The sequence below is a fragment of the Myotis daubentonii genome, chromosome 15 (assembly GCF_963259705.1).
Source record: "Myotis daubentonii chromosome 15, mMyoDau2.1, whole genome shotgun sequence".
Taxonomy (NCBI): domain Eukaryota; kingdom Metazoa; phylum Chordata; class Mammalia; order Chiroptera; family Vespertilionidae; genus Myotis; species Myotis daubentonii.
The window spans coordinates 6019194-6307551 of record NC_081854.1 but is presented as its reverse complement, the minus strand read 5'-3'; the positions used below and the strand labels follow the sequence as shown (position 1 = coordinate 6307551).

Here is a 288358-nt window from a genome sequence, read left to right as displayed (position 1 = left end):
GAGAGAGAAACATCAATGATGAGACTCATTGATCGGCTGCCTCCTGCACACCCCCTACTGGAGATTGAGCCTACAAGCCGGGCATGTGCCCTGACCAGGAATCGAACCTTGACCTCCTGGTTCGTAGGTGGACACTCAACCACTGTGAGCCATGTTGGCTGGGTGAGTGTTCTTGAGTGCTGTTTATTTGAGCACCACTGTGGTTTAAAAAGAAACATATTTGGTCTTTGTCCCAGGTTCTAGGGACAAGGCTAAAAACCTTGCAATTTCTTGAGTAATGAATGAGAGGGTCTTATTTTATTCATGAGAAGCCTCACCTTTTTTAAATCCCCACCTGAGGATATTATTTTCCATTGATTTTCAGAGAGAGTGGAAGGGAGTGGGGAGGGAAAGAGGAGAGAGAGAGAGAGGGAGAGAAACATCGATGTGAGAGAGACATATTGATGGGTTGTCTCCCACATATGCCCCAACTGGGGCTGGGTATCTAATCTGCAACTCAGGTATGTACCCTTGACCGGCAATTGAACCCATGACCCTTCGATGAATGGGCTGATGCTCTAACCACTTAGCAAAACCAGCCAGGGCAATGAGGAGCTCTTTTGGTCAAACCAGAATTTTGGCTAATGAGTTGAGTTGAATAGCTTCAATGGGACCAAGTGATGAAAGCTTTGTAACTTTTAGCCTCACACACCAACTTCTGAGAAGGGGAAGTGGGAGAGAGGCTGGAGACTAAGCTCTATAATATAACTCTTTTTAAAAATAAGTTTTTATTGATTTAAGAGAGAAGAAGAAAGAGGGAGAGTGTGATAGAAACATCAATGATGGGAGAGAATGATTGATCGGTTGCCTCCTGCACGGCCCCTACCGGGGGATCAGGTCCACAACCCTGACATCTGCCCCACAAGGAATTGAACCGTGACCTCCTGGTTCATGGGTCAATGCGCAATCACTGAGCCACATCAGCTAGGCTATATTAACACTTGAATAATGAGATCTGATGAACTTCTACGTTAGTGAACACATCAACCTAGAGAGGCTGGTGCTCCCAGAAAGAACATGGAAGGTCTGTGCATACACTCCCCCCATACCTTGCCCTGTGTATCTCTTCCATTTAGCTTTCTTGAGGTGTACCCTTCATAATAACCTGGCAGACATGTAATTTGTCCTCATGAATTCTATGAGCCATTCTAGCAAATTATCAAACCAAAGGAGAGGGTCAGGACAACACCTGACTTATAGCTGCTCAATTAGAAGTGCAGTTCGCAACCTGGGATTTGCAATTGTCAACGGAAGTGAGAGCAGCCTCTGGCATTGAGCCTATCACCTTGTGGGATCTGGCCCTAATTCCAGATAGACAGTGTTAGCCTGAAGTGTAGGATACGCAGGTCAGGTCCACGGAGAACTGGAGAATTTCTCGATGGAGAACCAATCTACACATTTGGTGGCAGAAGTGGTATGTGAGTAGAGAAACAATTTGTTGTTTAACCATCAACTCTGGTTTTTGTTGTTTGCCTCAAGTTCTTCTCACCTCAGTACTTGTTCATTAAATTTCCCTGAATCTCTGGAAGAGAAAGGGCCAGGACACCCAGCCCTTTGATATTTAGAGGATTGAACTCCTGTCTCCCACAGAAGGTGGGAGGCGAGGGGAACATTCAGATGTTAAGTTTCTTAAGGATAGCATGCTGACGCCATATCAAGAGTGACTTATGGGAACTGAAAAAAGCTCTGAGTTTCTGTCACCTGACTGATTCCAGCCCCATTGTCCCTCCCCCTTGCCCTTCAATAAAGTGCTGAAGCCCTCCTGCCTGAGTGACTCCACAGGAAGACAGGAACTGGCCACAGGAACAGGGTCTCAGCTGGTGGTAAGTTGGAAGCCTGATAATGTAAAAATTATTATTTGAATATCTACTCTGTGGCAGATACCTCCTGAGCTCTAGAGCTGGACTGTCCAATAAGAATCCACTTGCCACATATGATTATTGAGTTCTTCCTAGTCTGACCTGAGAGGTGTTGTAGTCAAAAATGAATTTCGTATATTCAAGACTTAGTACAAAAATGATACCATATATCTTAGTGGTAATTCCTATATCAGTTACATGTTCAAATCATATTTTTTGAAATGTTGGGTTAAATAAAAATACTATTAAGATTAATTAATGTAGCCCTGCCAGTGTGGCACATACCCAGGTTGCTGCTTGGTCCTCGCTGGGCGGCATGCAGGAAGCAGCTGATCAATGATTTCCCCTCTCCCCCTCTAAAAATCAATTAAAATAATTTAAAGGTAAAAAATGAAATTAATATATTACTGGAATTGATTTCTTTTACTTTGTAAAAAATTTGCAAGTCACATAAGTGGCTTGCATTTGTGTTTTTATTGGACAGAGTGACTGTAGAAATACAGTACTGAAAAACCTTGGTAATCTTTGCAGCATATGTACTAATGTGGAGGGTGTTTAGAATAAAAATAAATAAATGGACAAATAAACAAGAACAGTACCTAGTGAGACAGACTGTACCTGGGGTAGCTGCTTTACATTGTGAGTCAGCAAGGACCTCTCTGAGAATATAATATCTAAGATAATAATATTCAGAAAGAGCCACATGTGGGAAACTTGGAAGAAAGCATAGTAGGCAGAAGGAACAGGGGGTACAAAAGCCCTGAGATGGCAATGAGGTTGGCATGTTCAAGAAATCGAAGGAATTCAGTGTGGATCCATCACAGTGTGAGAGAGGACAGCAGGTGAGAGAGGACCGCAGATGTGTGAGGTCTGAGGGTTACCCAGGGAAGACCCACGAGTGCTTGGTGAGCTAGAGTTAGGAGTTTGGAAGCCATTGGAGGGTGTTGAGCAGAATCATGTCCTGCTATGATTTGTGTTTATAAAAGATCACTTGGCTTGTGTCTGGAGAATGGGGTGGGGGGGTGCAGCATCAGTGGTAAGAAGAAGCTATTTACAAAGTTAGTGCGAATACAGTCAGACAAGGACCAGGGACAAGGGTAATGGTGATAAAAATGATTCCAGGTGCCAACTCAGTTGCTTTGTAAATAGAATTGATTGACTTGGATGGGATGGTCAGGGAAAAGGAAATCAAGGATAAGTACTACATATGGATATTCAACTACTGAATGTTTTGTTTCCAAATAGACACAGAATATTGGGTGAGTAGCAGATATGAGAGGACGGAAGAACTAAGAGCGGGGTTTAGGCAATGTTATGTTTGGGGTGCCTATGGGAGTCCCATGGGGAGATGTCAGTTGGTTACATATCAGGCGAGAACTCTGCGGAGAAGCCAAGGCTGATTACATAGATCAGAAGTTATGAGTATAATGTTATAAGCTATGAGACCAGATGACATCGCCTATGGAACAAGTAGAGAACAGAGGAGGCAGGAGCACCACAACATTTAGAGTTAAATTTAGAGGAGGAAGAGGCTTCTGTCAAGGTGGCAGCATAGGTGAAAGTGGTGCTCGCCTCCTCTCACAGCCACATCAAAATTTACAACTCAGCCTTGGCCAAGTTGTCTCACTGGTTAGAGCATAGGCCTGTGGACCAAAGGGTCATGGGTTTGATTCCCGGTCAAGGGTACCTCTGTTGCAGGTTCACCAGCCCTGGTAGGGGTGGGTGTGGGAGGCAACCACTCCATGTGTCTCTCTCACATGGATGTCTCTCTCTCTCTCTCTCTCTCTCTCTCTCTCTCTCTCTCTCTCTCTCTACTTCTATCTCTATCTCTATCTCTCTATCTCCCCCTTCTCTATCTGAAATAAAAAAATATAAAAAAGAACAATAAAATGCATATCTCAACCATTGAATCTAAAAATCAAAATAAATGAACAAGAAATCCAATGAATAAAAGAAAATGAATAATTAGAACCAGAGACATGGAAACATGGAACAGACTGAAAAATCTCAGAGAGAAGAAAGGAGGTGGGCCTGGGAGAGATTAATCAAAGAACTTACATGCCTATATGCACTATGTATGGACACAGACAATAGGGTGGTAAAGGCCTGGGGTGGGGTGGGAACCAGGTGGAAGGGGGAAGGAGAGGAAAAGGGGGAACATCCGTAATACTTTCAATAGTAAATGTTTTTTTAAAAATTAGAGAAAAAGAAAGTAAATAATACTGAGCTGAAGTGGCCAACGGAGCTATAAAGACAACCAAAGTGTGTGCATCTTACCATCTAAAGGCATAAAAAATGTGTTTTAAGAAGGAGGAAGTGGTTTATGGGTCTCATGTCACTAAGATATCAGGATAAGACCCGAGAAGGCACACTGGGGTGGTGACATGGAGGCCATAGGCCTCCTTAAGGGGAGCACAGTCCGTGGTGTGCTCAGGATCTAAGTCAATTTGCGGAGAAAGGCTTAGGTGACAAGTGGAGACACTGCCTTTTAGCATTTGGCTGAATACTCTTCACTGTGAGAATTTTCTTGAGAGAATAGGGCTGAAGCTGGAAAGGAACTTAAGCCAAGGACAGTTTCTTTGTGAAGGGAGGGGTTATGATCATGTTTGTTTGATGGATTGGTCTAGTACTGTGGTCAGCAAACTGGGGTTCGCGAGCCACATGCGGCTCTTTGGCCCCTTGAGTGTGGCTCTTCCACAAAATACCACGTGCAGGCGCACAGACAGTGAGATTGAAACTCCGAGGCCCATGCGCAGAAGTCGGCTATCGGCCTGGGCGAGTCTATTTTGAAGAAGTACTGTTGATATTTGGCTCTTTGACTAATGAGTTTGCCGACGACTGGTCTAGTAGAAAGAATATCTTGGAGCCAAACCGGTTTGGCTCAGTGGATAGAGCGTCGGCCTACGGACGGAAGGGTCCCAGGTTCGATTCCGGTCAAGGGCATGTACCTGGGTTGCGGGCACATCCCCAGTAGGATATGTGCAGGAGGCGGCTGATCGATGTTTCTCTCTCATCGATGTTTCTAACTCTCTATCTCTCTCCCTTCCTCTCTGTAAAAAATCAATAAAATATATTTTTTTAAAAAAAGAATATCTTGGACAAGTTTTGGCAGATAAGTGATACTTGTAAGTGATACTGCAGATAGGAAATTCTTGGGAAGGCGGGACAGAGAGAGGGATCCAGAGCAAACATCAAGGGGGAATGAACGAGACCTCTTGATTCACTCACTAAGAGGTACAGACAGGCTAGAGAGTTTGCTTGCAAGATGGCTAAACAGTTCACAAACATTACCCTTTTCTCATTAAAATATTAGTCAAGGGCATCAGCTGAGAGCAGGAATGGGAGGAGGTTAAGAAGTCTGAGGAGAAATCAGAACTTCAAAGCATGAAAATGCAAACATGATGAAGAAAGAGAGGAACATAACAAGGGACTGCTGAGTTTCCATGTGAAATCTGTGGTCATAAATTCGGTGGTGCCTCTCAACAATTCTGATCTTGGGCAGGTCACTTTCTCTGCCCAATGTATGATGATACCAATCCAAAAGCAAGGATGTTGTCATTGGAGTTGATAAACTGTACCGTGAATGACACCTTTTATGACTCACCGAATAGCAGCCATCACAATCCATCTGAGCACCATCCGTGGAACACAGGCTCTCCCCCACCCTGCAATGAGAGTGGGCCCATAATTTCACAACTTTGCTGCATTAACCTTTCCCTAACCATCATTGCCCAATCATCCTTCCTTGTTGTATCAACACTTTTAAACCAATAATTTAAGAGATTGTTGAGCTCATCATATCCTCTGAGGCCCTTGTAGGGTGTTGACTGGGTGGGTAGAGAGAACTGACCCTGTAGAGGAAGTATGGGGTGGGAGAAAGTTAAGAGGAAATTTCTGGTGGAATCCTGAGCTCAAATTCAGGCTCTACCTCTTACTAACTGAGGGCTTTCACAAAATTAATATAACCAGTTTTAGTCTTCACTTCCTGATCTGTACAATGGTTATACTAGTTATAACTACCATGATTCCATCTTTTGAAAGTCACAGAGTATGCTAGTGCTTTACACATACTCACACATGCAATCCTCAAGAGCCATATAAGAGGACTTTTACTGAGGGTTAAAAGAGGAGCTCTTGGCACATACAAGATGTTCATATGCAGTTAATACGATAATTAAGGCCTTTGTTCTTGACCTGAACTTGAGCTTTCACAATGTATGGTCCAGGATTGTGTTCTAGGACACAGAACAGAGGCTGGTGAGGACCAAGAGTCCCCATGTGTTATAGACATTTGGTTCACCCTAAAAGATTTCTATGTCTATCCTCATCCAATCCTCACCTAAAAATTGGTTTAACCAGAAAATCACCCTATTCTGTAGAGGAGCAAACTGTACCTTGATGAGATATCACTAACTAAACACTCATATTGGGCAAGGTGTCAGAGAGGAGATTAGAATACAGATTGATATAACTCCAGTGACCAACACTACAGTATAATACTGATTCTCAACTAGAGGTGATTTTACCCCCTGGGGACATTGGACACATAACTAGAAGGGGTTGCTACGAGGTTCTTGCAGAAGAAGACCAGAGAGGTGGATAAACATTCTACAATGTATAGGACAGTCCCCCCAAAACAAAGAATTATACACCCAAATATCAATGTTGCCAAGATTGAGAAACCCTGCCCTACGTGAAGCAATATCCCATAGACAACTGGGTAGAAGTGTTAAGTGAAGACAGGAACAAAAGAAGAACGAAAAAAAGGAAAAGAAAATGAAGCAAATTGTCATACTAGGGTATGGTCATCTCCAGGTAATATTGGGGGAGGAACCTTTAAAAGACAGTATTTACAGTGGCAAAGGCAGTGGTTCTGGAATCAGTTCAATCTGGTTTTCAAAGCTTGCTGTTTTCACTGACTAGCTGGGCCCATGATGGTGACCAGCTGCTGAAACCCTTGGACCATGATTTCCCCCTGGTGAAAAAGGGATCATAATGGATGTCTTGAATATTATTTTTATTTTTTTTAATTAAATCTTTAGTGTTCAGATTATTACATTTGTTCCTCCCCCCCCCCCATAACTCCCCTTCTCCCAGTTCCCACCCCACCCTCCGCCCTCACTCCCCACCCACTGTCCTCATCCATAGGTGCACGAATTTTGTCCAGTCTCTTCCCGCATCACCCACACCCCTTTCCCCCCCCAAGAATTGTCAATCCATTCCCTTTCTATGTCCCTGATTCTATTATAATCACCATTTCATTCTGTTCATCAGATTACTTATTCACTTGATTCTTAGATTCACTTGTTGATAGATGTATATTTGTTGTTCATAATTTGTATCTTTACCTTTTTCTTCTTCTTCCTCTTCTTAAAGGATACCTTTCAGCATTTCATATAATACTGGTTTGGTGGTGATGAACTCCTTTAGCTTTTCCTTTCTGTGAAGGTCTTTATCTGACCTTCAATTCTGAATGATAGCTTTGCTGGATAAAGTAATCTTGGTTGTAGGTTCTTGGCATTCATCACTTTGAATATTTCTTGCCACTCCCTTCTGGCCTGCAAAGTTTCTGTTGAGAAATCAGCTGACAGTTGTATGGGTATTCCCTTGTAGGTAACTGAGTTTCTTTGTCTTGCTGCTTTTAAGATTCTCTCTTTGTCTTTTGCTCTTGGCATTTTAATGATGCTGTGTCTTGGTGTGGTCCTCTTTGGATTCCTTTTGTTTGGGGTTCTCTGCACTTCCTGGACTTGTAAGTCTATTTCTTTCACCAGGAAGGGGAAGTTTTCTGTCATTATTTCTTCAAATAGGTTTTCAATATCTTGCTCTCTCTCATCTTCTGGCACCCCTATAATTCTGATGTTGGTATGCTTGAAGCTGTCCCAGGGGCTCCTTACACTATCTTCGTACTTTCGGATTCTTTTTTCATTTTGCTTTTCCGGTTGGGTGTTTTTTGCTTCTTCGCATTTTAAATCTTTGACTTGATTCTTGCGCTCCTCTGGTCTCCTATTGCGAGTCTGTATAATATACTTTATTTCAGTCAGTGTATGCTTAATTTCTAGTTGGTTCTTTATCACAACATCAAGGGTCTCATTAGATTTCTTGTAGATCTCATTAAGTTTATCGGCAGTTTTTAGAAAATTATTGAAAGACCTTAAAAGTGTGGTTCTGAACTCTATATCCTCCATTTCTGACATTTCTGTCCTGTTTCTTTGTCTCCACATTTTTTATGCTTTCTTGGTGCATCCCCTAGTGGTCTTTGTGCACAGTCTTGTTGTAGTTAAGCCTTGATTGTTATAGGTAATAGTGGGGGGTATTTGACCTCCAGGCCAACTGGCTGTGAGAATCAGCTGTGTCTGGAGTGGGAGAACTTCTGTCCTCTGGGGAGGTGCTAATCTAGCCTTTGCCTGAGGCTATCTAGCAAATGCCTCTGTGCAGGGCTTGAGCGGCGCGGGTCCCACGGGATCAACAGGGTGGGCGGAGCAAGCAGTCATGGCTGCTCTCGGTCCCGTCCCCAGGGGCTCTGCCTCTCAGAGTCCCAGCAACCGGTGCAAGTACCTCGGAGAGAAAGCTTCCCTTGAGTTCCGATCGATGCCAGACAGTCCCGCTTCTACCGTTTGAGTCTGGGTCCCTAGAGACTTGCCCAGAACTGGACCCCAGAGCCTGAGACTCCCTCCTGATTGAAACAGACAACCTCGTCCTCAGTCACCAGCCCGCTTCGCTCACCTCCGCACCTTTGTATTTTCCACACTGCGCCTCCTCTGAGTCTTGGTATGCTTTTCTTTCCTTCTAGTTGTAGAAATTCCCCTCAGCCAGCCTTCCGGTGGTTCTGGGTGATGTCCGTTCTGTCTTTTAGTTGTATTTTTGAAGTGGTTGTGCAAGGCAGTAATCTCCAGTGTTTACCTATGCCACCATCTTGGTTCTCCCTTGAATATTATTTATATATTTTTTAAATTTATTTCAGAGAAGAAGGGAGAGAGAGAATCATTGATCATCTGCTCTCACACGCCCCCCACTGGGGATCGAGCCCACAACTCGGGCATGTGCCCTGACCTGGAATCAAACTTCAACCTACTGGTTTGTAGGTTGACAACCAACCAGTGGTGAGCCATGCTGGCTGGACTTGCAATATTATTACAAGTACTAAATATACATCGGTGCTCAAAAATTGGTATGTCTCTGCAGGAGGCAAATTAGCCTAAGCTAAGATGATTCTCAATTTCTCAGGCCATACAAAATGGCTCTAGATCAGTGGTTCTCAAGCTTCTGGCCCTTTAAATACGGTACCTCATGTTGTGACCCCCAACCATAAAATTATTTTCATTGCTACTTCATAACTGTAATGTTGCTACTGTTATGAATCGTAATGTAAATATCTGATATACAGGATGGTCTTAGGCGACCCCTGTGAAAGGGTCGTTCAACCCCCAAAGGGCTGGTGAACCTACAGGTTGAGAACCGCTGCTCTAGATGTTATGCAATGAGATTAGAGGATGGGTTCATGAATGTGCATTTCTACAGCCACCCTGGATGTTTCTGATAAAACTCACAGACCACAGAATGAGGAACCTGGATAGGTGGAATAGGCAAGTCACACAGATATTGGGTTGAATCTGGAGGCAACAGTTACAGATGTGTCCTGGTCCAGAGGCAACTACTACTATATTTTTGTGGATTCCCATTCCTAAGAGCAAGCAAATGTATGCCAAAAGCTCCCCAAGATATCTTCCCCCGTGTTATCGTACAGGATTTGGTCATGTTCCACTGCTAAAATACTCCTTTGCAAAGTAAAGCAAATTCTAGCTACCAGTGAGACTATCAGGGTTTGCCTCCAAAGATGGAGAGGAACATCTTCCCTGAAGAGTGAGAAACTAAATATAATTGAGGTATGGTCAGCAGAGAAGAATGTGGGAGCCCAACCGTGAGGCTCAGTTGGTTGAGCGTCATCCCATGCTCCAAGATGTCACTGGTGAGAATCCCAGTCCGGGCACATGCCTGGATTACAGGCTTGATCCCAAGTAGGGGACATGCAGGAGACAGCCGATAGATAATGTTTCTCTCTCTCCTTCTCCCTTCCCCTCTCTCTCAAATCAATAAAAACATATTTTAGAAATATATACTTGGGTGAGGATTAAAAAAAATGTTTAAAGAAAAAAATGAAGAAATGGATATTGGGTAGGAATCCAGCAATGAACGTTACAGTGGTGTAGTAGAGGAAGGACTAGAAGTCAGATCAAGCTGGATTGAAGTCATACCTCTACCATTTACTACGTAACTGATCTTCAAGGACTCACAATTGCTCTGAATATCAATTTATTCTTATGAAAACTAGATATAATGACCATAATAGAGTTGTGTGTAAGTCATAAGTCAACTGGATATATGTATACATACACACACACACACACACACACACACACACATATACATATATATATAACAATGCGATTTAATAGAATGCATGATTTCTAATAACAACCCCACAAATATTAACTAAACCTATTACTCTCATATTTTCTGTGCCACAGATTCTAAAGCTATACCAAGGGTGAAAATTCCTTGTATATCAGACAGAGAAGAGCTCCATGGTAAACAGGGACAATGGAAAACAGAAAGGCCAAATTCACTAACCTCTTCCTGCACAGACTCCTCAGAATGTCATGTTACAATATATGACCAGTAACTGTTCAAAAGGGCCTTCAGCCATAAACTCAAAACCACACCCTACAACTTTAAAGACTAATCCATCAATAGGTCAAGGATTCTCCCAGGGGAGGAACAGGAGCTGGGAGTCTGTGAGAACCTGGGGCTGGAAGAGGTTGCAGCATCTATGCGTTGAGTCATGGGTGGAAAAGTTGTGACCATACTCGCTCTGAGTGTAGTGCTTTCTCACTGTGCCCAAGATGCCTCCCATTGGTTTTATGTTGTTTATACACACTCAGCTGAGAATTCCGCTGATGGACAGGAGCCTTGTGAAACTCTTAGTTAAGTGATCAGCCTAATAGGTGGAATGCATGTTAATAATTATGGGAATATGGAGAAGTGTCCTTTCCCAAAGGCACAGCCAAGAGTGTGTCAAATTTCAGTGACTAGCCACAAGGTTCAGGAGAGTGGGTTTGGACAGGAAGCTCTAGTGGAAGTTGTTGGCCTGAACAGAAATGCTGTAAGATGGTGCACAGCTGACAAATTCTCATTCTTGAAATGTTTCAGGTGTGGCAGGATGGAAACTGGCTACACTGCTCCTGAGATCTTCTTACTGGTGACGCATGGGATCATCAGTGTCCTCGGCATCGTGGGAAATGGGTTTGTGATCTGGGTGGCTGGATTCCGGATGGCACTCACAGTCACCACCTTGTGCTACCTGAACTTGGCCTTAGCCGACTTCTTCTTCAGCGCCACTCTGCCATTCTTCATGGTTGTAAATACCATGAGAGGACAATGGCCTTATGGCTGGTTCCTATGCAAGTTATTTAACATTATCATAGATACAAACCTGTATGGAAGTGTCTTCCTCATTGCTTTCATTGCTCTGGACCGCTGTATCTGTGTCCTGCATCCGGTCTGGGCCCAGAACCACCGCACTCTAAGTCTGGCTAAAAAAGTGATCATTGTACCCTGGATTCTTGCTCTACTCCTTAACTTGCCAGCTCTCATCTTTTTTACTACTGAAACGGATGAGAACGGGGATATATACTGTGATTTCAACAACAACTTCTGGGGTAACATCACTGAAGAAGAGAAGTTGCAGAGGACCGTTACCTCAGTAGCAATCATAGGGATCAACCGGTTTGTCACTGGCTTCACTCTACCGATGTCCATCATCGCCATCTGCTATGGGCTCATTGCAGCCAAACTCCGAAACAAGGGCATGATGAAGTCCCGCCATCCCTTACGGGTCCTCATTGCTGTCGCAGCTTCCTTTTTCATTTGCTGTTTCCCCTTCCAACTGTGTCTTCTTCTGGTCACAGTCTGTGTCACAGCAGTATCTGAAGAAAAGTACAACATCATTCTTCTCCTGACATCTCTAACAGGCATCCTGGCCTTTTGCAACAGTTGCCTCAACCCAGTGCTCTACGTCTTCCTGGGGAGAGACTTCCGAAAGAAACTGATCCACTCCCTGCCTGCCAGTCTGGAGAGGGCCCTGACTGAGGACTCAGCCCCAACCAGTGACACAACCACCAAATCGGCTTCACCTCCTACAGAGGCCCAATTACAGGAGATGTGAGGTGCCCGGGATCATTTATGAGCTTTGCCGGCTCCTGTCTGCTCCCTCTTCCAGCTGCATCTTACCTTAGGTCATACTGAGCGTTAGGTAAAATTTCCCTGGCCAGGAGACTGTAGAAAGAGACTGAGGGGCCCATTATTAAAGTCAGAGTTTCTTAAGGGAACGTACATACAAGGCTCAGCTTGGGAGGCAGCAAGATGACACGGATGTCCTCCCTGCCACAGGGCAGGTGATAAGGAGTTTATAGGACAGGGAAGATGGATGGAGGTGCTGGAGAATGACCCACCTCAGGTAAGGAAAAACTACCTTACAGACTTGCCTAGGGCACTCCCAGGGCCAGTCCCAGGAACCAGCATGCGGGGGGTGTTGGGAGGGGTTGGACTGTCTCTGAGGGGATTTCTGGGAATCAATTTCTGTTCTGGCCTGAATGCAGCTACACAGTCTGGCAGCGGTGACATCAATGAATAGCCTCTTCTCCACACTGAAACATTCATCATGAAAAATACTTTGGTGCCCCCTGATTTGGAGATAAGAATGGACATCCGGGTATTATTGCTCTCATTTTTCATTTTGGCACCTCAGCCTATACCCAGGGTCAGTGGAGGTGGGAAAGAGTACAGGGATGAGAAGAAGAGTGATGGGGAGTCTGTAAAGCTTAGATGAGAAAGTATATTAAAGGGAAAACTTTGGTATTTCACCATGAAGTAAGATGTTTCCTGTAGATTGTTTTTATCTATTTTTTATCTGACCACAGAAGGTTCCTATTCCTAATTTACTAACTGTTTTCTTCTTTTCTTAATCATAAATTACTACTGGATTGTATCAAATGCATGTTCTGCAGCTATTAAGATGATCATATTATTTTTATCATTTTACTTACACCATCATAAACTATATTCATTTTTTAGTGTTAAACTACCTTTGTATTCATAGAATAACCACACTTGGTAATTATATACTATATATATACTGTGTATATATATATATAAAGTGTGTGTGTGTGTATATATATATGTATATATATATACACACACACACACTTTATATATATATACTATATTTATATGTATATACTATATATATATATACTTTATATATATACTTTATGTATACATTATATACTTTATATATTTCCAAACCACTCTAGGTTGGTTTGGAATTTCTGCATTTATATTTATATGTAAAGATGCACATGTTTTTTTACGTTCCACTTATATCCATGTCAGGTTTTACATCCCACAATGTAAAAAGAGCTGGGAAGTGATTCATCCAATACTATTCTCTGGTGTTATATCTTTTATAAATGTTTAGAGAAATTCACCAGTGAACCCAAGTGCATATTGAGTTTTCTTTACAAGAAGACTTCTAACAGGTTCAATTGCTTTAATAATTATAGGATTATTCAGACTTTCTATTTCCTGTTCTGTCTGTTTTGGTAACCTATGACATTCAAGGAATTTAGTCAATTTTTTTCCAAATTGCCAAATTTATTGGTATGAAACAGTATAAAAACTGTGTTACAGTACTTGGTAGGGTTATCTTTACATAATAAGAATGTAATCTATCTGAGGGCAGGGTTTGGCCTTTATTGTTCATGAATGGACCCCAAAACCATATGTGTAAAATAGTGCCTGACATGTGATAGATACCCAAAGAGTTATGTAACTAATGACTCAATGAATAATAGCATCATCCAGGTATCAACTGCAGACCTTTAATGTCTAATTAAAATGAATTCTGAATTCATCATGAATGGGGGACTGTTTACTGAACTCTCACTGCCATTCCCAAAATTTGTACAAATCCTCAAGTGCCTTATCTTTTTATGAACACCTCAGATTTTGATTTTCTGTTTCTAATAAAGTACTCTGGCAAACTGTTGACTGCTGGCTTTGCTTTGAAATAAATTAATCTACAGTAGTTCTCAGCCTTTTTTCTTGGTTTCTGCAACTAATCACTCACACATTGTCATCTAATGTGTAAGTGAACATCCTGATGCGTTGGCCAAAGATAAACTCAAAATACAGATTCAAATGCAAAAAAAATTTGGTCTTTGTCCCTGGTCCTTGCCATCGGGCATCTAAACACTTGCAATTTCCTGAATGACATGTGTCTTTTTATCATGAGGAGTCTCTTTAGATCACACCAAATTTATGTTAATGAGGTCAGTGAGGGTCTCACTAGGTAGCCTCAGTGGGCCCAACCATTAAAGCTTCCAAAATTTCAGATCAACACACTGACATCTGGAAACAGTAGTTGGGAAGACGCATGATATTAAGCTCCATAAAACTCTTGAACAATAAGAGTTGATGAGCTTCTGGGTTGCTGCACAAATCAAGGTATTGGGAGGGTGATGGTCCCAAGAGAACATGAAAACTCTGTGCACACACATCCCCCATACCTTGCTCGATGAATCTCTTTGATTTGGCTGTTCTGGAGTTGTAGTCTTAATAATGAATACAACATAATGTTGTGTTCATTATTTTTGTTTGTTGTATGCTTACTTATGCTAAACATAAGTAAATTCCTTCCTGAGTTCTGTGAGCCATTCTAGCAAATCATTATACCTGAGGAGGGGACTGTGGGGACCCCTGATTTACAGCTGGTCAGTCTTAAGTACAATTGGCAACCTGGGACTCCCAAGTGGCACCTGAAGTGGGGTAGCCTTATAGCACTGAGCCCTTTACCTTATAGGATCTGGCCCTATTTCCAGACAGTGTCAGACTGAATTAGATTGTAGAACACCCAGGTCAGGTCCACAGAGAATTGGAGAATGTTTCAGTACAGAACAAACCCACACCTATGGTGTCGGAAGTGTTGTTTGAGTGTAGAAATAAGGTTTTTTGAAACCAATAACTGTGTTTTATTGCTTGCCTCCAATTCCTCTCACATCAGCAATTATTTCTTTCATTTCCTTGAATCTCTGAAAGAGAAAGGGCCTGAACACAAAACATCCTTGACCCTTGATATTTAAGAATAAGCTGACAACACATCCAGAGTGTTTTATGGAAATTGCAAGAAGCTCTGAGTTCCTGTCACATGACTGATTGAGCCCCATTGTCCTTCCCCCTTGTCTTTCAATAAAGCATCTGCTGAAGCCCTCCTCCCTGAGTTACTCCACAGGAAGACAGGAACTGGCCACAGGAACCGGTCGCAGCTCCTGGTAAGTTCCAAGCCTGAGAATTTAAAAATTGTTATGAGAGAGTCCATTATGTGGCAGATACCTCCTGAGCTCTAGAGCTGGACTGTCCAATAAGAATCCACTTGCCACATAGGACTATTGAGTTCTTGCTAGTCTGACCTGAGATGAGTGTAGTAAAAAATGAATTTCATATATTCAAAGACTTAATATAAAAAAGGAAGAGAAAATGTCTCATTGAAAATTCTCAGATTGGTTATGCTCAAATGATAGTCTCTATGTGTTGAGTTAAAAATATATATTATTAAAATTTATTTTGTTTACTTTAACAAAATTGAAAGTCACAGATGAGGCTCACAACCCTGGTTCTATTGGACAACATAAATGTATGGATATAGCATTGAATGAAATATGCAATCCTGTGTACCATATGTACTAATGTACAGGGTATTTTGAATAAAAAACAAATGAATGGAAAAATAAACAAGGACAGTCCTGATGATATAGGCCATTCCTGGAAGAGCTGCTTTGCACTGCGCATCAGGCGGGACCTCTCTGAGAAGATAATATCTAAGCTGAGATAGCAATATTCAGAAAGAGCCAGATGCGAGATGCTTGAATAGAAGGGCAAAGTAGGCAGAAGGACGAGAGGATGCAAAAGTCCTGATATGGCAATGAGCGCGGCATGTTCACAAAATCAAAGGAATTCAGTGTGGATCCATAACACTGTCTGAGAGGATCGTAGGTATGTGAGGAATACACAGCCCAGATCCAGGAGAACTTGGTAAGCGTGAGTTAGGAGTTTGGAAGCCATTGGAGGGCGTTGAGCAGAATAATGTCATGGTATGATCTGTGTTTATAAAAGATCACTTGGCTTTTATGCAGAGAGAGAATGGATTGGGTGTGGGGGTGCAGCATCAGAAGCAAGAACAAGGTATTTGGAAGGTTTGTGCACATCTGCAACCAGACAAGGTCTATGGGCAAAAGTGAATGGTGATAAAAATTGTTCCAGTTACTTAGTAGACACAATTGATTGACTTGGATGGGACGGTCATGGAAAGGGGATTCAAGGATGTGTCAGATTTACTGGTAGAGATTTAACAACTGAGTGCTTAAGTTCCAAATAAACACAGAATATTGAGAGGGACAGATTTGGGAGGATGGAAGAATTAAGAGTTTGATCTAGGCAATGTGAGGTTTGGAAGGAGAAAAAGCTAATAAATTGGCCCTACCCGGTTTGGCTCAGTGGATAGAGCATTGGCCTGCAGACTGAAGGGTCCCGGGTTCGATTCCAATCAACAGCACATGCCTGGGTTGTGGGCTCGATCCCCAGTAGGGGGCGTGCAGGAGGCAGCCTATCAATGATTTTCTCTCATCATTGATGGTTCTATTTTTCTCTCCCCTCTCCCTTCCTCTTTGCAATCAATAAAAAATGTTAAAAAATAAAGCTAGTAAATTGGTCTGAGATGAGGTGGTCTATAAAGACAGCCAAGAGTTTGTTGTATGTACATTTTATCACCTAAAGCAGCGGTTCTCAATCTGTGTGCCGCGACCCCTGAAAATACATCCTGCATATCAGATATTTACATTACGATTCACAACAGTAGCAAAATTACAGTTATGAAGTAGCAACGAAAATGATTTTATGGTTGGGGATCACCACAGCATGAGGAATTGTATTAAAGGGTCAAAGCATTAGGAAGGTTGAGAATCACTGATTATTCTAAAGGCATATGGAAATGTGGTTTAAGAAGGAGGAAAGGATTTATGGCATCCTACATCACGGAGATATCAGGATAAAAACTGAGAAGGCACCACTGGAGCAGTGACATGGAGGCCATAGGCCTTCTTACGGGGAGCCCAGTCTATGGCAGTGATGGCGAACCTTTTGAGCTCGGCGTGTCAGCATTTTGAAAAACCCTAAGTTAACTCTGGTGCTGTGTCACATATAGAAATTTTTTGATATTTGCAACCATAGTAAAACAAAGACTTATATTTTTGAGATTTAGTTTATATATTTAAATGCCATTTAATGAAGAAAAATCAACCAAAAAAATGAGTTCGCGTGTCACCTCTGACACACGTGTCATAGGTTCACCATCACTGGTCTATGAAGTGCTCAGGACCTAAGTCAGTTTTCAGAAGTTTAGGAGAAAAGCTGAGGTGACAAAATTCACTGAAAGAATTTTCTTGAGAGCACAGGGCTAAAGCCGGAAGGAACATGGGCCAAGGGCGGGTGCTTTGTGAAGGAAGGGGATATATGATCATGTTTGTGGCACAGAATGATTTAGTAGAAAGAAAATCTCGGGGATGTTTTGGCAGAAAAGAATAGTGATACTGCTGGAGGGTAATTCTTGGAAAGGTGAGACAGAGAGAGGGATCCAGAGCAAACTTGAAGAGGGAATGAACAAGAACTCTTGATTTACTCACTGTATGAACTGGAATGAATAAGAACTCTATTCACTAAAACAGATGCAGGTAGATTACAGGGTTTGCTTGAGAGAAGGCTAAAATGTTCATAAATAACTACTAGCATAGTCTCATTAAAATATGAGGCAAGGGCATCAGGTGAGAGCGGGAATTGAGAAAACGTTAAGAAGTTTTAGGAGGAAGCAGAGCTGAAACAATTATTTCAAAGCATGAAAATGGGAACATGATGAAGAAACAGAGTAAACTAATAGGAAACTTCGGAAATCTGTGGTCATAAATCCAGTTACCCTTAATAATTTAGACACAGGGCAGGTCACTTCCTCTGCAAGGACCATGGATGGATGATATTTATCAAAAGCAAGGATGGCTTCACAGGAGTTGATAAACTGTACTGTGAAGGACACCTTTTATGAGTCACCAAATAGCAGCCATCATAATCCATCCATGCACCATCTGTGGATCACAGGTTCTCCTCCACCCTTATTGAGTGGGCTCATAATTTCACAACTTTACCTCATTGACTTTTCCCCACCTGCCATTGCACAATCATCCCTCTCTGCTGTATCAACATATTTGAAACCAATATTTTAGACATTATTGAGCACATTCTATCTCCTGACTGAACTGTGAGGTGCTGAGTGGGTGGGTAGAAAGAAACTGACCCTGCTTAAGGAATATGAGGTGGGAGAAAGTTAAGAGCACATTTCTGGTGGAAGCCATCTGCCTGAGCTCAAATATGGGCTCTACTTCTTTCTAAATGGAAGTTTCAAACAATTAATGTGACCAGTTTAAGCCTTCACTTCCTCATCTGTACAATGGTTATACTAATTATAGCCACTATGATTCCATATTTACAAAGTCGCAAAATATTCTTAGTGCTTTAAACATATTCATGCGTGTAATCCTCAAAAGCCATGAGAGTTGTGGTGAGAGTTAGAAGAGGAGCTCTTGGCTCGTAAAAATGTCAGAAGTAGTCATTACGGTTATTATGAACATTGGTCTTCACCTGAATTTGAGCTTCCACAATATATAAACCAGGACTGAATCTCAGGACACAGAACAGAGGCTGGTGAGCACCAAGAGTTCCCGTATGTTAAAGGCAGTCGGTTCAGCCTAAAATATTTCCATGTCTATTCTCATCTAATCTTCACCTACAAACCACACTAACCACAAAATCACATCATTCTGTAAAGGAGGAAACAGACCTTCAAAGAAGATGTCAGAGAGGAGATTAGAATACAGATTGACTTAAGTCCTGAGCCCAGCACTACACTATAACACTGACTCTCAACTGGAGTGACTTTCCCCCAGGAGACATTTCACAGTGTCTGCAGAGACTTTTGGTTGTCACAACAGAGGATACTGCTAATGGCATCTATTTGATAATATGTAGTAATATCTAGAGGCCAGGGATGCTGCTAAACATCCTACAATGTACAAGACAGTCCCCCACAACAAAGAACTACCCGGTCCCAAATGTTAGTGTTGCCAAGGTTGAGAAACCCTGCACTACATTAAGCAATATCCCATAGAAGATTCGGTAAAAGTGATGAGTGAAGACGAAAGAAGGAAAGAAGAATGAACACGGAGGATTGAGGCAAATTGTCATGCTAGGTTATGGTCATCTTCAGGTAATCTTGGAAAATCCTTAAAAGGCAGTATTTACAGAGGACAAGGCCGGGGCTCTGGAATTGGTTCAGCTGGTTTTCAAAGCTTGTTGTATACTGACTGGCTGGGCTCATGATGGTGAACGAACTGCTGAAACCCTTGGGCCACAGCTTCCCCTTGGTGAAGAGGGCTCAAAATGGATGGCGTGCAATATTATTACAAGTATTAAACGTACATAGGCACCCCCCAAATTGAGAGACATCTTCCCTGAAAAGTTTTCAAAATTGGGTTTGGTTAGCAAAGAAAAATCGGGGAACAGATGTTGGAAAAGAATCCAGCAATGTCTGTCACAGCTGTGTAGTGAAGGACTTGAAGATAGATTAGGCTGGATTCCAAGTCCTTCCTCTGCCCCTTACCTGCTAAGTGACTTCTACACGTCTTCTAATTGCTCAGAATATCAATTTATTCTTTTTTTAATGTATAATTTTTATTGATTTTATACAGAGATGAAGGGAGAGGGACAGAGAGCTAGAAACATCGATGAGACAGAAACATCGATCAGCTGCCTCCTGCACACCCCCCACTGGGGATGTGCCTGCAACCAAGGTATATGCCCTTGACCAGAACCGAACCTGGGACCCTTGAGTCTGCAGGCTGATGCTCTATCCACTGAGTCAAACCGGTTAGGGCCAATTTGTTCTTATGAAAACTGGAAACAATGGACATTATAGAGTTGATGAAGGTCAAACTAGATCCCTACATAGGTAACTAGATCACCACTAAATATAATACCTGGTCTCTAATAAACCCCCCACAAATATTAACTAAATCTATTAATCTCATATTCTTTATGTCACAAGACAATGAAGCTATACAGTGGGTGAAAATTCTTTGCATCCCAAATGGAGAAGAGCTGCATATCAAACAAACAATAAACAGAGGGTTGAGCCCTAACTGGTTTGGCCAGGGGTTGTGGGCACATTCCCAGTAGGGGGCGTGCAGGAGGCAGCTGATCGATGTTTCTCTCTCATAGATGTTTCTAACTCTCTATCCCTCTCCCCCCCCCCCCCCCTGTGGAAAAATCAATAAAATATAAAAATGAAAACAACAACACAGAGGGTTGAATGTAGAGCAGGGCCCCCTTCTCTGACCTCTTCTAGCACAGAATACACAGGATGTAACATATTACTACATATCACCAGTAACTATCCAACATCCTCTTCGACTATAAACTCAAACCACACTCTAAAACTAACAACATATTCTGCCGGGGTCCAGCCCCAGCAGGTCCAGGGGTCCCCAAAGGTGTGGACGGAGTCGGCGAAGAAGGAATGACACCGAGACAGTGTTCAGTTGATCAGCAGCCTAGCCAGGATCTCTAGCCCGGATCTCCAGAGAGGTTCTGCTTCGGATCTCCAGCGAGGTTCTGTAGCCATGTTCCCTCGCTAGGTTCTCCAGCCAGGTTCTGTCCAGGCTCTCCAGTCAGGTTCAGTGTCCAGGTTCCAGTCAGGTTCTCCTGCCAATCTCTGTAGTCAGGTTCAGTCCAGGATCCCTTGCCATGTTCTCCCGCTAGGCTCTGTCTCTAGGCTCCGAGGCCAGTCCCTCTCCAGGATCCTCCGGCATGGTCTCTCCAGCGAAGTTCTTCTGTCTCTAGAGAATGTTCTGTGTAGGTTCTGTGCCTAGGCTCTGTCTCTCTTGGTCCTGTCTTCCAAGCCCTGTGTTCTGAGTTCTGTGTTCTGAGTTCTGTGTCTTGCTGTCTTGTTCTGAGTTCTGTCTGTTTCTGTCTTGTTACAACTGTATTTATACCAGTTGATTCAATCCTATCAATCTCTATTACAAAGGTTAGGGCGTTTCTTATCTCCATTCCAGGGAGAAAAGATTATGTAGTTTAAGCATGATTGTTCGTAGTTAAAGGGATTAATTACCCGCCTGGCACTTACTTGAGGGGTTTTATTCCCTCCCTAACTTCAGGGGAAAATCCCTACCTGGGGATTCAACCTTTCTCGGAGAGGTGACCTTGGTTAAAACACAGCGCCAAGAAGGTGAGCAAACATATTAAGAACCATATGCCATATATGCCAGGTCCCTTGAAACAGCAAGGATGGACCGGCTCCCGGCAATATTCACCAATGCAATCCTCAAGAGCCATGTAAGGGGAGTTGTGGTGAGACGAACACCATAGAAGGTCAAGGTTTCTCACAGGAAGAGGAATGGAAGCTGAGGGTCTGTGATAACCTGGGGCTGGAAGAGGTTGCAGAGCCTGCCAGCATCTATGCATTGAGTCATGGGTGGAAGAGTTGTGACCATACTCACGCTGAGTCTAGTGCTCCCTCACTGTGCCCAAGATGCCTCCCATTGATTTTCTGTTCTTTATACACCCTCAGCTCAGGATTCTGCTGAAGGACAGAAGCCTTGTAACACTCTTGATTAAGTAATTAACCTAATAGGTGGAATGTATGTTAATAATTGTGGGAATATGGAGAACATTCCTTTCCCAAAGGAACAGCCAAGAGTCTGTCAAATTTATAGTGACTAGCTACAAGGTTCAGTAGAGTGCGTATCTTATTTGGAGAGGAAGCTATAGTGAAAGTTGATGTTGGCCTGATATTTTCACAGCTGATAAATTCCCACTGTTGAAATGTTTCAGGTGTGGGCAAGATGGAAGCCAACTTCTCCATCTCTCTGAATAGATCTGCTGAGATGCTCCATGAGTCTACTGGCTACACTGTTGTGCAGATTATCTCATTGGTGATTCAAGGGATCACCTTTGTTCTCGGCATCCTGGGCAATGGGCTTGTGATCTGGGTGGCTGGATTCCGGATGGCACGCACAGTCACCACCTTGTGTTACCTGAACTTGGCCTTAGCTGATTTCTCTTTCCTGGCCACTCTACCATTCCTCATGGTGAGAAGTATCATGAAAGAACAATGGCCTTTTGGCTGGTTCCTATGCAAGTTAATTTACATTGTAGTGGACATTAACTTGTTTGGAAGTGTCTTCCTCATTGCTTTCATTGCTCTGGATCGCTGTATTTGTGTCCTGCACCCAGTCTGGGCCCAGAACCACCGCACTGTAACTCTGGCTACAAAACTGATCTTTGTACCCTGGATTCTTGCACTAGTTCTTACCTTGCAAATTTTCATCTTCCAGACTACAGTAAATATCAGTGGGAATGTGTACTGTACTTTCAACTTTGTATCGTGGGGTGACACCCCTCAAGAGCGGCTGAAGGTGGCCATCACCATGCTGACAGCTAGAGGGGTCATCCGGTTTGTCATTGGCTTCACTATGCCAATGTCCATCGTCGCTATCTGCTACGGGCTCATTGCTGTCAAGCTCTCTAAAAAAGGCATGCTTAATTCCAGCCGTTCCTTACGGGTTCTCACTGCTGTTGTGGCTTCCTTCTTTGTTTGTTGGTTCCCCTTTCAACTGCTTGCCCTTCTGCACACAGTTTGGTCCAGAGAGATATCACCCGGCAGTAAGTACAAAGTCCTTGTCATCCTGGTTAACCTAGTGAGATCCCTGGCCTTCTTCAACAGCTGCCTCAACCCAATGCTCTATGTCTTCATTGGCCAAGACTTCCGAAAGACACTGATCCACTCTCTGCCTGCCAGCCTGGAGAGGGCCATGACCGAGGACTCAGCCCCAGCCAGTGATACAACAACCAAATCTGCTTCACCTCCTTCAGAGGCTGAGTTACAGGCAATGTGAGGAGGCAGGAGGACATTTTCAAGCTCTGCCTGTTCCTACCCTGATCCCGGTTCCAGCTTCGTATTACCTTGGGTCACAATGAGCCACTCATCATGACAACTACTATGGTGCCCTCAGAATGGTCGGAAGAAATGGACTTATGGCTATTATTTCTGTCATTTATGGCTTTGGCACCACACCATATACCCTGCGGTTAGTGGAGGTGGTAAAGAGTACAAGGGTAGAGAAGAGAAAGAGTGATGGAGAATCTATGAAGCTTAGATGAGAGAGTATATTAAAGGGACAACTTTGGTACTTCACCGTTTAGTAAGATGTTTACTATGGCTGTTTTGTAAGTATTTCTTATCAGACTACAGAATTCTTTTTCTATACCCAGCTTACAAGAGTTTCTTCCTTTTTAAATCATGAGTCGCTACTGCATTGTATCAAATGCATTTCTGAATATGTTAAGATGATCATATTATTTTTTCTTTTCATTTACATCATAAATTATATTTTTTATTATATTCTTATTGATTTCAGAGAGGAAGAGAGAGAGAGAGAGGTAGAAAGATCAATGATGAGAGAGAATCATTGACTGGGAATTGAGCCCGCACCCCAGGCATGTGGTCTGACTAGGAATCAAACCATAACCTCCTGGCTCATAGGTTGACGCTCAACCACTGAGCTACACTGCCTCAGCGATTATATTCATTTCTGAATGTTAAAGTAGCCTTGTATTCCTAGAATAAGCCAGACTTGCTCATGATGTATTTTATATATTTCTAATAAATCTTACTTGACTGGTTTGGAATTCTGCATTCATGTTTATGTGAAGATTGGTCTGTTCTTTCGCTTTCCTCTAATGCCTGTGTCAGGTTTTAACCAACTTATACTGGCCTCCTGGAAAGAGCTGGGAAGTGATTCCCTGATTCTTTTCTCTGGTGTTATAAGTTTATAAATGTTTAGAGAAATTTACCAGTGAAGCCATTTGGGTTTGGGGTTTTTTTTATGAGAAGGGTTTAATAACAGGCTCTATTACTTGAGTAGTGGTTAGAATCTCCAGATTTTTCTATTCCTGTCAGTTTTAATCAACTCTGACTTTCAAAAAATTTAGCATTTCATACAAACTATCAAATGTATTGGCATGAAACAGTATAACTATTTACAGTAATGGTATGGCCTCCTTTACATATGACAATATAAGCTCTCTGAGGGCAGGGATCTGGTCTGTACTGTTCTCTAATGAATCATGATAACCAATGTGCAAAATAGTATCTGATATGTGACAGATACTTAATATGTAGTTATTGAATTAATGAAACAATAAACAGTATCATGCAGGTGTCAAGTGAGAATCTTTGATGTCCAATTAAAATTATCTCTACACTCATGTCATGAATTGAGCCATGTCCAGTGAACTCTTATCCCCATGCCCACAATTTTTACAAATCCTCATTCTGTTTAAATTTTTATGACCACCTCAGGTTTTGACTTTCTATTTTAAGTAAAGTACTCTGGCTGTTGACTGATGACTGTGTTTTGAAATAAAATCAATCCATAATGGTACTTGGTCTCTTTTCTTGCTTTCTTCAAATAATCACTCACAAATTGCCCTTTATTGTATAAAATGTTTTCCTAATTTATTGGCAAAAAAAAAGTATACATATACTAGAGGCCCGGTGTATAAAATTCATGCACTGGAGAGGGGTGTCCCTCAGCTCAGCCTGTCCCTCTCACAGTCCAGGAGCCCTCAGGGGTGGGAGGCAACCTGGCAATCAGGGGAAGGCGACGCCCCCATCGCATCTCTGCTGCTGCCACTGCTGGCACAAGGGCACATGCCCAGGTTGAGGGCTCGATTCCCAGTAGGGGGCATGCAGGTGGCAGCCAATTGATGATTCTCTCATCACTGATGTTTCTATTTCTCTCTCCCTCTCCCTTCCTCCCTGAAATCAATAAAAATATACATTTTTAAATTTAAAAAACCCTACATCTATACAAATGAATCTTAGATATCATCTTGAGAAAATAAGACACAACAGTGTATAGACAGCATAATTCCATTTATATTTTTTAAAGGTTACACTATACAGGTTAAGGATATGTCACTATGTAGGAAAATTATAAAGGAAAAGTGATGAATTGGTCACCACAATAGTCAAGATAGTGGTTACAAGTGGACGGAAGGAGAAAAAGTGATTAGGAAAAGCAGGTTGTGGCTGATGGCTTGTGGAGTACTGATGTCTTGACTTGCTGGTGGTACATGGTTGTTTCTTTTACAAAAATGTACTGATCTTCATGTTTATCTTTTATCCATTTTTCCCCTTGGGTTTGTTCTAGTCCACATTTAAAAAAAAAATAGTTCCATCAAATTTAGCTCCTTTTTCCTTAATAGCAGGAGAGCTTCATAGCTTCTGGATTCAGGCTGCTTGAGGCAGGCAACCCATTCATATCAACACTGCAATTCTCTACATTTGCACTTACTAGGACAGGGAGCAGACCGGTCAAAGGCAGCCTTAGCAAACAATCCTGGCTGACTGGCTTCAGTATGTCCAGGGCTAATGAAAACAAACTTATCAGAAACCGGGCTCCACCTTGTGGCTAAAACGCAAAACAAGGAAATGGAGGTCTTGCCTCAGCCTCAGCTTCATGACCTCACTGGGAGAGAACCTCTAGGAATGCTTCATTAATTTCCCTGTGAGCCACCTAGAGTGATTTCTATGCGCCTCCGAACAGCGGTTCTCAACCTGTGGGTCGCGACCCCTTTGGGGGTCGAACGACCCTTTCACAGGGGTCACCTAAGACAATCGGAAAACACATATATAATTATATATTGTTTTTGTGATTAATCACTGTGCTTTAATTATCTTCAATTTGTAACAATGAAATTGGGAGTCACCACAAGAGGAACTGTATTAGGAAGGTTGAGAACCACTGGAATAGAAGCTTTGTACTTTTTAAATCCAGGAAGTCCCCTTCAGCTGAGAACATACAGGAAGAGTCTGGTGATCTCTCCTGTTATCTCATCCCACCCTAAGAATTACCACTGCTACTAGATAAAGAAAATCCGAGTAAAGTGTAAATGTTTCCTAATTTGGAGACACTGAGGATTGAACAACGATATTTTTCCTCACATTCCCATTTCAGGCCTCACCCTGCTCCAAACATCATCTAGGTACGTGTTTCCCACATGTTGATCTACAACTAATACTCCAGCAAGATTGCTTGGGGAGTATTTTTAAAATGTGGGTTAGGTTTGCCAATGATACATCTGATAAGGGGTTAATATCCAAAAAACTATAAAGAATGTATAAAACTCAACACCAAAAAACATACAATCCAATTTAAAAATGGGCAAAGGATCTAAATAGACACTTCTCCAAACAGGAGGTACTGATGGCCAATAGACATATGAAAATACTAGCGGCCCAGCGCACCGAAATCATGCGTGGTTAGAGCCCTAGGCCTAACCTGGCCTCCGTCGCATGGCCTCTGCCACCCTGTGACCCTATGTGAAGCTCCCTGCCCAGGCACGCTCCATGATGCTTGCGGCCCCTCAACTGCTCCCCGAACCCCACGACTGCTCCGCAAAGCTTGCTGCCACCCCGTGAAGCTCACCGCTGGATGCTCCATTTAACTCCCCACCACTGCTCCGAGAGGCTCCCCGCACCCTGTGACTGCTTGCTTCGCGAAACTTGCTGCCACCCAGGTTACTGCTCCGCTAAGCTCACGGCCACCCCAGAAGCAGCCTGCCACCACCGCTCAACAGTCCCCAGTCTCGCCCTGCCACCAGCCCTCTCTCATGGTGAGCAGCTCGGGGGATGGGGAACGGGGGTGATGGTGGACCAAGAGGTGCTCCAAGCACTTCATGGTGACTGGTCGCCCGTTCAGTCGTGACAGCACCTAACTCTTTATATATATTAGGATGCTCAACATCACTAATCATCCGAGAAATGTAAATTAAAACTACAATGAGGTATCACCTCACACCTGTCAGAATAGCTACTATCAATAAATCAACAAACAACAAGTGCTGGCGAGGATGTGGAGAAAAGGGAACCCTTGTGCACTGCTGGTGGGAATGCAGACTGGTGCAGCCACTGTAGAAAACAGTAAGAAATTTCCTCAAAAAGTTAAAAAATGAACTTTTGACCCAGTAATCCCACTTCTGGGTATATATCCTAAGAATCTCAAAACATCGATCAGAAAGTATGAAATTTTTTGTGGAAAGTACATATACTAAAAAAAAAAAAATCACATAAATTTCTTTGTTGAATAATTGTACGCAATTTGACAGGACTTGTATTGGCCAAATATGAGGAAATACGAGCTTAAAACAATGACAGCAAAGATGATAAAGCAGTGAATAAAATAACTCTTGAATCCATAGTGACATTAAAACAAATAAGCAAATAAATGGCGGAAAGAGAAAAGCCCTTCCTTACAGAATACCAAATATTAAATATATATAGATTAGTTAAGAAGATCACTATTTTGTAGTCATCATGATAATAATGAACCAGGTAAGAATAATCAGTGGTTGGTAAAACTAACAAAGGTCTGATGAGGAGCATGGCATTAACACAGCCTCAAACTATCTCTGCAATTTAATAATTTCTAAGGGGGAAACAGTAGCTTTAGAGTGGAGAAACCAGGCAGGCCCAACAACTGACCACAATTCATATTGTCAGAAATAAGACAAACCAGCCCTAGCTGGTTTGGCTCAGTGGATAGAGCATCGGCCTTCGGACTGAAGGGTTCCAGGCTTGATTCCAGTCAAGGGCATGTGCCTGGGTTGCGGGCTCGATCCCCATTAGGGGACATGCAGGAGGCAGCCAATCAATGATTCTCTCTCATCATTGATGTTTCTATCTCTCTCTCCCTCTCCCTTCCTCTCTGAAATCCATAAAAATACATGAAAAAAAAAAAGACTAACCAAATCCTATGCCTCCTGATGCAATGCATGAGGACACAGTATCATTCATGTAGCATTCCTGCCAAAAATGCATAATCAATCATTAGGAGACATGAAACTGAAATTGAAGAATATTCTATAAAATAAGTAAACTTTGCTCTGCAAATGGCAAAGTCATAAAGGACAAAGATAGGAACTGTTCCACATTAAAGGAATCTAAAGAAATATGACAATTATACACAATGTATCATTTTGAATCCAGGGTGGGTTTTTCTTATTATAAAAGATATTAGAGCAGCAGTTCTCAACCCGTGGGTCGCGACCCCTTTGGGGGTCGAATGACCCTTTCACAGGGGTCGCCTAAATACATCCTGCACATCAGATATTTACATTACAATTCATAATAGTAGCAAAATTAGTTATGAAGTAGCCACAAAGATAATTTTATGGTTGGGGGTCACCACAACATGAGGAACTGTATTAAAGGGTCGAGGCATTAGGAAGGTTGAGAACCACTGTATTAGAGAATTGATAAGCTTTGAATAAAACCTCTAAATTAGACAATAGTATTGAATCAAAGTTCCTGATTTTTTTTAATATATCTTATTGATTTTTTACAAAGAGAAAGGGAGAGGGATAGAGAGTTAGAAACATCAATGAGAGAGAAACATCGATCAGCTGCCTCCTGCACGCCCCCTACTGGGGATGTGCCCACAACCAATGTACATGCCCTTGACCGGAATCGAACCTGGGACCCTTCAGTCTGCAGGCTGACGCTCTATCCACTGAGCCAAACCGGTTAGGGCTAAAAGCCCTTTGAAATACATATTTTTAAGTCCTCACCCAAGGATATTTTTCCATTGATTTTTAGAGAGAGTGGAAGAGAGATGGAAAGACAGAGAGAAACACTGATGTGAGAGTGTCATACCAATTGATTGCCTCCTGCAAGCCCCTGACCAGGGCTGAGAGCCTGCAACCAAGGTATGTGCTCTTGACCAGAACCTGGGACCCTTCAGTCCACAGGCTGACGCTCTATCCACTGAGCCAAACCAGCTAGGACTGAAATATTTTTATCAACTTGGGACTCACAAAAGAATATGACTTATTATTTCTAGAGGAAATGATTTCCCTAATTCATTTACCTGGCTTAATTTTTCCTAAATATTATCTTATATACAATAAAGTTACATTCACGGGGTGGTCACCCCCACATTTATTACATTCATAGGTTTGCATTGTTATACATATCATTTGTAGACTTTTTTAAATATATTTTGATTTTTTACAGAGAGGAAGGGAGAGGGATAGAGAGTTAGAAACATCGATGAGAGAGAAACATCGATCAGCTGCCTCCTGCACACTCCCTACTGGGGATGTGTCCGCAACCAAGGTAAATGCCCTTGACCGGAATAGAACCTGGGACCCTTGAGTCTGCAGGCTGACGCTCTATCCACTGAGCCAAACAGGTCAGGGCAGCTTTCTCAAACATCAGTGATGAGAATCGTTGATCGGCTGCCTCCTGCACGCCCCCTACTGGGGATCCAGCCCGTAACCCGCCAGTCAGGTGCCCTGAACTGGAATCCAACGGTGACCTCCTGGTTCATAGGTCCACGCTCAACTACTGAGCCACAGCGGCTGGGCACTGTGGAAGTTTTCTGGGGAAGTTGGTCCCAGGACGCCAAGATTACAAATTCGATTCCCAGTCAGGGCTTGTAGGGAAGCAATGGATCGATGTTTCCCTCCCTTTCCTTCCACTTGTTTTTTATGGAGGCTTCAGTAGCCATGATTGACTAATTCCCTGGACACTAGTGAGGAATTCAACCTCAATCTCATCCCCTCTCCCCAGAGGTAGGGGTGGAGGTGGGAGTGGGGACGGTCCAACCTTCAAATCACCAGGTTGGTTCTCCTGGCAACAGCCTCCATCCTAGTGTGAGGCACAAAGGTCACCTCAGTAACCTAACACTTTATCCCTCTTCACACTTAAATGCCAAAGGTTTGGGGAGCTCAGCCAGGAACCATGAAGACCAAATATCTTATAAAAACCACAAAATTGCAACTTCAAAGTCTCTTCATTTTTCATAGAAAGAGTAAGACAAGAACCCTAGCCTGTTTGGCTCGGGGGATAGAGTCTCAGCCTGTGGACTGAAAGGTCCCGGGTTCGATTCCAGTCAAGAGCACATGCCTGGGTTGTGGGCTCCATCCTCCCTGTGGGGCCTGCAGAAACGGCCACTGGATGATTCTCTCTCATCGCTGATGTTTCTCTCTCTCTCTCTCCCCCTCGCCCTTCCTCTCTGACATCAATAAAAATACATTTAAAAAAAAAAAAAAAGAGCCCTGACCGGTTTGGCTCAGTGGATAGAGCGTCGGCCTGCGGATTGAAGGGTCCCAGGTTCGATTCTGGTCAGGGGCACGTACCTTGGTTGCGGGCACATCCCCAGTAGGGAGTGTGCAGGAGGCAGCTCATTGATGTTTCTCTCTATCCCTCTCCCTTCCTCTCTGTAAAAAATCAATAGAATATATTTAAAAAAAAAAAAATTAGAAAAAAAAAAAGAAAATGGGCCTTGAGGAGAAGTCTGGCTAGGACAGACTACATTCTGTCAACTGTGAGAACTACGGCTCCCAAAAGTCTGTTTCCATGATCGGAACCTGTAGACTCAAATGACTGAATCTCCCGGCCCGTCACACTGAAGGGGTCACCGCCCCAATGGCCACAAGACACAGCGGAAGTTCCCGAGGAGTGACCCGTGGCCGCCTCAGGCTCACGCCGCACACTGACCCTCAAAATGACCCACTCCCTTGACATGGCCACTCACAGCCAAGCGGCCCCTCCGGTAACTCACCAACCGCCAAACGCCCCCAGGCTGCCTTCAGCGAGTACCGACGCCACCAACGTGCCCGAGCGGTTTGTCACGGGCCTCACCGGTTTCCGAGCAACGACAGACTCCTCAGCGCGACCCGGCAGGTTTCAAAGAATTCCCAACATCCTTCCGCTTCCGGTCACACATACACAGTGTCAGGCCTCCTCTCTTGTTCAGCAGTGGCGGTTTGATGAAAAGGGTGGCTTCCTTCCAAAGCGCGGGATTTTTTCCCGCCGGCACTCCGTGGGCAAGATGGCCGCGGCCCTCCTGAAGTCGGAGCGGGGGCGGCCATCTTGGACGACGTGCCCGAAGGCCACGCCTCCGCAGCCAGCCAGGGGCCTTGCGCATGCTCAGTAGCCCACCAACTCCCCCCGCCCCCCGCCCATACGCACCCGGCACCACGGCTGCACCCGGCACCACGGCTGCACCCGGCACCACGGTTGCGCCCGCCCTTTACCGACGGCCGCACCTATTGTGACGCTTTGGACCACGGCTTAGAGCCGGCGTGGTGGTCTCTACAGCGGAGGATGCGTTCTCCAGCCAAGGGAAGGGAAGGCCTGATGAAAGACACCGCGCTCTAGGAGGGACATGGTAGGAATGTGCGTTGAAAGTAATTCCAGGGGCCTTGGTCGGGTAACTCAGTGGGTCCCCATTCGCCAAGATTGCAGATGATTCCCAGTCAGGCTTGTAGGGGAGCAATGGGTGATCTTTCCCTCCCTCCCTGGTCCTTCCCCCTCCCTCCTTCCTCTTTGTGAAATCGGTTGTAAAAACATCATATCCTCTGGTGAGGATTTTTTTTAAACAAAATTCTCGCCCTGGCCGGTTTGGCTCAGTGGATACAGCATCGGCCTGTGGATTGAAGGGTCCCAGGTTCGATTCCGCCAAGGACACGTACCCGGGTTGCGGGCTTGATCCCCAGTTGGGGGCATGCAGGAGGCAGCCAATCAATGATTCTCTCTCATCATTGATGTTTCTATCCCTTTCTCCCTCTCCCTTCCTCTCTGAAATCAATAAAAATATTTTTTTTAAAAAATTCTAAGATTTTAGGAAGTAGAGGTCATGGAAGCAGGAAAAGGCGAGGAATCACTGGGTCCAGTAAGAGGCAGAGGCCACCGAAGAGGACAGGTGCCGGGGTCCAACCCCAGCGGGTCCAGGGGTCCCCAAAGGTGTGGACGGAGTCGGCGAAGAAGGAATGACACGGAGACAGCGTTCAGTTGATCAGCAGCCTAGCCAGGATCTCTAGCCACAATCTCCAGCCAAGTTCTGTGTCCATGCTCTCCAGTCAGGTTCAGTGTCCAGGTTTCAGTCAGGTTCTCCTGCCAATCTCTGTAGTCAGGTTCAGTCCAGGATCCCTTGCCATGTTCTCCCGCTAGGCTCTGTCTCTAGGCTCCGAGGCCAGTCCCTCTCCAGGATCCTCCGGCATGGTCTCTCCAGCAAAGTTCTTCTGTCTCTAGGCTCCGTGTAGATTCTGTCTTCTTGATTCTGTTCTAAGTTCTGAGTTCTGTATTCTGTCTCATGAGTTCTGTGTTCTGAGTTCTGTGTGTTTCTATCTTGTTACAACTGTATTTATACCAGTTGATTCAATCCTATCAATCTCTATTACAAAGGTTAGGGCGTTTCTTATCTCCATTCCAGGGAGAAAAGATTATGTAGTTTAAGCATGATTGTTCGTAGTTAAAGGGATTAATTACCCGCCTGGCACTTAGTTGAGGGGTTTTATTCCCTCCCTAACTTCAGGGGAAAATCCCTACCTGGGGATTTAACCTTTCTCGGAGAGGTGACCTTGGTTAAAACACAGCGCCAAGAAGGTGAGCAAACATATTAAGAACTGTATGCCATATATGCCAGGTCCCTTGAAACAGCAAGGATGGACCGGCTCCCGGCAGACAGGCTTTTTTCTCGATATGGGAAGTGGGGTTCGGCAGAGCTCAGATGCAATGGGCTCTGGACTTTGGCCAAGAAACTGGGCCAATTCTAGGACCGGGGCTAGTGGCAGGGAATGGGAGCCCATATCGGGAATGTGGCTTCTCATCTCTAGCGGTAGGAACTACTGAGGAACCTACCCTCACCTGGTGGCTCTGCAACCAACCAGCCAGTCCTCCTCCGAACTTTAGCCTGTGACCATCCTGGAAAATCAGAGATGTAAGGGACTTCACCTGAATGCTCCACCCACCTGTGGTTTGGTGATTCACATTAAGTACGTGATTTAAATTCCTCTTCAACTTGCAGAAGGGAATTTCGTGATTCCCCAATGACAAAGTGGAGACTCAGGCTCAAATACGATTTGTCATGTTAATGTGACCTGCTTATTGCCGGCCTACAGCAAGATCTGGTGTATATAGGGTGTCCCCAAAAATGTATATACACACACTAAATAATTATAAAGGCTGTGTTTATTAAAATACACCTCAGTCCTTGCTGGTTTGGCTCAGTGGATAGAGCATCCACCTGGGAACGGAAGGGTTCCTAGTTCCATTCGGGTCAGGGGTACATACCTTGGTTGGGTTGTAGGCTCCTCCCTGGCCTCAAGTCGTGTGCAAGAGGCAACCAATCGATGTGTTTCAAGCACATTGATATCTATTTCTGTCTTTCCCTCTCTCTTCCACTCTCTCTAAAAATCAAGGGAGCCCTATCTGGTTTGAGTCAATGGATAGAGCATCAGCCTTCGAACTCAAAGGTCCCAGGTTTGATTCCGGTCAAGGGCACATGCCTGGGTTGTGGGCTCAATCCCCAGTAGGGGAGTTGCAGGAGGCAGCCGATCCATGACTCTCTCTCATCATGGATGTTTCTCTCTCTCCCTCTTCCTTCCTCTTTGAAATCAATAAAAAAATATTTTTTAAAAATAAAAATCAATGGAAAAAATATTCTCAGGTGAAGATTTAAATAAAAGAAAATATGCACTTCATTTTCAAAATTGAGCTGTCAGCTTGTAAAAGTGTATATACATTTTTGGGGACACCCTGTATATGGAAAACCCAGATTCCTGAGCCTACCACAGGGCCTCTCTGAACCTGGGTGGTCCATGAATCTCCATTTCCAGTGGGTTACTCAGTTGATTCTTATGCAGACTAAGGTCTGAAAATATGTGCTTGAAAGCCATCTATCCCGAGTGATCCTGACTCCCAAAGAGTGTGCTGTGCAGTGGGCTACAGTTTCTGGCAGAGATCTTAAAACAGTTGGAATTTCCTAAGTGAAAAGAGAGAAAACAAAATATTAGTTGTTTACCTTGATTGCTATTGTCTGCAGTTGACAAGGATTTCTATAAGAAGATGAGTTCTGAAAAGAATTAGCCACTTAAGAAGGAATGAAAAGAAATATACAAGGAATTCTGGGATTTTCAGGGCAAGCATATATAACATAAGGTGACATCTACAATGTGGTAAAAGATACAACTAAGAAAATCTTTGAGTGTAATAGTATCCAATTAAAACTCCCTTCGAAATTTGAGATTAAGATCCCTCATGAACATAAATGTAAAATTGATGAACAAATTATTAGCAATCAAGTCCATCAATATATGAACAGGACCAACTTCATGATCAAGTACCTAGAAATGCAGCAATAGTGTGTCACCTGAAAATAAATGTATGGGACATCTCATGCCAGTCACGCTTGAGTAAGGTCAATACAGTTTCTCACTAATTACAACTAAAAACACTTAAAATATAATAACTACCTGGAGGCTCTAAAAATAAATAAGTACAAGGACACTGGAGAAGAAAGTGTGAAATTAAAAAAAAAAAACAAAAAAAGAGTAAACAGTGAGTTTCCTCATTTTTCTTTATCTCCCACCTTTGACTTGAATAAGGTCAAATTGGGGAACTGTGCAGCTGTAATAAAAAGCAAAGACACTAAGAGAAACTAGTTACAATGACCAGAGGACAGAGAAAAGTAATTCCCACGAGTGTGGACGTGTGTGATGGGAATCTGCATTTTCTTTTGTTTCTTTTTTTTTTTTTTTTTTTAGCTTGGTTCTGGCTTAAGACTTACTCATCTCAAAACCATACTGTCACAACAGTGGCAACTGTATGGACACCTAACCCCCCCACCCCCAGAGAAAAATTCATCTCTATGAATAGCAACATTTGGAAAAGCACTCCCTTTTTTTTTTTTTTGCAAAAAGCCTGGAGGAAATCCTTTTTTTTTTTCTTTATCTTTTATATCACTGCTTTGCCCTTGGGTGGGCCTAGAGCAAAACTGCCTGAGATCATGGAAGACTAAAGCAATGAAAGAACTCCATCATTCTAGCCAGAGTACTAGCAAGTACTAGTAAAGGAGGTCCCAGGGGACCAGAAACGTTGGGGGAGGAAATATGAAAAAGAAAAAAGCTGAAGAAGGGTAATCCTCTAATTCTGTGACATAAACCCCAGAGTCCAGACTCAGGACATGTGAAAAGCACAATAAGAAGCATAATAAAGCCTTGACTGGTTTGGTTCAGTGGACAGAGCATTGGCCTGTGGACTGAAAGATCCCAGGTTTGATAACGGTCAAGGGCATGTACCTTGGTTGTGGGCACATCCCCAGTTGGGGGTGTGCAGGAGGCAGCTGATAAATGTTTCTCTCATCGATGTTTCTAACTTTCTATCCCTCTCCCTTCCTCTCTTTAAAAAAACAATAAAATATTTTTTTAAAGAAAGAAGAAGAGTAATAAAGTAAAACTTTACTATGATGTAGACCAGTACCTAAAACCTAAATGAACTCCAAATGGTTCGTGTGAGGAGCACACCCAAACAGCATCACAAGGACTTTGAAACTTGCACTGAAAATTGAAACTGGTCCCACTACTCACAGATGGATTTCTGGTTTGAATATAATCAGGTTGATTGCATTCTAAAACAAAATTAACATTCTCCAGAGGATTGTAATAGGACAGACTATCACAACGTTATAATCAAAGTATCCAGGGTGCAACACAAAATTACATACAAAGAACCAGGAAAATCTGACCAATTATAAGGAGGAAAGACAATCATCAGATGACAAACCTGTGAGATTGAAGCATTAGGACCACCAGAGAAAAGACTTAAAAGTGGCCATGATAACAGTATTTCATGAAGCATACACATCAACACTCTTGAAATAGAGTTCTCAGGTTCTCAGTGGAGAAATAAATGCAATAGAAAAGAACCCAAGTGAAATTTTACAATTCCTGAGTCACAGCTTCCCAAACCTTAGGAATTTCCTAAGTGTTGAGAGTGGTAAGTGTGTCTTTTATCACGTTATTGAGGTGACTTTTGGAAACCACCTACGGATGGGTGTTGGCTGCCAGTGGAGGCAACATTGTTATTTGAGGATTGGAACTTTCAGTTCCACACAAGCCCAACTCCAGGAGGGCTCAAGATGGAACCAGTTGTCAATGGCAGTGATGTCATCAATTATGGCTATGAAATGAAGACTATGTAAAAACCCAAGAGGAAGAGGTTTGGAGAGCTTCCAGGTGGAACACATGGAAATGTGAGGAAAGGGCATGGGAGCTTCATGCTGCTTCCCATTTTGCTTGTGCTATGCCTCTTCCATCTGGTGGTTCCTAAGTTAGAGCCTTTTACAATAAACTAGTGACTTAGTAACATGTTTCTCTGAGTTCTGTGAGCCAGTCTAGCATATTAAACAAACCAGATGAGGGGTGTGTAAACTCTGATTTGTAGCCAGTGGGGCAGAAGTACAGGTAACAACTTGTACTTTCAATTGGCATTCTGAGTTGGAGGGGGTCATTGAAACCTCCAGTTTATAGTCCTTGGTCAGAAGCATGGGTAAACGCCTGGGACTGTTGCTGCCATCTGAAGGGAGGGGGCAGTCTTGTGGAACAGCACCCTTAACCTGTGAAATTGATGCTGTCTCCAGGTAGATAGTGTCAGAAAAGAGCTGAATTCTTGGGCACCCGCTGGTGTCTGAGAAAAGTTTGTTGGTGTGGAAAACTACCCTCATCCCCCAGAAAAACACACATTGAAACTGGTACCAGAACCAATATACCTTCCCTCCAAAAGTATGTTTAAGTCCTAACCTCCAGTACCTCACAGTGTGACTGCATTTGGAAATAATGTATTTGCAGATGTAATTAGTTAAGATGAAGTCATAATGGACTAGGGTGGGTCCCGAATCCAATGGCTGGTGTTTTTATAAGATGGTCAAATGAAGACACTGAGGCATATAGGCAAAATGCCAGGTGATGACGAAACCAGAGATTAGATTCATGCAGCTGCAAGTTAAGGAATGCCAAAAATTGCCAGCAAGTCACCAGAAGCTGGGACGCAAGAAAGGATTCCCCAAAAGGTTTAAGAGGAAGCATGATCCTAATGACACCCTGATTTTGGACTTCTAGCCTCCAGAACTTTCTTTTGTTTTAAGCCACTCTACTTATAGTACTTATAGTAGCCCTAAGAAACTAATAAACTAGGTTTCATGGTTCTAAGCCACATTCCTCATATGAGCAACACCACCAAAAAGGTGACATTTTAGTCTTTATTTCTTTAAAAATAGCTGCTTGCAGTTTTTCAGGACTCAGTTCAGGAAAGAAAATTTGTGATTACTCATCACTCTTAAATCTCAATTATTTTTAATGAGTGTTTTTCCCTATGTGAAAACCAAATAACAATTTCAAAAAATTTATTATTCCGAAGGGCTGAAAAGAAATACCAGTTCCATTTACATATACCAGTAAACAGTAAATATGTGTATGGCATTATGTTTACAGTCTTCCTCAATCTTAAGCCTAATTACTTCCTTTGCAATTTATATGATGTACAAAAATTTACAACGTTGGCATTTTTTTGGTGGATACTACACATACAAACTTTAACAAGAATTTTGTGGTACACAACTTGTGAAATTTGGAAATGAGTATATACATGTTGTACAAAAATACTCAGAAATAAAGCAAATACATACATTGATGAGCTTTCTTAATTTACTGCTTTGACTATCCAATATACCCGAACATAAAGTGCTATTTTGCATGCTGGAGTTATCTGATCTTTATAACTGACTACTTTGTAGTACATTTTCTATACAGGATCAGAACTTCTATTATAAAGTTGTTTACATAAACAATCTTTCCAACCATTATTATACTATATTAACTCTCCTTAATAAATATTATCTGATGCACAGTAAGTATGGATTAAATGCCAGAGGCATCTCTTATTACAGTCTTCAGTCATCTGCATTCTTTGGTATGAAAATTCATTTGTTTGGAAGATATTCCAGGATTCACAACATTGATTTTTTCCTGTAAAAACTGAAAATTGTATGATGACCTATCAAAACCTTTTGTGCACTCAAAAAATTTTCATTTCTGTGTGGTGTATAATGGGATTTTTCTTAAGAAATTATTTTAGTGCTAGCTAGTTTGGCTCAGTGGATAGAGCATCAGCCTGCAGACCAAAGGGTCCCATGGTCAATTCCAGTTAAGGGCACGTACCTTGGTTGCAGCCTCCTCCCCAGCCTGGGCCCTAGTCAGGGCTCATGCAGGGGGCAACCAATCGATGTTTCTTTCACATCAATGTTTCTCTCTTTCCCTCTCTCTTCCACTCTCCCTAAAAATCAATGGAAAAATTTCCTCAGATGAGGATTAGCCAAAAAAAAAAAAAAAGAAAGAAAAGATTTTGACTTTTCAACTCATGCATACATATTGCCTTTCTCTAATGAAATGTGAGGCTAAGTTGGTGGCAAATAATTTTCCTATATTCACTGCATTTAAAAGATTTCTCTCCTGATTAAGTTTTCTGAAACTTGCAGAGGTCAAAAGTAATAGAAAAATATTCCTTCACCATATTCGTAGTGTGTCTCTGCGATTTTTTTATATTCAGTGAGATTTGACATCTAACATCTTCCAGCCCTTAATGTGTTTCATAGATTTTTTTTCTGTATGAATTTCATGTGAAGTGAGTAAGAACTTGACAAAGTATTCCCACACTCATTACATTGATAAGGTTTTTGTCCTGCATGACCTCTCTGATGGACACTGCTGTATGATTTCACAAAAAAGGGCTTTCTCACACTGAGTATACTGATATGGTTTTTCTCCTGTGTGACATCTCTGATGCCTAATGAGCTGTAGCTTCTAGCTGAAGGTCTCCCTAGATGGAATGCATCCATAGTATTTCTCACCACTATGGCATCGTTGATGGATAATAAGATGGCTTTTTTGGCGGAAAGCTTTTCCACATTCACTGCATCCATGGGGCCTCTCTCCTGTATGAATCAGCTGATGTGTACTGAGCATTGCCATACTGCTAAAGGCTTTTCGACACTCAAGGCAGACAAAGGGTTTCTCCCTTGTATGCGTTCTCTGATGTACAATGAGCACTGACTTTCGTACAAAAGCTTTTCCACATTCACTGCATTCATAGGGTTTCTCTCCTGTATGAGTTCTCTGATGGACAATGAGATGTGACTTGTATATAAAAGCTTTTCTACATTCAGTGCATTCATAAGGCCTTTCTCCTGTATGAATTCTCTGATGTGCTATGAAGGATGACTTATAACTAAAGGCTTTTCTACATTCCCTGCACACAAAAGGCTTCTCTCCTGTATGAATTCTTTGATGAACAATAAGCTGTGAGTTGTCTATAAAAGCTTTCCCGCATTCACTGCATTCATAGGGTTTCTCTCCCGTATGAGTTCTCTGATGGACAATGAGATGTGACCTGTCTATAAAGGCTTTTTTACATTCAGTGCATTCATAAGGCTTATCTCCTGTATGAATTCTGTGATGTGTTATGAGGGATGACTTTTTATTAAAGGCTTTCCCACATTCCCTGCATTCATAAGGCTTCTCACCTGTATGAGTTCTTCGATGAACAATAAGATGTGAGTTGTCTATAAAAGCTTTTCCACATTCACTGCATTCATATGGCTTCTCTCCTGTATGGATTCTCTGATGTCTTATGAGGTGTGACTTTTTGTTAAAAGATTTCCCACATTCCTTACATTCATAAGGTTTTCTTCCGGTATGATTTCTCTCATGTATAATGAGCTGTGATGCATATACAAAAGCTTTTCCACATTCACAGCATACGTAACGTTTCTCTCCTGTGTGCGTTCTCTGATGTGTCAGGAGGTGTGAGTTTTTAGTGAAGGCTTTTCCACATTTCCTGCATTCGTAGGATTTTTCTGTATGAATTCTCTGGTGAACAACAAGCTGAGACTTATTACAGAATGCCTTTCCACATTCTTTACACTCATAGGGCTTATCTCCTGTATGAGTTCGTTGATGGATAATCAGGTTTGACTTCTGCATAAAACCTTTCCCACAATCACTACACTCAAAAGGTTTCTCTCCTGTGTGTGTTCTGCAATGTAACCTGAGCTTAGTCTTCTCGCTGTAAGCTTTTCCACATTCCTTGCATTCGTAGGGTTTCTCTCCCGTGTGAGTTCTCTGGTGTATTATGAGCTTTGACTTATACCTGAAAGACTTTGGACATTCGCTGCATTCATAATGTTTCCCCTCTGTGTGAATTCTGCGATGTCTTTTAGGATTTGTCACCAGACTGAAAACCTTCACATGTAAATTTGGTTCATAGTGCTGGGGATGAATGTGAGAGGTTTCACGTAGAGTATGGAAAAATGATTTCCCAGAACCATTTAATTTATCAGAGTTCATGTCTGCATAGTTTTTACTCTGAAAATTTGAATCTGAATTTTGTTCCAAAGTTATTTCTCTTGAGATACATTTATAGGGTTTTTCTTTAAATGGAACGAAGTTTTGGCTAAGAGAAAGTATTTTGCCCAATGCATAATTGTCATGATCTTTCTCCGCAGGTTCATCCTTCTCAGTGTCTTCCTGATACCAATCATCAACTTGCCACATTACTTCTGGGGGGAAAAAAAAAAACAATGAATTCTACCATTATCATAACATGGAGGGTGATGAAATCTCAAGTCACTAGTCAAAGAGAATGAAGAAGTCTATACAGCAGGTGCACAAAATAAGTCTGAGGCATTCAAATAAAAGAACCGGTAATACATAATGCACTGGAAAACATGGGTGTCATCAAACTTGGCAATAATCTAGGAATATTTGAAAGCATCATATAAGAGTTATATGAATATAGATAAGAGGTGGAGGAGGCTGGTTGTGCCTACTAAGCTTCAGTAGAAAAACAACTAAGCAAATAAGAAAAGACCAGATGAAATAGGCAAAGATCTGACCCAGGGTAGATAAAAGAGGTGCACCTCCTAGGTGGCTAGAAAAATAGTCATATATGAAAGGGTGGTAAGAGAAGCAGGGAAAATTCATATAAAATACCTTTTTTTACTCTAACCTCTAAAGGTTCAGAGACTGAGAAAAAAAATATTAAAATAACAAGGGTCCCACACCAATAACCAACTATTATTTTGATTTCACTTACCTGGATTAAAATGACTTGGAAATTCTCTCTCTACTATTCCTCGTTCTTCTCCTTTTTCCAAGTAGACCATTGCTTCTGGCTTCGTAGCTTGATAACCTATCAAGTAATCACAGAGAGCTGAGGAAAAGTCCTGTTTAAGAGAATGTATAGTTTAAATCTCAGCAAAATAGAAATTTTTCGTTTGGAAATAAAAGTTAAGTACTGTCATTCTCTGGTCATAAAGAAAATAAGTTCTAATTTAAAATAAGTCCTATATAAGTCCAAGTTCAAAATCACTGAGAATAGGAGTATCCATAAATTGTAGCAATGGAGAAAAGACAGGCAATTCATGGGCCTTTGCTGAGATGTTTAGGAAAGTTGTCTTTACCCAATGACATTAGGTTGCTATGATTTTCTAACATCACATCCCGGTAGAGATTCTTCTGAGCAGTGTCTAGTAGCTGCCACTCTTCCCAGGTGAAATATACAGCCACATCACTGAACGACAATATGCCCTGTTATAACACAATCCTTTTTAGTCTGGAGTTAATATAAAAAAATATATAAAATAACTATAGGATATTCTGATTATTTATACTATGCAAACTCATAAATATTTCTAATTTTGATTTACACTTTTGAGCTGAATTAATTAAAAACTGTCCTCCCTTTGTGCATTCTTCATTCACTTCTTTATTCATTCACCCGACATAAAAGGTTAAAACTTTGAATTACATAAAAATCATCTGCAACCACGTTAGGAGCACTGACTATTACCTACTAAGTGTTTTACAATAAAAACTGGAAATGAAGCAAGGCCCTCTGTCATACAACTTCTAATCTATTTGTGTTCAAGGAACTGCAAATAGGTCAGTGAGACAGGAGAAGAAGCTGAGGAGAACAGATGGCTAGGTAACTAGCAGAAACTGGTCTTGGAGCAAGTGTACGTATTTCCTACAGACACTGGTAGTCACCGCAGTGCTGTTCATATGCAAAAGTATGCTATGCGCAGAACTGCCTGTTAGAAATTGATTGTGCTACGTATTAAATCATATTTACAAGCAAATAGAGTTCTTACTATGTGCTGTGCATCATTCTAAACATTTTACAAATAACACAATGATCTGTATAACAGCCCTTATGTAAGCTCTGTTATTATCTACATTTTATAGGTAAGAAGCTTTTACAGTTTTCGAGCTGTGCCTTTTATATCTCCTACATTTCCTTAGGAAGATAACAGGGTCTACATTCCAGATAAGAAAAATGGAAGAGGAAGACCCATCAAAGACATTTCTTCACACAATGTCAGGAAATATTTACTGATCTCAAGGAATACATGTGCTTCCTCCATATCTACAAAGTAAATCTTATAACATGTTTTTATTCTCTTGTGAAGGTTTCCAATATTACCACAGGAAAATCTGCAACTCAGTTCTGGATCCTACTGCTGATGTGGCAATGTCCTAATTATTAGCACTTTGCAAGATTCACAGATAAATCTTCCTTCCTGATGGCTACTCTGAATCATTTATTCTGTTTCCCAATCCACGCACATGTCTCCCAGCCACAACGTGTGTATATATGTTGTTCTCTTTGATTGTACACATTTTTATAAACTTCCAGAAATCTAGATAACAAAGTGGGAAATAACAAGCTCACCTGGGACTTAGTCATTTCAACAGCTTGCAGGAAGTGGCCACCACTTTCAGTATCTTCCCTGAAATCCTGCTACTGGTGTCTCCTCAAGGGTAGCCTCTGCAGGGAGTAATTTCTGGACTTGAGATCTACCTTTTTTCATTTACAGAAGCTGCCTCATTCTAGGAAGCCAGTGTCTATGGAGTCAAGGAAAGATTTGTGTGGCGTGAAAATGATAATAAAAGCAAGTTCCTAAACAAGCAAGGAACTATTTTAAAGGATGTTTTCTCACTTAACCCTCACAATAACCCTATAAGATACAGACTATAATTATTCCACTTCAGAGAAAACCAGGAAAGAAAAGGTCAAGCACCTAGCTAAAAGCCACACAACTAGTAACTCATGGAGCAAGGATAAAACACAAACCCTCATTATCAATAAATCCTCTGATGCCAGGGTGAATTGCAAGAATCATCCTTGATCTTAACCAACTTTTTAAAATTAGGGAAAATATCTGGAACAACTATTTTCATACATAGAAATCAGAGAAGAGGAGAAACAAACAAACCCTCTTTGTATGCTGGAGAGACTTTCCAGGCCGTAACACGGGGAGAAAGAACCCCCAAAAAGTCTGGCAGTCTTGTTGAGTTAATGACACAGAATTCAAAGTCTGAGGAAGCAAAGATGGTAAGTTTGCAGGCAGAACATCAGGGTAAAGGGAGAGAGAGGGAGGGAGGGAGAGAAAAAAAAAGGAGAAACCATATATACTGATATACTGAAAGCATTATATAATGCACAGCTGACTTCATTTCAGGAATGTAAGGATAGTGTAATAAGAACCATCTCAGTAGATGAAGGAGGGGGGAAGGAGAGAGAGAAAACTGAAAACTCATTCTTTAGGTGTGCCGATGGTTCCCCTATGTCTCTGGCTAACTACTAATGAACTGTGAAGAAACTACCAAGGCCCTAGCCGGTTTGGCTCAGTGGCTAGAGCATTGGCCTTCAGACTACAGGGTCCTGGGTTCAATTCTGGTCAAGGGCATGTAGCTTGGTTGCAGGCTTCTCCCCAGCCTTGGCCCTGGTCGGGGCTCGTGTAGGAGGCAACCAATCAATGTGTTTCCCTCACATTGATGTTTCTCTCTGTCGTTCCCTCTCTCTTCCACTCTCCCTAAAAATCAGTGGAAAAATATCCTTGGGTGAGGATTAACAAAACAAAAACAACAACAAAAAAGAAACTACCAAGACCATTGAAAGGAGAAGGCATAACCATTCCTAGAGCTCACACAAGATCAGAAATAATCTGTGTTTTCACTAGCCAGGGTGAAATGACCACCTAATACATGGAGGGTAGGGTGGGGCGGGGGTTGAGGAGATTGCCTCAGTAGCAGGGAGAAAGTAACCCTACACAAAAGACTGTTTTGGCCCCACCTAACAAAGCTAAAAGAATGCCTCCAAAGAATCCAACTGAGCTGCAATATTATCAGGAGCACTGATCTTGCTCCTTTACATATGTCATCAAAAAAGAAAGAAACTGTTTCGAAGTAACTTAACTATGACCCAGAGCAAACATCAAAAGTAGTTAAAAGGTCCTAACCGGTTTGGCTCAGTGGATAGAGCATCGGCCTGCGGACTGAAAGGTCCCGGGTTCGCTTACAGTCAAGGGCATGTTCCTTGGTTGCGGGCACATCCCCAGTAGGAGGTGTGCAGGAGGCAGCTGATCGATGTTTCTAACTCTCTATCCCAATCCCTTCCTCTCTGTAAAAAATCAATAAAATATATTTTTTTAAAAAGCAACCGATGAATGCATAAATAAGTGGAACAAATCTGCCTCTGTCCCCTTCCCTTAGTTTCTCTAAAAATATCAATAAGAACATAAGATTTTTTTAAAAAATTACCAGACATGCAAAGAAGCAAAAGAACTTAAGAGAACAGACCTAAATTTAAGGACAATATGAAAGAAAAATTTATAGGCCAATCTCATTTATGAACTTGGCTATAAAAACCCTAAATGAAATATTAGGAAACCATATCCACTGATATATAGAAAGCATTATACAATGTACAGCTGACTTCATTTCAGGAATGTAAGGATAGTGTAATAAGAACCATCTCAGTAGATGAAGAAAAGACAGGTAATAAAATAGCATACCCACTCACAATTTTTAAAAATCTTACTCAACTAGAAATAGACAAGAACTTTGTTAATTTGATAAACAGTATCTACAAAAATTCCATACCATTACTTTAAGCTTAGGGACATGACAATGATAACCACTCTGAAAACCTTTACCCAAAAATGTACCATGTGCTCACTTTGGCAGCACACATACAAAAATGTACCACAAATCAAACCCTGACCAGTAAAATGGGAAAAATTAATTGAAGAAATGAAAACTGCAAAAGAACAAACAAAACTGCCATTATGGAATTGCTTTAAGATCAATACAAATATTCACTGAAAAGTCATGGTCAAACACAAAAGTATTTAAAAGAAAAAAACGCATTATTTACAATAACCAAAAAACCTATTAGGTACCGGGAGGGGAAAATGTACAAAATGACAGTTTTCTTGTAGCAAAAGGATACAGATCCTAACCACTCTGAGACACACAGAGTGAGGTTTGAAAGGATCCCAAACCAGAAGCTTCCACTGTCCTTCCTCCTTGGAGCCAGGACACATGACTCATCCAGCATATCTGTGTGTAACAGTATGCAGGCTATTCCCAACCAAAGAAGCTCACATTTCAAATGTCTATGGTATTTATTAGTTTCATTAAATAAACATGATTAAATAATGACTGCCATGTGACTCCAGCCATCCTACTCTCCTGGAGGTTGGACTGATATTACCTGGCTCAAAACCCCAAATCTCTAATCACCGTGATTGGTGTTTGGGGCATAAACAGCCCCATCTAAACTATATCTGTGCACCCACCAGGTGTCACCTCAGCACAAACTATCAGGTCCCACCATGAATACACAGACACTCCTATCAGGACATTCCAACAATTTAGAGGCCACCTCTCAAGAACTGGGGACAAAGGCCAGCCAATTGTTAAATACAAAATAAGTAACAAAAGACTACTACTCCAGGTCCGGGCCAGGAAGCTCAGTTGGTTGGAGCATCATCCCAATATGCCAAGATTCCAGGTTCAGTCCTTGGTAAGGGCACAGACAAGAATCAACCAATGAATGCATAAATAAGTGGAACAACAAATCGATGTTTCTCAAATCAATCAAAAAAAATTTTTTTAAATACTACTATTCCAAATACGTCACTGTTTCTATAAATCAGTAAAGAGCCAGCCTGGTGTAGAACAGTGGTTGAGCGTTGACCCAGGAACCAAGAGGTCACCAGTTCAATTCTCAGTCAGGCCACATGCTCGGGATGTGGGCTCCATCCCCAGTAGTGGGTGTGTGAAGGGAGCAGACGGATCTCATTGATGTTTCTATCTTTCTAGCCCTCTACCTTTCTCTCTCTCTAAAAGTCAATAAAAACATTTTAAAAATCAGTAAAGAAAAAACAAGCATCTCAAGTTTAAAATAGGCCAATGAACATGTAAAAAAATGATCAACCATGTTAGTAATGAGAGCAGTGCATACAGAGACCACAATGAGGCACCTTTTATACCCAAAAGATGGTCAACAAGCCAAAATGGTGCTGTCATCTTAGAAAATAAACAGAAGGATGGTATACCCACTCTGACTAAACATACAGAAAAACCTGGTATATTGTATGTGGAAGCATTACATAATAGAATGTTATTGGGTAAGTTTGATAAAACTAAATCAGAAGCCTTTGAAATATGCATTTAATGTGACCTACTTTTATAAATTATTAAAAAAAATATCCAGCTCTGGCCAGTGTGGCTCAGTTGTTTGGAGTTCCATCCCCTGCAAAAGAAGGTTGCCAGTTCAATTCCTGGTCAGGGCATATACCTACGTTTCAGATTCGATCCAGGTGCAGGAGGCAACTAATGGATAAATCTCTCTGACATCGATGTTTCTCTCTCCCTTCCTCCCTTTCTAAAACCAATTTTTAAAAATCCGTAATACGTAATTCAGTTTGAAAACACATTTCAGAACATTACAGATAGCTTAAAGTTAGTAAATTGAAGGTGATTCTTATTCTCTGCTTTTCATTGATGACAAGCATCTAATGATGTGATAAAAAGTAGCGATCTCCATTTAATTTCAAACATAAACTCACGTAGAGACTATGTAGAATACGTATTACAAAAAGTTAATACAATTGTTATAAATAGAAAAACTCCCACTAAAAAGGTATATACTTGAATAGCTACTGTTTGTCAAGTACCTACCTGTGTTAAGAGACTTACTATTGTGCGCCACAAATTCGTATGTTGCAACACTAATCCTCAATGTGATGTTATTTGGAAATGGGCCCTTTGTGAGGTCAGGGAGGTGGGGCTCCTGAGGACCTGTAAAGTGGATATGATTTAAGTGGGAAAACGACGTCTTAGAAGTTACCCAGTCACACAAACAAGTAGCAGAATTGGCGTAAAACCAAGAACTAACGTGCTTTCGAGATGTGTACACCGACTGACACAGACGCAAAAGTGTTTACAGCACGATTTTAATGCATGGACCTAAATGGCAGGTATAAAGGTGGTCATTTTTGCTATTCTCCTGACTTTCCTGTATGCTTGACATTTTTCGGACTAAAACGTTGGGGAACAACACCCCGAAGTTTAGGACACACCCAAATGTGTGTCCACCTGAAGCCTCCTGACGTCCCAACCCCACCGACCGCTCCCGAGGGTCCCTACCGGCTCCACCCCGCACGTGGCGACGCGCCCACTCACGGCTCCCCCGGCACCGACTTCCACGAGGACCACGGCCCCCCGGATGCTGCAACTCCGGCCACGAGAACCTCAGGCAGCTGGCCCCCAGTCCCTGTCCTCATCCACCACACCCCGCGGTCAGGGACCACCCCAACCTCCCTCTCCACGACCCGCCGCAGACCCGTCACTCACTCTCTCTGCAACCCGCTCCGCTGAACGCTGAAGCCGGGCAGGCCTCCCACCTCGAGACGTACGACGCCGCCTGACAGACACCTCTGGCCCCGCCCCCAATAACCGCCACAAAGCACGTCTGACGTCACGGAATTCCCACGGCGCGGAATCGTTCCAGACGCCGCCTGCAGAAATCGAACGCGACCTCCAGGGAGAATTGTGACCTTACCTGGGGGACGCGCCACTTCCGCTTTCCCTCCCCTGTTGGCTGGTGCTAGTTTCGCGCTATGACGCAGCCTCCGTAACACCCTGGAAGTGAGCGATCTACCGACAAAAGGCCGATTCTGGTCCCGGTGGATAAAACCCTCTGGGCAATATGGCCGCGCACAGTCCCGTTACCCTGTGCTGAGAGCGGCCATCTTCGACTGGGCGCCGCCATTTTGGAGTAAGCTCCGTACGGAGAGTGAGAGGGCCATTCCAGCGGCTGTTAGTTATCCTTGTCACTGGTCGCCGAAGTCTTCCGAACAGACCCGAGAGCTAAGCCAATCACAGGCCCGGCCTCCGCAGAAAAGGGCCGCGCCCACGTCGCCGCGCAGCCACTTTGGAAAACGCAGGGCGACGCTCGGGTCCGTACAGTAACGAACAGGCTGGGAGCAAAGAATTGGGGAACGTTTATGGAAAAGATACCGGTAACTCCAGTGGTTCTCAACCTTCTGGCCCTTTAAATACAGTTCCTCATGTTGTGACCCAACCATAACATTATTTTCGTTGCTACTTCATAACTGTAATGTTGCTACTGTTCTGAATCATAATGTAAATATCTGATATGCAGGATGGTCTTAGGCGACCCCTGTGAAAGGGTCGTTCCACCGCCAAAGGGGTCGCGACCCACAGGTTGAGAACCGCTGCAACGTGTTGGGGGGAAACAAATGGGGATGAGGAGACTAGAACTGGGTGCGGAGCAGAGGTGGCAGGAGGAGAGCGTCTGTTCCTGCGCTTTGTGGTGAGAGACAGGGAGGGTGTAAGGAACCGGGGCAAAAATAATGGCAACCACAATGCACGACGAGAAAATATTACTTGCGTCTTGAGTTGCAAGATAAACTGAGATACGTTAAAAAAAAAAAAAAAAAAAAAGATCTTGTGTATCCTGAATAGCCACAACCAAGTCACCAAAAGTCAGTCTCAGAGGATTTACAGGGAAAGGCGGTTCCGAAAAGAGCCTGAAGGTCGGGAAGTTGGAACTCAGTGCGACAGGACTAGTCATGGAAATATTTGCTCCAATATTCCCAATGCTGATAGGGACTCTCAGGCCCTCAGAACTCCCCTTTCTGAGAACAAATACTACCTTTCTGGGGAGGGGACCCCACACCGGTGAGCTTAAAGTTACTCAGTAGTCATCCGGTCACGTTTCTCTCTATGCTCAGACAGCCATGCAGAAGGGTTCATTATTTTTTAAATATATTTTATTGTCTTTTTACAGAGAGCTAGAAACATAGACCAGCTGCCTCCTGCACACTTCCTACTGGGGATGTGCCCGAAACCCAGGTACATGCCCTTGACCGGAAGCGAAGCTGGGACCCTTCAGTCCACAGGCCGGCGCTCTATCCGCTGAGCCAAACCGGTTAGGGCAATGCTTCATTATTTATTATTTCCCAAATCCTTTGGTGTACACATTCAGGACATAGTCTCCAGGGTAAAAAGGTGTCTTAAAATTAAACATCTACTACATGCCGGATCATGTTGTCAGTCCTCAGATATACGAAGATAAATTGACCTGGATCTTTATTCCTAAGGGCTCAGAGCCTGGTGTGGGAGACACATATGTAAAATCTAATACGGATAAAATATAAGTCATGCCATGATGAAGGATATACATGGTATGGTGGAAACATATGTTTGGGATTCCAGCACTTAGTCATTCAGTAGTGATATATGTAAATTTTCATTTTTATTGCAAGTTATTACATTGTTCTTCTAAATGATGGGATTAATATGTATACCATAAGGAATGATACAACCATCTATAGAGAAAAAAGTTATTCTATATTCTCTACTTCTCATTTCTAGTCTTACTCCTCTCTTCCCTGGGATAACCATGCATCTCAGGTGTGCAGTCATCCACAATATCCTTCCTGTGCTTACAAAATGTGTGCGTGTTAGTGATCAGTAATAAATATGGATTGTTTTGGCAATGAATAATAGATACAAGATTAAGCATGGTGCTTATGTTTAGAAATTCTTCCTTATCAAACAGGTCAAGAATAAAATCATACTGGAAACATGGCATTAGGAAAATTATATACATGGCCATGTGAGATATATACCAGGAATGCAAGGACAGAAATTTTATTAAGAAATGCCACCATATGCCCTGACCAGTTTGGCTCAATGGATAGAGTGTCAGCCTGTGGACTGAAGGGTCCCAGGTTCGATTCCAGTCAAAGACATGTACCTTGGCTGCCGGCACATTCCCAGTATGGAGTGTGCAGGAGGCAGCTGATCCATGTTTCTCATCGATGTTTCTAACTCCCTCTCCCTTCCTCTCTGTAAAAAAGTCAATAAAATATATATTTTTAAAAAAAGAAATGTCACCATATATGTCTTGATATTATGAAATTCACTTGATATATCTAAAAAGAAAATTCATATGACTATCTCCATTGATGCTATAAAAACCTTTGAGAAAAACCCAACAGTATGATTTTTAAAAAACCACTCAAGGACATAGGAATTCATGGATACTTCCTTAGTATGATTATATATTTACATACCAGCACTTTCGCTTAAGGGGAAACATCGTAGGAACAAAGCAAGGAGGACAATTATTTCAATTAATAATTAATATTGAACTATGAGTCCATGTAATTATAGCATAGAAATTTATAAAGTAAAAATATATTTGCAGATGATATAATATAGCAAGAAACCCTAGAGGAACAATGTTAAAACCAACTCAAATAATTTAGGTGAGAAAAAACTGAAAACGAACCATGTCACCCCACTTCCCGACGGAAACGCTGACCAGGGCGCAGCGCAAACTGCCCAGCTGCTCAGCAGTTCAGGCCGCCCCATCCCCTCGGATGGGCAGGGATGGTGCCGGGCGTTACACCTTGGAGCCCGAGGCCCGAGAGGAGCTCAGTGGACGCGGTCATCTTAGAGTCAGTGCCACGGAAGGGAACCCGAGCAGTTGGAGGGGCGCCGGCTGTTCCCCCCGAGAATTCCGGATGGAGGGCGCTTCGTGGAGGAAGCGGCATTGGAGGCCCGTCTAGGGGTTAGAGACTCGTGAAGATGGCATGGGTCTGGGAGCGGGTAGATGGCGGCGTTAGGAAGCTCTTGTTATGATTGGGGTGGAGGAGAACTGTTGTTCGGGTCGGCAAAAGGGGTAGCAGCCATCGGAGAGGCTGGGCTCCCCGGCGAGTGGGGGCGGAGTGAAGCTGGCACTGCCCTTCCCAGCGGCACGGGTTCTAGGACGGACGGACCCGCCTGGAGGTGAGCGCGGCTGCCGGGGGAAGAGCTTCCTGCTGGGGTAGTAAATCAGAGACATCTTCCTGTTGGGGGTGGAAAGCATGTCTCCCTGTTTGAGGTTCTTTTCTTCTTCTTTTCATCCTCACCTGAGATTTTTTTCCATTGCGTTTTCAGAAAGAGGGAGGGAGGGAGGGGGAGAGAGAGATCATGTGAGACACATGGCCCGGTGATCGGTTGCCCCCCCCTCCCCCGCCCGGCACGCGCCCCGAGGAGGGGGAGGGAGGGGCAGCCTTCGGTTCTCCAGTGGATGCGGCGCTCTAACCACTGAACTACACCGGCCAGGGTTCCCTGTTTGAGTCACAGGGTGTGCACACACCCCCTGCAGGCCATCCCAACTCCAATTTCAGTTAAGGTTTCCGGTTATTTTCACACCCGCATCCCATCATTTTATTTTGGAAGCACATAACCTCCAGTTTCACAGGCTCAGGTTCATAGCTGCAGAAGCATTGTGCCTCAGAGTAAATTGTACCCCTTAGGTCTCACTCAGATCTGATTTGGATCAGACTTTGGACTGCAGACTTTTGAGCTAATGCTGTCATGGGTCAAGACTTTGGGACTGATAGGATGGAACGCATGTAGTTTGAATACAAGAAAGACATGAATGGGGGTGTATGAATTGTTATAGACTGAATGTTTGTATCCCCTCAAACTAATATGTTGTCCTAATACGCACCGTGGCTATATTTGGAGATGGGGCCCCTATGAAAGTTAAATGGCGTTATGAAAATGGGGCTTTGATCCAGTAAGTTTAATGTCCATATAAGGGACACCAGAAAACTCTCTCTTTCTCAGTGCAAATTAAGAAAAGGCCATAGGACAACACGGCGAGAAGGCAGCTGTCTGCAAGCCAGGAGGATCCTCACCAGGAGCTAAATCTGCTGCAACCTTGATTTTGGACTTCTAGCCTCCAGAACTGTGAGAAAATAATTGTTATTTAAACTATCCCCTCTGTGGTATGTGTTATGGCAGCCAGATAGAGAAGTGAATTACATTGCTTAGAAAATTAGCCCTAGCCAGTTTGGCTCAGTGGATAGAGTATCATCAGTCCTGGTTCGATTCTGGTCATAATGGTCACCTAGGCTTTATATATACGGATAGTAATCAATCCTCTACTTTTTTAATCCAATGGAATAGTTTTTTTTGTTTTTTTTAAAATATATTTTATTGATTTTTTACAGTGAGGAAGGTAGAGGGATAGAGAGTTAGAAACATTGATGAGAGAGAAACATCGATCAGCTGCCTCCTGCACACCTCCCACCGGGGATGTGCCCGCAACCAAAGCACATACCCTTGACCGGAATCGAACCTGGGACCTTTCAGTCCGCAGGCCGACGCTCCATCCACTGAGCCAAACCGGTTTCGGCCAATGGAATAGTTTTATAACAGTTTACACAGTTATAATAATGTCATTGTTTGTTCATTGGAGTTTTAGGTCAGTTTTTTTGGTTAATTATATATTTTCCTGCTTTTATGAATGCCAGACAATCTAGAGATCTAAGTATATAGAGGTTAACAAAAGTTCCTTACCTTTGTAAAGTTTACGGTCTATAACTTATACTCAAGACCTTATGCTTGAGCATAAATTTAGGAAGTTATTTGTTGTAATATGGTTTGTATTGAAACAGATAAAGTGAATAATATTTATGCATGACCTAAGATCTTTATATATTCCATATCTAAATCTTTAAGAGAACAATTGAGATGTTCTGTACAAGTTATTCTAACGGTTTTTACATCATGAATTGATTTTTAAAAATCACCCATTTACACCCTAGCCGGTTTGGCTCAATGGACAGAGCATTGGCCTGCGTACTGAAGGGATCCCAGGTTCGAGTCTGATCAAGGGTACATGCCTGGGTTGTGGGCTTGATCCCCAGCAGGGGGCATGCAGGAGGCAGCCAATCAATGATTCCCTCTCATCATTGATGTTTCTATCTCTCTCTCCCTCTCCCTTCCTCTCTGAAATAAAAAAAACCCACCTATTTACAATGCCATTAGTATCCTTCATCTACTGACAGGCCTCCACTCCAGCTTCTTTTTTGGTGCATGGAACGACACCCAACCAATTGAGCCACACCCGCCGGGACACTCTAGCTTCTTCTTAAGAGACCTTGCTCTGAACCTTATGGTACATCAGTTGTATGCCAGCCTCTACTGACATCCCTGCTGACAGACCTATAATTATATAGATCAGATTCTGAGAATATCTGTCAGATTGGTCAAAAGCCTGTTTTATTCCAGTCTAGAACTAGATTCAGCTCACTCATCTAGAGCTCCTTTGTCTACTCCTGACCCAATCCAGTCTCCAGTCTGACATACCACACCAAGGTTAATTCTCCGATGAAGATCTTTTGTCTTCCTCATATGACACCAGGATGTATAAGACTCTGGTCCCTCTGAGTTGAGGAAATGGAAGCAGATGTGAGGTAGAATGTTGGGGTGATTCCATAAGAGGCAGAGAAGAGGTTAGACAAGAAACTGCCTCCACAAGACTGCAGCTGGATAATTATCCAGGAATTGAGAACCTTATATTTGCAGGATTCTGAGTAGTAATTTGAATAATTAGGGAAGGGGGAGAGCTAGGATACAGTCAAGTAGACTCATCTAAAATTCTGTATTATAATTGCCTTATCATTATCTTTTTTGTTTTCCAAAAATTACCAAGAGCTGTGTTGGAATATATTTTGCTATTTATAAGTTTAAATAAATAATTGTCCTGTGGGCTTTCAGTTCATTTTGCAAACCTGATTTCTCTACCATTCAAGTCTAGAAAATTCTTAAAATTTTATTTGTGGTGATACTTGATCATATTTATAAACTGACAGTAAACTCATCTAAGGACATTAAGTTACATTTATGAATTTAATCGTTTATTTTCTGAAGGACTTTGTCTGAAATATTTAAATAAAGCCAAAGAAATGCAATAGCTAATCATCAAATAATGGGTGTTTATTGAAAATAATTTTTTTAAAGGAAAAGAATCTACAAATGGAGAAGTGAATATGTGATGATGTTAACCAATGATGTGGGGTAGAGACTATCTCCTTTAAGTTATAGAATCATTTAACATAGTAACTAGGAATATGGTTCAAGGTATCCTATCCAAAAATATTCATCAAGTGTATTATGTAATATATGATGAACCTGAACTTCAAATATTCATTTTCACAGGCCTTCTTTGATTTACAAGGACTTCAATATTTTGTTAAAGGTGTTCCACATTTAGTGTGTTCACGGCATTTTATTTCTACATGATTTTACCTGCTAACGGATGAGGCAGAATGTCCTGCTGAAAACCCCACGTTTACTGCCTTCCAATATACTCTCCAGAATATGCCGACACCTATGGAGGGCAAGAACATTCGCTCTATCACATTTCTACCCACTATGAGCTCACTGATGATCTATGGTGATCACTGGTGATAGATAAGGTCTATCTTCCTAAAAACAGCTTTCCTACCCTCTGCATTCACAGGCTTTCTATTGACCCATAATCATATAATCAGCTAGATATTATTGCTCAAGGATTTCCAAATTGAATGTACCAGTTTTTTCCTTTGTGTTTTTTGTGACATAAGATATAACTGACCATAGAAGGCATAACCACATTCACTTCATTCATAACATTTGTTTCCTGTTTGAACTCTCTGTTATCTGCTGAGGGTGCATGTCTGGCAGTTGGCTATTCCACAGTGACCCCATTTCTATCTACTAGGAGCCCCCTGATGTTTAATGATGTGTGCAGAGTCACAGTCACCGAATTAACAAGCTTTTCCTTCTGCAGTTGTTCACTCGTATCTAATAAGCTGTGACTACTTGTGGGAAGATATTCCACCTTCACTGAATCTTTGTTTCTCTCTTACACGTGTCCTCTTACGTTTCACCAGGCATGACATGTGGGTAAAAGCTTTCCCACACTCATCGTATCCATAGGGTCTCTCTCCTGTATGAGTTCTCTGATGGACAATGAGCACTGTCTTTGTGGTGAAGGCTTTCCCACACTCACTGCACCTACAGGGTTTTTCTCCTGTGTGAATTCTCTGATGTTTGATGAGTCCTGATTTCTGCGAACAGGACTTTCCACATTGGGTACATACAAAGGGAGTCTTGCCCGTGTGAAACCGCTGATGTGCAATGAGACATGCCTTCTGGCTGAAGGCCTTCCCGCATTCAATGCAGCCATAGGGTTTCTCTTCAGTGTGAGTCCACGGATGGATAATAAGATCGCCCTTCTGAACGAAACCTTTCCCACAGTCACTGCATAGATACGGTTTCTCTCCTGTGTGAGCTTTCTGATGTGGAATGAGCTGTGGCTTTCTGGAGAAACCTTTCCCACATTCACTGCATTCATAGGGTTTTTCTCCTCTTTTGTTTCTCTGATGTATGTTGAGCTCTGCCTTCCTGCAAAAGGCTTGGCCACATTCAGAGCATTCATAAGGTTTCTCTCCTGTATGTCTTCTCTGGTGTTTAGTTAGCCTGAACTTTCTGGAGAATGCTTTCCCACACATCCTGCACACGTGGGGTTTATTTCCCGTTTGACTCTTTTGATGTTCAGTAAGTTGAAATCTCCTGAGAAAGGCTTTCCCACACTCGCTGCATGCATGAGGTTTGCATGCATGAGGTTTCTCTCCACTTGGAGCGTGCTGATGTTCAGTGAGCTTGAACTTGTTGGAAAAGGTTTTCCCACAGACACTGCACCCATGGGGTTTCTTTCCGGTATGAATTCTCTTATGCCCATGAGCTGAGGCTTCTTGAGGATGGCTTTCCCACTTTCAGTATATTCATAGGTATTCTCTATTCTGTGTGTTTCCTGAATGTTAAGAGATTGTGACTTAGTCCTGATGGGCTTGCTACTTTTGTGGAATTTCATTTCCGTATGAGTTTGCTCGTGATTTGCATGGAGAAAGGATCTTCCATCTCCATTAAACTCAGCAGCCTCCCTTATGTCACAGCTTCTACTCTGGTAGATTAAATCTAAGATTTCAAAGTTTTCCCATCTAAATCAAACATATCTTTTGGCCTTAAAGGAAAATGACTTTTGCTCTGCAGAACAATACTTCCAAATGCATGCTGTTCCACTGCCTTCAGCATATTTTAGTTTTGCAGGTGCCACTGCAGATGATCAACTTCCTCAATTTCTAGGAAAGAAGAGAACGATGAATGCTTCCATGAACATCATATGGAATAAAGCTTCTGAAAAACACCTTAGGAGGGCTGACGCTTTAGTAGAAAATGTATGATATTAATATAGAAGTTCTAAGTATAAATGTGCCTAATCTTTTTTTTTTTTTAACTTTCAGTTAAATATACATAAGATAGACCTCGCTGGTTTGGTTCAGTGGATAGAGCGTCGGTCTGCAGATTGAAGGGTCCCAGGTTCGATTCCGGTCAAGGGCACATGCTTGGGCTGTGGGCTCGATCCCCAGTGGGAGGTGTGTAGGAGGCAGCTGATCAATGATTCTCTCTCATCATTGATGTTTTCTATCTCTCTCTCCCTTTCCCTCTCTGAAATCAATAAAAATATATTTAATAATATATCTTCTATATATATAAAAGCCCGGCGACCAAATGGCAGGATGACTGGTCGCTATGACATGCACTGCGGCAGCCAACCAGCCTGATACAGGCCCTGATAGGCCTCCCCCTGGCTGGCCCCGCCCTCGATTGCCTCCTCCCACCCCCCGATTGGGGGCAGGCCTGGCCAGCCAACTGCTCGTGGCTGGCCAACCTCCCGGAGTCCCTCCCCTGGGCCAGACCTCTCCCCCCCCCCCCCCCCCAATAGGCCTTGATCTCTGGCCAGGCCAAGGGACCCCACCCATGCATGAATTCGTGCACTGGGCTTCTAGTGTATACGTAAGATAAAATAGACCATTTTAACCATCTGAAAGTGTACAGTGCAATGGCATTATGTACATTCACTTTTTTTTTTTAATTTGTACATTCACTTTGTTGTGCAACCAGTGCCACCATCCATTTCTGGAACGAGTTCACCCTCTCCAACTGAAAACTTCTGTACCAAGCCCTAGCCAGTTTGGCTCAGTGGATACAGTGTCAGCCTGAGGACTGAAAGGTCCTGGTTTCAATTCCAGTCATGGGGAGGGGAGGTGACATCTGAGAAGAAATAAATAAGGATAAGTTCCAAGACATAAAGGGGTAAGTTTTCCTCTAGATTCCTACATAGAAGAGCTCTTGAGTGGGGACAGGGACACACACTAGTTGTTTCTATAGCCTCAGACACCCTCACCACTGTGACACCTTCTCTAAACGACTAGACCAGTGGTTCTCAACCTTCCTAATGCTGCGACCCTTTAATACAGGTCCTCATGTTGTGGTGACCCCCAATTTCATTGTTACAAATTGAACATAATTAAAGCATAGTGATTAATCACAAAAACAATATGTAATCATGTATGTGTTTTCCGATGGTCTTAGGCGACCCCTGTGAAAGGGTCGTTTGACCCCCAAAGGGGTCTCGACCCACAGGTTGAGAACTGCTGGACTAGACAGTGATTTCCACAGCCTTTCCTTCTTGCTAGTTCTTTCACTCACCTGGGTGGATTTCATCTTCTAATGTCCACAGTGTTTCTCCTTGTTCCAATCTGGAGAGAGCATCTGGTTTGCTGACTTGATACCCTAGTCATGGGAAATGATTGAAGACTTAGGCCCATCAGATTGAATTAGGAATCTGTGATGCTAGGAGAATGGTACATTTAGGGACTGCACAATTTGCATGTTTGCAAATTAAAGGCTTCCCTCTAAGATGAAGAGAGATTATACCTTCTCATCTGGGTCCCGGGAGGGGACTAAGTATCACAGCCCAGAGCTTTCAGAAGATGAGAAAGGCCACTGACTGGGCTTTCAGAGTGACACAGGGGAGCTGTCCTCACCCACTGACACCAGGTGGCTGTAGGTCTCCATCATCACTTTCTTGTACAGGTCCTTCTGCTCAGAGTCCAGGAGCTGCCACTCTTCCCAGGTTAAGTCCACGGCCACATCCTCCAGTATCAGCAATTCCTGTAATAACAGTCCTGTTAATATGAGTGTTTATTTATTCAAAGGGAAGGTATGAGATAATAGAAAATATATATATATATTGGTCTCTGCCCCTGGTATCTGACACAGGGCTCCGAAATCCTTATCACGTAAGTTCGTATGTGATAAGAACAACATGAGTGTCTGTTCTAATGAGGCAACTCTGAGTGGGCTCCTGGTTGGGGGTTGGTCACCAGAAAGACCAAGATGTGATCAGACGCCTGGAATCTTTAGACCCACGCCCCATTCTCCTGAGAAGGGAGAAGTGAATGGGGAAGCCTCCACAAAAATCCCAAAAATTTAGGTTGGAAAGCTTCCGGGTTGTTGAAACAGTGGGGGGGGGAAAAAAAAAATATATATATATATATTTCAGAGAGGAAGGGATAGGGAGAGAAAGCTAGAAACATCAATAATGAGAATTATTGATGGGCTGCCTCCTGCACGCCCTACACTGGGGATCAAGCCTGCAACCCGGGCATGTGCCCAGACCAGGAATGAAACCGTGACCTCCTGGTTCTTAAGTCGACACTCAACCACAGAGCCACGCCTACTGAGCTCGATGTTTCTCTCTCACATCGATGTTTCTTTCTGTCTCTCTCTCATAATCAATGAAAACATATCTTTTGGTGAGGACTAAAAAAAACCCCCACTGAACTGCTTACCAAGGTGGTCACTGACCTCCCCCCATTAGCAAACCCTCACAACCACTGACTTAAATCCCAAAGATTCCCGTCCCTGACCTTCCTCCAGGGATGCTCCAGGCCCCAAGGCCATCCTAAGAACTGACCTTCAGACACTCTCAGACACCGACAGGCCAACTCCTGACTTCCTTCATGGTCACCCGAATCAGTGACCTCCGGACATTCGCCCCCAGTCAATGAACTTCCGCCCACACCCAAGTGTCTCCGGTCACTACCCCAACCCCTAGGTCATGCTAATCACTAGCCTCCCAGATTTCCCAGTCACTGACCTCCCCCAACAAAGGCTAACGGGAGCCACTCCAATCCCTGACCATCCCCGGGCCCGCACCATTTCTCACCATCCTGCCCCTCAATCATGGAATGCACCCCCCGCCCTACAATGGCTTGCTCCTCCCAAGAGCTCCCCACAGGCCTCCCCTACCACAAACCCCAAATCTCCACACAAACCCTAAACACCAAACTGAGGCACACACACACACACACACACCACCCCCACCCCGCTTAGTAGGTCCTTCCCGCACCGGCTGGGTGGGAAGGGCCATGGTCCCTCACTTCCGCCTCAGACTCCCCTCACTGGTCAGGTTTAACTTCTGTGACATCAGAGTCTGCAGGCTGCCCACCACCCGCGGGGCGACCTTCCAAGACGAAGATTCCGCTCCGCTTTAAGGGCTTTGAGACGCAGACACTACGACGAAGTAAGTATGGCGGCGCCCCTTCGGGAATTTTTGTGAGAGCCGCCATCACGGAAGAGCGGCCGTACAACCGCCTTTCCTGCACCAGGTGCCCGCGGAACGTCCCTCGCGAGCGTCATGACGTCCGTCGTTACGTCACAAGGGGTGACGCAGCCTTTCTAACCCGTCTCCGCGGAACCGCGTCCCGTCACTTCTCCGCGAGGCGCAGGAGGATAAACATGGCCACCTCCGCTTTCTGCTGGTTCGTACAGGGGCTCCCCCACCCCCCGCTTCCCACCACACACTTTGCAGTGGGCGCAGCCATCTTGGAAAAGGTCACGTGTTCGTACAGGACAGGGAGGCGCCCTTTGGGGAGCTGGGCGCCGGTAGAGCCACTGGCAGGGATGCTTTTGGAGAACAGAATAGGGTTTGGAAAAGCCAAGGCGGTGGTAGGAAGGCGGGGCGCCTCCTGTGGGCACAGAGGAGACACACTTAGTTGAATGAAAGTGTCTTCTTCAGCCAGAATTGGTGGTGAAGGTCGGGTGACACCTCTGGGCAGAAGGTGAGAGAGCTAGGGGAGGATCAGAGGTAGGCGGGAGGCTGAAGGTCTGTGACGTGGGGAAAGTAGACGACCAGAAATACTTTTGGTAGAAGTTTCTGTGCAGTCTTTATCTCACATCTTTTCACATTTATAGTTTCTAGTGAAGAAATTATTAATATCGGAATTGTTAAGTAAAAGAGAATGAAAAATTCCAGATTGTTGTCCAAAAATGTTCTAGTCCTGAACACATTTTACTGACTGCTATCCGTCCTCCCTCAAGAACTCCTATTTAAAGCTAATGGTTAATTTTTATTTAGTATACTAATATACATATTTTTGAACAGGGAACTATTTTATTAATACTCTGAAAGCTATAGATTGTGGACATACATCTCACTCTCACTTCATATGTAAAAAGAAAAAAAAGACAGACAAGCTAAATCTATCAGAATGCCTATTTTCTCACCACCTTATCAATCCTTTAAGCTTTGCCATCTTAAAGGTGAGTTAAAATCTTAGTTTTTATTTCTTACTTTACAAATTGTTTATTATTTCCCCCTTTCCTATTTTAGCTTGGTTATCATTTTCTTAATCATATCCTGGGTATTTACACCTTTTATTAATATATATATATATTTATATATATATATTTATTTATATATAATTTTTTTTTCCCTAACCGGTTTGGCTCAGTGGATAGAGCATGGGCCTGCGGACTGAAGGGTCCCAGGTTCGATTCCAGTCAAGGGCATGTACCTTGGTTGCAGGCACATCCCCAGTGGGGGATGTGCAGGAGGCAGCTGATCGATGTTTCTCTCATCGATGTTTCTCTCTACCCCTCTCCCTTCCTCTCTGTAAAAAATCAATTATATATATATATATTTAATCGATTTTAGAGAGGAAGGGAGAGAGAAAGAGAAACATTAACGATGAGGGGGAATCATTGATTGGCTGCCTCCTGCAAGTTTCACATGGATGAAGCACACAACCTGGGCATGTGACCTGACGGGGAATCGAACTGTGACCTCCTGCCTCATAGGTGGATGCCATGCCATTCTAGCTCCATTTGCTCCACCTTTAAGTAACTACTAATCTACTTTCTGTCTCTATGAATTGGCTTACTCTGGACATTTTATAAGTGCAGTCATAAAATGCAGTGTTTGTGACTGACTTCTTTCACCACCATAAAGTTTGAAGGTTTATCCATGTTACAACGTTTCTAGACTTCGTTTTTACACCTGAATAATATTCCATTGTGTGGATATGGCACATTTTCTTTTTCTCTACATCAGTTCGTGGCTATTTGTTTCTACTTTTGGGCTTTTTTAATTAATGCTTCTATAAACATGTACACATTTTTGTGTGGACATATGTTTTCATTTCTCGTGGATGTAAACTTAGGAGTGAGCTTGCTGGATCACAGAATAGTAAATGTGTTTAGCTGTTTGAGGAACTGCCAGACTGTATTCCAAAGAGCTGCATAATGAGAACTAAATGAGAACTGTTTTTCTACCTTATAATATTTCTGACACCAAATGCATGGGTTTTTTTTTTTTTTCCACACCAGGCAACTCTCTCTGTGATAACAAGTGTGTGTCCAATTCAATTCAATTCTGCCAATGCCTTCCTTGAGTCAGGATAAGGGCCCAATCCTACAATATTGCTACCCACCCCCACTTCAGATGCCAATTGCCAGGTGGGGCCTACTGTATTTCTGATGGATTGGCTATAAGTCAGGGATTTCCATGACCTCCTCCTCAGTTTGGTATGGTAATTTGCTAAAATGGCTCACAGAACATGGGAAAAGTTTACTCATTGCATTACCACAATTTTAAAAAATCAGATGTAGTGTTTACATTATGATGGCTATTACATACGATGTATAGCTCATCCATGTAATATATAGGGTGTCCCCCCAAAATGTATACACACTTTGAATAGTTATTAATTGCAATGGGTTAAATCTGAAAAGAAAGAGGCATCAACTGAGCTATCAGGAAAAAAGTGTGAATACATTTTTTAAAAAATATATTTATTGATTTCAGAGAAGGAGAGAGAGCGAGAGCGAGAGAGAGAGAGAGAGAGAGAGAGAGAGACATCAATGATGAGAGGGAATCACTGATTGGCTGCCTCCTGCACGCCCTCCACTGGGGATCAAGCCCGCAACCCAGGCATGTGCCCTTGGCTGGAATTGAACCTGGGACCCTTCAGGCCGATGCTCTATCCACTGAGCCAAGCCGAATAGGGCCATTGAATACATTTTGGGGGACACCCTGTACTGTGACTACTTTTCTATTCTTGCATAACTTTGTATTCTCTGTGGAGTTATTTATGCCTTCCAGAAATCCTGGCCTTCAGTTCTCAAAAAGACCCACTGGGTGTGTGTGTGCGTGCGTGTATGTGTGTGTGTATGTGTGTGTGTGCGTGTGTGTATGTGTGTGTGTATGTGTGAGTGCTTGTGTGTATGTGTGTGTGCTTGTGTGTGTGGGTGTGGGTGTATGTGTGTGTGGGTGTATGTGGATGTGGGGGGAATGGGTGTGGTGTGGTGTGTGGTGTATGTGTTTGTCTGTCTTTATAGCTATCCTTCTGAAGACCCTTTTCTGTCCCCCAAATCTTTCCGCCAAAAGCATTTTCGGGGTATTTGCCTTTCAGCCTGAACCTTGGCTCTTCTAACTCGGCGGACAAGTCCTTTTCCTTTGTACGGACACCTGACTTCTAAGATGGCTGCGCCCGCGGTGTGTTTCCGAATCGTGCTCTGTGCAAAGCGGACAGCTTTCTCCCCAGGTTGCTGAGGTGGACGCAGCCCGCCCCACGTTTGCCTGGCGCCAGTTCGAGCTTCTGAAAGTGAATGCAGTTTGTTTACAGGGTTTTGAAGCGCCGAGAAATGAAGTCGTTCGGTGGCTTTTCACCGTCCCGAGCCTTCCCTGGCGACTCGGGTCCAAACGGCTATTTCGCCTTTTGTACGTCAAGTGTGGAAAGATGGCCGCTCCCTTATGCGATGAGGACACGGCGCAGACATTTTCCCCGTGGAAACCGGAAGTCCAGGCGTCGGTGCGCCGCACAAATGCCTCCGACTCTGTTCGGTCGCCGCAGGCCGGCGCATAGGCTGCGCGAGGACACGCGCGGCGAAGAATTCACGGAGGTGCAGCTGGTGGAAGGTCGCGGCGGGGTCACGAGAAAAGCCCGTCTCCGGGTGGAGCTCTCGGAGGTACAGGATGGAAGGATCGCGGTGTCTGAGTGTTCGGGTGGGAGGGCAGGGTCCGCGGGGGAGAGGCAACAGCGGGAGTCTGTGGTTGGGGTGCCTGTGGGGTCAGCCCTGAGGGATGCAGGGGGCAGTAGGGAAAGGCCGGCGAGGTGCCCGGCTGACAGTCCGTGGCCAGGCTTGGTGTCTGCGTGACTGAGGACTGCGGTGGGGACTGGGTTTTGATCGGGAAGGCAGTGTCTGTTCGCTTTGGGGAATCTAAGATGCGGCTCAATGACAGGAGCCGGGGTCCCGGTCAGCAGCCCGGGGTCTGGGCTCGCGATGATGCTGATGGACAGTGACCAGTGTTTGGGATGGAACCGATGTTTCATGCGTTGGGGGATTTGTGAGAGCCGAAGCTGGGGGTGGGCGGGTGGGGTGAGTTGCAAACGTACCTTCTTTGCAAAGCTTTGGGCTTCCCACATCCCCCCCGCATCATCTTGACCTGAAAGCGTGTAGGAGGTGGACGATTCAAAGCGCATCTGAAAAGTCAGGCTGCCACTAAAATGAGGATTTTGCCCTTCCTGCAAATTTGTGCGACACACACACACACACACACACACACACACACACACACACACACACACACTGGTAAATATTTCCTTTTAGCATCGTTATAGCACAAGTCAAATAGCACGCAGTTCCCCCAATTCAGTTCCCCAATGGTCACCTTTGTTAAAATGTTCATAGATGTTTCTTTTAGTCTTCATTTTTCTATGCTTGATTTGCACAATTCCAATACATCGCTGATAATTTGCCTCATCACTTAATTTCATATCATAAACATTCATATAACAAACATAAATTTTTTTCTTTAAATATATATATTTAATTTCTGTTAACAGTATAATAAGAGGCAAATCCTTGCCATTATGACTGGAATCACTCAATGTGTATATTCATTTAGATGGAGCTTAAATACTTAAATATTCAGTTGTCACTTTTAAGAACAGGTTAGGATTCTGCATTTACTAAGGATGTGGCTCCCTGTCCCTCATCTTCACCTTGACTTTTAAATTTTTGGCCATTGTGAATGGTGGGTTTTTTGTTTTTTTTACTTTTGACCTTTTTTGTTCTTTTCTTTAAATTTACTGTTTTATAGAAGAGCAATTATATTAAATCATTTCATTTTTGTTTCTGCTCACCTCACTGAACCCTTACTATGAGCATCCCTGTTCCCCATGATTTTATCATGAACATTTTCAAATATATAGCAAAGTTTAAAGAATTGTACATTGGAACCCTACCGGAGTGGCTTAGTGGTTGAGCATTGACCTATGAACCAGGAAGTTACGATTCGATTCCTTATCAGGGAATATGCTGGGTTGTGGCTCGATCCCCAGTGTGGCTTGTTGCAGGAGGCAGCTGATCAGTGACTTTCTCATAATTGATGTTTCTATCTCTCTCTCCCTCTCCCTTCTACTCTGAAATCAATAAAATAAAATTTTAAAAAAGAATTGTACATTTGAATACCTATATGCTTAGGTTTTCCCATGATTCTATTGTGTTTCCTTTACTACATATCTATCCATATATCACAATTCTGCTTGTCATTAACTCATCTTTTTACATTAAAAAAAATGTATTTCAAAGTACATTGCAAACATTTATACATTTCCCCCTAAATCTTCCAGTACGCATATGATGAGAGTTCTACTCAGAGCTTTTCTTTCTTTCTTTTTTTTAAAATTGGATGTTTGGTGGGATTCCTTTTTTTTTTTTTTTTTAATACATTTTATTGATTTTTTTTTTTTTTTTTTTTACAGAGAGGAAGGGAGAGGGATAGAGAGTTAGAAATGTCGATGAGAGAAACATCGATCAGCTGCCTCCTGCACACCTAGGGATGTGCCTGCAACCAAGGTACATGCCCTTGACCAGAATCGAACCTGGGACCCCTCAGTTCACAGATCGATGCTCTATTCACTGAGCCAAACTGGTTAGGGCTACTCAGAGCTTTCTAAAAATAACAGTTTTATTAGTCATATACCACACAACGTACCCATTTAAAGTGTACAATTCAGTGGTTTTTAATATAGTCATAGTCAACAGTCAATTTCAGAACATTCCACCACCTCAAAAAGAAACCATGTGCCTTCTAGTTACCACCTCTGTCCTTCCATTCCCCATTTGTAAGCAACCACTTTTTTTTTTAATATATTTTATTGATTTTTCACAGAGAGGAAGGGAGAGGGATAGAGAGTTAGAAACATCAATGAGAGAGAAACATCAATCAGCTGCCTCCTGCACACCTCCTACTGGGGATGTGCCCACAACTAAGGTACATGCCCTTGACCAGAATCGAACCTGGAACCCTTCAGTCCACAGGCCGACGCTCTATCCACTGAGCCAAACCGGTTAGGGCAGCAACCACTTTCTTTGTGGTCTCTATAGATTTGCCTGTTTTGGACATTTCATATAAATGCAGTCATATAACGTGATCTTTTGTGACGGCTTCTTTTACTCGACATCATGTTTTGGAGGTTTATCTACGTGGTAGCATGGATTCCTTTTTATACCTCAATACTGAGCCATTGTGTGGATACAGCACGTTCTGTTTATCCCTTTATCGGCTGGTGGATATTTGAGTTGTTTCCACATTTGGGCTATTATAAATAATGTTGCTATAACATCTGCGTACAAACTTTTGTGTGGGCATGTTTGTTTGTTTGTTTAGTATGTTTTTATCGATTTCAGAGAGGAAGCAAGAAGGAGAGAGAGAGAGGAACATCAATGATGAGAGTGAATCATTGATTGGCTGCCTCCTGCACACCCTCTTCTGGGGATCCAGCCCACAACCCAGGCATATATGCTCTTGACTGGAATCAAACCCGGGACCATTCAGTCCACAGGCTGACACTCTGTTCACTGAGTCAAATTGGTTAAAGCTGTGTGGGCATGTTTTTACTTCTCTGATATAATCCTGGAGTGAAATTTCTGGATCATATGGTAAATGAATGAATAAATAAGTAGAACAACAAATCGATGTTTCTCTCTCCCTCTCAATCAATTAATAGGCCTAAATAATAGTTTTACATCAGCTTTGCATGTGTTTGCCATTGAAATATTTCCTCCACCTTAAAGACTAAAGATAGATTACTGATGAGTAGAGCAGTAACATATAGATAGATAGATACAGCGGGGCCTTGACTTACGAGTTTAATTCATCCGAGACCGAGTTCGTTAAGGAGCTCGTTAACTCAAATTACTCTATCAACTCAACGCAAAAAATCGGCCGAGAGAAGTTAGTCGGGACACTCGTAAGTCAAGGCCCCACTATAATAAAGGAAACAAAGGCATGATAAAACCTATGTGATAGGCATACAGGTATTCAAATGTAAAATTCCTTAAGCTTTGCTATATATTTGAAATTTTTAATAATAAAATCATGGGGAGCAGAGTAGCTCATAATTATGAGTTCAGTGAGGTGGCCCAGCCGGTGTGGCTCAGTGGTTGAGCATCATGGAGGTCATGGTTTGATTCCTGGTTGGGGCACATGCCCGGGTTGCAGGCTCGATCTCCAGTGTGGGGCATGCAGGAGGCAGCCGATAGGTGATTCTCATCATTGATGTTTCTCTCTCTCTCCCCTCCCTTCCTCTCTGAAATAAAAAAGAAAAGAAAAGAATTCAGTGAGGTGAGCACTGAATATGTTTAATCGTTGGATGAACTGCCAGACATTCCCGAAGTGCCTGTGCCATTTTACATTCCCACCAGACGTGCATGAGGGTTCCAGTTCCCCCACATCCTCACCAACACTTGCTATTTTCCTGGTTTTGCTATAGCCATTCTAGGGGCTGTGAAGTGGTATCTCAATGGTGATTTTGATTTGCAGTTCTCTGAAGATTAATGAAGTCCAGCATGTTTTCATGTGCTTATGCTGTACATACCTTTGAGGTACATTTCTTTTTACTAAATATAGATTGTTAGCATTTTTAATAACTGCATAGTATTTCATTAGATGGGTGTACTTTTACTCATTCCGTTACTCCTCTACTAATAGGCCTAAATAATAGTTTTACATCAGGTTTGCATGTGTTTGCCATTATTTCCTTTGCAAACATTTCTAGAAGTGGATTTTGGATTCTGGTAATATCTCTATTGAAAGTATTCAATGCACAGTATTAAACTATTCCCACAAAATATTCAGTCATGTAACACTGTTATAAAAATTTTGTTTGGGAATGTTATCAATTTTTAGATATAAATTTTGTAATCAGTCATCTGACTAAAATTTTTTAAAAAAATTTTAATTGAGAGAGAGGGGAAAAAAAACACATCAATGTGTTGTTCCACTTTTTTACTCATTTACTGGTTGCTTCTTATATGTGTCTAACCAGACATAGAACCCACAGTCTTGGTGTTGGGATGACACTGTAACCAACTGAGCTACCCAGCCAGGGCTAAAACTTATTTTATTTATTTATTAATATATTTTTATTGATTTCAGAAAGGAAGGGAGAGGGAGAGAGATATAGAAATATCCAGGATGAGAGAGAATCATTGATCGCCTGCCTCCTGTACGCCCCACACTGGGGAGTGAACCCGCAACCTGGGCATGTCCCCTGACTGGGAATCAATCAGAGAGTGACCTCCTGGTTTATAGGTTGAAGCTCAACCACTGAGCCATGCTGATTGGGCTAAAACTTATTTTTGATACATGTTTACTCAAATCTCTGAAACTGACTCTTGATTAATCATGTTAGGGAATGCCTTATCGTTTGCTTCCTCTGATCTATTATTGATTAGTCTTACTTGGTTCTTCATCCAGTTAGTGGGGTTTCATTTCCAGAATGGTACTAGATAATAGTGGTTATACTGTGCATCCTTGCCTTGCTCTTGGCTTTAGAGTAAGTATGTATATGGTTTCACTGGACATATGTAGGATGTATTGGATTGTTCTCACTTGATGTTTTGACATTGCTGTTGCCGGATGGGTTCTTGGAGCTGCCTGCTCTGCCATTTCCAGTCAAAGGGATTTCCCATCATAAAGTCCTCTCTTTCTCTCTCTTTCTCTCCCCCGCCCTCCCCCCACACACACACACATTGCTGTTGGTACTTTTTAAAGAGATAAACTGATGCAAATGCAATTTAAGTGATATCCTTTCATCCCTCCCCTTCTTTCCTCCCCAAAGATAACCACAGTCGTTTTTTTAATTTCTTTATTGTTTAAGGTATTACAAATGTGTCCTCATCCCCCCATTAACCCCCAGCCTCCCCCCCCCCACTCATGCTCTCATCCCCCATAACCACAATCTTGAACTTGTTTTTTTTAAAAAATATATTTATTAGTTTCAGAGAGGAAAGGAGAGGAGAGAGAGAAAGAAATGTCAACGATGAGAGAGAATCACTGATCGGTTGCCTCCTGCACGCACCCCACTGGAGATCGAGCCGGCAACCCAGGCATGTGCCCCTGGCCGGAATCGAACCTGGGACACTTCAGTCCTCAGGCCGACGCTCCATCCACTGAGCCAAGCCGGCTAGGGCTTGAACTTCTTTTATATAATGCATGTTTTATACTGTTACAAAGTGTGTCTATATCCACAAACAATAGTCTTGCTCTATATGCTTTAATTTTTTATATTTGTTTTCCTTGGTATCACATAACGATTAGTGAAAATGCTTGGCTTAGTGCATTTGTCTTTACACTGAAGTGTGTTTACAATGAGTTGTACAGAGATTTCTGAACCGATACATGAACACATATAATATTAAAGAAATAGGTGTCCGGATCCTCGCCTTTTATACGTTTCTGTCCAAAAATATATGTGAGAGACGTCCCCTGCCGTGGGGCATCGCATTGTGCTGGTTCTCCTTTGCCCTCTCACCCCGCTTTGACCTCACAGAGGGAACACATACTGCCCACACCTTCAGAATCTTATGTTTTATTGCTCCAGAGGGTAACAGCCACCAGAGCTCCAGATAAAGGGACAGATGGCTTTGAAATCAGCCGAGTGACAGTAGCAGGGACAGCATCTGGACCCAGAGGAAAAGTGCACTCAAAGCGAATTTACTTTTCAGTCCGCAGGTCCTGGCTCGAGGAACAGGATCTACCAGGTGCCCTGAGGAGGCGGTCTCAGGACCTGGATGTCATCATTTGTGGGGACACCACTGACCAGAGTCTAAGATTTCTACCCAGAAATTTCGAGCAGCTCAAGAATAGACCAAAGACACAGCGTCCATCTTCCTGGCCATTTCCCAATAACAGAAGACAATGATTAAGGACCAGGTGACGTTGGGTTTGTTTTATTCTTTCCTTCATTCCGTGGTTGATTGCTGGAGGACTTGAAAACACAATTGAATTAAAGAACAGTACGATTTGTGCAGAAATAAATTTAGCCTCTAACTTCAACATTAAGGCAAAATAGGATGAGGAATGTATTGTTCCCGGGAGCCTCACTAAATGACTGATGTTGGGACATAGTGTGACTGGAGCATCGTACGGGTCCATGAGCTGTCACCTTCTGTCTAACATCTCTGACATCTCTGACATCACGGCCAGAGAGCCATGAGGAGAGCAGGCTGTACACTGACAGAGGGGACAGCAGGCCTTTCCTCGGAGGGTGTCACTCTATGTTTCCTGACATTTAGGTTTTAGATAATTTAAAAAACATATATATATATATAATATATATGTATATATACACACACACATTTAATTAATTTCAGAGAGGAAGGGAGAGGGAGAGAGAGATAGAAACATCAATGATGAGAGAGCATCATTGATCGGCTGCCTCCTGCACGCCTAGAACTGGGGATCGAGTCCGCAACCCAGGCACGTGTCCTTGACTGGAATCGAACCCAGGACTCTTCAGTCCGCAGACCGACGCTCTCTCCGCTGATCCAAACCAGCTGGGGCAGGACATTGTGTATGGTTCTTCCTAGAGCTGAGATACGAGACAGTGTCCTTCACTTCAGCTTTCCTGTAAATGCCATGCGGGGCTCCTCAGAGATCCCTCTGAGAATGGACCATGAGAGCTCAGCGGGCACAGGTTTTCATGGGACCATAACAGTGACCCATCGACCCAGCCACACTGCAGTGGGGATTAATCTAGAAACAAAACCTCAGTGGCCTAAGAAAATGGAAGGATTGCATGGCACTCAAAGGTCCTGTGTGGCCACGTGGCTGAGCTGGTGTTTGAGTCAGGTTTGGCAGTAGGCAGTGTGGAAAGTTCTGTTGTCTGCTAAGGTTGTTGGGGTCCCAGAGGCTTTCCCTTCCTGCATCCTCCTCTCTAAGATAGAACACCCTTTCCTGTGTTCAAAGCCACTTCCTACTGCCTCCTCTCTTACTACCTCCCAACCACACATCCTTGTATACGTGGTCCATCATTGGCCGAAACGTTGTTACGTAGCACGTGACTATATCTGTTTCTTGAAGGCTGCTGTTTACTTTCTTAGTCTGCGTAATGACTTGAATAGTCCTGTTCTTAGATGCTAGACAGATGTTTGGGGAAAATGCTTTATTTCTCCTAATGTATAAAATATATTTGTTTAATATGTAGTGTCTTATAATTATACTGTCTGCATGTGTTTTTCTGGGTGATTCCGATGATGGCTATCAAGATTGACAGTAAATGCAGGAATGGAATATGTGTTAGTTACCTTGACATTAGTAGTATATATTTAGTGCCTGGCAAATATGTGCCTTTAAATATATATATACACATATATATTACATGCAAATGCAAATATTTCTGGTTTGAGAAAGGATTTAATGACTACTTATTACATAAATACTTGATTTGTAGAATGATGGTTGACTGCATGATTACAGAATAGTTTACTAGAGATTGATGTTGAATATGGATAGATTTTCCTTCTATAACAATGTAGTTTTAAAAAAATCAAAACAGCCCTAGTTGGTTTGGCTCAGTGGATGGAGTGTTGGCCTGAGGACTGAAGGGTCCCGGGTTCTATTCTGGTCAAGGGCACATGTCTGGGTTGCAGGCTCAATCCCCAGTGTTGGGGGGTGCAGAAGGCAGCCAATCAATGATTCTCTCTCATCATTGATGGTTCTATCTCTCCCTTCCTCTCCGAAATCAATAAAAATGTATTTTTAAAAAATCAAAACACTTAATATAGATGTAGCCCATATGGTAAAAATGAGCAGAACAACTTTCTTCACATTCCTTCCCTTTCAATAACAAGAGAAACACTCCTATTAAACAGGACCTGTTATTACAGGAATCGCTCACACTGGAGGATGTGGCCGTGGACTTCACCTGGGAGGAGTGGCAGTTCCTGGGCCCCGAGCAGAAGGACCTGTACAGGGACGTGATGTTGGAGACCTACAGCCACCTGGTGTCACTGGGTGAGGACAGCTCCCCTATGTCACTCAGAGGGTGGCCTTTCATGGCTTCTGAAAGGTCTGGAGTGTCTGTGATGCTCTGAAGTAGTGGATGAGTCTCAGTCCCCTCTCTGGTCCCAGGTTAGAGGGTATAATGTGCCCTAGTCCAGAGAACAGCCTTTCCTTTGCTGACCTGCAGGCTGCGTAGTTCCTGAGGTATAACATTCTTCCGTGTTAGCACACCAAAGCCCGTGTCAAAGAGCCTGTCTCTTCTGTCACTTCCCATGAACAGGGTATCCAGCCAGCAAGCCAGACACACTGTCCAGATTGGAACGAGGGGAACCATGGACAAGAGAAGGTGGACTCCACAGTGGGATCTGCTCGGGTGAGTGAGAGAGAGCCAGCAAGGAAGGCGGCCGGGGAAGTCCTGGTCCAGTCGTTCAGAGGTGTCACAGCGTGAGGTGTCTGAGGACACGTACACAGAGCCCCGACGAACCACCCATAAAGGAGCTCTCTTTCTGTAGGTGTTTAGAGGAACAGGTCTCTTCTTGGACTTGATCCCTGTTTGTTCCATCGAGGTCTTGATTGTCCCCACTCTCTGTTTCTTCTTACAGTTCTCAGTCTCACCATCTTTCTTCCCCCAGGAACAGTACCTGTCCCTTCATTTTCTTGCTCGGAAATTCCACCTTCCATTGCCTCTGTTCAAGGAGAGATGTGTGATGTTAGCACTGTCTTCTGACTACAGCACCTTCTCGCCCTGTTGGATAAGATTGTTTTCCCTTCCTAACACCTGCCCCCCCCTCTTTGACTGGGGGTTAGGATTTTATTTATTTATTTACTTACTTTTGTTAATCCTCACCCAAGGATATTTTTCCCATTTACTTTTAGAGAGAGTGAAAGGGAAGAAGGGAGGGAGAGAGAAGCCTTGATGTGAGAGAGACACATCAATTGGTTGCCTACTGCTTGCTCCCTGACCTGGGCCGGGGATGGAATCTGCAACCCCTGATCGGAATTGAACCTGAGACCCTTCAGTGCACAGGCTGACAATCCAACCACTGAGCAGCAACAGCCAAGGCTGGATTCATTTTCTTAAAGCTTTCCCTTTCCTTATGATATTTTGGTGACATTACATCCCAATTAATCATAGCCATGCCAGTCATATAAGATGGACATTTCTCTTTTGTCAATGACCTTCATTATATGGTGTGATCTGCTTATACAGTTTGCTCCCCCCCACCTGCCCCCGCTAAACTCAGGGTCAACTATATTTAAAGGAGCCTCCACAATATTTTCCATACATGAGAATCTTTGCTTGGTCCATTGCTTTAAATCCTTTTTGATTGCGCTAAATGTTGTCGGATAACCTGTTACACACTGGCGCTGACAGCCATGAACACCGCCTCCAAGATAATGCTTGGCCATTTTATTCTAAAAGAAGACATAAAATTCATCAAAATAAGTCTATATAAATAAGGTGTCTTGAAGTGAAAAATGCTGAGAAGATCAATCAAACAGCAAAAGAGAATAGTGTGTGAGGGGACTGGGAGCTGCTGTTAGCAGCCAGGAATCTATTAGGTCTTCAGTCATCTAGGACGGGGAATGCCTCTTTGGTAAAATGCCTTTAAGCAACTACGTGAGGGATGTGAGCAGGTCCGTTGAGTGAATTGCATTCCAAAGTAGACAAAATAGCAGGTTCATAGGCCCAGGAAGAATCTCAAGGAAGCCTGTGTGAATACAGTGGGGTGGGCGAGAGGGACCGTGATGGAGATAACATGGAGATAAGGGCGATGTGGTGGTAGCTAGATTTTGGAGTGAACAGGTCATGTAGGACATTTCAAGGACATTTCAGGAGCTTGATTTTTAAAAGTATGAGGTGTCCCGGCTGGCATGGCTCACTCGTTGAGCATCCAACTATGAACCAGGAGGTCACGGTTCGATTCCCTGTCAGGGCACATGCTTGGGTTGCGGGCTCAGTCCCCAGTGTGGGGCATGCAGGAGGCAGCTGATCAATGATTCTCTCTCATCATTGATGTTTCTATCTCTCTCTCCCTCTCCCTTCCTCTCTGAAATTAATAATTTATATATTTAAAATATATATATATATATATATATATGTATATATATATATGTATATATATAAATAATGAGATGAACAAACATTTGAGAGGTTTCAGTAGAGGAGTGACAGGATGTAATTTATATTTAAAATGATCCTTGTGGCTACTTTGTAGAAAGTAGATGGCAGCAGGCAGAGGTTGAAGTTTGAAATCCAGTTAGGAGCCTATTTGTAGTACAAAGCAGAACACGTGTCTTCAATCTGGATAGAGAGGGTGAGGGGTGGTCAGCTTCCGAATATCTTCTTTTTAAAAAATATTTTTATTGCCCTAGCTAGTTTGGCTCAGTGGATAGAGTGTCGGCCTGCGGACTGAGGGGTCCCGGGTTCAATTCCGGTCAAGGGCACATGCCCAGGCTCAATCCCCAGTAGGGAGTGTGCAGGAGGCAGCCGATCAATGATTCTCTCTCATCATGGATGTTTCTCTCTCTCTCTCCCTCTCCTTTCCTATCTGAAATCAATAAACATATATTTTTTAAAAAATCAATGATGAGAGAGAATCATTGATTGGCTGCCTCCTGCCCCCTGCACTGAGGATTGAGTTTGCAACCTGGGCATGTGCCCTGACCGAAATAGAACACTGACCTCCAGGTTTAGAGGTTGACGCTCAACCACTGAGCCACACCGGCCGGTCAATGCATGGTTTCTCAATACACATACCAGGCAGGACCTCTTCTTCTGAGAGTGTTTTTGATAGCGTTGGGATTACGGCCTGGCTAGTCTATGTATAATGCTGAAAACGCCCTCTTGAGCCTAGTTGGTGAACGACAGCGCTAATGTGCCAGAAGAGGTTAAACTGAGTGAGAACTAAAGCCATACATTTTAGGAGTAAGATTTTAGTAACAAATACAGTCTGCATGTAATAGGTAGACGTTCAACTTTTGCTACAATTCAGGGCTGTGTCAAGTCAACATGAACAGTAAAGACGGGATACTTTAGAGATTTAGGGAAGCCGTTTACAGTGACATAGAATGGGGAAATGATCATGTGATAGACAGGAGGCATGGCTAGGACAGAATGAAGATGAAGGGCAAAGAATGAAGGTATCAAGTTAGAAATGTGCACTGTCAAAAGATTGGCCTGAAACCTGCCACTTGAAGGCCAGTTTTAGAAGGTATTTGTAGGGGAACTGGTGGAGTGTCAACGTGGATAAATGGGGTAATTATTGGTAATGGAACTTTTATTTCCAGGCTAACTGTTGTGGATTTTGTTAGTAATGGGGTAGAATGATGAGGTTTGGAAGTTTGATTTATATTATCCTTAGATATATTCCTAGAAGTGTAAAACCCAAACTCTTAATGTTACATTAACTATAAACTTGATCCCATGCCTTCATCTTTCAGTCTACACACTTTCTCAAACATGATCTCATTCAGTCCTCTGTCCTAATATAATATTTACAGCTAATGATTCCCACGTTGCTATCTCCAGTTAAGACCTTTCTCAAGATTTCTGTATCCAGTTGAGTTCTTCGTGTCTATATCGGATATCTGAAAGCCACCCGAAGGTTGATGTGCTTTGGAAGTACACACTTGAATTCCCCACATTGTGAACTTCAATATTTCTTTTCTCATGAAAAGGCACTACCCACCGCCCTGGCCGGTTTGGTTTGGTTGGTTGGAGTGTCGGCCGCACACCAAAGGGTGTCAGGTTTGATTCCCGATCAGAGTGCATGCCTGGGTTGCGGGTTCAATCCCCGGGTGGGGTGTATGGGGGAGGCAGCCAATCAATGTTTCTCTCTCCCCCCCCTCTCTCTAAAATCAGTTTTAAAAAATTTTTACTGAAAAGGCACTACCCACCTACTCAGTTCCCCAAGTCAAATAATTAGGAATATTACCTGATTCCTCATACGTATTAACTGCCCTATATTGAAACTATGAGTGAGCCTTATCTTTTTCCTCTCTTCAGATTATATCCTGATTTCTTCCACTGTGCTTTCCATTGCTCCCTCAAACCACTTTCCACAGTTTGTACCTGCCTTCTTTATCATTGCTTGCTGGTTCACTTTTCCCTAACCAGAATGTATGCTCAGTGAAAATAAGGACTGTTTCTATATGCTCATAACCAGCACAAGGCTTGGTGTATAGTAATCATTTAATAAGGATTTATGGATGTCTGAATGTGTCCCACATCATTTTAAAACAAATATCTATCTCTGTGCTCAAGTGCTAATAGTAATTTGTTTTGATTTTACTATCCCAGCATGCTTTATAAGGTTATTAGAAAGCAAGCAAATTTATATTTACTCATTAAAAAAATTTTTTTTTTTATTTCAGAGAGGGAGAAAGAGATAGAAACATAAATGATGAGAGAATCATAGATTGGTTGCCTTATGCACGCTTTCTACTGGGGATCAAACCAGCAATCCAGGCATGTACCCCCCCTTTTTTTAAATTATATATATTTTATTGATTTCAGAGAGGAAGGGAAGGGGAGAGAGAGCTAGAAACATCAATGATGAGAAAGAATCATTGATCGGCTGCCTCCTGCACGCCCCCTACTGGGGATCGAGCCCGCAACCCAGGCATGTGCCCTTGACTGGAATCGAACCCGGGACCTTCTGTCCATAGGCCAACACTCTGTTCATTGAATCAAACTAGCTAGGGCCCCCCCCCCTTTTTTTTTAATCCTCACCTGAGGATATTTTTCCATTGATTTTTTTTTTTTTTTAGGGAGAGTAGAAGAGAGAGGAAAAGACAGAGAGAAATATCAATGTGAGAAACACATCATTTGGTTGCCTCCTGCATGAGCCTGAACTAGGGCCCAGGCTGGGGAAGAGCCTGCAACCAAGGTACGTGCCCTTGACTGGAATCGAACCTGAGACCCTTTGGACCAACTCTCTATCCACTGAGCCAAACTGGCTATGGCTGTATTTACTCATTTGGAATGAATTAACCTTATTTATACAATGACTGTTTTTATCTTTTATTTTTGTTTATATTATTGTATTTTAACCTTGCCTAAGTAATAAACATATTAGCTTGGAGTTTCTTTAAACTGAGATCAGTGTTATCAATAAAGCATCGGTCTTCACAGAGCTGTTAGTGAAATAGTATTATTCCATACCAAGCTCATGGAAAGGTTCATTTTTCTCTTCTTTCCTAGAAACCAAGAAAAACGATGGTCACCTACAGAGATACTTGCAAAAGCAAAGATGTCTAAAGAGAACAGTACAGTGCCATGAACATAATGCATTTGGAAACATCATTCATTGGAGTAAAAGTAATTTTCCTTTAAGGCAAAATCATGATACATTTGACTTGCATGGGAAAGCATTGAAATCAAATACAAGTTTGGTTAACCAGAACAGAAGCTGTGAAGTAAAGAACCCAGTTGAGGTTAATGGACATGCGAAATCTTTCCTCCATGCAAAGCATGAGCAACATCATACTGAAATAAAATTTCCTGAATGTGTTAATTCTGTAAACACAAACTCCCAATCCCTTAAGGCGCAAAGGACTCAGAAGATAAATAAACCCCATGTATGCGGTGAATGTGGGAAAGACTTCATCAAGAAGTCTCGCCTCATAGATCACCAGAGAGTTCATACGGGAGAGAAACCTCATGGGTGCAGCGTATGTGGGAAGGCCTTCTCCAGGAAGTCCAGGCTCACTGAACATCAGAAAACTCATATAGGAGAGAGACGGTATGAGTGCACCGAATGTGACAAAGCCTTCCCCAAGAAATCACGGCTACTCGCTCATCAGAAGACACACACAGGAGAGAAACCCTACGTTTGCGATGAATGTGGAAAAGGCTTCATCAAGAAGTCTCGGCTCATTAATCATCAGAGAGTTCACACAGGAGAGAAGCCGCATGGATGCAGTCTGTGTGACAAAGCCTTCTCCAGAAAGTCCAGGCTCATCGAACATCAGAGAACTCACACGGGAGAAAAACCTTACGAATGCACAGAATGTGACAAAACCTTTCGCTGGAAATCACAGCTCAATGCCCATCAGAAAACTCACACAGGAGAGAAATCGTTTATATGCAGTGACTGTGGGAAAGGCTTCATCCAGAAGGGCAATCTCATTGTACATCAGCGAACTCACACGGGAGAGAAACCCTATAGATGCAACGAATGTGGCAAAGGCTTCATCCAGAAGGGCAATCTCCTAATACATCAACGGACTCACACTGGAGAGAAACCCTATGTATGCACTGAGTGTGGAAAAGGTTTCAGCCAGAAAACTTGCCTGATATCACATCAGAGATTTCACACCGGAAAGACTCCCTTTGTGTGTACCGAATGTGGCAAATCTTGTTCACACAAGTCAGGTCTCATTAACCATCAGAGAATTCACACAGGGGAGAAGCCCTATACGTGCATTGACTGCGGAAAGGCTTTTAGAGATAAGTCGTGCCTCAACAGACATCGAAGAACTCATACAGGAGAGAGACCCTACGGGTGCTCTGATTGTGGGAAAGCCTTCGCCCACCTGTCATGCCTGGTGTATCATAAGGGAATGTTGCACACCAGAGAGAAATGCGTAGGTTCCGTCAAGTTGGAAAACCCTTTTTCAAAGAGTCACAGCTCAGCTCACTCGAGTGACAGAGTACAGGAGAAAACCTCTGTTGATGCGATGACTGTTCGGATGCCTTCAGTGGCAGGTCAGATTTCATTACACATCAGTGGGTTCCTAGCGGATGGGAACATGGCCACTGTGGGACCGCCAGGTGCCAGGGGCGCAGCCTCCGCAGATAACAGAATTGGCACAGAGAAACCTTATGAACGCAGGGAATGTGGTAGTACCTTCAGTGACCAGTTATGTCATATTGTATGTCACAAAAACCACACAGGAGTAAACTGTGATGCAATCAAGGCGGAAGACTCTTGACTAAAACATTCTAGCTCATTATATGGCTTATAAGTGTCTGCTGAGACAAGTGTGCATACAGACTGGGAGAGCCTTTCGTGGCACCATAGACCTTATCCGTGCTGTTTCATGTGTCACATGTCATGAGTGAGCTCCTGGTTGGTAGAAATATAATGGCCTTGGGAAATCCTTTTCCAGAAATAAGACTTCAGTAGGTGGTAGAGGGTTTACACAGGAGAGAAATTGTTGGACCTTTGAAGGCAGTGATTGTGGCAGGGTTGTCTGCCTCACCTACTGGCAGAGGAAACCCAAGAAATAAAACTCTGGGCACAACTAACTGTGGAACATCTTCAGCAAAATATCGGAAAATGCATGAAGCAGATAAGGCCTGTGAAAATGAAGAAGACTTTAGGGCCTTGCGTCACAATTCTAACATAATTATACATCAGATAATTGACACAGTGTACATTGTAGGACAATATACCTTGAATCAAACTCCTAGTTGATATGTCTGTGAGGACTCCTTAATTTAATGCTGCTTTTTAAAAAAATACATTTTTATTGATTTCAGAGAGGAAGGGAGAAGGAGAGATAGAAACATCAATGAGAATCATTGTTCAGCTGCCTCCTGCACGCCCCATACTGGGGATCCAGCCCACAATCCAGGCATATGCCCTTGGCTGGAATCAAACCCAGGACCCTTCAGTCCGCAGGCCGACGCTCTATCCACTGAGCCAAACCGGCTAGGGCTAATGCTTTTTTTACAATTTATTTTTATTGATTTCAGAGAGGAAGGAAGAGGGAGAGACAGAAATATGAATGATGACAGAGAATCATTGATTGGCTGCCTCCTACTGGGGATCAAGCCCACAACCCGGGCATGTGCCCTTCACCGGAATCCAACCCCGGACCCTTCAATCTGCAGAGCGTTGCTCTATCCACTGAGCCAAACCAGCTAGGGCAGGACTTCTTAATTTAAAGGAGGTTGTCTGTTTTGCACCCTCCCCCTGTTGGGGGCATGAATCTATTTTCTCACATAGGAACATTATATGGTTAGCTCTTGCATTTCTTCAGTTCTAAATTTATTCCATTTGTATTTTAGAGGACTGAAATCCTTCAAAAGGAAACAGTACATTTATTTCTACAGTATAACAGCATGTTTGGATGTGCTAACTTTATAAACATTACCCGGGAACAGAGCTCAAAACTCATGAATAGCCTGTCAGCCACACTTTTGCCCAAAAGAGAGTTTCCCATCCTGTGCGTGCACCACTCAGAAAAACATTAACAGCCATTCCCTTCATCTGGTACTGTTCTAGGACCTATAGATGATGATGGTGATGAACTAAACAAAAAGTTATTGCTACCTTTGAGCTAGCAACTTTTTCTTTTTCTCTTTTTTCCCTTTCTCCCTCCCTGTCTGGCTTCCTAGCTCTGGCTGCTAGCAATTTTTTGAAAGGTAGATTTCATGCATATAGTTTTACTCCAGCAAGTATAATCAGAGGACATATATGCTTATGCTAGTTGAAAAGGATATACTAGTATAGTAAAAGGGACAAGGTATCCTGATAATTTCTTGTTCAGGATGCATATTATTATTTGGAGGAGGGAGGGATTCATTTCATTTTACACACAAAATAAGAGTATGGATACTTTTTTTTTAAATGCTCATGTCTTCTACCCAGATGATAAATTCCTTGATACAGTTTATAGATGATTGTGTATTTCCCAGAACATAGCAAGAAAGAAATGAATTATATGTAGAATTGAAAGATGAATGAATGAGCTATTGGACTAATCAAGATTATTTTTGTCACTGAAAGAATGGAGCTGCTAGAAAGAAAGTCTAATGATCAGTATTCTTTTTTGTCCCTCTTTTTTATTTTTTTAATAGTTATTTTTTTCATTTTTTAATTCTTTTAAATAAGGATCAGTATTCTAAGAAGCTTAAAAAAAATCCTGAAAAGAGGCTCCTGTCAGAATATAAAAGGGAGCAGATCAGAGAAGGAATAGGATCTGGAGAATAAACCCAATTAATGGAAGAAAATAATTTCACTAAAACGGAGGACAGAAGGTGAAATCCTTTGGATGTCTTAGAGACACACACTTCCATTTGTCCACAGGTCTCTGATCTTTTAAGAGTTGCTACCATTTCAAAGATCCCGGTTCCTCTGATGTGATGAATTGAAACAAGTTATATCACTCCTCACTCTCCTGGGAATGGGGTCCTTGTCCCCTCTTCTATACTCAGGATTCTTTCTCTTGATCCAGTAAAGATACCCAGCTTAAAAAAACAGTGAGTCCTGCTTATAAGGAGGAAAAGTAGAAATTTGCCATGAAGTGGCTGTCTCATAATTGAATTCCCAACTCTGGGTCTTCGAGTAATTCATTACAACATGTTCATTTGCGTGTTTGCACTGTGCCAGGCACTGTTGTAGACATGGGATACCCTGGAGAACAACATATGCAAAGTAATGGCCTCTAAGAGACTGCGTCCAGGTGCTCTTCAGCAAAGAGTCAGAACTGGCTTCTTCAACTCAGACCTCATCCTTTTTACTTCTTGTCCTGCAAGTCTGCACATCCTATCATGGCAGTCAGCGTCTTTCTCACTGAAATTGTCAGTCAGGGTCCCGGAATGGACTTCCCTGAGCCCTGAGGACCAGGTGCGGAACTCACCTTTCAGAGGTTGGCATTGCAGGTAAATAAATGTTCATGGTATAGACAATTTCAGATTGACCTCTTTAAGAAGGGCATACCAACTTATATCGTCTACTGCTTTACCCCTCATTTTCTTTATTATTTTAAATATATGTATTTTTTAATTTCAGAGAGAAAGGGAGAGTGAAAGAGAGATAGAAACATCAATGACAGAGAACTGACTGGCTGCCTCCTGAACGCCTCCCACTTGAGAATGGAGCCAGCAACCCAGGCATATGCCTTGACTGGAATCAAACCCGGGATCATTCAGTCCACAGGCTGACATTCTATCCACTGAGTCAAACCAGCCAGGGCTTCTTTTCTTTTCTTCTTTTCTATTCTTTTCTTTTCTGTTTTCTTTCTTTTCTTTTCTATTCTTTTCTTTTCTCTTTTCTTTTCAATATATTGTTATTTATTTCAGAGAGGAAGAGAGAGAAACATCAGTCATGAGAGAGAACCATTGATCGGCTGCCTTCTGCACGCCCCCTACTGGGGATTGAGCTTACAACCGGCCATGTGCCCTTGACCGGAATCAAACCTAGGACCCTTCAGTCCACAGGCCAATGCTCTATCCACTGAGCAAAACTGGCTAGGGCTCATAAAAATTATAGCTGTTATTAAGTGTGCTGCTTGTCAGACATTAACTGTATATTTAGTTATTTAGTTCTCAAATGCTCTATTTCCATCTTCATGTATTATAGGGAAACATTTATACAGCGGGTCCTTGAATAATGTTTTGTTCAGGGTCCTTTTGTTATAACGTTGAGATGCCATAGGAACTTAACTCTTGTTTATTTATATGAACCTGTGGTAAATAAAATCAGTTTCAGTAGATATTGTTTGGCTTAAAGTCACAACCTATCGATGACGTTAAGTGAGGACTTATTGTCTACATGTCATCCTCATTCTTTTCTCCTTAGTACCTGTAGCCAGATACTGCATACAGTTGTATGTGGCCAAAACTGAGAGTACTGAGATCAGGGTATAGGGTCTTACTGGGGTCACTCTGCTTTGCAGTGGTTCTCAACCTTCCTAATTCCGTGACCCTTTAATACAGTTCCTCATGTTGTGGTGACCCAACCATAAAATTATTATTGTTGCTACTTCATAACTGTAATTTTGCTACTATTATGAATCGTAATGTAAATATCTGATATGCAGGTTGTATTTAGGCGACCCCTGTGAAAGGGTCGTTCGACACCCAAAGGGGTCGTGACCCACAGGTTGAGAACCGCTGCTGCCTTTTATGGCTCAGTGATGGAAAACTAGAGTTGGGGGTGGTTGTATTAGTAGGCTAAGGCTGTCATAACAAAGTACTACAGACTGGGTGACTTAAAAGAAATTTATCCCTCACAGCTCTGAAGGCTGGAAGTTCAAGATCAAAGGTGTCATCAAGGTTGGTTTCTTCTGCGGCCTCTCTCCTTGGCTTAGAGATGGCCATCTTCTTTCTGTGTCTTCACATGATTAATGTATGTCTGTCCTAATGCATGTCTGTGTCCTAATCTCTTATGAGGACACCAGATTGGATCAGATCCCATCCTAACGACCTCATTTTAACTTAGTGACCTCTTTAAAGACCCTGTCTCCTAACACAGTCACATTCTAAGGTACTAGACGTTATGACTTGAACATAATGGATTTTGGGGAACACAATTCAGCCCATATTTGTCTGTGGTATTTGTCAATAAATGCCATTCAAGTTTGGAAATTTATATCGGGCTAACTACTGGAGCTCACACGTCATCAGTAAACAGTGCTGTCATTTCCAGGTTTGACTACAGGGGGATATGGTCAATATCTGGGGAGGCCCATGTGTGTCTGTGGTTGAGAGGCTGAAGCTATGGGGGCCCAGGACCTCTGTGCTGCTGGGACAGACCCGATGAACGTTACTTTCCCGTCAGGCTTTCAAGTAAGTCTAAGTTCTTCATATATATACACACACACACACACACACATATATATATAAACTTTATTTCAATATATTTATATATCTACATATATAGTACTATATACTAGTATGTATAGTTTTACTTCCTGAATGATGGGAGTGATAGAGCTTCTTTTGTTCTAATAAGGTGACTCCTTGGTAGGGGCTGGTTACAAGAAAGACCAAGCTATCATTAGAAGCTTGGAACTTTTTTTAAAATATATTTTTATTGATTTCAGAGAGGAAGGGAGAGGGAGAAAGAGAGAGAAACATCAATGATGAGAGAGAATCACTGATTGGCTGCCTCCTGCACGCCCCACACTGGGGACCGAGCCTGAAATCCGGGCATGTGCCCTTGACCGGAATCGAACTGTGACCTGGTTCATAGGTCAACACTCAACCACTGAGCCCCGCCAGGCAGAAGCTTGAAACTTTCAACCTCATCTGCTATACTCTGGGGGGAAGAAAAGAGCCTAGAGAATTAGTTCATAATCAGTTATTCATGAACAGACTCTTACTGTATGAACTCTTTTTATCTGCCTTTCAAATGCTTCAAATGTAGCATTTAAATATATGTATATATGTAATCATTTGAATCTTACCAATATATATGAGATACATATAATAATCATCATTGGAATCTTATCTTTAAAATGTATCCATAAATCAAATAGGTAATTTTTTAAAAAGTAAAGGCAACATATATGCATATACTTAATATTTATACATTGTGTATATATTAGCAAACGGACGTTCCCTACTGTATTGCAGATTCCCTCAGGGTTGATAATATGCGAGGAGGACTCCCAGCAAACTTGCTATCCTCAGGGTTACATATATCATACATAGAAAGGAAAGAGATTGAAATCAAAGGATAAATGTGAAAGCACACCCCCAGTGTGATTTAAGGTGGGGGCTATGGATCACATGGTATCACATGGAAATTGGAAGAGCTGGAGACTAAGGCACAGTGGTGTCCTACCAGGATCACATGATTGAGTCCCAATAAAGACTGGACATCAGTTTCAGGTGGGCTTCCCCGGTTGGCAGAACTCCCCACCTACTGCCACATGCTTGTGCCGACCGAGAGAGGTACAAGGCCCATGACGCCCTTGGGGAGGACAGCTGGACGCTGCCCTGTATGCCTCTTCTCTGGGCTGATGCTAATCTCTAGCTTTGAACTAGGAAAGAACCCCAACTATTTTGGATAATTTCTAGTTCATTGATTATCCCTTTCAATACCTCTAATGTGCTTTTTAAAAAAATATATCTTTTTATTGATTTCAGAAAAGAAGGGAGAGGGGGAGAAGGAGATAGAAACATCAGTGATGAGAGAGAATCATTGACCGACTGCCTCCTACATGTTCCACATGGGGGATTGAGCCCGCAACCTAGGCATGTGCCCTGACTGGGCACCAAACTGTGACCTCCTGGTTTATAGGTTGACACTCAACCACTGAGCCACACCAGCCAGGCTAATGTGCTTTTAACATGCATGTGTATGCGCCTGATTGTCTTTTTAGTTTCCTTTTCTTTAGACATATTAAAATATTTTATTCCCTACAACATTTTAAACCCACTTATTAAACATGTCATATTTGAATAATTGTTGTCTCTGCCACCATTCTGATCCACCAAGCCTGGGAAGGCCCTTTATTAATTGTAATACTGTATTCTTTTGTTTTTTTTAAAAAATATATTTTATTGATTTTTTACAGAGAGGAAGGGAGAGAGATAGAGAGTTGGAAACATCGATGAGCGAGAAACATCGATCAGCTGCCTCCTGCACATCTCCTACTGGGGATGTGCCCGCAACCCAGGTACATGCCCTTGGCCGGAATTGAACCCGGGACCTTTCAGTCCGCAGGCCGACGCTCTATCCACTGAGCCAAACCGGTTTCAGCTGTAATACTGTGTTTTATTAATCTTTTTATCACCCACATATGTATCCTGTTTGGGCAATTGGTACACATATACATATATATTTTTCTTGGTTAGCTAGATTTTATGGCTATGCATTATAGAAATATCTAATTTGTTGAAGACTAAATTATAATAGCAGAATATTCTAATAGTACTTTCCTTCTACTACAAATTTTTTTTTTACTTTTTAAACTGTTTGTACTGATGCAGCCTGTATGGTGAAAATAAGCAGAATGACTTCCTTTACATGCCTTCCGTATGTCAATAAAAGCGAAACACTTCCAATTAAACAGGACCGCGTTAATACGGGAATTGAAGATGTGGCTTTTGACTTCACCTGGGAGGAGTGGCAGCTTCTGGACCCGATTAGGACCCGCACAGGGACGTGATGTTGAGAACTACAGCCACCTGGTGTCAGTGGGTGAGGACAGCTCCCCTGTGTCACTCAGAGGGTCCCCGGTCAGTGGCCTTTCCTCCTAGCTGCTTCAGAGTCTCTGTAGTGCTCTCAAGTGATAGATTCTCAGACCCCTCTCTGGCTCCAGACAAGAGTATATCATGTTCCCTCTCCTGAGAGAAAAGCCCTCACTTTGCAGATGTGAAACTGTAGAATCCTTCAAATGTAGCATTTTCCCCTCTTGACATCCTAGCCCAGTGATGGCGAACCTATGACACGCCTGTCAGAGGTGACACGCGAACTCATTTTTTTGGTTGATTTTTCTTTGTTAAATGGCATTTAAATATATAAAATATCAAAAATATACATCTTTGTTTTACTATGGTTGCAAAGATCAAAAAATTTCTATATGTGACGCGGCACCAGAGTTGTTAGGGTTTTCAAAATGCTGACACGCCGAGCTCAAAAGGTTCACCATCACTGGCCTAGCCCAAAGTCATGTGTCGGTCTTCTGTCATTTCCTATGAACAGGGTGTCAAGCCAGCAAACCAAACACATTCTTCAAGCTGGAATGAGGGGAAGAACCCTGGACAACAGAAGACAAAACCCACAGTGAAACCTGTCCAGGTGAGAACCAGCAAGACGGGCGGCAGGGAAGGCATATGCTAGGCAGTCAGAGAAGGTGCCACAGTGTGAGAGTGAGGAAAGCTGAACAGCAGCTCCTCATATCCTTCTGGCCGCCGGAGACCTTTCTCTTTGGAATTTAGAGGAAAATACACCCTTTTCTTCTCCTGAGATCTGATCCCATCTGGTCCCTGTTTACTTTATGTACATCTTGGATTTTAATTGTTTGACAAGTATTTTTTTTCTGTCAACTCATCTCTTTTGTTCATTGCCACCTGCCTCTTCCTATTTCTCCCACCTCCGTTGCTAAGTCCACCTTCCAGGCCTCGTTCCAAACAGAGATCTTTGAGTTGAGCATAATCTTTCACTAGAGCATTTGGGAAATAGTGATTTCCCTTCCTAACATTCAACCCCATGTGGGATGCTATGCCCACACCGTAACCTGATCTCTGTGTTTATATGTTTCTTAGCATCTTGTGATAGACTAAATGTTTGTGTCCCCTGAATATTATATGTTAAAGTCCTAACCTCGAGGTGATGGTTTAGGAGATGGGGCCTCTGAGGGGTGATTAGGTGATGAAGGCTCTCACCAGACACTGAATCTGCTGGTGCCTTGATCTTGGACTTCGCAGCCTCCAGAAATGTGGAAAATAAATTTGTTGTTTTGTGTTATGGCAGCCTGAACGAACTACGACACTTGTCTTTGCCCCTCTCTGAAACTGTCCAAAGGTTCTGTTTTCCATTTCTTGCTCTGTTCTCATAATTCTTACATCTTTCCTCCATTCTAATAAGTTAAGCTGCTATTCTCTATAAAAAACTCCTAAATTCACATCTCCCTGTGATTTGCACAGTTGTCGCATATATTTTACTGTCTCCACAAACACTCGTGACTCAATTCAGACTTTTTGTTCAAGGAATGAAAATCATATTCCCTACAAGATGATTTCTTCCACCTTCTTTTTCTTTTTTTTAAGTTTATGATCTTCTAACAATTTAGAAAGATGAATATTTAATAAAGTAGTTTAAGAATGAGCAGCTGTGCCGAAACCGGTTTGGCTCAGTGGATAGAGCGTCGGCCTGCAGACTGAAAGGTCCCAGGTTCGATTCCGGTCAAGGGCATGTACCTGGGTTGAGGGCACATCCCCAGTGGGAGATGTGCAGGAGGCAGCTGATCGATGTTTCACTCTCATTGATGTTTCTAACTCTCTATCTCTCTCCCTTCCTCTCTGTAAAAAATCAATAAAATACATATATTAAAAAAAAAAAGAGAGAGAGAATGAGCAGTTGTGCCCAGCCGGTGTGGTTCAGTGGTTGAGTGTTGACCTAGGAATCAGGAGGTCGTTGTTCGATTTCTGGTCAGGACACATGCCTGGGTTGCAGGCTCTATCCCCAGAAGGGGCATGCAGGAGGCAGCTAATCTCTCATTGTTGATGTTTCTATCTCTCTCTTTCGCTCTCCCTTCCTCTCTAAAATCAATAAAAGCATTTTTTTTAAAAAAAGAACAGTTATGAAGTAGGGAGTTAAAGAGATGGTGAGGTTGAAAGATCCAAGAGAGTCTGATTCACCAGAAGTAGAACAAGAATGTCTTTCAAGAAAGATTTAGCTCTGAAACGTAAACATTATCTGCAGTTGTCATTTCATGAGGTAAGATATGAACTGAGGGACAGGTATATGATGATAGTGTTTTCTTCCTATACAGAGTGTGTGTGTTGAGAAACTCAATGTCTGTCTGAATATAAAAGGACTGGGATTCTCAGGATAAGTAAAAGTATGATCTCCTTGCTTCAAATGGAGGAAAGTATGGGAAATAAAGGAGGTAAAATCCGCTGGGATATATTGTAGAAGAACCTTATTTGTATTTTATTTGTTCACAGGCTTATCATTTTTAAGAGTTGCCATCATTTCAAAGATCCCATCTTCTCTGTGATGTGCTTCATAGGACATGTAATTTTCCTATCTTTTTTTCATTCCTTCTTACTCTTCTGAGTGGGGCTCTTGTTCTCTTTCCTCTACCCCAGTGGTTCTCAACCTTGGCTGCACATTAGAATCACCTGGGAATCTTTAAAATCCTGATTTCTGGGCCTCGTCCTCCGGAAATTCTGTTTCTTTGTTACTAATGTTGTGGTTTCACCCCATAATGGAGAAACAGAATTTCCAGAAGATGAGGCCCAGAAATCAGGATTTTAAAAAGATTCCCAGGGATTCTAATGTGCAGCCAAGGTTGAGAACCGCTGCTCTACCCAGTCATTCCCTTGATCCAATAAAGATGTCCTGCTAAAACACCTTGAGTCCTGTTTAGAGAACAAGAAATAAGAAATTTCAAGACATAGGAAAATTCAGTCGCTGTCTGTATTTACATCACAAGCCCAGGATTATTGGTTAAATTCACTCAAATATTTTAATCACCTGAATTTAGCCATCTCAATACATTTTATTCTGGGATGCAATCATTAGGTAATTGAAAACAGGTGAATTTCATGACTGATTTGTGTTTTACAAGAATCACCTTGTAAAGATGAGGTAGGATAGGCCCAGGGCATAAGCAAGGACATTTCTAGCATCTCACTTCAGAAACTGAACCATCATAGCACTATTGATGGAGGAGTCAGAAGATGCAACTGACTTCCTGCTTTGACCTGTGGCTCCATTACTTTGTCAGGAACATGTTGAGAATTATAATGGCTATGGGGTTGAACATAATGTGAGCAAGTAGATGAACCTGATGTCGGTGCCACAGCCCAGCCCGCCTTCTCCGGATCTCGGGTGCCTCCTGGTGAGGGAGAGTATTCTAGCTCAGAGCTGCAGCCACTAGAAATGGGAGCTGAAGCAGGGCTAGAAATGGGTAGCAGGCCCGCAAATGGCTGGCCAAGACCTCTTGCTGAGGCGATACAGGTGCATACGACTGTGGGAGATTCAGTTCTTGGAGGTCGTTTTATTTTTTGCATGTTCCTAGAAGTTCCATTTGCAATATCCAAAAAACAATCACCTGGAAGCAACCTAAAAGTCCCACTGATAAACGATTAAACACAGTTTGGACTCCCCGTACAGTGGAATATTGAGCAACCAGAGGAACAGACTTATGGATACTTCAAAACAATTATGTTGCCCTAACCGGTTTGGCTCAGTGGATGGAGCGTCAGCCTATGGACTGAAGGGTCCCGGGTTCGATTCCAGTCAGAGGCCTGTACCTGGGTTGCGGGCACATCCCCAGTAGGGGGCGTGCAGGAGGCAGCTGATCGATGCTTCTCTCTCATCGATGTTTCTAACTCTCCCTCTTCCTTCCTCTCTGTAAAAATTCAGTTAAAAAAATTATGTCGTGTGAAAGAAGGCAGATAAAAAGCGTTCGTACAATAAGAGTCTGATCATAAAATACAGACTAATCTGTGGTGACAAGGCAGTTGGGTGCCTGCTTAAGATGTATGGAGCATGTTCTGTGCTCGGGCGGTTAGAATGAGCTGGAAAGAGCCTCCACGTCCTTGCTTTCTGCTCGCGTAGTGATCGCCGACCCCGACCGCCTCACTTTCCACACCCGGTTCCTTCTCCGCAGGCACCGCCACCTGCCGGGTGCGCGCTGAGCCCCAGGCCCTTCGCTCTGTACGGACGCCGCGCTCCCCCACGATGGCCGCGCCCGCGGCGCTCCCGCCTCCCGGCGCCAACCCCACGCGGTGTTAGCGCCCCGCCTGCTTTTTCGTCAAACTAGCTTACGTTTTTATGCGGCCTCTAAATCTCTCCGCCATTAGGCTAGCGGCTGAGGTGTCCGAAGTTATTTTCCTTTCCCACCGAGCTGAGGCGTAACGGCCGCTCGGAATGTACGCGGGGCCCTTTTGGTCCTGATGGGCTCCGGCCTTTGAAAAATAGGCTTCGTTCACTGTCCCCTCCAACAAATGAGTTTACCCCCACGTCACGGGCCTTCTGTGACCTCAGGCCTCCGAAAACCTCTCCACATTCCTATCAGGGCTGCCGGGCCGGCCGCTGAGCAAAAGCCTCCTGTACGTCAGGTGCGCAAAGATGGCGGCCCCCAGGGTGCCGAGGCGACGGCGGCGCGTGTACATTACGTCATAAGGGAACGCCAGGAACCCGTATTCCGCTCTCCATGGAAACGCACCAGAAACCCCTCGCGCCTTCGCCGGACCTTCAGGAGCGGAGGCCAGAAGGGAGCAGTTTAGGGAAGGAGTGAGGCCTCCAGAGGTCGCTGCGGGCCCCGGAGGGAGTCGGGTCCGCGCGTGGGTGTGTCCGTCGGCTGCTAGGTGGGTGGCAGCCCTGTGAGTCGGTGAAGGTAGCGCCGCGCGGGGAGCACGGACGGATCTCCTGGGTGTCTGTGAACGGCGTGTCTTTGGGGTCGGTCGTGGGGGTGGGGGGGTCGTCGCTGGTGGTCAGATCAACGACCGAGAGGTCGGGGCTCAGGGTCTTCGCGGGCCACTGCCTGCAGGTGACTGACAGCCCGCGGGCTGGAGTTTGTCCATGACGCGGCGTCGCGTCCGGGTCAGGCTCTGTAGTAACTCGGAGGCGGTGATGGAGGAATCGTTAAGGGAGGTCAGTGTACGCGGGCATCTGGTCTGGTTTGGGTGCTAACCCCGTGGCGGGAGGGGGCGGTAACCCCGTGGCGGGAGGGGGGTGGGGGTAGGAGGGGAGCTCTGTCTGCTGTGCTGAGATGTGTGACGGCCAAAGGCTTGCAGGCTCGGGCTCCTGGACCAAGTCTCTCCACCACATCATCCCATTCCTTTCAACCCACAGAAGTAAAAGTTTTGGGGGAAGGTGAACCAGTCAGCATATTTAAAATTAATAAGATTTTCATTTAAGATTCTGTTTTCATCCTCCTCCTGCAAGTTTACTGTAAATTTGCTTTTAGGTTCTATGTATGAATATACGACGGCTATTTTCTCAGTACTTAACCTTTTTTAACTTATAAAAATTTGTATTTATAGCTTCTATTCCTTCTCTCTCCTTTTTCCCTGTGTTCATTGTTCCTCAATGAAGTGTGTTTATAAACAGGGTATATAAAGACTTTTTAAAAGTTTTTATGATTTTTAAAAATGTACTTTTAGATATATTTTTATTGATTTCAGAGAGGAAGGGAGAGGGAGAGAGAGATAGAAAGAGCAATGATGAGAGGGAATTACTCATTGGCCGCCTCCTGCACCCCCCACATGGGATCAAGCCCCCAACCCCAGCCAGGTGCTCTGACCAGGAATGGAACCGTGACCTCCCGATTCATAGGTTGACACTCAACCACTGAGCCACGCCAGCCGGGCTATAGTTTAAAGGAAAGATTTACAGTTCCTCACCGTCCCTACGACCTCATTTCTATAATTGTTCTGAAAATTACCTGCCACTGAGGCACAGTGCTGTGCTGTTCTCCTTTGCCATTTTCTCTCACATTCGAGCTACTTATATCTTCAGGGTTTTATGTTTCAGTACCTCAGGTGTGATCTCTAGGGAACTAACTGAAGAGCCACAATACTGGGGACCATGTGTTAAGGTGTGTGCGTAGCAAGGGGAATGTAACCCTGAACGTAATCTTGCTCTTCCTCCCATAGGTTTTGACAAGAGATAAGAAAAGAATGAAGAAAGAGGAGGTTCCAGGACCTAGACGTTGTCCGTTCTGGGAACACTTTCAACTGGAGAGTGAGATCTTTAACTAGAAATTTAGGACATACCAAGAGAAGGCAAAGATGAGTATACCAGCTGCTGGCCATTTCCCCAAACGGAAGGAAATGAGCCAGGCCCAGGTAAGGTTTGTTTTATTCTCTGCTTTGCTCCCTAATGGATTTGTAGTGGCCTGTAAAAATCAGTTCAGTATCCAGAGTGAAATAAACTTTGGATCTAACTCCAACATCAGGGCAAATTAGGATCAAGAATAAAGTATTCATGCCCTAGCCTGTTTGGCTCAGTGCAGAGAGCATCCACCTGCGGATCAAAGGGTCCCAGGCTTGATTCCGGTTAAGGGCACATACTTTGGTTGTAGGCTCCTCCCCAGGAGGCAACCAATCGATGTGTTTCTCTTTCCCTCTCTCCTCCACTCTCCCTAAAAATCAATGAAAAAATATCCTAAGGTGAGGATGATTAACAAAACAATAAAAAAAGAATATAGTATTCATATGATTCTGAGTAAATGGCTAATGTTAGCATGTAACATATAATTGAAGGATCCTCTGGGCTACATTAGCTGTTAGCTTGTGTCTCATGTCTATGGCAGCCGACACAAGAGAAACATCCTACATTATATGATATGTATCATGTACTGGGAGGAGACAGCAGACGGTTCCTCGGAATGTCAATATTTCTTAGCACTGAGGTCTCAGGGAAAATGTTATACTAGTATTCTTCCTAGAGGTGATGGGTGGACAGTGTTTTGAACTTCTAATAAAGGCAGAGGCAGATTTCACACTGCTGTTTATTCCAGGGTTCCTCACAGACCCCTTAGGGAAGAGACCAAGCAAACTCAGTGAACACAGTTTTGTCAGGGACCAAGGAAAGTCAGTTCGAGGACTCAGCCTGTGTCTGGTTTAATCCAGTAATAAAACCTAAGTGGCCTAGGAAAATGGGAGGATTGCATGGCTTTCTTTTTTTAAAAAATTTTTTTATTGATTTATTTGAGAGAGAGAGAGAGAGAGAGAGAGGAGAAACATTAATTTGCTATTCCACTCATTCACACATTCATTGGTTGTGCCTTGACTGGGATTGAACCTGAAACATTGATGTATCGGACAGTGCTCCAACCAACTGAGCTACCCAGCCAGGACTGCATGGCTTTCACATGTTCTCCCATCAACAGGTAGCTGAACTGTTAAAGTTCAGATTTGGCCTTAGATAGTTGCAAGAAATTTTGTCTGATAAGAGCTTGAGTTATTGGGTTCTAGAGTGTGTGCTTTATAACTTCACGTCATGTTGGAAAATGTATAATCCGTCCCCATTTTCAAATCCAATTCTGACCTCTTCTTTCTTTGCTTTACTATAATTATGCAAATTACTCACAGATACCTGTTTTTATTCTTTTTTTTTTAAATTGATTTTTTACAGAGAGGAAGGGAGAGAGAGAGCCAGAAACATCGATGAGAGAGAAACATCGATCAGCTGCCTCCTGCACATCCCCCACTGGGGATGTGCCCGCAACCCAGGTACATGCCCTTGACCGGAATCAAACCTGGGACGTTTCAGTCCGCAGGCCGACGCTCTATCCACTGAGCCAAACCAGCTTCGGCGATACCTGTTTTTAAAAATATGATTTTATTGATTTGAGAGAGAGAGAGAAACAGAAACACTGGCTAGGGGTTCACATACATTTTAAAGAAAAAAATATTCAATGATGAGTGCCCGTGGGCAAAAAGTAAATTTCCTCTTTATAGCGCCCTTCCTCATTGTCCCCTCATATTGTTTAACAAATGTTTGCTAGTGTGTTTTGCTGTCACTAAACCTATGTGTGCATCTACATATATGTGCCTATTTACCGATGTATGTGAATTTGTGTACATATCTGAATACATTAATGTGTCAATGATACATTTATGTATCAATGGACTCATACTTCAAAGAACATGACCTGTTGGCCTATGATAGTGTAATTTAAGCATTTAAAGGAATAATGACAGCAATTGATTGGTGGATATTATCTATATATAAAATTCCATTTGTCCACAGTCATACTAAAAAAAAAATGAATTGCACCATGTAAAGCATTTAGAGGAGTGCCTGCTACATAGTATGTGATATGTAGGATCATCCACGCCTTAAATCTTTGCCAATCCTATCTAATAAAAGAGAAAAATGGTAATTGGCGTACGACGATACCCTTTTCATTGGCAAATCAGGGCTATATGCAAATTAACTGCCAACTATGATTGGCAGTTAACTGCCAACTATGATTGGCAGTTAACTGCCAACAAGATGGTGGTTAATTTGCATATGTAGGCACAATGCAGGGAGGCGAAAGGGAAAGCAGGAAGAAGCCCCTTGCCACTGACAGTGATCGGAAACCCAGGGGGGAGCTAAGAGCTGGGGGGCAGGGCAAAGGCGGCCCTGGGGCCGCCTTTGCCCTGCCCCCCAGCCATGATCAGAGAATCAGGCGCCTTTTCCGCCCTGGCCAGTGATAGCAGGAAGTAGGGGTGGAGCCAGCGATGGGAGCTGAGCACGGTCGAAGCTGGCAGTCCCGGGAGCTAGGGGTCCCTTGCCTGGGCCTAAAGCAGAGCCCACGATCACGGGGCCGCTGCAGCTGCGGGTCCCCGCTGCCCGGGCCGGACACCTAGGCCAGCGGCATGAGGCCTGGGCAGGGGCGGAGCCTGCAACCGCGGGGAGCTGGGGGTCCCCTGCCCAGGCCTGACACCTCTGCCGGAGGCCTCAGGCCTGGTGAAGGGGCCGATCCGGTGATTGGTGATCGGAGGGTGATGAGGGTCAACTCCTCTGGCCGAGGCATCAGGCCTGGGTGGGGGGTGGTGCCGGGGATTGGGGGGATATGATGGTCCCCTTGCCCAGGCCTGAAGCCTGGGTCAGAGGTGTCAGGCTTGGGCGGGGGGTGGAGCAAGCGATCAGAGGGAGATGGCGGTCCCCTGCCCAGGCATGATTCCTGGGCCAGAGGCCTCAGGCCTGGGCGGGGCCCAGAGCCAGTGATCAGGGGAAGATGGGGGGTCCCCTGTCCAAGCCTGACACCTCTGGCGGAGGCGTCAGGCCTGGGCAAGGGGCCGATCCTGCGATTGGAGGGTGATGGGGGTCTACGCCTGAGGGCTCCCAGTATGTGAGAGGGGGCAGGCTGGGCTGAGGGACACTCCCCTCCCCACACACACCCAGTGCACGAATTTCGTGCACCGGGCCCCTAGTACTTAATAATAGGACATTATAAAATTTCATAATTTTCAGCAATCTGAATGGCCCAATATTCTTTAGCCTTATTTTTCATTTTCCTCAGCACAGGTGAGGTTGAAATCCTTGTGTATTTTGTGGTCAGTTGGATTTTTTTCTCTTGTGAAATGCCTGTCCTTATCATTTTTACATTTTAAAAAAACTATATCTTCTTACTGATTAATAAGTATGATTTATAACCAGTATATATTGATCATTTTGTTTATTAAAAATATTTTCCTAGCTTGTTAGTTTTCTTTTAGCTTTGCCCATGATATCTGTGTAATGCAGGTGCTTTAAATTTTCCTCTCACAAAACTTTTTTTCTTTTCTTTCTTTTTCTTGGTTTTGTTATTCCTCACCTAAGGATATTTGTTCCATTGATTTTCAGAGAGTGGAAGGGAAGGAGGGAGGGGGTGAGAGAGAAACATCAATGTGAGAGAGACACAACATGCGCCTGACTGGGCTGGGGATGGAACTTGCAACCCAAGCACGTGCCCTTGACAAGAAATCAAACCCTCGACCCTTCAGTGCTCGGGCCAGTGCTCTGACCACTGAACACACCAGCCAGGGCTTGTTATTGATTTTCTGTGATTTTTTTTTTTTTTTGCTTTGATGTGAACATACTTCATACTCTCCTCTCTCTATTCCTTTCATAGATTACCTTATTTTATGGTTAACACTTTAAAACAGGAAAAAAGTATTTGAACGTAAGTTTTCATTTTTCCAAATGAATCTGCATCTCACATGAAATAACTCAGAATGTGGTCAGATCAGCAGTGTTAAGGATTTGCAGCCCCTACCAAGTCTGCTCTCTTTTCTATGTAGTAATGTCTGCAATACCATGGAAAAGAGTATCCCATAGTTTTCCCCTCTCTGGCTGCTCAGTTGACAAGCAGGTCTCAATTTATTTTCTGGTGACATTTGAGCTTAGGCTGCAAGACCACAGGATCAGGACATTGAAGATATTCCACACTTCTGGGCTGATTTTTTTAAAATATATTTTATTGATTTTTTACAGAGAGGAAGGGAGAGGGATAGAGAGTTAGAAACATCGATGAGAGAGAAACGTCAAACAGCTGCCTCCTGCACACCCCCACCTGGGGATGTGCCCGCAACCAAGGTACATGCCCTTGACCGGAATCGAACCTGGGACCCTTCAGTCTGCAGGCCAACTCTCTATCCACTGAACCAAACCGGTTAGGGCTTTCTGGGGTGTTTTTATTCATAGCACTTCTGACACCAAATGTGTGGTCATTTTTCTCACATCTACCCATTCTACAACTCTCGGGACACCAGCTGGGTGTCTGACAATTCAACTCAGTTCTGACACTGACTACCTGGGGGTAGCGTCAGGTCCCACAGGTTAGGTGGTAAGTCCCACAAGACTGACCCCACTTTAGGTGCCAGTCGGAAGTCCCAGGTTGTCACCTCTACTTCTGATGACCAGCTCTAAATCTGGGGTCCCACAACCTCCTTCTCAGGATTGGTAATTTGCTGGAATGACACACAGAACCTGGGAAAGCACTTCACTAGTTTATTATAAGGGCCACAACTCAGGAATAGCCACCTGGGAGAGATGCGAAGGGTAAGGCCTGGGGGAAGGGTGCAGAGGGCCTCTCGGGAGCACCACCTGGCCAGCATCTCAGTGTGTTTACCACCCCGGAAGCTCTCCAGACCTGTAGTTTAGGGGGTTTTATGATGTCAGCATGGTTGATTAAATCACTGGCCATTAGTGATGGGACTCAACCTCCAGTCCCCCATCCTGAAGCCATCTAGGAACCCCCAGTCACTAGTCATCTCAGTAGCATACAGAAGACACTCATCAGAGAGTCCAAAAGTTATAAGCTGTGCCATGCCCTAGCCCAGTGGTCGGCAAACTGCGGCTCGTGAGCCACATACGGCTCTTTGGCCCCTTGAGTGTGGCTCTTCCACAAAATACCATGTGCGGGCGCGCATGTACAGTGCAATTGAAACTTCATGGCCCATGCGCAGAAGTCGGTATTTTGTGGAAGAGCCACACTCAAGGGGCCAAAGAGCCACATGTGGCTCACAAGCCGTAGTTTGCCGACCACTGCCCTAACCGGTTTGGTTCTGTGGATAGAGTGTCGGCCTGCAGACTGAAGGGTCCCGGGTTCAATTCCGGTCAAGGGCACATGCCTAGGTTGCAGGCTCGATCCCCGGTAGAGGGCATGCCAATCAATGATTCTCTCTCATCATTGATATTTCTATCTCTCCCTCTCCCTTCCTCTCGGAAATCAATAAAAATCTATAAAAAAAAAAAAAAAAAAAGAAAGAAAGAAAGAGAAACTGTGCCAGGAACCAGGGACAAAGACCAAATATGTTTCTCGCAACATTTTTTTCTGGCTTCTGTTGCCTTTATTTCAGTAAATGTTGTCTTTCTTTTGATAGTAATTTATCTTTTCTTTCTGGTTGTTTTTATAATCTGATTTTTTGCAGCTGGTATGCTGTCGTTTCAGCTGGAAGTGTCTACATGCAGATTTCGTGCCTGGCTTTGCTGGGTTACTGAGTCTGAGTTATAGGAAGTTTAATCAGTTCTGACATTTTCTCATTCTTGAGATCTTCGTATCACTTCTCTGTTTCTGTATAATCTCTTCCAAAAACTGCATACAGGCCTATGCTAGACCTTGCTCTATCCATATTTATTAAACTCTCCTTTATATTTTCCATCTATTTCTGGGGCTGCTTCATTTTGGGTTATTTTTTAAAATGCATATTCCACTTTACTAATTATCTCCCCAGTGTATCTAATATGTTAACCTTTTGTGAAATAAGAAATATATACATTGGGCCCTGGCCAGCTAGCTCAGTTGGTTAGAGCACTGTCCCGATATGCCAAGGTTGTGGGTTTGATCCCCTGTAAGGGAACATAAAAGAAGCAACCAATGAATGCATAAATAAGTGAAACAACAAATTGACCTTCCTTCTCCTCCTCCTCCTCCTCTTCCTCTTCTTCCTCCTCCTCCTCCTCCTTCTTCTTCCTCTTCTTCCTCTTCCTCTTCCTCCTCCTCTTCCTCTTCCTCTTCCTCCTCCTCCTCCTCCTTCTTCTTCTTCCTCCTCCTCCTCCTCTTCCTCTTCCTCCTCCTCCTCCTCCTTCTTCTTCTTCCTCTTCTTCCTCTTCCTCCTCCTCCTCCTCCTCCTTCTTCTTTTTCATTCTCTCTCTCTCTCATATCAATTAAAAAAAATTTTTTAGACCACACTCACATTATAATTGGTGTCAGAAGTGTAGTTAATATGAACAGGACAACTTCCTTTATATTATTTATGGCCAGTAAAAGAAAAACACTCCCTAGTAAACAGGACCGTGTTGTTACAGAAACCGCTGACACTGGAGGATGTGGCCGTGGACTTCACCTGGGAGGAGTGGCAGCTCCTGGGCCCTGATCAGAAGATCCTGTACAGGGACGTGATGTTGGAGACCTACAGCCACCTGGTGTCCGTGGGTGAGGACAGCTTCCGTGTGTTAGTCAGAGGGCACCCGGTCAGTGGTCTTTCCTTTCCCAGCTGCGTATACTTGGGAGTCACTGCAGTGCTCTGAGTGGCAGGTTCTCAGTGCCTCCTCTGGCTCCAGATAAAAGCATATAATCTACTATGAGCTCCACCAACACAACTGACACCAACTGTGTGGGGGTTTTCTACACCAGGTACCAACTGCGTGTCCTGCAGCTCAGTTCAATTCTGTTTGGACACTAATACCCAGAGGTAGCATCAGACTCCACAGGTTTAAGGGCTAATACCACAGGACCACCCTCACTTCAGATGCCAGTCACAAGTATTATGTATCCAGGGTACATCTTGGCTATAAATCTGTCCAAGTTGGCTGTAAATTTGGTGTTCCAGCAACACCCCATGCCGACTCAGGTTTAATAGTTCACTAGAATGGCTCCTAGAACTCAGGAAGGCACTTATTACCATTATCAGTTTATTATAAAGTTAAAAAAAAACACTTAGAAACAGCCAAGTGGAAGAGGTATTTAATATATTTATTGATTTTTTTACAGAGAGGAAGGAAGAGGGATAGAGAGTTAGAAACATCGATGAGAGAGAAACATCGATTGAGCTGCCTCCTGCACACTCCCTTACTGGGGATGTGCCCACAACCAAGGTACATGCCCTTGACCGGAATCGAACCTGGGACCCTTCAGTCCGCCGGCCGACACTCTATCCACTGAACCAAACTGGTTTGGAAGAGATATTTAGGGCAAAGTGTGGAGAAAGGGGTGTGGACCTTCCATGCCCTCTCTAGGCACACCACCCTCCCAGAATCTCAAAGTGGTCATCAAGCTGGTAGCTCTCCCATCCAGGTATTTAGGGATTTTTAGGGAAAGTCCATCATGTAAGCATGCTTGCGTAAATTCTTGGCCATTGGTGATTCATTCTATCTCCAACCCTCTCCCTCTCCACAATGAGGAGAAAGGTTGGAGTTGAAGGTTCCAGCCCTCTAGTCATGTCTTTGTCTTCCCGGATCAGTCCCACCCTGAAGCTATCTACAGCCTCCAGCCACCAGTCATCTCCTTAGCACACAGAAGGCACTCATCACTCTGAAGAGCCCAGGGGTGTTAGCAGTTCTAGTGTCAGGGACTGGAACTTACACTATCCAAAAAGATGCTCCTATTATGCTGTTCACAGGAAATTACAAGGACTTTAGGAGCTCTGTGCCAGAACCTGCACAGAGACCAGACATAAAGCACCGTGTCACATGCGCCCTCTCCTGAGAGCAGTCTCTGACAGGTGCGAACTGTCTCGTCCCTTAAACATAACATTCTCCCAACCCAGGGGCGGGCAAACTTTTTGACTCGAGGGCCACAATGGGTTCTTAAACTGGACTGGAGGGCCGGAACAAAAGCATGGATGGAGTGTATGTGTGAACTAATATAAATTCAAAGTAAGCATCATTACATAAAAGGGTACGGTCTTTTTTTTCAATAGTTTTATTCATTTCAAACTGGCCGGATCCGGCCCACGGGCCGTAGTTTGCCCACGGCTGTCCCAACCCAAGTTTTCTGTCGTTTCCTATGAACAGGGTATCAAGTCAGCAAACCAGATGCTCTCTCCAAGTTGGAACTAGGGGAAGAAACGTGGACAATAGACAATGAACTCCACAGACTAGTCTGTCCAGGTGAGTGGGTGTGAACAAACAAGGCAGGTGTGGGGGAGGAGAATCATTTTCCTTTTACCCTTCTAAGTTCTTCTGGAGGAGCTAATAATCTAATTGACATGAAACAGGTTAAAAGGGGGAAATAACCAAATTTATTTTGTATGTACATACAGGGGCTCTATAAGAATATGGGGCCCTAGGACAAATCAGGCCGCTGAGGTAGGGATAATGAGGAGAGCAGGGTTGTGATGTGGGCTTCAAAGGAGAGGAAGTCAATCCACATGGAGATGGCAAAGCCAGTATTTGGTAAATAAATGTTTGCTGGGCATCTTTAACAATGGGACCCAAAGAGGAGTTGGATTAAAGGGCCTCGCCAAAAATAGATCCAGAGACAAATGACAGGGGAGGTGGGGGCAGGGCGGTTACAGAGCAACCAAAGGACGTGTATGCATGCGTATTAGCATAACCAGTGGACATAGACACTGGGGCGGTGGGGGCTTGCTGGGGTGAGAATGACTGGGTGGGGGGGTTGTCAATAGGGGGGGAGACATATCTAAAACTCTAGACAATTTAAAAAAAGGGGGGGGGACCTTGCTAGGTTCCTCCCTGTCTATCACACCTAGTTCATATTAAACTGTAGTTATCTGTGATGGTATCGCCCTTCCTGGAGCAAGCCCTCTATCTAAATTCTTACAGGCAGTGAGGGCCAATGTCAAGGCTTTTTCTTGTGTCTTTCTTTTCTTGAAAATAGCCAGCTTAAAATAAGCAATATTTAGATGGCAAAATCTGCTTCCCCTCATGGGTTACTGCAGAAGTCATATTCTAGTCAGAGAAGTCTGGGCAGGGGGAGGGGTGTTTGAGGATACAGAAACAGTGCCCCCATATCCCTCTCCATAGCAGAACTTTTCTTTAGGTCTTTAAAGGGACATAAACTGCCCTAACTGGTTTGGCTCAGTGGATAGAGCTTCGGCCTGCCGAATGAAGGGTCCCAGGTTCAATTCCTTGGTTGCGGGCACATCCCCAGTAGAGGGTGTGCAGGAGGCAGCTGATCGATGTTGTTTCTCTCTCATCAATGTTTCTAACTCTATCCCTCTCCCTTCCCCTCTGTAAAAAAATCAATAAAATATATTTTAATAAATAAAGGGTCATAAACCTTTTTCCCCTCTTTTCTCTGAGAACTGATCCTCGCTTATTTTACCGAACATCTTGATTTTTGTTTGCTAGATTTCTCCTTCCTTGAACTCTATGAACTACCCCTTCTTTGTACCTTGTCACAGTGTCTCTCTCTGTTTCATCTCCCTGGCTATGAAATTCCCACTTCATTTCTCCCTGGTTCTTTTGTGTATGTGTGTGTGTGTGTTCTACCTCCATTTTTATATTTCCTATCTCTTTGCTGAAGTTTTCAGTAAGTTCCTCTACTCTTCCTGTAAGTTTATTGAGCATCCTCATAACCAGTGTTTTGAACTCTGCAGCTGGTAGATTGCCTGTCTCCATTTTGTTCCTTTTTCTAGAAGTTTGTTGTTTCATTTAGGACCTGTTTCTTGGTCTCCTCATTTTGGCGGCCTCCCTATGTTTGTTTTTGTGTATTCGGTAGAACTGCTGCACTTCCTGTCTTGGTAGAGTGGCCTTATGTAGTAGGTGCCCTGTAGGACCCAGTGGTGCAGCCTCCCCAGTCACGTGAGCTGGTCACTTCAAGTTTGTCCCGTAGATGAGCTGTGTGAACTCTCCTGTTGTAGTTGAGCCTTGATTGTTGTTGGCACATCAAGGGGAGAGATTTACTCCCGGGCCAATTGCCTACAAGGACTGGCTGCCATCACCATGGAGAACACACATCAGCAGTGCTCAGGTACCCGCCAAGTTCACCCTATATACCAGGTATGTCTACATTTTTAATTAGGAAGATGATGCTATGAATTAGTTATGAAGGCATGAAACACATGAGGAAACATGCTAGGCCATGGGGTTGACTATCAAAAGAGTGGCCTCAAGTCAGGCAGATGACAGCTACTGTTAGAAGCTCTCTGCAGGGAAAAGAGTGGAGTGGAAACCTGGATAAATGGAGCATTCATGTTGATGTACACTGTTATTGCTAGGATGGCCTAGCCGGTTTGGCTCAGTGGGTAAAGCGTCAGCCTGCAAACTGAAAGGTCCTAGGTTCGATTCCGGTCAAGGGCACATGCCCGGGTTGTGGGCTCGGTCCCCAGTGGTTGGGGGCTTGCAGGAGGCAGCCAGGATGACTGACTGGATTCCATATGAGTTGAAGTAGCATGGTGGAGAGTTGGTTGGTTTTGTATTTTTGTAACTCTACATTGTCTTTCTTTACCTGATTTTAGTAGTATAGCAATAATAAGGAACAAGCAGACGTTCTAAGAAATATTGAAGATAAAACTAACACAACCTAGATCTTCAAGGAGGAAGTTAGTCCTTTAGTACAACCTAACTGTTGCCAACGAGACATAAATATAGAATTACTGAAGTAGATGCTGGTGGCAAGTGAGGGAACAAATATATCAGGGACACTAAAATGGGAAAATGTTGGGTATGACTTTTGTACTGAATGCTGAATGTGATTGCAAAAAGGTGACAGTTGCCAAATTCCATGTAGCACTTGAGCTTCTGAAGATGACTGTGAGGTACACTGGCCAGCTGCAAAATTTCCTATCAATCATTGTTGTCCTATTTTGTTATCAGTAGAACATATGATAATATGACACAGCTCAGCTAAAAGGCTGGAGTGGTGATTATATGAGTTCCACACAATGTTTCTTGGTGGTGTTACTTGCTTGGTGGTCTAGAGAAGGGCAAATTTAGGAAGAGGATTATGATGTGAGAGTCTGTCTCATTCACTTTAATCCAAATTCTGAAGACCTTATAGTCTTACTTGCTAGGTAATATCTTTATTCTTTACACCCCCGTATGTATTTTCTCTGACTCCATAGTCAGAATTCAGTGCCTCTAAGGGGACTTTAAAGAATCCCAAAATCCTAAATGTCTAAAACCTTGGTTTGTACATTTATCATCTTTCATACTACATGTCCTCCCAACATATGAGCCAGTTCTCTCGTCTTGAATATCAGTATATGTTGATTATCTCCACATTTTTAAAAAATATATTTTTATTGATTTCAGAGAGGAAGGGAGAAGGAGAGAGAGGGAGAGAAACATTAATGATGAGAGAGAACTATTGATCGGCTGCCTCCTGTACATCCCCCACTGGGGATCAAGCCCACAACCCGGGCATGTGCTCTTGACCAGAATTGAACCCAGGACCCTTCAATCCGCAGGCCAGTGCTCTAGCCACTGAACCAAACCAGCTAGGGCAACTTTGCCATTTCTTTATGCAAATATATCCTGATTTCCTCCACTTTCCACCATCTCCATTGCTCCTTTAGTCCATGTTTAATAATCTCCAACTCCTTACTTTTTTTTTTCTTTTCAATTTTCCCTAGATTTTAACTAGATTTAAGATAAGTAAAAGTAAGGCCTATTGTATATATATTCCAAACCACCAGCACAATACCCGGTACAGGGAGCCATTCAATAAGTAATTTTGGTCTGAACAAATGCAACCCTCATCATCTGGATTAGTTTTCCACCTCTGGGATCTGGGTCTTTCTAAGTTCTGTGGAAAGGTATTCCTCCAAACCTTGTCCTTTGCTGCATAAAAATGACTTGCTTGGATTTTACTTTCTGTACATGTTTTGAAAGGTCCAAAAGCAGCTAAATCTACATTAATTGTCAACTACCTTAGTGGTAACCTTACTGGTATACCACTTTTTCCTTTTGGTTTGTTTATATTATGGTGTTTTTACCAATGTGTAAGAAATAAGGAACACTTACACATGGTGTATTTTTTCATAGTGTCACCACAGGATTGTCACTAATGTGCCATTAAAAAAAAATAATTAATTAAAAGTTTAATTCCAAACAAGATTATAAAAAAAAGCTTCATTGTTTTCTTTCCTAGACACTGGAAAAGTTGATAATTATCTCCAGGATCACTGGGAAAATCAAAGAATGTTGGAAGGTATGGAACAAATGCACAAACAAGATACATTTGGAAATATTGTTCCTCAAAGCAAAAGGCATTTTCCTTTCAGGCAAAATCATGGTGTGTTTGACTTCTACATGAAAACTCTGAAATCAAATTTAAGTTTAGTCAAACAGAGTAAAAGCTATGAAACTAAGAACTCTGCTAAGTTGAATGGAGATGGAAAATCATTTCAGCATGGCAAACATGATTTTCATCTTGCAGTTAAATTCCCTGTCAGTGCAAAACCCATTAGCAATAAGTCCCAGGTCATTAAGCATCAGGGAACTCAGGAGGTAGAGAAAGCCCACGTGTGCAGTGAATGTGGAAAAAGCTTTGCTAAGAAGTCTCAGCTCACTGATCACGAGAGAATTCACACAGGAGAGAAACCTTACAGTTGTAGTTTGTGTGCAAAAGTCTTCTCCAGAAAATCCAGGCTCAATGATCATCAGAAAATTCATGAAAGAGAGAAATCCTTTATATGCAGTGACTGTGGCAAAGTCTTCACCATGAAGAGCCGTCTGATTGAACACCAGCGAACTCACACTGGAGAGAAACCTTATGTGTGCAATGAATGTGGAAAAGGCTTCCCAGGAAAGCGTAATCTCATTGTACATCAACAAAATCATACTGGAGAGAAATGCTATGTCTGTGGTGAATGTGGGAAAGGCTTCACTGGGAAAAGCAGGCTCATCATACATCAGCGAACTCATACTGGAGAGAAACCCTACACCTGCAGTGACTGTGGGAAAGCTTTCACCACGAAGCACTATGTCCTCATACACCAACGAAATCATACAGGAGAGAAACCATACGTATGCAATGAGTGTGGGAAAGGATTCACCATGAAGAACCGTCTGATTGAACACCAGCGAACTCACACTGGAGAGAAACCCTATGTGTGCAGTGAATGTGGAAAAGGCTTTACCAGGAAGAGTAACCTCATTGTGCATCAGAGAAATCATACGGTAGAGAAATCCTATGTATGTGACGAATGTGGAAAAGGCTTCACGGTGAAGAGCATGCTTATCATACATCAGCGAACGCATACTGGAGAGAAACCCTACACCTGCAGTGAGTGTGGGAAAGGCTTCCCCTTGAAGAGTCGGCTGGTTGTACATCAGCGAACACATACTGGAGAGAAACCATACAGATGCAGTGAATGTGGGAAAGGATTCATCGTGAATAGTGGGCTGATGTTACACCAGCGAACTCATACTGGAGAGAAACCCTATATATGCAGTAAATGTGGAAAAGGTTTTGCCTTTAAGAGCAACCTTACGGTACATCAGCGGACTCATACTGGGGAGAAACCCTTTTCGTGCAGTGAATGTGGAAAAGGCTTCACCATGAAACGCTATCTCCTCGTACATCAGCAAATTCATACAGAAGAGAAATCCTATATGTGTGGTGAATGTGGAAAAGGCTTTGCCATGGAAACTGAGCTCATTTTACATCAGCAAATCCATACTGGGGAGAAACCTTATGCGTGCAATGCATGCGGGAAAGGATTTGCTGTGAAAAGTCGTCTAATCGTCCATCAACGAACTCACACCGGAGAGAAACCTTTTGTGTGCAGTGAATGTGGGAAGGGCTTCTCTTCAAAGAGAAATCTCCTTGTACATCATAGAACTCATAATGGGAACAAACCCTAACAATGCAATGAATATGGTCACACCTTCAGGAAAAATAATATGCCTTGTACAATGTCAGATACTTCACACAAGATAGACTTCTTTTATATGTACTGATGTCATGACCCACCAGGTAAGTGACACAGTAGACAAAGTGTATGTATGCAGTTAGTCTGAGAAAGCCTTCAACATGAATTCAGCACTCACGGTATATGAAAGAACTTATAAAATAAAAGACTCTATGGATTCAATGATTGGGATAACCTTTCATTTGTCAAGCCTTATTAATACACAAAATGTGTAGTCAAGGTACATAATCCTTTGCAGAGTCTGAATTCATTACTTACAAGTGAACTCGTGCAAGGGACAAAGTCAAACCATGAGAGTTCAGTGCAATATTGTCAGTGTACTTTATTAGCCTGTTGCTAGACTTTCATGGGAAATTATGGAATTTGCATAGGACTGAAATTTAATAAATGCAAAGAATGTGCTAGTGCCTTAGGTGACAAATTACCTTACACTGTATGTCAAAATTAATACATAAGAAAAATGCAGAAAGTCTTGAGGAAACATTTCTCACATGAAATAACCTTTCCCACACTCACTGCAGGTAGTGATATGTCTGACAAGTATATGCTAATATAAATCACATAGAAACACTAGGAAAGCCTGCTGTGGGAATAAAGACTATCTCATTAGTGATCTCGTACACAGTAGTAACATGATGGTCATGGGAAAGCCTTTGTTTAGAAATAAACCTCAATAAGTTGCCTGATATTGATGCTGGAGAATAATTTTAGATGGCAAAGAATATGGCAGAATTAATCATTTCTCATGAGTTCATACAGCAATAAAACTGCTGGAAACACAATGTAGAGTGACTTCAGCAAAATATCAGAGAATTCATGAAGAAAGGTTGGAAAAATGATATCTACTTGAGTTTTCTAGGCCAAGTCTAAACTTATTATGTAACCAATGTCCATTCTGGGACAGGATACTTTGAACCATATACTCAATGGTTCCATAAATTTAAAGTAGGCAATTCTCAACACTGATTAAATGTTAATGTTATATACAAGCAGGAGTGTTCTGTGTCCACTTCGTATCATTATATGATTAGCTCTTGCATTTCCTGGGCTCTAAATTCATCTCTTTCAATGTACTGTGTACTTCAGAAGTAAAAGAAATATACTCATAAATATAATTCCACATCATTGGATGTATTTATCCAAGTTTATAAGTTTTGAAAACATCTTAAATATGATCTTTCTGAAATTTGTTTTGGAATGATTTTAGACTCACAGGGAATTACAAATCATACAAAGTTCCTGGGGACCTTTACTCGGCCTCTTCAGTAATAGAACCTGATACATCATCAAAACCAGTAAAATGACATCAAAACCAATAAAATGCTGTTGACTATAGACCTTATTTGGATTTCACTAGTTTTGTTATGCTTCCATTTGTGTGAGGTTTGTTTTGTTTTGTTTTGTTTTTTGGTGTTGAGGTCTATGAAATTTTATCACATGTATAGATACCTGTAAATCCCGCCACAATCAGGATGCAGAATTGTTGTACCAACGCAAAGATACATCCTCCTGCTACCCCTTTATACACACACTGTCCCCCAACCCTGACCTATGGCCACCACTGATCAGTACTCCATAGCTCTAATTTTATCATTTCTTAAAATGGAATGTATGTAACCTTTGAGCTGGGCTGTTTTCCCCCCACTCAGCAAATTGCTCTTAAGATCCATCCACTTTGTTGGGTGTATAAACAGTTTTCCTTTTTTGTTACTGAGTAGTATTTTTCAGTATGGGTGTACCATTTGTTAATCTGTTCACTGCTGATGGATGTTTGGGTTGTTTCCAGCATTTCATTGCTATGAATAAAGATGTTATCAACATTTATGTACACAATTTTGTTTTTCTGGGATAAGCACTGAGGAGTCTTATGCTAAGATAGTGTTTAACTTTATAAGAAATGCCAAACTTTTCCATAGTGGCTGTACTAATTTACTACATCCCCACCAGCAATGTGTGAATGCTTCAGTTGTTCCATGTCCTTCCTAGCACTGGCATTGTCATATTTGATTCTTACCATCCCATCAGCTATGTGGTAGTATTTAATTAAATGATGTCCTACATACACTGAGAACCAAATCAGGTAAAGTTATCATTTTGGCTTTCAACCATCAAACATAATATTAAAAACTCAGAGAGAGAACATGATAATCCTATATAATAAAAGCATAATATGCAAATTGACTGAATGGTGTAACAGCGAGACGACCATCCGGACAATCATCCGGGACCATGCTATGACACCCACTGGCGCCAGGCCAGCCAAGGCGGGTGCAATGTGATTGGTCAGGGCCTGGCCATCGCCCCATGATCGCCCCAAAGAGGGAGGCCCAGGCCGAGGGAAGCTGGTGCCAGCAGCTGGGGGAAAGAAGGCCTACTCTTGCACAAATTTCATGCATTGGGCCTCTAGTATGTATATATCTTTTAATCCTCACCCAAGGATATTTCCTCCATTGATTTTTAGGGAGAGTGGAAGAGAGAGGGAAAGACAGAAACATCAATGTTAGAGAAATGCATCGATTGGTTGGCTCTTGCATGAGCCCTGACTAAGCCCAGGTCTGGGGAGGAGCTGCAACCAAGGTATAGGCCCTTGACCAGAATCGAACCCAGGTTTGCAGGCTGACACTCTATCCATTGAGCCAAATCTGCTAGGGCTCTGTGTGTGTGTGTATCCTATCTAATAAAAGACAAAAAGGGTAATTAACCATACCTTCTCTATGCTTCCCATTGGCTAATCAGGGCGATATGCAAATTAACCTCCAACAAAGATGGCAGCTGGCAGCCACGCAGTTGAAGTGAGCAGGAGGCTTGCTTGCTCCAGTGGTGGAGGAAGCCAAGGTTTCCCATGTGCCGTGGCCTGGCTCTGAGCTCCAAAAGCAATGAAATTTCAATAATAGAAGCTAAACAAACCCCAGATACCTACTTTCAGCAGGCCGTGGCCTCAGAGCTGGATCCGGCTCTCAGCTCCAGTGACAGCAACAAAGTTTCAATTATAGAATAAATCCCAGAATACAAAAAGAAAAGAAAAAAAAAAAAGGAGAGGCTGGGAGCTTCAGGTGCCGGCCAGCCTGAAAATGGCCCTCAGCCCCTCACCCAGACTGGCCAGGCACCCCAGTGGGGACCCCCACCCTGAAGGGGGTGTGGCCAGCTTGAAAACAGCCATCAGCCCCTCACCCAGGCTGGCCAGGAACCCAAGCGGGACCCCCACCCTGATCCAAGACACCCTTCAGGGCAAACCAGCCGGCCCCCACCCGTGCACCAGGCCTCTATCCTATATAGTAAAAGGGTAATATGCCTCCCAGCACCGGGATCAGCGGAGCAGCGAGGCCTCCCAGCACCGAGATCAGCGGAACTGCGAGGCCTCCCGGCCTGGGATCAGTGGAGCCACAAGGCCTCCCAAACCCGGGATCAGCGGAGCCCTGAGGCCTCCTAGCACCAGGATCAGCGGAGCAGCGAGGCCTCCTAGCACTGGGATCAGCGGAGCCACGAGGCCTCCTGGCCCATGGAGCAGCGTGACAGGGAGCAGCGCTCAAACCCCCTGATTGCCCTGCAGCTCTGTGTGTGACAGGGGGCGGGGCCACAACCTCCCTGTCTGCCCTGCTCTGTTCCTGACAGGGGAAGGCGCCCCAACCCCCTGATCGGCTCTGCTCTGTGTGTGACAGGGTGCGGCACCCCAACCCCCCCATGGGCCCTGCTGTGTGTGTGACAGGGGGGAGTGCTCCAACCCCCTGATTGGCCCTGCTCTGTGGGTGACAGGGGGCGGCGCCCAAACCTCCCCATCCACCCTGCCTTGAGTATGACGGGGCAGCGCCCCAATCCCCCAATCGGCCCTACCCTGAGCATTACTGAGGGTGGCATCATAACCTACTGATCGGCCCTGCTCTGTGTGTGACAGGGTACAGAGCCCCAACCCCCCTGATGGGCCCTCCTCTGTGCATGACGGGGCAGCGCCCCAACCCCCTGATCCGCCCTGCTCTGTGCGTGACGGGGTGGTGCCACAACCTCCCCATCGACCCTGCCTTCAGTGTGACAAGGGGCGGCGCCCCAAACCCCCAATCGGCCCTACCCTGAGCGTGACTGAGGGTGGCATCGCAACCTCCTGATCGGCCCTGCTCTGTGCATGACAGGGGGCGGCGCCCCAACTCCCCAATCAGCCCTGCTCTGAGCCTGACCAGGAGCTGCAGGGCAGGCACATAGGGATTGGGCCTGCCCTCTGCCACCTGGGAGCGGGCCTAAGCCAGCAGGTCGTTATCTCCCAAGGTGTCCCAGACTGTGAGAGGGCACAAGTGGGGCTGAGGGACACCCTACCCCCCCCCCCGCCAGTGCACAAATTTTTGTGCACCGGGCCTCTATATATTTACAATGGAGAATCACAAAAATTGGGTTGTGAAAACTCATATTTTCTACCCATGTGTACAAAAATCCTAAACTAATCCAAAATAAATGTTTTATTTAACCAATCACAATTTTCAAAAGGACAAGCATTTATGACTTGTCATAACAGGGTCATAGTATATATACATGAGAGGCCTGGTGTATGAAATTCATGCACTGGGGTCAGGGGGTCCCTCAGCCAGGCCTATGCCCGCTCACAGTCCGAGACTGCTTGGGGGACATCTGCCTGCCAGCTTAGGCCCGCTCCCTGCAGGAATTGGGCCTAAGCCGGCAGTCAGACATCCCTCTTGCAGTCCAGGACCCCTTACTCATTACTGCTCGCCTGCTCACTGCTCCTTACAGCTCAGCTTGCTGCTCCTTAGCACTACCGCGGAGGCAGGAGAGGCTCCCACCACCACCACTGTGCTTGCCAGCCTTGAGCATGGCTTCTGGCTGAGCAGTGCTCCCCCTGTGAGAGCACACTGACCACCAGTGGGCAGCTCCTGCATTTAGCACCTGCCCCCTTGTGGTCAGTGTGCATCATAGCAACCAGTCATTCTGGTTGTTCCACCTTAACGGTCGCTTCAGCTTTTATTTTATAGACTAGAGGCCCGATGCACAAAAATTTGTGCACTCGGGGGGAAGAGAGGGTCCCTCAGCCTGGCCTGTGCCCTCTCGCAGTCTGGGACCCCTCAGGAGATAACGCCCTGCTGGCTTAGGCCTGCTCCCAGGTGGCAGAGGGCAGGCCCAATCCCTACGTGCAGCCCCTGGTCGGGCTCAGAGCAGGGTCGATTGGGGAGTTTGGGCAACGCCCCCTGTCATGCACAAAGCGGGGCGGATTGGGAGGTTGCGATGCCACCCTCAGTCACGCTCAGGGTAGGGTGATTGGGGGGTTGGGGCACCGCCCCCTGTCACACTCAAGGCAGGGTTGATGGGGAGGTTGTGGCGCCACCCCCTGTCACGCACAGAGCAGGGCCAATCTGGGGGTTGGGGCGCTGGCCCCTGTCACGCACAGAGCAGGGCCCATCAGGGCGTTTGGGGCTCCTTACCCTGTCACGCACAGAGCAGGGTCAATCAGGGGGTTGGGGAGCTCCCCCCTGTCACGCACAGAGCAGGGCCCATCAGAGGGTTGAGGAGCTCCCCCCTGTCACTCACAGAGTAGGGCCGATAGGGTAGTTGGGGCACCACCCCCTGTCACACACAGAGCAGGGCAGATCAGGGGTTGGGGCACCGCCCTCTATCACCCACAGAGCAGGGCCGATCAGGGGGTTGGGGTGCTGCCACTCTCACACTCAGGGCAGGGCCGATGGGGAGGTTATGGCTCTACCCTGTCACACACAGAGCAGGGCCCGTGGGGGGTGAAGGGGAGTTGGGGCGCCGCACCCTGTCACACACAGAGCTGCAGGGCGATCAGGGGGTTGGGGCGCCTTCCCCTGTCATGAACAGAGCAGGGCAGATAGGGAGGTTGTGGCCCTGCCCCCTGTCACACACAGAGCTGCAGGGCGATCAGGGGGTTTGGGCGCTTCCCCCTGTCACGCTGATCCTGGTGCCAGGAGGCCTCTCGGCTCCCCTGATCCCGGTGCTGGGAGGCATATTACCCTTTTACTATATAGGATAGAGGCCTGGTGCATGGGTGGGGCTGGCTGGTTTTCCCTGAAGGTTGTCCTGGATCAAGGTGAGGGTCCCCACTGGGGTGCCTGGCCAGCCTGGGTGAGGGAATGATGGCTGTTTGCAGCTGGACACACCCCCTTCAGGGTGGGGGTCCCCACTGGGGTGCCTGGCCAGTCTGGGTGAGGGGCTGAGGGCTGAACCTCCCAACTGCTCCTTTTTTTCTTTTTCTTTTTTATTCTGGGCCAGCTTTAGCTCTGGCTCCAGCTCTGAGGCCTCTGCTGCTGAAAGCAGGTATTTGGTTTGTTTGGGTTCTATAATCAAAACAATGTATAACTCCAGCTCTGAGATACCCGCTCGCAGAAAGCAGGTTTCTGGGGTTTTGTTTAGCTTCTATATTTGTTACAATGTTTCAAACTGCAGGCTCAGAGGCCGGCAAGACAGGCGGGGAATGTTGGTTTCCTCCGTCACTGAAGCAAGCAAGCCTCATGTTAGTTTCAAGCTGCCTGGCTGCCGGCTGCCATCTTGGCTGGCAGTTAATTTGCATATCGCCCTGATTAGCCAATGGGAAGGGTAATGGTCGTACGCTAATTACCATGTTTCTCTTTTATTAGATAGGATACAGTCTACAGATCAGTTTTTTGTCCTCTGAATAATATCTTTTTTTTATACTGACAACTGTATATTGGTGGTGGTGTTTTTTTCTTTTTTTTGGTTAATCCTCACAGGATATTTTTCCATTGGCTTTTATAGACAGGAAGTGAGGGAGAGAGAGAATACATGATGTGATAGAGACACTGATTGGTTGCCTCCCCCTGGTGCCCACAAGCCTGCAACTGACCAGAATTGAACCCAGGACCTTTCAGTCCATGGACCAACGCTCTATCCAATGAGCCAAACTGTTTAGGGCTGTAGTATATCGGTGTGTTTTTCTTTAGTATATTGTTTTTAATTGCTATTCACAGTTATGCTAAACGGATATTTCATAATTTACCAAGATACTCAAATTATCATTATATTTTTAAGTTTTTCCATTTTTAAATTACAAAAGCAGCTGTGATTAATAGAAAATACCTTTTTTTAACTAAATAACCTGCTGTAATTAGAATCGTTGGGTCAAAGAAAATGAAAAATTTTAAATGGATCCAGGTTGCCTTCTGTAAAGGATCTACTCAAAGACTCAAATTCAGCGGTTCTCAACCTGTAGGTCGCGACCCCTTTGGGGGTCGAACGACCCTTTCACAGGGGTCGCCTAAGACCATCGGAAAACACATATATAATGACATATTGTATTTGTGATGAATCACTATGCTTTCATTATGTTCAATTTGTCACAATGAAATTGGGGGTCACCACAACATGAGGAACTGTATTAAAGGGTTGCGGCATTAGGAAGGTTGAGAACCACTGCTGTAATTATAGACCCATCACTCCCTGCGTAAAAATAACGTTTTAAAATGTGCCCTCTTTGAGTTGGAAACTGTGCAAAGTATGATAATTGTGTCATCTCATAATTTCATATTCCCAAATGCCCCACCATCTTCATTTATTTTTGTCACTTCATCCCTTTCTGCACTAGAGGAAGCTGTGTCCCCTCCCACGAGGGTATCATCATTCTGATGGACTTCTAAACTACAAATGCCTTATCCGCTCCACACACAACCGCCCTGTCGGCAGACCTAAGCCTTTCAATGACCGCTCCTGCCCTGGCCGGTTTGGCTCAATGGATAGAGCGTCCGCCTGCGGACAGAAGGGACCTGGGTTCGATTCCAGCAAGGACACAAGCCCGGGTTTTATGCTTGATCCCCAGTAGGGGGCGTGCAGGAGGCAGCCGGTCAATGATTCTCTCTTATCATTGATGTTTCCATCTCTGTCTCTCTGAAATCAATACAAAAAATATTTTTTAAAAATAAAAATAAATAAATAAATGACCGCCCCTTTGTCAACTCTGTGCCCACTACCGCTCCGGCGATATCTCGGCTTCTACAAGCATCCGAGAACATCCGACACCTCAGCCAACTCTGCCGTACGGACACCTGCCTTCGTCCAAGATGGCCGCGCCCATGGCGCTCAGCTATACGGGGCGCAGAGGGCGCCGCCATCTTTCCTTGTTCCCCAGTGGGAGGAGCGCGCCACGTGGCCCTCGGATAGGCACCGCCTTTAAACCCTTACAGACAACACGGCAATGGACCGTCCGTCCAGCGAGGGGGTCACAGCATCGTGGTGGCCAGGAATGATCGCCGTTTCTTCCCACAGCCGTCACGGCCGCTCCGGTCACAAACGCCGGGGTGGGCGTGGCCACGTACGTCATAGAGCGGGGCCCACCGTTGGAACTCGGAAGTCCGCCGTCGCCGGGCGGTCCTCGCGGAACTCCCTGGTGCCAGGCAGCCGATGAGCGTCCTTAGGAACCGCGAATGGGAAGCGGCCTCGGACGCGGGCTCAGCCTTCCGTCCCTGCCCGCGGTGTCCCGAGCGGCGCGGGATTCGGTGAGTCGGGCTCTGGGCTCGGATTCTCGGCTGGCGGAGCTCCGTGACACGCGAGCGTGTGGACCGTTGTGGTTGGGTTTCTTTTTCGGATTCCGTCACTAAGGGGTCTGGCCGTTGGTGACGGGGCCGCGGGCGGGCAGGGACTGAGGGTGCGAAGAAGTCACCCCCCGGAACCCGACTCTCTCTGGGTATGAGGTCCACGGGGGTCGCTCCGCTTGTGGATGAGAGTCGGGGCGGAAAGTCTGTCAGCGGACGCCGTGCTCAGTGGCAGAGAAGCCCGGGTTTGGGGGTGCCCCTTTTGGTTTCTGGGGCATGTGTGGGGTTTAATATAGGACTCGTCGTAGAGACGCCTGGTGGGGTCTTCACTGTTGAGAGGTCGGGGGGCCCCCAGAACCGTTATGTTCAGGCTCAAACCTGGATTCCCGGAAACAGACCGGAAGGATGCCCGCCCCCAGTTAACCCAAAGCAATGTCACTCCTTCCAGTGCTGGTCCGTCCTAAAAACCTGTGTCCTGTCCCACTGATGCCTGAGGGGCGAGTTGCTAGTCCGGACTGGAACCAAAAAGGGTTCAAGAGGGAACCTTGAAGTGAAGTGGAGGAGCAGGGGTTTTTGTTTTGGGAAAGTTTTATTATAAAGCTGGAGACAGCGAACCAAGGAAGGGCTTAGGATAGAAGAAGCAACAGGAGAGCGCCTAAGCGGGGCAGCTTTGGCTCACTGGGAAGTCAGAGAAAAGGGGGGGGGGGGGCCTTGGAGAGAGACCTTGTTCTTCTTTCTCAAGATTGCTAAGGCTCTTGGGGTCTTTTATGAGGCCATGTGAATTTTTGGAATATTTTGTTGTAGATCTGTGAGATATGCCATTGTTAATAGGAACCGCGCTGAGCCTATATATTGCTTTGGGTAGTATGGACATTTTATTTTATTTTTTTATATATTTTATTGATTTTTCACAGAGAGGAAGGGAGAGAGATAGAGAGTCAGAAACATCGATGAGAGAGAAACATCGATCAGCTGCCTCCTGCACACCCCCCACTGGGGATGTGCCCGCAACCCAGGTACATGCCCTTGACCGGAATCGAACCTGGGACCCTTCAGTCCGCAGGCCGACGCTCTATCCACTGAGCCAAACCGGTTTCAGCAGTATGGACATTTTAATGGTGTTAGTTTTTCCTATCCATGAACATGGGTATGTTTCCACTTGTCTGTATCTTCCTCGGTTTCTTTCTTCAGTATCCTATAATTTTCCAGGTAGAGGTCGTTTCCCTCCTTGGTTAAATTTATTCCGACGTACCTTATTTTCACTTGTTGCAGTAGTATGTGGAATTGTTTTCCTAATTTTTCTGATAGTTCATTCCTGGCCTATAAAAATGCCACTGATCTCTGAGTATTAATTTTGCATCCTACTACCTCACTGAATTCATTTATCAGTTTTAGTCATTTTTTGGTGGAGTATACAGGGTTTTCTACATAGAGAATCATGTCATGTGTGAATAATGCCCGTTTTACTTCCTCCTTTCCAATTTGGATGCCTTTTATTTCTTCTTTTTTTAAAGTATATATTTTATTGATTTTTTACAGAGAGGAGGGGAGAGGGATAGAGACTTAGAAACATCGATGAGAGAGAAACATTGATCAGCTGCCTCCTGCACACCCCCTAACTGGGGATGTGCCTGCAACCAAGGTACATGCCCTTGACCAGAATCGAACCTGGGACCCTTCCGTCTGCAGGCTGACGCTCTATCCACTGAGCCAAACTGGTTAGGGCTTATTTCTTCTTCGTGTCTGATTGCTGTGGCTAGGACTTCCAGTACTATATTGAATAAGAGTGGGCATCCCTGTCTTCTTCCTGATCTTAAGGGAAACACTTTTAGTTTTTGCCCATTGAGTATGATGTTGGCTATGGGTTTGTCATATATGGACTTTATTATGTTGAGTTTTGATCCCTTTATTCCCACTTTGCTGAGAGTTTTTATCATAAATGGATGCTGGATTTTATCAAATGCTTTTTCTACCTCTATTGATATGATCGTGTGATTTTTTTCCTTCATTATGGTTATGTAATGTATCCCTTTTATTGATTTGCTAATATTGTACCAGCATTGCATTCCTAGAATAAATCCCATTTGATCATGGTGTATGATCTCTTTAATATATTGCTAGATCCAGTTTGCTAATATTTTGTTGATGTTTTAGCATCTATGTTCACAAGGGATATTGGCCTATAATTTTCTTACTGTGTAGTGTGTTTTTCTGGTTTTTTTATTAGGATAATGCTGGCCTAATAAAATGAGCTTGGAAGTGTTCTCTCCTCATGAATTTTTTTTAGTAGTTTGGAAGGATAGGTGTTATTCTTCTTTAAATATTTGGTTAAATTCACCTGTGAAACCATCTGGTCCAGGACTTTGATTTCTGGGAGGTTTGTTGTTGTTGTTGTTGTTGTTTTAATTTTATTTTCTTGTTTAAAGTATTACAAATAGTAGTACATATGTCCCCTTTTTTCCCCATTGACCTTCCCCCGGCCTCCCCAACCCCCCAGCACATGCCCTTACACCCCCCCCCCAGTGTCTTGTGTACATTGGTTATGCTTATATGCATGCATATAAGTTCTTTGATTGATCTCTTACCCCCTCCCCCCAACATTCCCCAGGCTTCCCACTGTAATTTGACAGTCTGTTCGATGCTTCTTTGCCTCTGTATCTATCTTTTTGTTCATTAGGTTATAATGTTCTTTATTATCCATAAATGAGTGCGATCATGTGGTATTTTTCTTTTACTGCCTGGCTATTTCACTCAGCATAATGTTCTTCAGTTCCATCCATGCTGCTGCAAATGGTAAGAATTCCTTCTTTTTTATAGCAGTGTAGTATTCCATCGTGTAGATGTACCATAGTTTTCTAATCCACTCATTTGCTGATGGGCACTTAGGCTGTTTCCAGATCTTAGCTATGGTGAATTGTGCTGCTGTGAACATAGGGGTGCATATATCCTTTCTGATTGGTGTTTCTGTTTTCTTGGGATATATTCCTAGAAATGGTATTACTAGGTCAAATGGGAGTTCCATTTTTAAATTTTTGAGGAAACGCCATACTGCTTTCCACAGTGGCTGCACCAGTCTGCATTCCCACCAGCAATGGGAGGTATGTTTTAATTACTGCTTTGATTTCATTAGTTGTGATTGGTCTATTCAGATTTTCTGATTCTTCCTGATTCAGTTTTGGAAGATTGTATATTTCTAGGAATTTATCCAATTCACCCAGTTGTCCAGTTTGGTGCAATATAGTTGTTCATGCCGAAACCGGTTTGGCTCAGTGGATAGAGCGTCGGCTTGCGGACTGAAGGGTCCCAGGTTCGATTCCGGTCAAGGGCGTGTACCTGGGTTGCAGGCACATCCCCAGTGGGAGATGTGCAGGAGGCAGCTGATCGATGTTTCTCTCTCATCGATGTTTCTAACTCTCTATCTCTCTCCCTTCCTCTCTGTAAAAAATCAATAAAATATATTTAAAAAAAAAATATATATATATATAGTTGTTCATAATATTTTCTTAGAATCCTGTGTATCTCTGTGATGTCAGTTGTTACTTGTCTTTCATTTCTGATTTTATTTATTTGAATCTCTCTCTTTGTTTCGTGATGAATCTGGCTACAGGTTCATCAATCTTGTTTATGTTTTCAAGGAACCAGCTCTGCTTGTTTTTTTATTGCTTGATAGCTAATTTCCTTTGATTGCTGAGTAATATATGATTGTCTGAAGATGCTATAACCATCTATAATCAGATTTCTGAGTAGACATAAATTTTCATATCATTTTGGTAAATACCAAGGAATGTGCTTTTTGGATCTTATTAGAGTATGTTTAGTTTTGAAAGAAACTGCCAGACTAACAAATGTCTAACTATGGACATTGTCCTAGAGGGTGAAAGCCTCTGGGACACCGGAATATTGGGGTCCTGCCCTAACCGGTTTGGCTCAGTGGATATAGCTTCGGCCTGCGGACTGAAGGGTCCCAGGTTCGATTCCGGTCAAGGACATGTACCTTGGTTGCAAGCATGTCCCCAGAAGGGGGTGTGCAGGAGGCAGCTGATCGATGTTTCTCTCTCATCGATGTTTCTAACTCTCTATCCCTCTCCCTTCCTCTCTGTAAAAAAAATCAATAAAATATATATTTTTAAAAAAAGAATATTGGGGTCCTTTCTTTAAGCAAAGTATGTGGTAACAGTGACAACATCTGGGCCCAGAAGGAATGTCCACTCAAAGTCAATTTGCTCCTCAGCCCACAGGTCCTGGCTCCCCAATAGTAAGAAGCATCAAGTAAAGGAATGAAGGAAGGAAAAGGAGGCTCTTAGACTTGGGTACCATCATTTCTGGGGACAACTTTAACTGGATACCTAGATGTCTAACTCTAAGAACTTCACGGCAGAAGCAGAGGACACAACATACATAGAATCCATGTAACTCAGTATTTCCTGAGCACAGAAGAAAATGATGGGAGCCCAGGTAATTGTTTCTTTCTTTTACCTTTCCTTTGTTTTCTTACAGGTGTGTGGTGACATTTAAAAAAAAAAAATCAACTAAATAGCCCTAACCTGTTTGGCTCAGTGGATAGAGCATCAGCCTGCGGCCTGAAGGGTCCCAGGTTCGATTCTTGTCCTTGGTTGCAGGCACATCCCAGTAGTGGGTGTGCAGGAGGCAGCTGATCAATGTTTCTCTCTCATCGATGTTTCTAACTCTCTATCCCTCTCCCTTCCTTGCTGTAAAAAATCAATAAAATATATATTTTAAAAAATCAACTAAATAAAGGATAAATTGGGATAATTGGGTTCTGGATAAATTAACTTAGACTCTAAATTTGAAATTAGGACAAAGTGAGATCAGGAAAATTTTGTTTGTTGGGGTCATACTAAATGACTAATATTGGAACATAATGTGTGATGTGGTGGCTTCCATGGGTCACATCAGCTGTCACTTTGCCTCCACTATCTCTGAGTTCTGTGAGCTGTGCTAGCAAATGATTGAACCCAAGTAGAAGGTTACGGGAACCTCAGATTTGTAGTCAATCGGACAGTGGGTTTCCCGGAGTGTCTGAAGTGTGGACAATCGTGCGGAAATGAACCCTTAACCTGTGACATCTGCACTTACTCCCGGCAGTTAGTGCCAGAATTTCTTGGTGTGGAGAACCCACACATCTGGCCCCAGATGTGTTCTGTGTTAGCGTGTAAAGGAAAACAGAAGTAAGTTTTTCCCAGACGGGGACCTAACCAAGTACAGTGGGGCCTTGACTTAGGAGTTTAATTCGTTTTAGACACAATTTACTGGCCAGCCCATGCTCAAGGGAAGGGCACTGCACAGGGGTGTGAGTGTCTAGAAGGTCATAGGAAGCTGCCTGACATTTGTCTCTGATTCCTGGGAAGTTGCTCTAAATCCTTTAAATCACCTGTGTGATAGGAGCTCTTCATTCTGGGCACTGGGGCCACACTTCATCGTTTGTGCTAGAGGTTGTTTCAGTGCCAGGAACCAACCAGGTGATTAGAGGGTAGTAGCTTTGAACCGTTTGACATCAGTGTGATTCTGGGAAGGGGAAGGACCTGGAGACTGAGTCCAGCCACGAGGTCATTAACTCAGTAAATCGTGCATTTATCATGACGCCTCAAGAACAGCTCTGGATGCCGAAGTGTAGGCGAGCCTCCTGATTGGCAGTGCTCCTGAGCACTGTCACATGGTGGCTGGGAGGAGCCAATGCTCCATGAAAGAGTCACGTGTTCAATTAGCAAACGGCCTTCGTGTCTGGCCTTTTGGATACACAAGTCAAACTTTGAAGATAATACCCCATTCTTTCTGATTTCTATTGTTTCTATTTTACGTAAACTGTCTTTTGTTTCTCAATACTTTTTTAAGAGTTTTTCTTTGCCTTTTTTGTAGTATCGTTTCAGTCTTATGAGTCTAGATATAAACATTTTGCTCGGAATTTGTTAGGATATCTGAATCTGAGGTTAGCAGTGTTTAACCAGTACTGAAAATTTTCAGCTTTTAGATGTTTGAATACTGCTTCTACATTACTCTTCTCTTTTAGAAACTATAAGTAGGCATACATTACATTTGTTGATGCTATACTCTTTTGGAAATATGTGCTAAACTACATACATAGAGAGAAAGATAGGGTTTTGTTTTTGCTAAAATATATTTGAGAAAAGTATATAGCTGTAGGCTATGTGGTAGAAACTAGAACATCTGTCCTCATGCATTTTCCATGTTAGTAAAGGGAGTGGATACCACAGTAAACAGGACCGTGTTATTACAGGAATTGCTGACACTGGAGGATGTGGCTGTGGAGTTCAGTTGGGAGGAGTGGCAGCTGCTGGACCCTGCTCAGAAAGAACTGTATCGGGACGTGATGTTGGAGAACTATAACAATCTGGTTTCACTGGGTAAGTACAGCCCCCTGTGTCACGTAGAGGTGCCCTGTCACTGGCCTTTACTCTAGCTCAGCGGTTCTCAACCTGTCGGTCGCGACCCCTTTGGGGGTCGAACGACCCTTTCACAGAGGCCGCCTAAGACCATCGGAAAACACGTATATAATTACATATTGTTTTTGTGATGAATCACTATGCTTTAATTATGTTCAGTTTGTCACAATGAAAATACATCCTGCATATCAGATATTTACATGACGATTCATAACAGTAGCAAAATTACAGTTATGAAGTAGCAATGCAAATAATTTTATGGTTGGGGGTCACCACAACATGAAGAACTGTATTAAAGGGTCGCAGCATTAGGAAGGTTGAGAACCACTGCTCTAGTACTTGATGAAAGCTTTGTAGTCACTGTGGTCCTCTGAGGAGTCAGCAGATTTCCAGTCTCCCCTCTGGCCCCAAACAAAGGGGTATAATCTCCTCTATCCTGAAAGAGAACTTTTACTTTGCATATGAGAAATTGTAATATTTCCCATCTTCACATACTATGCCGTATCCAAGTCACTGTATCTACGTCTTGTGTCATTTCTCCTGATCAGGGTATCACACTGCCAAACCAGATGCTCTGTCCAAGCTGGAACATGGAAAAGAACCACGAAGAGAGGATGAAATCTATACTGGAAGCTGTCCAGGTGAGTGAGTGAGAACCAGCTAGGGAGTGGCCCTGGAAGTCATAGTCTAGTCCAGTGGTTCTCAACCTGTGGGTCGCGAACAATGAAAATACATCCTGCATATCAGATATTTACATTACGGTTCATAACAGTAGCAAAATTACAGTTATGAAGTAGCAACGAAATTAATTTTATGGTTGGGGGTCACCACAACATGAGGAACTGTATTAAAGGATCGCGGCATTAGGAAGGTTGAGAACCACTGTAGGAGAAGGGCTTGCCCAGCCAGCATGGCTCAGTGGTTGAGTGTCGACTTATGAACAGGGAGGTCACGGTTCGATTCCCGGTCAGGGCATATGCCCAGGTTGCGGGCTTGATCCTCAGTGTGGGGCGTGTAGGAGGCAGCCAATCAATGATTCTCTCTCATCATTGATGTTTCTATCTCTCTCCCTCTCCCTTCCTCTCTGAAATCAATAAAAATATTTTTTTTTTAAAAGAGAAAAAAAAAGAGAAGGGCTCACAGCTTTGAGGGTGTCTGAGGATAGCTAAACAGCTCCTCCACATAGGGATCTCCCGAGATAAGAACTCTTTCTCTTTGTGGTTGTTTTGCTTTAAACATACTCCTTTTTTCTTCTTGGATCTGATACTTCTTCACCTTAACATCTTCATGGGACAGGATGGTCGACAATGAAGAGCCAGTCCCCACCACATCATCTTTTAAGCACTTTTATTCTTTTGTTTGTTTGTTTTTGTTAATGCTCACCCGAGGATATTTTTTCCATGATGTATAGAGAGTGGAGGAAGGGAAGGAGAGAGAGAGAGAGAGAGAGAGAGAGAGAGAGAGAGAGAGAGACATCAATGTGAGACAGACACATAGATTGGTTGCCTCCCACATGCACCCTGACTGGGGCTGGGAATTGAACCTGCAACCCAGGTACCAGCCCTTGACTGGGAATCAAACCTGCAACCCTTCAGTGCACAGGCTGATGCTCTAACCACTGAGAAGCACTGGCCAGGGCTAAGCACTTTTATTCTAAGAAATTTGTTATTCTCTCTCTACTAGGAATCAGGAAAGTTGACAGTTGTCTGCAAGAGCACTCTCACAACCAAATAGTTCTGAAGAGCATCCAACAGTGCCATGAAAGGAAGGCACTTAGAAATACTTTTCATCTGAGCAGAACCAATATAGCCATAATACGTAACCATATGTTGGAATTATGTAGGAACGCTCTGAAATCAAGTTTAATTAACCAGAAGCAAAGATATGAAGTAAAGAACCCCGTTGAGTTTAATGGAGATGAGAAATCCTTTCTACATGATAATCATGAACAGTTGTACACTGGAACGGAAATCCCTAAAAGTGAAAAACACATCAGCACTGAATTACAAGTCTCTAAGCATCAGAAGACTCATAAAATAGAGAAATCCCAAGGATGCATCCAAGGTGAGAAAGCCTGCATCAGGACATCTCAGCTCATTCACCATGGGGGCATTGATACAGGGGAGAAAAGCCATGGGTGTGATTCATGGAAATCCTCCAGAAATGTCATTCTCACTCAACATCAGAAAACTCAAACACGAGACAAATTCTCTACAACCAACGAATACAGAAAGGGCTCTCCTGTGAACACTGGTCTCACCAGACATCAGCAAACCCATTCAGGAGACAAATCCTATATATGCAGTGACTGTGGGAAAGGGTTCACCATGAAGCGCTACCTGATGGCACATCAGCGAACACATAGTGGAGAGAAGCCTTATGTTTGCAACGAATGTGGGAAAGGCTTCACTGTGAAGAGCAATCTAATTGTGCATCAGCGAACTCACACAGGGGAGAAACCCTATGTATGCAGTGAGTGTGGGAAAGGCTTCACCATGCAGCACTATCTTGTTGTACATCAGCGCACACACACTGGAGAGAAACCCTATGTATGTGATGAATGTGGAAGAGACTTCACTGTGAAGAGTAATCTCATTGTCCATCAAAGATCTCATACAGGGGAAAAATCTTACATATGCAGTGAGTGTGGAAAAGGCTTCACCGTGAAGCGCAAGCTCACTATACACCAGCGAACTCATACAGGAGAGAAATTGTACATATGTGAGGAATGTGGGAAAGGCTTCACCACTAAGTGCACCCTCATTATACATCAGCGCACTCACACAGGAGAAAAACCCTATGAATGCAATGAGTGTGGGAAGGCCTTCAGCCAGAAGATCAGCCTCAGACAACATGAGCGATGCCATACGGGAAAGACACCCTTTGTGTGTAGTGAGTGTGGAAAACAATATTCTCACAAGTATGGTCTCATTACCCATCAGAGAAGTCACACGGGAGAGAAACCGTATGAGTGCAAGGCGTGTGGGAAAGCCTTCGCCACAAAGTCAGTCCTCAATGTCCACCGAAGAACTCACACAGGAGAGAGACCCTATGAGTGCAGCATTTGTGAGAAAGCCTTCTCCCAATTGTCACACCTTGTTAAACATCAGAAAACGCACACCCGAGAAATGGGTAGATTCACTCAAGCTGGAAATTCTTTTAATGGAGAGTCACGGTCACTACCTGTGAGTGATGTCATGCGAAACAACACACCTATTAATGCAATTTCTGTGGAATGCCTTCTGGGACAACCAGGACCTCATTAAACATCAGTGTTTCTAGCAGATGAGAATGCAAACATGGTAATGCCTGTTGTCAGACGTGTGCCCTGAGGAGATTAAGGAATTTTCCCTGGAGATTAACTTGGTGAGGACAGTGACTGTGGCAGTGCCTTGAGTGATCCTTACCTCACATTTTCTGTCAGTGAAAACATGTTGGAAAAACTCTGATACGTCCAATGTGAAGATGCCTTTCCACCTTCATTATATGCCTCAACAAAACTTTCTGGCTTCAATATACGTATGAAAAGTGCATATTGAGACAAATTCTGTGTATAGAGAGACGAGGAAAGCTTTCAGTGGGAAGATAGACTTTATTATCAGGGATTGTCATAGATCATCGGTGTGTTCATTGTTCGTAGAAGTATGAAAAACAGACAAACAATAAAGAACAAAGAAATGTGGTAACCACGGGAAAGCCTCTACCCAGAAAGAAGACCTCAGTGATAGTCACAGTTCACACTGGACACAAACTTTAAGAGAACTGCATTATACTTGACAATTTCACTGATGCATTCTAACCCATTGTTTGAAAATCATATAGAAGTTAAGGCTTTATGAACATGCTAAATTTAGAGCACTTTTAGTCAAATATCAGAGAACTTAACAAAGGAAAGAAGTTCTATGAAAAGGGATAATGTTTGAGTGGGGTTTTTTTTGTTTGTTTTTGAAAGACCACACTGTGCTACACCACTGGTGGTGGTGGTTTTTATGTTGAATCTGTACCAATGGTCCTCAAACTTCAGCATGCTCCATTTCTTTTAAATATATTTTTCATTGATTCCAGAGAGGAAGGGACAGGGGGAGAGAGAGAGAAACATCAAAGATGAGAGAGAATCATTGATCAGCTGCTCCTGCACGCCCCCTACCTGGAATCGAGCCGGCACAACAATGGGAATCGAACCATGACCTGGTTCATAGTTCAACACTCAACCACTGAGCAACATCAGCTGGGCTGAGTGTTCTGTTCTAAGTCTAACTTTATTTCATTTTACATTAGATAATTCACCTGATAAAAACTAGTGTGCTTTCCTCACTCCTGATTAATTGTTACTGTTAAATGCAACATAGGAGTGTTCTGTGACCTCATACGATTAGCTCTCACCTTTCTTTGGCTCGAAATTTAATTGTAAATTTATCATACAGAAATAGTTTAAAAGAAAACATTTTAAATTTATAAATATAACATATTTATACTTACCCAATCAAGTTTATAAGTATGGCCAAATATTTTATAAAACCACCTTCAAAGTTATTTTTATAAAATGTTTAATATGAAATTATTTTAACTTACAAGAAATTGCAAAACAGTCCATAGATTTTCCTAGTATTCTTTACCCAGCTACTCACAGTAAAAACATCTGATAAAACCATTTTTTATTGAATCCAGAAAAATGACATTGGTAGTATACTGTTAATGAAACTCTTAACCTTATTTGGATTCTATTAGACTTTACATGTATTTTTTTTAAGTTTGTAATTCTAAGCTTTATTACCTTATATAGAGCCACATAACCACAACCATGATGGAAAATTGCTTAATCTACAGATTCCCCCGTGCTAATGTTTTTTAGGCTCATATCCTCTATCTGAAACCTACCTCTGGCAAACACTTGACCTGTTTTCCATCAGTTTAATTTTGGCATTTCATGAATGTTATAGGAATCATTTTTATAGTTGGATTTTATACGTTTTATATAAATCAATTGTATTTATTTATACAAATTTATAATGTTTTACTAATGGGGACCATGTAAGCATTTCGTGTTTTTGTCACTTGGCAAATTGCTCTTAATTGAGTTGAGAATAGTTTTCTTTTTATTAGTGAGTACATACATACACTGGATATACCAGTTTGTTTAGCCATTCAAACTCGTGAAAGATTTGTATTGTTTCCTGGTTTCAGCTGTTATAAATCATAATGATGCTATGAAGTCTGCGTACAGTGTTCTGTGTGAATGTAAACGTCTATTCCTCTACAATACATATACAGGTAATGATTATTGGGATATTTGTTACGTTATATTTGGCTTCATAAGAAATTACCAAACTCTTCCAGAATGGCTGTACTATTTTACATTCTTCCCAGCAATGTGTGAAGTCTGAGTTGCTCAACATCCTCTCCAGCACTTGGTATGTTCACTGTCTTCTACTTTGGCCATTCTACTAGCCACATATGTGAGATTTTAAAAAATATATATATTTTATTGATTTTTTACAGAGAGGAAGGGAGAGGGAATAGAGTTAGAAACATCGATCAGCTGCCTCCCACACACCTCCCACTGGGGGTGTGCCTGCAACTAAGGTACATGCCCTTGACCGGAATCGAACCTGGGACCCCCAGTCCACAGGCCGATGCTCTATCCACTGAGCCAAACCAGTTAGGGCCACATATGTGAGATTTAATTGCTCTTCATCCTTCCCAGCACTTGGTGTTGTCGTTACGTTTTACATTAACCATTCCAATAGGCATGTAGTAGTATTTGATCTTGAGCTTAACTGTATTTTCCTAATGGCTAATAATGATCAACATTATATTATTATTGGTTTTGTTGTTATTTTTGGAGTTATTTTTAAGTGGAAGTTTGTACCTTTTGACCATCCCCACCATCCCTACCCCTCTGGCAACCAGCAATCTTTTCACTATATCAGTGAGTTTGTTTGGTTTTAGATTCTACATATAAGTGAGATCATACAGTATTTGTCTTTTTTTAAAAAATATATATTTTATTGATTTTTTACAGAGAAGAAGGGAGAGGGATAGAGAGAAACATCGATGAGAGAGAAACATCAATCAGCTGCCTCCTGCATACCCCCCACTGGGATGTGCCTGCAACCAAGGTATATGCCCTTGACTGGAATCAAACCTGGGACCCTTGAGTCCTCAGGCCGACACTCTATCCACTGAGCCAAACCAGTCAGGGCAGTATTTGTCTTTCTCTGACTTATCTCACTTAGCATAATATCCTCAAGGCCCAAGCATGAGTTGCAAATGCCAGGATATCCTGCTTTCTCATGGCTGAATAATATCCCATTATGTATACATAGGTATATAATCCTCTATAATAAAAGTGTAATATGTAAATCGACTGAACGGCCCAACAGCAGGACGACCATCCAGACGACCGTCTGGAACCACACTATGATACCCACTGACTGGTGCCAGGCCAGCCACGGTGGGTGCGATGCAATTGGTTGGGGGCCCGGCCGCACCCCATTATTGCCCCAAAGAGGGAGGCCCAGGCCACCAGCCGACAGGGTGATCAATCCGGGGGGGGGAGGGGCGGGAGGCGTGCTCCACGATTGCCCCAAAGAGGGAGGTCCAGGCCACTGACCAGCAGGCTGCAGCGGGTGGGCAGTGCTGGGTCCCGGGTCCCGGGTCCCGGCAGCCATGGGAAGGAAGGCCTACTCTTGCACAAATTTCATACATTGGACCTCTAGTGTATATATAACATATACACATAACACACCTTTGTCCGTCAGTCCATCGATTAACACTTAGGTGGTTTCCTTTTCTTGTCTATTGTAAATAGTTCTGTAATGAACACGGTTATGCAGATATCTTTTTGAGATATTTTGTTTTCTTTAGATAAATACCATAAGTGGAATTGCTGGGCTGTATGGTAGATCTCTTTCTTAATTTTTAAGGAATCTGTACTGTTTCCCGTTTCCCAGAGTTGCATAAATTTTACAATCTCATTTTTTTATGTTTCCACTAGTGGCCTGGCGCACGACATTCGTGCATGGGAGGGGGGGTGTCCCTCAGCCCGGCTTGCAGCCTCTCCAATCTGGGACCCCTCGGGGGATGTCCGGCTGCCGGTTTAGGCCCAATCCCGCGGCCTAAACTGCTTCCCTGCCAGCCTGATCGTCCCCAACTGCCCTCCCCTACCTGTGGAAAACCCAGAAATGCAGTTGTCATTTTGTCTGCAAAAATGCCTGAGACCTTTGGCGGGTAATGAGGAAAGGGGCAGAGTTCCGTAAATTTAGTGCAGTTGTTGGTGGGTCCTGGTGATTTGTGGGGTCAGGTCAGTGTCTGGGTCTCTGGGTGCACAGTGGGGGGAGAGGGCCTGTCCAAGTCCACCTTGGGTGATGCGAGTGGCATTGCAGGGGAGCCCTAAGGTGTCCAAAATAGGGTGTATTGTGTGATTAGGGTGTGCCTGTGGCCTCTGTCAGGACCTGCTCTTGTGGTTAAAAACCTCCAGATATAAATGTCTTAGTCCCGAGGGCACATTTTGCCATTTTTTTGCTGCTAACTCTCTGTGGGGCCGCACAATTTCAAACTGCAGAGTGGTGTTAGTCGGTGAATGCTCTGTGTGGCTCGGGTTTGTTTGGGGGTTAAATGATGGATGAACTTTTTGGGGGTCAATGTACTGGGGTAATGGCAGGAAGCACCTGGGGTTCAGTGCACATATGGGCTGATGCTTTGGAGGCCCTGATACTGGGCCTGCCTGTGTGTGATGCCATTGTCATTAGTTATTAATAACTAGGGGCCCAGTGCACGGATCATGCAGCTTGAATGGAACTGTGGGCCTCAAGGCTGAGGCTGCAGTGCGCACAGGGGCGGGTCTCAGGGGTGGGTCTCGGCCCATTCTCCATGCCCCCTGCCCCTCCTGCCGTGGCAATCCCCTGTCTGAAGGCAATCCCGCTCCCGCCACTGCTCCCACATGCTGACCCGCTGACGGCGGCACAGCAGTGACTGGGGCCAGTGCCAACAACAGGTGTGAGAGGTGGCTGCTGCCCCTATCGATTGCCCCTCAGGAGCAGGGGGAGGTGGAGAAGCCCGCACCAATCACTGCACTCACCAGCAGTCAGCCTGGATTCTAGCTGAGCAGCGCTCCCGCTGTGGGAGAGCAAGGACCACCAGGGGGCAGCTCCTGCGTTGAGCATCTGCCGCCTGGTGGTCAGTGCGTGTCATAGCCGCTGGTCGTTCAGTCAATTTGCATATTAGCCTTTTATTATATAGGACTAGAGGCCCGGTGCACAAAAATTTGTGCACTCGGGGGGGGGGGGGTCCCTCAGCCTGGCCTGTGCCCTCTAGCAGTCTGGGACCCCTCGGGAGATAACGACCTGCTGGCTTAGGCCTGCTCCCGGGTGGCAGAGGGCAGGCCCAATCCCTAGGTGCAGCCCCTGGTCGGGCTCAGAGCAGGGCTGATTGGGGAGTTGGGGCGCCGCCCCCTGTCACACTCAAGGCAGGGTCGATGGGGAGGTTGTGGAGCAACCCCCTGTCACACACAGAGCAGGGCCCATCAGGGGGGTTGGTGCTCTGTACCCTGTCACGCACAGAGCAGGGCCCATCAGGGGTTTGGGGTGCTGCCCTCTATCACCCACAAAGCAGGGCGGATCAGGGGGTTGGGGCGCCGCCACTCTCACACTCAGGGCAGGGCTGATGGGGAGGTTATGGCTCTACCTCGTCACACACAGAGCAGGGCCCGTGGGGGGGGGGAGCTCCCCCCTATCAGGCACAGAGCAGGGTGGATAGGGAGGTTGTGGCCCCGCCCCCTGTCACACACAGAGCCGCAGGGCGATCAGGGGGTTTGGGTGCTGCCCCCTGTCACGCTGATTCCAGTGCCGGGAGGCCTCACGGCTCCGCTGATCCCGGTGCTGGGAGGCATATTACCCTTTTACTATATAGGGTAGAGGCCTGGTGCACGGGTGGGGCCGGCTGGTTTGGCCTGAAGGGTGTCCTGGATCAGGGTGGGGGTCCCCACTGGGGTGCCTGGCCAGTCTGGGTGAGGGGCTGAGGGCTGTTTTCAGGCTGGGGGTGACTGAACTCCCAAACGCTCCTTTTTTCCTTTTTTTTTTTTTTTTTTTTTTTTTTTAATTCTGGGCCAGCTTTAGCTTGAGGCTTGGCTCCAGCTCTTAGGCCTAGGCTGAAAGTAGGTTTCTGGCCTTTGCTTACAATGTTGCAAATCTGCTGGCTGAAGTTGGGCGTATTTGTTACAGAGTTTCTTAAACTGCCAGCTCAGAGGCAGCGGCAGGCGGGGAACGTTGGTTTCCTCCGTCACTGAGGCAACCAAGCCTCATGTTAGTTTCAAACTGCCTGGCTGCCGGCCGCCATCTTGGCTGTCAGTTAATTTGCATATCTCGCTGATTAGCCAATGAAAAGGGTATCGGTCGTACGCCAATTACCATGTTTCTCTTTTATTAGATAGGATACCTGACTTATTCCTCAAAATGATTGAGGACGTCAGTGAGTAAAAGATTGAGAAATGGTCACAGAATAGAGATATTTAAGGAAACATGGTGTTTCAATGCAATATTGTGTTTTGGGTTGAATCCTGGGGTCAGAAAAAGGATGGGAGTGGAAACACTTGTGAAATACGAGTAGCGTCTGTAATTTGGTTGTGTATTATACCAATGTTAATTTCTCAATTTGACAAAGGTACCATGATTATCCAAAATGTTCACATGAGGGGAAGTCAAATGAAGTTATATGTGATCTCTTTGTAGTAGTACTTTGTGATGTTTGTGTAAATATAAATTTTCCCAAAATAAAGTTATTAAAGTCTAATTCATGTTTATTATATTATAGTAAAACTGGGGAAAACGATAGAATATGCTTTTACTGTAATTTTTCATACACATATTTCCATATTACAAAATGTTTATGTATATCTACATGTAATTAATATAAAAGTGGCTATCATAAAGTCGTGGGTGAACTAGTGGGATGGTAACTAGAGTCACATAAATGTAAACTATCATGGTGACTCTCTGGAGCATGCTATGCCTTCTCCCCCCCCCCCCCCCCCACACACACACTTTCTTCTCTAAAGGCATAGCTCTCTCTCTGGTCTCCTAAACTCCATGGGCCCTCCTATGCTTCTGTAATTTGTTTTTGTTTTTTGAAAAAATATATTTTATTGATTTTTCACAGAGAGGAAAGGAGAGGGATAGAGAGTTAGAAACATCGATCAGCTGCCTCCTGCACACTCCCCACTGGGGATGTGCCCGCAACCAAGGTACATGCCCTTGACTGGAATCGAATCTGGGGACCCTTGAGTCCGCAGGCCGATGCTCTATCCACTGAGCCAAACCGGTTAGGGCTGCTTCTGTAATTTGTTTCCTGAAGCCTATTTCTTCCACAGCGCACTACTTCTACCTCTATGTCTCTAAATAAACTTTTTCTTATTTAAAAAAACATGGAATATACATGAAAAACATAAAATTCAATTACAGTTCAGTATATATATATATATATATATATATATATATATGTATATATATATATTATATATATATTTAAGAGAAGAAGGGAGAGGGAGAGAGAGAAACATCAATGATGAGAGAGAACCTTTGATTGGCTGCTTCCATTGATTGGCTGCCTCCTGCACATCCCCACTAGTGACTGAGCCCACAACCCAGGCATGTGCCCTTGACCGGAGGTGAACCTGGGACCCTTCAGTCCGCAGGTCGACACTCTATCCACTGAGCCAAATCAGCCAGGGCAAATTATGTTCAGTTTATATTATGATCCTCTTATTATTCAAATTTTTTTTTCTAAAATAAATTAATTGCCCTGGCTGGTGTGGCTCAGTGGTTGAGTGTTGACCCATGAACCAAGATTCATCATCTCGAGATATATATAATATTCGTGTAATAATTGTACAATTTGTTAACATTTAGGAAGGTCAGAGCTGTGCCATCATCACCACAATTGAGTTGTTAGAAAATGTCATGACCTCATACATGAACTAATTGGATGGTTGTTTGTTGTTATTGAGTTTGGCAAATTCTTTATATATTTTGAATGCAAGTCCTTCACCGGATGTATGATGTGGAAATTTTTTCCTCCCAATCTCTGGCTCCATTCTTCACTTTCTTAAATGTTGTGCTTAGAAATACAAACGTTTTACATTTTAATCTAGTTTTACATTTATTTCCTGGCTCATCTTTTACTGCCTTCTCTCAGAATTCTTTTGCTAACGTGGGTTCAGGAAGATTGCCTCCCATCTGCTTTTCTAAGTTTCATAGTTTCAGCTGTTCCGCTGAATCTATGATCTATTTTGAGTTCATTTTTGTTTACGGTTGGAGTTAGGGTCTCACAATTTTCTTTTTCTGGAAATAAATACACAATTATCCCAGCACTTTTTGTTAAAAAGACGTCTCCCTTTGGCTTATCTTGGGACCTTGGCCAAAAAAACAACAGACATTATTTCTGGATTCTCAGACCTGGTTGTGCCTTTCCCATGGGCTCCAGACCCTTGCTGGCCTCACTGTTGGAGGCCTGTCTCTGAGGCCCCCCCAATCCCAGCGACAACTTCAGCTGCTCCCAGCAGCTTTTGCCCTGGGCGGTGACAGCCAGCCTCACTCTGTGCCAGTTTCTAGAAATCTTCTTCTGTTCTTAAAAACCACATCCTGCAAGAAAATTTCCCCCAGAAGCTTCCTGTTGGTGTCTGTTTACTAGACGTATGACCGTTTTCCTTTTGCAGAATGTTATTCTCTGCTGCTATAGCAACAACTGAGCTCAAGACGGAATGGAAACGTGTGTGTGTGTGGGTGTGTGTGGGTGTGTGTGGGTGTGTGTGTGTGAATGTTGTCGGGGGTGGCCGGGGAGAGGTCAATGGGGGACTCTCGTGGAATACTTTAAACAATAAAAGAATTTAAATTAAAAAAAAAATGTACAAACTGTAAAATAAAAGCTGCATTCATGCCCTGACTGGAGTGGCTCCATGGGTTGGAGCACCATCCAGTGCGCAGGACAGGGCATGGGTTCGATTCCTGGTGAGCGCACCTGAGCAGGTGGGTTTCAGGTGTGACCCCCTGTGCAGAGGTACAGGGCCCGTGCAATCTCTCTCATCGGTGTTTCTCTCCCCTCCCTCCACCTCCCCTGCTCTCCCCGCTTCTCTCCCTCTCTCCCCCTCCCTCCTTCCCTCTCTGGGGGGAAAAAAAAAAAAAATAGCTGCTGTCCTAAGCCTCCTTTGCCAAGACCGCCGAATGCAATTTAACTCGCTTCTTATTTGCCTCCCCAAGCTTCAGTCTATGAAAAAACACTCATTTTCCACAACAGTCGAAGTGCCAGGAAACGAGATTAAATTCGTGAGCTACTCACCTGCCCGCCATCCTGGCTCCTGGTTCCGTGGTCCCGGCTTTGCCTTCTGTACGGCAGTCAGGCCTCCCAACATGGCGGCCCCCATGCGGCGGCGGCGCGGCCACAGGGCGTCGCCATATTGCAGGTAGGGGAACGCGGAAATCGCTCGCGGTTCGGTCAAGGCCTCAGGACCCCGCCCGCCGCCGCCGGATGACGCAATATCTGAGCGCCGCCTGCAGCAGTCGAATCCGTTCCCGGAAGTGTCACATCTGGGCGCTCCCGGGCGGCTGCAGACAGCAGGTCAGTGAGCTCCTGTCCTTTGTGTGAGGGCCGATCAAATAATTGCGTGGATGTCTCCCCGGGGGCCGACCTTCAGGCCGCTGAGACCACATCACCTCTCCCCTGCGACCCGCCCAGGGTCCTTTGAAAACCTCCGACGCCCCGTCTTTGGTGCCATTTTTGGGCTCAGCCCATCTGGTTATGCCGGTGACGTCATAACCTCCTAAATCCCTTACCCCTTTGGCCTCGGGCGGTCCTCCTCCTGGAATCTAACACTTTGAAGTGTATGAATGTAAAAATCTACTTAGTTAATTTGGGGGAATGTTTTCTCTCTCTTTTTTTTAAAAAAATATATTTTATTGATTTTTTACGGAGAGAAAGGGAGAGGGACAGAGAGTTAGAAACATCATGAGAGAGAAACATCCATCAGCTGCCTCTTGCACATCTCCTACTGGGGATGTGCCCGCAACCAAGGTGCATGCCCTTGACCAGAATCGAACCCGGGACCCTTCAGTCCGCAGGCCGACAGCTCTATCCACTGAGCCAAACCAGTTAGGGCTTAAAATATATTTGATTTCAGAGAGGAAGGGAGAGATGGAAACATCAATGATGAGAGGGAATCATGGATCGGCTGCCTCCTGCACGCCCCCCACTGGGGACGGAGCCTGCAACCCGGGCATGTGCCCTTGACCGGAATCGAACCCGGGACCCTTCAGCCTGCAGGCCGACGCTCTATCCACTGAACCAAACCGGCTGGGGCCTCTCTCTTTTTTAACGCTCACCCAAGGAGTGAGGAAATACTTTCCATTGAGTTTTACAGAGAGAGTGGAAGGGAAGTGGATGAGGAAGAGAGTGGGGTGTGGGGGGGAGGAGAAATATCACTGTGGAAGGGACCCCGGACCAGGGATAGGGTCGAGCCTGCAACCTGGGTACCTGCCCTGGAGTGGAAATCGAACCCAGGACCCTCCAGGCACTGGCCAGCCACTGAGCGACACCTGCCAGGGCCAATTTCTCATTAAAATAAGTAATTCCTTGAATCTCTTTTTCCATGTGGATGAAATAGTATTTGAATATAACATTCCTTTTCTGTCCTCCTCTCTCATGTTTATCATTTATTCTTGTCTCCAAGCATTGGCTCAGCTGTCAAGTACAAAATTAGGAAATTGCCCCACCCTGAATTTTAGTAGGCATGTGATTGTCCGACTGTACATAAAATAAAACCCCACTTGCTGAATAGATGCAGCTTATAGAGTGAAAATGAGCAGAAAAATTAACATTTCATCCGTATCATCTATAGCAGGGGTGGGGAACCTTTTTCTGCCAACGGCCTTTTGGATATTTATAACATCATTCCTGGGCCATACAAAATTGACTTCAGAGAGAGAGGGAGCAGGAGAGAGAGAGAAACATCAATGATGAGAAAGAATCATGGATGAGCTGCCTCCCGCACGCTCCTCCCTGGGGACTGAACCCTTAACCAGTTTATGTGCCCCGACTGGGAATTGAATCCTGACCTCTTGGTTCATAGGTCGAGGTTCAATCCCTGAGCCACGCTGCCTGGTCCCCACCCCTGCTTTGGATTTTAAAGGACACCACGCCGTTACACAGCATGGGGTTGTTACCGGAACCCCTGGCATTTCACGATGTGGCTGTGGACTTCCCCTGGGAGGAGTGGCAGCTCCTGGGCCCCGAGCAGAAGGACCTGTACAGGGACGTGATGATGGAGACCTACAGCCACCTGGCGTCACTGGGTGAGGACAGAACCTCTGTGTCACTCGGTGGGTGCCCTGTCAGTGGCTTTTCCTTTCTCCCCTGCTTAACTGTACAGAATAACTCCAGTTCTCTGGCATGGTGGGATCGCAGATCCTTCTTTTGCACCAGACGGGAGGGTATAATGTCTCCTCTGTGTTACAGATGGGGAGCCTATAATGTTACATTCTCCCTTCTTTTTTCTCTTTTTGGTTATTCCTCATGCAAGGATTTTTTATTTATTTATTTTATTTTATTTTTAGAGTGAGAGAGAAGGAGAGGAACAGAGAGGTAGAAACATCAATTGGCTGCTTCCTGCACATCCCCTACTGGGAATCGAGCCCTCAACCTGGGCATGTGCCCTGACAGGGAATCAAACCGTGACCTCCTGGTTCATAGGTCAACAGTCAACCACTGAGCCACATCAGCCTGGTGCGAGGATATTTTTTAGAGAGAGAGGGAAGCGGGGGGGGGGGGGGGGTTGGAGAGAGAGAGAAACATCAATGTGAGACAGACACATTGATTGCTTGCCTCTCTCATGCACCTAAGGGACTAGGATGGAGCCTATAACCCAGGTATGTGCCCTTGACCTGAATCGAACTCAAGTCCCTACAGTCTGCAGGTTGACATTCTATCCACAGAGCTAAAACAGCCAGGGCTCATTCTCTCTTCTTGACAGATCCCTGCCCAGTATAATATGGGAAACCTGTCCATTCCCTGAAATGGACCATTCTCCCTTCTTGACAGAGCCCAGCCCAATATAATATGTCTAAGTCTCTGTCCTTGGTCACAAGCAGGGTGTCAAGCCAGCAAACCAGACGCGCTCTCCAAGCTGGAACGAGGGGGAGAACCGTGGACAGTACAGCGTGGACGCCACTGTCCAGTCTCTCCAGGTGAGGGGGGGAGAACCAGCAAGGCGGGCGGCCGGGAAGTCACATTCTGGTTAGAGGCCGCTCAGAGCTGTGACAGTGAATGAGGAAACTCAAACCTCCCCTCCACATATGAGAACCCTTGTTCTTTGTAGAACTTTAGAGGAAAACATACGCCTTTTGTCGCTCTTGAGTTCTGACCCCTGTTTATTTTATCTTCCGCTTGTTTTTATGTAGTTTTCTTCCTCCCGGGATTCTCAGATCTTTCTCCTTTTTGTCCACGGTCACAGTGTCTCTGCCTGTGTTAGCACCTCTCTTGCTATGAAATCCTACTTTCCAGGCCTCTCTCGAAAGACGGAACTTGGAATTCATTGCTTTTTTCTTGCTACTGGGCCTTTCTGCCCTGTTTCCCTCCATAACATCCAACCCACTTAGATGCTGGGTCCCCGTGATAATGTGCTTTTCACGGCACATTCATGTCGTTTGTTTGTTTGTTTTTAACAATTGTGATTTTGCTGAAACCGGTTTGGCTCAGTGGATAGAGCGTCGGCCTGCGGACTGAAAGGTCCCAGGTTCGATTCCGGTCAAGGGCATGTACCTGGGTTGCAGGCACATCCCCAGTCGGAGATGTGCAGGAGGCAGCTGATCGATGTTTCTCTCTCATCGATGTTTCTAACTTTCTATCTCTCTCCCTTCCTCTCTGTGAAAAATCAATAAAATATATTTTAAAAAAAAATTGTGATTTTGTTTTGTTTTGTTTTTCAATATACTTTATTGATTTTTTTACAGCGAGAAAGGGAGAGGAATAGAGAGTTAGAAACATCCATGAGAGAGAAACATCAATCAGCCGCCTCCTGCACACTCCGTACTGGGTATGTGCCTGCAACCAAGGTACATGCCCTTGGCCGGAATCGAACCTGGGACCCTGGAGTCCGCAGGCCGACGCTCTATCCACTGAGCCAAACCGGTTAGGGCTCATGTCGTTCTTCACTCCTCTCCCTCCAAGGTTCTTCACACCCTGTTCTCATCTCTCTTAAAATGTCCTCTATTCCCATGAGTGACCTCTTTCTGTTCTGTGACGTGGACTCCCAAATCGACTTCTCCCTCAGTATTGTCTAATGTACACTTTCTTTTTAAGTATTTTACTCATCGTCATGGCAGCTGGCCTCTGATTTCCCATTTTGTGGGAGAGCAGGAATCATCTTCCCTTTATTCCTTTTTAAGTCTAGTTTCTCTTTCAGCACTAGACATTTTTACCAGTAATTCTGTCCATCCTGGCATCACCTGGCATGTTCCCTATGTGCTGAGCTGAGCTCCCTTCTTAAAGGTCTCTACTCCTTTATTTGATGACAAAAAAAACCTTATCATCCTATGTGAGTTACAGCCCAAACTAGGTCATAACTTCGGTCTGCTTCCAGTGACTTCCATTTTAGTTTTCCTGTATTAGATTTTTCTTTATCCTTAGATGTTGTCACTCTATTAACCTTTCTAAAACTTTTGCTTTTGAATCATATTTTAATGGCTTTACTTAGATTTAATTTATATAGGATACAATATATCCATTTAAAATATACAGTCAGCCCTGGCTGGGTTGCTCAGTTGACTGGAGCATTACCCTGTACACCAAAAAAAGTTGAGGATTAGACCACTGGTTGGGGCAAAAAATGGGAAGCAACCGATCGATGGTTCTCTCACATTGATATTTCTCTCTCTCTCTCTCTCTCTCTCTCTCTTTTAAATCAATAAAAACATATCCTCAGGTGAGAATTAGAAAGAAAAAAAATATATATATAGTTGGCTAGATTTTAGTATATTTATGTAGTTGGTGATGGTTATTACCACAATCAATTTTGGAACATTTTATATGTATATATTCTAATTGTGGCTTTGATTCTGGCAGCTTTGTAGTAATTTTGGAAATTGCAAAGAGTGAATTCTCCAACTCTGTTCTTCTCTTTCAACACAGTTTTAATATCTGGATCCTTTAGTTTCCATTGTAATATTAGAATCAGCTTGTAAATTTCTGCAAAAAAACCAGCTAGTATTTTGATAGGGATTACATTAAATATGTATCTGAGTTGGGTAGTAATTTTATCTTAAGCATATTCTGCATCCTAATTAGGGTAATTGGTTGTTTTTCTATCTAATTTAGTCTTTAATTTCTTCCAACAACATTTCATAAGTTTCAGAATAAAAGTTTGACACTTGCCTTTCTTAAATTTGTTCTTATGTACGATATTATTTTTTCTTCCTTTTTTTAAAAAAAAAATATTTTATTGATTTTTTTACAGCATTAAAGCAAACAGCCATTTTGTGGAGGGGGTCAGCTCTCAGGAAACAGCATGCAGACTCAGGAAGCTGATGTGCTCAGGAAGAGGAATGTACTGTTATACTCGTGGTTACAATTTTGATAGTAAAACTATACAGACGCAGAAATAGCAGAGGTGCATATGTAGAATTTGTATATGTTGATGGCATCCACACTGCTATTTTCAGATAAGACTTTTAAAAATGTATATATTCAACCAATATCTTCATGTTTATACTTGTATTTGTAATAATCACCTTAACTTTTGTTTCACAGTGCACTCTAGCTTTTCCCCTTATTCTGGACTTATTTGTTTCATTGGGAGACATTCCACCTACCTCATCAATCAAGCCATATAATTCTTGGAGTCATCCTTGTAAATAATTATTTCGTCCACTTCTCTAGGCCTTTTCTCCTTTCCCAGAGGTCAGTTAGTGAGGCTGAAAATCCGACCATTAGCTCATTTGGTCTTGGTAGTGACTAACTCTATCCTGAGAGGATATAGGGAGTATGCTGTCCTCTCATTAGCAGAAATGCAGGTGTTTGTTTTTTTTAAATATATTTCTATTTATTTCAGAGTGGATGGGATAGAAACATCAATGATGAGAGAGAATCATTGATCAGCTGCCTCCTGCAACCCAACACTGGGGATTGAGACCGCCACCCAGGTATGTGCCCTGACCAGGAATCGAACCTTTGGTTCTTAGGTTGACACTCAACCATTGAACCACAACGGCCGGGCTTAGCTGTTTTTAACGTAGAAGAAAAGATACTTCTGTTACTAAGGAAATTGCAGTGGATTCACAACATCAATGTCAAGAACTATGCATGGCCCTGACCGGTTTGGCTCAATGGATGGGGCATTGGCCCGCGGACTGAAGGGTCCCGGGTTCGATTCCGGTCAAGGGCATGTGCCTTGGTTGTGGGCACATCCCTAGTGGGGGGTGTGCAGGAGGCGGCTGATCGATGTTTCTGACTCTCTGTCCCTCTCCCTTCCTCTCCGTAAAAAATCAATAAAATATATTTTAAAATAAAGAACTATACATGAAGACCAAATGTATTTTTTATTTTACATCATATAGGATTGTCACTAAATAGTTACTTCACATGACAGCTTTTTACAAAACAGTTTTATTTCAAACAAGGATTGTGAGGGATTCCAGAATGATTCCCTGTTCTCTTCTGTCCTAGAACACAGGAAGGTGGATGATCTTCTGCAGCATCACGTGCAAATCCAAAGCCTTCAGAAGAGGGTGGACCTAGGCTGTGAACATAATATGTTAGCAGATACTGTTAATCAGAGTGAAGATCATTCTCTATTCAAGCAAAATTGTGATATGTTTGAGATGAGTGAAAAACCTTTAAAGTCAAATTTAAATTTTGAAAACCAAAACAGAAGTTGTAACTTAAAGAATTCTGTGGAGTTGAAGGGAGATGGGATATCCATTCTTCATGCTAACCATGAACAATTTAATTCTGAGATTATGTTGCCTATCAGTACCAAACCCATTAATAGTCAATCCCAGGTCACTCAGCAACAGAAATCTCACAATGTAGAGAAAGCCCATGTATGTGTTGGATGTGGGGAAGCCTTCATGAAGATGGCTCAGCTCACTGATCATCAGAGAGTTCATATTAGTGAGAAACCCTATGGGTGCAGTCTGTGTGGGAAAGCCTTTAGCAGAAAATCCAGGCTCACTAAACATCAGAAAATACATACGGGACTCAAACAGAATGAATGCACCGAATGCGACAAAACCTTCCTCAAGACATCCCAGTTCAATAAACATCAGAAAAGTCACATGAAAGAGAAACCTTATACGTGTAGCGAATGTGGGAAAGCGTTCATCATAAAGTCTCTTCTCCTTTATCATCAACGAACTCACACTGGAGAGAAGCCTTATACATGCAGTGAACTTGGAAGGGGTTTTACCAAGAAGTGTCATCTTATTGAGCATCACCGAACTCACACAGGAGAGAGACCTTATACATGCAGTGAATGTGGGAAGGGCTTTATCCACAAGAGTCATCTTATTGAGCATCTCCAAACTCATACAGGAGAGAAACCTTATACATGCAGTGAATGTGGGAAAGGATTCTCAGTGAAGCACCGCCTCATAGGACATCAGCGAATTCATACAGGAGAGAAACCCTATGTATGTGTTGTGTGTGAAAAAGGCTTCCCCTGGAGGGGTGCTCTCACTATACATCAGCGGAGTCATACTTCAGAGAAACCATATATGTGCCACGAATGTGGAAGGGGCTTCACCATGAAGAGTCGTCTGATTATACATCAGCAAATGCACACAGGAGAAAAGCCTTTTTTATGCAGTGAATGTGGGAAAGGCTTCTCATTGAAGCAGGGTCTTGTTGAACATAAGCGAACGCATACTGGAGAGAAACCCTATGTATGTGTTGTGTGTGAAAAAGGCTTCACCATGAAGCGTAATCTCACTGTACATCAGCGAAGTCATACTTCAGAGAAACCATATACGTGCAATGAATGTGGAAAGGGCTTCACTGTGAAGAGTCGTCTGATTGTACATCAGCAAATGCACACGGGAGAGAAGCCCTATGTATGCAGTGAATGTGGGAAAGGCTTCCCAGTGAAAATATACCTGACTGTACATCAACGGACTCATACAGGAGAGAAACCTTATGTATGTAGTGTATGCTGGAAAGGTTTCACAGCGAAGCAAAATCTCATTAGACATCTGCTGAAACATACAGAAGAGAAGCCCTATGTATGTAATTTGTGTGGAAAAGCATTCACCATGAAGACTGACCTCACATTACATCAGCAAACTCATACTTAAGAGAAACTGTATGTGCAATGAATGTATCAAAGGCTTCATTGTGAAGAGTATACTAGATAGACATCAGCAAAACTCATGCTGCAGAGAAGCCCTACACCCAAGAATTGTGATGAACGCTTTAGGAAGAAGATATGCCTTGTACAACATCAGAGATTTCACTCAGGAAATACTTGCTTTGCATGTACCGAATGTGGAAAATTCTCATTCAGCAAAAATGATCTTATTACCCATCAGAGAAATAACATGGGTGAGAAACCCTATTGATGTAATGAATGTGGGAAAGCCTTCACTACAAACTCAAGACTATTATATTCATCAAAGAACACATACAGGAGGGAGGCCCTAAGAATGCAGCAATCGTGGAAAAGCTGACCACTTGTCATTTTTAATCGAGATTTCATAGGTGTTTGCTTTGGGGAAAGCCTGTTTCCAACTTTAGGCTCTCAAGATAATAGTATGCAATGAAGAATAACTTAATGCAAAAGGAGAGATGGGGGGGGGAATTAAGTTACCGTAAAGAATGTGGTATTGCTGAAACCGGTTTGGCTCAGTGGATAGAGCGTCGGCCTGCGGACTGAAAGGTCCCAGGTTTGATTCAGGTCAAGGGCATGTACCTGGGTTGCGGGCACATCCTCAGTGGGAGATGTGCAGGAGGCAGCTGATGGATGTTTCTCTCTCATTGATATTTCTAACTATCTCTCTCCCTTCCTCTCTGTAAAAAATCAATAAAATATATTTTTTTAAAAAAGAATGTGGTACTGTCTCTCTTGGTCATTACCTCATTTTATATCAAAAAATTACAAAACAACTCAAATACAATCAGCCTTGATTAAAATATTTTAGGACATTATATGTCGAAAAAATTTATCCTGATGTAAATCCCAGGAATGTGACAGTAGTAAATTCTTTAGTGGGAAGTAGACCCTATCACATGTGATCAGATCATGAACAAATGAATATTTCTAATTGTTTGAAAGTATCTGCCCCAGAGGCTAGGGGACTGTCTAGGGTGGGGGGATAAAATGGATACATATGTAATACCCTTTGTAATACTTTAAGCAATAAAAAAATAAAAATAAAAAAAAAGAAAGTATCTGCCCCAAAAGTAAGACTTTGATAGATGTCAGTCTACACTAGAGAAATACTTTTCTCTGGCAGGAATACGGCATGGTTTGCAGTAATTTATTTTGCCTTATCATTTGCCATCAATCCATGAACAACTCATGAACACATTCAATTTGGTGGACTTGAGCAAAACTTCTGATAACTTAATGAAGAAGAGAAGCCTTGAATGAAAAAGCATTCTGTCACAAGTCTGAACAGAAAATATACCTCACAAGCCTTTCTGGACAGAATACCTTCAACAGTATTTCTACTCTCCTTGCCTTTGATTTTGTAAGTTTTAAACTGTGACAATTGCTCTCATTGTGAATTAAATTTTAATATATACAACACATGAGTGGTCTATGCCTGTTTAATTCTGTAATTAAATATTGCACTTCTTTCTATTTTGGGGTTATTTCAGAATACTTGAAGTACATGTAAATGAATATATTCATTTATAAGGATAACATTTTAATGTGTTTGACTAAGTTTATAAGTAGCATCAAGTGGTTTATAAAATTAATATAAATGTGAGTTTTTAAAACTTTTAATTTTGAAAAAAAAAACCTTAATTTTGAAATAAGCTAAGAATCACAAAAACTGAAATTTTCTTGAGATTTCCAAATGCCCTTCATCTATCTATTTACTTGCAAAGGTAAAACCTTACATAGTCACAGTTCATTCTCAAGTAGAGTAAAGTGAAATTGTTACAGTGCTCTTAACTATAGGATTTATTTGTATCTCCAGTTTTAGCAAACACTCATTTTTGTTTTATTATATATAATTTAAGGAAATTTTTATCACGTGTAGATTTTTGTAACCATAGTAGAAATTCAGAAAGTTTTGCTATCACAAACTCCTTCAGGCTATCTTTCATTCTTTTTTTTTTTTTTTTAAAAAAGGTTTTTATTGATTTCAGAGAACAGAAGGGAGAGGGAGATAGAAACATCAATGATGAGAGAGAATAATTGATTGGTTGCCTCCTGCACACCCCCTACCAGGGGTCACGCCTGAAACCCAGGCATGCGCCGTGAACGGTTATTGACGTGACCTGGTTCATGGGTTGATACTCAACCACTGAGTAACACTGGTCCAACTACCTTTTCATAGTCACATCCTTGTCCTGACCTTAGTTTTTGGCATCATTGCTCTCTTTGTGTCTGTAGTTTTGTCATGTATGGAATATTAGAAAAATTGAGTCATTTTACATGTATCCTTTTGAGTTGGGCTATTTGAACTTGTAAGAATACATATTGGTCTCTGCCTCTGGTTCCACGTACAAATCTCCTGGAACCCTTGTAAATTTCTAAGTGATAACAGGAGAGAGGGTCTGGAAGTACAATTCATGGTCAATCATGCCTATTTGAGGAAGGATTCATAAACATCCCTATAGCTGGATATTCTGAGATCCTCCAGGTGGGTACAGACATCCAGGTATGGGGAGGGTGATGCACCCTCGTTTCATGGGGACAGATGCTGTGCTTGGGACTCCCAGCTCTCGCAGAGTGTATCTCTGCCTGTTCATCTGTAACCTCAATGATGAATGTGTAGTTAGATGTGTATTTGTTATCACATTAACTTTGGTAAAATGTCTGGTCACTGGTAACTGTCTATGACTTCTGGCAATTTTTTAATTAAAGGAGCGGGGAAACAACAAAGCTATATGTTGCAATTTCACTAATTTCATGCCTTTTTCTCTATGCAACAAGTCTTGGGTTTTTTTTTGTGTGGGGGGGTTTTTAAATCCTCACCCGAGGGTATTTTGTGTTTTTTTTTAAATCCTCACCCAATGTTTTCTAAAGAGAGTGCAATGGAGCGGGAGGGGGATGGGGAGAGAAACATCCACGTGAGAGACCCATGCATTGGTTGCCGCCCACATGTCCCCCTTATCAGGGCTGGGGAATCTGCAACCCAGGGACCTACCCTTGACCAGGAATGGAACCCCCACCACCTTTGGTCTGCAGGCCCACGCTCTAACCACTGAAGAACCCGGCCAGGGCAACTTATGGTTTGGTGTTTTTTTTTAGAAATATGTTGTACAAACTGGATAATAAAACCTGCAGCCATGGCCTGGGTAGTGGCTTTGTTGGCGTGCTGTCCAGAGCACCGGGAAAGTGGCAGTTTTGATTCTGGGTGAGGACACATGCCCTGTTTCAGGTTTGATCCCTGTGGGGGGCGTACAGGAGGCAACCCATCAGTGGATCTCTCTCACAGCAATTTCTCTCTCAAAATGAATGACAAAATCTATACTAATTAAAGGGTAATATGCTAAATAGACCGGGTATTTTCTGGACAAAGCTACGGTGGGTCAAGGCAGAAGCAGTTAAAGGCAATGAGGCCGGCAAGGGAGAGCAGTTAGGGGTGATCAGGATGGCAAGGGAGAGCAGTTAGGGGTGATCAGGATGGCAAGGGAGTGCAGTTAGGGGCGATCAGGCCGGCAAGGGAGAGCAGTTAGGGGTGATCAGGCCAGCAGGCAGGTGAGCGGTTAGGAGCCAGCAGTCCCAGATTTCGAGAGGAATCGGGCCTAAACCGGCAGTCAGACATCCCCCGATGGGTCCTGGATTGGAGAGGGTGCAGGCGGGCTAAAGAGCCCCCCTCCCCCACAGGAATTTCGTGCACCGGGCCTCTAGTAAATTAATAAATAACATAACATAAAAAGCTGCAGTCACATGACTTCTTTGCCCAGACCACGCAAGACAATTTATCTCATTTCGTATTTGCCTCCCCAAGCTCTGAAAATATTACTCACTTTACACAACTGTCAAAGTGCTGGGAAACGAGATAAAATTCCTGAGTTTCTCACCTTCCCTCCATCCCTGGCTACTGGACCCAAAGTCCTGGCTTTGCCTTCTGTACGGCAGTCAGGCCTCCCAACATGGCGGCCCCCAGGCGGCGGCGCGGCACCTGGGCGCCGCCATTTTTCCCGGAGGGGAATACGGTTCTGCGAAGACCTCAGGTCCCCGCCCGCCGCCGCCGGATGACGCAATATCTGAGCGCCGCTTGCAGCACCCGAATCCGTTCGCGGAAGTGTAACGCTTGGGCCCTCCCGGTGGTTTGCAGAAAGCAGGTCAGTCCTTTCAAGTTTATAGAAAATGTTTTTCCTCCTGTGAGGTTCGCCAGAGGGTGGGAGGGGTGCAGCGGGACCCGCGGGATTCCCGGAGGCGGTCGGGTCGCTTTGCGGGGGGGCGGGGGGCACCAAGGTGTTTGGGAGGAAGCAGGTGTGACGCTCCCGCCTGCGGCTGGGGTCCCTTTGGGGTCCCCGGGCGGTTCGGGGTCGGGAGAGATGGACGGCATTGTCCCGCTCGCCGTGGCCTTTGCGGGTCCCTCTGTGAGGGACGCGGCTGGCGTTTGGCTGATCGCGGCGTCAGGTTCCGGTCCGGGGTTTTCCGCGGGGCTCCTCGGTGGGGGTCGCCGTGTGGGGGCGTGGGGTCCGGGTTTGGGGTTAATGGGGGGAGGAGGGGTGCGTGTCTTTCCGGAGCGTCGGGGGAGGCGGAGCTGTGGTCGCCCAGGACCCGGGCTGGTGGGGCTGGAGGCTGAGGCCATTTCCTGCTGCTGATGAACGTGTGTTGTTCGCAGCCGCCTGATTGCCTCTAACTGCCTCTGCCTTGGCCCCGCCACCGTGGGAAGATGCCCGGTCTAATTAGCATATTACCCTTTAATTAGTGTAGATTTTGTCATTCATTCTTCATTCATTCATTCATTTTGAGAGAGAGAGACATTGCTTTGAGAGAGACCCACTGATGGCTTCCCTCCTGTACGCCCACGATCGAACCCGAAACAGGGCATGTGTCCTCACTCAGGATCGAACCTGCCACCTTCCGGGTGCTCTGGACAGCGGGCCAGCGCTGAGGCGTCAGGCCTGGGCGAGGGTGGAGCTGGTGATCCGGGGAGACTGGGGTCCCCTATGAAGGACGTGGCTGTGAGCATTCTTTTTTTTCTTTTTCTTTTTTTTAATATATTTTATTGGCTTTTTACAGAGAGGAAGGGGAGGGATAGAGAGTTAGAAACATCGATGTGAGAGAAACATCGATCAGCTGCCTCCTGCACGCCCCTATGGGGATGTGCCCGCAACCAAGGTACATGCCCCTGACCGGAATCGAACATGGGACCCTTCAGTAAGCAGGCGGAGGCTCTATCCACTGAGCCGAACCGGTTAAGGCAGAAGCCCTGTTTCTTAGCTCCTTATCCAGGGGTTGGCTGACAGCAGCACAGAGACGAACCCAGCCTCACTCATAACTTAGTATGAAAGCTGTATTGGCATGCATGTTCATATGTGCTGCTCACAGCTGTAAGAAACAACACTCCAGCACCCCGTGGTGTTCTGTGTGCCCCCCAATTATATTACATCCTCTCACCCCAGGTAATTACTATTGCTCTCCACACCGAGCACTTTAAGGCCTTTATAGTTTTGTCATGTTATAATCACCCCCGATCCTTATAGTTTATTAAGTTTACCTATTTTTAACTGTATCCGTCATCTTATATTATGCATTTTTTAATGTCAGGGTTCTTTTGCTCAGAACATAGGTGTATACTTTTTTTTTTTTTTACAGTGTGAAAATTTTTTTTTTTTTAAAACATATTTTATTGATTTTTTACAGAGAGGAAGGGAGAGAGATAGAGAGCTAGAAACATCGATCAGCTGCCTCCTGCACATCCCCCACTGGGGATGTGCCTGCAACCCAGGTACATGCCCTTGACCGGAATCAAACCTGGGACCTTTCAGTCCACAGGCCGACGCTCTATCCGCTGTGCCAAACCGGCTTTGGTGTACAGTGTGAAATTTTTATATTTAGAATTAGGCAGCTGGACTCAGTTTAGATGATTCCGATTTTGTTGGCACCATAGTCAGGAGCCAGTCGGACATATGCCTTCTCGCCATCAGGCCTGATCAGGGTCTTGACCTTGGCCACAGCAATGTCATAGAGCTTATTCACAGCCTGTTTGATCTGGTGCTTGTTGGCCTGGACATCAACAATGAACACTAGTGTATTATTGTCTTCTATCTTCTTCATGGCTGACTTAGTAGTCGGGGGGAATTTGATGATGGCATGGTGGGTAAGCTTGTTTCTTCTGGGCACGCTCTTCTGAGGATATTTGGGCTGCCTCCGGAGCCTTAGTGTCTTTGGCCGGTGGAAGGTGGGTGATGTGCGGATCTTCTTTTTTGTGTGGCTGTGGACGCCTTTGAACACTGCTTTCTTTGCCTTCAAAGCCTTTGCTTTGGCTTCGGCTTTGGGAGGGGCAGGGGCTTCCTTCTTAGCTTTCGGCATCTTCCTAAAAAGCAGGTGTATGCAGTAACCGGTTTGGCTTAGTGGATAGACGTCGGCCTGTGGACTGAAAGGTCCCAGGTTCGATTCCAGTCAAGGGCATGTACCTTGGTTGCCGGAACATCCCCAGTGGGGGATGTGCAGGAGGCAGCTGATTGATGTTTCTCTCTCATTGATGTTTCTAACTCTCTATCCCTCTCCCTCCTCTCTGTAAAAAATCAATAAAATATATATATTTTTAAAAAAGCAGGTGTATACTTTTTTGCTCTGTAATGAGGGTCAGGTAACCCTATTCTGTAATGTTTACACAGTAATTATTTTAGAAGTTGCAAGCCACAGAATGTCTCTCACATATGCTTCACAAAAAAAAGTGTTTTGTTTTACCATTTAAAAAATATTTTTTATTGATTTCAGAAAGGAAGGGAGCAGGAGAGAGAGCAATTGAAATATCAATTGCTGGAAGCTGTTCCATCCTTGCTGCTTGACACAGTTGCTGCAGGGAAGAAACATCTGCACAGCATATGTTTCAAGGGACCTGGCATATATGGCATACTGTTCTTAATATGTTTGCTCCCCTTCTTAGCACTATGTGTTTTAACCAAGGTCACCTCTCCGAGAAAGGTTGTTTCCCCAGGTGGGAATTTTTTCCCTGGAGTTAGGGATTAACAGGACTAAGGAAGGGAATAAATCCGTAAAACCCCTTAACTAAGTGCCAGGTGGGTAATTAATCATTTTAACTATGAATAATCACGATTAAGCTACATAATCTTTACTTAGGATAATCTCCTTCAGTTACTTCCTTGTAGCTTAATAGAACAATAGAGTAACCTTGGAATGGAGATAAAAGAAATGCCCTAACCTTGGGAATAGAATGGATAGGATTAAAATCAACTTGTATAAATACAGATGTAACAGGAGAATAAAGACCAAACCTGGCTAGAGAACCTGGCTAAGCTGCTGATCAACTGAATGCTGTCTCCGTGTCCTTCCTTCTTCGCTGACTCGTCCACACCTTTGGGAACTCCTGGACCTGCTGGGGCAGGACCCCAACATCTGGCATCTGAACAGGATTCCCCTAGGTAAGCCCCCCCGAACTCGGGATTGATAGGACTCTGTCGTAGGGTGCTGCAGACCCCCCTATAGAGGATAAGTAGGGTAAGAGGGTAGATAGTACAGAACCTAGATTGAGAAGATGGGCCATACTGAGTTGAAAGAAAGAAGACTCTGTATTGATCTTTTAAAACATATGTTTGCTACCAGAGGAGTTAAGGTTACTCCCAATCAGATAGAACGTTTTATACAAGAAGTCTGTTCATGGTTTCCTGAGGAAAGAACTGTTTAGAAACTTGGACTGAAGGAGAGCAATTAAAGACTTATTATAGATTCCATAGATCTGAGAAGGTCCCTTTTTTACCTCTGGAATTTTTTTTGTTTTTTAAATACATTTTATTGATTTTTTACAGAGAGGAAGGGAGAGAGAGAGTTAGAAACATTGATGAGAGAGAAACATCAATCAGCTGCCTCCTGCACACCCCCCACTGGGATGTGCCCACAACCCAGGTACATGCCCCTGACCAGAACCAAACCCGAGACCCTTCAGTCCGCAGGCCGACGCTCTATCCACTGAGCCAAACCGGCCTCGGCTACCTCTGGAATTTAATTCGTGACACCTTGGCACCAGAGGCAGAAACGATTGAACTTTCTCAAACTTTAAATAGTCCCTCAGCTCCACCTAGAGAGGACACATCATTATTGTCCCCAGATCAATCTAAGAGCAATTTTGCTATGCCTACTGATTGAAAGGAGAATAAATATCATAAACATGACCCTTGGTCCTTTCCAGTCAGTAGAGAGGAGAAAAGCCCTCCCATTCAAAACAGGCTCCCTAAATTAGAAAGGAAGCCTAAACCAGGTCCTCCGGCTCCTATGAGCTCCAGGTCTAAATTTCAAAGGGCGATAAGAGAGAAGCTGAAGCTAGTGGATGTCTTGAATTCTCACTCTGCTTCCCAGTCGTGTATGAGAGTGAGGGGAACGAAAACCCACCTAGGGATAATGCTCAACTAACTGAGCCACACTGTCCAGGGCTCAGGTGTTGTTTTAAAATTATATTTCCCCCATCCACTAGCATGTAAATTATGTACTTTAAGACAACTGTTAGTTTTTATTCTGACATTAGAGACTGCATACAACCTGGAACTTTGTTAAATTCTTGACTTAATTAGTACTTTATTCTCTCCTCTAACAATACAGGGATCTTAAAGAACTTCAAATTCATTTACCGCCTTCCAGTTCGTTTACCATCTTGGGTACTTTCGTATATATTCAAAACCCCTAAGATAGTAACATTTTTGCTTATGAGAGAGAGCTGAGAGCTTGCCCAGTGAACTGGGTTTCCGCCTGAAATGTGTGCAGAAACGTTTGAAGAGGCGCCTGAGCACACAAGCTTTCAAGGGAAACAGTGCCCAGACCCTCTCCGTCCACATGCTCTGCTCTGTGTTAGTGATTTTCCTGATGCTCACCCGCTCCTAGGCCTGGTGCGGGCATGGATGTCATCTCCCCGGTCTCCTGTGACACGCACCCCACTTACCTCCACAGGATAAAGGAGTGCCGCCACACAGGTGGAACCTAAGGCTCTCCTGGCCAGAAGAATACCTACTTCCCGGCACCATTTGAAGGGACACCAGCGATCCTGTGGCCTGGTGTGAGGTGAGTGCTCAGAGCCGTGTAGCGTCGGGGCCCAGAGGAAATGTACCACCCGTGGGATTCTCTCCTCCATCCACAGGCCTGACTCCCCAGGAGCAATAGAACCATGTCAAGCAGGAGGAGGCTGTGGGGTTGGGTGTCAGCATTTCCATGACACCCCGACTGCAGACGGATTTCTCTACAGAAATACAGAGCAGCCCTGGCTGGTTTGGCTCAGTAGATAGAGCTTTGGCCTGGGGATTGACAGATCCCAGATTCGATTCCAGTCAAGGGCACATGCCTGGGTTGCAGGCTGGATCCCCAGTAGGGTGCCTGCAGGAGGCAGCTGATCCATGATTCTCTCTCATCATGGATGTTTCTCTCTCTCCCTCTCCTTTCCTCTCTGAAATCAATAAAAATATATTTAAAAAAAGAAAGAAATACAGAGGCAAACCCCGAACACACCAAGGCAGGGCCTCGCCCTTGCGGCTCTTTTCAGAGAACAGAAGGAAATGCTCCAAGCTCAGGTGATTGGGTTTGCTTTATCCTTTCTTGTCTTCATTCATGGATGTCTAGAGGCCTATAAAAACCACCTTTGTTAATATGAAAAATATACATATACTATATGTATATCTTTTGTTTCTCAAATACAAAGTGGCATTTCTAGGTTAACAAGAACATTTTTTTACACATTATTGAAACTTGTAATTGGATGAATCCATGAATGTGTGAATGCATAATTACAAAATACAAGATGTGGCAAAGTTTGTGAGTACACAAACTGCAATTTATTCTTGTATTATTATTTATTAACTAGAGGCCCGGTGCACAAAAATTTGTGCACTCAGGGGGGCGGGGTCCCTCAGCCGGGCCTGTGCCCTCTCGCAGTCTGGGACCCCTCGGGGGATGACCACTTGCTGGATTTGGCCTGCTCCCCAGGGGATTGGGCCTAAGATGGCAATCAGACATCCCTCTGGCAGCCTGACAGCCCTCCGGGGATGTCCACTTGCTAGCGGGGAGCAGACCTAAGCTGCAGTCGGACATCCTTAGTGCTGCTGAGTAGGCAGGAGAGGCTCCCACCACCACTGCTGTATTGGCAGCCATCAGCCTGGCTTGTGGCTGAGCAGAGCTCCCCACTGTGAGAGCACACTGACTACCAGAGGGCAGCTCCTGCATTGAGCGTCTGCCTCCTGGTGGCCAGTGTGTGTCATAGTGACCAGTCATTCCCAGTCTTTTTGCTGTTAGGGTCAGTTTTCATATTACCCTTTTACTATATAGGATAGAGGCCTGGTGCACGGGTGGGGGCAGGCTGGTTTGCCCTGAAGGGTGTCCCAGATCAGGGTAGGGGTCCTGCTTGGGTGACACCCCCTTCAGGGTGGAGGTCCCCACCGGGGGGGCCTGGCCAGCCTGGATGAGGGGCTGATGGCTGTTTGCAGCTGGTCACACCCCCTTCAGGGTGGGGGTCCCCACTGGGGTACCTGGCCAGTCTGGGTGAGGGGCTGAGGGCCGTTTTCAGGCTGGCAGGTGACTGAAGCTCCCAGCCTCTCCTTTTTTTCTTTTTGTTTTTATTCTGGGATTTATTTACCTTCTATAGCTGTCACTGGAGCTGAGAGCCGGCTCCAGCTCTGAGGCCCCGGCTGGCTGAAAGCAGGTATCTGGGGTTTGTTTAGCTTCTATAATTGAAACATTGTTGCTTTTGGAGCTTTGGCTTCAGGAGCTCAGAGCTGGGACGCAGCAGGCGGGGAACCTTGGCTTCCTCCATCACTGGAGCAAGCAAGCCTCATGTTCACTTCAGCTGCATGGCTGCCGGCCACCATCTTGGTTGGCAGTTAATTTGCATATCGCCCTGATTAGCCAATGGGAAGCGTAGCGGAGGTACAGTTAATTACCCTATTTACCCTAAGAGAGAGCGAGAGCGAGAGAGAGAGAGAGAGAGAGAAACATCCATACCGGAGAACCATCTATCAGTTGCCTCCTGCATGTCCCTATTGGGGATCAGGCCCGCAACCGGTCATGTACCTTGGCAGGGAATTGAACCTCTGGCCTCTCCTTGCATGGAAAATGAAGCTTATCAAACTACTGGCCAGGGCAAATATAGAATTACTAGAGGCCCGGTGCATGAATTTGTGCATGGGTGGGGTCCGGCCAGCCATGCCTGGATAGGGGCCAATGTGGGCCCGGCCAGCCTGGAGGAGGGGGCCACAGGAGGTTGGCCGCTGACCCCACCCCCCACAGTACGCCTCATAACGACTTGTCATTCTGGTCATTCCTGTCACTTACGGTTTCATATATATATAAATTTTTCACTTGAGTAACGGTAAACCTACTTTTGCCCCACCCTGTGTTTTACTAGGCATGTAATTATTCAACTATATATAAAATATAACCCCAGTTGCCGAAACTGGTTTGGCTCGGTGGATAGAGCGTCGGCCTGCGGACTGAAGGGTCCCGGGTTCGATTCCGGTCAAGGGCATGTACCTGGGTTGTGGGCACTTCCCCAGTGGGGGATGTGCAGGAGGCAGCTGATCGATGTTTCTCTCTCATCGATGTTTCTAACTCTCTATCTCTCTCTCTTCCTCTCTGTAAAAAATCAATAAAATATATTTTAAATATATATATATATATATATATATATATATATATATATATATATATATATATAACCCCAGTTGCTACATAGATGCAGTTTATAAAGTAACATACACAGAAAAACTAACCTTTCTTCCATATCATCTAAAGGTCATCACGCCATTACACAACATGGAGTTGTTACCGGAATCCCTGACATTTCACGATGTGGCCGTGGACTTCACCTGGGAGGAGTGGCAGCTCCTGGACCCTGAGCAGAAGGACCTGTACAGGGACGTGATGATGGAGACCTACAGCCACCTGGTGTCAGTGGGTGAGGACAGCTCCCCCGTGTCACTCAGCGGGTGCCCTGTTAGTGGCTTTTCCTGTCTCAGCTGCGTAACTGCTCAGAATAACTCCAGTTCTCAGAGATGGTGGGATCTCAGGTACTTCTCTTCCTGCAGACAGGAGGGTATTATGTCCCTTCTCCTGAGAGAAAAGTCTTTGTGTTACCAATGGGAAACCTGCTCATTCCTTGAAATGTTACATTCTCTCTTTTCTTTTCTTTCTTTTTTTTTAAAACATATTCTTACTGATTTTCTACAGAGAGGAAGGGAGAGAGACAGAGAGTCAGAAACATCAATGAGAGAGAGAAACATCGATCAGCCGCCCCCCGCACATCCCCCACCGGGGATGCGCCCGCAACCCAGGCACATGCCCCTGACCGGAATCGAGCCTGGGACCCCTCAGTCCGCAGGCCGACGCTCCATCCACCGAGCCAAACCGGTTTCGGCGACATTCTCTCTTCTTGATAGAGCCCAGCCCAAGATAATATGTCTAAGTCTTTGTCCTTGTTCACAAGCAGGGTGTCAAGGCAGCACACCAGACGCGCTCTCCAAGCTGGAACGAGGGGAAGAACCGTGGACAGTACAGTGTGGACGCCACTGTCCAGTCTCTCCAGGTGAGGGGGTGAGAACCAGCAAGGTGGTAGGCAGGAAGTCACATTCCAGTCAGAGGCCGCGTCAGAGCTGTGACAGTGAATGAGGAAACTCAAACTACCTCTCTACCCATGAGAACCCTTTTTCTTTGTAGATGTTTAGGGGAAAATATACCCCTTTTTTTATTTTCTGCTAAAAAAGCTTATTTTATCCTCCTCGTGTTACTGTTTTTGTAGTTTTCTTCCTCCAGGGATTCTCAGATCTTCCTCCTTTTTGTTTCAGTCACAGTGTCTGCTTGTGTTATCACCTCTCTTGCTATGCAATTCCACTTTCTTTGCCTCTCTGGAAAGACATAACTTTGAATTCATTTTTTTCTTTATTGACTTAGGTATTACATATGTGTTCTTATCCCCCCATTGCTCCCCCACCCCACTCCCATTCATGCCCTCACCCTCCAGGTGTCTGCCTCCACGGGTTATGCTTATATGCTTGCATACAAGTCCTTTGGTTGATCTCTCCACCTACCCCCACCCTCCTCTGCCTTCCCTCTGAGGTTTGAGCATCTGCTCAATGCTTCTCTGTCTCTGGATCTGTTTTTGTTCATCAATTTATGTTCATTATAGTTCACAAATGAGGGAGATCATGTGATATTTATCTTTCTCTGACTGACTTATTCCGCTTAGCATAATGCTCTCCAGGTCTATCCAAGCTGTTGCAAATGCTAGGAGTTCCTTCCTTTTTATAGCAGCTTAGTATTCCATTGTGTAGCTGTACCACAGTTTTTTAATCCATTCACCTGCTAATGGGCACTTAGACTGTTTCCAAATCTTACCTATTGTTAATTGTGCCACTATGAACATAGGCGTGCATATATCCTTTCTCATTGTTGTTTCTAGTTTCTTCGGACATATTCCTAAAAGTGGGATCATTGGGTCAAATGGCAGTTCCATTTTTAGTTTTTTGAGGAAACTCCATACTGTCTTCCAAGTGGCTGCACCAGTCTGCATTCCCACCAGCAGTGCACGAGGGTTCCTTTTTCTCCGCATCCTCGCCAGCACTTGTTGTTTGTCGATTTTTATTTTTATTTTATTGATTTTTTACAGAGAGGAAGGGAGAGGGATACAGAGTTAGAAACATCGATGAGAGAGAAACATCGACCAGCTGCCTCCTGCACACCCCCCACTGGGGATGTGCCAACAACCAAGGTACATGCCCTTGACTGGAATCGAACCAGGTACCCTTCAGTCCGCAGGCCAATGCTCTTTCCACTGAGCCAAACCGATCAGGGCTGTTGATTTGTTGATGATAGTTATTCTGACAGGTGTGAGATGGTACCTCATTGTTGTTGTTGTTTTTTTGCCATTGTCGTTTTGATTGGCATCTCTCAGATGATTAGTGACTTTGAGCATTTTTTCATGTCTCTTGGCCTTCCTTATGTCCTCTTTCGACATCACTTTTTTCTTACTACTGGGCTGTTAGCAGTGGAATGGCTCTTTGATAAGTTGCCTTTAAGCACATGGATGAGGGATGTGAGTCAGCTCCCTAGAGTGTTTCAAATGTGAGACTATGGGACATTCAAGGAGTTATATCTGGATTTGTGTGAGGAGCTTCTAGAAACTTGTCTGCATAGCCAGTAATGAGCAAGAGGGAAAATGACTGGAGATAATGACAGTGGTGTAGCAGCTGGAAGTTCTTAGATACTGGTCACGCATTGCCTTGGGAGACCATTTAAGATCTTGCTTTCATTCCAAATGAGTTGAGACACCCGTGAGAACTATTGAGTAGAGGAATAGCATTATTTAACTAATTTTTGAATTTTTAAAAAATATATTTCTTGTTGATTTTAGATATAGAGAGACAGGGAGGGGGGGGGAGAGAGAGAAAGAACATCAGTGTGAGAGAGAAACATCATTTGGTTGCCTCCTATGTGCACTGGGGATCAAACCCACAACCTGTGTGTGTACCCTGACCGGGAATTGAACCGGTGACCATTTGGTGCAAAGGATGATGCTCACCCAACTGAGCCACACTGGTCAGTTCACTAATTTTTTTATTTATTTATTTATTTATTTATAAATATTTTTATTTCAGAGAGGAAGAAAGAGGGAGAGAGAGATAGAAACATCAATGATGAGAAAGAATCATTGATTGGCTGTCTCCTGCACACCTACCACTGGGGAATTGAGCCCACAACCTGGGCATGTGCCCTTGACTGGAATCGAACCTGGGACCCTTCAGTCTGCAGGCCGACACTCTAGCCACTGACCTAAACCAGGTGGGGCTAATTTTTTAAATGGACAACCTTGCCTATAGTACAGAAGGTAGAAATTATCTGGGAGAGTAATGTACTGTTATATTCATGGTTGCAATTTGTGACAGTACAAAAGTACATATTAATATTATCAAAAATAAAAGGTACACAGGAAAGAATCCAGGTGTCTCATGGAAAGAGCTAAATCAGCTCTGGCCGGTGGTGCCCAGTGGTTACAGCTTTGGCCCTTGCACCGAAGGGTCACGGTGGATTTCCAAGGGACATATACCTGGGTTGCAGATTTAATCCCCTGCCCTCTAGGGTGCGTGCAGGACCCACCAATCAATGTGTCTCTGTCACATTGATATTTCTCTCTCTCTCTCTCTCTTCCTCTCTCTCTCTACCCCTCCCTCCCTCCCTCTCTCCCCGCCCCCCTTCCATCCACACTGTCTAAAAATCAATGGAAAAATATCCTCCAGTGAGGATTGACAACACCAGAAATGTGCAAAATCACCTGACTTCATCTGTGATCTTTTTAAAAGTGTCTAAAGTTAAGAGACAAGAAGAAGTAGCAGAGGTGGTTTTCCGTTAGCCTTAAAGCAAAGAGGAAAGAGCATGTGGACTCTGGGAGCCTACAACCATAGGAGCAGAATTCCAAAGCACTACCTGTGCTTTCACCTTTTATTCTACGTGTTTTGAAACACAGTCTCATTTATGACTCTTTCAATCTTTGAAGAACTTGTATATATTGATGGGATCCACACTACTATTTTCCGATAAGACCTTTTTAAAAAATACATATTTTTATTGATTTCAGAGAGGGAGAGAGAGTTAGAAACATCAGTGATGAGAGAGAATCATTGATGGGTTGCCACCTGCATGCCCTCAGTGGGTATGGAGCCTACAACCCGGGCATGTGCCCTGACGAGGAACCAAATGGTGACCTCCTGGCTCATAGGCAGATGCTGAACCACTGAGCCATGCTGGTTGACCTTCTTTAACATTTTCATATTAACCTCAATGTCAAGAACTATGAATGAAGATAAGTATATTTCTTATTTTACATAACATTGGATTGTCACTACATAGTTACTTCACATGAAGGCTTTTTTAAAGCAGTTTTATTTCTAACTAGGATTATGAGAGATTACAGAATGATTCACTTCTGTTCTGTCCTAGAACGCAGGAAGATCCATCATCCTCTGCCACATCACCTGCACAGTCGAAGCATTCAGAAGAATGTGGAACGATGCTGTGAATATAATATGTCTGCAAATATTAATCAGAGTGGAGGTCATTACCTACTAAAGCAAAATCATGATATGTGTGAGATAAGTGAAAAACTTACAGAATCAAATTTAAGTTTTGAAAACCAAAACAAAAGCCGTAACTTAAGGAATTCCATTGAGTTGAATGGAGATAGGACATGCATTGTGCATGCTAACCAAGAACAATTTTACACTGAAATCACATTGCCTGGCAGTACCAAACCCATTAATAAGAAGTCCCAGATCACCGTAGAAAAAGCACATGTATGCACTGAATGTGGGAAAGCCTTTGTGAAGATGTCTCAGCTCACTGATCACCACAGAGTTCACACAAGAGAGAAACCTTATGGGTGCAGTCTGTGTGGGAAAACTTTCAGCAGAAAATCCAGGCTCACCGAACATCAGAGAATTCATTCGGTACTCAAACAGTATGAATGCACTGAATGTGACAAAACCTTCCTCAAGAAATCACAGTTCAATAGACATCAGAAAACTCACATGGGAGAGAAACCTTATACGTGCAGTGAATGTGGGAAAGAGTTCATCAAAAAGTTTTGGCTCATTTGTCATCAGAGAACTCATACAGGGGAGAAACCCTATCGGTGCAGTCTATGTGAGAAGACCTTCTGTACAAAGTCTAATCTAAATAAACATCAAAAAATGCATACAGGAGAGAAACCTTACAAATGCAGTGAATGTGGAAAAGCGTTTGTTGAGAGAAATCATCTTATTGCCCATCATCGAACTCATACAGGAGAGAAACCCCATGAATGCCATCTGTGTGGGAAGACCTTCCGTATAAAATCTAATCTGAATAAACATACAAAAACCCATACAGGAGAAAAGCCTTATAAATGCAGTGTATGTGGAAAAGGCTTTATTGAGAAGAAGCGTCTTATTGTACATCATCGAACTCATACAGGAGAGAAACCCCATGGATGCAATCTATGTGGGAAGACCTTTGCTACAAAGTTTAGTCTCACAGTACATGAAAGAAGTCATACAGGAGAGAAACCTTATACATGCAGTGAATGTGGGAAAGGCTTTGTCAAGAAGAGTCATCTGATAGGGCATCACCGAATTCACACAGGAGAGAAACCTTTTACATGCAGTGAATGTGGGAAAGGATTCACATTGAAGCAGTACCTTATAGGACATCAGCTAACGCATGCTGAACAGAAGCCCTATGTATGTAGTGTGTGTGGTAAAGGCTTCATTGCGAAGCGTGATCTCACCGTACATCAGCGAAGTCATAGTTCAGATAAACCATATATATGCAATGAATGTGGAAAAGGCTTTATTGTGAAACGTGCTCTCATTATACATCAGAGAATACACACAGGAGAGAAACCCTATGTGTGTAACGAATGCGGAAAAGCCTTCTCGGTGAAAATACAGCTGATTGTACATCAGAGAACTCATACAGGAGAGAAACCCTTTTTATGTAGTGAATGTGGGAAAGGCTTCTCAACGAAGCACTGCCTTATAGGACATCTGCGAACTCATACTGGAGAGAAGCCCTATGTATGTACTGTGTGTGGAAAATGCTTCACCATGAAGCGTGATCTCACTATACATCAGCAGGGTCATACTTCAGAAAAACCATATATGTGTAGTGAATGTGGAAAGGGCTTCATCGTGAAGAGTCGTCTGATTGTACATCAGCGAATACACACAGGAGAGAAACCCTATGTATGCAGTGATTGTGGGAAAGGCTTCCCACAGAAAAGGCAACTGATTGTACATCAGTGGACTCATACAGGACAGAAACCTTATATATGCAGTGAATGTGGGAAAGATTTCACAGTAAAACGTAATCTAATCAAACATCACCTAAAACATACAAGAGACAAGCCTCAGGAATGTAGTGGAAGAGGCTTCACCATGAAAACTGATCTTACTTTACATTAGCAAAGTTATACTTAAGAGAAACTGTGTATGTTCAATGAATTGGGGTAAATCTTTACCCCAAAGACTCATGTCAGTGTACATCAGCACACTCAGATGGGAGATGACGTTTCTATGTGCAAGAAGTATGGCAAAGGCTTAATTGGGAAAAACATGCTCATTGCACAAATGTGAATTCATATGGAGAGGAACTGTATATATGTAATGAATGTGGAAAGAGGATACTGGGGGTATTCTTCAGCAAACTCATACTGTAGAGAAGCCATGCACATGTAATAAAAGTGGTTGAGGCTTTAGGAAGAAGACATGCCTCATGCACCATCAGAGGTTTCACTCAAGAAGGACTTCGTTTGCATGTACTGAATGTGGAAAATTTGCATTCAGCAAAAATGATCTCATTACCCATCAGAATCCACATGGGAGAGAAGCCCTATGAATGAATTTAATGTGGGAAAGCCTTCACTACAAACTCAGGACTATGTTCATCAAAGAAAACATACAGGAAGGAGGCCCTAAGGGTGCAGCAATTGTGGAAAAGCTTCTGACCACTTGTCAATTGTTAAACGTAAGATTTCACAGGTAGTTGCTTTCGGGTAAGCCTGTTGCCAGTTGTAGGCCCTCAAGATAATAGTATACAAAAAATATTATGCAGTAAAGAATAACTTAATACAACAGGAAAGTTAGGGGGGAAATGAATAACTTACTGCAAAGAATCTGGTACTATCTTTCTTGGTCATTTTCCTGATTTTATATAAAGAAATTACAAAACAATTTGGATACAATCAGCCTTCATGAAAATATTTTTGGACATTATATGTCTAAAATGTTTATCTTGATATAAGTCCTATGAATGTGACAGAATAGGAAATTCTTTTTTTTTTTTAAATATATTATTAATTTTTTACAGAGAGGAAGGGAGAGAGATAGAGAGTTAGAAACATCGATGAGAGAGAATCATCGATCAGCTGCCTCCTGCACATCTCCTACTGGGGATCTGCCTGCAACCAAGGTACATGCCCCTGACCGGAATTGAACCTGGGACTTTTCAGTCCTCAGGCCGACGGTCTATCCACTGAGCCAAACGGGTTACGACCTGATATTCATTTTTAAGGGTAACATTTTAATGTGTTTGACCAAGTATATAAGTAATATCAAGAAGTTTATAAAATTAATATAAACATGATGTTATTTATAACTTTCAATTTTGAATTAAGTTTAGAATCAAAACTGCAATTTTCTTTCCTTTTTTGTTTTTAAAACCATAGTATTATATGTTTTAGAATTTCAAATAAATGGAATCACAAAAGGTGCTCTATTACATATGTCCCTTTCCCCCCCCGCCCATTAAACCCCTTCAACTCGCCCCCAACCCCGTCCCAGGCTTTTATCACCTAGTTATCTGTGTCTTTGGGTTATGCATATATAAATACAAGGTCTTTGGTTGATTACCTCCCACCCACTCGCCTTCCTTCTGAGATTCTGCACTCTGTTCTCTGCGTCCATGTCTCTGGATCCACTCTGTTCATCAGTTTATTTTGTTACTTAAATTCCACATATGAGTGAGATCATGTGATACTTTCTCTGACTGACTGATTTCACTTAGCATGATAATCTCCAGGTCCCTCAATGCCGTCTCAAAGGGTAAGAGATTGTTCTTTTTCATTGCTGCATAGTATTCCATGGTGTAAATGTACCACAGATTTTTTATCCACTCATCCTCTGATGGGCATTTGGGCAGTTTCTATATCTTAGCTATTGTAAATTGTGCTGCTATGAACATAGGGGTACATACAGTCTTTCTGATTGGTGTTCCAGGTTTCTTAGGATATATTCCTTGAAGTGGGATCACTGGATCAAATAGCAGTTCCATGCTTAATTTTTTGAAGAAACTCCATACTATTTTCCATAATGTCTGCACCAGTCTGCATTCCCACCAGCAGTGTACTAGGCTTCCCTTTTCACATCCTCACCAGCAGCTGTCATTTGTTGATTTGTTAATGGTAACCATTCTGGCAGGTATGAGGTGATACTTCATTGTTTTAATTTGCATGTATCTGATGATCAGTGACTTTGAGCATTTTTTCATATGTCTCTTGGCTGTCTATATGTCCACTTTGGAGAAGCGTCTATTTAGGTCCTTTGTCCATTTTTTTTTTTAGTTAAATATATATTTTATTGATTTTTTACAGAGAGGAAGGGAGAGAGATAGAGAGTTAGAAACATCGATGGGAGAGAAACATCGATCAGCTGCCTCCTGCACATCTCCTATTGGGGATGTGCCTGCAACCCAGGTACATGCCCTTTACTGGAATCGAACCTGGGACCCCTCAGTCCGCAGGCCGACGCTCTATCCACTGAGCCAAACCGGTTTCGGTCCTTTGTCCATTTTTTAATTGTACTGTTTGTCTTTCTTTTTATTTATTTTATTTATTTTTATTTTTATTGTTTGTCTTTCTTTTGTTAAGTTGTATGAGTTGCTTATATATTTTGGATATTAACCCTTTATCAGATGGATCATTGCTAAATATGTTTTCCCATACAGTGGGCTCCATTTTCGTTTTGTTGATTTTTTCTTTTGCTGTGCAGTAGGTTTTTATTTTGATGTAGTCCCATTTGAATAACTGCTATTTTCTAGAGATTGTCTAAATTCCCTTCATGTATCTATTCCCAAAGGTAAAACCTTACATATTCATAGTTCATTATCAAGTAAAGTGAAAATGTTACAGTGCTGTTAACTACAGGATTTATTTGTATCTCCACTTTTAACCTGCACTCATCTCTGTTTGTTTTTATATATAGTTTTTTTGTTTTGTTACAAATTTTATTATTTTTGTTGTTGTTAATCCTCACTTGAGGATATTTTTCCATTGATTTTTAGGGAGTGGAAGGCAGAGATAGAGACAGAAAGAGAGAAACATAGATTTTAGAGAGACATGCATGTGTTCAACTAGGGCTGGGGATCGAACCTGGAACGAGGGTACATTCCCTTGACTGGAATTGAACCAAGACCCTTAATTCCAGGGGCTGATGCTCTATCCAGTGAGCCAAACTGGCTAGGGGTATATATAGTTTTGAGAAACTTTGTCACCTATGTACATTCTTATAACCAATATCACAGTAGAAATTCAGAATTTTTGTTGTCACAAACCCACCATCACATCTTTTCACAACCCTAACTTCTCGAATCACAGCTCTCTTTGTTCCTATTAAAAATGTGACTCCTAGACCAGTGGTCGGCAAACTGCAGCTCGTGAGCCACATGTTGCTCTTTGGCCCCTTGAGCGTGGCTCTTGCACAAAATACCATGTGCAGGCGCGCATGTACAGTGCGATTGAAACTTCGTGGCCCATGCGCAGAAGTCGGTATTTTGTGGAAGAGCCACACTCAAGGGGCCAAAGAACTGCATGTGGCTCGCGAGCTGCGGTTTGCTGACCACTGTCCTAGACCATTTGGGATCTGGCTCCATGGCATCTGTTGTTAATTTGGATCAAGTAAACTCCTATAAAATTTTTTTTTGTCTTGTCCTGGCTGGGTATCCCAAATAGAGCATTGTCCCAATATGGCAAAGTTGAGGGTTTAATCCCTGGTCAGGGCACATACCAAAATCAACCAATAACTGCATAAATAAATGGAACAAACCGAAGTCTCCCCCCACCTCTCTCTCAAAAATAATTTTTTTGTCTCCTACATCTACTCTTCCCAATGTTCTCACAAATCAGAGTAGTTCACCTTGATTAAGTATTATGTCTATGAGTAAAGATTGCATTTTTAAAAAATCTTACCACAAAGTTTACTCTTGGATGTTTGCTTTCATGTTTATTGGACACAAGTAAACACAACGATTTCTTAAAATTCTTCGCGTCAGTCCATTTCATTGAAAAAAATTTAGACTGCTTTTCTAAAAATTGAAATCTTCTATGAACATACATTCAAAAGTCTGCCTATCTTCTAAAATGGCTGTACTTTTTTGCATTGTCTCTGACAAATAAAAGTTCCTGTTTCTTTACCATATCACCAGCATTTCATATTTTCTGTTTTTTAATTTTAGCCATTCAAATTCTGGGTACTTACATCACTCACAGTGCTAAACTGTAATTTCCTAATAGCAAATTATGTTGCCCACCGTTTCTTATGCTTAATTCCCATCTGCTTTTTAAAAAATACATATTTTTATTGATCTTAGGAAGGGAGCTAGAGATATAGAAACATGAGTGATGGGAATCATTGATCAGCTACCTCCTATAAGCCCCCTATTTGGGATTGAGCCTGAAACCCAGGTATGTACCCTGACTGGGAATCAAACCGTGACCTCCTGGTTCATAGGTGGATACTCAACCACTGTGCTACACTGGCCGGGCTCCCATCTGCTTTTAAAAATATGTATTTTCATTGATTTCAGAGAAGGAGAGAGAGTTAGACACATCAATATTGAGAGAGAATCATTGATAGTCTGCCTCCTGCACACCCCACACTGGGGACCCAGCTCACAAACCAGGCATGTGCCCTGACCAGGAATTGAACTGTGACTTCCTGGTTCATAGGTCAGTGCTCAATAACTGAGTCACGCTGGCCGAGTCCCATCTGCTTATTTTTAAAAGAATGTCTGTTCCAGCTCTTTGCTCATTTTAAAAATTGCTGACTTTTAAGAATTCTATGTCCTTGGTACCAGTCTTTATTTTTTTTTCTAGTTAAACAACAGTTTTATTGCTCGAGTACATAGATATTTTATGCAACCAGTGCAGAGACTGTGGATGACTCGTATTTCCAATTGGGGGGCAGGACTTGTTTGGTCTTATAATATCGAGCCAATCGGTGAATACGGCTCTCAATCAGAATCAGACGGAATTTAGCATCCTCATCCTTTCTGTTCCTCTCAAGATGCGGTAGGGCAGAGCTGACTGGGACAGGCCCTTCCTGGGAGCGTGCATGCGACCCATGATGGCGGCGGACTGGCGGTGGAAAAGAGAGCATTGGTACCAGTCTTTAATGAGATAAAACTTGCCTGATGAATCTGTTCAGACTCCAAGTATTTATTTACCTACTTATGCCTATGGACCTCTAAGTGTTCCAGCATCATTTGTTGGAAAGTGTATTCTTTCTCCATTGAATAGACTCTGTACCTTTGTCAAACAGTTGAGTATGTTTGATGTATGTTAGTTTTTCTTTGTCGGATCTCTATTCTGCTTCATGTACATATATGTTCATCCTTTCACAAATATTATCAATACCAATACAATATACAAGTGTTGAAACCTGTTGATAGCAGTCCTGTATGATGGTTCTTTTTAGTCAGAATTGGTTTCCTATTTCCAGCCTGACAAATATTACCTTTACCAGGAGATCAATGTTAAGTCATTTTGATATTTTCTACCCTTGAATATGGTATGAGAAAGAGACTTCAATTCCAAAATGCATATCCCCTGTTTAGTGAGGAAACCTTAGACCAACCCAAAGGATGGATGAATATACAAAATACCTGGTTAGTAATCCTCAAAATAATTGAGGTCATAAATGAGAAAAAGACTGAGGAATGGTCACAGGACAGATAATTAAGGAAACAATCTCTAAATGCAATATTGTGTTTTGGATTGAATACTGGGACACGTAAAGGATTGAACTGGAAAAACTTGTGAAATCCAAATAGACTGTAATTTGGTTGTATATTATACCAGCTAATTTCTCAATTTGACAAATGTAGCATGGTTATATTAAATGTTCACATGACAGGAAGACAAATGAAGTTATATGGGAACTCTTTGCAAAAGTACCTTGCGGCCCTGACCGGTTTGGCTCAGTGGGTAGAACGTCAGCCTGAGGACTGAGGGTCCCAGGCTCGATTCTGGTCAAGGGCATGTACCTTGGTTGTGGGCACATCCCCAGTGGGGGGTGTGCAGGAGGCAGCTGATCAATGTTTCTTTCTCATCAATGTTTCTGACTCTGTCCCTCTCCCTTCCTCTCTGTAAAAATCAATAAAATATATTTTTTTTAAAAGAAAAAAGAAAAAGAAGTATCTTGTGAATTTTATATAAAAAGTAGAGGACCGGTGCATGAAAATTCATGCATTGGAGGGGGGGCCCTCAGCCTGGCCTACCCCCTCTCACAGTCCGGGAGCTCTCAGGGGCAGGAGGGACCAGGGGAAGGTGATTCCTCCACCACACCTCTCCTGCTGCCACTGCTGGCAGCACCAGCCTTGGCCGGCCCTGGTTACCTCAGCCTCGGGAGACCCTGGTCGGCTGGGCAGCCACCATCCGAGGCTTCCCTGTGCCTCAGGCCAGCCCTGGGTGGCTGGCAGGCTGAGGGGACTGAGGGACTCCGGAGGCAGGCGGGCCTGGCCTTGCCACATACCTTCCCCATCTTGTGGCTGTGGGTGCCACCATCTTTGAGGGTGTGACAGTCAGTTAGCATATTCCCTCCTTATTGGCTGTGGGCACTGCCATATTTGTGATGGTGTGATGAACAATTAGCATATTCCCACTTCATTAGATAGGATTTGCAAAAATAAAATGTTCGTTAAAAATAGGTCTAAAAAAAAATAGGTCTAATTTGTGTCAATTATAGTATAACTAGAGCCCCATGCTTGAGTGCATAAAATTCGTGCACAAGTAGGGTCCCTAGTGGCTGCTGGCCACCGGCCAGGGCCTTCCTTCTCCGGTTGCCAGCCATTGTTTGGGGCCTCCCTGGTGGTCAGCGCACGTTATAGCAAGCGATCGAGCTCCCACCTGAGGGGACAATGTGTTTATTAGCCTTTTATTATATGGGATGAAACAGGTTTGATCTAATCTTATTTTAATTTCTCATAAACATGTTTCCATATTATAAATTTTTTACGGATGCCTTCTGGTATATGTAATTAATATTAAGTTGCTATAATAGCATCTTGGATACTAGAAAGATGATAACTAGGGTAACATAAAAGTTATGCTTGCCCTAACCGGTTTGGCTCAGTGGATAGAGCATTGGCCTGCAGACTCAAGGGTCCCGGGTTTGATTCCGGTCAAGGGCATGTACCGTGGTTGCGGGCACATCCCCAGTGGGGAGTGTGCAGGAGGCAGCTAATCAACGTTTCTCTCTCATTGATGTTTCTAACTTTCTATCCCTCTCCCTTCCTCTCTGTAAAAAATCAATAAAATATATTTAAAAAGTTATGCTTAAACCCTGGCCACTTTGGCTCAGTGTACAGTGAGTAGGCCTACTTGACTGAAGAATCCCCCAGGTTTGATTCCAGTCAAGGGCAAATGCCCAGGTGGCAGGCGTGCAGGAGGCAGCTGATCAATGAATCTTTTTCATCACTGATGTTTCTATCTCTCCCTCTCCCTTCCTCTCTGAAATAAATAAAAATGAATTTTTAAAAAAAGTTATGTATTCACATAATCATGAAATATGTTTTGGTTCTGAAAAATCACCTCCTGCAAAAAATTTCCCACCACAAGCTTCCCGTTGGTTTGCATTTATGGGATAATTGTATATACCAGACCTTTTCTCTTTACAGGATTTTATTCTCTGTTGTTTGGAAACATTTTTTTGTTTCTTTGTTTTTTGGCATGTTTTTAAATCCTCACCCGAGGATATTTTGTGGTTCTTTTAAAATCCTCACCCAATGATTTCTTGAGAGAGTGGGAGGGAGGGAGGAGGGGGAGAGAAACGTCCACGTGAGAGACACATCCATTGATTGCCTCCCACGCTCCGCTGGCCTGGAACCTGTGCCCTTGACCAGGAATAGAGACCTGTCACCCTTTGGTCTGCAGGCCCGCGCTCCAGTCATTGAGCAAAACCCGGCCAGGGCTACTTGTGTGGTTTTTTACATTGTTGTTGTTTTTAGAAAAATGTTGCACAAACTTGTAGTAAAATATAGAAATGTTTAAAACTGCTTAAAGAATGTTAGAAAAGTTTTAAAATGTTTGAGCTAACTTTCCTTGAAACTTAAAGTATGATATTAAAAACACATTCCCCACTGCCCTGAAGCGTGTGTCCCTCATAGATAAGGATTTGAACTTCAATAAACAACTCAGAGTAACTTGTCAAGACAAAACTTGTGTGAATGCCATACTCTCCTTGGCCCCCTCGCCTTGTTGGAGATGAACATCTGTGCATTGATATCAATCATTGATAGCCACCTGAGCTGCTGCGGGTATGAACAAACTATTTTTTTAAAATATATTTTTAATGATTTTTTTACAGAGAGGAAGGGAGAGGGATAGAGGGTTAGAAACATCGATGAGAGAGAAACATCGGTCAGCTGCCTCCTGCACACTCTCTACTGGGGATGTGCCTGCAACCCAGGTACATGCCCTTGACCGGAATCGAACCCGGGACCCTTCAGTCCGCAGGCCCACGCTCTATCCACTGAGCCAAACCGGTTAGGGCTTTTTTTTTTTTTTTTAAATATATTTTATTGATTTTTTTACAGAGAGGAAGGGAGAGAGACAGAGAGTCAGAAACATCGATGAGAGAGAAACATCGACCAGCTGCCTCCTGCACACCCCCCACTGGAGATGTGCCCGCAACCCAGGCACATGCCCTTGACCGGAATCGAACCCGGGACCCTTCAGTCCGCAGGCCGACGCTCCATCCACTGAGCCAAACCGGCTTCGGCCGGTTAGGGCTTTTTTTTTTTTTTTTTTTTTTTTTTAAATATATTTACGAACAAGCTTTAAACCTGCACCCTGCCAGCTAACGATGCTCGCCTGTCAAGACAGCTACAAAGGCCCCTCCCGAACCTGCAGACATGACCTGGATGGGGCTGCTCGGATTGAGCAGGGTCCAGAGCACCAGGAAAGGTGCGGTTTGCACTCCTGTGAGCGCAATCCTGGTGGGGGCGTGCAGGAGGCAACCCATGTTTCACCTCTCATCAATGTTTCTTTCTCTCAAAAAAAAAAAAAAAAAAAGGAAGAAAGAGAGATAAGAAAGCTGCAGTGATAATCACTTCTTTGCTCAGACCTCCCAATGCAATTTGCCTCCCCAAGCTTGAGTCTCCGAAAACACACTCACTTTCCACAAGAGTCAAAGTGCCAGGAAATGAGATAACATTCAGGAGCTTCTCACCTGCCCGCCATCCCTGGCTCCTGGCTCCTGGCTCCTGGCTCCTGGCTCGGAGGTCGGGGCTTTGCCTTTTGTACGGCAGTCAGGCCTCCCAACATGGCGGCCCCCGTGAGGCGGCGGCGCGGCCACTGGGCGCCGCCATGTTGCCGGGCAGGGAACGCGGAAATCGCTCCGGGTTCTGCCAAGGCCTCAGGTCCCCGCCCGCCGCAGCCGGATGACGCAATAGCTGAGCGCCGCCAGCAGCGGCCCAATCCGATGGCGGGAAAGTAAGGTTCGGACTCTCCCGTGGGGCTGGAGGAAAGCTCGTCAGTGAGCTCCCGTCCTTTGAAGTTTATAAAAAAATGTTTGTCTCCTGCGAGGTTTGTCTCTCCCCGAGCACGTGACGTCACAGCGTGGAAGGGGTGCGGCCGGACCCGTGGGATACCCGGCGGCGGGCGGGTCGCGTGTGGGGGGGAGGGGCGCCAAGGTGTTTGGGAGGAAACAGCTGTGACGCTCCCGCCTGCGGTTGGGGTCCCTTTGGGGTCTCGCGGCGGACCGGGGCCGGGAGAGATGGACGGCCGTGTCCCGCCCGCCGTGGCCTTTGCGGGTCCCTCTATGAGGGACGCGGCTGGCGTTTCGGCTGATCGCGGCGTCAGGTTCTGGTTCGGGGTTCCCCGCGGGGCTCCGTGAGGTGGGGGCCGACGTGGGTGCCGCCTTGTGGGGGCGTCGGGTCCGGGTTTGGGGACAATGGGGGGCAGGAGGGGTGCGTGTCCCGGCTGGAGCGTGAGGCCGTTTCCTGCTGCTGATGAACGTGTGTTGTTCGCAGTTGGGCTATGGACACATTCTTTTTTTTTTTTTTTTAATATATATTATTGGCTTTTTCCAGAGAGGAAGGGGAGGAACAGAGTTAGAAACATCGATCAGCTGCCTCCTGCACACCCCGCACTGGGGATGCGCCCGCAACCAAGGTACATGCTCTTGACCGGAATCGAACCCGGGACCCTTCAGTCCGCAGGCCGATATCCACCGAGCCAAACCGGTTTCGGCAACTGGGGTTTTATTTTATATATAGTTGAATAATTACATGCCTCAATATTTCGTGCTTTCAAGGGAAACAGTGCCCAGACCTTCTCCGTCCACATGCTCTGCTCTGTCAGTGATTTTCCTGACGCTCACCTGCTCCTGAGGCCTGGTGCGGGCATGGATGTCACTTCCCAGGTCTCCTGTGACACGCACCCCACTTACCCTCCAGGATCGATTCTGGCCAAGGACATGTACCGCGGTTGCAGGTTCCTCCCTGGCCCCAGCCCTGGTCAGGGCACGTGCAGGAGGCACGGAATTGATGTGTTTCTCTCACATGGATGTTTCTCTCTGTCCTTCCCTCTCTCTTCCACTCTCCCTAAAAATCAATGGAAAAATATCCACAGGTGAGGATAAATAAATAAAGGGACGCTAGAGATCCTGTGGCCTTGTGTGAGGTGAGTGCTCCGAGCAGTGTAGCGTCGGGGCCCAGAGGAAATGTACCACCCGTGGGATTCTCTCCTCCGTCCACAGGCCTGACTCCCCAGGAGCAATAGAACCATGTGAAGCAGGAGGAGGCTCCAGGGTGGGTATCAGCATTTCTGTGACACCCCTGACTGCAGACGGATTTCTCTACAGAAATACAGAGCAGACCCCGAACACACCAAGGCAGGGCCTCGCCCTTGCCAGCTCTTTTCAGAGAACAGGAGGAAATGCTCCAGGCTCAGGTGGTTGCGTTTGTTTAATCCTTTCCATTCTTCATTAAAGAATTTGTCGAAACCTATAAAAACCACTTCCGTTAATCTGAAAAGTATACATATGTGTGTATATCTCTTGTCTCTCAAATATGTGACTATGGCCCCTGGCCGGTGTGGTTCAGTTGGTTGGGCGGCGTCCCATGCACAGAAAGGTTGCCAGTTCGATTCACAGTCGGGGCACGTGCACAGGTTTCAGTCTGGATCCTCAGAAGGGGGGGTGCAAGAGGCAGTGGATCTATGTATGGTTCTCACATCGATGTTTCTCTCTCTCCTCCCTTTCTCTTGGTCTAAAAATCAATAAAAAATATTTTTTAAAAAATATGTGATTGTGGTGTTTCTAGGTTCACAAGAATATTTTATGTCACGTTATAGACACTTATAACTGGTTGAATGCATGAATGTCTGAAGGCACAATTACAAAATACAGGATGGGGCAAAGTTAGGTTTATAGTTGTGAGTGCAGAAAACAGAGTTTATTCCTCTGTTACTATTTGTTAATTATTGTATTATTTTTCATCTGAACAACTGTAAACCTAACTTCCCCACCCTGTATTTTACTAGGAATGTGATTATCCAACTGTGCATAAAATAAAACCCCACTTGCTGAATAGATGCAGCTTATAGAGTAAAAATGAGCAAGAAAGCTATCATTTCGTCCATAGCATCTAAGTCGGGGGTGGGGAACTTTTTTTTTTTTTTTTTTTTTTTTTTTTTGCTGAGGGCCTTTTGGATATTTATAACATCATTCGGGGCTGTACGAAATTGTCAATTTAAAAATTAGCCTGTTATATTTGGTCACACATTTACTTAACTTGCCCCAAATGCCTTGCAAGGCCAGACTAATTGATTTCTCGGGTCTTATATGGCTGGAGGGCCGGCCAGGCCCCACCCCTGCTTTGGATTTTAAAGGACATCACCCCATTAAACAGCACGGTGTTGTTTCAGGAACCCCTGACATTTCACGATGTGGCCGTGGACTTCACCTGGGAGGAGTGGCAGCTCCTGGACCCCGAGCAGAAGGACCTGTACCAGGACGTGATGTTGGAGACCTACAGCCACCTGGCGTCACTGGGTGAGGACAGCTCCCCTGTGTCACTCGGTGGGTGCCCTGTTTTTCCTTTCTCAGCTGCTTAACTGCTCAGAATGACTCCAGTTCTCTGGCATGGTGTGGTGGGATCGCAGATCCTTCTCTTGCTGCAGACAGGAGGGTATTATGTCCCTTTTCCTGAGAGAAAAGTCTTTGTGTTACCGATGGGAAGTCTGTTCATTCCCTGCAACGTACCATTCTCCCTTATTTATTCTTTTTTGTTAATCCTCACCTGTGGAGGGGAGGAGACAGAGAGAGAGAGAAAAACATCGATTGAAAGAAACATCGATTTGTTGCCTCCTGCATGTGCCCTGACCAGACCATGTATATAGCTTACAATCCAGGTACATGCCCTTGACTGGAATTGAACCTGGGACCCTTCTATCCACTGAGCCACACCAGCCAGGGCTCATTCTCCCCCCCTTTTTTTTTTTTTTTTTAAGCATTTTATTGATTTTTTACAGAGAGAAGGGGAGAGGAATAGAAGGTTAGAAACATCAATGAGAGAAACATTGATCAGCTGCCTCCTACACACTCCCCACTGGGGATGTGTCCGCAACCCAGGTACATGCCCTTGACCGGAATCGAACCTGGGACCTTTCAGTCCGCAGGCCGACGCTCTATCCACTGAGCCAAACCGGTCAGGGCCATTCTCCCTTCTTGACAGCCGCCACCCCAAGATAACATGTCTAAGTCTCTGTCCTTGTTCACAAGCAGGGTATCGAGCCAGCAAACCAGACACGCTCTCCAAGTGGGAACGAGGGGAAGAACCGTGGACAGTACAGCGTGGACGCCACTGTCCAGTCTCTCCAGGTGAGGGGGGGAGAACCAGCAAGGCGGGCGGCCGGGAAGTCACATTCCAGTCAGAGGCCGCTCAGAGCTGTGACGGTGAATGAGGAAACTCAAACCTCCCTTTCACATATGAAAACCTTTTTTCTTTGTAGAAGTTTAGGGGAAAATATACCCTTTTTTTATTGTTTGATAAAAAAGCTTATTTCATATTCCTCTTGTTTTTGTTTGCATAGTTTTCTTCCTCCCGGGATTCTCAGATCTTCCTCCTTTTTGTTCATGGTCATGGTGTCTCTGCCTGTGTTAGCACCTCTCTTGCTATGAAACCCTACTTTCCCGGCCTCTCCGGAAAGATGGAACTTGGAATTCATCGTTTTTTTCTTGCTACTGGGCCTTTGTGCCCTGGATGAAAATAGTGATTTCCCTCCGTAACATCCAGTCCACCTTGGATGCTGTGTCCCCGTGATAACCTGTTCTTCGCGGCCCATTAATGTCTTTCTTCACTCCTCTGCCTCCAAGGTTCCTAATTTTCAGTTCTCCTTAAGAGAACTCTTAAGATTTCCTCTGTTCGCATGAGTGAACTTCTTTCTGTTCTGTGACATGGACTCCCAAATGGACTTCTCCCTCAATATTGTCTAATGTACACTTGCTTTTTGTGTATTTTACTCATCATCATGGAGGCTGGTCTCTGATTTCCCATTTTGTGAGAGAGCAGAAATCATCTTCCCTTTATTCTGAGCTTTTTTTTTTATTGTTGTTGTTAATCCTCACCTGAGGATATTTTTCCATTGGTTTTCAGAGATAGAGGAAGAGAAGGGGAGAAACAGAAGGAAACATCGATGTCAGAGAGACACGTTGATTGATTGCCTCCCACACGAACCCCAGCCAGGGCTGGGGATCTCGAGCCTGCAACTGAGGCAAGTGCCTGTGACCAGAATGGAACCTGGGATCCTCCAGTCCCTAGGCCGACTCTCTAACCACTGAGCCAAACCGGCAAAGGTCCCTTTATTCCTCTTTACCTTTAATTTCTCTTTGAGCTCTAGATATTTTAAATTCTATCCATCCTGGCATCACCTGGGATGTTCCCTACTTTCTGAGCTCCCTTCTTAAAGGTCTCTACTCCTTCATTTGATGAACCAAAAAGTATCTGAACCTCCTATGTGAGTTACAGCCCAAACTAGGTCATAACTTATGTCTGCTTCAAGTGACTTCCCCTTTAATTTTCCTAACTCAGATTTTCTTTATTCTTCGATGTTATCACTGCATTTTTATTTTCCTAAAACTTTTGTTTGTTCATCATATTTTAAATGGTTTTACTTAGATTTAATTCACATACCATGTAATAAACCCATTTAAATATACAGGCAGCCCAGCCCCCATGGCTCAGTGGTTGAGTGTGAACCTATGAACCAGGAGATTATGGTTCGATTCCTGGTCAGGGCATATGCCCAGTTTTGATCCCCAGTGTGGGGTGTGCAGGAGGCAGTCAATGAGTCTCTCTCATCATTGATGTTTCTGTTTCTCTCTCTCTCTTTCTCCCTTCCTCTCTGAAATCAATAAAAAATGTATTTAAATACTTAAAAAAAATAAAATATATAGTCAGCCCTGGCTGGGTTGCTCAGTTAGTTGGAGCATCACCCTATACATCGAAAAAGGTAGAGGGATAAATCCCTGGTTCGGGCACATATGGGAAATAACCAATCAATGTTTCTCACATTTATTTTTTCTCTCTCTCTCTTAAATCAATGAAAACATATCCTCAGATGATGAGAATTAGAAAAAAAACTGCATGAGCATATATATATATATATATATATATATATATAGAGAGAGAGAGAGAGAGAGAGAGAGAGAGAGAGAGAGAGATGTCTTATATCTATATAGTTAACTAGTTTTTTTTTGTTAACTAGTTTTTAATCTATTCACATAGTTGGAGATGGTTATCACCACAATCAGTTTTGGAACACTTTATATATTCTAATCTTGACCTTGATTCCTACAGCTTTGTAGTAATTACGGAAATTGCAAAGAGTGATTTCTCCAACTCTGTTCTCTTTCAAGACACTTTTAACATCTGGATCCTTTAATTTCCATTGGAATATCTGAATCAGCTTATAAACTTCTGCAAAACAAAAACCAACTAGTATTTCAATAGGGATTACATTAAGTCTGTATCTGAGTTGGGTAGTAATTTTATCTTAAGCATATTCTGTATCCTAATCAGGGTAACTGGTTGGTTTTTCTTAATCTAATTTGGTCTTTAATTTCTTCCCACAACATTTCGTAAGTCTCAGAATAAAAGTTTGACACTTGCCTTTCTTAAATTTGTTCCTATGTATAATATTCTTTGTTATTATGTAGTAAATGGAATTGTTTTATTTATATATATGTGTATGTATATATAATTTTTTCAAATATATTTTATTGATTTTTTACAGAGAGGAAGGGAGAGGGATAGAGAGTCAGAAACATCAATGAGAGAGAAACATCGATCAGCTGCCTCCTGCACGCCCCCTACTGGGGATGTGCTCGCAACCAAGGTACATGCCCTTGACCGGAATCGAACCTGGGGCTCTTCAGTCCACAGGCCGATGCTCTAGCCACTGAGCCAAACTGGTCGGCTATATAATTAATATTATTATTTATTGATTTCAGCATGGAAGGGAGAGGGAGAGAGAGATGAGAGAGAATCATTAACCAGCTACCTCCTGCATGCCCCTCACTGGGGATTGAGCACACAACCTGGGCATGTGCCCTTGATTAGAATCAAACCTGGGACCCTTCAGTCCTTAGGCCAAGGCTCTTTCCACTGAGCCAGACTGGCTAGGGCTGGAATTGTTTTCATTTTTTTAATATATATTTTATTGATTTTTTACAGAGAGGAAGGGAGAGAGATAGAGAGTTAGAAACATCGATGAGAGAGAAACATTGATCAGCTGCCTCCTGCACATCTCCCACTGGGGATGTGCCCGCAACCCAGGTATATGCCCTTGACTCGAATTGAACCTGGGATCTTTCAGTCCGCAGGCCGACACTCTATCCACTGAGCCAAACTGGTTTTGGCTGAAATTGTTTTCTTGACTGCATTTTCCAGATATTCATTTCCAGAATGTAAAAATGAAATTGATTGCTCTCCCATCATATTCTGATGACTCTTAGTTTTAGATAACCAGCATTCCTATCATGAAATTGCAGTTCCTCTTTTAGTGATCTTCGTATACTCTATCATCATTTTAAAAAATATAGCCGTAGCCAGTTTGGCTCAGTAGATAGAGCATCGGCCTGCAAACTGAGGAGTCCCAGGTTCAATTCCAGTCAAGGGCATGTTCCTTGGTTGTGGGCACGTCCCCATTAGGGGGTGTGCAGGAGGCGGCTGATGGATGTTTCTCTCTCATCGATGTTTCTAACTCTCTATCCCTCTCCCTTCCTCTCTGTAAAAAAATCAATAAAAATATATTTAAAACTATATATATATATATATATATATATATATATATATATATATATATATATACACACACACACACACTAGGGGCCCGGTGCACGAAATTCGTGCACTGGGTGTGTGTGGGGAGGGGAGTGTCCCTCAGCCCAGCCTGCCCCCTCTCACATACTGGGAGCCCTCAGGCGTTGACCCCCATCACCCTCCCATCGCCTGATCAGCCTCTTGCCCAGGCCTGACGCCTCCTCCAGAGGTGTCAGGCTTGGACAGGGGACCCCCATCTTCCCCTGATCACTGGCTCTGGCCCCCACTCAGGCCTGAGGCCTCTGGCCCAGGAATCATGCCTGGACAGGGGACCCCCATCTCCCTCTGATCGCTTGCTCCGCCCCCCGCCCAAGCCTGACGCCTCTGACCCAGGCTTCAGGCCTGGGCAAGGGGACCATCATATCCCCCCAATCCCAGGCTCCGCCCCCCACCCAGGCCTGATGCCTCAGCCAGAGGAGTTGACCCTCATCACCCTCCGATCACCAATCACCGGATCGGCCCCTTGACCAGGCCTGAGGCCTCTGGCAGAGGTGTCAGGCCTGGGCAGGGGACCCCCAGCGCCCCGCGGTGGCAGGCTCCGCCCCTTCCCAGGCCTAACGCCTCTGGTCTAGGCGTCCGGCCCGGGCAGCGGGGACCCGCAGCTGCAGCGGCCCCGCAATCGTGGGCTCCGCTTTAGGCCCAGGCAAGGGACCCCTAGCTCCCGGGACTGCCAGCTTCGACCATGCCCAGCTCCCATCGCTGGCTCCACCCCTACTTCCTGCTATCACTGGCCAGGGCGGCAAAGGCGCCTGATTCTCCGATCATGGCTGGGGGGCTGGGGCCGCCTTTGCCCTGCCCCCCAGCTCTTAGCTCCCCCCTGGGTTTCCGATCACTGTCAGTGGCAGGGGGCTTCTTCCTGCTTTCCCTTTCGCCTCCCTGCATTGTGCCTACATATGCAAATTAACCGCCATCTTGTTGGCAGTTAACTGCCAATCTTAGTTGGCAGTTAATTTGCATATAGCCCTGATTAGCCAATGAAAAGGGTATCGTCGTACGCCAATTACCATTTTTCTCTTTTATTAGATAGGATATGTTTTTACTGATTTCAGAGAGGAAGGGAAGGGCTTGTGAGAGAGATGTAGAAACATCAATAATAGAAAATCATTAATGGCTGCCTTCTGCACATCCACTGCTGGGGATCAAGCTCACCACCCTGGCATGTACCCTAACCAGGAATCAAACTATGACATCTTGGTTCATAGGTCAACACTCAACCACTGAGCCAAGCCAGCTGGGCGATAGGCTATAATCTTTTTTTGTTTGTTTGTTTATTCTTCAATTTTTATTTTTTTGTGTGCAGTCACTTCTTTTTTGTGTGTATTATTTATTGCTAAAGTATTACAAAGAGTATTACATATGTCTCCTTTTTTTCCCCGCCCTTGACAATCCCCTGGCCTCCCCTACCCCCCAGTGTCTTATGTCCATTGATTATGCTTATATGCATGCATACAAGTCCTTCAGTTCATCTCTTACCTCCCCCCTCCTGCCCACCAACCCTCCCGTCCTTCCCACTATAGTTTGACAGTCTGTTCGAGGCAGCTCTGCCTCTGTATCTATTTTTGTTCATAAGTTTATAATGGTCTTTATTATCCATAAATGAGTGAGATCATGTGGTATTTTTCCTTCATTGACTGGATTATTTCACTTAGCATAATGCTCTCCAGGTCCATCCATGCTGTTGCAAATGGTAAGAGTTCCTTCTTTTTTACAGCAGCTTAGTATTCCATCATGTAGACGTACCACAGTTTTCTAATCCATTCATCTACTGTAGGCTATAATCTTGATTAGAAAGTTTCTATTCTTTTTCTACACACTCTTTAATGTGTCCCATACCTGTGATTGTTTCCTGCAATTGATGTGATTGCTCCTTTTCTTTAAAGCTTGTATTTTTTTTTATTCTTTTAAATATATATTTTTACTGACTTCAGAGAAGAAGGAAGAGGGAGAGAGAGTTAGAAACATCATTGAGAGAGAATCATTGATCAGCTGCCTCCTGCCATGTTCTCTACTGGGGATCGAGCTGGCAACCCAGCCATGTGCCCTTGACTGGAATCGAACCCAGGACCCCTCAGTTCGCAAGCCAATGCTCTATCCACTGAGCCAGACCAGCTAGTGCTAATGCTTGCATTCTGATAGCGTTATATTTTTGAACCTAAGAGTACTACAAGAAAAGATAGAAATAAACAGACCTTGTCCTTACTCTCCATGTTGCTTTTATTCTCAGTAGAAGTACTATATATTCAGTAATTAACATATATGTTAGGTAAAAATTACTCTAAGGGAAATTAATACACTCGGTGATACAATGGGTGTTTATCCAGATCTGAGCTTTAGCAGTGGGAATGGCTCTTTGGTAAGGTGCCTTTAAGCACGTAGATGAGGGATATGAGCCAGGAATATGGAGTTTTCCAAATGTGAGACAAAGGGAAGTTTAAAGAGTTGATCCTGGAATGTGTTTGTGGAACTTCTTGGAAATTTGTCTTCATAGACTATAATGAGCAAGAGGGAAAATGACTGGAAATAAAGATAATGGGGTGGCAGCTGGAAGTTTTGAGATATTGGTCATTTAAGACCTTGCTTTCATTCCAAATGAGTTGAGAAACCAGTGGAGACTTTTGGTAGAGGAGTGGCATTATTTAACTAATTCTTAAAATGGATCGCTTTGCCTGTGGTGTGGAAGGTCAGCATTATCAGGGGGAAGAGTGTCCTGTTATACTTATGCTTACAATTTTTGATGGTAAAGCAATAGAGATCAAAATGATCAAAGGTAAAAGGTGCGTAGGAATGCAGGAGTCACATGAAAAGGACTAAATTGTCTGACCTAATTTGGGGAGCCTTTTAAAAGTATCTAAAGTTGCCCTGGCTGGTTTGCACCTACCTAGTCAATCAAGCCACATAATTCCTGGAGTAATGTTTGAGTCCTCACTTTCTTTACCTCTTCTTCCTTCTCCCATTGAGCCAATCAGTGAACCTTGTCTTTTATTTTTATTTATTTTTTATTTTTATTTTAAAAAAATATATTTTTATTGATTTCAGAGAAGAAGGGAAAGGGAGAGAGAGAGAGAGAAACATCAGTGATGAGAGAGAATCATGGATCAGTTGCCTGCTGCACGCCCCCTACTGGGGATCGAGCCGGCAGCCTGGGCATGAACCCTTGACCGGAATGAAATCCAGGACCCTTCAGTCTGCAGGCGGATGGTCTGCCCACTGAGCCAGTCCAGCTAAGGCGTTGTCTTCTCTTTAAATACGCGGTAGGCAAAAGTAGGTGTACAGTGGTGACTAAGCGAAACACAGAGTTTATTCTTATATTATTATTGTAGAATACTGTTTCATTTCACGTAGGAACAACTGTAAACCTACTTTTGCCCTACCCTGTAAATCCTGATTTCACCCACCTCCCCCATCTCCATTGTTCCTTTCACCATGTCACACAGACTATGATTGCCTTCATTACTTTGCTTCATGTGTCTATACCTATAATTATTAAACCTGGGTTTCCTACAAATTTAACTCAGTTCTGACACTATCTACCTAGAAAAGGGATCAGACACTACAAGTTATGACTTCCGTGCCATAAGACAAGTCCCACTTCAGATGTCAGTGGCAAGTCCATTTTGTCACCTGTGCTTCTGACCAACTGGCTATAAATTGGAGGTGTCATGAATCCCATCCTTGGATTAAATTAATTTGCTAGAGCAGCTCACAGAACTCTGAGAAATACTTATGTTTAGTGGATTTTTTAATAAAAGATACGGATGAATAGGTACATGGGACAAGGTTTGAAATATTTCTGAATACAGGAGGTTCTGACTTTATTTAGCTAAGGTGAACCAACCACCCAGTGGGCACAAGAATATATTCACTAACCCAGAAACTGATCTAGTTAAGAATTTTCATAGAGCCTTAATCTCTAGGCCTTTTCTCCTTTCTAAGAGGTCAGTTAGTAGGGCTGGAAGTCCAACCATTAAATCACTTGGTCTTTCTAGTGACTAACTCTATTCTGAGAGTATGTAGGAGCTCTGTGCTCTCATCTCATTAGCAGAAACTCAGCTGTTTTTATTGTAGAACAAAAGATACTTCTGTCACTTAGGAATTTGTAGTGGTTTCACAACCTCAGTGTGAAGAACTATGCATAAAGATCAAATATTCTTTTTATTTTACATCATATAGGATTGTCACTAAATAGTTACTTCACATGACGGCTTTTTACAAAACAGTTTTATTTCAAACAAGGATTGTGAGGGATTCCAGAATGATTCCCTGTTCTCTTCTGTCCTAGAACTCAGGAAGGCGGATGATCTTCTGCAGCATCACTTGCAAATCCGAAACCTTCAGGAGAGTGTGGACCGAGGCTGTGAACATAGTATGTTAGCAGATACTGTTAATCAGAGTGAAGATCATTCTCTATTCAAGCAAAATTGCAATGATATGTTTGAGATAAGTGAAAAACCTTTAAAATCAAATGAAAATTTTGAAAGCCAAAATAGAAGCTCTAACTTAAAGAATTCTGTGGAGTCGAAGGGAGATGGACTATGTATTCGTCATGCTAACCATGAACAATTTTACACTGAAATCATTTTGCCAGTTAGTACCAAACTCATTAATAATCAATCCTGGGTCATTCAGCAACAGAACACTCACAATGTAGAGAAAGCCCATGGGTGCATTGGAAGTGGGAAAGCCTTTATGAAGATGTCTCAGCTCACTGATCATCAGAGAGTTCATCCTAGACAGGAATTTTATGGGTGCAGTCTGTGTGGGAAAGCCTTTCTCAGAAAATCCTGGCTTACTGAACATCAGAAAATACACACGGGACTCAAACAGTATGAATGTACTGAATGTGACAAAACCTTCCTCAAGACATCCCAGTTCAATAGACATCAGAAAATGCACATGAAAGAGAAACCTTATACGTGTAGTGAATGTGGAAAAGCATTCATCCAAAAGTCTCGGCTCATTTATCATCAGCGAACTCATACAGGAGAGAAACCCTATGGTTGCAATCTGTGTGAAAAAACCTTCTCTACAAAGTTTAATCTCACTACACATCAGAGAACTCACACAGGAGAAAAGCCTTTTTTATGCAGTGAATGTGGGAAAGGCTTCTCAATGAAGCATTGTCTAATTGGACATCAGCGAACGCATTCTGGAGAGAAACCCTATGTATGTGTTGTGTGTGAAAAAGGCTTCACCATGAAGCATGATCTCACTGTACATCAGCGAAGTCATACTTCAGAAAAACCATATACGTGCAATGAATGTGGAAAGGGCTTTATTGTGAAGAGTCGTCTGATTGTGCATCAGCGAATGCACACGGGAGAGAAGCCCTATGTATGCAGTGAATGTGGCAAAGGCTTCCCAGTGAAAATATACCTGACTGCACATCAATGGACTCATACAGGAGAGAAACCTTATGCATGTAGTGTATGCTGGAAAGGTTTCACAGCAAAGCAAAATCTCATTAAACATCAGCTGAAACATACAGGAGAGTATCCCTGTGTATGTAATTTGTGTGGAAAAGGGTTCACCATGAAGACTGACCTCACTTTACATCAGCAAACTCATACTTAAGAGAAATTATGTGCAATGAATGTATGAAAGGCTTCATTATGAAAAGTACTAGAGGCCTGGTGCAGGAATTCGTGCTCAGGTGGGGTCCCTCGGCATGGTTGGTGATCAGGGCCGATCGGGGCTGCAGGACGTTGGCTCTGGGAGCTCACTGACCACCAGGGCGCAGTCCTGTGTTGAGCATCTACCCTCTGGTGGTCAGTGCACATCATAGCAACCCATCGTTCAGTTACTTAGGCTTTTCTATATATGTAGATTCTATGTGTACATGAGCAAAAGTCATGCTACAGAGCAGCCCTACACACATGTAATAATTGTGGTGAAGGCTTTAGGACAGTGGTTCTCAACCTGTGGGTTGCCAACCTGTGGTTCACGACCCCTTTGGGGGTCGAATGACCCTTTCACAGGGGTCGCCTAAGACCATCGGAAAACATATATAATTACATATTGTTTTTGTGATTAATCACTATGCTTTAATTATGTTCAATTTGTAACAATGAAAATACATCCTGCATATCAGATATGTACATTACGACTCATAACAGTAGCAAAATTACAGTTATGAAGTAGCAACGAAATTAATTTTATGGTTGGGGGTCACCACAACATGAGGAACTGTATTAAAGGGTCACGGCATTAGGAAGGTTGAGAACCACTGCTTTAGAAGAAAGACATGCCTTGTAAAACATCAGAGATTTCACTCAGGAAACACTTCCTTTGCATGTACTAAATGTACAAAATTCTCTTTTAGCAACAATGATCTCATCCATCAGAGAATTCACATGGGAGAGAAAGCCTATGAATGTAATGAATGTGTTAAAACTTTCACTACAAACTCAGGATTCTATGTTCATCAAAGAAAACATACAGTCGGGAGGCCCTAAGAGTGTAGCAATTGTGGGACAGCTTTTGACCACTTGTCAGTTGTTAAACATAAGAGATTTCATAGGTAGTTGCTTTGGGGTAAGCCTGTTGCCAGTTGTAGGCCCTCAAGATGATAGTATGCAATGAAGAATAACTTGATGCAAAAAGAGAGATAGGGAAAAAAGAATATGTTACTGCAAAGAAGGTGGTACTGTCTTTCAAGGTCAATTACCTCGTATTTTATATGAAAAAAATTTTATAAAACAAGTGATACAGTGCTCGCTTCGGCAGCACATATACTAAAATTGGAACGATACAGAGAAGATTAGCATGGCCCCTGCACAAGGATGACACACAAATTCGTGAAGCGTTCCATATTTTTTAGACTGATGAAAAGGGACAGATCCAAAGACTGAGAAACAGCGATCAGGCTATCAATCCCCAGAAGGAAAGTAGGGGAGGGCAGGGGTAAGGGGAAGAGATCAACCGAAGGACTTGTATACATGTATATAAGCCAAACCAATGGACATGGACAACGGGGGTATGGGAGCATGAGTGTGCGGGGCGTGGGGGGGGGGAGGTTGGGGGTTAATGGGGGGGATGAGGGCACATTTGTAATACCTTAACTAAAAAAAAAATAAATAAATAATAAAATTTATTGATCAAAAAAAATTCAAGTGATACAATCAGCCTTGATGAAAATATTTCAGGACATTATATGTCTATAAAGGTTATCTTGACATAAATCCTATGAATGTGACAGTAGGAAATTCTTACTGGGAAGTAGTCCCTATCATGATGAATGTGTGAATATTTCTAATTGTTTGAAAGCAGCTACCCCAAAGTAAGACCTCAATAGATGTCAGTTTACACTAGAGAAATACTTTTCTCTGGCAGTAACGTGGCATGGATTGCATAATTCATGTTGCCTTATTGCCACAAATCCTTGCAGAAATAACTCATGAACACATTCAATTTGGTGGTCTTTAGCAAATGAAGAAGAGAAGCCTTGAATGAAAAAGCATTTTGTCACAAGTCTGAAGAGAAAATATACTTCACAAGCCATTGTGGAAAGGATACCATCAGCAATATTTCTGTTCACCTTGCTTTTGATTATAAGTTTTAAACAGTGACAATTACTCTCATCATGAATAAAATTTTAATAAATACAACATTGGTGTGTTCTGTGCCTGTTTCATTATGTAATTAAATTTTGCACTTCTTTAGTTCTATGTTTGGGTTATTTTAGAATAACTGAAAACAAAATGAATATATTCATTTATAAGGATAACAACATATTGTGTTTGACCAAGTTTATAAGTATCATAAAGTGGTTTATAAAACTAATATAAATGTCAGTTTTTATAACTTTAAATTTTGAAATAAATTTAGAATCACAAAAACTGAAATTTTCTTGAGCTTTCCTGCATGCCTTTCATATAACTATCTACTCTTGGCCTGGCTGTGGTGGCTCTGTGGATTGAGCATTGTCCCATGGACCAAGAGGTCCTGGGTTCGATTCTCAGACAGGGCCCATGCCTGGGTTGCGGGCTTGATCCCCAGAAGGGGCATGTAGGAGGCAATCAGTCAATGAGTCTTTCTCATCATTGATGTTTCTATCTCTCTTCCCTTCTCCCTTCCTCTCTGAAATCAATAAAAAACCAAAAAGACCCACATATAACTATCTACTCTCAAAGGTAAAACCTTACATAGTCGCAGTTCATTCTCAAGTGAAGTGAAATTGTTACAGTGCTCTTAACTATAGGATTGATTTGTATCTCTAGTTTTATCACTCATTTTTATTTGGTTTTTATCACATGTAGATTCTTGTAACCACAGCAAAATTCAGAAAATGTTGCTATCACAAACTCCCTCAGACTACCCTTTTCTTTTTTCCTTTCTTTTTTCAAATATATTTTATTGATTTTTTTAAAGAGGAAGGGAGAGGGATAGAGAGTTAGAAACATCGATCAGCTGCCTCCTGCACATCTCATACTGGTGATGTGCCCGCAACCAAGGTACCTGCCCTTGACCAGAATTGAACCTGGGACCTTTCAGTCTGCAGGTCGATGCTATCTTCACTGGGCCAAACCAGTTAGGGCTACCTTTTCTTTTAAATATGTTTTTATTGATTTCCGAGTGAGGAAGAGGGAGATAGAAACATCAATGATGAAAGAGAATCATTGATAGGCTGCCTCCTACACCCCCTACTGAGGTTCGAGCCTGAAACACAGGCATATGCCCTGACTGGAAATTGAATTGTGACCCGGGTTGATGCTCAACCACTGTGCCACACAGGTCCGGCTTTCTTTTCATAGTCACATCCTTGCTCTAACCCTAGTTTTTGGTGTCACAGTTCTCCTTGTACCTATAATTTTTGTCATTTCTTGAATATTAGAAAAATTGAGTCATTTAGCATGTATCCTTTTGAGACAGACTATTTGACCATGTGAGATATAGACAATACATACTGATCTCTGCCCCCGGTTCTTGGTACAAAGCACCTGGAACTCTTGTAAATTTCTAAGTGATAACAGGTAATAGGGTTTAGAAATAGAGTTCATGATCAATAACGCCTATTGAGGAAGGATCCGTAAACCTTCCAATAGGAGGCTATTCAGAGATCTCCCAGGTGGGTGAATGCATCTGAGTATGGGGAGAGTGGTGCACCCTAACTTCATGGGGACAGATGCTCCTGTACTTGGGCCTCTCCCAGATCTGCACAGTGTATCTCTATTTGCCTGTTCATCTGTAACCTCAATGATGGATGTTTATATGTGTATTTGTTATCACTGTCTCTTTGGTAAAAAGTCTGGTCACATTTCTGCCTAATCAATGGATGCTGGCATTTTTTTAATCAAAGGGACAGGGAAACAACAAAAATGTATGTTGGAATTTCATTCATTTCGTGCCTTTTTTCTTCTTTTTTTAAAATTGTTTTATTGCTTAAAGTATTACAAAGAGTATTACATATGTCTCCTTTTGTTCCTGCCCTTGACAATCCCCTGGCCTCCCCTACCCCCACAGTGTCTAATGTCCATTGGTTATGCTTATATGCATGCATACAAGTCCTTCGGTTGATCTGTTATCCTCCCCTTCTGCCCTCCAACCCTCCCTGCCTTCCCATTGTAGTTTGACAGTCTGTTCGAGGCAGCTCTGCCTCTGTATCTATTTTTGTTCATAAGTTTATAATGGTCTTTATTATCCATAAATGAGTGAGATCATGTGGCCTTTTTTTTTCTTTATGCAATAAATTTTTTCTATATTGGGATAGTTCTAATATTTTTTCAATTTTTCATGCTGTGCCCAAAGTAATGAACACTTGCTTTTTTTTGTAATCCTCAGCCTATGATTTCTTTTTCTGAACAGCCTTTATACACACAGAGGGTGGAGCTCAGTCCTTAGCTGCTGCCTTCCTCATGGCTGTAAGGACATTGCTCAGTTCCTCTCTCTTTCTCTTGGCACAGATGTGTCTCCCCACACTTCTTAAAAAGATAATACATTTCTTTATTGATTTCAGAGAGGAAGGGAGGAGAGAGAGAGAGAAATATCAATGATGAGAGAGTATGACTGATTGGCTGCCTCCTGCACACCCCCTACTGGGGATCAAGCCCGCAACCCAGGCATGTGCCGTGGGCCGGAATCGAACCTGGAACCCTTCAGTCTGCAGGCTGAGGATCCATCCACTGAGCCAAACCTAATAGGGCAGCTTTGAGATTTTTCACTTATTATTTTGCTCTTTGTATTTTACAATATTTTATAGTTGACTGAGAGAGATAGCTTTTGCTATTCCAGCATTAATGAAATGAGAAAATGCCAACTGAGCTACACCAGCCAGAGCCAAAATTTATTTATTGTAATTGAAGTTCAAATTATAACTAAATTATAGAATTTCAATTAAAGTTTATATTATACATCTCAGTTGAAAGGCTGGTCCTACATTCTTTTGTTGTGTTTGTCACATACATATTTGATGATGTAAGTAGGTTATTTATGTGATAAATTATTCCAGACTGCAATGCAGGCATACCTCTTTTATTGTGAGTGGCTGTATTGGGCTCATAGATAATGTGTTTTCATTAACACAGACTCCAGTCCCTTCACCACGAAAAAAATGACAACTGCCCTGGCCGGTTTTGCTTGGTGGATAAAGCATAGTCCTGCAGACCGAAGGGTAGATTCTGGTCAAGGGCACTTGCCCGGGTTGTGGGCTTCAGCCCCAGTAGGGGGAGTGAGTGAGGCAGCCGATTGTTGATTCTCTCTTATCATTGATGTTTCTCTCCCTCCATCTCCCTTCCTCTCTAAAAAATCAATTTTAAAAAAATGACAGACAAACCATCAGAGGAGCTGGAAACTCACCAAATGTGTGGAAATTATTGCACAAAGGTCACTGAGACCACCTGAAGACCAGCTGAACAGAAGTCTCTAAGGTTATAAAGAAGGAACCACGTTGACACAGGCTGATACCATCATGCCTTCTTGGATAGCCTTCCCCAGCCTCATACTACTTTGGGCAGATGCTGTAGTTTCTGTGTCATATGTGACTGGAGTGGTGGGTCAGTCTGTCACACTACCCTGTATCTTTTCAACAGCTCATGAAATCTCACCCCTGTGCTGGGGTCGAAGGGCATGTCCTTCAGTTGCTCAAATGAACTCATAATGACCGATGGCTACCATGTCACCTTTGAGAAGGACAAACGTTATAGGATGAATGGAATCATTTCCAGAGGGAATTTGTCTTTAACCATACAGAATGCAGCCCTGTCTGACACTGGCACCTATTGTTGCCGTATTGAGTTCAAAGGGTTGTGTAATGGTTATAAAAAGAATATATTTTTGGAGATAAAGCCAGCTCTACCTAAGGTCACCAGTGTTCCAACACCATCTAAGGTTTTCACCTCTGCTCCTACAACTCCAACACCAACACTAACACTGAACCACAAGACAGCTCCAACTAATGTCACCATGGGCCCAACATCACCTATGGTCTCTTCTACAAAGCCATTAGGAGGACAGCAGGAATTCAAGACAGAAACCACTTCATCTTCTCCACTGCAGACAACAGAAACCCCGCCTATCACACCACAGGAAGCAAGTACGACCAGCTCATCATTGAACTCTTCTTTCCCAACAGATGGGAATAGCACTGTGACCCAGCCTTCAGATAGCGGTTGGCAATACAATGCAACTCACACAAGCTTGAAACAAAATACACCGAGGAACACCAGTAAGTTGTACATTGGACTCTGCATTGCTGCCATGATATTGCTCACCATTTTGGCTGCCATTCTTACCAAAAAATATTTATGTGGGAAAAGAAAGGTGTATCTCATAAGCAAAGAGCCTCCGACCGGAACTTCACAAAATGGAACATCAGTGTGCTACCAACCACATGAGAATCTCTGCTTTGAGAACGATCTTTGTAACGTTTATCAAGACCCATTGGTGCTAGGACCTTTAGGCCTTTGACTGCAGAAAGCACTGACCAGATCTCACCATGTCTGTTCTTTTAAGCTCCAGGATTATTTTTCTGTCAATATTTCATGGTGTTCCAATGTGTCTGTGATGTTCGTTAGAGTATCTTTAGCTCATCAGTGTGAAGTCAAACCTCATTGGTAATTAGTCTTAATTTTTTATATTAAAATTGGCTCAATTTTTCTGGTCATAGCAGAGCCCTCTCCTAAATATGACCTGAACACTTTAGAATTGTATATTCTGTACAGACCTTATGAATCCTGTATCCATCAAGACTTCTCATTGGGTTGACATGAAATGAACCAATACGTTGGTCACTAAAGCTGTCACAAGGAGGGGAATAGGACTTAAAATCAGCAAATTCGATTTGGAACTTAAATGAATTCACTTGGAAGCATTTCATGATTAACTCGTGTTGTTTTTTAATCTTGCAGTCAATACATTACATTTCGTAAGTTCCTGCAAAGTTTTCAAATTATGGAGGCACACAGATTTTTATTTTCTTCATGGGGAAATAGTGTGATTTCACCATTAGATCTGTTTGTTCATGGCTCTGAAAATATGAGGTTTTAAGTGCTTTCCTTGGGGCCAAGATGGGGCCTTTAAGGGAAGAAGCTAGGATGGTGAGTGGAGCAAGTAAATAGGTGGAGAAAATCTATGGCCATGTGATTTAACACATGTGTGCTACTTCTGCTACAGCTGTGCCACATATAGACAACCATCAGGGATTCTGAACTAACTATTAGAATGATGCAGTACAGTGATAAATAAAAGGGCAAAAGAAAGGGAGACGTTAGGGCAAAAGGCCTCTGCCTTAGAAAAGTAAGTGCAAATCTAAATCTGTTTGAGAGTGTTACTAGTTTCACCTGGAATTCTAAATTGTCCCCAAACCATTTTGATTATTAAAATTATTTTAGAAGGGAAAAAAAAAATGACAACTTTCTTGAGGCATTTTCAAGATGTCTCTTTCATAGGATATGACATTGCTTTCTTTTTTGTCCTCATCTGAGGATATTTTTCCATTGATTTTTAGAAAGCGTGGAAGAGAGAGGGAAAAACAGAGAGAAACATCAATGTGTGAGGGACACATGGATTGGTTGCTTCCTGCATAAGTCCTCACCTGGGACAGGCCAGGGAGGAACCTGCAACCTAGGTACCTGCCTTTGCCCGGAATCGAACCCGGACCCAGCGGTCCGCAGGCCGAGGCTCTATCCACTGAGCAAAACTGGCTAGGGCAGGAGATGGCATTTCTTAACCCCTCCTGCAGCGGAGTTCCGTTTTTTTTCCTCCTGAAGTTGGATGGGAAAACCCTAGATCACACCCTTGGATTCTTATTAGGCAAGTTACCAGGAACGCCAGGAGTGGCACCCGAGATTAGCCAATGAGCGGTCAGAAAAGGCGTTTCCTAGGCGGCTTAGGCGCAGAGGCGGGACTTCCGGCGTCTTCCTCACTGTGGCCTATTTTCTCCGGAGAATCAGGCTCCAGGTTGCTGAGTCCGGGTGGAGCTATCCCAACGGAGAAGGCCCGGATCGTCACAGCACAAACAAGGATTTTAAACTCCGCTTCGATACCCTGGGGACCTGCGCCAGGGCCGGGGCAGGAACCGCCCTTCCCGCAGCGGCTGCTGCTCCCGCCCCGATCCGCCCACAGACGGCCATGGCGGCGCCGGCGCTGAGGCTCGGGGCTGAGGTGAGTGCGTGTCCCCCGAGCCCCCACCGCGTCCTCACACCGAACAGGACAGCCCGGGTGCGGGCGCCTGTGCCGTCCTGCAGCTCAGTCCCGCGTGGGGGACCGTGAGGAAGGTGGAGGGGAGAGAGGAGTGTGGTGGCTTCTGAGGACACAGCAAGTGCAGGGCAGAGAGGACGGGGGTGACTGGCATCTGCAGGTCCCTGAGGATGTGGCTGTGAGTATTGACGGAAAGATCAGAGGCTGCAGGGAGGACGGCACAGACTCATTCGGGGCTTTCCCGGCTGTGGGTCCATCAGGGGCCTGGGGTGGTCCTGGATCCGGCTGGACTCCAAGCTCTCTACACGCCATATGCCAAGTTCATGGGTGAGTCCAGCGAGATCCAGTGGCATTGGAGCAGGAAGGGGGCAGAGCTGAGGGAGTGAACCTGGGGTCTGAACATGGGAAGGGATGAACATTACCCAGTGGTGTGCACATCTGGAGGAAGTGGAGCTGATGGTCCCGAGACCTGGTGTGGGGACTTAAGGCGAAGCATAAACCCACGCTTGGCTTTGTCTTGGAGGCAGGATCTAGGAGACTGCAGTGGTGTTGCCTGGCAGGAAAGCTGGGGCCCTGCAGGCATTTCCCAGACCTTAAATGCCATTGCTGTCTCTCCTCCTGTCTCCCAATTCTTCGCACCCCACCGAGCTGTTCTTGCTGAGGGCAGTAATAGTGATTAATGGGACTTGACCGGAGATCAGCCAGCCTTAGAATTAGGCCCTGGAGGAGGTTGAGGCGGGGAGGAAGGTGTGTAAGGAGTAGGAGTTCAGCTTCTCAGAAAAGAAAGCTCTGATTTCAATTCTCTTGATTCTGACAGGTTGGCCTGACCTTTGAGGACATTGCCCTGTACTTCTCCAGGGAGGAATGGAGCCTCCTTGATGAGGGTCAGAGACAGCTGTACCTGAATGTGATGCTGGACAACTTTGAACTTCTGTCCTCCCTGGGTAAGACCCTCACTCTCACCAGTGACCTGGACTTGGCTTTGCCATTTTCCAGGCCCCATCCCCCAGGGTGTGCTCTGTCCTCCCATGTAGACTTTGGTACTGCTTGATTTTTTCCAGTTTCCTGGGTAGTTGCTGTCCTGGGGAGGGTTGGTCTGTTTCTGCTGCTCCCTTCTATTCCTGAAGTCCCAATACTCCCCGCTGCACTAAATTCACAGGAAAGGACTTTTGGTTGGTAGTGTTGCAGGAAGCCTAAGGTATTGCACCTTGATCAGTGAGGAAAGCATTTTCTATATTCCTACTGGTCATTTGTAGGTATTTTTTGAAGAATTGTCTCTACTTCCTTATCCTGTTTATTAACTGTAGTTTTTGGTTAAAGAGTCTTTTGATTACCTTGTATATTTTATATATTAATTGCTTATCACACACAGGAACACCTATTTTTGCATGTGCCTAATTGTGCTTTGCAGATATTGCCCAACCCCCCTTCTCTTTTTTGCAAATTCCATGTTATTGGAAAACCTGCATTCAGCAGGTCTAGTGCCACCATTTTTCTAACATGCTCAAATGCTTGTTGCCAGTGTTTAGCAATCAAGTGTATTTTAAGTTATATAGAGTTGTGTGTGTTTTTGAGACAGTTACTGTGTTGTTACTAACCTGTAGTCTAGTGTTAACATATCTTTATTATTCACTGGGAACTCCAACTATTTGTGTGAATTTCTGTCTATATTGCAATATTTGCTTTATTGTGCTGATCTGTACTCAATCCACATTATCTCCAAGTGATTCCTTAATCGGATTTGGGAGTATTTTCTCCCATCCTCTAGATTGCCTTTATTTCTTTTTTTTTAAGTTTTTAAAAAGTATTTTATTTTTCTACTTTTTAAAGTGTAATTTATATACAATAAAATCCACACATCTGAAGTGTTTAACAAGTTTTGACAGTTGTTTACACCTTTGTAACCACTACCAAAAATAAGAGATATAAAATACTACATCATCCTAGAAAGTCCCCATTTTCATTTTTTTTACATTTTTTTAAAATTAAATCTTTATTGTTCAGATTATTACAGTTGTTCCTTTTTTCCACCCCCATAGCTCCATTCCACCCGGTTCCCACCCCACCCTCTGCCCTTACCCCTGCCACCCACTGTTCTCATCCATAGGTGTACAATTTTTGTCCATTCTCTTCCCACACCTCTTTCCCCCATGAGAATAGTCAGTCCACTCCCTTTCTATGCCCCTGATTCTATTATATTCACCAGTTTATACTGTTCATCAGATTATTTATTCACTTGATTTTTAGATTCACTTGATAGATGTGTATTTGTTGTTCATAATTTGTATCTTTATCTTCTTCTTCTTCCTCTTCTTAAAAGATACCTTTCAGCATTTCATATAATACTGGTTTGGTGGTGATGAACTCCTGTAGCTTTTTCTTATCTCTGAAGCTCTTTATCTGACCTTCAATTCTGAATGATAGCTTTGCTGGATAAAGTAATCTTGGTTGTAGGTTCTTGGCATTCATCACTTTGAATATTTCTTGCCACTCCCTTCTGGCCTGCATAGTTTCTGTTGAGAAATCGGCTGACAGTTGTATGGGTATTCCCTTGTAGGTAACTGATTGTTTTTTCTTGCTGCTTTTAAGATTCTCTCTCTGTCTTTTGGCATTTTAATGATGATGTGTCTTGGTGTGGTCCTTTTTGGATTCCTTTTGTTTGGGGTTCTCTGCGCTTCCTGAACTTGTAAGACTATTTCTTTCACCCGGTAGGGGAAGTTTTCTGTCATTATTTCTTCAAATAGGTTTTCAATATCTTGCTCTCTCTCTTCTTCTGGCACCCCTATACTTCGGATGTTGGTACGCTCGAAGTTGTCCCAGAGGCTCCTTACACTATCTTCATATTTTTGGATTCTTTTTAATTTTTGTTTTTCTGGTTGGGTGATTTTTGCTTCTTCGTATTTCAAATCTTTGACTTGATTCTTGCGATCATCTAGTCTGCTGTTGGAACTCTACATAATATCCTTTATTTCATTCAGTGTATGCTTAATTGCTAGTTGGTCCTTTTTCATAATCTCGAGGGTCTCACTAGATTTCTTGAGGGTCTCACTAAATTTGTCAGTGGTTTCTAGAAAATTCTGGAAAGACCTTAAGATTGAACTCTATATCCAGTCGTTTGCTTTCCTCCATTTCTGTCATTTGTGACCTGTTTCTTTGTCTCCACATTTTTTATGCTTCCCTGTGTTGATAGAGTGGTTTTCTGTGCTGGGTGTCCTATAGGGCCCAGTGGCTCAGCCTCCCCAATTACCTGAGGTGGACACTCTTGGTGCACCCCTTTGTGGGCTTTGTGCACAGTCTTGTTCTAGTTAAGTCTTGATTGTTGTAGGTATCACTGGGACAAATTGACCTCCAGGTCAATTGGCAGTCAGAATCAGCTGTGTCTGCAGTGGGAGAACTTCTGTGCTGGAGACACCCTTCTGGGGCAAGACTTGCTTCAGTGGGGCTTTGGTGCTCACTGAGTCTGCCCCCTGAGTGTGTCCTTTATGGATCCAAGGAGCTGTAAACTGGATGGTCCCACTCTGACCACTGGGTACACTGGCTCTTAGATCTCTAAGGATGTGCTAATTTAGCCTCTGCCTGAAGCTACCCAGCAGGAGCTATGGAGAGATTCCTCTTCTTTGTTTGGGGATTGGAGGTGCCCAGATGAGGCCCAGCTGTGAAGCACTGCAAGCTGCTGTGGGGCCTTGGACCTTCTTTTGGAAGTTCTGGGTCTCTCTGATTCAGGTGCAGTTTTTTAGGTAATTTTCAGATTGCAAAGGGCCAGGCCTTTCATATGCAAAAGCCTCTGTGCACAGCTTGGGTGGGGCGGGGTCTCAGGGGTTCAACAGGGCTGAGCAAGTAGCTATGGCTGCTCCCCAGTCCTACCCTAAGAGGCCCCCCATCTCATTGTCCTGGTAATCACTGAAAGCACCTCTGAGAGAAAGCCGCCCTCAAGTTCTGACAGATGCCAGACAGTCCAGTTTCTCCCCACATGAGTCTGGTTCCCCAGAGACTCACCCAGAACTGGAGTTCAGAGCAGTCGGGAGCTTGAGACTCTCTCCCGATTGAAAACGACAACTGCGTCCTCAGCTGCCAGCCTTCTCCATGTGCACTGCTGAGTCCTCAGCTGCCAGCCCTTTTCAAGTGCGCTGTGTCCTCAGCTGCCAGCCCTTTCCACGTGCGCCACGTCCTCAGCTGCCAGCCCTTTCCACGTGCGCTGCGTCCTCAGCTGCCAGCCCTTTCCAGGTGCTCGAGCCTCCTCTGAGTCTCAGTGTGCTTTTCTCTTTCTTTCTAGTTGTAGAATTTCCACTCAGCCAGCCTTCCTGTGTTTTGGATGATGTCCGTTTTGTCTTTTAGTTGTATTTTTGAAGTGGTTGTGTGAGGCAGCAATTTCCGCTGTTTACCTATGCTGCAATCTTGGTTTCTCTAGATTGCCTTTATTTCATTTTGTTTATTGCTGTTGTGCTGTGAAGCTTTTTTTTTTTTTTTTTTTTTTTTAATTTGTTTCAATCTGGACTGTTTATTTTTTCTGTTTTGCCTGGTGGTTGGTGTCACATTCAGAAAATCCTGTCCAAAACTTACCTCCAAAATGTATTCTGTAGGTTGTCCTGAGGAGTTTTAAGTTTTAGTGCTGACATTTAATTCTGTCATGCAGGTTGAGTTAAATTTTATCAGTGGTGTCAAGTTTTGTTGTTTTACATATGAATATCCATTTGTTATCATCACAATTCATTGAAGAAACTATCTTTCCTTTCTTTTATGTCTTTCAGCTTTGACAAAGATTACTGGAAGCTATGTGCTTGGATTTATTTCTGTGTTATCTGTTCTTTTTTTTTTTTTTCTTTTTTTTTTTCAGAGAGGAAGGGAGAAGGAGAGAGAGATAGAAACATCAGTGATGAGAGAGAATAATTGATCGGCTGCCTTCTGCACACCGATCAAGCCTGAAACCCAGGCATGTGCCCTTGGCCGGAATTGAGCCTGGGACCCTTCAGTCTGCACGTAGGCTGATGCTCTATCCACTGAGCCAAGCCGGCTATCTGTTCTATTCTATTAATCTATGTGTCTGTGTTTTTCCAGTAACACACTGTTTCTTTACTTTTTCTTCGAAATAAATTGAAATCAGGAAGTGTGATGCTACCAGCTTTTTTCTTCTTAAAATTGCTTTTGCTATTCGAGGTCTTTGGTTTTATACATTTCAACATTCTCTTTTGTTTGTAAAATACCATTGGAGTTATCATCAGGATTGCATTTAATCTGTAAATTGCTTTGCATATTGTAGAAATCTTCATGATACTTGATTTTCTTTTCTTTTTTCCATATATTTTTATTGATTTTAGAGAGGAATGAAGAGGGAGAGAGAGATAGAAACATTAATGATAAGAGATAATCATTGATCAATTGCCTCCTGCACGCCCCCCACTGGGGATCGAGCCTGAAACCCAGGCATGTGCCTTTGACTGGAATCGAGCCCAGAACCCTTCAGTCCTCAGCTCATGCTCTATCCATTGACCTAAACCAGCTAGAGCAGGATACTTCATTTTCAAATCCATGAACACAGGATGTCTTTCCACTTATTTGGGTTTTCTTCTGTTTCTTCTGTCAATGTCGTATAGTGTTCAATGTACAGACATTTCACCATTTTGGTTGAATTTATTCCTGATTATCTCATTATTTTCAGTGCTATTGTAAATTTGAATATCTTCATTTCTCTATCGAAGATTTTATTGTTAGTGTGTAGAAGTGGAACTAATGTTTGCATGTTGATTTTTGCATTCTGAAACTTTTCTGAATTTAATTATTTTTTTAATTCTCACTGGAATAGTGAAAATATTTTACCATTGATTTTTTTTTTGAGAGAGAGAGAGTGAAAGGAAGAGGAGGTGGGGCGGGGGTGGGAGGGAGGAACATTGATGTGACAGAGACACGTCGATTAGTTGCCTCCCACAGGTGCCCTTATTGGGAGCAGGGATCCAACCTGCAATCCAGGTACCTGCCCTTGACTGGAAATGGAACCTACTGCTCTTCAGTGGGCAGGCCAGCACTCTCACCACTGAGCCACAGTGGCCAGGGCTATTTATTTATTCTTTAATATGTTTATATATTTATTTAATTTTTTTTTATATATATTTTATTGATTTTTTACAGAGAGGAAGGGAGAGGGATAGAGAGTTAGAAACATGATGAGAGAGAAACATCGATCAGCTGCCTCCTGCACATCTCCTATTGGGGATGTGCCCGCAACCCAGGTACATGCCCTTGACCGGAATCGAACCCGGGACCCTTCAGTCCGCAGGCCGACGCTCTATCCACTGAGCCAAACCGGTTTCGGCTATTTAATTTATTTTTAAAATATATTTTAATTGATTTCAGAGTGGAAGGAAGGGAGAGAGAGAGAGAGAAACATCAATTTAGAGAGAAAATAATTGATTGGCTGCCTCCTGCACACCTCTGGTGACCAAGCCCACAACTTGTGCATATGCCCTGACGAGAAATCCAACAGTGACCTCCTAGTTTATGAGTTGATGCTCAATCACCAAGCCATACTGGCTGGGCTTTATTTATTTATTTATTTATTTCCCAGTTGTTGTTTTTTATTTCAAGAAAAACAATTTTAAATATGATGTTACATGCAATAAACACAAATTATTCAAGAAAAATGACCTTACATACAGTAATATTACATGCAATAAACATATTTCAAGAATAAAAGAATGTTAAGTATAGTAATATTACCCAAACTGTACTAACATAGTATGATATCACAAATGTAGGAAATATTAAAAATCTGAAAATAACAGGATTTCTTCTATTATATTCTTGTATATTTTTCCCTCCTCTGGTTCTATTTTTGTTCATCAATTTAGGTGTTCATTATATTCCACAAATGAGTGAGAGCATATGATATTTATCTTTCTCCAACTGGGTTATTTTGCTAGGCATGATGCTTTTAAAGTCTATTTGGTCGGCTATAAGTATTGCTACTCCAGATTTTTTTTTTCTTTTCCATTTGCATGAAAAAATTTTTTCTATCCCTTCACTTCCATCCTGTGTGTGTCTTTTGTTTTGAGGTGGGTCTTTTGTAGACAGCATCTAGTTGGGTCATGTTTTTGTATCCGTTCAGCTACCCTACACCTTTTGATTGGAGCATTTATTCCATTCACATTTAGGGTTATTATTAAAAGGTACTTTACAGCCATTTTAATTCTGTATGACTAGGTTTCTCTCTCTGTTTCTTCTTCTCAGCAATTCCTTTAGCATCTCTTGTAATGCTGGCTTGGTGGTGATGAACTCCTTGAGGCTTTTTTTTGTCTGGGAAGCTCTTTATTTGACCGTCTATTTTGAATGATAGCCTTGCTAGATATAGTAATCTTGGTCTCAGATCCTTGCTTTCCATTACCTGAGTACTTCATGCCATTCCCTTTTGACCTGTAGAGTTTTTTTGTTTTTGTTTTTTTAAAAAAATATATTTTATTGATTTTTTACAGAGAGGAAGGGAGAGAGATAGAGTTAGAAACATCGATGAGAGAGAAACATCCATCAGCTGCCTCCTGCACATCTCCTACTGGGGATATGCCCGCAACCCAGGTACATGTCCTCGACCGGAATCGAACCTGGGACCTTTCAGTCCGCAGGCCGACGCTCTATCCACTGAGCCAAACCGGTTTTGGCTGACCTGTAGAGTTTTTGATGAGAAATCAGGTGTCAGCCTTTGTAGGTAATTTTCTTTTCTCTTGCTGCCTTTAAGATTCTCTCTTTGTCTTTAATTTTTGGCATTTTAATTATGATGTGTCTGGGTGTGCGTTTGTTTTGGTCTTCTTCAAACACCTTCTCTATTCCTTTCTCCCTTTCTGCCTCTTCTGGCACACCTACTATTCTAATATTTTTACGTTTCACATTGTCCCACAGCTCCCTTAAGCTGTCCTCCTGTTTTTTAGTTGTTTTTCTTTTCGGTTCTCAATGGGTTCTTTATTTGTGTTATGTCATTCTTTATCTCAGACTGTTCTTTTTTCATAGTTACTATATCTTTTTTTCATACTGTTGAGCATTTTTAACCTCATTACTCTGAATTCTGTTTCAGATAAATTTCTTATCTCTGCTTCATTTATCTCTTCTTCTGAAGAATTCTCTAGTTCTTTCATTTGTGGGTTGTTTTTTTGTTTCCTCATGTTGGTTGTCTGTTTGGGTTTGTGACTATGTTTTAGGTAGATCCTCTATACCTCTCAATCTCTAGTGCAGGACAGTGTTAAAGGCTGTTTCTGATTAATTGGATCAGGCAAAGACTCAAAGCCTCCAGAGATGCCTCTGCCTTCAAACTGATAGGATCCCGACTTGAATTGCCCCAGGCAATCGTCCTTCAGGTGTGGTGAGAGTTTTTTTCAACAGGGTGGGGCAGTTGCTTCTGCCTGGAGGCTGTTACTTTTTTTTTTTTTAAATATTTTTATTGATTTCAGGAAAGAAGGGAGAGAGAGAGAGAGAGAAAGAAACATCCATGATGAGAGAGAATCATGGCTTGGCTGCCTTCTACACGCCTCCTACTGGGGATCAAGCCCACAACCCTGGCATGTGCCCTTGACTGGAAATTGAACCGGGACCCTTCGGTCCTCAGGCCAACGCTCTATTCACTGAGCCAAACTGGCTAGGGCTAACTGTTACTGTCTTCCCGCCAGGCAAGGCAAATGTCTGTGTGGGAAAGATGTCATCCGCTGAGTGAGGGAGTGACTCAGTCCAGGGAACTTTGGGTGTATGCCTTCTGAGCTCTATCCTCTGAGTCCTCAGGCCTGGCTTTTGCTCTTACAGCTCCAGGCCACTGCACATACCCTCCGCCAGAGCACTAGGTGGGTGGCTCCACAGAGAATTTTTGTGTGTTGGCCCTTTAAGAGGATGCCTGAGTTTTCAGCTGTCACTTCCTAGTAGACACCACCCCACTGCTTTTCACAGCTAGCTGTAATGTGGGTACCCTCCTCAGTTTTGGTGCTCTCTGCTGGGGAGCCCAGTTTAGGGATTAGATCCCAGAGTTCTCAGTGGCATCCCCCCACAGCTGAGGTATCTCTCTGGGACTTCAGTTGCAGTCTGTGGGTGCCCAGCCAGCATTTTTGCGTCTCAACCCCTCCTGCAGTCTCTATGTGTTCTCCACCTTTGGTCCTTGGGTATCAGGGTTCTCTCCTGCGAGTTTTCCATTGATTATTCAGAAAGCCTTTCCGTATTTCAGTTGTAATTCCAGCTTGTTCCTGGGTGCATGTCCGTGCAGCATCCTCCTTCTCTGCCGCCATTTTAATCTCTGGGCTTTATTTATTGATTTCAGACATAGGAAGGGAGACAGAGAGAAAGAGGAAAACATTGATCTGCTGTTCTACCCTTCTATTCATTCACTGGCTGTCCCCCTGCATGTGCCCTGATGGGGGATTGAATCCGCAACCTTGATGCATTGGGAACATATTCTCACCAACTGAGTCACCTTGCCAAGGCTCTATATTTGCTTATTAACTTCAGAATTTTATAGTAGGATCTTGATAATTTTCTCTATGTAAGGTCATATCATCTGCCAACATCTCTTATGATGTATTGTGGTTCATAGTGTCAGATGTGATGTAATTGGCTATCCTGAAACTCCTATTTATTTATTATTGATTTCTGATAGAGCGGAATAGAGATAGGGAGACAGAAAGACAGAGAGAGAGAGAGAGAGAGAGAGAGAGAGAGAGAGAGAGAGAGAGAGAGAGAAACATCAGTGTGAGGAGATATATCAGTTGGCTACCTTCCTCACATACCCAAACTAGAAATGGAACCCATATCCTGATATGTGCCCAGACCGGGAATTGAACCCCTGACCCTTCTGTACACAAGACAATACTACAACCAACTAAGTGACACCGTCCAGGGCTTCCTGTGTGTGTGTGTGTGTGTGTGTGTGTGTGTGTGTGTTTTAAAGTATATTTTTATTGACTTAAGAGAGGAAGGGAGAAGGCGAGTGAGTTAGAAACATCAATGATGAGAGAGGGGCATGCCCCCTACTGGGGATTGAACCCGTACCCGGGCATGTGCCCTTGACTGGAATAGGACCTGGGACTGTTCATTCTGCAGGCTGACGCTCTATCCACCACACCCAACTGGCTAGGGCCTTTTCTGTGGTTTTTAAAAACAAAATTTCCAGTATTTTTCAAAGAATAGGCCACTAGGGTCAATTATAGCATAAACACAGTAGCTGATAGATTCAACTCTGACCTTGTTTTTGACCATAAGTATCTTTAAATATGTTGGTTCACCCAGTCTTTCCAGTCATCCTTTCTGTTTAGTTCTTCTTTATTTGTGTTCTGTATTACTGTTTGTACGGTACTCATTGTACTATTATTCTCGTTTCCTGTGGGGATTTTGTTCATGGATAGCTGTCTACTTACACTGGGATAGGGAATGATTCTCATATCTCTGATTCTGTCATCTTGTTGATGTCACTCACATAGGTCTTTTTGCTGTGGTCTATTTTGTGCTTTGTTGTTCTACCACAGTGTTGACCATCCTTTTCAGTGTTTCTTTTAAGATTCCTATTGTCTTTATCCCATGTAATGGCTCAATTGGTATTTAAGGGCAAGAATCATTTATGCATCACAGAAGAAACGTGACTTTAAAAAATATATATATATATATTTTATTGATTTTTTACAGAGAGGAAGGGAGAGAGATAGAGAGTGAGAAACATCGATCAGCTGCCTCCTGCACATCTCCTACTGGGGATGTGCCCACAACCCAGGTACATGCCCTTGACCGGAATCGAACCTGGGACCTTTCAGTCCGCAGGCCGTCGCTCTATCCACTGAGCCAAACCGGTTTCGGCGAAACGTGACTTTAAGAATGTCAGGTTGGACCCAGAGGCATGTTTTTCCTTGATGAAGGGCTATTAGAAAGGGTTCGATGGCAGAGCTTATTAAGGTCATAACTAGGGACCCATTTTGTTCAACAGTATTTTGTTGCAATTGCCCATTCCTCACCCCAACCTACTTGTTCTTGCATATCGTTGACACTTTGCCAACTACTCAGTTCTAATAGTGATCATTTCTACTTGGATTCCCAGCCTATGGATAACCTTAACCTCTCTACACTGCACTGCTACCTTTTTCACAGGTCTCTCTTAACTGCAAACCAACGTTGGTCCATGCCTGCAGGGCTTCAGAGTGCACACATATTATTATATTCTCCTTGAGCATCATGTGCTCTGATAAAATTGACTTTTATGGGTTTGAGCACATTCAAATTATTCTACACAAACTCAGGTCCCCAGCATGAAAAGTCGATGAGTAGAGCCTTCCTCTCTTATTTGTATCCCATCCTGTGCTTCTGTTTCTCCCTTGGTGAGATTTTCACCATTGACTGACTTTTGGGGCCAAGTAATGTATACCAGCCATTTCCTCAGCGTCTAACTCACTTTTCTTAAAAATCATTCTATGGAATCATGCCTCGTCATGACAGATAAACAGTTATAGTGAAGATACTATTTTTTTTCTACGGTCAACATGTACCTCACCAGCGTTTCCTTTTGTTCAGGTTGCTGCTGTGGAGCAGAGAATGTGGAGGCACTGACTGAACAGAACATTTCTGTAAGAGTGTCACAGGCAAGGAATCCCAAGTTAGCCTTGTCTTCCTTGAAGAGCCACCCCTGTGAGAGTTGTGGACTAGTCTTGAGGAACATTTTCCACTTGATTGAGCTGCAGGAAACTCAGCAGATCCATGTACTATTGAGGTGTGGGGCATGTGCAAAACGATTTTTTTTCAGTGCAACATTTCACCAGCACCAGGAGAAGCACTTTAGAGAGAAGCCTTTTATTAGAGGTGTGGACAGGATCTCACTTGCAAAGAGCTGCAGTTTCAACATGTCCCAGAAGCATTTAACCTGTGTGCAAGTTGGGCAAGGCATCCTTACTGGGTCAGGACATCTCCTCCCAAAGGCTACTCAGACCAGGGACAGGCCAAATGAAATCTCAACATGTGAGGTGACCCTCCAAAGTACTAAAAATTATTACATTAGGAAAGAATATAAGAAAGCCATTGGCTGCAACCGCGTGTTTGTTCAGGATAAGAATGTTCAGACTGGAAGAGTGGGTTTTGTGTGCCGTGAATGTGGAAAATATTTTAGCAGAATTTCTAGTTTTTGTTATCATCAGAGATTTCACATTAGGGAAAGGCCTTATGAGTGCAGTGAATGTGGGAAATCTTTTACCAGTAGCACTGGACTCCATTATCATCAGAGATTTCACACTGGAGAAAAGCCTTATAAGTGCCGTGAATGTGGGAAATCTTTTACCAGTAGCACTGGACTCCGTTATCATCAGATATTTCACACAGGAGAAAGGCCTTATAAGTGCAGTGAATGTGGGAAATCTTTTAGCAGGATATATTACCTTCGTTGTCATCAGAGAATTCACACTGGAGAAAGGCCTTATAAGTGCAGTGAATGTGAAAAATCTTTTACCAGTAGCAATGGTCTCCGTTATCATCAGAGATTTCATACAGGAGAAAGGCCTTTTGAGTGCAATAAATGTAAGAAGTTTTTTATCGGGGTGACTGGCCTTCATTATCATCGGAGAGTTCATAATGGAGAAAGGCCTTATAAGTGCAGTGAATGTGGGAAAACTTTTATGAGTAGCACTGGCCTCCGTTATCATCATTTATTTCACACAGGAGAAAGGCCGTATGAGTGCAATGAATGTGGGAAATCTTTTACCAGGATCTACTACCTCCGTTATCATCAGAGAGTTCACACTGGAGAAAGGCCTTATGAGTGTCATGAATGTGGTAAATCTTTTACCAGTAGCAATGGCCTCCGTTACCATCAGAGATTTCACACAGGAGAAAGGCCTTATGAATGCAGTAAATGTGGAAAAGTTTTTACTGGGATCACTGGTCTTCATCATCATCAGAGAGTTCACACTGGAGAAAGGCCTTATGAATGCAGTGAATGTGGTAAAGCTTTTACCAGTGGCACTGGCCTCCGTTATCATCGGAGATTTCACACAGGAGAAAAGCCTTATGAGTGCAGTGAATGTGGGAAATCTTTTACCAGTAGCACTGGCCTTCGTTATCATCTGAGATTTCACACAGGAGAAAGGCCTTATGAGTGCAGTGAATGTGGGAAGTCTTTTTCCAGGATCTATACCCTTCGTTGTCATCAGAGAATTCACAGCGGGGAAAAGCCTTACCAGTGCAGTGAATGTGGAAAATCTTTTGCCAGTAGAAATGGCCTCCGTTATCATCAGAAAGCTCACAGTAGAGAACAGCTTTATGAGCCCAGTTAATATGGGAAATCTTTTACCCGGATCCATGGCTTTTGTGATCATCAGAGTTCAACTGGAGAAAGGCCTTATGAGTGCAGTGAATGTGTGAAATCATTTAGCCAAAATTCTAATCTTTCTCTGCACCAAAGAGTTCAATGAAAGGGAGGTCTTAGATTTGTAGGAAATGTACAGATTTTTAGTTCAGTCTTAACAATTTTGTGTGAAACTCTGTGAAGCCTTATTTTTCTCATACATTCAGCCATCAACCGTAGGGAGATTCACTATGAATTTTGCTCATGTGAAAAAACATGAGTCCAGGTTGCATTTTATAATTTAGCCAGATATGTCTTGCCAGATCAATGTCACTGCATATTTCTGTTGCTGAAAATATTTCATAGGTATCCAGAGATTGCATGAGTCATCATCTTAGTGTATTTGGGGAGGTAACTTTGATTTGAGACAATTAGGAGCTGCCTGAGCTTACGTGGTCTCATTCTTTTTTTTTTTTTTTAATCCTCACCCGAGACTATTTTGCCATTGATTTTTTTTAAGAGAGAGATTGGAAGGGAAGGGTAAGAGACAGAACCATTCATGTGAGAGAGACACATCAATTGGTTGCCTCCTGCACGCAGTTCTACTAGGGAGGGGGGATCAAACCTTCAACCGAGGTACGTGCCCTTGACCATAATTGAACCTGGCACCCTTCGGCCAAAGGTGTACGCTCTATCCACGGAGCCAAACCGGCCTGGGCTTTTTAAAAAAATTTATTTAAATGTTTTTATTGATTTTAGAGAGGAAGGAAGAGGTTTAGAGAGAGAGAAACAACAATAAGACAGGAACATCATCAATTGGCTGCTTCCTGCACACCCCCATTGGGGATTGAGTGCGCAACCCTGCATGTCTATTACTGGGAATCAAACGGGGGACTTCTTAGTTCCTAGGAAGACACTTAACTGCTGAGCCATACCATCTGGGGAGTTCCTTTCACTCTGAACCTGACTCAGTGTTGTCCCCAAAGAACATCACCTGAGTTCAGCTAGCAAATACTGCCTTTCCCAATAATGTGCTTTTTCCCTTTAACAGTGATGAACTTTTTGAGTGTCCAAGTCACCCATGAAAGAACTGCCAGACTTATGTTCATTTGGTTAGTAAAATATTGAAGGCCACGCCCAGCCAGTGTGGATCAGTGATTGAACATCAACCTGTGAACCAGGAGGTCAGGGTTCGATTCCCATCAGGGCACATGCCTGGGTTGCTGACTCCATCCCCATTGTGCGGTGTGCAGAAGGCAGCCAATCAGTGATTCTCTCTCATCGATGTTTCTATCTCCTTTCCTCTTTGAAATCAATATATTAAAATATATTTTTATTGATTTCAGAGAGGAAGGGAGGGACAGAAATATCAGTGATGAGAGAAAATCGCCGATTGGCTGCCTCCTGCACGCCCCCCTACTGGGGATTGAGCCTGCAACTCAGGCATGTGCCCTTGACTGGAATCGAACCTGGGACCCTTCAGTCTGCAGGCTGACGCTCTATCCACTGAACCAAGTTGGCTAGTACTCAATAAAAATATTTTTAAAAAAATATTGAAGGCCTTTTTTTCTAAGTCTTCTTTAATCTCAGTGTTCTCTTTATTCTGTCAGCTAGTTTATAAGCATATTTGGGCTCTACAAGCATACGAGGTGAACAACTTTTATGGGAGTTTCTAACTTTCCCTATGAACAATATGGTGCAGAAATTAGCTTAGCAATTTTTGTCCAATTTGCATTGCTGCTCACATTTTCCTAGGAGAGACTGTGGACTCTCCAGTCCTCATGTGAAGCCTGGATTCTGTGAGTCTAGACAGCCAAAGATCACTCCAAAGAGGGGATAGCTGTGACAACTTCAAGTCCGCCTGGAAGCAGCATTAATTTTTTCTTGTTTTTTCAGAGGCTGCCAATACTTTTGATGGGAATTTCTTGCCCAGGTCTTGTAAATGGTTTTTTTGCCCTCATATCTACAATTCTGTGGGTGATGGTCACTGGTTGGAGGACCATAGGGGTTAGGGGAGCCACGATTGCTGCAGAACCACTGGTCTACACTGTGTCGGAAAAGAGTGCTGTCAGCTAGATGGAATGTGCCTCTTGTAAACGGGCATCCAGAAATGTTCCGAGGAAAAGACTGCAGGGTGGCATGTACACAGATCTGAGGGTCTCCACGCATGTTTGTCTTCTGTGGATGCAGTCATTGTCATTGAATATAATCAGACGTTTCTGTGTGTTTCTGTAGCTTCTCAGACATTCATGTCAGTGCCATTGGTACCCTGACAGAAAAAGAAAGATAGTACACGTGTATATATAGTCCCAGGGATATGGTTTAGTGTTCCAGCCAGTATTTGTGTTGGTTTGGGTCAAAGTCCTTTATGTTGGCTATATTTGCTATTACTTAGGCAAGACTCTTTAACAGGGCATGAGAACATAGAATGAATATCAAGTTGGCAAACCTGTTTTTTTTGTTGTTGTTTTTTTTCTTTCCAAAAAATGTTGGACGTACAATTAAAAAAAAATCTTGCACCAATTTGAAGAAGGTTTAATTAGTAAATGCAATGTCAGGTGTAATATTTGATGAGTCTTCACATGCATGCAACTGAAACCAGCACCATAGTCACAATACCAACCATATCTGTCTCTGAATTTACTTCATGTTCTTTATCAATCTCTCTGCCCTTCACAGCTTTCCAAGTAACCATAGATTTATACTCCATTTTAATAGATATCTTTGCAGTTTCTAAGTTTCATATGATGGGAATCAGCATTTTTTCAGCTTTTATTTATGTTGCATAATTGTTTGGAGATTTATTAATGATATATTAGCTTTTTTTGGAGTGAAAAGTTTTTTTATCTTTGACATTATTATTATTATTATTATTATTATTGAAATGGAAATTTAATGCAGGGAAGTTGTTACATGGATAACAGGTGGAATGCCAAGCACAGACAGTGAAGATGTCTGCAGGAGAAAGTCACTAGTACAACACTTGGAGTCACATTGAGGAAATGACGTTGGTACCCAACACTAGGGGTCACAGGGAGGACATGGTGTTACCACAGCCCAGGAGCTGAGGCCACTTGTCAGAAAGGGAATCGCAGCAGTACTGTTGGGTAGGAGCCAAGGAGACAAGCAATCTCCTGAAGTCATGAGCAAAGTGAAGGAATGCCCCTGCTCCCTCTTTTCCTTTTTTTTTTTTAATTTTTAATTTGCTATATTAATTCGTTTATTAAATATGGTTACTTCTAATTTTTGACTATTTGTAATAAAGCTGCTACAAACATTTCTGAGAAAGGAATGGAGAGGGAGAGAGAAACATGGATGAGAAAGAGAAACATCCATTGGCTGCTTCCTGCATGCCTCCTACTGTGGTTTCAGCCTACATGTGCCTTGACTGGGAATCGAACCCGTTACCTCCTGGTGCGTGGGTCGACACACAAACACAGCCACACCGACTCACCTGCAGTGGACACTTTTTTTTAAAAAATATATTTTATTGATTTTTTACAGAGAGGAAGGGAGAGAGATAGAGAGTTAGAAACATCGATGAGAGAGAAACATCGATCAGCTGCCTCCTGCACATCTCCCACTGGGGATGTGCCCGCAACCCAGGTACATGCCCTTGATCGGAATCGAACCTGGGACCTCTCAGTCTGCAGGCCGACGCTCCACCCACTGAGCCAAACCGGTTTCGGCTGCAGTGGACACTTTTTATAATCACACTTTCAGAAGTCCAGTCTCTTGATAATGTAATAAGCTGTTGCTTTATAGAACCCTCCCTTTTTTCCTGGTCTCCTGTCATGGGGATTCTTGCATTGGAACAGGTCTCTCAGGAGGACCAGGTGGCATCAGGGTGGGCAGGGTATTTTGGGAGTCCCAAAGCCACTGCAGAAGGAAATAGGGGGCAGTGATCAGACTCCCCATGCCCAAATTTGAATCCCAAATTCCCCAATATCATTGGGACAAACAAGCACATGTCCTCTGCGGGCCTCAGTTTTCTCCTCTTATACCCATAAGGTCTGTGACCTCCTCCTGAGCCATTAGAGGCGGTCAGCTGCGAAGGTGCCCATTCACAGTATGACATCTGCCTGCAGCCAGCTGGGCTCTGGCAACTTCAGCCTCTTCCTGCTAAGACATTTCAGGCTGGGCGCCACTCGCTCCTCCAGTGCTGACGAGCACCGGTACGTTGCGGTGTGTTTGAGACAGAAATGGAGCTCGAGACACCCTGCTGGCCCACCAGCAGAGAGGCAGGTGCCTCACCAGCACTCGCTGCATTTTAGTTTACTGACTTTGACATGAAGGTGATGATAGCACTTATCTTGGCCTTTAAGAGTCCAATTTATCATTTTTCTTAAAGTCTTTACTGGTTTGGTTACATGTCTAAGGATTCTTGGCCCAACACAAGGTCACAAATATCTCCAGTGTTTGTTTTCTGCAAAATTGTGTGTGTGTGTGTGTGTGTGTGTGTGTGTGTGTGTGTGTGTGTGTGTAACTATAGGTATGACTATTTTTTTTAGAGCAGTTTTAGATTTACAGCAACGCTGAGTGCAAAGTATTTAGAGATCCCCAGGCCACCAATCAATGTTTCTGTCTCTCCCTCTCCATTCCTCTCTCAGAAATGTTTGTAGCAGCTTTATGATAAATAATCAAATATTAGGAATAAAAGTGACAAAGTGAGTACTTGTCGATACCAGGATTCCGGGGTTAGCTTTTGGAGCATTTTCTCTCTTGATTCTCACAACAGCCTTGTAAGTGGAAACTAATACCGAGTTGCTGGAAAATCCAAGGATTAGAGAAATGAAGTAGGTTCTCCAAAGTTGATTCCACAGACGAGTGTCAGAAATAGAGGCTGGATTCCAACCCGGGATTCTGGCTCCAGAACCTGGGACAAGTTCTACCATGGGGGCAGGTACACTGTTAGGACTAGGGAGGCTCAACGAAAGCTGCTGGTGTCATTGTTGCAGTTAGGATTATTCTCCTAAAATGTCAGAGCACCTCAGTCTTTCAATGGACAGCATCATCTCTCAGCTCCAGTGGTTTCTCCAGCAGAACCTTCTTTCAGAGTGAGCGGCAGCTTGCCTCTCCTTTGATCCCAGCTCAGAGTTTGACCCACGGGAAACCTCCGTAATTTGAGTTGTGTCTGCTCTTTCACCCTCTTTGGGTGTCAGGCTCTAATCCCATCCACTGTGATGAATTTCATGCCTTAGTTCAACTCTTCAAGTGATGCTTGTAGCTGGCACTGACACCTTACAGGCAAGGGGACACCTGGACGTGAATTCTGGGACATAATATTCGAAAGTGATAAGGAGACCTACAGGACCCTGGTCTCATTGGCAAGTGCTCACCTCTTTTCTCAAGCTAAGGACCCACTGCCCATGTGATTCTGTCCTCTACTTCTGCACTTCTCTATGAGACAGTGGTGCTCACCATGTTTTCCCTGCATGTCGGACCTTGTTCTGGACCCACGTCCTTCCCAGTCTTCCATGTCCGCATAGGATAATTTTTTTCACGTGCTTATAGACAGTCATTTGTTTTCTGTACTGTGTATTCAAGTCTGTCCTCGTTTTCTGAATGGGTTGTTTGTTTCCTTAAATTATTTCTGAAGTTATTTATATATTCTGTATAGAACTCCTGTATCAGATTATGACTTGCAAATATATTCTCTTCACCTGTGGCTGAGTTTTATTTTTATTTTTTTGGTTTATAATGTCTTTTGATGTGGAAAATTTAATACAAGTCTAATTTATCATTTTACTTAAATTCTTTCCTGGTTTGGTTACAAGTCTCAGAATTCTTTGCCTAACCCAGGGTTACAAGAAATGTCTCTAATGATTGTATTCTGCTAAATTGTGTGTGTGTGTAACTATAGATTTGACTGTATTTTAGAGCAATTTTAGATTTACTGCAACATTGAGTGCAAAGTATTTAGAAATCCCCTAAGCCTCCTATTTGTCCCTTTCATGCAAAACTCCCCCATGTCGCCGAGCCGGGTGTAGCTCAGGGGTAGAGTGTTGACCTAGGAACCAGGAGGTCACCAGTTCGATTCCTGGTCAGGGCATATGCCCAGGTTGCGGGCTTGATCCCCAGTGGGGGGTGTGCAGGAGGCAGCCAATCAATGATTCTCTCTCACCATTTATGTTTCTAGCTCTCTCTTCCTCTCTGAAATCAATAAAAATATATTAAAAAAAAAACCCTCCCCCATGTCAACCTCCTGCACCAGAATGCTGCATTTGTTACAATGAGTTAACATTCGAGCATTAGCACCCAAAGTGCAGAATTGGATTATTGTGTTCACTATTGGTGTTGTGCATTCTGTGGGTTTTTACAAATGTATAATGACATAGCCACAATTTAGAATCACATAGACTAGTTTGGCTGCTCTAAAAAGCCTCTTGGTTCTGATACATCTGTCCCTTCTCCAGAACTCCTGGCAACCAGTGATTATTATTTTTCAAAATATTTTTATTGATTTTAGAAAGGAAGGGAGAGAGAAACATAGAGTCATTGATCATCTGCCTCCTGCACACCCCACAGTGTGGATCAAGCTCACAACCTGGGCATGTGCCCCAACTGGGAATCAAACTGTGACCTCCAGGTTCATAGGTCAATGCTCATCCACTGAGCCATGGCAGTCATGCATACTGTATTCTTAGTTTTGCCTTTCTAGAATGTCATATAGTTGGAATATTGGCTTTTGATATTGGCTTTTTTCACTTAATGATATGCATTTATGATTTCTCCTTTACATTGCTTGATAGGTCCTTTCTTCTGAGTGCTGAATAATATTCCATTGTCTGTGGCTGCTATAAACATCTGTAATCAGAATTCTGAATGCACTTACATTTTCAACTCATTTTGGTAAATACCAAAGAATGTGGTCGTTGGATTTTATACTTTTTGTTTTGTTTTGTAAGAAACTGCCAAACTGACATATGTAAAACTACGGACATTGCCCTAGAGGGCAAAAGTCTCTGAGGCACAAAATTAAAACAATTTTTGGGCGCTGTCCAGTTTGCTCAGCTCATAGAAACAAAGAGTAGAATGGGGGTTACCAGGGGCTGAGGGTGAGGGAAATGGCAAGATGTTGATCAAAGGATATAAACTTCCCCTTAGTCCTGAGGATTTAATGAACAGCATAGTAATTATAATTAACAATATATTATGTATTTTGAAGTTTTTAAAAGAATAGATATGAAATGCGCCTGCCACCAAAAAATGGTAATTATGTAAGGTGATGGCAGTGTCAGCTAACATTACAGTGGCAATCGCACTGCAATGTATAAATGTATCAAAGCAACACATTGTACACCTTAAACTTACACAATGAAAAAACGAAAATTTTAAAAAAAGATTTAAGAATTTAAAAAATATCTTACACAATGTGTCAATTATATCCAGTCAATAAAAATAAAAGGAATGAGTTGCTACCCTACCCAGTGTGTGCAATGATTAGAGCATCAGCTGAGGCCCTGTGTCATGGGTTCTATTTTCAGTCAAGGGCATGTACTTAGGTTGCGGGTTCGATACCCGGTCCCAGTTGGGGCCTAGGTGGTAAGCAATAAATCAATGTGTTTCTCTCAGGTGGATGTCTTTCTTTACCCTGCCACTTTGTCTGAAAGTCAGACAAAGTAGAAAAAATATCCTCAGGTGAGGATTAAAAAACAAATCTATATCATTAAATATATTTTTATTTATTGGGTGAGGGAAAGAGAAAAACATCACTCAGTTCCCTCCTGCATGTGCCCTGACTAGGAATCCAACTGGTGACCTTTTGGAGAATGGGACAATGCCCAGCCAACTGAACCACACCAGCCAGGGCATTTGTTTGTATGTTTTTTAGTCCTCACCTGAGGATATGGTTTGTTGTTTTTTTAAAAAATATGTCTTATTGATTTTTTACAGAGAAGAAGGGAGAGGGATAGAGAGTTAGAAACATCGACCAGAGAGAAACATCGATCAGCCGCCTCCTGCACACTCCCCACTGGGGATGTGCCCACAACCAAGGTACCTGCCCTTGACCGGAATCGAATCTGGGACCCGTGAGTCCGCAGGCCGATGCTCTATCCACTGAGCCAAACCAGCCAGGGCGAGGATATGGTTTTTAAATTGATTTTTTTAGAGAGAGAAAAATTGATGTGGGGGGAGAACGTTGCATCCCATAGGCACAACTTGGGTGTGTGTCCTAACTGGGAATTGAACCTGTGACCTTTCGGTGTACTGGATGCTGCTGCAACCAACCAAGTCACACCCGCCAGGGCTGAATCTCCGGGTGTTTTTTGGTTTTTCTTTCACAGATCATTTTATTGAATCCTCACAGTTCTTAGATAATTCCATTGGAGGTGGTCCTAGAGCTTTACTCCACTCATATACAGCAGAACCTGATGTCCTATTTCTTTTTGTTTCTATTTCAACCCACAGTAAAATCTTACCCCATTTTTTGGAAAATATATTTTTATTGATTTCAGAGAGGAAGGAATGAGAGAGAGAGAAACATCAGTGATGAGAGAGAATAGTTGATCAGCTGCCTCCTCCATGCCCCCTTCTGAGGATCGAGCCCACAACCTGGACATGTGCCCTTGACTGGAATCAAACCTGGGACCTTTCCATCTTCAGGCCAACTCTCTATCCACTGAGCCAAACCAGCTAGGGCAAATCTCACCTTTAATTGAATTTTTGTAGCCCTAGTTACGTTGACAAAGATAAAAATTTTATATTGAATTGGATAATTCTAGTCTTCAAATATGTAGAGTTTAGAAATTCAATTTCCATTCAAATAACACTCTTCTGCTTTTATTTTTTAATGATTACCACAATATCCCCCATTAATTACCCTTTACTTAAAGGTTCCCATATGCCTTTTGAAAAATTTAATTATAAATCTTGTTGAAAGTATTACATATGACCCTTTCCCCTAATTACTCTTCCCCCCACCCCAAGCCTTCACCACCCTATAGTTTGTGTCAATGGGTTATGCATATATGCATATGAGTTCATTGGTTGATTCCTGCCCCCCCCCCCCCCCGCCACCTGCCCGCCCCTCTCCAGCCTCCCCTGCTTGCCCCCTGAGGTTTGACAGTCTGTTCAGTGTTTCCAAGTCTCTGGTTCTATTTTTATCAGTTTATGTTCATTAGATTCCACATAAGAGTGAGATCATGTGATTCTTATCTTTCTGTGACTGGCTTATTTTGCTTAGCATGATGCTCTCTAGGTCCATCCATGCTGTTGCAAATGATCAGCGTTCTTTTTTTCTTTCTTTCTTTCTTTTTTTTTTTTTTTTTTACAGCTGCATAGTATTCCATTGTATAGATGTACCACAGCTTTTTAAACCATTAATCTGCTGATGGGCTCTTAGGCTTTTTCCAAATCTGAGGTATTGTAATTGTGCTACTATGAACATAGGGGTGCACATGTCCTTTCTGATGGGTGTTTCTGAATTCTTGGGATATGTTCCTAGAAGTGGAATCACTGGGTCAAATGGTAGTTCCATTTTTGATTTTTTGAGGAAATTCCAAACTGTTTTGCACAGAGGCTGCATTAGTTTGCATTCCCTCCAGCAATGTACCAGGGTTCCCTTTTCTCCACATCCCTGCCAACACTTGTCATTCGTTGATTTGTTGATGATAGCCATTCCCATAGGTGTGAGGTGGGACCTCATTGTTCTTTTTTTTTTTTTTTTTTTTTTGGTGGATCTAGGATTATGTTTATAGATTTTAAAATTCCATTAAGTTTTTTTTTTAATTAAATCTTTATTGTTCAGATTATTACATTTGTTCCTTTTTTTTTCCCCCCATAACTCCCCTCCTCCCAGTTCCCGCCCCACCCTCCGCCCTCACTCCCCACCCACTGTCCTCATCCATAGGTGCACGATTTTTGTCCAGTCTCTTCCCACATCTCCCACACCCCTTTCCCCCCCAAGAATAGTCAGTCCATTCCCTTTCTATGTCCCTGATTCTATTATAATCAACAGTTCATTCTGTTCATCAGATTATTTATTCACTTGATTCTTAGATTCACTTGTTGATAGATGCATATTTGTTGTTCATAATTTGTATCTTTACCTTTTTCTTCCTCTTCCTCTTCTTAAAGGATACCTTTCAGCATTTCATATAATCCTGGTTTGGTGGTGATGAACTCCTTTAGCTTTTCCTTATCTGTGAAGCTCTTTATCTGACCTTCAATTCTGAATGATAGCTTTGCTGGATAAAGTAATCTTGGTTGTAGGTTCTTGGTATTCATCACTTTGAATATTTCTTGCCACTCCCTTCTGGCCTGCAAAGTTTCTGTTGAGAAATCAGCTGACAGTCGTATGGGTATTCCCTTGTAGGTAACTGAGTTTCTTTCTCTTGCTGTTTTTAAGATTCTCTCTTTATCTTTTGCTCTTGGCATTTTAATTATGATGTGTCTTGGTGTGGTCCTCTTTGGATTCCTTTTGTTTGGGGTTCTCCGCGCTTCTTGGACCTGTAAGTCCATTTCTTTCACCAGGTGGGGGAAGTTTTCTGTCATTATTTCTTCAAATAGGTTTTCAATATCTTGCTCTCTCTCATCTTCTGGCACCCCTATAATTCTGATGTTGGTACGCTTGAAGCTGTCCCAGAGGCTCCTTACACTATCCTCGCATTTTTGGATTCTTTTTTCATTTTGCTTTTCCGGTTGGATGTTTTTTGCTTCCTCGCATTTCAAATCATTGACTTGATTCTTGCGCTCCTCTGGTCTGCTGTCGGGCGTCTGTATAATATTCGTTATTTCAGTCCGTGTATGCTTAATTTCTCGTTGGTTCCCCAATATAAGATCGAGGGTCTTATTAGTTTTCGTGTAGATCTCATTAAGTTTATCGGCAGCTTCTAAACAGTTCTTGAGAGACCTTAAAAGTGTGGTTCTGAACTCTATTTCTTCCATTGACAATTTTGTCCTGTTTCTTTGTCTCCGCATTTTGTTATGCTTCCTTGGTGCACCCCCTAATGGTCTTTGTTCGCAGTCTTATAGATAAATCTTGATTGTTGTAGCTAATTCCAGGGAGGGTTTGACCTCCAGGCCAAGTGGCTATGAGAATCAGCTGTGTCAGCAGTGAGAGAACTTCTGTCCTCTAGGGAGGTGCTAATCTAGCCTTTGCCTGAGGCTATCCGGCAAATGGCTCTGTGCAGGGCTTGGGCGGGGCGGGTCGCACAGGATCAACAGGGTGGGCCGGAGAGAGCAGTTATGGCGGCTCTCAGTCCTGTCCCAAGGGGCTCTGCCTCTCTGAGTCCCAGCACCCGCTGCAAAGCTCGGAGAGAAAGCTGCACTCGCTCTGACCGAATCCAGACAGTCCCGCTTCTCCCGTTTGAGTCTGGGTCCTTAAAGACTCACCCGGATCTGGTGCTCAGAGTCTGCGACTCCCTCCCGATTGAAAACAACAACCGCGCCCTCCGCCGCCACCCCGCTCCGCACACTCCGCACCTCAGAATTTGACTTCAGCACTGCGCCTCCTCTGAGTGTCCGTATGCGTTTCTCTTTCCTCCTAGTTGTAGGACTTCCACTCAGCCAGCGTTCCTGTGGTTCTGGGTGATGTCCCTTCCGTTTTTTGGTTTCACTTTTGAAGTAGTTGTTCAAAGCAGCAAACTCCGGCGTTAACCTATGCCGCCATCTTGGTTCTCTCCCTCATTGTTCTTTTAATTTGCACCTCTTGGATGATTTGTGACAGCGTTTTGTCATATGCCTGTTGGCCTTTATGTCCATTTTGGAGAAGTATCTACTTAGATCCTTTGCCCATTTTTTTAATTGGATTGTCTTCCTTTTGTTAAGTTGTATGAATTCCCTGTAGGTTCTGGAACCCGTAGCCGGGGAAGACTGGTGTCCCAGAGTCTGCTGGTGAGGCAGCGGGACTCTGGCTTGGGTGGTTTCACTCTGAGTATCACAATGGGATTCAGGAGCCAGCAGCCGGGGATGCGGGAGTCCCGGAAATCTGTGGTTGATGCAGCGCGACCTTGGTCAGATAGGCATGCACTCAGCAACTCACTGAGGGGCCCAGAAGCTGGGGAGGTGGGAGTTCCGGGGTCTGCAGGTGAAGCAGCACAACTTTGGCCCGACTGGCTGTAGGGTGTCCAAGGCCGGTCTGGTTGGTGGTGAGGCTGGGTGCCTAGTTGCAACAGCTTCCCCTTTAAGATGGCGTGGTTTCTGTGCCAGAGCTCCACAGCCTGGGGAGACTAGTAACTGTCACACACACACACACACACACACACACACACACCACAGGTCTACACACTCCCCTTTCACTCCCTTACTCACATTCCCTCCCTCCTGGTCCTGCTGGCCTTCATGTTTATCTCTGAATCTCCAATTTTATCATTTATGTTTTGTTTTTACATATAGTTTTAACAAATTGTATCACCTATGTAGGTTCTTGTAACGAATACCACAGTAGAAATTAAAAATTTTTAGTTATGCGTGGCCAGTGTGCTCAGTGGTTGAGCGTCAACCTATGACCCAACCAGGAGGTCACAGTTAGATTCTCATATTCTCAGTATGCCTGGGTTGTGGGTGTGATCCCCAGTAGGGGGCGTGCAGGAGGCAGCCAGTCAATGATTCTCATCTTCTGCCTCCTACACGCCCCTTACTGAAGGGGACTCGAACCCGGGACCCTTCAGTCTGCAGGCCGTTCTGTCCACTGAGCCAAGCCAGCTAGGGCTTTCATGTGATTTTAAGGTTATTGAGCTATATATACATAGATCACCTTTCATGATGAATGTCTTTCATTTACTCTAAGTATAATTTGTGAATATTTGTGTAATCCTATCATATTGAGAATGCCTCATATCAGCTCAGCTGACATCTTTAATATGTCTATAAGGGAAAATTATCTTTCACTATGATAATTACAGTGACATTCTCACATTAAGAAAAAAACCAATAACTTTGTCAGAATTCAATTGTTCCACTATTTCAAAAGTTTATCTTAATTGATGTTCAAGTGAAAATTAAACTAGTTTTATTCAAAGTTTATATTATACATGTTCTTTTTTATTTCAAAGATATGTCCTACGTTCTTTTTCCCCCTTTGTTTCTTTCGAGAGAATGGAAGAGTGAGAGACACAGAGAAACACTGATAATGAGAGAGACACATAGATTGGTAGCCTCCAGCACCCACCAAGACCACATCCCGACAGAGCCGGCAACCTAGGTACAAACACTGGCTGAAATCGAATCCAGGACCCTTCAGTCTGCAGGTCCACGCTCTAAACACTGAGCTAAAGTGAATAGGGCTGCCCTAACCGGTTTGCCTCAGTGGATAGAGCATCGGCCTGCAGACCAAAAGGTCCCAGGTTCGATTCCGGTCAAGGGCATGTGCCTTGGTTGCGGGCACATCCCCAGTGGAAGGTGTGCAGGAGGCAGCTGAGTACTGTTTCTAACTATCCCTCTCCCTCTCTGTAAAAAAAACAATAAAATATATTTTAAAAAATAATTAAAAAATAGTGAATAGGGCTATCCTGCATTCTTGTGTTATATTTGTCACATACGTATACGATGGTGTAAGAAGGTGTTTTGTTTGATAAAACTTACCAGACTCTAATGCAGGCACATGTCTTTATTATGACGTGTGTATTGGGCTCACAGATAATGTGTTTTCATAAACAAGGACTCAGGCCCTTCATGAGGAAAAAATGACACCTTTTAAAATCCATCAGACGGTCATTTCCCAGGGTCCCTACCAGCCCACGTCCACGTTTTCCCTTGGCCTGATGTGGGAAAACCCTCGACCACCATCTGGGACTCTGGAACCCACATTACCCAGAAGGCCTTGTGAGGACTACCACCAGCTTAGCCAATGAAGGGTCAGAAAAGGCGTTCTCCTTGCGTCACAACGCGCAGGGGCGGGGCTTCCGGTGCTCTCTAGGCGGCTATTGGTCTCCACCCAGAATCTACTCCAGTACAGGGCGGACGGCTCCAGGTGGGCGGGGCAGTGGCGGATACTCGGAGGGAGAAGGCCCGAGTGCTTCCCGCTCAGCCCGCACGTGGGAGTGAAACTCGCTGACGCCCCCGGGTTACCCACGTCCGTGACGGAACAGAGGCCCCTTTACCCCCTTCCGCTGCCCCTGCTTCTTACCCGCCTCTCCGGCCTCGCCTGCCTGGGTCCGCGCACGGCGTCCAATGGCAATGGCCTTGCCCAGTTGCTCAGCTGAGGTGAGTTCGCGGCCCCCGCCCCCCACACCTGCTCTCACCGCCTCCTTACCCTCAACCCTGCAGCCTGGGCTCAGGGCGCCTGTCCCGTCCCGCAGCTCAGGTCCCCGCTTGGACACTGAGGAAGGAGGAGCGGGGAGAGGAGTGTTGTGGCTTCTGAGGACACGGGAAATGCAGGGCAGAGAGGACAGGGGTGACTTGTATCTGAAGTTCCCCTGAGGGTGTGGGCTGTGAGTATTAAAGCAAAAACCAGCGACCGGCAGGGAGGATTTCAGAGCCTCAAGCCCTGCTTTCCCCAGGCTGTGGGGTCCCCCAGGAATTGGGTTGTGGTAGATCCATCTGAACCCTCACAAGCTCTCTCTGGGTGCCATGTGCCAAGTTCATGAGTGAGTCCAGAGAGTCCACAGTGTGGAGCAGGAAGGTGTCGTCGGCTGAGGCGTGAACCTGGGGTCTGAAGATGGGAAGGAGGTAGACATAACACAGTGGTGTGCACATCTGTAGGAAGTGTGAGCTGATGGTCCCGGAGACCTGGTATTGGGACTTTTTAAAAATATATATTTTTATTGACTTTAGAGGAAGGGAGAGGGAGAGAGAGAGAGATAGAAACATCAACGATGACAGAGAATCCTCCATCGGCTGCCTCCTGCACGCCCCCACGGCATCTGCTACCCGGGCAAGTGCCCTTGATTAGAATCGAACCCAGGATCCTTCCATCTACAGGCCAACGCTCCCTCCACTGAGCCAAACCAGCTAAGGCTGGTGTGGGGCCTTATGGGTGAAGTATAAATAAATCCAGGTCTGGCTTTGTCTTCGTGGCATGATTTGGCAGGAACGTTGGGGCCCTACAGCATGGACCAGAGCTTAGATGGTGTTTCATTTGTTTTAGTCTGGACTGTTGATATTCTCTTTTTTGCCTGGTGGTTGGTGTCACAACTCAACCCATCTGTTGTGCTGAGGGCCATAACAGCGACTAATGGGACTGTGATGAGAGCAGCCAGCACTGGCATTAGGGCCTGGAGACAACACAAACATGGGGGCCCTGGAGGAGGTTGAGGATGAGGAAGATGTGTAAGGAGCAGGATCTTAGGTTCTCAGAATTGCAGCTCTGGGTTCAATCGTCTCCATTCTGACAGGTTGGCGTGACCTTTGAGGACATTGCCCTGTACTTCTCCAGGGAGGAATGGAGCCTCCTTGATGAGGGTCAGAGACAGCTGTACCTGAATGTGATGCTGGAGAACTTTGAACTTATATCCTCCCTGGGTAAGACCCTCACTCTGGCTGGTTCCTGGGACTTGGCTTTGCATTTCCCCATGCCCCGTCACCTCTAGGGGGTGCTCTGTCCTCACCTGTGGACTTTATACACTGCTTGCTTTTTCCAGATTTCTGGGTAGTTGCGGTGGCTGGCAGGGTTGGTTTGGTTTGATTGCACAGCTCCCTTCTATACCTTTAGTCACAACACCTGCTGTACCGAACTCATAGGGAAGGGTTTGTGGTTAGTTGTGTGGCAGGGAGCCTAATGGATTCCAGCTGAGTCTTTTTTTTTTTAAATATATTTTATTGATTTTCCACAGAGAGGAAGGAAGAGAGACAGAGAGCCAGAAACATCGATGAGAGAGAAACATCGATCAGCCGCCTCCTGCACACCCCCCACTGGGGATGTGCCCGCAACCCAGGCACACGCCTCCGACCGGAATCGAACCCGGGACCCTTTCGTCCACAGGCCGACGCTCCATCCACTGAGCCAAACCGGCCTCGGCTTTTTTTTTTTTTTTTTTTTTCCAGTTGAGTCTTGAGCAAAAGCATATTCTTCCTGTTGGTCATTTGTAGGTATTTTTTTGAAAGAAGTCTCTACATCCTTAGTCCTATTTTTTTTTTTTTGGGGGGGGGGGGATGTTAAATATTTGTTTATTGATTTCAGAGAGGATGGGAGAGGGGGAGAGAGATACAAACATCAATGATGAGAGAGAATCATTGATGAGTTGCCCCTTACTAGGGATAGAGTCCGCAGCCAAGGCATGTACCCTGACCAGGAACCGAACCATGACCTCTTGGGTTCTTGGATGGACACTCAACCACTGAGCCAGCCGGGGCTTTAGTCCTGTTTTTAACCATATTTATTGGCTAGTGAGTGTTTTGAATATTTTTCTACTTTATAATAAGGTACATCTCCTTTTGCATTTGCTTACTTGTGCTTCCCAAATATTGCATTCTTGTTTTATTTAGAAATTCCTTGTTTTGGGCAACTGCATTCAGGAAGTGTAGTGTGGCTATTTTTTCCAGCAGGCTCAGATGCTGCTTACCAGTGTTTACCCATAAAGTGTTTTTAATGAATTTATGTAGAACTTTTTCAGCAACACTATTGTCTTCTTCAGAGCCTTCATTATAGTGTTAACATAACATGACTTTCTTTCTGTATCACAGTATTTGCTTTATTTGGCTGATCTGAACCGAATCCACAATATCTTCTATATGTTCATATGATTTGCAAGTATCCTCTCCTATCCTCCTGTTGATTGCCTTTTCATTTTATTTTGTTAATTGCTTATTGTCCTGGGGAAATTGCTTTCATTTGTTTTAGTCTGCACTGTTGATTTTTTCTCTTTTTTGCCTGGTGGTTGGTGTCGCGTCCCAGAAAGCATGTCCAAAACAAGTCTCCAAAGTGTTTTCTCGGGGTTGTCTTGAAGGATTTTAAAGTTTTAACCTGGACATTTAAATGCTTTCATTCAATCCGAGTAAGTGTTTATGGGTGGTTTTGTTGTTTTCCATGTGAATATCTGTATTTTCTCTTTTTAAAATTATAAATATTTTTTTAATATATTTTATTGATTTTTTTTTTTTTTTTTTTTTTACAGAGAGGAAGGGAGAGGGATACAGAGCTAGAAACTTCGATGAGAGAGAAACATCCATCAGCTGCCTCCTGCCCACCCCCCACTGGGGATGTGCCCATAACCAAGGCATGTGCCCTTGACCGGAATCGAACCTGGGACCCCTCAGTCCGCAGGACGACACTCCATCCACTGAGCCAAACCGGTTAGGGCTGAATATCTATATTTTCAATACCCCTCATTGAAGAAACTGTCCTTTCTTTCTTAATGTTTCTTGTGATTTTGTCACAAGAACCTATGTGCCTGGGTTTATCTGTGTTTTCTGGTCTGTGTTTCTGTGTGTATTTCAATAACACACAATTTGGTTGCTTTGCCTTTGTAATTAACAGATTGAAGGAAGGAAGTGTGATGCCACCAGGTTTGTTTGTTTTTGTTTGCTTTTTAATATATTTTATTGATTTTTTTTTTTACAGAGAGGAAGGGAGAGAGAGATAGAGAGTTAGAAACATCGATGAGAGAGAAACATCGATCCCCTGCCTCCTGCACATCTCCTACTGGGGATGTGCCTGCAACCCAGGTACATGCCCTTGACCGGAATCGAACCTGGGACCTTTCAGTCCGCAGGCCAACGCTCTATCCACTGAGCCAAACCGGTTTCGGCACCACCAGGTTTGTTTTTGCTTAAGATTACTTTTGGTCTTTGAGGTCTTTTGAGGTTTTAGACATTGGAATTATCATCCGGATTGCATTTAATCTGGAGGTTCCTTTGGGTAGTATAGATATTTTAAGGATATTACATTTTCAAATCCAAGAACACCGAATGTCTTTCCACTTTTTCATTTCTTTTTCCATTTCTTTCACCACTGTGTTCTAGTGTTCAATGCACAGATCTTTCACCTTTGCGGTTGGATTTTTTCCTGTACATTTTATTCCTCTCAATGCCATTGTAAACTCGACTACTTCATTTTTTTTTTTAAATGTGTGTTTGTTGATTTTTTCGAAAGAGAGGAATGGAGAGGGAGAGAGTGAAACATCAATCGGGGAAACAGTGACCAGCTGCCTCCTGCACGCTCCCTACCTGGGATCTTGCCCACAACCTGGGCATGTGCCCTGACCAGCAATCAAACTGGTGGCCTATTAGTTCATGGGAAGATGCTCAATCAACCGAGCAACACAACGAGGGGCCTTTCTTCCTTTCCTTCTCAAAGAATTCATTGTTAGCGTTTAGAAATGGAACTGATGTTTGTATGTTGATATTTTATCCTGTAACTTTTCTGAATTCATTTTTTATTTAATACTCATTTATTGCTTTTAGAGTGCGTATGTGAGACATTGTTCTACTTTTCCACCCATCTATTTATTCATTGGCTGCCCCCTGCATGTTCCCTGATGGAAAATGAAGTCCACTACCTTGGCGCATCAGATCCACACACTCACAAACTGAGCCTCCCAGCTAGGGCTCTGAAGTTTTTTAATTAATTTTAGGAGTGTATAGTGAGTTCGTTACAATTTTCTCCACATAAGTTCATGTCATTTGGCAAGATCTCTTATGCGTTGTGCTTCAATGTCAGGCGTAATGTCTTATCTTTTTTATTTCTTTTTGAAATTCATTTTAGTGTTGTTTCATTTGTTTTAGTCTCAATAAAGATTTGCAAAATTGGTGTATGTTTTAAAAAGGAAATAGCTCTTAGGCCTGGAATGCATGGTGGTTAGAGTGTAGGCCCAAACCAAAGGGTCATGTGTTCGATTCCTGATTAAGTGCATGAGCCTGATTTGCAGTTTTGATCCTCCTTCTCTGTTGGGGCCTGTGAGGGAGGCACCCAACCAATGTGTCTCTCTCACATCTATGTTTTTGTGTATTTTTTACTCTTTCTCTCCCTTCCACTGTGTCTAAAAATGAATGAAAAAGATATTCTCGGGTGAGGATAAACAACAACAACAACAAAAGTTAGCTCTTGGTTATGATATACTTTTGTCTCTAGTTTATTAATGGTTGTTCTAATACTCATTGTTTATTTTCTTTGCTAGCTTTGGGTTTACTTTCCTTTTTTGGTTTCTTCTAAACTATATTTTTAGAGAAAGGAAGGGGGAGGGATAGAGAGACAGAAATATCAATGATGAGAGAGAATCATTGATTAGCTGCCTGCTGCATGCCCCCTACTGGGGATCGAGCTCACAACCCGGCATATGACCTGACTCGGTATGGAACTGTGACCTCCTGGTTCATAGGTTGACACTGGGGTTTACTTTCTTGTTGTGTTTCCAGTTTTCTGAGGTTCAAGATTAGGTTGTTTGAGATCTTTGTTCTTATTTTTTTATTTTTTAATATATTTTAATGATTTTTTACACAGAAGGAGGGAGAGGGATAGAGAGTCAGAAACATCGAAGAGAGAGAAACATCGATTAGCTGCCTCTTGCACACTCCCCACTGGGGATGTGCCCACAACCAAGGTACATGGCCCCGACCAGAATCAAACCTGGGACCCCTCAGTCCACAGGTTGACACTGAGCCAAACCAGTCAGGGTGAGATCTTTGTTCTTTTTTTTTTTTTTTAAATATATTTTATTGGTTTCCCACAGAGAGGAAGGGAGAGGGACAGAGAACCAGAAACATCGATGAGAGAGAAACATCGATCAGCTGCCTCCTGCACACCCCCCACTGGGGACGTGCCCGCAACCCAGGCACATGCCCTTGACCGGAATCGAACCTGGGACCCTTCAGTCCGCAGGCCGACGCTCCATCCACCGAGCCAAACCGGTTTCGGCGATCTTTGTTCTTAATGTAGGAATTTTTTGCTCTAAACTTTCCTCTTAGAATTGCATTTCCTGCATTTCATACATAAGCTTTGGTAGATTGTGTTTGAATTCACTTTGCCTCTATTTTTTTAAAAATATATTTCTTTATTGATTTCAGAGAGAAAGGGAGAAGGAGAGAGAGATAGAAACATCAATGATGAGAGAGAATCATTGATCAGCTGTCTCCTGCACGCCCCCCACTGGGGATCGAGCCAGCAACTTAGGCATGTGCCCTTGGCCGGAATCGAACCTGGGACCCTTCAGTCCGCAGGCTGATTGCTCTGTCCACTGAGACAAGCCAGCTAGGGCTGCCGCTATATTTTTGAGTTCTCTTTTCTGTTTTCTTTCACCCACTGGACGTTCAGGAGTGTGTTGTTTAATTTGAACATATCTGTGAATTTTCCAGCTTTCTTGAAACTAAAAGTTTTCTAGTTTCATACATTGTGGTTAGATAAGATACTTGTGATTTCTTCTCAGAGTTTGATACTATTTTCTGACCTAACACGTGATCTACTTAGAGAATGTTTCATGTGCGATTGACAAGAATGCGTCTCCTGCTGCACTTGGATGGAATGTTCTGCATATATTTCTTAGTTCTCTTTTCTCTGGAGTCTAATCAGACTTCAGTTATTCCTTATTGCTTTGGATGGGATGTTGTTAAAGGAGTGATGTTGAAGTTGCCAGCTAATATTGTGGGGGTTTTTTTACTGTCTTCAAATTTGATATTAGTTGCTTAATATAATTACTTATTCTGTTGTTTAGTGAATAATATTTCAAATTATTATCCTTTTGATGAATTGATTGATACATCATTTTATGATGAACTTTGTTTCTTGTGATACATTTTTTGAGGAGACCTGTTTTGTCTGATAGAATTTCACATCCCCTGCCCGGTTTTGGTTTCATTTGCATGACATATTTTTTTCGTCTCTTTATTTTCAACCTATTTGGGTCCATACAGGTTTAGTGCCTGTTGTATTCAGCCTATTGCATCCGGTTTCCCTTTCTTTTAATCCCTTCAGTGACTCTCTGCATTTTGAATGAGGAATTTGTTTATGGAGCAGCTGTTGCCACTTCTACATCCTTTCTGGCTCTTTTGTAGTTCCTTTGTTTGTCTTCCTGTCTTATGGTCGTCCTTTGTGATTTGATGATTTTGTACAGTGATTTGGCCCCTCTCTTTTGTATATCTATTGCATAGTGTTTGCTTGTGATTTTCAAGACACTAACATAGCCGAAACCGGTTTGGCTCAGCGGATAGAGCGTCAGCCTGCGGACTGAAAGGTCCCAGGTTCGATTCCGGTCAAGGGCATGTACCTGGGTTGCGGGCACATCCCCAGTGGGGGATGTGCAGGAGGCAGCTGATCGATGTTTCTCTCTCATTGATGTTTCTCACTCTCTATCTCTCTCCCTTCCTCTCTGTAAAAAATCAATAAAATATATTTAAAAAAAAAAGACACTAACATAAAACAAGTCATACTCTTTGCAATCCATTTCATCTTAATAACACCTTCAATTGCATATAAAACTTCTCTCCTTGGCCGAAACCGGTTTGGCTCAGTGGATAGAGCATCGGCCTGTGGACTGAAAGGTCCCGGGTTCGATTCCGGTCAAGGGCATGTACCTTGGTTGCGGGCACATCCCCAGTGGGGAGTGTGCGGGAGGCAGCTGGTCGATGTTTCTCTCTCATCGATGTTTCTAACTCTCTATCTCTCTCCTTTCCTCTCTGTAAAAACTCAATAAAATATAAAAAAAAAACACAAAAAAAACTTCTCTCCTTGGACTCTCCACCACACACTTCTTTATAGATTTATGATGTCTCAAGTCAAATCTTTTCATGTTGTGTAGGTATTATGGTACACAGTGCCAACTTTGTTATTTTCACTAGTTTAAATTTTTAACTTTTATAACAGAGTTACATAATGTGCATTCCACCAATGCAGCGTTGCAGTATTGTGAATTTGGTTCTGTTCTCAACCTTTATTAGTGAGATTTATAGTTTCCTATGTATTCATGTTTCTACTTAGTATTTTTTTTTTCATCTTAAAGAACTTTTGTCAGCATGCCTAAAAAGTCAGGTTGAGTGGCAATGAACTTCCTTAGCTTTTGTGTTTCTTGTAAAATACTTATTTCTGAAGATCAGGTTTTGTGGATAAATTGTTGATGGTTTTGATTGAGTGTTTTGAATACATCGTCTTATTTTCTCCTAGTAGGCAAGGTTTCTTCAGAGGAATCTCCCTGTGTGAGAGGAGTTCCCGTTTTCTTTGTGTTTTCACAATTCTCTTTGCCTTTTGATTTTTGACCCTTGCATGTTAACGTCTCTTTTTTTTACATGCAATAAACCCTAGTATTTCAAATAAAATGACCTTAAATATAATGATGTTACTTGCTTTAAACATTAATATCTCAAAAAAACAATTTAAAATATAATAATATTACATGCAATAAACACCAATTATTTAAGAAAGATGATCTTACATATAATAGTACATGCAATGAAAATTTCAAGAAATAAAGGATTTTTAGTATAATAATATTACCAAAACTGTACTAACAGAGTATGATATCATAAAAGTTGTAGGAAATATTAAAAATCTGCAACTAATAGGATTACTTCTCTTATATTCTAAAATACTTTTTTCCCTCTGGCTCTAGTTTTGTTCATCAGTTTATGTTGTTCATTATACTCCACAAATGAGTGAAATCATGTGCTATTTATCTTTCTCCGACTGACTTATTTTGCTTAGAATAATGCTCTCCAGGTCCATCCATGCTGTTGCAAATGGTAAAAGTTCCTCCTTCTTTACAGCACCGTAGTATTCCATCATGTAGCTGTACCACAGTTTTCTAATACAGTCATCTGCTGATGGTTACTTAGGCTGTTTCCAAATTTAGCTATTGTAAGTTGTGCTGCTATGAACATAGGGGTGCATATATCCTTTCTAATTGGTGTTTTTGATTTCTTGGAATATATTCCTCGAAGTGGGATTATTGGGTCAAATGGGAGTTTCATTTTTAATTTTTTGAGGAAACTCTATACTATTTTCCACAGTGGTTGCACCAATCTGAATTCCCACCACTAGGGCAAAAGAGGTCCTTTTCTCCACATTCTCGCCAGCACTTGTCGTTTGCTGATGGTAGCCATTCTGATAGGTGTGAGATGGTACCACATTGTTGTTTTGATTTGCATCTCTCGATGATTAGTGACTTTGAGCATGTTTTCATGTATCTCTTGGCCTTCTTTATGTCTTCTTTCAAAAAATATGTATTTAGGTCCTTTGCCCATTTTTTGATTAGATTGTTTATCTTCTTTTTGTTAAGTAGTGTGAGTTCCCTATAAATTTTGGAGATTAAACCCTTATCGGAGATAACATTGGCAAATATGTTCTTCCATGCAGTGGGCTTTCTTGTTGTTTTGTTGATGGTTTCTTTTGCTGTGTAGAAGCTTTTTATTTTGATGTAGTCACATTTGTTTATTTTCTCTTTCGTTTCCATTGCCCTAGGAGCTGTATTGGTAAAGATAATGGTTCGACATATGCCTGCAATTTTTTTAATGTTATTTTAAAAAAATATATTTTTATTGATTTCAGAGAGGAAAGGAGAGAGAGGAAGAGAGAGAGACATCAATGATGAAAATCATTGATTGACTGCCTCCTGTGTGCTCCCTACTGGGCATAGAGCCGGTAAGTTGGGCATGTGCCCTTGACCGGAATCGAATCTGGGACCGTTCTGTCTGCAGGCGGATGTTCTACCCACTGAGCCAAACCTCTAAGGAAGCGGTTCTCAACCTGTGGGTCGAGACCCCTTTGGCAGTCGAATGACCCTTTCACAGGGGTCGCCTAAGACCATCCTGCATATCAGATATTTACATTACGATTCATAACAGTAGCAACATTACAGTGATGACGTAGCAATGAAAATAATTTTATGGTTGGGTCACAACATGAGGAACTGTATTTAAAGGGCCAGAAGGTTGAGAACCACTGCCTGGGTCATATGTCTCCTGTTTTGCTCCCTATGGATTCTTCTAAGATTTTTATGGTTTCCCATCTTACTATAACATTTCTTGAGGAAGTAACGGTTTGTATTGAATCCATACAGGGACCTGTGAGAGTGCATGTTCTTGATTGTTAACATTTGTTTTTTCAGATTATGAAAGTTGGTTCAGCTTATTTTTAAAAAATAAATTTTCTACCCTGTTCTTTTCCCACTTTTCTCTCTCTCTGTCTCGTTCCATGACGAACACCCTTAGTGTTTCCTGGGATTCCCATAATGCTAATTACAGGTAAACTTTATGGTTTTACTTAATTTAATTTGCTGAATTCTTTACATATATTTTTCTTCTTTCCATCTGGATGATTTCTAGTGACCTGTCGTGGACAGCACATATTCTTTATGCCTGCTTTTGATACTCTTTATTACATTTTTCATTTTATTCATTGTAATTGTGCAACACCAACATTTCTATTTCATTCGTTTTTATGATTTCTGTCTATCTGATAGTCTCCTTTTGTTCTGTGTTCATGTCTTCATTATGTTTTTGCCATTTGTGTTCTCTTATAGCTCGCAAACATTTTTAAAGGTAAATATTTTGGATTCTTTATCAGGCTGTATGTGCTCTCCATTTATTTGGTATTGGTTAGTAGATGGTGTCCTTGTTTTTCGTCGGTGTTGATGTCTACGCATTCGATGAAGCAATTACTCCTTTGAACTCTAGGACCAATGCTAGCTCAAGAAATGCTTTCATCGGCATATGGAATCAAGGGTTTTGACTGGGTGGAGTGTTGTTTCAGGTTTGAGAAAGTCCCAGTAGCCTAGTCCCCTTGAAGTTCCATGAGCTGAGGTTAGAATAACAAAAAATCTATGGGTCCACAGTGGCTTTGGCAGCAAATTATTATTATTATTTATTTATTTATTTATTTATTTATTTATTTAAAGAAACTGCTTATTTATTTTTTTATTTTTTATATTTTAAGTGTGTGTGGGGGGGTTTGTGTTTGTTTTTTTTTTTAAATATATTTTATTGATTTTTTTACAGAGAGGAAGGGAGAGAGATAGTTAGAAACATCGATGAGAGAGAAACATCAATCATCTGCCTCCTGCACACCTCCTACTGGGGATGTGCTCGCAACCAAGGTACATGCCCTTGACCGGAATCGAACCTGGGACCCTTCAGTCCGCAGGCCAACGCTCTATCCACTGAGCCAAACCAGTTAGGGCTATTATTATTTTTAAAATATATTTTTATTGATTTTAGAGAGGAAGGGAGAGGGATAGATAGAAACATCAATGATGAGAGAGAATCATTGATTGGCTGCCTCCTGCAAGTCCCCCACTGGAGATCGAGCGCACAACCGAGGCATGTGCCCTTGGCCGGAATCGAACCTGGGACCCTTCAGTCCGCAGGCTGATGCTCTATCCACTGAGCCAAACCGACAAGGGTAACAAATTATTATTTTTTTTAATGACAAGTGACGGTTTTAGAGTCTTTCGTGGCAAATACTTTGGGGACATACTGTTTTTTTATTTTATTCCTGGGATGGGTTGTTGTCAAAGGGATTTCTTCTGGGATGCATGCTGATAAATATTATGGGGTCCGCTGATTAAGTAGACCTTGGGGAGTTCACAAATGTTCCACAGAATTCTGTGATTCGTAAATACAAAGATATCCAGGGTTTTTCACAGAGCAGGCCAATAGGGTCAACATTAGTGCAAGGGCAGTGGTTGATAGAGGAAACTCTGACCCTTGTTTTGACTGTGAGATCACAGGTCCTTCTTTGCCAGGAACTGGGCCTTTATGGACGCCAGGTATTAGATGGAGAAGAAGATATGAGAAGTCGTGGGTATATAAGAGAGTCTTTTTTTTTTTTTTTTTTTTAAATATATTTTATTGATTTTTTACAGAGAGGAAGGGAGAGAGATAGAGAGTTAGAAACATCGATGAGAGAGAAACATCGATCAGCTGCCTCCTGCACATCTCCTACTGGGGATGTGCCCGCAACCCAGGTACATGCCCTTGACCGGAATCGAACCTGGGACCTTTCAGTCCGCAGGCCGACGCTCTATCCACTGAGCCAAACCGGTTTCGGCTATAAGAGAGTCTTTATTGCAGTCCAAGTAGCCATTGCTACCAAGGAGCCACTCCAGCGGTTCTCAACCTGTGGGTTGCGAACAATGAAAATACATCCTGCATTTCAGATATTTACATTACAATTCATAACAGTAGCAACATTACAGTTATGAAGTAGCAACGGAAATAATTTTATGGTTGGGGGTCACCACAACATGAGGAAGTATATTAAAAGGTCGCGGCATTAGGAAGGTTGAGAACCACTGCTAGACAAAACAGTTCTTCAAAGTAAAGTCCGGCAAAGTAGTCTATAAAGTAGTGAGCTGCACACTGGCTTTTTAACAATACATCCTCCCTACAAAGCAGCCCCCAACATAGGACCCAGCCTAAGAGCCATACTTAGTAGCCGCTGCTAACATAGTAATCTAACCATTGCAAACACGGTAATTCGCCCAAGCAGCTACGTACTGGCTGGTCAGGAACATACTATATATCAACTTAGACAAAAGAGGCTTCTTTCGAAATGGTGACATTAGTCTTTGGGTTATAGACGCGCACGCCTGCACAGTGTAGGCTAGTGTAGCTTGCTATGTCCTTGCTTTTGTGACTGTGTATAGCAAGTTAGCCTTGAACACTCTGAATAGGAGTCCCAAGCTCAGATTGGCCTTGAACATCCCATGTCCTCTGCACAGAGCACCCACATTGACCCTAGCTAAATATGTTTGGTAACCTACTCTAGTCATCTCTTTGTAATTCAGCTTTTTTTTTTTTTTTTTTTTTGTCTCTACTGAATTCTTTTTGGTCTTAATTGCACTCATTTTTTTTAAAATCCTCACTTGTTTGTCTTTTTTGTTTGGTTTTTTGTTTTTATATATATATTTTATTGATTTTTCACAGAGAGGAAAGGAGAGGGATAGAGAGTTAGAAACATTGATGAGAGAGAAACATCGATCAGCTGCCTCCTGCACACACCCACTGGGGATGTGCCTGAAACCAAGGTACATGCCCTTGACCGGAATCAAACCTGGGACCCTTAGGTCCACAGGCTGACGCTCTATTGACTGAGCCAAACCAGTCAGGGCTGTATTTTTTTAAAATATATTTTATTGTTTTTTACAGAGAGGAAGGGAGAGAGATAGAGAGTTAGAAACATCGATGACAGAGAAACATTGATCAGCTGCCTCCTGCACATCCCCCACTGGGGAAGTGCCTGCAACCCAGGCACATGCCCTTGACCGGAATCGAACCTGGGACCTTTCAGTCCGCAGGCCGACGCTCTATCCGCTGAGCCAAACCGGCTTTGGCTTGTTTTGTTTTTTTAAGCACGGTGCATTTCAGAGAGAGTGGAAAGGAGGGAGCGGGGACAGAGTCGGGAACATTGATGTGAGAGAGACACATTGACTGGTTGCCTCTCGCACCCACCAGGCGGGGCAAGGAGCTAAACTCAGCCCAAGTGTGTAACCTTGACACGGAATCAAACCCTTGACCCTTCTGGTTGCAGGCCGACGCTCCAACCATTGAGCAAAAGCAGCCAGGGTTTCACTGTATTCTTAACCCCTTGCAGTTGTTTTTGTTCATGGATAGCTGTCTACTTGTTCTGAGAGTGGAAAGGATTATCATATTTCTTACTCAGCCATCTTGCTGATGTCACTCGCACAGATTTTTTCCCCTGTGATCTCTGTCGCGCTTTGTAGTTCTTCCACAATGCTCACCATACATCTCTTTGGTTTTTTCTTTTGGATTTATATCATCTGAATCCCATGTTCGACTCAGTTGGGATTCATGGGGAAGAATCATTTGTGCATCACAGAAGAAACATGACCAGACAAATGACAGGGTGGACCCAGCGGCAGTCTTGCCTTAGTGAAGGCCAGTGGAAAAGGTTTTGACACCAGTGCTTGGTTAAAGTCATAACTAGGAACCCATTTTGTTCAAAAGTATTTTGTTTCCATGACCCATTTCTCACCCAATTCCCCTTCTACTGGCTTATTGTGGACACTTTGCGAACTCCTCAGGGGTAATAATGACCATTTCTACTTAGATTCCAAGCCCAAAGATAACTTTAACCTCTCTGGATGTTGCACCTGTACCTCTTTCACAGGTCCCTCATTACCTCTGCAAACCAACATAGGTCCATGCCTGCAGAGCTTTGGAGTACACACGTATTATTATAGTGACCTTGAACGTCTTGTGCTTCAATAGAATTGTGTTGTATGGGTTTGAGCACAGTCAGATTATCCTACACAGACGCAGGTCCCCAGCATGAAAGGTCCTAAAAGGAGCCGTTTGTGGAAGAACAATGAGTAGAGCCTTCCTCTCTTCTTTGTTTCCCACCCTAAGCTTTTGTTCCTGTTTTGGTGAGATTTTCATCATTGACCAGGTAATATATAACAGCTATTTCATTAGAGTTCAACTTACTTGTCTTGGAAATCATTCTATGGAATCATGCCTAGTCATGACAGAGAAACACTTTTCGTAAAGATATTCTGATTTCATAAGGTCAGCATGTACTTCACCAGTGTTTCCTTTGTTCAGGTTGCTGCTGTGGAGCAGAGAATGTGGAGGCCCCGACAGAACAGAAGGTTTCTGTAAGAGTGTCACAGGCAAGGAATCCCAAGTTAGCCTTGTCTTCCCAGAAGACCCACCCCTGTGAGAGTTGTGGGCTAGTCTTAAGAAAGATTTTCCAATTGACTGAGCTGCAGGGAACACAACATGGACAGATGCTGTTGAGGTGTGGGGCATGTACAGAACTATTTTATTTCAGTACAAAATTTCACCAGCAGCATGGGAGAGAGAACACTTTAATGAGGGGCGTGGAGAGGATGTCACGTTCAAATGACTGCAATTTCAATGTGTCCCAGAATCATTTCACCTGTGGGGAGGCTGGGCAGGGCACACTTTCCTTGTCAGGGCATCTTCACCTAAAGGCTGATCAGACCTGGGACAGTCTAAATGATATTTCTGTGGGTGGTTTGATGTTTCAAAGGAGAAAAGATTTTTACACCAGAAAAGAATGTGAGGAAGACATTGGCAGCAGTAATCATCATCATCATCAGAGAGTTTGGACTGGAGAAAAGCCTTATAAATGCAGTGAATGTGGGAAATCTTTTATCACCATCAGTCACCTTTGTCGTCATCAGAGAGTTCACACTGGAGAAAAGCCTTATAAATGCAGTGAATGTCAGAAATCTTTTACCAATTGGAGTAGCCTCCATTATCATAAAAGTTTTCACACTGGAGAAAAGGCTTATAAATGCAGTGAATGTGGGAAATCTTTTACCAGTAGCAGTGTCCTCCATTATCATCAAAGTTTTCACACTGGAGAGAAGCCTTATAAATGCATTGAATGTGGGAAATCTTTCATCACCATCAGTGACCTTTGTCGTCATCAGAGAGTTCACACTGGAGAAAAGCCTTATAAATGCGGTGAGTGTCAGAAATCTTTTACCAATTGGAGTAGCCTCCATTATCATCAAAGTTTTCACACTGGAGAAAAGCCTTATAAATGCAGTGAATGTGGGAAATCTTTCACCAGTAACAGTGACCTTCATTGTCATCACAGAGTTCACACCGGAGAAAAGCCTTATAAATGCCATGAATGTGGGAAATCTTTCACCAGTAACAGTTATCTTCATCGTCATCACAGAGTTCACACTGGAGAAAAGCCCTATAAATGCAGTGACTGTGGGAAATCTTTTCTCACGAGCTCTCACCTTCATCGTCATCAGAGAGTTCACACTGGAGAAATCCCTTATAAATGCAATGAATGTGGGAAATCTTTTACCACTAGCAGTTACCTTCATTATCATCAGAGAGTTCACACTGGAGAAAAGCCTTATAAATGCAGTGAATGTGCGAAATCTTTTATCACGAGCTCTCTCCTTCATCGACATCAGAGAGGTCACACTGGAGAAAAACCTCATAAATGCAATGAATGTGGGAAATGTTTTACCAATAGCAGTAGCCTCCATTATCATCAAAGTTTTCACACTGGAGAAAAGCCTTATAAATGCAGTGAATGTGGGAAATCTTTTACCCGGAGCAGTGAGCTCTCTTCTCATCAGAGAGTTCACACTGGAGAAAGGCCTTATGTGTGCAGTGAATGTGGGAAATCTTTTACCTGGAACACTGCCCTTCATCGTCATCGGAGAGTTCATAGTGGAGAAAAGCCTTATAAATGCAATGAATGTGGGAAATCTTTCAAAAGTAGCAATGGTCTCCACTATCATCAGAGAGTTCAAACTGGAGAAAGCCATTATGCTTGCAAATGACAGAGATATCTCAGCCAAATTTCTAAATTTGCTCTGCCCATATGAGTCCAAATGTGAGTAATTACTTAGATGTATAGGAAATGTAGTTTCTTAGGTCTTAACAATAGTATAAGAAAATTTGTGAAGTCTCATTTGTCTGAATTGTATCTCATGCATTTAATCACCTACATATGTAAAGTTCCCTTAAGTTTTTGCTATTGTGTTTGTTTTTATGCTGGAACCATATGTATCTATGTTGCACTTTCTGACATACAGAGACATGTTGCCAGATCTATGTCACTGCATATTTCTGTTGCTGAAGGTATTTCACCTGAACCATGTATAAGACCCTTACAAATGGTATCCATCACCATCCTCATGGGCCCAAGGAAGCTATGTCTGTTGTCTAATTTGTTGACGAAAATGAGGAATACCTGAGCCCTTAGTTCTTTCTTGTCTCCCTGTCTTGTGTTGCCACATAGGACTCATTAATGTTGGCCCCAGTAAACATAATGTGGCAGAGGGCCTGCCATTTTCAGGGACACACATTCCCTAAATGCCAGTGATGAATTTATTGAGTTCCTAAGTCATCAGTGGGAGAACTGCCAGTCTTCGGTCTCTTTCTTTGCAAAATAATGAAGGCTTTTTCCTAGCGCTTCCTTAATTTTGGGTGTTCTAATGACTCTATGTATTAGTTTATATCGGGATCTGGCCTCTGCTAGCATGATGAGGTGAAAAACTTATGGAGTCTCAAATATTCTTTGACGTTGAAGGAACGGTATGGTAAAGGAATTTCCACAGCAGTGTTTGCCAAATGTACATTGATGCCCATATTTTCCTAGGAAACTATTTGGGCTCTCTAGTCCTGATGTGAAGATGGATGCTTTGAGACACAGAGATCACTCCAAAAAGGAGGTAGCTGTGTGACAAGTTCAGGTTTATCTCCTAGCAGTGTGAAATTTTTTCTAGTTTCTCAAGGGATGCCCATACACTTGCCCAGGTCTTGCAGAGGGTCATGTGCCCTAAAGCCTACAATTTCATGGCTAATGGTCACCGATTGGAATACTGTAGCAGTTAGGGGAAACCATTTCACTACAGAGACATTGACCTGATGAGTTTGTAGGGAATTACAGCCCATTAGATGGAATGTTCCTCATCTAGACTTGCATGCAAGAATGGTTCTGAGAAAAAGACTACAGGAGCGATGTGTACACAGATCTGAGGATCTCCAGGCATGTTTATCTTCTTCGGACACAGTCATTGTCATTCAGTATAATCAGTAGGTTTTGTGGCTTCCTATAACTTCTCAGATGTTCCCATCAGAGCCATTGGTGCACTGGCAGAAAAACAAAGACAAAGGCAAAGGGTGTCTAGTCCAGTGATGTGACTTTTCTGACCTAGACAGCATTCTTGTTGGTTTGGGTGAAAGTTTTTCATTGTTTATTACATTTTCTGTCCCAGAGGGCATAAGAAGGTGGATTGCATATAGATTTGCCAAACCTGTTTTTCCAATATAGTTCAAAATACACATTCTTAGATTTTGAATCATTTTTTAAAAGGTATAATGAGTAAAGTACAGGTTAGGTATACTGTTTCATAAAGCATGATGTGTTAATGTAACTAAAGCCATCACTATAATCATAATATTGACCATATCTGTCACTGTGAACTTGGTTCATGACTTCTTTTGAGTCTGTCTCTCTGCTTCACAGCTTAAGTAACCATTGATTGACATTCCATCTTAATAGATCAGTTTGCACTTTTCTAAGGATTTTTATGTTTTAATTTATGTTTCATAAATTATTGGAGATTTATTAAAGATATATTAGTAAGTCATCATTTTCCTGATAAGTATTCTTACCTTTGAATATATCACCAATAGTTTATCCATTTTTTATGAATATTTGGTCATTTCTAATAAAGCTAGTACAAACGTTACTGTATAATTTTATATATGGATATAAATTTCATTTACCTTTACCAAAAATTCCGTGCCTGATCTGTATATAAATGTTAAAATTTACAAAGATTAACATTGTGTGATCTAAACTGAATATGCCCTCATGGATGCTGTAGCTTACGTGTTTAGGTGTGATGCCATGCACAGCAGAGTTACTACTTTGGATTACTGGGCTTGTGTGTGGATTGTGTGCTAGCTCCCCAGAATGGGGTGTGCAGGAGGCAGCCTTGTCGATGTTGTACTCTCATATCGTGTTTCTCTCCCTTTCTCCAAATATTTTTTTTTTTTTGCCCTTTCTCCAAATATTAATAAAAGTGCCCATCTTGCGTGGCTCATTCATTGAGCTTTGACCTATGAACCAGGTGGTCATGGGTCGATTCCAAGTCAGGGCACATTCCCAAGTTGCCGGCTCAAACCCCAGTGTGACGTGTGCAGGAGGCAGCCAATCTATGATTCTCATCACTTGTGCTTCTTTCTATCTCTCTCTAATAGTCAATGAATATATATTTATTGATTGATTTTTAAAAATCAAACTATTTAAAAATAAACTGATTGTACCTTTTTGCATTTATCCACTAATGTGTGAGGTGTTCACATGCTAGAAAGTATTTTGTTCGATCAAGCATTTTTTATATAAACATATTCTGTAATTTTGTCATTTTACATCACTGTTTATTGTATTTTTTCTAGGAATTTATGGTGAACCTTTTTCCAAAGTGTATTTGTTGAGTCTGTATATCTGTTAAAATACTTTACTGTATGTTCTGCGTAATGTGCTGTGAGTTTTGGCAATTTTCTTCAAATAAAACACTGAAACAATAGAGATGGATGTTGGAATTTTACTTATTTTGTGCCTTTTTCATTTTATGAAGTAAACTTTTTTTTTGTATTGGAATATGTTTTAATATTTTTTCTTTTTTAATATATTAATTTACATAAACAATTTTTATTGATTTCATTGAGCAAGGGAGAGGGACTGAGAGATAGAAACATGAATGTTGAGAGCACAGCATCATGGGTCAGTGGTTCCATGTGGACCTGTGAACCAGGAGGTTCCATTCAGTCAGGGAACATGGCTGCACCCCGGGCTAGATACCCAATGTGGGACATGCAGGAGGCAGCTAATCAATGATTTTCTCTCATCATTGATGTTTAAATTTTGTCTCTTTTTAAAAAATATTATTTTACTCATATTAGAGAGGGAGAGATAGAAACATCAATGATTAGAGAGAATCATTGCTTGGCTACCTCCTGCATGCACCATACTGGGGACTGAACCTATAACCAGGCATGTGTCCTTGACTGGAATCAAACCTGGGACCCTTCGTCTCCAGGCTGATGCTATTCACTGAGCCAAACCGGCTAGGGATGTTTCTATTGCCTTCTCTCCTGGCAACTCCAGCCTTTCCCTGCAGAGACATTCTCAGGCCAGGCACTTCTTACTCCCCCAATGTCCACACGCACCTTTGTCTTTGGGTGCATTTTATAAGAAACTAAAGGCCCAGTGCACGAAATATTTCTACAAGTGGGGTCCCTTGGGGTGGCCTGTGGAGATTGGGCCCTAGCTTGCAACCCCAGCCTCACATTTCCACCTCCCACCTCCAGCCTTGTAGCCCTGCAGCCCTGCCTGGTACTTGGCCTTGGCCTGGAGCCACATGCTCCCTGTTCCGTCTGTTCCACCATCCCACCCAGGTCCCCTCGTCTGTGTCCATTGGGGCTGTCATTGCCTCCATTGCCACCCGCTATGTTCTGCGCTGCCTACTAGTGGTCCGCACACGTCATATCAAGCAGTTGAACTTCTGGACAGTTGAACTCCTGGTCAATGACTGCCTCAGCAGATAATTTGCATATTAGGCTTTTATTGTATAAGATGGGACCTATAAGAAGCCCTGACTCTGCTACAGGGAGGCGGGTTCTGTGGGCACTCAGGTGTCATTGTGGTGGCCCCACCTGGGAATCTCCAGCAGACTCACTAGAGCTCCCTGAGTCTCAGTTGGCTGAATGTGACATGCAGATAATTGATGGTGCTTACTTTGGCCTTCCAAGTTCAATACAAGTAACAAGGTGAGTACTTATTGCCAAGGTTCCAGGGGTTAGATTTTTGAGGATTTTCTCTTTTCTCACAACAACCTGGGCAAGTGGAAACTCATATCAAATTACAAAAAAAAATTCAGTATCTGAGAAATGAAGTCAGCTCCCCACGTTTACACCACAGACAAGTGTCAGATTCAAGGGGGTGGATTTTAACCATTTTCTCCAGCATCGGACACAGTCTCTACCACTGATGTGCAGCCCTCCCTGGAGCAGGTACAGTCTGAGGACCAGGGTGGCTCAGCTGCAGCTCCTGTTTCCATGGTTGCAGTTATGCGTTTCCTCCCATTCCCTTTACACCTCAGAGCACTTGCCCTTGGCCTCCCCGTGTTCAGGGGAACGCCATCACTTCTCAGCTGCAGTGGTTTCTCCAGGGGAACCTGCTTTCAGAGTGAGCTGCTGTTTGTCTGCCTCCCCTGTGATCCCAGCACAGAGTTTGACCCACAGGAGACCTCGGTATTTAGGGCTTTGTCTCTGCACCTTTGTCCACATGTTGGGTGTCATGCTGTGATCCCATCCACTGTGATGAATTTCATGCCTCAGTTTGACCCTTCAAATGGTGTTCCTATGTGACACATATTCATCCTGCAGGAGATGAGACAATGGACATGTATTTGGGGACCTAATATTCGGAAGTGATGATGGAGTCCTTCATGATCCTGGCCTCATTAGACGGGTGCTCACCTCCTATTCATGGCATAGGAGCTACTGCCATGTGATTCCATCCTCTATATCCCTACTGGCTGAATGAGACAATGGCTCTCACCATGCTTTCCCTGCAGCCTGGACCATGTTCTGGACCCCCATCCTCCTTCCCAGCCTCCTGTGTCTACACCTTGGGTCTTTGGGTTGGAACAGAGTCCTTTTGAGTACAAGCCCTCACCGCAGTGCACAGCACACTGGGCCAAAACTGAGGTCCTTACTATACTTTTCCTGACAATCCACCCTAACTGACTCTCCACCCACAATATTTTTTGACTGTAGGTGAAGGTGACTTTTCAGATGATGGTGTTTGCCATTTTGGCCAGTTACTGTTTTTCTGAGCCGTTTCCATGTATATGGGCGCTATAAATGTTAATTGTTGATTGTTTTCCCCTGTTAACCTATATTGTATCAATGTAATTACTAGGCCAACCAAAGAGCCTAGTGTGGACGAAAGGGCCACACGCTGACCTGACAAGCTCAGGGAAGGCCTGCGTGGCAGCCTAGCAGACTCAGAGACCTAAAATAACCACAAAGGATGGTCTGAAATGAAACTTTAACTAAAAGCAGTTATGGTGGGCAGTTATGTCCTAGGCCAGTATCTTCACTGACAAGATCAACTTTGATCCTTACTGAGCCCATTTGCCTTTTTGTTTCTAAGATAACAGACCCTTGAAGTGTCTGGGTAACTTGTAAATTCCCTTTTTCTGGAGCCCCTGGGGCACAACCAAATGTTCTGGGCGCCAGGACAGATACTACAAATTCCTTCATTATCATATAGTAAATTGTGCTGCAATGAACATAGGGGTGCATACTTTCTATCTGATTGTTTCAGGTTTCTTAGGCTATATTCCTAGATGTGGAATCCCTGAATTAAGTGGCAGTTCCATACTAAATTTTTTGTGAAAACTCCATACTGATTTCCATAATGGCTGCACCAGTTTGCATTCCCACCAGCAGTGAACTAGGGGTGCCTTTTTTCCACATCCTTGCCAGCACTTGTCCTTTGTTGGTTTGTTGATGGCAGCCATTCTGAAAGTGGTGAAGTGATACCTAATTGTTGCTTTAATTTGCATCCCTATGATGATCAGTCACTTTGAGCGTTTTTTCACATGTCTCTTGACCATCTTATCCCCAGTGCAGCCCAGGCAGAGCTGACACATTGGATGGCATCAGAAGCAGATGGTCTTAAGTATGAGTGTCTGTTTTGTGGCATTAACTTTGTATAATGGATTCAATGGAAGCAGATTAGAGCCAGTTCAAGACTTGAGCAGCCTTCACCAGCTACATAAGTCCTGAAGGAGACAAATGCCAAATGCTCTGAATGAAGAAACAATGCCTGCCATTCAGAAAGAGATGGTGCTGAAGAAAGATATGCAAAACCATCAGCTAAAGGAAGCCACGCAGGTGCACGAGAAACAAACTTGCTCTGGAAATCACCTCTCATGAAAGCGCTAGAGGACACCTAGTTTACTTGGAGTGTTTTTGGGCTATTTGCCCCTAAATCCACTCTTGTAACAGGTTCCTGGCCTTGGAGCCTAGGAACTACATTACCCACAAGGCGAAGCATTGAATGCCATCAGGATGAGCCATTGGGGGCTCAGAGAAGCCATTTCCGGTTGGCTGCTTCTGTAGGGCGGGACTGGTAGTTCTCTTGGCGGGATTTTGTCTTCTCAGGTTTCTGTTTCAGGCGGTGAGGAATTCCTGGGTGCAGCGTCCCGTGGAGAAAGCTGGAGAGTGGTGTTCCCAGCCTCACAGCTAATGGTGAGAGGCTGCAGTGGTGCTCACAGCTCACACGTGGGATTGAAGCTCGGAGTCGCCACACGAACACGCGCCAGGGCCGGAACAGGGACCGCCATTCCTCCAGCGGCTTCTACTCCCGCCCGGTTCCGCCCACAGAGGGCAATGGCGGCGCCCCCGCTGAGGAGACGGGCTGAGGTGAGTTCGAGTCCCCCAGGCCCTCACCGCCTCCTCACACACACACCACAGCCTGGGGAGGGCGCCTGTCCCGTCCTGCAGCTCAGTCCCGCGTGGAGGACCGTGAGGAAGGTGGAGGGGAGAGAGGAGTGTTGTGTCTTCTGAGGACACAGCAGGTGCAGGGCAGAGAGGACGGGGGTGACTTGCATCTGAAGGTCTCTGAGGATGTGGCTGTGAGTATTGACGGAAAGATCAGAGGCTGCAGGGAGGACGGCACAGACTCACTCGGGGCTTTCCCCGCTGTGGGTCCATCAGGGGCCTGGGGTGGTCCTGGATCGGGCTGGACTACAAGCTCTCTATACTACATCGCCCAGACCTTAAATGGCATTGCTTGCTCCCCTGCCCTCTCCAATCCTTCTCACCCAATCAGGCTCCTCTGCTGAGGGCAATCACAGTGAGTAAATGGACTGTGATGAGAGAGCAGCCTGCACTGGCATTAGGGCCTGGTGTCCACAGTAACCAGGGGCCTGGAAGAGGTTGAAGGTTCGGAAGGTGTGTAAGAAGTAGGATGGCAGGTTCTCAAAGAGATAGCTCTGCTTTCAATTGTCTCCATTGTGACAGGTTGGCGTCACCTTGGAGGACATTGCCCTGTACTTCTCCAGGGAGGAATGGAGCCTCCTTGATGATCGTCAGAGACAGCTGTACCTGAATGTGATGCGGGAGAACTTTGAACTTCTATCCTCGCTGGGTAAGACCCTCGCTCTCGCCAGGGACCTGGGCTTGGCTTTTCTATTTCCCAGGCCCCATCCCCCAGGGTGTGCTGTTTCCTCCCACGTAGACTGTGGAACTGCTTGATTTTTCCTGTTTCTTGGGTAGTTGCTGTCCTGGGGAGGGTTGGTCTGTTTCTGCTGCTCCCTTCTATTCCTGAAGTCCCAATACTCCCGCTGTACTAACTTCACAGGAAAGGACTTGTGGTTGGTAGTGTTCCAGGAAGCCTCAGGGATTCCACCTTGATCAGTGAGGAAAGCATTTTCTATATTCCTGTTTGTCACTTGTACATTGTTTTTGAAGAATTGTTTCTATACCTTATCCTGCTTAATAACTGTATTTTACGGTTAAACATTCTTTGACTACCTTGTTTATATTTTATATTCATTGTTTATGACACCCAGGAGCACATTCTTTTTTTTTTTTTTTATAATATATTTTATTGATTTTTTACAGAGAGGAAGGAAGAGAGATAGAGAGTTAGAAACATCGATGAGAGAGAAACATCGATCAGCCGCCTCCTGCACACCTCTTTTTTTTTTTTTTTTTTAAATATATATATATTTTATTGATTTTTTACAGAGAGGAAGTGAGAGAGATAGAGAGTTAGAAACATTGATGAGAGAGAAACATCGATCAGCTGCCTCCCGCACATCTCCCACTGGGGATGTGCCCGCAACCCAGGTACATGCCCTTGACCGGAATCGGACCTGGGACCCTTCAGTCCGCAGGCCGACGCTCTATCCACTGAGCCAAACCGGTTTCGGCCACACCTCTTACTGGGGATGTGCCCGCAACCTAGGTACATGGCCTTGACCGGAATGGAACCCAGGACCTTTCAGTCCGCAGGCCGACACTCTATCCACTGAGCCAAACCGGTTTCGGCCAGGAGCATATTCTTGCATGTGTTTAATTGTGCTTTCCAGATATTGCTCCCCCACCCGCTTTTCTACAAAATCCATGTTTTTAGGCAACCCTGCATTCAGCAGGTCTAGTGCCACCATGTTTCTAGCAAGCTCAGATGCTTGTTACTCATGCTTAGTAATAAAGTATTTTTAATGAAGTTATATCGAGTTTGGTTTCCAGACAAGTCATTGCATTGTTATTAACCTCCAGTATAGTATTAACATAACTTTCTTATTCCCTGGGAACTCCTACTGTTTGTGTGAATTTCTGTCCATATCTCAATATTCGCTTTATTGTGCTGATCAGAACTGAATCCACAATCTCTCCAAGCGATTCCTTCATAGGATTTGCAAGTATTTTCTTCTGTTCTCTAGATTTCCTTTCATTTCATTTTGTGTATTGCTGTTGTGCTGTGAAGACGCTTTTTTCTTTATTTGTTGCCGTCTAGACTGTCTGTTCTTTCTTTTTTGTCTGGTGGTTGGTGTCACATTTAGAAAATCATGTCAAAACAAACATCCAAACTTTTTCTCTAGGTTGTCCTAAGGCATTTTAAGTTTTAGCGCTGATATTCAATTCTGTCATGCAGGTTGCCTTTAATTTTATCAGTGGTGTCCAGTATTGTTGTGTTTCCATGTGAGTATTGATTTTCAGCAGCACCCTTCATTGAAGAAACTATCTTTCCCTTCTTCTCTGTCTTGCAGTTTTGACAAAGAGTACTTGAAAGTATGTGTCTGGATTTATTTCTGTGTTTTCTGTTCTCTTCTGTTGATGATGTAGGTATATATATAAAATATCAAAAATATAAGGCTTTGTTTTACTATGGTTGCAAATATCAAAAAATTCCTATTTCTGACAGGGCACCAGAGTTAAGTTCGGGTTTTTCAAAATGCTGACACGCCGAGCTCAATTGGTTCGCCATCACTGTCCTAAGACAATGGTTCTCAACCTTGGCTGCACATCAGAATGACCTGGGAATCTTTTGAAAATCCTGATTTCTGGGCCTCATTCCTACAGAAATTCCGTTTCTTTGTTACTAATGATGAGGCCCAGAAATCAGGATTTTAAAAAGATTCCCAGGTCATTCTGATGTGCAGCCAAGGTTGAGAACCACTGAATTAGCAGGTGCTTCTCATTAATTGTGAAAGACCTTTTTCTTTTCCTTACAAATACCTCCACCACATTTAGATCCCAAGGATTTATTGACCAGAAGCTTAACTATGTCTAGGAGTCCAGATAAAGGAACACCAGCAATATGGGGGCATTCTGTTAAGGAGGATGTGAACAATGCATTAGCCAGGAAATAAAGCACTCATTAACTTTTCTCCTCAACTGATAAGTTCTTTTTTAATTGTATTTTTTACTTTATTGATTTCTTACAGAAAGGAAGGGAAAGGGATATAGAAACATGAATCAGCTGCCTCCTGCACCCCCCCTATTAGAGATATACCCACAACCAAGGTACATGCCCTTGCCTGGAATTGAACCTGGGACCCTACAGTCCGCAGGCCACTGCTCTATCCACTAAGCCAAACTGGTTAGGGCTAAACCAACAAGTTCTAACTCACCAGTTTGGACAAAAATGATGGCACGTACTAAACCTAGTAAGCTCAGGGATCCTGGCATGCCATGGCCAATCTTAGGAACTCAGAGGCCAAAAGTAACCATATAAGATGGCTTGAAGTTAAAACTTTCTAAGCAAAAGTAAGCCCTAGGGGTAGTTATGACCTAACCTTGTTTTTTGTTTTGTTTTGTTTTGTTTTGCAGAGGTCGATTTGTACCTTATTAAGCCTGGCTATTGTGTTTTTGCATCTGGGATAACATACCTTTGGATTTTCAGGGAAATTTCCGTTTTACAGAATCTTAAGGGCACAATCTCCCAACACAGCAGACCACAGAGCCCCAATTATTATTGTTACTGTATTAAATTTGAAGTGTTAACTATTCTATAACATGTAAAAAGAAGTTTATGTCTATTTTTTTTAACTTTTTATCCAATCCCAGAGATTTCCCTCCTTAGCTCTCTCCCTTAATTTGTCACCAGTGAATTTCTTATAACCCCCTTACGTCTTCTCCTTAGAGTCTAATGTATAAAGAAGGTGCAAACCTGCCATTCTCCCACCTCAGTGTGTTTTCTTCTTGCTTCCTGGCAATGTCACAGGCTCGTGTCAAATAAACTGAGAAAAATTCTCCACAGGTTTGGACATTTCTTACAACAAAACCAAAAGCAATCCACTCATGTGAAGTAGGAGAACTTTACATGGAGGGGTATCAGCATTTCCAGGGACACAACTGACAGAAGACAGATTTATATAAACACAAATCTAGAGCAGACCCAGCACCCATCAAGGTAGAGCTTTCCCACTGCTTTCCGAGAACAGAAGTAAATGCTCAAGTCTCAGGTGGCTTTATTTTTATTGTTTGTGTGTGTGTGCATACTCCACAGGGAAGGATGTTTTTTCTTTCTTTTCTTTATACCCTCCCCCGCCTTCCCTTCTGAGATTCCACATTCTGAATTCCACACTCTGAATTTACTCCATTCAACATTGTTGTTTTTTTTTTGTTAATTAGATTACATATATGAGTGAGGTGAAGTGTTATTTCTCTTTCTCTGTTGACTTATTTCACTTAGCAGGATGCTCTCCAGGTCCCTCCATGCTGTGTAAAAGGGGAAGAGAGTCTTCATTTTTACTGCTGCATAGTATTCCATGGTATAAATGTACTCCCGGGGACCTGTATATTTTGGTTAAACATTCTTTTGACTACCTGGTATATGTTATATAATAATTGCTTATGATATAGAGGAAGACATATTTTTGCATGTGCTTAATTGCGCTTTGCAGATATTGCTCCCTCACACCTCCTCTTCTACCAAATCCATGTTTATGGCAACCCTGGGTTCAGCATGTCTAGTGCCATCATGTTTCTAGCAAGCTCAGATGATTGTTACCAGTGCTTAGCAATAAAGTATTTTTAATGATGTTCATTAGAGTTTGCTTTTGATACAGAATCATTGCATTGTTATTTGCCTGCACTATGGTATTACAAACCTTTATTATTTCCTGGGAACTCTACCTATTTGTATGAATTTCTGTCTATATCGAAATAATTCGTTTTATTGTGCTGATCAGAACTGAATGCACAGTCTCTCCAAGCGATTCCTTCATAGGATTTGCAAGTATTTTCTTCTGTTCTCTAGATTTCCTTTCATTTCATTTTGTTTATTGCTGTTGTTCTGTGAAGAAGTTTTGCTTTATTTGTTGCCATCTGGACTGTTTATGTTTTCTGTTTTGCCTGGCAGTTGGTGTCACATTCAGAAAATTCTGTCCAAAACAAGCCCCCAAAACTTACTCTCTAGGTTGTCCTGAGGAGTTTTACGTTTTAGCGCTGACATTTAATTCTGTCATGCAGGTTGAGTTACATTTTATCAGTGGTGTCCAGTATTGTTGTTTTACATATGAGTATTAATTTTTCCCAGCACCTATCATTGAAGAAACTATCTTTCCCTTCTGTGTCTTGCAGCTTTGACAAAGTTTATTTGAAAGTATGTGCCTGGGTTTATTTCTGTGTTTTCTGTTCTGTTGATATATGTGTCTTTGTTTCTCCACCAACACACTGCTGGCTTGCTTTCTCTTTGTAATAAATTCCAGTCAGGAAGTGTGATGCCATCAGCTTTGTTTTCACTAAGGTTTTTTTGCTATTCGAATTGGGGCTCAGCTACCGTGTTTTGGACAGGTTCAAGCCTTGGACTAATGACAGGGCACAGTCCTCTCATTGCCACGTGCAAGTTCCAGCTTGGAGGGCAGAGCTTTCCCGGCACAATTACAGCCAATAGCTATAGTTTTAAGCTTGAACCTATGTTCCGAACACATGGCCCCACGTGCCTAAGTGATATAGTTCAGGTGCATGTAGATGAGTAGGATTTGAACCCACGAGAATGTTGTAAACATCTTGATGACACCCTTACTTTGCCCCATGACAGCTGCTATAAAATAAAGACACAGCTTGTGGGCACTGGCGCTATCTCTCCATCCGGAGCAGCTTCCCACTTAGACCCAGCTTTCATTCTCTTGTCTGTCTTTTCTAAGCCTTTCACCACCCCCACTCAGGGTCACTGAACCATGCTGAGCCGGCATGACACATAAGGCGCCCTGGCGCTGAGTATGCCATGGCCGTGCTGGCTCGTGTAATTCTGGATCCAATTTGCCAGAATTTTGTTGAGGATTTTAGCATCTATCAGGGGCATTGCAACCTAGTGGGAGAGCTGCTGTGCAGGAGAAACCCTTATGGAGCAGGACTTGCTTCAGTGGGGCTTTGGTGCTCAGTGACTCTGCCCCTTGGGTGTGTCGCTATGGATGTGAAGAGTTGTAAGCTGCTATGGTATGACCCTGACCCCTGGGTACACCGGCTCTTGGGTCTCCAGAGAGGTGTAAAGTCAGACACTGCCTGGAGCCACCTACCAGGATCTACAGAGAGACCTGCAGATTCCCTTCTTTCTATCGGGTTTGCAAGTGCCCTGATGAGGCCCAGCTGTGAAGGAAGGAAGGTTAGTGCTGGTGCTTCATCTTGGGACTTTTGTTGATAGGTTTGTGGCTCCCTGACCCAACTGCAACTTGTTTGACAGGTTTTAGCCTGAGGAAGGACAGGCCATACATATATAAAAGCAGCTTGTATGTGGTTGTATATTGGATGAGGTGATATCTCAGGTAATCACCAGGGCAGAGCAAACCGAAATGGTTGTCAGTGAGCTGTGCAACCCGGTATGTCCCAGCATAGGTATAATGACCGCTGAGAGCACTTTGTCTGGGAGAAAGCCACCCCCGATTTCCCACCCTGATGCCAGTCAGTCCAGTGTCTCCTAGTACGTGTCTTCATTCGCTCCTCCCCCACAGGTTCTCCAGGCCCAGGAGGGTCAGATGAAGCGGGAGCTTGTAACTTCAGTTTGTGGTGTGGACATTGTAAGAGGAGGAGCTGGGTCTCCTGTAGCCTCTGTATCCCTGAGCCCCAATTCGCACTGAATTTTACAGCCCATAGTTCTTACTGAAGAGTGAGGAGAGGAAGAGAGAGAGAGAGAGAGAGAGAGAGAGAGAGAGAGAGAGAGAGGAAGAGAGAGAGAGAGAGAGAAACATTAATTGGTTGCCTCCCACATGTGTCCCCACAAAGAGGGGATTGAACCTGAAACCCACGTGCCTGCCCCTTACTAGGAATTGAACCCATGACCTTCCAGGGTACAGGTGGGCACTCTCAGCACTGAGCGCAATGGGCCAGGGTTGTTTATTTGTTTTTAAAATTATTTATTTATTTATTTTAAAAAGATATTTGGTTGATTTCAGAGAGGAAGACAAGGAGGGCAATTGAAACATGAATAATGAGAGAGACTCATTGATCAGCTGCTTCCTGCACACTGGGGTTTGGGCTGGCAACCTGTGTATGTCCCCTAACAAGAAATAGAATTTTTCCCTCCTAGGTAATGGGTTGATATGCAATCACTGAACTGCACTGCACAGCCTTTATGTATTGATTTTCGAGACAGGTAGGAAGAAGGAGAAAGAGGGGGAAACATTGACCTGCTGTTCTACACATCTAAGCATTTATTTCCTATCCCCTACATGATGGGGGATGAAACCCACAACCATGATGCCTCGGGACCACATACTCAATAGCTGAGCTACCTGGCCAGGGCTCTGAATTTGTTTATTAATTGCAGAAGCTCATATGGGATCTTGACAAATTTCTCTGTGGAGAGTCATGTCGTCTGCTAACATCAGCATCTCTTATGATGCTTTGTGGTTCATAGTGTCAGGTATAAGGTCTTATTTTTCATTTCTTTTTTCATTTATTTGAGGCTTGTTTTTGTTTGTTTTTGTTTTTTGCTTTAGTCTAGCTTAAGGTTTACCAATTTTCTAGGTTTTAGAAAAGTACCTGTTAGATATTCTTTATTTTGTCATATCTCCCTCTTATTGATGCTTGTTCAAATAGTTATTGTTTCCTTCCTTTGCAACCTTTGGTTTTACTTTCTTGTTTTGTGCCTAGATTCCTGAGGTGGCAGGTTAGGTGTTTTTCGGATCTATTTTTATAGTATAGGCATTTATCCCTATAAAATTTCTTTGTAGAAATGCATTTTATGAATTTTATACATGATTTTTTATAGGTTGTCTTTTTATTGACTTTGTCTCTAGACTTCTTTGAGCTCTGTTTTGTGTTTGGCTACCTTGATATTCTTTTTTATTTATTTATTATTGGGTTCAGAAAGAATGGAAGAGAGATGGCGCGAGAGGGGGGGGGGGAGGTGAGGGGGAGAGGAAGAGAGAGAGAGAGAAAGAGAGAGAGAGAGAGAGAAACATCAATCAGTTCCCTTCTCCACACAAGCTAACTGGAAATGGAACCCATATACTGATACGTGCCTTGACTTGGGAATTGAATACTCCACCCTTTAGTACAGGACGATGCTCCAACCTACTGAGCCATATTGGCCAAGGCATTTTGTGTTTTATAAACAAAAATTTCCAGTGTTTTTTGAAGAACAGGCCAGTATGGTCAATGATAGCGGAAGCACAATGGCTGCTAGAGGTAACTCCGACCCTTCTTTTGAGTGTAGGTATCTTCAAATATGTTTGTTTACACAGTCTTTCAAGTCATCCTTTGTGTACACTTCTCTATTTGTGTCTGTAATACTGTTTTTCTTCATGGTACTCTTATCCCCATTTCCTGTGGGGTCTTCGTTCATGGATAACATTTACACTGGGATGGGGGAGATGCTCATATGTCTGATCCTGTCATCTTTTTCATGTCACTCACATAGGTCTTTTGTCTGAAATGTCATGTGTTGTTCGCTGACCACAGTGTTAACCATCCAACTTTTCTCTTTTTTTGAAGATTTGCATCATTTATCCCATGCAATGGCTCAAATGGGATTTAATGGGAAGAAACATTTGTGCATCACAGAAGAATAATGAGAGACTTTATGAATGACACAGTGGTCACACAGGTGGTCTTGCCTTGGTGAAGGGTCATTGGGGAAGAATTCATGGCCGGCCTTTGTTACAGTCATACCTAGAAAGCCAGTGTTTTGTTACAGTTGCCCATTCCTTACCCAATTATGATTGTTTGTGCTTATTGTTGATACTTTGCCAACTGTTAAATTCTAATAGTGATCATTTTTACTCAGGTTCCCAGCTCATGGATACCTTTAACCTCCCTGGACTTTACACCTCTGCCTCTTTGACAGGTCTCTCTTTACTGCAAGCCAACGTTGGTCTATGCCTGTAGCACCTTGGAGAGCACACATGTTATTATATTGACATTGTATATCCTGTGCTCTAATACAATTAATTTTTATGTCTTTGAGCAACTTGAAATTATTCCACACAGACTCACATGGTCAGAATGTAAGGTCTTAAAGGAAACCGTTTATGCAGGAAGAATGAGTAGAGTCTTCCTCTTTTCTTTGTATCTTATGCTGAGCTTCTGTCCCTCTCTTGGTGAGATTTTCATCTGACTTTTTGGTCCATGTTATTTATAACAGCAATTTCCTCTGTGTCTTACTCACTCATCTTGAAAATCTTTCTAAGGAATCATGTCTTGTCAGAACAGTTAATCATTCGTGTTGAAGATATTCTGTTTTTATAAGGTCAACATGTACCTCACTAGTATTTCCTTTTATACAGGTTGCTGCTGTGGAGCAGAGAATGTGGAGGCACCGACGGAACAGAAGGTTTCTGTAAGATTGTCCCAGGCAAGGAATCCCAAGGTAGCCTTGTCTTCCCAGAAGAGCCACCCCTGTGAGAGTTGTGGGCTCATCTTGGGAAACATTTTCTGCGTGCTGGAGCTGCGGGAAACACAATATACACAGATAATGTTGAGGTGTGGGGCATGTGCAAAATGGTTTTACTTCAGTGTAAAATTTCACCAATGGCATGTAAGAGAGAAGACTTGCATTAGAGGTGTGGACAGGATCTCACTTTCAAACAGCTGCAATTTCAGTGTGTCCCAGAATTGTTTCACCTATGGAGAGGATGGGCAGGATGTCCTCCACCTAAAGGCTCCTCAGACTAGTGACAGTCCCAATGCTATTTCAACCCGTGGGATGACGTTTCAAAGGAGAAAAAATTGTTATGCCAGAAAAGAATGTAAGAAAGACATTAGTTGCAACAACATGTTTATTCAGGAAAAGGGTGTCCATGTTGTAAGTCGATGTTTTGTGTGCTCTGAATGTGGGAAATCTTTTACAAAAAACTCTCGCCTTCATTATCATCAGAGAATTCACAGAGGAGAAAAGCCTTATCAATGCAGTGAATGTGGGAAAACTTATACCACTAACACCAACCTTCGTAGTCATCAGAGAATTCACACTGGAGAAAAGCCTTATCAATGCAATGACTGTGGGAAAACTTATACAACTAACTCCTACCTACGTAAGCATCAGAGAGTTCATACAGGAGAAAAGCCTTATAAGTGCAGTGAATGTGGGAAAACTTATACCACTAACACCAACCTTCGTAGTCATCAGAGAATTCACACTGGAGAAAAGCCTTATCAATGCAATGACTGTGGGAAAACTTATACAACTAACACCTACCTACGTAAGCATCAGAGAGTTCATACAGGAGAAAAGCCTTATAAGTGCAGTGAATGTGGGAAATCTTTTACAAGGTCCTTTGGTCTCCAATATCATCAGAGAGTTCACACAGGAGAAAAGCCTTATAAATGCAGTGAATGTGGAAAATCTTTTACCAGTAGCACTGCACTTCATTGTCATAGGATGTTTCACACAGGAGAAAAGCCTTTTAAATGCAGTGAATGTGGTAAGTCTTTTACAAGGAGCACTCTTCTCCAATATCATCAGAGAGTTCACACAGGAGAGAAGCCTTATCAATGCAGAGAATGTGGGAAATCTTTTACCTTGAAAGATATCCTCTGTCGTCATCAGAGAGTTCACACAGGAGAAAAGCCTTATAAATGCAGTGAATGTGGAAAATCTTTTACCTGGAGTAGTACGCTTCATAATCATCAGATAGTTCACACTGGAGTAAAGCCTTATAAATGCAGTAAATGTGAGAAATCTTTTACCTGGAGTAATGCCCTTCGTCATCATGAGAGGGTTCACACTGGAGATCAACCTTATAAATGCAGTGAATGTGGAGAAACTTTTACAACTAGAAGCCATCTTCAATATCATCAGAGAGCTCACAGTGGAGAAAGTGGTTATAAGTGCAATTGATGTGAGATATCTCTCAGTCTGATTTTTACCTTAACTCTGCACAAAAAAGTCCAAATGTGAAAAGTTCTTAGATGTGTAGGACATGTAATTTCTTTTTTTTAAATATACTTTATTGATTTTTTTACAGAGAGGAAGGGAGAGGGATAGAGAGTTAGAAACATTGATGAGAGAGAAACATCAATTGAGCTGCCTCCTGCACACTCCCTGCTGGGTATGTGCCCGCAACCAAGGTACATGCCCTTTACCGGAATCGAACCTGGGACCCTTCAGTCCGCAGGCTGACGCTCTGTCCACTGAGCCAAACTGGTTAGGGCCACATGTAGTTTCTTAGTTAGGCTTTAAAAATTGTATAAGACAATAAGTGGGAAGAAACCAAGATGGCGGCATAGGTAAACACCGGAAATTGCTGCATCGCACACCACTTCAAAAATGCAACTAAAAGACAAAATGGACATCATCCAGAACCACAGGAAGTCTGGCTAAGTGGAAATTCTACAACCAGAAGGAACGAGACAAGCAGACTGAGACTCAGAGGTGTGGGGAACCGATATAGTGTTAAGCCTCGGACTGACCTGTTGGCAAAGTCACAAACAAATCCCTGTTTGGGCAGCATATGTTATAAATGTTTCCCTCCACATCCCGCATGGTTCAGGGTTCAGGATCTGAAAGAGGAGCCACACACAAATGAAAGAGAGAAGACAAGAGATAATTTGGGCCGAAACCGGTTTGGCTCAGTGGATAGAGCGTCGGCCTGCGGACTGAAAGGTCCCAGGTTCGATTCCGGTCAAGGGCATGTACCTGGGTTGCGGGCACATCCCCAGTGGGAGATGTGCAGGAGGCAGCTGATCGATGTTTCTCTCTCATTGATGTTTCTAGCTCTCTATCTCTCTCCCTTCCTCTCTGTGGAAGATCAATAAAATATATTTTTTAAAAAAAGAGAGATAATTTGGGAATATTGGGGGGCCAGGCTGGTAAGTCCAACCCAAGAGGAAGGACTTCCACCAGTGATCAGGTCGTACCAACCATTTTATAGTCAGAGATAAACAAGGTAGTGGTTATCATTGTTATACTGTTCTTGTGAGTTTCACTTGTTTTGACCATAGTTACACATCCTGCACTTCCCTCAGCCCTTTAGTTTCCCAGATAAGATCTAGGGAGTGTTATAAGTTTAAGCCTAATTATCCTAAGAGGACTGTGCCCTCTATGCTGGGACTTGTTTGTGACTTTGCCAACAGGTCAGTCCGAGGCTTAACCCTATATCGGTTCCCTACACAGAGGAGGTGCAGAAGTGCAGAGATTCGGAGGCGCACATGGAAAGGGCTGGCAACTGAGGACACAGTTTTCTTTTTCAATCAGGAGGGAGTCTCAAGCTCCAGAATGCTCTGAACTCCAGTTTCAGGTGAGTCTCTGGGAACCCAGACTCATATGGGGAGAAACTGGACTGTCTGGCATCTGTCAGAACTCAAGGATGGCTTCCTCTCAGAGGTGCTTGCAGTGATTACCGGGACACTGAGAAGCGGGGCCTCTTAGTTTAGGACTGAGGATCAACCATAGCTGTTTGCTCTGCCCTGTTGATTCCCTGAGACACCGCCCCACCCAAGCTGTGCGCAGAGGCTTTTGCATATGAAAGACCTGGCCCTTTGCAATCTGAAAATTAATTAACAATCTGCACCTGGGTCAGAGAGACCCAGAACTTCCAAAAGTAGGACCATGACCCCACAGCAGCTTGCATTGCTTCACCGCTGGGCCTCATCTAGGTAACTCCAAACCCCAAACAAAGAAGAGGAATTTGCAGATCTCTCCATTTCTCCTGCTGGGTAGCCTCACGCTGAGGCTAAATTAGCACCTCCTTAGAGATCCATAAGGGACACACTCAGGGGGGAGACTCAGTCAATATCTTCCAGTGATACCTACAACAAACCAGGCTTAACTACAACAAGACTGTGCACAAAGCCCACAAGGGGGTGCACCAAGAGTGTCCACCTCAGGTAATTGGGGGGAGGCTTAGCCACTGGGCCCTATAGGACACTTAACACAGAAAGCCACTCTACCAACACAGGGAAACATAAAAAATGCGGAGACAAAGAAACGGGTCACAAATGACAGAAATGGAGGAAAGCAAACTACACGTTATAGAGTTCATAACCACACTTTTAAGGTTTTTCAAGAATTTTCTAGAAACTGCCTATAAACTCAATGAGACCCTCCAGAAATCTAGTGAGACCCTCGATGTTGTGATAAAGGACCAACTAGAAATTAAGCATACACTGACTGAAATAAAGAATATTATACAGACTTCTAACAGCAGACCAGAGGATCACAAGAATCAAGTCAACGATTTGAAATACAAAGAAGCAAAAAACTCCGAACCGTAAAAGCAAAATAAAAAAAGAATCCAAAAATATGAAGATAGTGTAAGGAGCCTCTGGGACAGCTTCAAGTGTACCAACATCCAAATTATATGGGTGCCGAAGAAGAGAGAGAGCAAGATATTGAAAACCTATTTGAAGAAATAATGACAGAAAACTTCCCCTACCTTGTGAAAGAAATAGACTTCCAAGTGCAGGAAGCGCAGAGAACCCCAAACAAAAGGAATCCAAAGAGGACCACACCAAGACACATCATCATTAAAATGCCAAGAGCAAAAGACAAGGAGAGAATCTTAAAAGCAGCACTAGAAAGAAACTCAGTTACCTACAAGAAAATACCCATACGACTGTCAACTGATTTCTCAACAGAAACTTTGCAGGCCAGAAGAGAGTGGCAAGAAATATTCAAAGTGATGAATACCAAGAACCTACAACCAAGATTACTTTACCCAGCAAAGCTATCATTCAGAATTGAATGTCAGATAAAGAGCTTCACAGATAAGAAAAAGTAAAGGAGTTCATCACCACCAAACCAGTATTATATGAAATGCTGAAAGGTATACTTTAAGAAGAGGAAGAAGAAGAAGAAGGTAAAGATACAAATTATGAACAACAAATACACATGTATCAATAAGTGAATCTAAAAATCAAGTGAAAAATAATCTGATGAACAGAATGAACTGGTGATTATAATAGAATCAGGGGCATAGAAAGGGAATGGACTGACTATTCTTGGGTGGGAAAGGGGTGTGGGGGATGCGGGAAGAGACTGGACAAAAATCGTACACCTATGGATGAGGACAGTGGGTGGAGAGTGAGGGTGGAGGGTGGGGTGGGAACTACGTGGAGGGGAATTATGGGGGGAAAAAGAGGAACAAATATAATCTGAACAATAAAGATTTAATTTAAAAAAATGACTACTAGGAGACCAAGTAACGCCACACTATCAATACTGGGGGCATTGTGTTTAGGAGGACATCAAAAAGGGGTCCCGGACTTAAAAAAACACTCATTGAATTTTCTCCTCAACCCACGGGTTCTACCTCCCCAGTATGGACAAAATGATGGCACATAGTAAACTTATCAAGCGCAGGGAGCCTGGCATAGCATACGCAATATTGCAAACTCAGAGGCTAAAAGTATCCATATAGGATGCTTTGAAGTTAAAACTTTTTAAGTAAAAGCTAGTCACAGGGATATTTATGTCCTAGTCTGCATTTGTGTGTATGTATGTGTGTGTGGTTTTTTAATTTTTAGCAAAGGGCAAATTTCACCTTCTTGAGCCTGTCGTCTTTTTGCATCTGGGATAACATACCTTTGGATTTTCAGGGACATTCCTGTTTCATATACTCCTAAGAGCACAATCTCTGAACACAAAAGATCACAGAGCCCCAATTATTATTGTTATTGTGTTAAATTTTAACTGTTACCTAATAGATATATTTAAAAAGGAGTTTATATCTTTTTTTCTTTTTTTTCCAATCTCTGAGCTTTTCCTCCTCAGCTTTCCCTGCCCCCAATTTCTCAGTGAATGTCATGTAACCCATTTATGTCTTCTTCTTTAGTGGAAAAGGTGTAAAACTTCCATTCTCCTAAGCAATTTATTTTTATTTTGCTTCCTGGTACTGTTACTGGCTTGGGTCACATAAACTTAGAAAAATTCTGCACAAGTTTGGACATTTCTTTCAAAAAGCAGTTGACTCATGTGAGGGAGGAGAAAGTTACATGGAGGGTTATCATCATTTCCAGTGTCTCACTGACTGAACACAGATTAATAAACAAAAATTTAGGACACACTCAGAATACAGCAAGCTAGTGTTTTCCCATTGCATTCAGAGAACAGAAGAAAATGCTCAAGGCTCAGCTGACTTTGTTTTGTGTGTGTGTGTGTGTGTGTGTGTGTGTGTTTGTGTGTGTGTGTGTGTGTGTGTTCAATCCTCACCTGAGGCTGTTTTTTTCTTTTTTCCCCCTCTCATTCCTTTCCTCTGAGATTGTGCACTTGCTTCCGTGCTTCCATGTCTTTGAATCCACTCCATTCAGCACTTTATTTTGTTAATTTGATTTCCTATATCACTGAGATCAGGTGATACTCGTTCTCTGGCTTACTTCGCTTAGTATGATGCTCTCCAGGTCCCTCTGCTGTCTGTAAGTGTAAAGATTCTTTTTTACTGCTACATAGTATTCCATGGTATAAATGTTTCACAGGTTTTTTTGTTTTTTTTTTTAAATGCATTTAATGATTTCAGAGAAGACATGAAAGGGAGAGAGAGAGAGAAACATCAATGATGTCAGAGAATCATTGATTGGCTGCCTCCTGTGCACTCCCTACTGGGAATGAATCCTTCAACCTGGGCATGTCCCCTTGTCCTGAATTGAACCTGGGATCCTTCAGTCTGCAGGGTGACGCTGTATCCACTGAGCAAACCTGCTAGGGCTGTATCACAGCATTTTAATCCAGTCATCTATTGATGGACACTTGGGCTGTTTCCACAGCTTCATTATTTTAAATTGTGCTGCTATCAACAGAAGGGTGCATTCATTCGATCTGATTGTTTGGTGTTTCTTACGATATATTCCTAGAAGTGGAATCACTGGATCAAATGGAAGTTTCGCACTAAATTTTTTGATGAAAGTCCATAGTGATTTTCATATGGCTGCACCAGTTTGCATTCCCTCCAGCAGTGTGCTAGGGGTCCCTTTTTTCCACATCCTCCCCCGCACTTGTCTTTTGTTCATTTGTTGATGGCAGCCATTGTGACAGTTGTGAGGTGACACCTAATTGTTGTTTTAATTTTCTTCTCTCTGGTGATCTGTGACTTTGAGCATCTTTTCATATGTTTCTTGACCACCTTATCCACACTGCAGCCCAGGCAGAGCTGACACTTTGGATGGCATCAGGAGCAGATGCCCTTAAGTATGAGTGTCTGTTTTGTGACCTTAACTTTGTACAATGGATTCAATAGAGGCAGGTTAAGGCAGTTAGAGACTTGAACAACCTCCTCCAGAAACATATGGCCTGAGGGAGACACATGCCAAAAGTCTTGAATGAAGAAACAATGCCTGCCCTTCAGAATGAGCAAGTCCTGAACAAAAATATGCAAAACCTGCAGCTAAAGGAAGCCACGCAGGGGCAGGAGAAACAAACTTACCCCGGAAATCAACTCCTGAAGGCGCTAGAGGACCTTTAGTGTACTTGGTGTGTTCTTGGGCTATTAGCCCCTAAATCCAGTACTAGAGTCAACTGAGAAATACTGGATCCCGGCCTTGGAGCTTAGAAACTACATTACCCAGAAAGCCAAGTATAGAGTGGCATCAGGCTGAGCCAATGGAGGGTCAGAGAAGGCATTTCCGTTTGGCCGCTTCTGTAGGGCGGGACTGGTAATCCTGTGGCGAGATTTCGCCATCTCAGGTTTTTGTCTCAGGCGGTGAGGTTTTCATAGTTCCACTCCCGTTGAGAAGCCCGGAGAGTGGTGCTCCCCGCCTCACAGCCCATGGTGGGAGCCTCCGGTGGTGCTCACAGCTCCCACGTGGGATTGAAGCTCGGAGTCGCCACCCGAACCCACGCCAGGGCCGGGACAGGGACCGCCATTCCTGCAGCGGCTTCTGCTCCCGCCCCGCTCAGCCCACAGAGGGCAATGGCGGCGCCCCCGCTGAGGAGACGGGCTGAGGTGAGTTCGAGTCCCCCAGGCCCTCCCCGCCTCCTCACACAGACACCACAGCCTGGGGAGGGCGCCTGTCCCGTCCTGCAGCTCAGTCCCGCGTGGAGGACCGTGAGGAAGGTGGAGGGGAGAGAGGAGTGTTGTGGCTTCTGAGGACACAGCAAGTGCAGGGCAGAGAGGACGGGGGTGACTTGCACCTGAAGGTCCCTGAGGATGTGGCTGTGAGTATTGACGGAAAGATCAGAGGCTGCAGGGAGGACGGCACAGACTCATTCGGGGCTTTCCCGGCTGTGGGTCCATCAGGGGCCTGGGGTGGTCCTGGATCCGGCTGGACTACAAGCTCTCTACACGCCATATGCCAAGTTCATGGGTGAGTCCAGCGAGATCCAGTGGCATTGGAGCCGGACGGGGGCAGAGCTGAGGGAGTGAACCTGGGGTCTGAACATGGGAAGGAGGTAAACATTACCCAGTGGTGTGCACATCTGGAGGAAGTGTGAGCTGATGGTCCCGGACCTGGTGTGGGGACTTAAAGGTGAAGCACAAACCCACGCTTGGCTTTGTCTTGGAGGCAGGATCTAGGAGACTGCAGTGGTGTTGCTTGGCTGGAAGGCTGGGTCCCTGCAGGCATCGCCCAGACCTTAAATGGCATTGCCCTCTCCCCTCCCCCAATCCTTCCCACCCAACGCGGCTGCTCTGCTGAGGGCCATCATAGTGAGTAATGGGACTGTGATGAGAAACTAGCCTGCAGTGGCATTAGGGCCTGTTGTCTACAGTAACCGGGTGTCCTGGAGGAGGTTGAGACGGGGAAGGTGTGTAAGGTGTAGAATTACTGGTTCTCAGAAAGGCAGCTCTGGTTTTCATTGTCTCCATTCTGACAGGTTGGGGTCACCTTTGAGGACATTGCCCTGTACTTCTCCAGGGAGGAATGGAGCCTCCTTGATGAGGGTCAGAGACAGCTGTACCTGAATGTGATGCTGGAGAACTTTGAACTTCTATCCTCCCTGGGTAAGAGCCTCACTCTCACCAGTGACCTGGACTTGGCTTTGCGATTTCCCAGGCCCTATCCCCCATTGTGTGCTGTGTCCTCCCAGGTAGACTGTGGTACTGCTTGATTTTTCCAGTGTCCTGGGTAGTTGCTGTCCTGGGGAGGGTTGGTCTGTTTCCGCTGCTCCCTTCTATTCCTGAAATCCCAATGCTCCCCGCTGCACTAAACTCACAGGGAAGGATTTGTGGTTGGTAGTGTGTTTGGAAGCCTGAGGAAATCCACCTTGTTCAGTGAGGAAAGCATTTTCTATGTTCTTGTTGTTCATTTGTACCTACTTTTTGAGGAATTGTTTCTTTATCCTTTTCCTGCTTAGTAACTCTGTTTTTTGCTTAAATATTCTCTTGACTACCTTGTATATAATATATATTAATTGCCTATCACATCCTGGAACACATATTTTTGCATGTACTTAATTGTGCTTTTCAGATGCAGATATTGCTGCCCCACTCCCGCTTTTCTACAAAGTCGATATTTTTAGCAACCCTGCATTCAGCAGGTCTAGTGCCAATATGTTTCTAGCAAGCAAACATGCTTGTTACTAGTGCTTAGCAATAAAGTATTTTTAATGAAGTTATATCGAGTTTGGATTTCAGACAACTCATTGCATTGTTATTAGCCTCCAGTAAAGTATTAACATAACTTTATTATTCCCGGGGAACTCCAACTATCATGTGAATTTCTGTCTATATCTCAATATTCTGTTTATTGTGCTGATCAGAACTGCATCCACAATCTCTCCAATAGATTCCTTCATAGAATTTGCAAGTATTTTCTTCTGTTCTCTAGATTTCCTTTTTTTTTTTTTTTTCTTTATATATTTTATTGATTTTTTACAGAGAGGAAGGGAGTGAGATAGAGAGCCAGAAACATCGACGAGAGAGAAACATCGATCAGCTGCCTCCCGCACCTCTCCCACCGGGGATATGCCCGCAACCCAGGCACATGCCCTTGACCGGAATCGAACCCGGGACCCTTCAGTCCGCAGGCCGACGCTCTATCCACTGAGCCAAACCGGCCTCGGCTCTAGATTTCCTTTCATTTCATTTTGTTTATTGCTAATGTGCTGTGAAGAAGCTTTTTTCTTTATTTATTGCCATCTGGACTGTTTGTTTTTTCTTTTCTGTCTGGTTGTTGTTGTCACATTCACAAAATCCCCTCCAAACAAATCTGCAAAACTTTTTCTCTAGGTTGTCCTGAGGCGTTTTACGTTTTACCTTGCACATTTAATTCTGTCATGCAGGTTGAGTTAAATTTTATCAGTGGTGTTTAGTATTGTTGTGTTTACATGTGAGTATTGATTTTCAGCAGCACCTTTCATTGAAGAAACTATCTTTCCCTTCCTCTGTGTTTTGCAGCTTTGACAAAGATTACCTGAAGGGATGTTTTGGTTTATTTCTGTGTTTTCTGTTGTGTTCTATTGATATATGTGTCTGTGTTTCTGCAGCAACACAGCTGGCTTGCTTTTTTTCTGTAATAAATTGAAGTCAAAGTATGATACCACCAGCTTTGTTCTTGTTCAAGTTTGTTTTTGCAATTCGAGTTTTTAGTTCCATACATTTCAAGATTCTCTTTTCATTTCTTCGTAAACACCATAATAATTACCCTCAGCATTGCATTAATCTGTAGACTGCATTGTGTACTATGGATATCCTCACTATATTTCTTTTTTAAAATTCTTTAATGTTTAAAGTATTGCATACAATATTACATATGTGTCTTCTTTCCCCCATTGACTACAAATGAGTAAGATGATGTGATATTTGTCATTCTCCGACTGGCTTATTTTGCTTAGAATAATGCTCTCCAGGTGCATCCCTGCTGTTTCAAATGATAAGAGTTCCTTCTTTTTACAGCAGCGTAGTATTTCATCCTGTTGATGTACCACAGTTTTTCAATCCACTCATCTACCAATGGGCACTTAGGCTATTTCCAAATCTTAGGTATGGTAAATTGTGCTGCTGTGAACATAGGGGTGCATATGTCCTTTACGATTTTTGTTTCTGATTTATTGGGATATGTTGCTAGAAGTGCTATTACTGGGTCAAATAGGAATTCAATTTATAATTTTTTGTGGAAAGTCTGTACCATTTTGCGCAGTGTCAGCACCAGTCTGCATGACCATCGGTCGTGCACATGGGTTCCTTTTGTGTACTTCCTCACCAGGACTTGTCATTTGTCCATTAGTTGATGATAGCCATCCTGACGTGTGTGAGATGATATCTCATTGTCATTTTCATTTGTGTCTCTCAGATAATTAGTGACGTTAGGCAAGTTTTCATCTGTCTCTCTGCCCACTATATGTCCACTTTCAAAAGTGTCTATTTTAGTCAATTGCTTATTTTTTTTATTGGATCGTTTATCTTCTTTTTGTGAAGATGTATGAGTTCCCTGTAAATTTTGGAGATTAAACCCTTACCAGAGATAACATTGGCAAATATGTGCTCCTGGGCTTTCTTGATTTGTGGATGGTTTCATTTGCTTTGCAGAAGCTTTTTATTTTGATGTAGTGCCATTTGTTTATTTTTCTTACTTTCCATTGCCCTCAGAGCTGTATTTGTGAAGATAATGCTGGGACATATGTCTGATATTTTGCTGCCTGTGGATCCTTCTAAAATGTTCTGGTTTCTCCTCTTATGTTTAAGTCCTTTTTCCATTTTTAGTCTATTTTTGTGTATCGTATAAGTTGGTGGTCTAGTTCCTTTTTTATGCATGTATCTGTCCAATTTTCCCAACACCATTTATTGAAGAGACTGTCTTGACTCCATGGTATGCTATTTCCTCCTTTGTCAAATATTGAGCATAAGGGCTTTGGTCGAATTCTGTGTTCTCGGTTCTGTTGCCTTCTTCTATGTGTCTGTTGTGCCAGGACCAGGCATTTTTGTGCTATTGCTTGGTATCTGATCTTGTGATTCCTCCAACTTTCTTCTTCTTTCTCAAGATTCATGTGCCTATTCGGTTGTTCTTTTTTTTTTTTTATTCCAAATGAATTTTTGAAGAGTTTATTATAGGCCTGTGAAATATGCCCTTGGTATCGTTTAATGAGTATTGCGTTGAGTCTGTAGATTTGTTTGGGTAGTATGGACATTTTATTGATGTTGATTCTACCAATCCAAGAACACGGTATATTCTTTCATTTGTTTATATTGTCTTCTATCTCTTTTTTTCACCTTCTTGTAATTTTCTGAGTACAGGTCTTTGACTTCCTTACCTAAGTCTATTCCTAGTTATCCTAATATTTTTATTGCAGTGGTAGATAGGATTGTTTGTTTGTTTCTCTTTCTGTGAGTTGATTATTGGTGTATAAAAAAACCATAGATTTCCGGGTGTTAATTTTCTATCCTGCTACATTGCTAAATGTATTTATTATATTTAGTAGTTTTTCACGAAGACTTAAGTGTTTTCCATGTACAATATTATATCATCTGCCAATAATGACAGTTTTACTTCTTCTTTTCCAATTTGGATGCCTTTCATTTCTTCTTCTTGTCTGATCTTTATGGCTAGCACTTCCAATTTTATATTAAACAGGAGTGGTGCAAGTGGGCATCCCTCTCTTGTTCCTGCTCTTAGGGAAAATGGTTTTAGTTTTTGCCCATTGAGTGTGATATTGGCTGTAGGTTTGTCACATAAGGCTTTTATTATGAACCGTGTACTGTCACTTTGCTGAGAGTTTTTCTCAAGAAAGGGTCTTGGATTTTGTCAAATGCTTTTTCTGCATCAATTGATATGATTGTGATTTTTGTCTCTCATTTTGTTTTTATGATGTATCCTATTTATTGGTTTGCAGATATAGGACCATCCTTTCATCCCACAAATTAAATCCCACTTGGTCATGGTGTATATTCTTTCTAATGAAATGCTGGATCTTATTTGCCAGAATTATGTTGAGGATTTTAGCCTCGGTAGGGGTCACTTCGACTACAGCGGGTGAAGTGCTGTGAAGAAGACACCCCTGTGGTACAGGATTTGCTTCAGTGGGGCTTTGGTGCTCAGTGAACCTGCCCTTGAGTGTGTGGCTTATGGATGTTAAGAGTTGTAAGCTGCGCCCTAACCGGTTTGGCTCAGTGGATAGAGCGTCGGCCTGCGGACTCAAGGGTCCCAGGTTCGATTCCGGTCAAGGGCATGTACCTTGCTTGCGGGCACATCCCCCGTGGGGAGTGTGCAGAAGGCAGCTGATCGATGTTTCTCTCTCATCGATGTTTCTAACTGTCTATCCCTCTCCCTTCCACTCTAAAAAATCAATAAAATATTTTTTTTTTTTTTAAAAAAAGAGTTGTAAGCTGCTATGGTATCACACTGACCACTGGATACACTGGCTCTCTGTTCTGCTAGGAGGTGTAAAGTCAGCCACTGCCTGGAGACACCCAGCTGGATCTACAGAGAGATTTGTAGATTCTCCTCTTTGTTTCGGGTTTGGAAATGCCCTGATGAGTCCCAGCCTTGAATTAAGGGAGGCTAGTGCTGCTGTCCCTTCTTGGGCCTTTTATTGATAAGTTTGGGGTTCCCAGACCCAACTGAAATGATTGTCAGTCAGACCTGCGACCTGGGATGTCCCAACATAGGTATAATGACCTCTGCCAGCACCTCCTTCTGGGAGAAAGCTGCCCCTTAGTTCCTGCCCCGATGCCAGTCAGTCCACTTTCTCCTCATATATATCTTCATCCGCCCCTTCCCCCCAGGACCTCCTGGCCCAGGAGGTCAGGGGAATCGGTTGCTTGTAAGATAAGTATTCTCGTTTCCTAACATCAACCTCTCTTATGATGCTTTGGGGTTCATAGTGTCAGGTGTAATGTCTTACGTTTCATTTCTGTTTTCATTCCGTTGAGGTTTTTTTTTCTCTTTTATTTATTTGTGTGTTTTTTTGTTTTAGTCTAGCTCAGGGGTGGGCAACGTTTTTGTGAGTGCATGCCAAGACCAGCAAAATCTCTGACTCAAAATTCTGCGTGCCAACCGTAATTTTTTGAGAACATGTTACGCCTACTTGATATCTCTGGTGTACGCATGTGAAGAATCTTGAAGAAATAATAAAATTCATTCCAGCGACAAAAACACAGTATATGATGATAAAAAATACATTTAGTGTTTAATGTATGCATGTTATGTAAAATTATTTATCTAAGATGCACCTAGACTGAATTTATCTCAAAAATGAAAAAGTCGATATTGAGAAAAAAATTCTAAATGAAAGAGTATAAGAGAGAGTTTCACATGCCAGCATGTAATAGAGATTGCCCACCCCTGGTCTAGATCAAGGTTTACCAATTTTTGTATTTGAGAAAAGTACCTGTTAGGTATTTTTTAAATTTTGTCTTATCTCCCTTTAATTGATGCTTGTTCAAATATTTCTTGTGTCATTTCTTTGCAGTCTTTCAGTTTACTTTCTTGTTTTGTTTATAGATTCCTGAGATGGAAGGTTAGGTTTTGAGATCTTTTTTCTTTTTTTTAAAATATTTTTTTATTGATTAAGATATTACATAGGTGTCCTTATCCCCACGTTACCCCACACACACACACACACACTCATGCCCTCGCCGCCCCCCCCCCCCCCCTTGTCCTTGTCCATTGGTTAGGACTATATGCTTACATATAAGTCCTTTGGTTGATCGTTCCCCCTTACCCCCATCCTCCCCTACCTTCCCTCCAAGGCCCGACAGTCCAATCAATGCCTCTCTGTCTCTGGATCAGTCCTTGTTCATCAGTTTATGTTGTTCATTATATTCCACAAATGAGTGAGATCATGTGGTCTGAATGATAGCTTTGCTGGATAAAGTAATCTTGGTTGTAGGTTCTTGCTATTCATCAATTTGAATATTTCTTGCCACTCTCTTCTGGCCTACATGGTTTCTGTTGAGAAATCAGCTGACAGTCGTATGGGTACTCCCTTGTAGGTAACTGAGTTTCTTTCTCTTGCTGCTTTTAAGATTCTCTCTTTGTGTTTTGCTCTTGGCATTTTAATTATGATGTGTCTTGGTGTGGTCCTCTTTGGGTTCCTTTTGTTTGGGGTTCTCTGCGCTTCCTGGACTTGTAAGTCTATTTCTTTCACCAGGTAGGGGAAGTTTTCTGTCATTATTTCTTCAAATAGGTTTTCAATATCTTGCCCTCTCTCTTCTTCTGGTATCCCTATAATTCTGATGTTGGTACACTTGAAGTTGTCCCAGAGGCTCCTTACCCTATCTTCATATTTTTGTTTGGAGGTTCTAGCAGGAGAGCACAGCTACTCGTATACCCTTGACCAAAGACCAGTCCTCTCCTCGGGGGGGAAGGTCGTCCTCTTCGACCGAGCGCGCAGCTTCAGGAGGGACGCACATGGATCGGTGAGGGAGGAGGGGGACACCCGCCTAGCCAGCCAGATCAGCCGAATCAACCCTGGCGATCAATGGGGAGACAGATATCGCAGCCAGATCGCCCTCACATCCTATCTTCATATTTTTGGAATCTTTTTTCTTTTTTCTTTTTCGGTTGGGTATTTTTTGTTTCTTTGTATTTCAAATCTTACACTTGATTCTTGGGATCCTCTTGTCTGCTGTTGGATCTCTGTATATTATTCTTTATTTCAGTCAGTGTATGCTTAATTCCTAGTTGGTCCTTTTTCATATCCCTGAGGGTCTCACTAGATTTTTTGAGGGTCTCACTAAATTTATCGGTGCTTTCCATAAAATTCTTGAAAAACCTTATAAACGTGGTTTTGAACTCTATATCCAGTCGTTTGCTTTCCTCCATTTCTGTCATTTGTGACCTGTTTCTTTGTCTCCGCATTTTTTATGCTTCCCTGTGTTGGTTTAGTGGTTTTGTGTGCTAGGTGTCTTGTAGGTCCCAGTGTCTCAGCCTCCCCCGTTACCTGAGGTGGACACTCTTGGTGCACCCCCTTGTGGGCTTTCTGCACAGTCTTGTTGTAGTTAGGCCTTGATTGTTGTAGGATCACTGGGAGGAATTGACCTCCAGGCCAATTGGCAGTAAGAATCGGCTGTGTCTGCAGTGGGAGAACTTCTGTGCTGAAGACACCCTTCTGGGGCAAGACTTGCTTCAGTGAGGCTTTGGTGCTCACTGTGTCTGCCCCCTGGGTGTGTCCCTTTTGGATCTGAGGAGTTGTAATCTGGATGGTCCACCTCTGACCACTGGGTACACTGGCTCTTGGAGGTTACCCAGCAGGAGCTATGAAGAGAACTTCAGATTCCCCTTCCGTTTTTGGAGTTTGGAGGTGCCCTGATGAGGCCCAGCTGTGAAGCAGTGCAAGCTGCTGTGGGGCCTTGGGCCTTCTCTTGGAAGTTCTGGGTCTATGGCCCAGCTGCAGTTTGTTAGGTAATTCTCATGTTGCAAAGGGCCAGGGCATTCATATGCATAACCCTCTGCCGCAGCCTTGGTGGGGTGGGGTCTCAGGGAATCAAAGGGCGGAGCAAGGAACTATGGCGGATTCTCAGCCCTGCCCTAAGGGGCCGCGCGTGTCTCAGTGTCCTGATAATTTAATTGCTGCAAGCACCTCTGAGAGAAAGCCGCCCTCGAGTTCCGAGTTCTGCCCGCTGCCAGACAGTCCAGTTTCTCCCCGTATGAGTCCTGGGTCCCCAGAGACTTCCTGGAACCGGAGTTCAGAGCAGTCAGGAGCTTGTGACTCCCTCCCGATTCAAAAAGACAGTCGCGTCCTCAGGTACCAGCCCCTTTCTGCGCACTCTCGAGCCTCCGTACCTTTGCTCTTCCGCAGCTCCTTACCCTCAATGTGCTTTTCTCCTTCCTTCTAGTTGTAGAATGTCCACTCCGCCAGCCCTCCTGTAAGTTCTGGATGATGTCCATTTTGTCTTATTATTGTGTTTTGAAATTGTTGTAGGAGGCAGCAATTTCAGTGTTTCCCTATGCCGCCATCTTAGTTTCTCCCGAGATCTTTTTTCATAATGTAGGCATTTTTCCCTATAAAATTTCCTCTTAGAATTGTATTTTTTGGAGTTTATACATGGTTTTGATAGGTTGTCTTTTTATTGACCATGTCAATAGATTGTTTTTATTTCAGTTTTGGCTTTGGCTACCTTGAAATTGTTATTTGTATATTTATTATTGCTTTCAGATAGAGAGGAAGAGAGATGGAGAGAAAGAGAGAGAGAAACATCAGAGTGAGGGAGAAACATCTATCGGCTGCCTTCTTTACACAAGCTAACTGGAAATGGAATCCACATACTGATATGTGCTTTCACTCTGAATGGAATTCTTGACCCTTTGGTATTCAGGACGATGCTCCAACCAATTGAGCCATACTGGCCAAGGCATTCTGAGGTTTTTAAACACAAATTTCCAGGTTTTGTTGCAGCACAGGCCACTAGGGTCAATGATAGCATAAGCATAACTCTGACCCTTGTTTTTGACTGTAGGTATCTTCAAATATATTTGTTCACTCAGTCTTTCCAGTCATCCTTTCTGTACAGTTCTCCTTTATTTGTGTCTGTAATACTTTTTGTCTTCATGGTACTCTTATTCCCATTTCCTATGGGGTTTTTGTTCATGGAAAGCTGTCTACTTAAACTGGGAAGGGGGAAGAAGCTCATCTCTCTGATCCTGCCATCTTGCTGATGTCACTCATCTTGGTCTTTTCACTGTGATCTCATTTGTCCTTTGTTGTTCTACCACAATATTGACCCCCCCCCTGTTCTTTGCATTATTTACCCCAAGCAATGCCTCAAAGGGATTGAAGGGGAAGAATCATTTGTGCATCACAGAAGAAACACGACTTTATGAATGACACTGTGGACCCCAGGCAATCTTTCTTTAGGGAAGGATCATTGTGGAGGAAATCATGACAGGCGTTTGTTACGTTCATAGCGAGAAACCCAGTGTTTTGTTACAGTTGCCCATTCCTCACACAATTATGCTTTTTTGTGCTTATTGCTGATACTTTGCCAACTATTTAGTTCTAATTATGATCATTTCTACTTAGATTCTCAGCTCACGGATGACCTTAACCTCCCTGGACTTTGTACCTCTGCCTCTTTCACAGGTCTCTCTGTACTGCAAGCCAACATTGGTCCATGCATGCAGTACTTTGGAGAGCACACGTGTTATTATATTGAAGTTGTATATCCTGTAATCTAAAGAAATTATTTTTTTTGGCTCTGAGCAGCTTGAAATTATTCCACACAGACTCACATGGTCAGAATGTAAGGTCTTAAAGGAAGCCATTTGTGCAAGAACAATGAGTAGAGCCTTCCTCTCTTTCTATCGATTGATATGCTTCTTTCCCTCTCCGTGAGATTTCCATTATCGACTGACTTTTGTTGCCATGTTATTTATAAAAGCAATTTCCTCACTGTCTAACTCACTCATCTTGAAAATCTTTCTATGCAGTCATGCCTAGTCATGACTGTTAATCATTCGTGGTGAAGATATTCTGTTTTCATAAGGCCAACATGTACCTCACCAGCATTTCCTTTTATACAGGTTGCTGCTGTGGAGCAGAGAATGTTGAGGCACTGACTGAGCAGAACATTTCTGTTAAAGTGTCACAGGCAAGAAATATCAAGGTAGCCGTGTCTTCCCAGAAGAGCCACCCCTGTGAGAGTTGTGGGCCTGTCTTGGGAAACATTTTCCACGTGATGGAGCTGCAGGGAATGCAACACGGACAGATACTGTTGAGGTGTGGTTCATGTGCAAAACGGTTTTACTTCAGTGTAAAATTTCATCAGCAGCATGTGAGAGAGAAGACTTCCATTAGAGGTGTGGACAGGATCTCACTTGCAAACAGCTGCAATTTCAAAGTTTCCCAGAATCATTTCACCTGCACAAAGGTTGGGCAGGATTTCTTTACCAGATCAGGAAGTCTCCACCTAACGGCTCCTCAGACCGTGGACAGTCCCAATGCTATTTCAAAACGTGGGATGATGTTTCAAAGGAGAGAAAATTGTTACACCAGGAAAGAATGTAAGGATGACATTAGTTGCACCCACATGTTTATTCAGAAAAAGAGTGTCCATGTTGGAAGTCAATGTTTTGTGTGCTCTGAATGTGGAAAATCTTTTACAACTAACTCTCACCTTCATAATCATCAGAGAGTTCACACAGGAGAAAAGCCTTATCAATGCACTGAATGTGGAAAAACTTTTACAAGTACCAGAGGTCTCCAATATCATCAGAGAGTTCACACTGGAGAAAAACCTTATAAATGCAGTGCATGTGGGAAATGTTTTATTACTAAGACCCAACTTCGTAGTCATCAGAGAGTTCACACAGGAGAAAAGCCTTATCAATGTAGTGAATGTGGAAAAACTTTTACAAATACCAGAGGTCTCCAATATCATAAGAGAGTTCACACTGGAGAAAAACCTTATCAATGCAGTGCATGTGGGAAATGTTTTATTACTAAGACCCACCTTCGTAGTCATCAGAGAGTTCATACTGGAGAAAAGCCCTATAAATGCAGTGACTGTGGAAAATCTTTTACTGCTAGGGCTACAGTACAATATCACCAGAGAATTCACACTGCAGAAGAGCCCTATAAATGCGGGGAATGTGGGAAAACTTTTACAAGTATCAAGGGTCTCCAGTATCATCAGAAAGTTCACACTGGAGAAAAACCTTATAAATGCAGTGCATGTGGCAAATGTTTTATTACTAAGACCCAACTTCGCAGTCATCAGAAAGTTCATACTAGAGAAAAGCCCTATAAATGTAGTGAATGTGGGAAATCTTTTAACAAATGCACTGATCTTTTTCCTCATCAGAGAGTTCACACTGGAGAAAAGCCTTATAAATGCTGTGAATGTGGAAAGTCTTTTACACGTAGCATTGGTCTCCGGTATCATCAGAGATTTCACACAGGAGAAAAGCTGCATCAATGCAGTGAATGTGGAAAAACTTTTACAAATACCAGAGGCCTCCAATATCATCAGACAGTTCACACTGGAGAAAAACCGTATAAATGCATTGCATGTGGGAAAGGTTTTATTGCTAAGACCCACCTTCATCGTCATCAGAGAGTTCATACTGGAGAAAAGCCCTATAAATGCAGTGACTGTGGAAAATCTTTTACTGCTAGGGCTACGGTACAATATCACCAGAGAATTCACACTGGAGAAGAGCCTTATAAATGCAGGGAATGTGGGAAAACTTTTACAAGTATCAAGGGTCTCCAGTATCACCAGAAAGTTCACACTGGAGAAAAACCTCATAAATGTAGCGCATGTGGCAAATGTTTTATTACTAAGACCCACCTTCGTCGTCATCAGAGAGTTCATACTGGAGAAGAGCCCTATAAATGCCGTGAATGTGGGAAATCTTTTAACACATGCACTGATCTTTGTCCTCATCAGAGTGTTCACTCTGGAGAAAAGCCTTATAAATGCAGTAAATGTGGAAAATCTTTTAAACGTAGCAGTGGTCTCCAATTGCATCTCAGAGTGCACACTGAAGAAAGCCCTTATCTCAGCAGTGAATGTGGGAAGTCTTTTACCACTAGCTCTGAACTTCATTGTCATCAGAAATATCATACTGGGGAAAATCTTTATAAATGCAGTGAATGTGGAAAGTATTTTAAAAGTCGCAGTGGTTTCCAATATCATCATCAGAGCGTTCACACAGGAGAAAAGCCTTATCAATGCAGTGAATGTGGGAAATGTTTTATTACTAAGACCCACCTTCGTATTCATCAGAGAGTTCATACTGGAGAAAAGCCTTATAAATGCAGTGCATGTGGGAAATGTTTTATTACTAAGACCCAACTTTGTATTCATCAGAGAGTTCATACTGGAGAAAAGCCTTACAAATGCAGTGAATGTGGGAAATCTTTTATCACTAAAAGCGACCTTCAGAGTCATCAGCGAACTCATACTGGAGAAAAGCCTTATAAATGCAGTGAATGTGGGAAATCTTTTATCACTAAAACCTGCCTTCGTAGTCATCAGCGAGTTCATACAGGAGAAAAGCCTTATAAATGCAGTAAATGTGGAAAATCTTTTAAACGTAGGCGTGGTCTCCATTATCATCGCAGAGTGCACACTGCAGAAAGACCTCAGCAGTGAATGTGGGAAGTCTTTTACCACTAGCTCTGAACTTTATAGTCATCAGACATTTCATACTGGGGAAAATCTTTATAAATGCAGTGAATGTGGGAAATCTTTTACAAGTAGCAATAGTCTTCAATATCATCAGAGAGTTCATACTGGAGAAAGCAGTTATGAGTGCAGTTAGTGTGAGATGTGGGGAGCCGGCATGGCCATGGCATACTCAGCCCCAGTGCGCCTTATGTGGCATGCCAGCTCAGCCTGGATCAGTGACCCTGAGTTGGGGCGATGAAAGTATTAAGAAAAGACAGAGAAGAGGATGAAAGCTGGGTCTCGGTGTGACGCTGCCCTCTGGGGTGGAGAGAGACAGTGCCAACACCCACAACCCCTGTCTTTATTTTATACCAGATGCCACGAGGCAAAGTAAGGGCATGATCAAGATGTTTACAACATTCTCGTGGGTTCAAATCCTGTTCAACTACATGTACCTGAATTCTATCTCTCAGGCACGTGGGGCCAAGTGTTTCGACTATAGGTTCAAGCTTATAGCTATAGCTATTGGCTATAATTGTGCTAGGAAGGCTCTGCCCTCCAAGTTGGGACTTGCACGTGGCAATGAGAGGACTGTGCCCTCTCATCGGTCCTAGGCATGAACCTGTCCAAAACACTGTAGCGCGCCCCAAAAGATATCTCTCAGCCAAATTTGTAAATCTGCTCTGCACAAAAGAGTCCAAATGTGAAAAACTTTTTAGATGTGTGGGACATGTCATTTTTCTGTTAGGATTTAACAGTTGTGTAAGAAAATATGTGAAGTCTTAGTATGAATTACATCTCATACATTTCTTCACCTCCATCATGTGATATCCCCCAACTGTTTTTGTTCTGTTTGTTAGTATTTCTGTTGGAACCTTATGTGTCTATATCGCACGTTCCAACATAGGGAGAAGTGTTTTCTTGTGTATGTCACTGCATATTTTTGTTGCTGAAGGTATTTCACCTGAATCACCTATAGATGGCATCAGTCACTATCCTCCTGTGCCCGGAGAAGCTAACTCTGTTGTGTCATTTGTTCAAGAAAATTAGGAATACCTTATCCTTTAGTTCTTCTTTGTTTCCCTGTCATTAGTTGCCACATAGGAATGATTACCGTTGGCGCCAGTAAACAGAATGTTGGAGAAAAACTGCGATTGTCAGAGACACACTTTCCCTACATGCCTGTGATGAATTTATTCAGTTCCTAAGTCATCAGTGGGAGAACTGCTGGTCTGAGGTCTCTTTCATTGCAAAATAATGAAGGCTTTTTCCTAGGACTTCTTTAATGCTGAGTGTTCCTTTGACTCTATTGGTTAATTTAGAAGAGAAGGAAATATTATTTTGCCTCTACAATGTCATTTCCCTCGTTTTCACACACTTAACTCCTTAGAAAAAGGGTACACTGTTAGGGTTTGGTAGGTGATGCAGGCTGTGGAAAAATTTACACCAAAAAGAAGCCATACTGGGAGGAAGTTGGTTTTCCTTTCCAAGAGAAGAAAGGGCCAAGTATTGGTTGTCAATACAGGGTAAGGGAGAAAGGCTGGGTTCTGCTTTTCATCAGTGGCTCTAGCTAAGAGAGAACAAATGCAGGGGCCTGGGGCTTTGCTGAAGTTGAGTAGATATGGGGGGCTGTTTTTAAAAGTCACAGTTTGTTTGCTTTCCAGAAGACAGTCTGGCAGGTGTATAGTGAGGTGTCTTATCAGTGTTTTTCCCAAGCATATAAAATATGACTAGAGAAAAAGGTATGGAGTGTTCAAAAGAGGCTTGTTTAAAGAGGTAGAAGAAAGGAAACTATGGGGCGGGGTACAGTGTTTTTGACAGGTTCAAGCCTTGGACTGATGAGAGGGCACAGTCCTCTCGTGACCACGTGCAAGTCCCAGCTGGAGGGCAGGGCCTTCTCAGCACAATTATAGCCAGCAGCTATAGTTGTAAGCTTGAACCTATTATCCGAAAAGGGACCCACGTGAAGGTGTGATAGAGTTCAGGTGCTTGTAGTTGAGTAGGGTTGAAACCACCGAGAATGTTGTAAACAACTTGATCACGCCCCTACTTCGCCTCATGGCATCTGCTATAAAATAAAGACACGGCTTGTGGGCGCTGTCTCCTCATCAGGCAGGCCGTGTCCCACAAAGACCCAGCTTTCATTCTCTTGCCTGTCTTTTCTTAATCCTTTCATCACCCCCCACTCTGGATCACTCTTAGCTGTGCTGGCGTGGCACAAGTGGCATCCGAACAGGCCTGAGTTCAGTGGGAATTTAAAAAGTGGTCAGTTGAAAGGAGTCCAAGGCGGGGGCAGAGAGTAAGATTAAAAAGCAAAAGTAAGGTAAGAAGTCCAAAAAACAAAAATATGGTAGGGAGCTGTTTATGGTAAATTACCTCGGTGTAAAACATAGGACCCGATCCCAGGCAAGGGTACACACACACACAAAAAACACATGGTACACCTCTTTCTGGACCTGGTGGAGCAGAAGGCGCCATCATGGGAGTCGACATCTGCCAAAACAAAGACCAAAAGGTTCAGCACAAGGAGACCAAGAGCCAGGACATCTACCTAAGGCTGTTGGTAAAGCTATACAGGTTTCTGGCCAGAAGAACCAACTCCACCTTCAACCAAGTGGTGCTGAAGAGGTTGTTCATGAGCCGCACCAATCGGCCGCCTCTGTCCCTTTCCCGGATGATCCGCAAGATGAAGCTTCCTGCCCTGGAGGGCAAAACCGCCGTGGTTTTAGGGACTATAACCGATGACGTGAGGATCCAGGAGGTGCCCAAACTGAAGGTGTGTGCCCTTCCTGTGAGCAGCCGCGCCCGGAGCCGCATCCTCAAGGCTGGGGGCAAGATTCTCACCTTCAACCAGCTGGCCCTGGACTCCCCCAAGGGCAGTGGCACCGTCTTGCTTTCTGGTCCTCGCAAGGGCCGCGAGGTGTACAGGCATTTTGGCAAGGCCCCAGGAACCCCCCACAGCCACACCAAACCCTGCGTGCGATCCAAGGGCCAGAAGTTTAAGCGTGCAGGAGGCCGCCGGGCCAGCACCGGCTACAAAAACTAATCCTAAATCCTATCATGTTATTAAAGAGGTTTTGGATGCTGGGGAAAAAAAAAACAAACAAACAAAAACAACACATTGAAGCACTTTTAAAGTAGGCATTTTTAAAATTTCTAAGGTAGAAATAAGCGGGGAGAAATCAAGATGGCGGCATAGGTAAACACCGGAGTTTGCTGCCTCGAACAACCACTTCAAAAATACAACTAAAAGGTGGAACAGACATCATCCAGAACCACAGGAAGGCTGGCTGAGTGGAAATTCTACAACTAGAAGGAAAGAGAAAAGCATACTGAGACTCAAAGGAGGTGCGGTGTGGAAGTAAAATACTAAGGTGCGGAGGTGCATGTGGAGCAGGCTGGCGGCTGAGGGTGTGGTTGTTGTTTTCAATCGGGAGGGAGTCTCAGGCTCTGAGCTCCAATTCAGGGCGAGTCTCTAGGGACCCAGACTCATACAGGAGAACCGGGACTGTCTGGCATCGGTCAGAACTCGAGGGCAGCTTTCTTTCGGAGGGCCTGGCAGGGATTTCCAGGATAATGAGAAGGGGAGACACCATAACTGCTAGCCCTGCCCTGTTGATCCCCTGGGACCCGCCCTGCCCAAACCCTGCAGTGAGGCGTTTGCTGGATAGCCTCAGGCAAAGGCTAGATTAGCACCTCCCTAAAGATCCAGGAGCCAGGAAACCCAGAGGTCAGAGTGGGACCATCCAGTTTGCAGCTCCGTGGAACCCTAAAAGACATGCTCAGGGGGCAGACTCAGTGAGCACCAAATCCCCATTGAAGCAAGTCTTGCCCCAGAGGGGTGTCTCCAACACAGAAGTTCTCCCACTGCTGATTCTCACAGCCAATTGGCCTGGAGGTCAATTCCTCTCAGTGATACCTACAACAATCAAGACTGCACAAAGACCACAAGGGGGTGCACCAAGAGTGTCCTCCTCAGGTAATTGGGGAGACTGAACCACTGGGCCCTAGAGGACACTCAGCACAGAAAACCACTTTATCAATACAGGGAAGCATAAAAAATGCGGAGAGAAAAAGGGCACAAATGAGAGAAATGGAGGAAAGCAAACTACTGGATCTAGAGTTCAAAACCACACTTTTAAGGTTTTTCAAGAATTTTCTAGAAACTGCCGATAAACTTAATGAGATCTACAAGAAATCTAATGAGACCCTCGATGTTGTGATAAAGGACCAACTAGAAATTGAGCATACACTGACTGAAATAAAGAATATTGCCCTCGCCGATTTGGCTCACTGAATAGAGCATCGGCCTGGGGACTGAAGAGTCCCGGGTTCGATTCCGGTCGGGGGCACGTACCTTGGTTGCAGGCACATCTCCAGTGGGGAGTGTGCAGGAGGCAGCTGATCGATGCTTCTCTCTCATCGATGTTTCTAACTCTCTAGCCCTCTCCCTTCCTTTCTGTAAAAAAATCAATAAAATAAAAATAAAAAGAATATTATACAGACTCCCAACAGCAGACCAGAGGATTGCAAGAATCAAGTCAAAGATTTGAAATATGAAGAAGCAAAAAACACCCAACTGGAAAAGCAAAATGAAAAAAGAATCCAAAAATATGAAGATAGTGTAAGGAGCCTCTGGGACAGCTTCAAGAGTACCAACATCCGAATTATAGAGGTGCCAGAAGAATAGAGAGAGCAAGATATTGAAAACCTATTTGAAGAAATAATGACAGAAAACTTCCCCTACCTGGTGAAAGAAATAGACTTCCAAGTCCAGGAAGCGCATAGGACCCCAAACAAAAGGAATCCAAAGAGGACCACACCAAGACACATCATAATTAAAATGCCAAGAGCAAAAGAACGAGAAAATCTTAAAAGCAGCAAGAGAAAGAAAGTCAGTTACCTACAAGGGAGTACCCATAGGATTGTCAGCTGATTTCTCAACAGAAACTTTGTAGGCCAGAAGGGAGTGGCAAGAAATATTCAAAGTGATGAATACCAAGAACCTACAACCAAGATTACTTTATCCAGCAAAATTATCATTCAGAATTGAATGTCAGAGAAAGAGCTTCACAGATAAGAAAAATCTAAAGGAGTTCATCACCACCAAACCAGTATTATATGAAATGCTGAAAGGTATCCTTTGAGAAGAGGAAGAAGAAGAAGAAGGTAAAGATACAAATTATGAACAACAAATACACATCTATCAACAAGTGAATCTGAAAATCAAGTGAATAATCTGATGAACAGAATGAACTAGTGAGTATAATAGAATCATGGGCATAGAAAGGGAGTGGACTGGCTATTCTTGGGGGGTGGGGGAAGGGGTGAGGGGGATGCGGGAAGTGACCGGACAAAAATTGTGCACCTATGGATGAGGACAGTGGGTGGGGATTGAGGGAGGGGGGTGGGGTGGGATCTGGGTGGAGGGGAGTTATGGGGGGGGGGAGAAAGAGGCACAGATGTAATAATCTGAACAATAAAGCTTTAATAAATTTAAAAAAAGAAAGAAGCGGAAGCAACTTAGAGATTGCTATATACCTGAAGGTCCAGAGAAAATTCCTAGTTCTATCTTCAGTTTGTGGTCCATGGTTCAGGACTACCTAGAGGCCCTTCCTGAAAAGGGATGGATGAATGCTTCACGAGATGTAAGACAAATAGTAGAAAGTGACCAGAGGCTTTGACTCTTCTTGTATCTTCGGCACCTCCATTACCTCCTCCAGTCCCTGGAGCTACCATTCATGTGGGGGGAAGCCCTCTGGACAATGTGCTTCCCCCGAAAACAAATGAGAATTGGAGGAGGAGACTGAGAGGGAACTACACAGGCAGAACTGGAATGATGGCGGTCTAATGCAAGCCTTTGGGAAGTTTACGATTACTCGTAAGCCTCTCCAGTTGCCTTCTAAACAAGCAAGAACAAGAGTGGGATCTCTCTCTACTCCAGTGGTCTCTGTATGAGGCTGGGCAGGCTGGGGAAGATACTTTAGGATTTAGTAGCTAATAATACTCTTAGAATGCAATTACTAAAACAAAAAGGAGGAGAAGAGGTTGTGTTTGTATCTTTCCAGAAGCAGCAGTACAGCCAATTTGGGTGCCAGAAGAATGGACCCAGAGAGGCTCCTTGTCCCTCCATTCAAGAGACTGAGAGTTGCCCCGATGACAGCAAAGAGGAAGAAAGAGAAAAGAAAGGCTAGATAAGCTGTAGAAATAGAGAGAAAGAGAAGTAAGCGGTAGCAAATAAGCTGTAGAAATAGAGAGTAGGAAATAAGTTGTAGAAATACAGAAATAAGCAGTAGAAAATAAGCAGTAGCAGTATAAAATAAGTACAAATAAGCTGTAGAAATAGAGAAATAAGCAGGGGTTGAAACCCAGGAAGGTTTGGGCAGGGGCAGCGAAGCCTACGTATAGTTCATAGAGGTAGAGAAATAAGTAGGAAATAAGCAGTAGAAAAAATAAGCTGTAGAAAGTGAGCGGTAGAAGGAAGCAAAAGAAAATAAGTGGTAGACATTAGAAAATGAGCGGTGAGAAATATGCTCTAAAAATTAAGTGGTAGGAAATAAGCTGTAGAAATAGAGAAATAAGTAGAAATAAGGTGTAGGAATAAAATAAGTGGTAGGGAATAAGCTGTAGAAATAGAGAAATAACTAGAAATAAGCTGTTGGAATAGAGAAATAAGTAAATAACAGAGGTAGAAAATAAGCTGCAGAAATAGAGAAATAAGTAGTAGAGAAATAAGTGGTAGAAATAGAAAATATGCAGTAGGAAACAAGGGTTAGGAAATAGGCGGTAGAAAATAAGAAGTAATTAGGAGATACAAAATAAGGTAGAAATCTCCTAGGTTTTGTTTAAGCCACTGTAAAGCAAAAGATGACTGTGGTTGATGATGTTTGAGGAAGTAACTTTTATTTCTGACCTAGATTGTAAGTTCTTGCGGCAGTTGCATTGTTTCTGGGCTTTGGTTATCTTTGCTTCTGTGATTCTGTGACCGGATAGCTCCCAGGGACTTTGGGTCTGTGTGACACGCCAGACTCAGAGTTGGAGGTCTCCAGCTCTGCAGGACCGAGGGCTGCTCGTTTTCATGCAGCCACCGCTGGACAAAGAGGCTGAGAAGGGACCAGACTTCCACCCGTGCAGACGGGGCTGGTTTGACTGGGACTGGTGCGGACTCAATGCCAAGGCCAACCATGCATACAGCCTAATCCAGGGGACTAGTTTTGCATCAAGGACATCTTTCTATCGGCGGGATATCAACATGCAGTCAGCTGAAGAAGATGGCAACTGAGGCCAAGCAGATGTTGGAAAAGCAAGTGAAAGCTATGCTAGCGTTGGTAAACTGACAGTTTTCTGTAAAATCTTGCGGAGCTAAATCTAAAGACTCTAAGTAAGATATCCTGAAAACGCTAACATGTTTGTAGTTTGGTTTTGCATTGGTATTGCTTTGTTATTAGCCAAAGTTTTGTTCTCTTGTTAACATTGCTGTGTCTGTAACTTTGTTAATAACCAGAAGTTTGTTTTTATTATGCTGAATAATTTAGTTTTTTGGATAATGTAAATAGGCGTGTTTAAAAACAAAGGGGTCCAAAACCGGTTTGGCTCAGTGGATAGAGCGTCGGCCTGCGGACTGAAAGGTCCCGGGTTCTATTCCGGTCAAGGACATGTACCTGGGTTGCAGGCACATCCCCAGTAGGAGATGTGCAGGAGGCAGCTGATTGATGTTTCTAACTCTCTATCTCTCTCCCTTCCTGTCTGTAAAAAATAAATAAAATAAAATAAATAAGAAATAAAAAGCCTTTCTTTAAAAAAAATAAAAATAAAAACAAAGGGGGATATAAGGGAATCGGCTACAGTGTTTTGGACAGGTTCAAGCCTCGGACTAATGAGAGGGCACAGGTCTCTCGTGGCCACGTGCAAGTCTCAGCTGGAGGGCAGAGCCTTCCCAGCACAATTATAGCCAACAGCTATAGTTGTAAGCTCGAACCTATGGTCCAAACACGTGGCCCCATGTGCCTTCCCAATAGAGTTCAGGTGCATGCAGTTGAATAGGGTTGAAACCAACGAGAATGTTGTAAACAACTTGATCACGCCCCTACTTTGCCTCATGGCATCTGCAATAAAATAAAGACACGGCTTGTGGACGTTATCTCCTCATCAGGGAGGCAGCGTCCCACAGAGACCCAGCTTTCATTCTCTTGTCTGTCTTTTCTTAATCCTTTCACCCCCACTCAGGATCACCCTTGGCTGTGCTGGCGCCACACAGAAACTTTCTACTAACTAGAGACCCCTTGGTGCAAATTATGTCTGAGGGGTGACAACAGCAGGAAGGAGGGGTATGTAAGAATTTCACCTTGAAAGTAGCTTACCTTGTTGAGCAGTTTGACCAGAGGAACTGTGTGAATTAGAGGAGCCAACATCTAGGGGTTTAATTAGCAGGTGCTTCTCATAAATTGTGGAAGGCCACAGCAAAGAAAAAGACTTTTTTCCCCCCTTACAAACACCTCAACCACACTTAGAACTTAATGCTTTATTGCCTGAAGAGTGACTACCTCTAGGAGACCAAATAAAAGGACACCAGCAATACTGGGGGCATTGTGTTCATTAGGACGAAAGCAATGGGTCCCGGAGTTAATAAACCACTCATTGAATTTTCTCCTCAACCCACAGGTTCTAAGTCCCCAGTATGGACAAAAATGATGGCACATAGTAAACCTAGCAAGCTCAGGGAGCCTGGCATGGCATGGTCAATCTTAAAAACTCAGAAGCCAAAAGTAACCATATAGAATGGTTTGAAGTTAAAACATTCTAAGTAAATGTGAGTCTCAGGGGTAGTTATGTCCTAGCCTGTGTTTGTGTGTGTATGTGTGTTTTGCAATGGTCAATATTTACCTTATTGAGGCTCTCTGTTGTCTTTTGCATCTGGGATAACATACCATTGGATTTGATTTTTAGGGACATTTCTGTTTCACAGACTCCTAAGAGCACAATCTCCCAACATAGAACACCATTTTTTGAAGAGACTATCTTGGCTTCATTGTATGTTCTTGCCTCCTTTGTCAAATATTAATTGAGCATATTGGTTCGGGCCGCCATATTAAGTTTTTTGCAAAATTCCATACTGATTGCCATAATGGCTGCACCAGTTTGCATTCCCACCAGCAGTGTACTAGGGTACCTTTTTTTCTACATCCTCGCCAGCACTTTCCATTTGTTCACTTGTTGATGGCCGCCATTTTGACAGTTGTAAGGTGATACCTAATTGTTGTTTGAATTTTCTTGTCTTTGATGATCAGTCACTTTGCTCATTTTTTCACCTGTCTCTTTGCCATCCTATCCCCACTGCAGCTAAGTCAGAGCTGCACTTCGGTTGGCATCAGAAGCAGATGCCTTTAAAGTATGCGTGTCTGTTTTGTGCCATTAACTTTGTACAGTCTATTCAATGGAGGCAGGTTACAGCGAATTAGAGATGTGAGCAACCTCTGCAAGTTACAGTGGATCAGAAGGAGACACATGCAAAATGTCCAGGATAAAGAAACAATGCCTGCCATTCAGAATGAGCTGGTCCTGAAGAAAGATTTGCAAAGCCAGCCCCTAAAGCAGCCCTGGGCAAACTACGGCCCGGGGACGGATCCGGCCCTTTTGGCTGTTCTATCCGGCCCGCGGATCCGAAAGAGCGGAGGGTTCTCTTGCTCTCCCCTCCGCTCCTTCACCAGCAGCAGTGTTAACCTGTATTAGTTCACACAAACACTCCATCCATGCTTTTGTTCCGGCCCTCCGGTCCAGTTTAAGAACCCATTGTGTCCCTCAGAGTAAAAAAGTTTGCCCACTCCTGCGGAAGTCAGTCATGTGGACTAGAATCAAACTTGCTCCAGAAATCAACTCCCCTGACGGGACCGCGAGAACACTTAATGTATTCTTGGGCTATGTGCCCCTTAATCCAGTCCTGGCTGCAGCTGAGGAGATACAGGATCTGGACCTTGGAGCGAAGAAACTACATTACCCAGAAGTCTATGCAGGAAAGGCCTCCAGGGTGAACCAATGGGAGCTCAGAAAGCGTATTTACATTTAGCCCCTTCACTAGGACCAGTTGGGGAGTCCTTGTGGCGGGATTTTGCCTCCTCAGGTTTTTGTGTAAGGCGGTGAGGTTTTCCGAGTCCACAGTCCTGTGGAAAAGGCCGGAGAGTGGTGCTCCCCGGCCCACAGCTAATGGTCGGAGCCTCCAGTGCTGCTCACAGCTCAAACTTGGGATTGAAGGTCAGAGTCGCCACACGAACCCACGCCAGGGCCAGGACGGGGACCGCCATTCCTGCAGCGCCTTCTACTCCCGCCCCGCTCAGCCCACAGAGTGCAATGGCGGCGCCCCTGCTGAGGAGACGGGCTGAGGTGAGTCGAGTCCCCCAGGCCCTCACCGCCTCCTCACACACACACCACAGCCTGGGGAGGGCGCCTGTCCCGTCCTGCAGCTCAGTCCCGCGTGGAGGACCCTGAGGAAGGTGGAGGGGAGACAGGAGTGTTGTGCCTTCTGAGGACACAGCAAGTGCAGGGCAGAGAGGACGGGGGTGACTTGGATCTGAAGTTCCCTGAGGATGTGGCTGTGAGTATTGACGGAAAGATCAGAGGCTGCAGGGAGGACGGCACAGACTCATTCGGTTTTCCCGGCTGTGAGTCCATCAGGGGCCTGGGGTGGTCCTGGATCCGGCTGGACTACAAGCTCTCTATGCGCCATATGCCAAGTTCATGGGTGAGTCCAGCGAGATACAGTGGCATTGGAGCAGGAAGGGGGCAGAGCTGAGGGAGTGAACCTGGGGTCTGAATATGGGAAGGGGACAAACCTTACCCAGTGGTGTGCACATCTGGAGGAAGTGTGAGCTGATGGTCCCGGACCTGGTGTGGGGACTTAAACGGGAAGCATAAACCCAGGCTTGGCTTTGTGTTGGAGGCAGGATCTAGGAGACTGCAGTTGTATTGCTGGCAGCGAGCAAGCTGGGGCCCTGCAGGCATCGCCCAGACCTTAAATGGCATTGCCCTCTACCTTCCCTTCCCACCCAGTCCTTGTGCTCTCCTGAGGGCAGTGCAGTGAGTCATGGGATTGTGATGAGAGAGTAGCCTGCACTAGGGCCTGGTGTCCACACTTTCCAGGGGCCCTGGAGGCGGATGAGGCTGGGGAAGATGTATAAGGACTAGAATTATTGGTTCTCAGAGAGACAGATCTGGTTTCAATTGTCTCCATTCTGACAGGTTGAGGTCACCTTTGAGGACATTGCCCTGTACTTCTCCAGGGAGGAGTGGAGCCTCCTTGATGAGGGTCAGAGACAGCTGTACCTGAATGTGATGCTGGAGAACTTTGAACTTCTATCCTCCCTGGGTAAGACCCTCGCTCTCACCAGTGACCTGGACTTGGCAAATCGGTTCCAGCAGTATATCAGAAAGATCATACACCATGACCAATAGGATTTATCCCAGGGATGCAAGGATGGTACAATATTCGCAAATTGTTAAACGTGGTACATCACATAAACAAATTGAGATGAGCAGGTCCTTATCAATTGATGCAGAAAAAGCATTTGACACAATCCAACACCCATTTTTGATAAAAACTCTTAGAAAGGTGGGAATAGAAGGATTATACCTCAACATAATAAAAGCCATATATGACAAAACCACAGCCAACATCATACTCAATGGGCAAAAACTAAAACCATTTGCCTTACGTTCAGGAACAAGACAGGGATGCCCACTCTCACCATTCCTGTTCTATATAGTACTGGAAGTATTAGCCATTGTGATTAGACAAGTATCAGAAATAAAACGCATCCAAATTGGAAAAGAAGAAATACAGCTGTCCATATGTGCAGATGACATGGAATTTCCCATGATTAAAAAACACCCTAAAGACTCCATCAAAAAACTTTTAGATGTAATAAATGAATTGCTCAATGTAACAGGATACAAGATTAATATCCAGAAATCTTTGGCATTTCTATACACGAATAGTGAACTTACAGAAAGAGAGACTAAAAAAGCAATCCCATTTACCATCACACCAAAAAAATTGAAATTCGTATTTATATATTTTTATTGCTTTCAGATAGAGAGGAAGGTAGACGGAGAGAGAGAGAGAGAGAGAGAAACATCAAAGTGAGGGAGAAACATCAATTGGCTTCCTTCTGTACACAAGCTAACTGGAAATGGAACCCTCATACTGTTATGTGCCTTGACGGGGAATTGAATCCTTGACCATTTGGTACTCAGGACGATGCTCCAACAAATTGAGCCATACTTGCCAAGGCATTCTATCGTTTTTAAACACACAAATTTCCAGGTTTTGTTGTAGAACAGGCCACTAGGATCAATGATAGCAGAAGCACAGTGGATGCTAGAGGTAACTCTGACCCTTGTTTTTGACTGTAGGTATCTTCAAATATATTTGTTCACCCAGTCTTTCCAGTCATCCTTTCTGTACAGTTCTCCTCTATTTGTGTCTGTAATACTGTTTGTCTTCATGGTACTCTTATTCCCATTTGCTATGGGTTTTTGTTCATGGAAAGCTGTCCACTTGCACTGGGAAGGGGGAAGAAGCTCATCTCTCTGATCCTGCCACTTAGTGATGTCACTCACATAGGTCTTTAGACTGTGACCTCATTTGTCCTTTGTTGACCACAGTGTTGTCCATCCACCTTTTCTCTTTTTTGAAGATTTGCATCATTTATCTCATGCCATGGCTCAAATGGGATTGAAGGGGAAGAATCATTTGTGCATCACAGAAGAAAGATGACTTTATGAATGACACAGTGGAACCCTCGGCAGTCATTCTTTGGGGAATGGTCATTGGGGAGGAATTCACGACAGGCCTTTGTTACATTCATACCTAGAAACCCAGTGTTTTGTTACAGTTGCCCAGTCCTCACCCGATTATGCTTCTTTCTGCTTATCGTTGATACTTTACCAACTATTCAGCTCTAATTTTGATCATTTCTACTTAGATTCCCAGCTCATGGATAACCTTAACCTCCTTGGACTTTGCACCTCTGCCACTGTCACAGGTCTCTCTTTACTGCAAGCCAACATTGGTCGATGCCTGCCGCACCTTGGAGAGGACACGTGTTATTATCTTGAAATTCTATATCCTGTGATCTAATACAATGAATTTTTATGGCTTTGAGCAGCTTTAAATTATTCCACAAGACTCACATGGTCAGAACGTAAGGGCCCAGAGCAGTGGTTCTCAACCTTGGCTGCACATTAGAATCACCTGGGAATCTTTTTAAAAGCCTGATTTCTGGGCCTCATCCTCCGGAAATTCTGATTCTTTGTTATGGGGTGGGGCCACAACATTAGTATCAAAGAAATAGAATATCCGGAGGATGAGGCCCAGTATTAGGGATTTTAAAACGATTCTCAGGCCATTCTAACGTGCAGCCAAGGTTGAGAACCACTGTCCTAGAGGAAGCTGTTTGTGCAAGAACAATGAGTAGAGGCATCCTCTCTTCTTTGTATGTACTCCTGTGCTTCTGTTTTTTCTTGATGAGATTTCCATCATCGACTAACTTTTGGGGCCACATTATTTACAACAGCAGTTTCCTCAGTGTCTAACTCACTCATCTTGAAAATCTTTCTATGGAATCATGTCTAGTCATGACAGATAAATAATCGTGGTGAAGATATTTTGTTTTCATAAGATCAACATATACCTCACCAGCATTTCCTTTTATGCAGGTTGCTGCTGTGGAGCAGAGAATGTGGAGGTACCGACGGAACAGAAGGTTTATGTGCGAATGTCACAAGCAAGGAATCCCAAGGTAGCCTTGTCTTCCCAGAAGAGCCACCCCTGTGAGAGTTGTGGCCTGGTCTTGGGAAATATTTTCCATGTGATAGAGTTGCAGGGAACACAACATGAACAGATACTGTTGAGGTGTGGGGCATGTGCAAGACGGTTTGACTTCAGTGTAAAATTTCACCAGCAGCATGTGAGAGAGAAGACTTTCATTAGAGGTGTGGACAGGATCTCACTTGCAAACAGCTGCAATTTCAATGTGTTCCAGAATCGTTTCACATGCGAGGAGGTTGGGCAGGGTGTCCTTACCGATTCAGGATATCTCCACCGAAATGTTCCTCAGACCAAAAACAGTCCACGGAGCACTGGTCTCCAATATCATCAGAGAGTTCACACTGGAGAAAAGCCTTATCAATGCAGTGAGTGTGAGAAAACTTTTACCAGGAACACCAACCTTCATAGTCATCAAAGAGTCCATACAGGAGAAAAGCCTTATAAATGCAGTGAATGTGGGAAATCCTTTACCTTCAAAGCTGCTCTGTTTTATCATCAGAAGGTTCACACAGGAGAAAAACCTTATAAATCTAGTAAATGTGAAAAGTCTTTTACAAATAGCACTCATCGCAAATATCATCAGATATTTCACACAGGAGAAAATCCTTATAAATGTAGTGAATGTGGAAAGTCTTTTACCAGTCTCCCTGGTCTCCAATATCATCAGAGAGTTCACACAGGAGAAAAGCCTTTTCAATGCTGTGAATGTGGGAAATATTTTACCGGGAACAGTGATCTTCGCCGTCATCAGAGAGTTCATACAGGAGAAAAGCCTTATAAATGCAGTGAATGTGGGAAATCTTTTTCCCGTCGCCCTGGTCTCCAATATCATCAGAGAGTTCACAGAGGAGAAAAGCCTTATAAATGCCATGAATGTGGGAAATCTTTTACCGCTAACAAGCATCTTCATAGTCATCAGAGAATTCATACAGGAGAAAAGCGTTATAAATGTAGTGAATGTGAAAAGTCTTTTACAAATAGCACTCATCGCAAATATCATCAGAGAGTTCACACAGGAGAAAATCCTTATAAATGCAGTGAATGTGGAAAGTCTTTTACCAGTCACCCTGGGCTCCAATATCATCAGAGAGTTCACACAGGAAAAAAGCCTTTTCAATGCAGTGAATGTGGGAAAACTTTTACCACTAACAAACTCCTTCATAGTCATCAGAGAGTTCACAGAGGAGAAAAGCCTTTTCAATGCAGTGAATGTGGGAAATCTTTTACCTGGAACAGTAATCTTCGCCGTCACCAGATAGTTCATACAGGAGAAAAGCCTTATAAATGCAGTGAATGTGGAAAGTCTTTTTCCCGTCGCCCTGGTCTCCAATATCATCAGAGAGTTCACACAGGAGAAAAGCCTTATAAATGCAGTGAATGTGGGAAAACTTTTACCAGTAACAAACTCCTTCATAGTCATCAGAGAGTTCACAGAGGAGAAAAGCCTTTTCAATGCAGTGAATGTGGGAAATCTTTTACCTGGAACAGTAATCTTCGCCGTCATCAGGTAGTTCATACGGGAGAAAAGCCTTATAAATGCAGTGAATGTGGAAAGTCTTTTTCCCGTCGCCCTGGTCTCCAGTATCATCAGAGAGTTCACACAGGAGATAAACCTTATAAATCCAGTGAATGTGGGAAATCTTTTAAAAGTAGGAAAGGTCTTCAATATCACAGAGCTCACACTGGAGAAAGCCATTATGAGTGCAATTAATGTGAGATATCTCTCAGTCTAATTTGTAAATTAGCTTTACAGAAAAGAGTCTGGATGTGATAAGGTTTTTAGATGTGTAGGAAATGCAGTTTGTTACTTAGGACTTCACAATTGTATAAGAAAATAAGTAAAGTCTCATTAGTCTGAATTAATATCTCGTGCATTTGATCACCTACATTATGTAATGTCCCCACAACTGTTTCTGCTGTTCTATTTCTTTGTTTTTATTTTGGAAGTATACGTATCTATGTTGAACTTTCTAACATACAGAGATGTCCTGCCATATCTGTCACTGCATATTTCTGTTACTGAAGGTATTTCCCCTGATCCACCGATATTTTAGCATCCTATAAAGTCCCTATAGATGACATCAGTCACCATCCTCATGGGCCCAGGGAAGCTAACTGTGTTGTCAAATTTGTTGAAGAAAATAGGAGTACCTCATCCCTTAGTCCTTACTTGTATCTCTGCCATGAGTCGAAACATGGGACTGATTACTGTTGGCGCCAGTAAACATTACATGGAAGATCTACCATTTTGATGGACACACTTTCCTACATGCTAATGTTGAGTTTATGTATTGAGTGCCTAATTCATCAAAGGGAGAAATGCCGGTCTCAGGTGTCTTTCTTTGTAAAATAATGAAGGCTTTTTACTAGGACTTCTTTAATGCTGGGTGTTCTATTTACTGTGTGGGTAGTTTATTAGAAGATCGGGGCTCTCCAAGCATGATGAGGTAAAAACTTTTATGGGGTCTCAAACCTTTTTTCCCTTGGGGAAAGACTATGGTGCAGAGATTAGTTCAGCAGTTTTTGCCAAATTTACATTGCTGCCGATAATTTTGCAGGAAACAATGTAGACTCTCTAGTCCTCATGTGAAAATGGATGCTTTGAGACACAGAAGTCACCACCCAAAAGAGGTGGTAGCTGTGACAACCTCAAGTATGTCTGGGAGCAGCGTGATTATTTTTGTTTTCAAGGGATGCTAAGACATTTGAAGAGATTCTTTCCCCCACGTGTTGTGGAGGGCCATGTGCCCTAAGGCCTTCAATTCCATGGGTGACGGGCACTGGTTGGAGGACCATCGCAGTGAGGACCTTCACTGCAGAAATACTGACCTAATTCCATTACAGGGAGTGGACTTCATCTAAATCTGCACCCAGAACTTTTTTTGAGGAAAAGACTACAGGAGCAGTCTGTACACAGATCTGCGGGACTCCTGGCATGTTTATCTTCTGTTCAGCAGTCATTGTCATTGATTATAATCAAGAGGTTTTGTGGTTTCTTGTAGCTTCTCAGATATTCCCATCAGAGCCATTGGTGCGCTGGCAGCAAAATTAAGGGTAAAATAAAGTGTGTCTTTAGGCCAGAGATGTGGCTTTTGAGACCCAGTCAACATTGCAGTGGATTTGGGTGAAAGTTCTTCATTGTTTGTTACATTTTCTGTCACTGAGATGAGATTCGCCCACAGGGCATAAGAATGTGGATTGAGCCAAAACCGGTTTCGCTCAGTGGATAGAGCGTCAGCCTGCGGACTGAAGGGTCCCGGGTTCGATTCCGGTCGAGGGCATGTGCCTGGGTTGTGGGCATATCCCCAGTGGGAGATGTGCAGGAGGCAGCTAGTCGATGTTTCTCTCTCATCGATGTTTCTGGATCTCTATCTCTCTCCCTTCCTCTCTGTAAAAAATCAATAAAATATATAAAAAAAAAGAATGTGGATTGAGTGATAACCGTTTTGGCTCAGTGTATATAGGTCATCATCCTGCGGACTCCAGAGTCCCAGGTTCCATTCCAGTCAAGGGCATGTACCTTGACTGTAGGTACATCCCTAGATGGAGTGTGCAGGAGACAGCTGATCCATGTTTCTAACTCTATTCCTCTCCCTTCCTCTCTGTAAAAAATAAAAAAAAAATATCTTGGGGGAAAAAGAATGTGGATTGAATATAGAGTTGAAAAACATGTTGTTCCAAAATAGGTGAAAGTATATATTTTTTAAAAAATGTATATTTTACTGATATTTTTCAGAGAGGATGGGAGAGAGATAGAGAGTTAGAAACATCGATGACAGAGAAACATCGATCAGCTGCCTCCTGCACATCTCCCACTGGGGATGTGCCCACAACGCAGGTACATGCCCTTGACCGGAATCGAACCTGGGACCTTAAAGTATGCAGGCCGACGCTCTATCCACTGACCCAAACCCGTTTCGGCACGTATATTTCTTTTATCTTGAGCCATTTAAGTTACAGTTACTTTGCATTCCTGGAGGGGTCCACAAACTTTTTAAACAGGGGGCCAGTTCACTGTCCCTCAGACCGTTGGAGGACCGGACTATAGTTTAAAAAAAAACTATGAACAAATTCCTATGCACACTGCACATATCTTATTTTGAAGTAAAAAGAACAAAATGGGAACAAATACAATATTTGTATTTGCATGTGGCCCACGGGCTGTAGTTTGAGGACCCCTGCTGGAGACAGTCTGGCAGAAATATAGGTAGTTTTCCTGTCAGTATTTTTCCCAAGCCCATAAAATATGACTAGAGAGAAAGTTATGAAGAGTTAAAAAGAGGTTTGTTTAAAGTAGTTCAGGGAAGTAAACTTTCTACTGACTAGAGACTCCGTGGTGCAAATGATCTCTGAGGTGTGACAACAGCAGGGAGGAGGGGTAGCAAGGATGTAGCCTTGAAAGTAACTTCTCTTGTTCAGCAGTTTGAACAGAGGAGTTGTTGGATTAGAGGAGTCAACAATCTTGGGGTTTAATTGGCAGGTGATTCTCATAAATTGTGGAAGGCCACAGCAAAGAAAATAAAGACCTTTTTCTTGTCCTTAATACTACCTCCACCACATTTAGAACCTAAGACTTTATTGACCTGAAGAATGACTACTTGTAGCTGACCAAATAAAGGCACACCATCAATACTGGGGCCATTGTGTTTAGGAAGACATTTGAAATTAGTCCCTGAGTTTATAAACCACTCATTGAATTTTCTCCTCAACCCACAGGTTCTAACTCCCCAGAATGGACTAAAATGATGGCACACAGTAAACCTACTAATCTCAGGGAGCCTGACATAGCATAGCCAATCTTGCAAACTCAGAAGCTAAAAGTACCCATATAGGATGCTTTAAAGTTAAAACTTTCAAAGTAAAAGCTATTCACAGGGGGTATTTATGTCCTAGTTTGTTCTGTTTTGTGTGTGAGTGTGTGTGTGTGTGTGTGTGTGTTTAATTTTTTGCAAGGGTCAAATTTTACCTTATTGAGCCCATCCGTTGTCTTTTTGCATCTGGGATAACATACCTTTGGATTTTCAGGACATTTCACTTTCACAGACTCCTAAGAGCACAATCTCTGAACACAGAAGATCACAGAGCCCCAATTATTATTATTATTTTGTTAAATATTAACTGTTACCTATCAGATAAACTTAAAAAGGAGTTTATGTCTTTTTTTTTTACTTTTTATCCAATCCCAGAGATTTTCCTCCTTAGCTCCTGCCCCCAATTTATCACCAGTGAATGTCATGTAACCCATTTATGTCTTTAGTCTCATGTATAAAAAACGTGCAAAACTGCCATTCTCCCAAGCAATTTATTGTTATTCTGCTTCCTGGCATTGTTACCGGCTTGTGTCACATAAACGTAGGAAAATTCTCCACAAGTGTGGATATTTCTTACAACATCAACAAAAACAATTGACTCATGTGAAGCAGGAGACAGTTACATGAAGATTATCAGCAATTCCAGAGACTCAACAGATTGAACACAGATTAATAAACACAAATTTAGAGCACACTCAAAGCACAGCAAGCTAGTGTTTTCCCATTGCATTAAGAGAACAGAAGAAAATTCTCAAGGCTCAGGTGACTT

At 43.4% G+C, this 288358-nt stretch overlaps 11 protein-coding genes, 1 long non-coding RNA gene, 1 other non-coding gene and 1 pseudogene across 32 annotated transcripts; 11 read left to right on the top strand and 3 right to left on the bottom strand.

Moving 5' to 3' along the window:
* The first annotated feature begins 11115 nt into the window (after positions 1–11115).
* LOC132216302 (N-formyl peptide receptor 2-like) lies at positions 11116–13041 on the top strand. Its single transcript, XM_059665469.1, has one exon. It carries the CDS (start codon positions 11116–11118, stop codon positions 12118–12120), a length of 1005 nt encoding a protein of 334 aa, XP_059521452.1. The 3' UTR covers positions 12121–13041.
* A 2144-nt stretch (positions 13042–15185) lies between these two features.
* Positions 15186–24556, top strand: LOC132216556 (N-formyl peptide receptor 2-like). The gene is made up of 2 exons (XM_059665827.1): positions 15186–15283; positions 21945–24556. Exon 2 carries the CDS (start codon positions 21956–21958, stop codon positions 23006–23008), a length of 1053 nt encoding a protein of 350 aa, XP_059521810.1. The 5' UTR covers positions 15186–15283; positions 21945–21955; the 3' UTR covers positions 23009–24556.
* Positions 24557–37346: 12790 nt separating this feature from the next.
* On the bottom strand, positions 37347–48064 carry LOC132216554 (zinc finger protein 84-like). Its single transcript, XM_059665826.1, has 6 exons — positions 47929–48064; positions 47046–47165; positions 42748–42920; positions 41477–41603; positions 41110–41205; positions 37347–40573 (listed from the first exon to the last, which is right to left on the bottom strand). Exons 3-6 carry the CDS (start codon positions 42760–42762, stop codon positions 38820–38822), a joined length of 1992 nt encoding a protein of 663 aa, XP_059521809.1. The 5' UTR covers positions 42763–42920; positions 47046–47165; positions 47929–48064; the 3' UTR covers positions 37347–38819.
* A 6727-nt stretch (positions 48065–54791) lies between these two features.
* LOC132216555 (zinc finger protein 613-like) lies at positions 54792–56418 on the bottom strand (annotated as a pseudogene).
* Positions 56419–63249: 6831 nt separating this feature from the next.
* ZNF613 (zinc finger protein 613) lies at positions 63250–79962 on the top strand. The gene is made up of 5 exons (XM_059665178.1): positions 63250–63377; positions 69426–69633; positions 71589–71715; positions 71984–72076; positions 76910–79962. Exons 2-5 carry the CDS (start codon positions 69619–69621, stop codon positions 78640–78642), a joined length of 1968 nt encoding a protein of 655 aa, XP_059521161.1. The 5' UTR covers positions 63250–63377; positions 69426–69618; the 3' UTR covers positions 78643–79962.
* A 5502-nt stretch (positions 79963–85464) lies between these two features.
* On the top strand, positions 85465–129139 carry LOC132216091 (zinc finger protein 432-like). 3 transcript variants are annotated; one of them, XM_059665174.1, is made up of 6 exons: positions 85465–85589; positions 86094–86189; positions 91724–91915; positions 98355–98481; positions 100062–100157; positions 104104–106198. In XM_059665174.1, the coding sequence occupies exons 3-6, from the start codon at positions 91859–91861 to the stop codon at positions 105819–105821; spliced, it is 1998 nt and encodes a 665-aa protein (XP_059521157.1). In that variant the 5' UTR covers positions 85465–85589; positions 86094–86189; positions 91724–91858; the 3' UTR covers positions 105822–106198. The 3 variants fall into 3 exon arrangements, with proteins under 3 accessions (XP_059521157.1, XP_059521159.1, XP_059521158.1); XM_059665176.1 differs by lacking the exon at positions 85465–85589 and adding an exon at positions 123078–129139 and having other exon boundaries at positions 104104–105789; XM_059665175.1 differs by lacking the exons at positions 85465–85589; positions 86094–86189; positions 91724–91915; ... (1 more) ...; positions 100062–100157; positions 104104–106198 and adding exons at positions 114045–114354; positions 118622–118845; positions 120647–120773; positions 121361–121453; positions 122496–129139.
* A 5430-nt stretch (positions 129140–134569) lies between these two features.
* Positions 134570–159996, top strand: LOC132216084 (zinc finger protein 615-like). Of its 10 annotated transcripts, none has more exons than XM_059665153.1 (6): positions 145194–145313; positions 148420–148592; positions 150109–150219; positions 152935–153097; positions 153629–153724; positions 157132–159996. In XM_059665153.1, exons 4-6 carry the CDS (start codon positions 152956–152958, stop codon positions 159129–159131), a joined length of 2238 nt encoding a protein of 745 aa, XP_059521136.1. In that variant the 5' UTR covers positions 145194–145313; positions 148420–148592; positions 150109–150219; positions 152935–152955; the 3' UTR covers positions 159132–159996. The 10 variants fall into 10 exon arrangements, with proteins under 10 accessions (XP_059521140.1, XP_059521139.1, XP_059521134.1 ...); XM_059665147.1 differs by having other exon boundaries at positions 153626–153724; XM_059665148.1 differs by having other exon boundaries at positions 145271–145313; positions 148556–148592; positions 153626–153724.
* Positions 147023–147516, bottom strand: LOC132216147 (large ribosomal subunit protein uL23-like). The gene has a single exon (XM_059665260.1). The coding sequence runs from the start codon at positions 147514–147516 to the stop codon at positions 147064–147066; it is 453 nt and encodes a 150-aa protein (XP_059521243.1). The 3' UTR covers positions 147023–147063.
* Positions 159997–169240: 9244 nt separating the features above from the next.
* On the top strand, positions 169241–277951 carry LOC132216067 (zinc finger protein 345-like). Of its 9 annotated transcripts, XM_059665124.1 has the most exons (8): positions 169241–169435; positions 169701–169894; positions 170834–170996; positions 171726–171824; positions 188712–188922; positions 217510–217636; positions 266366–266561; positions 277618–277951. In XM_059665124.1, the coding sequence occupies exons 1-8, from the start codon at positions 169287–169289 to the stop codon at positions 277622–277624; spliced, it is 1146 nt and encodes a 381-aa protein (XP_059521107.1). In that variant the 5' UTR covers positions 169241–169286; the 3' UTR covers positions 277625–277951. The 9 variants fall into 9 exon arrangements, with proteins under 9 accessions (XP_059521107.1, XP_059521101.1, XP_059521100.1 ...); XM_059665118.1 differs by lacking the exon at positions 277618–277951 and having other exon boundaries at positions 170870–170996; positions 171729–171824; positions 266366–269089; XM_059665117.1 differs by lacking the exon at positions 277618–277951 and having other exon boundaries at positions 170870–170996; positions 266366–269089.
* On the top strand, positions 182034–182140 carry LOC132217724 (U6 spliceosomal RNA). Its single transcript, XR_009448983.1, has one exon. It is a non-coding gene; the product is annotated as a U6 spliceosomal RNA (small nuclear RNA).
* On the top strand, positions 186126–188136 carry LOC132216301 (hepatitis A virus cellular receptor 1 homolog). Its single transcript, XM_059665468.1, is given in 2 exon segments — positions 186126–186395; positions 186398–188136. Coding segments are annotated over 2 exon segments (996 nt in total). The 5' UTR covers positions 186126–186229; the 3' UTR covers positions 187228–188136.
* Positions 205932–207899, top strand: LOC132216172 (uncharacterized). Its single transcript, XR_009448720.1, has 2 exons — positions 205932–206693; positions 206724–207899. It is a non-coding gene; the product is annotated as an uncharacterized LOC132216172 (long non-coding RNA).
* On the top strand, positions 269108–273450 carry LOC132216145 (large ribosomal subunit protein eL18-like). Its single transcript, XM_059665259.1, has one exon. The coding sequence runs from the start codon at positions 271436–271438 to the stop codon at positions 272000–272002; it is 567 nt and encodes a 188-aa protein (XP_059521242.1). The 5' UTR covers positions 269108–271435; the 3' UTR covers positions 272003–273450.
* A 4722-nt stretch (positions 277952–282673) lies between the features above and the next one.
* Positions 282674–286202, top strand: LOC132216105 (zinc finger protein 883-like). Its single transcript, XM_059665195.1, has one exon. The coding sequence runs from the start codon at positions 282726–282728 to the stop codon at positions 284487–284489; it is 1764 nt and encodes a 587-aa protein (XP_059521178.1). The 5' UTR covers positions 282674–282725; the 3' UTR covers positions 284490–286202.
* The last annotated feature ends 2156 nt before the right edge of the window (positions 286203–288358 follow it).

What these genes read in the sequence shown, in the direction of transcription:
- LOC132216302 (XM_059665469.1), top strand. Translation starts at nt 11,116, where the DNA reads ATGGAAACTGGCTACACTGCTCCTGAGATCTTCTTACTGGTGACGCAT.
- LOC132216556 (XM_059665827.1), top strand. Translation starts at nt 21,956, where the DNA reads ATGGAAGCCAACTTCTCCATCTCTCTGAATAGATCTGCTGAGATGCTC.
- LOC132216554 (XM_059665826.1), bottom strand. An exon ending in TAGCAACCTAATGTCATTGG is followed by an intron (nt 41,206 to 41,476) that starts GTAAAGACAACT and finishes ATTACTTGATAG; the next exon opens with GTTATCAAGCTACGAAGCCA. An exon ending in TCCAAGTCATTTTAATCCAG is followed by an intron (nt 40,574 to 41,109) that starts GTAAGTGAAATC and finishes TTTTCCCCCCAG; the next exon opens with AAGTAATGTGGCAAGTTGAT.
- ZNF613 (XM_059665178.1), top strand. An exon ending in CAGCCACCTGGTGTCACTGG is followed by an intron (nt 71,716 to 71,983) that starts GTGAGGACAGCT and finishes TCCCATGAACAG; the next exon opens with GGTATCCAGCCAGCAAGCCA. An exon ending in CCACAGTGGGATCTGCTCGG is followed by an intron (nt 72,077 to 76,909) that starts GTGAGTGAGAGA and finishes CTTCTTTCCTAG; the next exon opens with AAACCAAGAAAAACGATGGT.
- LOC132216091 (XM_059665176.1), top strand. Translation starts at nt 91,859, where the DNA reads ATGAGTATACCAGCTGCTGGCCATTTCCCCAAACGGAAGGAAATGAGC. An exon ending in AGGAAATGAGCCAGGCCCAG is followed by an intron (nt 91,916 to 98,354) that starts GTAAGGTTTGTT and finishes GTGTTGTTACAG; the next exon opens with AAACCGCTGACACTGGAGGA. An exon ending in AAAGAGAAATCTCCTTGTAC is followed by an intron (nt 105,790 to 123,077) that starts ATCATAGAACTC and finishes GTCTCACCAGAC; the next exon opens with ATCAGCAAACCCATTCAGGA.
- LOC132216084 (XM_059665151.1), top strand. Translation starts at nt 135,010, where the DNA reads ATGGGGTTGTTACCGGAACCCCTGGCATTTCACGATGTGGCTGTGGAC. An exon ending in CAGCCACCTGGCGTCACTGG is followed by an intron (nt 135,152 to 135,943) that starts GTGAGGACAGAA and finishes CTTGGTCACAAG; the next exon opens with CAGGGTGTCAAGCCAGCAAA. An exon ending in CCACTGTCCAGTCTCTCCAG is followed by an intron (nt 136,043 to 157,131) that starts GTGAGGGGGGGA and finishes GTTCTGTCCTAG; the next exon opens with AACGCAGGAAGATCCATCAT.
- LOC132216147 (XM_059665260.1), bottom strand. Translation starts at nt 147,516, where the DNA reads ATGCCGAAAGCTAAGAAGGAAGCCCCTGCCCCTCCCAAAGCCGAAGCC.
- LOC132216067 (XM_059665115.1), top strand. Translation starts at nt 169,287, where the DNA reads ATGCTCTGCTCTGTCAGTGATTTTCCTGACGCTCACCTGCTCCTGAGG. An exon ending in CGCTGAGGCTCGGGGCTGAG is followed by an intron (nt 188,923 to 217,509) that starts GTGAGTGCGTGT and finishes CCATTCTGACAG; the next exon opens with GTTGGCGTGACCTTTGAGGA. An exon ending in TGAACTTATATCCTCCCTGG is followed by an intron (nt 217,637 to 266,365) that starts GTAAGACCCTCA and finishes CCTTTTATACAG; the next exon opens with GTTGCTGCTGTGGAGCAGAG.
- LOC132216145 (XM_059665259.1), top strand. Translation starts at nt 271,436, where the DNA reads ATGGGAGTCGACATCTGCCAAAACAAAGACCAAAAGGTTCAGCACAAG.
- LOC132216105 (XM_059665195.1), top strand. Translation starts at nt 282,726, where the DNA reads ATGTCACAAGCAAGGAATCCCAAGGTAGCCTTGTCTTCCCAGAAGAGC.